General features: G+C 44.2%; 4 protein-coding genes, 1 long non-coding RNA gene, 1 other non-coding gene and 4 pseudogenes across 16 annotated transcripts; 3 read left to right on the top strand and 7 right to left on the bottom strand.

The window, feature by feature from the left end:
* Positions 1-23002: 23002 nt before the first annotated feature.
* On the bottom strand, positions 23003-25542 carry LOC105719068 (beta-galactoside alpha-2,6-sialyltransferase 1-like; annotated as a pseudogene).
* A 22537-nt stretch (positions 25543-48079) lies between these two features.
* ATRN (attractin) lies at positions 48080-215042 on the top strand. 3 transcript variants are annotated; one of them, XM_064382272.1, is made up of 29 exons: positions 48170-48576; positions 90608-90691; positions 101065-101178; positions 103026-103154; positions 104536-104741; positions 106483-106651; positions 121862-121952; positions 123188-123431; positions 124814-124997; positions 125737-125891; positions 127562-127646; positions 134597-134817; positions 136463-136584; positions 137465-137603; positions 139199-139389; positions 142449-142668; positions 144508-144693; positions 145247-145480; positions 150976-151113; positions 154571-154664; positions 156450-156502; positions 158109-158203; positions 161872-161950; positions 163785-163942; positions 183614-183675; positions 200034-200112; positions 204795-204902; positions 209849-209963; positions 212336-215042. In XM_064382272.1, exons 1-29 carry the CDS (start codon positions 48170-48172, stop codon positions 212458-212460), a joined length of 4287 nt encoding a protein of 1428 aa, XP_064238342.1. In that variant the 3' UTR covers positions 212461-215042. The 3 variants fall into 3 exon arrangements, with proteins under 3 accessions (XP_064238344.1, XP_064238342.1, XP_064238343.1); XM_064382274.1 differs by lacking the exons at positions 200034-200112; positions 204795-204902; positions 209849-209963; positions 212336-215042 and adding an exon at positions 194499-194909 and having other exon boundaries at positions 48080-48576; XM_064382273.1 differs by lacking the exons at positions 200034-200112; positions 204795-204902; positions 209849-209963; positions 212336-215042 and adding an exon at positions 187865-189015.
* LOC105719324 (small ribosomal subunit protein uS2B-like) lies at positions 54083-58910 on the top strand (annotated as a pseudogene).
* A 1695-nt stretch (positions 215043-216737) lies between the features above and the next one.
* GFRA4 (GDNF family receptor alpha 4) lies at positions 216738-229847 on the bottom strand. 3 transcript variants are annotated; one of them, XM_021665836.2, is made up of 6 exons: positions 229665-229847; positions 226998-227343; positions 226549-226658; positions 226320-226454; positions 225960-226051; positions 219647-225791 (listed from the first exon to the last, which is right to left on the bottom strand). In XM_021665836.2, the coding sequence occupies exons 1-6, from the start codon at positions 229711-229713 to the stop codon at positions 225711-225713; spliced, it is 813 nt and encodes a 270-aa protein (XP_021521511.1). In that variant the 5' UTR covers positions 229714-229847; the 3' UTR covers positions 219647-225710. The 3 variants fall into 3 exon arrangements, 1 of the variants encoding a protein (XP_021521511.1); XR_002477636.2 differs by lacking the exons at positions 219647-225791; positions 226320-226454; positions 226549-226658; positions 226998-227343; positions 229665-229847 and adding an exon at positions 216738-218872 and having other exon boundaries at positions 225960-226300; XR_002477635.2 differs by lacking the exons at positions 226549-226658; positions 226998-227343; positions 229665-229847 and having other exon boundaries at positions 225703-226147; positions 226320-226469.
* LOC110567179 (uncharacterized) lies at positions 227454-234161 on the top strand. 2 transcript variants are annotated; one of them, XR_010344513.1, is made up of 4 exons: positions 227454-228998; positions 229222-229345; positions 229777-229895; positions 233349-234161. It is a non-coding gene; the product is annotated as an uncharacterized LOC110567179 (long non-coding RNA). The 2 variants fall into 2 exon arrangements; XR_010344514.1 differs by lacking the exon at positions 233349-234161 and adding an exon at positions 233035-233146.
* A 329-nt stretch (positions 234162-234490) lies between these two features.
* On the bottom strand, positions 234491-252016 carry ADAM33 (ADAM metallopeptidase domain 33). Its single transcript, XM_064382239.1, is given in 25 exon segments — positions 234491-234555; positions 234625-234696; positions 234900-234991; positions 236319-236466; positions 236551-236659; positions 236740-236817; positions 236901-237099; positions 237196-237304; positions 237453-237648; positions 237867-237956; positions 238051-238228; positions 238724-238866; positions 238948-239032; positions 239119-239285; positions 239448-239519; positions 239603-239668; positions 240230-240419; positions 240498-240574; positions 240749-240827; positions 243071-243147; positions 245463-245542; positions 247803-247949; positions 248048-248220; positions 248425-248622; positions 251991-252016. Coding segments are annotated over 25 exon segments (2916 nt in total).
* Positions 250911-251031, bottom strand: LOC135277178 (small nucleolar RNA U3; annotated as a pseudogene).
* On the bottom strand, positions 251538-277352 carry SIGLEC1 (sialic acid binding Ig like lectin 1). Of its 6 annotated transcripts, none has more exons than XR_010344512.1 (22): positions 271841-272231; positions 271112-271471; positions 270512-270808; positions 268396-268662; positions 267773-268027; positions 265825-266124; positions 264524-264781; positions 263128-263463; positions 262420-262677; positions 261921-262223; positions 260015-260275; positions 259575-259886; positions 258767-259018; positions 258189-258458; positions 257848-258099; positions 257227-257529; positions 256665-256925; positions 255258-255560; positions 254895-254997; positions 254428-254500; positions 252168-252822; positions 251538-252048 (listed from the first exon to the last, which is right to left on the bottom strand). XR_010344512.1 is itself a non-coding variant. In XM_012455361.3 (22 exons), exons 2-22 carry the CDS (start codon positions 271887-271889, stop codon positions 252616-252618), a joined length of 5280 nt encoding a protein of 1759 aa, XP_012310784.2. In that variant the 5' UTR covers positions 271890-271916; positions 277213-277352; the 3' UTR covers positions 251538-252615. The 6 variants fall into 6 exon arrangements, 5 of the variants coding, with proteins under 5 accessions (XP_012310784.2, XP_012310785.2, XP_012310787.2 ...); XM_012455361.3 differs by adding an exon at positions 277213-277352 and having other exon boundaries at positions 251538-252822; positions 271841-271916; XM_012455362.3 differs by having other exon boundaries at positions 251538-252286; positions 252616-252822.
* Positions 277353-285381: 8029 nt separating this feature from the next.
* LOC105719071 (small ribosomal subunit protein eS19-like) lies at positions 285382-286247 on the bottom strand (annotated as a pseudogene).
* Positions 286248-287872: 1625 nt separating this feature from the next.
* On the bottom strand, positions 287873-288012 carry LOC135277025 (U4 spliceosomal RNA). The gene has a single exon (XR_010344639.1). It is a non-coding gene; the product is annotated as a U4 spliceosomal RNA (small nuclear RNA).
* Between the last annotated feature and the right edge of the window lie 346 nt (positions 288013-288358).

Genomic DNA, 288358 nt, shown 5'->3' with positions numbered 1-288358 from the left:
ATAACCAGATGTGGTGGCACACACCTGTGGTCCCAGCTACTCAGGAGGCTGAGGTGAGACAAAGGCTTGTGCCTGAGAGGTCAAGGCTACAGTGAGCTGTGATCGTGCTGCTGCACTTCAGCCTGGGCAACAGGGTGAGAACCTGCCTCAAAACAAACAAACAAACAAACAAACAAACAAACAAACAAAGAGCACATATATTAGACCTTCCCTGACACAGGTATTAAACAGAAAATGATTCACCCTTGGGAAAATGGCAAAATTATGATTGCCTAATTCCTGAGATCTTAGGGGAACACTTTTTCAAACCCTGTTTTAATAAAAGCAGAACCTGTATCCTGGGAATTTACTCTCATGGGGACACACCAGGGGAATGAAATTCCATTGCCACACTGTATCTAATTAATCCATAATGATTGAAGAAACAGACAGTTTTATGGGTCCACAAAGTTATAGTTTAACTTTAGAGACGAATAACTTCTATGTTTTTATAGCCTGGTTGTGTGGTAAAATACAAGGATTTTATTGCCCTGTAGGAAATTAATCAGTCTTGAATTTTACCTAGCAAATTGTCCTTGGAGTTCTTTATCTCTAACTCTGTTCATTTTTTTTTTTCTTTTTTTTTTGAGACGGAGTTTCGCTCTTGTTACCCAGGCTGGAGTGCAATGGCGCGATCTCGGCTCACCACAACCTCCGCCTCCTGGGTTCAAGCAATTCTCCTGCCTCAGCCTCCCAAGTAGCTGGGACTACAGGCAGGCGCCACCATGCCCAGCTAATTTTTTTGTATTTTTAGTAGAGATGGGGTTTCACCATGTTGACCAGTATGGTCTCGATCTCTTGACCTCGTGATCCGCCCGCCTCGGCCTCCCAAAGTTTTGGGATTATAGGCGTGAGCCACCGCACCCGGCCAACTCTGTTCATTTATGTGAGCATGCAAATGTAAACACACATACACACACACACACACACACTCACACGAGTTTTTCAAGCTTGGGCAAACCAGCTTCTTTTGTCTACCTGATAGTTCATTCCTTAATGAGTTAAATAAAATTTTGATAAATGCTCAGAATCTCTTGATTGCAGAATTTCGCTTTCATATTTATTTTGGGCTGGGCACGGTGACTCATGCCTGTAATCCCAGCTCTTTGGGAGGCTGAGGCGGGCAGATCACCTGAGGTCGGGAGTTCAAGACCAGCCTGACCAACATGGAGAAACCCTGTCTCTATTAAAAAAATAAATAAATAAAATAAATATGTATATATATTTCTTTTGATTTTCTCAGTTCTGCCAAGGAGACAAGGGTGAGAGTCTACAAAAGGAAAACCAGTTCATGCTGTGGTGCCCCAGAAAGGCTCAAAGATAGGATTGGAGATACCACATAGCTCTGAGGTCAGGGGTGAGGGCTGGTGCTGGAACAGAAGAACATAATTGAAAGTCTTGGCCCTCTTCTACCAGGGCGGAAAATTAGAGTTTGTCATCTGGAAAGGCTGGACCCCAGAATTATAGGCGTAGGGAGATCAGACATGGCTAAGGGTGAAGATGCTGAAGCAGACACTGGGGGGCTGAGTGAAGTTTGCATTATGAACAGAGCCCCTGGGATCATCCCCTGCCAGAGCCAGGAAAATTCTATCATTGCCCACTTCCTACCCACTTCCACTTATGCTTAAACCCCCTCCCACCAGGCAGATGATAGGAGGAGCCTTACAGAGAAATTGACCAGCCCAGAGAAAATAGCTAAAGAAAAATAGCTAACTGAAATCACGGTGGGGGCTACCTAGCAGGAGATATATCCCCTGCCACAGACACCACCCAAAGCAGAAAGAAAAACCCTTGCCTCCACTCTTTCTGCCTTTCAGTCTCCTGCCAGTGCCTCCCAGAGGCCAAGAGAACCTGATAAGCTTGAGTCAGATCCCTGTGAACACAAGAGGGGCAGGCAGCGTGTGGACTGTGAGGAAGCCCACACTTGATATGCCAGAGGTCAGACAGGGAGGGAGGGAGGGAGATTGAGAGCGAGAGCGAGTGAGAGAGAGCGAGCGAGCGAGCGAGCGAGCGAGCGAGAGAGAGAGAGAGAGAGAGAGCACGAGCAGAGAAAATGAGGGAGGAAATTACCAATAAGATAATTCCAATTTCCCAGAATCCTAGTGTTACCAGAAAAAGGAGTCTTGATCAAAGACGTCAATTCAAAAGCGGATTCTTGAATCTCACATAGTAAGGAACGTGAGGTGAGTTGCAGAATGCACTGAGAAGAGAGAGTTTATTGACATCTGCTCAGTTACAGAGTAGGGCATTCTCAGAAAGCAAGCGGAGGAACATACCATGTTTATTTTGAGTTTTTCTTATACAGGAGTCTTGTCTGTTTAAAGACTAAACTAAGCTGACTACATGTAGGTAGGCTGACAGCATGACAAAATTTATTATTCTGCTGATTTAAAGAAAATTCTTGACATTATATTTTATTTTATCCTTTTTTTAATTTTTTTTTTTTTTTTAGAGACAGGGTCTCGCTATGTTGCCCAGGCTGGAGTGCAGTGGCTATTCACAGGCGCAATCCCACTGCTGATCAGCACGGGAGTTTTGACCTGCTCCGTTTCTGACCTGGGCCGGTTCACCCTCCTTAGGCAACGTGGTGGTTACCGCTCCTGGGAGATCACCATATTGACGCCGAACTTAGTGTGGACCCCTGATCAGCATAGCGCACTACAGCCCAGAACTCCTGGGCTCAAGTGATCCTCCCACCTCAGCCTCCCGAGTAGCTGGGACTACAGGCACGTGCCACCACGCCCAGCTATATTTTATTTTATTGAAACAAAGTCTTGCTGTCACCTAGGCTGGAGTGCAGTGGCACGATCTTGGCTCACTGCAACCTCTGTCTTTCGGGTTCAAGTGATTCTCCTGCCTCAGCCTCTGGAGTAGCTGAGATTACAGGCTCCCACCACCACATCCAACTAATTTTTGTATTTTTAGTAGAGACGGGGTTTCATCATGTTGGCCAGGCTGGTCTCAAACTCCTGACCTCAAGAGAGCTGCCTGCCTCAGTCTCCCAAAGTGCTGGGATTATAGGCATGAGCCACCGCGCCCAGCCTCCTTGACATTTTAGTGTGTGAGTCCATCAGAGCATAACTGTTATTATCTTTCTTTTCTTTGAGATGGAGTCCTACTCTGTCACCCAGGCTGGAGTGCAGTGGTGCAGCCTTGGCTCACTGCAACCTCCACTTCACGGGTTCAAGCAATTCTCCTGCCTCAGCCTCCTGAGTAGCTGGGACTACAGACGTGTGCCACCATGCTGGCTAATTTCTGTATTTTTAGTAGAGATGGGGTTTCATGATGTTGACCAGGCTGGTCTCAAACTCCTGACCTCAAGTGATCTGCCCGCCTCAGCCTCCCAAAATACTGAGATTACACATGTAAGCCACCACACCCAGCCATAACTGTTATTATCTTGAAAGCATGTATTTTTATGGGTACTGGGACATCTGAACTCTGATATTGTAGGAGTGTGTCCTCGAAGGTGTCTTTAGACTCTTTCTTCAACTATAAACGTCTGTGATCGTGGGTAGTGACTAGCCAGGAATGTGCCTTGTTAGTCTCCAGACAGAGCTGAACTTTTTCTCTGGCTCTTCTAGGTTCCTGCTTCCCTAACACAAGGTCACAGGTTTCTGAATGGAAAGGTCTTACCAGGAACCCAGAACAATGAATTAATTTAAAATATCCACACAGGCTGGGTGCAGTGGCTTATGCCTGTAATCCCAGCACTTTGGGAGGCTGAGGTAGGAGGATCCCTTGAGGCCAGGAGTTTAAAACCAGCCTAAGCAACACAGAGAGACCTCGTCTCTACAAAAAATTTAAAACATTAGCTAGGTATTGTGGCATGCACCTGTAGTCCCAGCTACTTGGGAGGATTAGGCAGGAGGATTGATTTAGCCCAGGAGTTTGAGGCTGCAGTGAGCTATGATTTTGCCATTGCACTCCAGCCTGGTGATAGAGTGTGACTATCTCAAAATACACACATATATATATATATACACACATACAGATATCAGTATGAACTCATGCTTATGTGTGAGTGTGTGTGTGTGTATATATATATACACACACACATTATACACACACACACACCCAAAAATGGGTAGATACAGAAAAAACTGTAGAAATAAATGTGTGTCTAAATGGGTTACTATAAACACACATATTATTTTAACTCTCTGTTAAGAGATCCTGGGAGCAGTGACACCCAATAAAACAAGAACATCCAGCGCTCAGATCTTGGTTTCTAAACCAAGAATGATTTCTAAATATCATTCTCCTATTTTTAAAAACCAAGGCTTCTTGAAAAAATTATTGAAGTTATTTCAAGGCAAGGAAAATACAAGATGAGCCCAGAGCACCTTATAATATCAGAAGTCAAGGAAGTGCTCAAGAAAAAAAAAATGTCAGAGGGATACCAGAGCCAACTTTGAGGAGTTCTCTATGGCCAAAGCCAGATCAATTTGGGAATGAAAATAAATCATATGGTATTGGATTATAACCCAAAGTGTAAATAAATATAATGAGGCCATATTTATATAAAGAAAATGATTGAAAAATAAATGTCAGAAAAAGGACAAATTTCCTTATAGAAGAATTTCAAATAATATAATTAGCCATGCTCTCCACCTTGCAAAAAGTAGTTTACTTCTTCTCCCCAGCCCCTTTGAGGGTAGGCTGGACTTTGTGGCTTACTTCCAAATAACAGAATATGGAAGTAGCAAAAATGGTAACTGCATGATGGAGAAACCTGGCAAATACCACCTGAACCAAGTGATCATGGTTAACATGATCCGTAATAAGAGTATATTACTTGTGCTATTCTTCTTGAAATCCCATAAGCCTAGTCTAGTCCTGAGGAAAATACCAGACAAATGCAAACTGAGAAATAGTCTACAAAATGCTTGCCAGTACTCCTCAAAACCGTCAGGGCTATGAAAACCAAACAACGCTGGGAAACTGTCACAGACCAGAGGGGACAAAAGGGACACGATGAACAAAGGCAATATGACATCCTGGATTGGATCTTTGAACAGAAAAAGGGAATTAGAACAAAAACTGGTGAAATTTCAACATGGTCTGGAGTTTAGTGAATAGTAATATACCAATATTGGTTTTTAAATTTTCACAAATGTACCATGGTAATCTTACATGTTAGCATTAGGGAAAATTAGGTGAGGGATATACAGGAATTCTCTGTACTATCTTTGCAACTTATCTGTAAATCTTTTTTTTTTTTTTTTCAGTAGAGGCAGTATCTCACTCTGTCACCCAGGCTGGAGCGCAGTGGAGAGATCATAGCTCACTGCAGCCTCCATCTCCTGGACTCACGTGATCCTCCTGCCTTAGCTTCCCAACTAGGTGGGACTCCAGGCATACGCCACCACCTGGTTATTTATTTATTTTTTTTGTAGAGAAAGAGGCTCACTATGTTGCCCAGGCTGGTCTCGAATTCCTGAGCTCAACTGATCCTCTCATCTTGGCCTCTCAAAATGCGAGCGTTCAGGTGTGAACCACTGCGCCCAGCTGTAAATCTTAAATTATTCCAAAATAAAATTTTTATTTACATAAACATTTAGTGGCACAACATAAAATTTCAGAATATTAGAAACAAGGAATGTATTGTATGAGCTTCCAGAGAAGAAAAAAAAGTAAGTCACATAAAAACAATCAGGAAACAAAATGGTATCAGATTGCCCATCAGAAACCCTGAAGCAATCCCCCTACAATCTGGGAGAAATCACAGTCACCTACATGCCTCAGCCTGGAACAGGGCAACCCTGTTACTGCATAGGTCACGTACCGCTTAGCCCCAGAGGTTACCCTGGACTTCTACATTAGGGCGGCCCTGGCTGTGAACTACGTTTGCATAATGATAATAACATAAATGCTAAATACCAGCATAATAAATATGTATTATAACTATTATTTATTGGGAGTGTGATTGTAGGAGTAAAATGATGTGAGTGGGTATGTGTGATAGGGAACAAGATAGTAAAAATTAAGTTTATATGGTAGGAAGTCAGATAATATTTAAGAATGAAAAATTTCGAAATAGGACTTCCATATCTGGTAGAAAAGACAAGGTAATTGAATCAATTTCATAATGACAGTATTTTAAAATGCTTAAGTATCTGAATCTATTTGTCTCTAGTTCTCCATTTATCTATCAATCTATATTTATCTATTTATACCCCTAAAAATTTTGAGCTAAAAAAGTAAGGGGAAAAACTGAGGTCAAATTTTTCTGTTTTGAGCGTAATATCAGAGCACCCAAAGCTGCTTCTGTCTTGCTAATACTGTACACTTGGGCTTTTGTTCAGTGGTGGTGGGAGGCAGGGCAAACCAATGAAAGCAGAGACTTAGGCTGGGCTCGGTGGCTCATGCCTGTAATCCCAGGACTCTGTGAGGCTGAGGCTGGTGGATCGCCTGAGGTCAGGAGTTCTGGACCAGGCTGGCCAACATGGTGAAACCTTGTCTCTATTAAAAATACAAAAATTAGCTGGGTGTGGTGATGGTCGCCTATAATCCCAGCTACTTGGAAGGCTGAGGCAGGAAAATTGCTTGAACCCAGGAGGCAGAGGTTGCAGTGAACCGAGATTGAGTGACAAGAGCAAAACTCCATCTAAAAAAAAAAAAATTAGAGGCTTAGGGCTTGCTCATACAATCAGTTCTGACTTGTCCCGGAACAGTCTGTGCTACCTTGAGAGGACAGGTGTGAACTTGGTCTGAAGAAGTCATTGAATGATAAAAAGAAGCAAATAGAAGATCTCTTTGGAACTTGATATATCCATTCTGGGCTGCAGGGAACACCTAAAATAAAATTTCAAGGGTGATGACCAGTAGAAGGTCAAAGATAATATACAAGAAAATAAGATAACATGAGACAGAAACAGCAGAAACAACCAACTCTAGAAACAGATTCACACAGACTCAGGATATTAGAATTGTCAGACAGATTATAAGAAGTATGCTTGGCTGGGCATGGTGGCTCACGCCTGTAATCCCAGCATTTTGGGAGGCGGGTGGATCACGAGGTCAGGAGTTTGAGACCAGCCTAGCCAACATGGTGAAAACCTGTCTCTACTAAAGACACAAAAAATTAGCTGGGCGTGGTGGCCTGGGCCTGTAATCCCAGCTACTCAGGAGGCTGAGGCAGGAGAATTGCGTGAACCTTGGAGGCAGAGGTTGCAGTGAGCCAAGATCGTGCCATTGCACTCCAGCCTAGGCAACAGGGGGAGACTCCATCTCAAAAGAAAAAAAAAGTACACTTATAATATTTAAAGAAATAAATGGGCCAGGCGCGGTGGCTCACGCCTGTAATCCTAGCACTTTGGGAGGCCGAGGTGGGTGGATCACCTGAGGTCAGGAGTTCAAGACCAGCCTGGCCAGCATGGTGAAACCCCATCTTTAAAAAAAAAAAAAAGAAAGAAATGAAAAACCTGAAAAATATTTATAAGGGGTAGCAAATGTTGAAAGTTGACCAACAAGTTTTAGAAAAATATCAATTAAAGTTTCTAATAAATAAAAACTAGAATAATTGAAGTTATCAGAAGTTATTCTAATAAGTTATTCTAGTGAATATTAGAATTTACTAGAATAATTACTAAATATTATATTTACTAGTAATATAATAGCAATATAATAGTAATATTTATAGTATTACATTAGTATATCAAACATATTTTAATATAATGTATATTATAGTTACTAGTAATACAGTAGTATTATATTTACTAGAATAATAATTTTCTAGTAAATATTAGTTTACTACAATAACTGAAGTTATTCAGTTATTAGAGTTTCTAGTAAGTAAAAACTGGGAGGCCAAGGTGGGAGGATCCCTTGAGGCCAGGAGTTTGAGACTGGCCTGGGCAATATAATGAGACTCCATCTCAAAACAAAACAAAACAAAACAAAAAATTAGCCAGGTGTGGTGGCACATACCTGTAGTCTTAGCTACTTGGGAGGCTGAAGGGAGAATTGTTTCAGCCCAGGAGTTGGAGGCTGCAATGAGTTATGATTGTGCCAATGGACTTCAGCTTGGGTGACAGAGCGAGACCTCCGTCTCTAAAAAATAAAAAATAGAATTCAGAAATAGATACTTTGTCATCTATAGACCATAACTAAATGAAAGTATAAGAGGTGTGTTTCTGGTATAAAGAAAATGATGCTAATATAGAAGGCCAGAAATGCAGAAAGAAAGCATAAGTAACAAAATGGAATATATGTGGGTAAATACAAGTGTGAATTGTGGGTAAATATGAATGTACATTGGTCATATAAAATGATAGTCACGATGTTTTGTTGGATAAAAACTATATGTATATGTGCAACAGTGGCCATACATCAGGAGTGTGTAGAAGGACTTAAAGTGTTCTAAGGTCCTTGCATTGCCCAGGAGGAAGGTTAATGGATCAATTCACATTATACAATGAGTCAATGATAAACATTTGAATTTTGAGGGTCACTGCTAAATTACTAGAAAAAGATTGTTTAACGTTCAAATTAGCAGAAACAAAAAATGAGATCATGAACTATATTAATCATTTAGAAGGAAAGAAGGGAGAGGAAAAGGTGTTAGAAAAGCTGAGAAAGGCCAGACACAGTGACTCACACCTGTAATCCCAGAACTTTGGAAGGCTGAGGCAGGAGGATTACTTGAGGCCAGGAGTTTGAGACCAGCCTGGGCAACATTTTGAAATATCGTCTCTATATATTAAAAAAGAAAAAGAAGAAGAACTGAGACGAATATAAGACTCATAATTCACAATGATAAAATGTCATTTTGGCCAGGCGTGGTGGCTCACACCTATAATCCCAGCATTTTGGGAGGCAGGTGGATCTCTTGTGGCCAGAAGTTCGAGACCAGCTTGGCCAACATGGCGAAACCCTGTCTCTGCTAAAAGTACAAAAGTTAGCTGGGTGTGGTGATACACACGTGTAATCCCAGCTACTCAGGAGGCTGAGGCATGATAATTGCTTGAAACCAGGAGACAGAGGTTGCAGTGAGTGGAGATCATGCCCCTGCACTCCAGCCTGGGTGACAGTGAAAGACTCTGTCTCAGAAAAAAGGCAGTTTGCCAGGAAGACGTAATAATTCTAAATTTGTAGGCACCTACTAATATCGTCCTCAAAATAAAATGCTAAATCAACAGAACTAGAAGAAGAAATAGATATGTCTATGGTTATGGTGAGACATTTTAGCATATTTCTTGCAGAAACTGACAGAACAAGCAGACAAAATAGATCTACAGGCTTGTCGTTTGCCATTCTTTCTTTCTGCCTATTCTTTTCCTATGTCCTTTCTTCTTTCTACTCTGAAATACAGGCAGCTGCCTGTCCTAGACTTTGGTTCAGCTGATAGGGGCATTATCAGAAAACTGGCAGGTGGAAAGTGGGGGAAGCCATTTTCTCTCCACTTTGATTGGTGTGTGTGTTTTCTCCACAGCCCCAGTTTCCACCTGGAAAAAAATTAACCAACTAGAAAACAAACATACAAAAGAGAAGATTTTTTTTTTTTTTTTGAGACAGAGTTTTACTCGTTACCCAGGCTGGAGTGCAGTGGCGTGATCTCGGCTCACTGCAACCTCTGCCTCCTAGGTTCAAGCAATTCTCCTGCCTCAGCCTCCTGAGTAGCTGGGACTACAGGCACGCATCACCATGCCCAGATAATTTTTGTATTTTTAATAGAGACAGGGTTACACTATGTTGACCAGGATGGTCTCGATCTCTTAGACCTTGTGATCCACCCGCCTCTGCCTCCCAAAGAGCTGGGATTATAGGCATGAGCCACCGCACCCGGCCTAAAGAGAAGATTAATGAAGTCACACCTTGGTTCTCTGAAAAGACTAATGAAATTGATAGACCTTTTGAGATCCTGATCAAGAAAAAAAGAGAAAAGTCTCAAGAATATAACAGAGGCATCACTTCTGATCCTACAAATTCTAAAAACTAAAAAAAGGACATTATGAACAAATTTATATCAATAAATTTAAAAATGAAGGTGAAAATCCTAGGGAAAATACAAAAATGATACAAGAAAAAAAACTCCTATAATTTTTAAAGTACCTGAATTCATAATTTAAAATTTCTCTTCAAAGAAAATTTAAGACTCACATGGCTTTACTGGCAAGTTATATTAGCATTTAAGGACTAAATAATTCCAGTCTTACATCGACTCCTTCAGGTATAGAGAACAAATCATTCCCTTAATCACTACAGTAATGGAGTGTGATATTGGCTCAAGGTGGGAGGACTTGTTCTCCCAGACACTAAGACTTACTAAAAAGTTAGGACCCAGGTGTTGTGCCTCATGCCCATAATCCCAGCACCTTGGAAGCCTGAGGAGGAAGAATTGCTTGAGCCTAGGAATTTGAGTCCAGCCTGGAAAATAGCAAAACCCCATCTCTACGAAACAAAATAAAACAAACAAAAACCCACAAAAATTAGCTGGGCAAGGTGGTGAGTGCCTGTGGTCCTAGCTATTAGGAAGGTTGAGGTGGGAGGATTATGTGAGCTTGGGAGGTGGAGGCTGCAGTAAGCCATGATCACACCACTCCATTCTAAGCTGGGTGACAGAGCAAGACCCTCTCTTAAAAAAATGATAGGGCCAGGCGTGGTGGCCCACGCCTGTAATCCCAGCACTTTGGGAGGCCGAGGTGGGCAGATCATGAGGTCAGGAGTTTAAGACCAGCCTGACCAACATAGTGAAACCCTGTCTCTATTAAAAATACAAAATTAATTGGGCATGGTGGCATGCACCTGTAATCCCAGCTACTCGGGAGGCTGAGGCAGGAGAATCGCTTGAACCCAGGAGCTAGAGGTTGCAGTAAACCAGGATCATGCCACTACACTCCAACCTGGGCAAAAGAACAAGACTCCATCTCAAAAAAAAAAAAGGAATAAAATAAAGTTTAAAAAGTTAGTATTCCAGACAGTATGGTATTGGTGTCAAGATAGACAACTAGACCATATGTAAATGTTGTACCAGAGCGAGCGTAGAAAGTCAACACCAAGACAAAAGTATGCCAAATTGCAGGGTCTTCATTGCCGGTGGCCACTGAGGACACATGTCTCTCCAACCCATGGCCCTGAAAGGAGGGCATTAAGACCTTTTATGCCCGTAAACCACCTCCTGGGTGGGGGCAAGGGTCAGGGGCAGGGGTGGGGGTGAGGGGCTTCAGACATTCTGAGGGCCAGTGGACTTTGGACATTTCGTAAACCACTTCCTGGGCAGGGGTGAGGGTGAGGGCTTTTGGACATTCCGAGGGCCAGTGGACTTTGGACATTCCGATTGTTACTTAAGTGGTTCACAGAAGTCAAGATAAGCATTAGTTTACACATTGTCTGGGTAGGGTGGAAATTACAGACCTTAGTTACTTATCACGAGTCACAGGGGCCAAGATGGCGTGGGTTTGGACTGCTTGCCTGTCACATCAGGGTTACAGAGAGCAGTTGCAACAGAAAGCCGAGGTATGGTTGAGGTATGCAGTTTTATGGGGCTTTTACCATGTCACATTAACACTTGATTTATGACAAAGATGGTTCTGCAGAGCGGCAGGGAAAGGAGAGCCTTTTTAGTTAAATGGTGCTGAAACAATTAGTAAAGTTGATGTAGAGAAGCGGTTAGACAGGTGATGGAAATCTGAAAAATCAAAAAGAAGATAAGGTAACACAGATAAAGGCAATTCCAGTTTGTTCTACGACTTAGGGAACAAAAGCAGGGGAGGTGGTACCGCCAGACTCAGTGCAGAAAAAGGAGCTGGGCCCAGGGAGGAGGAGCATGTTGCCAGAGCTTCAACTTCGAAGGAGGGGCCTCCACTTCAGAGGAAGAAAGAAAGAGAGAAGAAAGAGGAGAAAGAAGAAAGACTTCTTTCTGCCGCCTTCTGATGTCCTGCCAGCGTATCTCTTCCTGAAACGCCTAATGGGAAACAATCAACAAAGAAGCCTGAGAAATACAGTTCACAGGCAGAAAATGGAAAGTGTAAGGTCTTTTAGGTTGACTGACAGTGCCATGGATGCCATGTTAACCTTTGTGACCTGCAGGGACACTCCAGATGAGTTCCTGGAAAATCTAAAGTAACTGGAAGACCATGAAAACAGAAAGAAACGATAAACCCCTGTGGAGCCTACTTAACTTATCCCCGCCCTAAATTGATAAGGCCAATGGACCTTGGTCAACCTTGTGACCCCACACCCTGTGACCTCCTCCCAGCTTGCAAAAAAATGCCCTACACTGTAACTTTCCTTTGCCCATCCCAAACCTATAAAACCAACTCGGCGTCAGCCCACCTGCACCCAGGTGAATAAACAGCTATGTTGCTCACACAAAGCCTATTTGGGAGTCTCTTCATTCAGCGTGCATTTTAACAGAAAGGTAAATTACCAGCATGAGTATCCATATGGAGAAATGAAAATTGACTTCTGGCTCGTACCATGCACACCATAACAACTAAATATTAAGGGCAAAACAATGAAATGTTCAGAGAAAAAACGTAGGAAAAATGTCTCATTATCAAAGAGTAGACAATTTTTTTTTTAAGATGGAGTCTCTCTGTCACCTAGGCTAGAGTGCAGTGGCACAATCTTGGCTCACTGCAACCTCTGCCTCCGGGGTTCAAGTGATTCCCCTGCCTCAGCCTCTGGAGTAGCTGGAATTACAGAGGTGCACCACCACGCCTGGCTAAATTTTGTATTTTTTTTAGATGGAGTCTCGCTCTTGTCGCGCAGACTGGAGTGCAATGGCACAATCTCAGCTCACTGCAACCTCTGCCTCCTGGGTTCAAGCGATTCTCCTGCCTCAGCCTCCCGAGTAGCTGGGATTACAGGTGCCCGCTACCACACCCAACTAATTTTTTGTAGTTCGTAGTTTTAGTATAGACAGGGTTTCACCATGTTGGCCAGCCTGGTCTAGAAGTCCTGACCTTGTGATCTGCCAGCCGTGGCCTCCCAATCTGGGATTACATGCATGAGCCATGGCGCCCAACTGACAAATATTTCTTAAACAGGTCACAAAAACCACTAACTATAAAGGAAACAATAAATTCAAAGATATAAAAATTAAGAATTTTTTTTTTTAAGAGATAGGGTTTCCTCATATTGCCCAGGCTGATCTCAAGCTCCTGGGCTCAAGCAATCCGCCTGCCTCGGCCTCTCAAAGTTCTAGGATTATGGCATGAACCACTGCTCCTGGCACTGAAAATTAAAAACTTATGTTCACGAAAAGATGCCATTGAATGGAGTAAAAACGTAGACTAGAGAGTGGAAGATATTTGCCATGCATACATCTGAGAAAGGACTTGTATCCAGAATATCTACCCATTTTTCTATTGGGTTGTCTTTGTCTAATTGATTTGTTATTTATTTATTTATTTATTTATTTATTATTTTTTGAGATGGAGTCTGGCTCTGTTGTTCAGACTGGACTGCAGTGGCACGATCTGAGCTCACTGCAACTTCCGTTTCCCAGGTTCAAACAATTCTGCCGCCTCAGCCTCCTGAGTAGCTGGGATTACAGGCACATGCTGCCATGCCAGGCTAATTTTTGCATTTGTATTTGTATTTTTTATTTTATTTTATTTTGAGACAGGGTCTCCCTGTTGCTCAGGCTGGAGTGCAGTCGTATGATCTTGGCTCACTGCAACCTCTGCCTCCCAGGTTCAAGCAATTCTCCTGCAGCAGCCTCCCAAGTAGCTGGGATTACAGGCACTTGCCACCATGCCTGGCTAATTTTTGTATTTTTAGTAGAGATGGGGTTTCACCATGTTGGTCAGGTTGATCTCGAACTCCTAACCTTGTGATCCTCCCACCTTGGCCTCCCAAAGTGCTGGGATTACAGACATGAGCCACCGCACCCAGCCAATTTGTTAATGTATTTAAAAGTCAAGAATTGTCACTGTAGGCTGGGCACCCCCTGTCTCAAAAAAAAAAAAAAAGAAAGAATTGGCACTATAAGCACGTTCCTCGGAACTATGGATGTAAATGCAAGGAGAAATAATTTTAGCACTCATTTGGGTGGGATTGGGAAAGGGAGTTCTTCTCTTCCCTCCCCTCCTCTTCCCTCTCTTCCACTTCCCTTCCTTCCTTTCTTTTTTTCTTTCTTTCTTTTTGAGATAGAGTCTGGCTCTTGCCTCAGCCTCCTGAGTAGCCCAGGCTGGAATGCAGTGACATGATCAGGGCTCACTGCAGCCTGGACCTCCTGAGCTCAAACACTCCTCCTGACTCAGCCTGCTGAATAGCTGGGACCACAGGTGGGTGCCACCATGCCCGGCTAATTCCTAATTCTTTTGTAGAGACAGTGTCTCACTTTGTCGCCCAGGCTGGTTGCTTTTCATTTTGAGCTTCACAGCACTAGTTTACTTTTTAAACCATTTTTATTTGTTGCTTTGGTAAGAATGAACAATTAGAAATAAATTTTAAAATTATTGAAAAAATAAAGAAAAATTGGCGGAATTAGATTAATGGAGCACAAGACCAAAGAGAATCAAAACATACCTGTTAGAAGTTTAGGATCAAGTAAAAAGCAGGGCTTCCCAGTGAAGTTAACTGATAAGCCCAGCACTTTGGGAGGCCAAGGCAGGTGGATTGCCTAAGGTCAGGAGTTTGAGACCAGCCTGGCCAACATGGTGAAACCCATCTCTATTTAAAAAAAAAAAAAAAAATTAGCCGGGGTGGTGGCAGGTGCCTGTAATCGTAGCTACTCAGGAGGCTGAGGCAGGAGAATGGCTTGAACCTGGAAGGAGGAGGTTGCAGTGAGCCCAGATCACACCATTGCACTCCAGCCTGGGTGACAGAGCAAGACTCCATCTCACAAAAAAGAAGTTAACCAATATTGAAACAACAGGGAATTGTTAAATGCACAGAAGAACAGATCAATGGAGCAAACTGAATAGTCAAGAAACAGACCCACAGAAATGTAGAATTTAACTTGTAATGAATGCAGCATTCCCACTGTTGGGAAAAAGATAGTACTCAATATACGGTTTGGGGACAACGGGTTTTATACATGGGAAAAGAATTAAGTTAGGTTTCTACCTCATACCATCTATAAAAATAAATTCCAGATGAAATACAGATCTAAAATGAAAATATAAAAAATTATTTATTTTCTTTTTTTTTTGAGATGGAGTCTCGCACTGTCACCCAGGCTGTAGTGCAGTGGCTTGATCTTGGTTCACTGCAATCTCCACCTCCTGGGTTCAAGCAATTCTCCTCCCTCAGCCTCCTAAGTAGCTGGGCCTACAAGTGTGCGCCACTATGCCCAGCTAATTTTTTTTGTATTTTTAGTAGAGATGGGGTTTCACCATGTTGGCCAGGATGGTCTCGATCTCCTGACCTCATGATTCACTCACCTCTCGGCCTCCCAAAGTGCTGGGATTATAAGCATGAGCCACTGTGCCTGGCTGAAAATATAAAAAATTCTACAAGCAAAAATATGAGAGGATTAAAAAATATAATTCAGAAGGAGGTAAGTTTTTGTAAGTCAGACACAAAAGATTGAAATGAATATGGTAGCTGTTTTATACTTACAGGCTTTTCCTTCTTCCATTCTTCCATGATAAAACTTTTCTGTCTCCTGTGGAGCAACTTGAACAGTTTGAAATGACTGATCCAGACACAGGAATGGATATATAATGCATATCAGTCAGACTGCCCACCCCGGCTCGAAGACTTTTCTGGAATTCCTATGCCCAGTCTTTCATGAGCGTCTCTTTTTCTCTCTCTTTGAAATCATGAACTATAAGAATATGGGCCATGTTTCCAAAAAGATGAAGGGAACTTCATCAGAAAAGAAGCCCACAGAACCGATAGATTCAGAGGGAAATGGTTCTGTTTTTTATATTTTTTATGTGTTGATTTTTTTTAGAGACAGAGTCTTGCTCTGTTGCCCAGGCTGCAGTGCAGTGGCTGATCATAGCTCACTGCAGCCTCAAACTCCCAGGCTCAAGTGATCTTCCTCCGAAGTTGCTGGCACTATAGATAATACTCACCATGCCCAGTTTTTTTTTTGTTTGTTTGTTTTGTTTTTTGTAGAGACAGGGTTTCTCTCTGTTGCTCAGGCTGGTCTCAAACTCCCGGCCTCAAATGATCGTCCTGGCTCGACTTCCCAAAGTGCTGTGATTACAGGTGTGAGCCATCATGCCCGGTGAGAAATAGCTCTAATGATACGGTTGGAATCACGATTCTAGTTGTGGCTTACTACTAAATAACTCCAGAATTCTTAATTTTGATACCAATAAATTGTCTTTTTATTCGAATCAGATTGAGTTGGGTTTCCATCACCTTCAGCCCAAAGAACCATGTCTGATTATCCAGAAATGATGTTGGTTAGCTTGTCAATTTAGATTGAATAAAATCACAGCCTTCTCAACAGTGAGAAATAGCAATAAACAAAGTCAAGGTTATGAGCTGGAGTGAAAGAAATCACTGACAGCAAACAATGGACACAAGATCAACGTCTGTCCCAGGCATAGTGGCTCACACCTGTAATTTCAGCACTTTGGGAGGCCAAGGTGGGAAGATCGCTTGAACCTGGCCTGGGCAACATAGGAAGACCCCAACATAGGGAGACCTCCAGATAAATAAATATAAAAAACAGAACCAGTTGTCTCTGAATCTATCAGTTCTACAAAAAAAATTAAAAATTAGCCAGGCATGGTGGCATTTGCTGTAGTTCCCACTACTCAAGAGGCTGAGGCAGGAGGATTGCTTCAGCCTGAGAGATGGAGGCTGCAGTGAACCGTGTTCATGTCACTGCATTCCAGTCTGGGCAAAAGAGCAAGACCCTGTGTCAAAAAAAGAAAAAGAAAAAAATCAGTGTCCAGAATATATAGAGTACCTCCAACTCAGTAGGGAAAAAATAAGATGACTCAAAGGAAAGACGAGAAAACAAAAAGGGTATTGTGCTCATCAAAGCTCTTTCCTTTAGGAATGATAAAGCTTAACTCTTACCCTTTTAAAGCTAAAAAAAAAAAAAAAGGGTGCTGGGGGGATTTGTTGGTTCAAATAATTGAGTGAGAACCCAGGGGAGCAGTATGCTTCAGAAACAGCAGGATCCTGGTTCTTAGACACTGCTCACAGCAATTGCTTGGTCTTTCTCCCTCTCTTGGTTAATTCTTTCCTTTTCATCAGCAGTTTTTATTGTCACCCAGAGTCTCTCCACATGGCAACAATGATGTATTTTCCAGTAGCTTCAGGCTTGCCATCATTGCCGTCTATTAGAACTGTTTGGGTTGTGAGTGTCACAAAATTCATCCTAAATTAGCTTAAACAAAATAAGAGAACTTAACTAGCCTCTATAATCAAAGAGGTGTAATCTAGGATAGGGTTGGCTTGTAGGGGAGCTTGAGCCAAGAGCTCCAGCAATGTCAGCCAGGGCTCATTTCACTCCCTCCATAGGAGCCTGCCTGCTGCTGTGTTTGTTGGCTTCATTCTCAGGAACAGTCCCTCATGCTACCTTCCAGCAGCCCTAGGTTCTTCTCATCCTTGATGCTCTTAGTCCAGAGAAAAAGAGTTTTTTTCTCTCTTAACAATCCCATATTTCAATGACTGTCATTGAAATGCAAGCCTAAGCCAAACAATCCCTGTGGCCACGGGAACATGATTAATCAGATGTGGGCTACATGCCCAACTATGGGCTCAAAGAGAAGTCACCTCCACCTAAAGTTGAGGAACTAAGAATGAGAGGAAGGTAGTTCCCTCCCCTTTCCTCCACAATTAGTGTAGTGTTATCAGGAGTGAAATATATGTTAGGGAGTAAAATTAACATACACCTACCACAATTTTCTCATGTGTAGCTCATAACCTTAGAAAGAGACAGATGCTTCTTCCCAGGGTTCGTATCAGCACCCCAGAAGGCTGTAGCTATGTTGGGTCAAGCCATCATTGTGTCCTACTGAAGGGGTCAAGCCATCATTGTGTCCTACTGAAGGGACAAGCCATCATTGTGTCCTACTGAAGGGGTGTCCTTGGTTGGGCATCTTAGAAGCACAGCCTGAGACAGTAAATTCATTGTCCCTGATTAGTGGAGGGAGGGCTCTCAGGAAAAACCTATAATGAAGTGAGGAACGTAGGATAGGGCAGGGGAAGGAGTTAAGTGAAGATGAAGTCTAGCTTCAGCCTGATCCCTAGGAGAGCTCTGAAGCATCAGTTGTCCTAACCCTTGTCCCCTAGTGAGGCAAGGGGGCGGCCTTTTGTGTCCCTTATCTTTGGATATGGAATGTCCCCCCTTGAGGGATAATCTTTCAAGCAAAGTGACCCTCTCCTGCTGAGGGCAGTTCTCTGAAGAAAGGTGTATCTGTGAGCCTCTAGCAGCACGAGGCAGCACTTACAGGAACTGGGGGCTGGGTGCTGGCATCAGTAAAAGGGATCTGGCTGGGCCTCCAATGGTGCCTACCACAACGAACTAGCAAGATTGATCTGCTGGGGACATCTGTTAGTCTTGTGACAGGGGACGTGGTTCTTTTTTATTTTTTTTTATTTTAGAGACAGGGTCTCGCTATGTTGCCCAGGCTGGAGTGCAGTGGCTATTCACAGGTGCAATCCCACTACTGATCAGCACAGGAGTTTTGACCTGCTCCGTTTCCGACCTGGGCCGGTTCACCCCTCCTTAGGCAACCTGGTGGTCCCCTGCTCCCAGGAGATCACTATATTGATGCCGAACTTAGTGTGGACACCTGATTGGCATAGCGCACTACAGCCCAGAACTCCTGGGCTCAAGCGATCCTCCCACCTCAGCATTCCGAGTAGCTGGGACTACAGGCAAGTGCCACCGCGCCCGGCGACGTGGTTCTTTTTGTTTTGTTTTATTGTATTTATTTAAGATGTGCAACATGATGTTTTGACATACATGTAGATCAGGGGTGTCCAATCTTTTGGCTTTCCTGGGCCACATTAAAAGAATTATCTTGAGCCACACATAAAATACACGAACACACTAACGATAGCTGATGAACTAAAAAAAAGAAATCGCAAAAAAGGCTCATAACGTTTTAAGAAAGATTACAAATTTGTGTTGGGCTGCACTCAAAGCTGTCCTGGGTCACATGCAGCCTGTAGGCTGCAGGTTGGACAAGCTTGATGTGGACAATAATGGTTATCACAGTCAAGCAAATTAACATATTTATCACCTCACATAGTTACCCATTTTTTTTGTGTGGCAAAAGCACCTAAAATCTATTCTTTTAGCAAAAATCTCAACTACGATACACTATTTTTTTTTTGTATATATATTTTTTTTTTTTAGTAGAGACGGGGTTTCACCATGTTGACCAGGATGGTCTCGATCTCTTGACCTCATGATACACCCGCCTCGGCCTCCCAAAGTGCTGGGATTACAGGTGTGAGCCACCGCGCCCGGCACGATACACTATTACTAACTGTAAACTTCATGATCATCAGATCTCTGGACTACTTAGCCCTACACACCTATTCTTTGTAATCTTTCATCTACATCTCCCTATTTCCTTCTCCTCACCCCCATAACCACTGTTTTACTGTTTTATTCTCTATGTATTCAACTTTTTTTCCTCCAGAGAGGGTATCTCTGTGTTGCCCAGGTTGGAGTACAGTGGTGCAATCAAGGCTCACTGCAGCCTCTACCTCCTGGACTCAAGTGATTCTCCCACCTCAGCTTCCTGAGTAGCTGGGACTATAGGCTCACGCTGCCATACCCAGTTAATTTTAAATTTTTTTTCTAGAGACCGAGTTTCACTCCATGTTGCCTGTGCTGGTCTCGAGCTCCTAGACTTGAGCGAGCCTCTTGCTGCAGCCTCCCAAAGTGCTAGGATTACAGGTGTGAGCCACCACCCTGGCCTTGACTTTTTTTTTTTAAGATCCTGCATATAAGTGAGATCATGCAATATTTTTCTTTCTGTATCTGGTTTATTTTACTTAGCATAATGTCCTCCAGTTTCAACCATGCTATGGCAAATGGCAGGATCTTCTTTTTATTTTTAGTAAAGATGGGGTTTGCTATGTTGCCCAAGCGAATCTTGAACGCCTGGGCTCTAGCGTTCCTCCCACCTTGGCCTCTCAAAGTGCTGGGATCACACTGTGCCCCGCTGCATTTCACTTCTGTGACTGCCTGCCACTCTCACACTCACCAATTTAAAAAATGCTAAAAAGTCCCCATTTAAAATAATATAGCTAGTTCATAATTGAAGAAAAGCGCTCCCACTTCTTACAATAAACACTGTTATTTCCCTGCTCATACCCTCGTTCTTGCCACTTTAGTGCATACTGGGCTGATTTCCAGCTGCCAGCACGAGTATTTCTTTACTGAAGTCTTTCTCTGACTGTTCCCTACTTTGCCACCTGCACAGCAGGCCAGAAGTATGAAGGAGGATTGTTTCTTCCTCCTTAGGAGCTACTCTTAACCAATGATTGATGGGATTTGATGTATAAATACCACAGCCCCCTCACTCCTTGTAGTGGGATAACACTGTGGTGCGTGTTCTATGCAGGCTCCCAGAATTCCCCATGAGATTACGCTCCAATTGTGCACAGCGGTAACTGGCTTGATAATGTGCCCTGTATTAGTTGTCTTACTTTCCCACTCTCTCTCCAGTGTTTTCCTTTACCTTCCAAATAAACTCCTTGGAATGGATTCCTTGTCTCAGAATATGCTTCTGGGGGCACTCAAACAAAAACATCCCCTCCCCAAACTGAAATAGCTCAAGTCAGGCTCATGTCTGCTGTGGGAGGGAATGTGTATGTGTGAGGGGGTGGCTTCCATCACTTGTGTGTTAGCTGCATTTAAAAAATTTTTTTTAAACACATTTATTTTAAAATTTTACATAATCTTTGGGTAATTCAGAATTAGCTTAGGCAGGTTTCAGAAGTTTCTGAGACTGGTGTCTCAACTTTAAAGCAATAGCATACTCTAGTTTATCTTAAGATCATGTTAATCTTTCACCTTTCACTAAAAATAAAGATTGAATACACCAATAGGCTGGGCGCGGTGGCTGACGCCTATAATCCCAGCACTTTGGGAGGCCGAGGCAGGTGAATCACCTGAGGTCAGGAATTCAAGACAAGCCTGGCCAACATGGTGAAACCCCGTCTCTACTAAAAAATACAAAAATTAGTCGGGTGTGGTGGCAGGCGCCTATAATCCCAGCTACTTGGGAGGCTAAGGCAGGAGAATCACTTGAACCCAGGAGGCTGAGGTTTCAGTCAGCTGAGATCGTACCACTGTGCTCCAGCTTGGGCAACAGAGAGAGACTCCAACTCAAAAAAAAAAAGAAAGAAAGAAAGAAAGAAAATACAACAATAGCAATAGCTTATTTGATTTGTGGAAGGATTAGAGAGGACCCCATGATCTAGTATGCATGGATGGCTATTGAAGAAGACAGAACCCCATAGACAAAGGAAGCATTAAGATGTAATTTTTAGGCTGGGCATGGTGGCTCATGCCTGTAATCCCAGCACTTTGGGAGGCTGAGGCAGATGGATCACCTGAGGTCAGGAGTTGGAGACCAGCCTTGCCAACATGGCAAAACCCCATCTCTACAAAATTAGCTGGGCATGGTGGCACACTCCTGTAATCCCAGCTACTCAGGAGGCTGAGGCAGGAGAATTGCCTGAGCCCAGGAGGTGTAGGTTGCAGTGAGCCGAGATCGCGACAGTGTACTCCAGTCTGCGTGACAGAGCAAGACACCATCTCAAACAACAAAAAAAGAGGTTATTTTTAAATTATCTGCTACAAATATTAAACACCTCACCAGACAAGCAATAACACTCATATCTTATTTGTATTTTACCAAAGTTTCCACATACAGATAGCACAGAACTTCCAGAGCTAAAAATTCTATAGACTTCAGAATCATATTTAAATTAATTTGATCTCTTATATTAATAATAAAAGTTAAAAACTAGCTTCCCCTCAGTGTAGTCTCAGTCTCTACACCAACAGGTATTTCCTGTTGCCAGAATGCCACCTTCCTCTGCACTCACTGATCATGAGTCAAAGATTACAATGAGTGTGTCAAATCAGAACAGAAAGCAAGCCAGGGACTCATGGGCCCTGAGAAGGGTAAAGAACTACTTAGCCCCATGCACCTACTGTTTGTAATCTTTGACCTACATCTCCCTATTTCCTTCTCCCCACCCGCATAACCACTGTTTTACTGTTTTATTCTCTATGTATTCAACTTTTTTGAAAAGTCGAGGTAGAAGCAGGTAAGCAGCCCAGGTGCTCTGCCCATTCCCAAGCAGAATCAGACCTGAGCGGCGGGCAGTGAGGAGGAGAGCACGTTCTTCCTTGTCCGCTGCCTTGGACGGTTTCCTGAGTGTCCCAAGTGGGGTAGTGGCATCTCAACAGGAGACTTAACTCTCTTTCTCTCTTTTTTTTGAGATAGAATGCTTATAAGCACCCAGGCTAAGGACCAGCCCAACCAGCCAGAGTGCCAGGAACGTGTCCCAGGGGCACAGAACTCAGGAGCAATTTTGTTCTGGAGAAGTTGAGCAGCTTGCCAATGCCCTGTACTGTTTACTCACTGCCCTCCCCCGCACAGCCCTACATTGGGCATCATTGTAATTTGGGAGAGTTTCTTTAAAACATAAAATTATTTATTTATTTATTTATTTATTTACTTATTTAGAGACAGAGTCTCACTCTGTCGCCCAGGCTGGAGTGTAGTGGTGTGATCTCAGCCTACTGCAACCTCCGCCTCCCGGGTTCAAGCGAATTCTCCTGCCTCAGCCTCCCAAGTAGCTAGTATTACAGGCTCCCACCACCATGCCCAGCTAATTTTTATATTTTTAGTAGAGACGGGGTTTCACTATGTTGGGCAGGCTGGTCTCGAACTCCTGGCCTCAAGTGATCCTCCTGCCTTGGCCTCTCAAAGTGCTAGGATTACAGGTATGAGCCACCACGCCCGGTCTAAAACATAAAATCAGTATCTAGGTGCAGTTTTCAAGCAATCTAGTTTTCAATCAAGTTTTAATGCAGTTTTCAAGTATTCTCACAAGAGCATTGGCTTGTGAGAATGACATCATTCAGTTGGAAAAAATGAAGTCCAGCTTTGGCAGCCCTGGCGGGAAAGGAAGATCTTGCATCTACCTGTGTGAAAAGCGGGGAGGATACTGTCTGGAAAGAATGCTGATGTATGTGTGTGTGGCAGGAGGCTCTTGGCTCATACACTCTGTGACTACAGGGGAGACTGGGCCTGGTTTCTTGTCCTCAGCCTCTGGAATCCCCAGAGATCTTGCTGACAGAGGCCCCTGGAGTGCAAGAGCAAGCTGGGATTGTTCAGAAAAATGGGCTTCCCAGGCTGGGGTGGCCCAGATACCATCTGTAAAATACGAGGGATCCCGTGCTTAGCAGTGAATGGCCCAGTAGCCAGGCAGTGTGGCTGTTCCAAGCAGGTAAATGCCCTCATGAGGCACTTCACCAGATTCTTCTCACATAGCAGCGGGTGGCAGGCGCCCATCGTGCAGGCCCTGTTGAAGAACTGCTGGTAGTAGCAGCACAAGTCTGTCTTGTACTTGGATGAGAGGAACTCGTAAATATCCACCTGGTCACATAGCATCATCATGATCATGACACCAAGTGTCCCAGAGGATGGGGGCTTCGCTGAACCTCTTCTGGCGAGATTTCTTACAGGATGTCCCACAGCTCCGGAGGCACCTGGGGCTTGAGGATGTAAAAGGGCTGATTGGGGTGCAGTTTACGGTAGCTCTTGTAGTTATTAAAGAAATTATAGTCTGGATTCTGGTACCACTATGACATATCTGAATGATATACAGATGTGTCCCATACAATTAGGATTCCTTCACTGTACAGACTGAGTTTGAGGAAATGCCTTTTTGTGGTGACCAACTGAGAGTTCAGCAGGAGAATGGCAGTTTTTGTGGCCACATCTTGACGGAAGTTGGCTGTGGGTGCCTCATTAAACCTCAAGACTGCATCACGATTATCTATATCTCTGCCCAGTGGGGAGGACTTCAGAGATCCTGCCGATGAGAAAACAGCACATCTGCTCCAAGGCCCGGCCTCGGTCCTGATGCTGTCCTTGGGCAGGTAACTCTCCTACTCAGACGTAGTGAAGGGAAAATCTGTGGGCTCTACAGCGGATACAATCACGTGGTCCTGGAGGTGACAGCGCGGGGCCGCTGCACTGAACTTAATGGAGGGCCCTGGCCTGTGTCAAAGTAGTACCAGAATCCAGACTATAATTTCTTTCATAACTACAATTATTTCATGCTTAAATAATTCTTCCAGATGGTTTACAGCCTGGGGATAAGGTTTTTGTAAGAGCTGTCCTTGTTTCCACAGCTGGAAGGAGGCCTGTGTTTTGGCCTTGGCTGGGCTTCTCGGGCTGCTGAGGGCCTGGCTGCCCCTGTGGGGGGTCCTGGGCGCTGCTTGAAGATGCAGATTGGGAATGACACCCATGGCCACTCTCCCCAGACTCTTCGACATCTGGAATTTCTTGGTTTGAAATTTAAGTAATTCCCTTTCTTCCTTTTCTTCCACACACAGATGACCCCAAACAGGAGAAAGGCCAGGAGTTTTTCTGGGGAAAAACTTCCCCTGAAGTTTTTCTGCAGGCTGGTGTGAGCCAGGAGGAAGATGTGTTCAGGAAAGCCACGTGGTTCTGGGAAGGAAAGCAGGAAAACTTCTGGCTAGACCCCAGGGCTGTGGGTCCTCCAGATCCTCAGGAACTAGCACCATTCTCTACGGGAGAAAGGTTCATTTTATTTGGCTTGGAGGCCAAGCCTTATTTTTCTCAAGATGATCAAAAAACCTCAGCTCTGGGATAGAACTCTGGCACCAGGGATTGGGACAGGCTCACGGGGACCAGTTCATTTCAGCTGGGCTCCATGGCATTCACTGTTTTCCCAGGACTGTTGGCTGCAGGGCTCTGCACAACCAGCTGTGCCCTTGCTCCCCACACTCTCGCCTGCAGACACTGCCATTGCTCCAGTCCACTTGGTTCTTGGTGGCTCCCGCTGTTAACACTGGGCAGTGCCCCAGACGTCTTCCCCTGCCAGGCCCTGCCCAGGACTTCCCTTCCCCATGTGCCTGTGGAATACGTGCTTGTCAGGGGTAGGAGAGCTCAGAAGCTGGGCACCCCACAAGGGAATCCCAGAGAAGGGGTTTGCTGGGGAGGAGGTGGGACAGAAATTGCAGAGTGGAGAAGACCAGAAGACTGGGGAAGGAGGAGAGGCAGGACGGAGGGAAGAAGAACGAGGCAGAGGGGCGAGAAGTCAGCTGCATTTTTCTAATTTAGATCCAGATGTGGCTACCAATGGTACAGCAGATAAACAATACTCTTGAAAAAAAAAAATCCAGTTGTTGAAAGAAGCCTGGAAGAACTCAGTAAAAAATAACCTTTGGAACAGGAGAGAAGGAGAACATCAAAAGGTGGTCACCAGCTCGCAGCACACATTACCTCCCTGCAGCACAGGACAGCGAGCACTCTCAAGTGCTCTTGGCTTGGGCAGCAGACACTTCTTCAGTTAGCCCATCTCATTGCCTCTGGGCCGCTCCCTTTGCCCATCCTCCTTGTCCATTGTCCTCCATGACCACATCTAAAGTGTTGCTGGGATGGATTCCCCTTCTGACTTCTGCACAGCTTTAGCAGCTCATTTCCTGTTGATGCAAGATCTGAGGTCTGAGGATGCCTTAAGGATATGTTAGCCATACTTGTCTGATCATAAGACTCATCTGGAGTGCTTATTAAGGCTTTAATTCCCAGCACTGCTTTTTACCCTAATGAAGGAGAAGATCCTGGGAAATTGTCTTTGCCTGGATTCCCTAGAGAACAGAGCAAGAGGCAAAAGTTTCATGGTAAAGCCTTAATGGGAGGCACAGTCCCAGGGTATCAAAACTTAGGGACCAGGGGAAGGAAGGCAGGCAAATGCAAGATGATGTATGACTGAGCTGACCACAGCTGCACAAGAAAACACAGCTTGTTGCTTACAGAGGTGTCTTCTTAAAAAGTTATGTCTTGGAATGGTCCACTGAGGGGTGAAAGAGAAAGGAGGTTATTTGCTGATTCCCTCCTGTTTCTTATCTTGCACTGGTCAAAGTTCACCCATGGAGTGTTAACTCCCCTGTGGCCTAGCAATCTTTTCCACTCTCATAGAAAGGAAGGCCAAGTTCCCAACTGACAGGTTACAAAATCGTGGGTGGCAAGAGAAAAGCAATTCCTCAAAATAAAGGAATGCAGGCAGTAAACAATTAATTCACAGAAATTGAAGGTTATAGGATAAGGGGTAACATTCGAGATATTTAACAATAAATACATTACGGGCACAGGTCAGTAAAAAATTATTATAGGTGCTGGGTGCAGTAGCTCACGCCTATAATCCCAACACTTTGGGAGGCTAAGGTGGGTGGATCACAAGGTCAGGAGATCGAGACCATCCTGGCCAACATGGTGAAACCCCGTCTCTACTAAAAATACAAAAATTAGCTGGGCATGGTGGCATGTGCCTGTAATCCTAGCTACTCAGGAAGCTGAGGCAGGAGAATTGCTTGAACCCAGGAGCCGGAGGTTGCAGTGAGCAGAGATCTCGCCACTGCATTCCAACCTGGCGACAGAGCGAGACTCCATCTAAGAAAAAAAAATTATTACAGGTATGGAGGGCTGAGTGTGGTGGCTCATGGTTATAATCCCAGAACTTTGGGAGGCTGAAGTGGGAGGATTGCTTGAGGCCAGGGAATCAAAACCAACCTGGGCAACATAGAAAGACCCTATCTAAAAAAAAAAATTAGTGGGGTGTGGTGGCACATGCTTGTAATCCCAGCTACTCAGGGGGCTGAGGTGGGAAGGTTGCTCAGTTTGAGCCTGTGAGTTCAAGGCTGCAGTGAGCATCACTGCACCACTCCACTCCAGCCTGAGCAGCAGAGGGAGACCCTGTCTCAAAAAATAAATAATGAATTAAAAATTTTTTCTAGCTCTGTATGTTAACACACAAAATAAAACAAAAACAAACAAATGTTAAAAACAATGACCAAGACAATAAAAATTATTACCCCTTAGCACCCAGATGTGGTCTCTGAATATCAATTTTCCCTAAAAGGAACCATAGCTACTTGAAGAGCTATCAGATTCCATGTCTGAGGCAGAAGACATACGAGATGAACCTGAAACATCCAGTTGTATTAGAACTTTAAAAAACCTATACACTATAGCTGTAGAAGTCAACCTACAGTATGGGACAATTTGAACATCAAAAAGAATAGTAACTGCAGGCCAGGCACAGTGGCTCACATCTGTAATTTCAGCACTTTGGGAGGCCGAGGCAAGAGGATCACTTGAGCCCAGGAGTTCAAAACCAGCCTGGGCAACACGATGAAACCATAAATACAAAAAATACAAAAATTAGCCAGGCTTGATGGTGCATGCCTGTCATCCCAGGTACTTGGAAGGCTGAGGTGGGAGGACTGCTTGAGCCTAGGAGCTTGAGGCTGTAGTTAGTCGAGATTGTGTCACTGTACTCCAGCCTGGGCAACAGAGAGAGACCCTGTTTCAAAAAGAAAAAACAAAAAAAAGAATAGTAAGTGCAGTTGACCAAAAGACATCAAATATGTTGTTCATGAGTTCACAAGGATATGCAAAACAATAAAAACAACAACTTTGGAGGATACCAAGGAATTGCCTCGATAAGCACCTATCATGCTTTTCTTGTATGAACTATATCTCAGAGTAACTACAACAGTTGATGAGGGAATGTTACTCTTTAAGAATAATTCCAGGCCAGGTGTGGTGGCTCATGCCTGTCATCTCAGCACTTTGGGAGGCCAAGGTGGTTGGATCACCTGAGGTTGGGAGTTCAAGACCAGCCTGACCAACATGGAGAAACCCCGTCTCTACTAAAAATATTAAAAAAATTAGCCGGACATGGTGGTGCATGCCTGTAATCCCAGGTACTCAGGGGGCTGAGGCAGGAGAATCACTTGAACCCGGGAGGCAGAGGTTGCAGTGAGCCGAGATCGTGCCATTGCACTCCAGACTGGGCAACAAGAGTGAAACTTCCGCCTCAAAAGAAAAAAAAAGAATAATTCCAGCTAATAAATATATAGAGGATGACAGATTTAGAATTAAATACTAGAAATTACAAATACTAGAACTGAAGTGAAATGGTAGTTTTCGGCCAGCTCTAATAGACCAGTCTGTGGTGATGGAAAGGCTCTGTATTTGCACTGCTCACTACAGTAGCCACAGTAGCTACTGAGCACTTGAGATGTGGCTAGTGTGATTCAATAATTGAATTTTAAATTTTCTTTAATCTTAATTAATTTAAATTTAAATAACATATAGACATGTAGCTAATTACTATTGTATTGGACTATGCAGTTCCAAGACATGATTATCTTTTTTGTTTGTTTTTTGTTTTTCTGAAACAGGGTCTCACTTGTTGCCCAGGCTGGAGTACAGTGGTGTGATCACGACTCACTGAGGCTGTGACCTCCTGGGCTCAGGTGATCCTCCCACCTCAGCCTCCCCTGTAGCTAGGACTACAGGCGTGACCCATCATGCCTAATTTTTATTTTTTTTTGGTAGAGATGGGGTTTCTCCACGTTGCCTAGGCTAGTCTTGAACTTCTGGCCTCAAGTGATCAGCCTGCCTCACCCTCCCAAAGTAAAGACATAATTATCTTTGACTGCTAAAACCATTAAGTGAAAGATTGATGGGAACATTTATTTATTTATTTTTATTTTTAATTTTTATTTTTTTTTGAGACGGAGTCTACCTTTGTCACCCAGGCTGGAGGACAGTGGCACAATCTTGGCTCACTGCAACCTCCTGGGTTCATGTGATTCTCCTGCCTCATCCTCCTGAGTAGCTAGGATTACACGCATGTCCCACCACAACCAGCTAATTTTTGTATTTTCAGCAGAGATGGGGTTTCACCATGTTGACCAGGCTGGTCTCAAACTTCTGACCTCAGGTGACTGGCCCACCTCAGCCTCCCAAAGTACTGGGATTACAGGCATGAGCCACCACACCTGGCCAAGGGAACATTTATTTTATTTTATTTTGGAGACTTGAGTCTCACTCTATCACCCAGACTGGAGTGCAGTGGCATGATCCTGGCTCACTGCAACCTCCGCCTCCTGGGTTCAAGTGATTCTCTTGCCTCAGCCTCTTGAGTAGCTGGATTAGAGGTGCTCGCCACCATGCCCAGCTAATTTTGTATATTTAGTAGAGATGGGGTTTCACCATGTTAGCCAAGCTGATCTTGATTCCTGACCTCTGGTGATCTGCTTGCCTCGACCTCCCAAAGTGCTGGGATTTTAAGTGTGAGCCACCATACCTGGCTGGGAATGTTTATTTTTAATGAATCGATCAGAGTAACTATCCCTGAATTTTCTTTTTCTTTTTTTTTTTTTTTTTGAGACGGGGTGTCACTCTGTTGCGAGGCTGGAGTGCAATGGCATGATCTAAGCTCACTGCAACCTCCGCCTCCCGGGTTCAAGTGATTCTCCTGCCTCAGCCTCCTGAGTAGCTGGGATTACAGGAGCGCCACCATGCCCAACTAATTTTTGTAGTTTTAGTAGAGACGGGGTTTCACCATGTTGGCCAGGATGGTCTTGATCTCTTCACCTTGTGATCTGCCCACCTCAGCCTCCCAAAGTGCTGGGATTACAGGTGTGAGCCACCGCGCCCGGCCTGAATTTTCTGATCTATTTTAAAATCACAGTAGAGAGACAAACAGGCATTGTATCTCCTGATATGATACAATAGGAAGCATACAATACACCTATGAAATATCCTTGCCAAAAAATGAAACCTGAATCTGACAGGCTTCTAGATCTAATTACCAGTTTAGCAAATAAAGGGAACAGAGGAACATGATAAACAACACCACAGAGAGAGAGAGATCAGCAAAATCGAGAATGTGATAGACTCCTCAAAACAAATGATAATGTTTATTCATCAAATAATTGTGAGGAAGAAGGGAGGTGGCATCATGCTTTTCCTGTATGAACTATATCTCAGAGTAACTAAATAGTTGATGAGGGAATATCATTCTTTATGGAATAATTCCAGCTAATAAATATACAAATGATGATAGATTTAGAATTAAATCCTAGAAATGACAAATACTAGAATTAAAATGAAATGAATTGTTTTAAGCCAGCTCTAAAAGAACTGTCCCAGTGATGGAAATGCTCTGTATTTGCATTGCTCAAATGCAAAGGAAGCACCTTCTTCCTTCTTTTTCCTCACAATCTATAAGTCAGAGAGATCTAATAGGCTGGGCTGGGCAAGGTGGTTCATGCCTATAATCCCAGCACTTTGGGAGGCTGAGGCAGGCAGATCACTTGAGGTCAGGAGTTCAAGACCAGCCTGGTCAACATGGTGAATCCCCATCTCTACCAAAAAATAAAAATAAAAAGATTAACTGGGCATGGTGACAGGGGCATGTAATCCCAACTACTTTGGAGGCTGAGGCAGGAGTATCACTTGAACCTGGGAGGCAGAGGTTGCAGTGAGCCAAGATTGTGCCACAAAATATGTCTTTATATATAATGACAATAAAAATAAATATAAGGAAAATAAAAATAAAAGACAGACCGAATCAAATTTAAAGTGTGGATCTTTTTTGTAACCAACTGTATCTTAACCTGGGTTCTCCAGAAAGCATAATTTGATACAAAGGCTATGTGCTAAGACTTTATGAAGGAGTTCTCAGGGAACAGGAGAGAAGGATGGTGATTTAAATAGGGCAGCGGGAAAGCCAATGCAAGGAAGCATGATGACATTGGCCACCACTAAGAGTGATTCCTTAATCCCAAAGGACCTTCTGAGAAGCTGCATGTAGTGTGTTTTAGGACTGTTGATTTAGGAAGGAAAGGGGGAAGCAGTTAAGGAGGGTTCCTATTTCCCATTGGTCAAAGTTTGCCTCTAAGAATTCTAAGATCCTGGATGCGCCTGGGTACTGAGTTGATTTCCACTGTATCCCACACTGCAGCATTAAAGAGAAGCCCCGAAGAAGTGTGAGGCTACACACTTGTGAAGCTGGTGGGAGCCTGTGCAGAACTGAGGTAGCAGTGGCTGAATTAAGAGACAAGTGATTTTTTTCCAGTTCTGTGAAGAAGGTCATTGGTAGCTTGATGGGGATAGCGTTGAATCTGTAAATTACTTTGGGCAGTATGGCCATTTTCACAATATTAATTCTTCCTAACCATGAACATGGAATGTTTCTCCATCTGTTTGTGTCCTCTCTTATTTCGTTGAGGAGTGGTTTGTAGTTCTCCTTGAAGAGGTCCTTTACGTTCCTTGTTAGTTGTATTCCTAGGTATTTTATTCTCTTTGTAGCAATTATGAATGGCAGTTCATTCTTGATTTGGCTCTCTTTAAGTCTGTTATTGGTGTATAGGAATGCTTGTGATTTTTGCACATTGATTTTGTATCCTGAGACTTTGCTGAAGTTGCTTATCAGTTTCAGGAGATTTTGGGCTGAGACGATGGGGTCTTCTAGATATACAATCATGTCGTCTGCAAATAGAGACAATTTGACTTCCTCCTTTCCTAATTGAATACCCTTTATTTCTTTTTCTTGCCTGATTGCTCTGGCTAGAACTTCCAGTACTATATTGAATAGGAGTGGTGAGAGAGGGCATCCTTGTCTAGTGCCAGATTTCAAAGGGAATGCTTCCAGTTTTTGCCCATTCAGTATGATATTGGCTGTTGGTTTGTCGTAAATAGCTTTTATTATTTTGAGACACGTTCCGTTGATACCTAGTTTATTGAGAGTTTTTAGCATAAAGGGCTGTTGAATTTTGTCGAAGGCCTTCTCTGCATCAATTGAGATAATCATGTGGTTTTTGTCTTTGGTTCTGTTTATGTGGTGAATTATATTTATAGACTTGCGTATATTGAACCAGCCTTGCCTCTACGGGATGAATCCTACTTGATCATGGTGGATAAGCTTTTTGATGTGCTGTTGTAATTGGCTTGCCAGTATTTTATTGAAGATGTTTGCGTCTATGTTCATCATGGATATTGGCCTGTAGTTTTCTTTTCTTGTTGAGTCTCTGCCGGGTTTTGGTATCAGGATGATGTTGGTCTCATAAAATGATTTGGGAAGGATTCCCTCTTTTTGGATTATTTGGAATAGTTTCAGTAGGAATGGTACCAGTTCCTCCTTGTATGTCTGATAGAATTCGGCTGTGAACCCATTTGGATGAGGCCAAGAAACATATGAAAAAATGCTCATCATAACTGGTCATTAGAGAAATGCACACCAAAATTACATTGAGATACCATCTCACGCCAGTTAGAATGGTGATCATTAAAAAATCTGGAGACAACAGATGCTGGAGAGGATGTGGAGAAATAGGAACACTTTTACACTGTTGGTGGGAGTGTAAATTAGTTCAACCATTGTGGAAGACAGTGTGGCGATTCCTCAAGGACCTAGAAATAGAAATTCCATTTGACCCAGCAATCCCATTACTGGGTATATATCCAAAGGATTATAAATCGTTCTACTATAAGGACACATGCACACGAATGTTCATTGCAGCACAGTTTACAATAGCAAAGACCTGGAACCAACCCAAATGCCCATCGATGATAGACTGGGTGGAAAAATGTGGCACATACACACCATGGAATATTATGCAGCCATCAAAAATGATGAGCTCGCGTCCTTTGTAGGGACATGGATGAACCTGGAAACCATCATTCTCAGCAAACTGACACAAGAACACAAAATCAAACATCGCATGTTCTCACTCATAGACGGGTATTGAACAATGGGAACACGTGGACACAGGGAGGGGAGCACTATACACTGGGGTCTGTTGGGGGAGTGGGAGGGGACAGCGGGGGGGTGGGGAGTTGGGGAGGGATAGCATGGGGAGAAATGCCAGATATAGGTGAAGGGGAGGAAGGCAGCAAATCACACTGCCACATATGCACCTATGCAACAATCTTGCATGTTTTTCACATGTACCCCAAAACCTAAAATGCAATTAAAAAAAAAAAAAGCAAAACCCTAATTGAAATAAGTAGATCATAAAGAGAGGAGATCTATAAATTTTGTAATAATTGCATTAAAAAAAAAAGACAAGTGAGCTCAAGAGGATCTGGAGTTATACACAGAAGTTATACACTGATACAAACTGCCCCAAAATAAAGAGAGATTGGCCGTGTTATGTGCTGGTTTAAAAATGTTCACTAACTCTTTGACATTCTTCTCTTTAAAAAGTGGAGCCTGGCCAGGAGCGGTAGCTCACACCTGTAATCCCAGCACTTTGGAAGTCAGAGTTGGCTGGATCACCTGAGGTCAGGAGTTTGAGACCAGCTTGGCCAACATGGTGAAACCCTGTCTCTACTAAAAATACAAAATTGTCCGGGTGTGGTGGTGCATGCCTGTAATCCCAGCTACTTGGGAGGCTGAGGTAGGAAGATCGCTTGAACCTGGCAAGTGGACCTTGCAGTGAGCCGAGATTGCGCCATTGCACTCCAGCCTGGCAATGAGAGCAAAACTGTCCTAAAAAAAATGTGGAGCATAATTCCCCTCCTCTTGAATGTGGTAGGACTTAATGACTCACTTATAATGAATACAGTGTGGCGGAAATGATCTTGTATGTGTCCCAAGACTAGGTCATAAGAGGCTTTGCAGCTTTCACCTTCCTGTTTCAGATCATTGGCACTAGATGGCCATTTCAGCAGCTCTATGGAGAGGTTCATACCGCCAGAAACTGGTGCCTCCTGCCAACAATTTAAGAGCCATAGGTGTGAGCCACCTTGGAACAGATCCTTTAGCCCCTATTAAGGTTTCAGATGACTGTAGCCCAGGCTGACAATTTGACTGAGAGGCCTCAGGCCAGAACAACCAGCTAAGCCACTCCTGAAGTTCTGACTCACAGAAACTGTGTGAGATAATAAGTGTTTATTCCTGTTTTAATTTAATAAGATAAATTAACTATTGAAGTTACCCAGGTATTGTATTCATTGTACTATTCTCTCTACTTTTGTGTATGTTTGGCATTTTCTATGATTAAAACTTAAATATTGGATTCCTATATTACATCATTATATAACAACGTTCAGGTAGACCAAAGATTATCCGTAAAAAGTAAAAGTTTAAAATGCCTAGTAAGTTATCATTTTTGTTAGCACAAGATAAGGATTTCTTAAATAAGACACAAAAAGCAGAGACCATAAAGAATAGATTCATAAATTCATCTATATCAAAAATGGAAATACTGGCTGGGTATGGTGGCTCACGCCTGTAATCCCAGCACTTTGGGAGGCCGAGGTGGGCAGATCACTTGGGGTCATGAGTTCAAGACCAGCCTGACCAACATAGTGAAACCCTGTCTCTACCAAAAATACAAAAATTAGCTGGATGTGGTAGTGAGTGGCTGTAATCCTAGTTACTTGGGAGTCTGAGGCAGACGAATCACTTGAACCCAGAAGGGGAAGTTTGCAGTGAGCAAATGACATTGCACTCCAGCCTGGGTGACAGAGTGAGACTCTGTCTCAAAAACAAGGAAATATTAACTAAACACAGAGAAATTTAAAAGGTGAACCACAACCTGGAAAAATAGCCACACATACAATGAAGAAAAGATTAGTAACTGGATATTGGATATATAAGTAACTCTTATAAATCAATATGAAAAAGATAAACAACCCAATAGAAAAATGGGCAAAGACTATGAATGTATAAGTCACAGAAGAGAGACTCAAATGGCCAATAAACACATAACAGATTGATCAACCAGGATCTGAATCTCTGTGTTGGCCGCAGAGTAATTAACATCCTCTCTCCTAGTGGCCCTCAACAATGGCTGACCGGTGTTGGTGCATAAAAACCCCAAATATGCCAGCCCCTTTGCCTCTCTCATTTTCCAGAGTTTTTCCTTCAAATTGAGCTCTAATTGCTCACGATAATAACTTGCTTGACCTGCACCCTGTATTGACTGTCTTTCCTGCTTCCCTGCTTCACTTCCTTCCACACCTACCTGCTTCCTCGGAAGATGTCCCACATTAACCTTGAATCCTTGCCTCAGAGCTTTCTTCTGGGGGAACCTAAACTAACATAAAGTTGTTCAAGCCTCCTTGCCTGAATCAAACAGATTCTGAGCCCCTGGCAGCACCGTGGGAACTTTCCACATGAAAAAAAACGCCAAAAAAAAAAAAAAAATGACAGCCTCCCTTGAAATGCATATGGAAGACAGGGCCGGATGGCTGGGGACCCAGACGATGGCCACAGCCACAGACTTCAGCGCTGCCTCAAGCCTGGGACTCCAGCTCGTGGACATCCTGCAGGTCTGCTTTCTTTCTGTCCCCTTTGAACCTTGTCCACAATCAGTGCCCTTGGCCTTGCCTTGCTTGGGTTCGTAGCTAAGCTCTCCCTGTTCCCTGAGCCATTTTTGATATGCTGATCTGGCTGCAGCCTGTTTAACTTGGTAAACACTGTAATCTGGGCCACATCTCTAGTCACAGGCTTTTGGTCGCTGGTTCTGCACACAGGGTTATGTGCCACCCCTCCCCCATCTTGGGGCTCCTGCCACAGTCTCAGCACAAGTGAATGCAAGAACCACTTCACCATACAAAAGTCTGCCTCACTGCCAGTGGCTTCTCAGATAATAAGAGTTGGTGCCAGTGGCTTTGGCAGCAACATGAGATGGGGACCTCTGTGCAGGCATCAGAGGCCTTGATCATAACCTTGGCAGTGGTCTATATCAGGGCCTTGGGTAAGCACGAGAAACAGAGATGGTGTTTCTGGTGGTGCCGGGACAATGTGCTTAGTTCTTTTTCTTGTTTTGTTTTTGAGATGGAATTTCACTCTTTTCACCCAGGCTGGAGTGCAGTGGTGTGATATCAGATCACTGCAACCTTTGCCCCCTGGGTTCAAGCAAGTCTCCTGCTTCAGCCTCCCCAGTAACTGGGATTACAGGTGCCTGCCACTAAGCCTGGCTAATTTTTTGTATTTTTAGTAGAGACAGGGTTTCACCATGTTGGGTAGGCTGGTCTCGAACTCCTCATCTCAGGTGGTCCACCTGCCTCGGCCTCCCAAAGTGCTGGGATTACAGGTGTGAGCCACTGCTCCTGGCCCTTTTTTTTTTTTTTCTTTAGACAGGGAATCACTTTGTTGCCTAGCCTGGAGCAGCAATCACAGCTCACTGTAGCCTCACGTCTCGGGCTCATTTGATCTGCTCACCTTAGCCTCTCTGGTACCTAGGACTACAAGTGTGCACCACCACACCTGGATAATTTTTTTATTTTGTATTTTTGTAGAGACCAGGTCTCACTATGTTGCCCAGGCTGGTCTTGAACTCCTGGGCCCAAGTGATCCTCCCACCTTGGGGTCTGCCAAAGTGCTAGGATTGCAAGTGTGAGCCACTGTGGCTGACTGACGATGTGCTTTGATGGGAGTCAGCTTGGAGAGGAGATGGTTTCTCTATGAGCCAAATCAGGAAATGAGGAAATAGGGATTTACCACATGGTCTCAGTGGTCATCTCTGCTGCTATGTGGTTGCGTGCATGTATAGTGACTTCCAAATTCTATATTAGTTATCTTTTGCTACAAGACAAATCACCCAAAATTTAGTGGCTTAAAATGGCAATAATTTATTGGCCTTATAGTTTCTGTGGATCATGAATCTGGGAAGAGTTTAGTTGGGTGGTTCTGGCTCCAGGTCACTTGTGAGGTTGCAGTTAAGATGTTTGCAAGAGCCAGGGACCATGGCTTGCACCTATAATACCAGCACTTTGGGAGGCCAAAGCAGGAGGATTCCTTGAAGTCAGGAGGTTGAGACCAGCCTGGACAATATAGAGAGAACTTGACTATACTTAAAAAAACAAAAGATGTTTGTGGGGGCAACAATCATCTGAAAGCTTGAGGATCCACTTCCAAGTTGACTCACATACATACATGGCAAGTTGCTTCTGCTCTTGGAAGGAGGCCTCAGTTTCTCCCTACCTGAGCCTCTCCACAGGATGCTTAAATGTCCTCATGACATGGTGGCTTCCTTTCTACAAAGAAAGTGATGTTCGGGGTGTGACGGGGTGAGAGGGAGAAAGAGTGATAGGCAGACATCATCCTTATTATCCTTTGTGTGACCTTGCCTCAGAGGTCATATAGCATAATTTTACCACATCCTATTTTTTAGAAGTGAGTCAGTAAGTTTGGCTCATAGTCTAGGGGATGGGAATTAAACTCTAACTTTAAAGGGAATGTTGGGGTCGTGATGGCTCACACCTATAATCTCACGGGGCCACCTTTGGGAGGTTGAGGTGGGTGGATTGCCTGAGCTCAGGAGCTTAAGACCAGTCTGAACAACATGGTGAAAACCCATCTCTGCTAAAACACAAAAAATTTGCTGGGCATGGAGTCTCAGCTACTCGGGAGGCTGAGCAGGAGAATCTCTTGAGGTTGCAGTGAGCCAAGATCGTGTCATTGCACTCCAGCCTGGGCAACAGAGTGAGACTCCAAATAAAAATAAAGTGAATGTCAAAGAATTTGTGAACATTAAAAAAAAAAGGCATCATAATGCTTTTAGTCCAATAGCTGACAATAACTGGGGTTATGAGGTCTTTTTCAGCTTCTGTTTCTTTTCTTTTTTTTTCGAGACCAAGTCTCAACTCTGTCACCCAGACTGGAGTGGAGTGGCATGATCTCGGCTCACTGCACCCTCCACCTCCTGGGTTCAAGCAATTCTTTTGCCTCAGCCTCTTGAGGAGGTAGGATTACAGGCACACGCCACCACGCCCTGCTAAATTTTTTATCTTTCTGCTGAATAAATCCAAGAAATCTGGGGCTTATTCAGTCTAAAACAGTCAGTCCAGATTCTAAATAAGTCAGCCAAGCCAGGGTTGTGCATTAACTTATGAAAAGCAGGTCACCTGGAGGGGACACTGTCTGAGAGCCATCCCCACATCTGCACGGAGATGGTGTAAAGGAATGTTGGTGGTTGTGGCAACCATGAAAATTCATTGTTCAGCTCTCCTGCTGCGGGGAGCGGAGTTGACCGGCAGCCCCAGCTGCTCCCCCTCCGGGTCCTGCACTGCATTTGTGCTAACGCAGGCTGATTTCCTGCAAGATGCTGCTGCTCTGACAGACAACTCTGGCTCCAGGACTCCCCACTGGCCTGGGAGAGCCTTCATTGAAATTGCACTGAGATCTGACACTCTTCTTAACCAATCTTTTCTTCCTGCTTTCCTTCACAGCTGTCAGATTTTTATCCTGTCTGAATCCTCTCTTGCCATTTCCTGTTTCCTTCCCCTTTATTCTTCACAGACATTTCCCCCAATAAATCCCTTGTACGTCTAATTTGGTTTTGGCATCTGTTTCTCAGTAGACCTCCCAGGAGTACATGGTACTGGAGCTGGTTCCCACTGGCTTGTGAGGGCTGAGCCCATGTCTCTCTTTCCAATTCTGCACTCAGTGACATCATGATGAGAGCTCAAAATAGGTCATGGTAGGAGAATTTACACCATAGAAATCAACTAATGCTACGCATGAAGGCTTTTTCTCTCCAGTGAGCTGGTTGTTAAACATTTATCAGCAAATCTCTGTTATCTACCCAATAGAAATGTAAACATACACTCACCAAAATACCTGTATTTGATTTCCAGATGATTCATAGCATCATGATTCATAGTAGTCTCAAACTGGAAACCGCCCAAATGTCCATCAGCAGCAGAAGTAATCAATAAATTGTCATATCATGAAGTGTGTATATAAGTTTTCATTTTATTTTTTTTAGACAGGGTTTCTCTCTGTCACTCAGGCTAGATTGCAGTGATGTGATCAGAGCTCACTGCAGCCTCAAACTCCTGGTCTCAATTGATCCTCCTGGCTCAGCCTGCCTACAGCTTGGACTATAGGTATATGCCACCATGCTCTGCTACTTTTTATTTTTATTTTTGAGACAGCTTCTTGCTCTGTTGCTCAGGCTAAAGTGCAGTGGTCCAATCATGGCTCACTGCAGCCTCGATCTCCTGGGCTTCAGAAATCCTCTTCTTTAGCTTTCTAAGTAGCTAGAACTACAGGTATGCACCATCACGCCTGGCTAATTTAAAAAAGAATGTCTTTTGTAAAGACAGGAGTCTTGCTATTGTTGCCCAGGTTGGTCTCAAGCAATCCTCCCATCTTGGCCTATCAAGCATTAGGACTACAGCTATGAATCACCATGCTCGGCCCATAGTACTTTTTTTTTTTTTTTTTTGAGACGGGATCCTGCTCTGTCGTCATCCAGGCTTGAATGCAGTGGTGCAATCTTGGCTCACTGCAACCTCTGCCTTCTGGGTTCAAGCAATTCTCCTGTCTCAGCCTCCTGAGTAGCTGGGATTATAGGTGCCCACCACCATGCCCTGCTAATTTCTGTATTTTTAGTAGAGAACAGAGTTTCACCATGTTGGCCAGGCTGGTCTCGAACTCCTGACCTCAGGTGATCTGCCTGCTTCAGCCTCCCAAAGTTCTGGAATTACAGGCATGAGCCAGTGCACCTGGCCCCATTGTATGTATATATCACATTATGTTTACCCATACATCTGTCGACAGACACCTGAGTTCCTTCCACCTCCTGGCTCTTGTGAATAACGCTGCAATGAACATGGAAATACAAATATATCTTCAAGATTTGGTTTTCAATAATTTGAGAAATATACCCAGAAGGGGTACAGCTGGATCATATGGTAATTCTATTTTTAACTTTTTGAGGAACCACCATACTGTTTTTCACAGTGGCCACACCATTTTATATTACCACTAACAGTGCACAAGGGTTCCAATTTCTCCACATCCTCACCAAGACTTGTTATTGTCTCTTTGTCTGGCTTTTTTGTTTTTAGAGATGGGGGTCTTGCTGTGTTGTTGCCCAGGCTGGCCTCAAACTCCTAGGCTCAAGCAATCCTCCCATGTCTACGTCACGAGTAGCTGGAACTACAGGCACACACCACCGTGCCAGCTATTGTCTGCTTTTGTTGTTGTTGTTTTTTTAATAAAACAAGCTATTCTAATGGCATGAGGAAAGAGAGGTATTTTGATATCCTTTTTCATTTCTGCCTCTCAGAGCATAGATCAGTGTCTGGTATGTAGCAGTCACTCAAAAAATATGAGTTGCTTAAATGAATAAAATGAATGAATTGACTGCCTGTGTAGTGTGTGAAGTGGGTTGAATGGTGGCTCCCCCAAAAGATTTCTCTATGTTCGAATCCCTGGAACCTCGGGATATTACCGTATTTGGAAAAAATGTCTTTGCAAATGTTGCTGGGAACTTTGGCTCACACCTGTAATCCCAGCACTTTGGAGTCCAAGGCAGGAGGATCACCTGAGTTCAGGAGTTCAAGGCCAGCCTGGCCAACATGGTGAAACCTGGTCTCTACTAAAAAATAGGAAAATTAGCTGGGTATGGTGGCATGCACCTGTAATCCCCAGTTACCTGGGAAACTGAATCAGGAGAATTGCTTGAACCCGGGAGGTGGAGGTTGTAGTGAGCCAAGATCATGCCACTGCACTCCGGCCTGAGCGACAGAGTGAGACTCCATCTCAAAAAAAAAAAAGGGGTCTTTGTAAACGTAATTAATTAAGGATCGTGGGGTGAGATCATCCTGGATCATCCAGGTGGGCCCTAAATCCACTAAATGTCCTTACAGGAGATACACACAGAAGAAGGACATAGAGGAGACGGTGACATGAAGGTGGAGGCAGATATGGGATTTGTGGCCACAAGCCAGGGAAGCCAAGGAATGCAGACAGCCACCAGGAGCTGGGACAGGCAGGGAAGGATTCTTCTCCAGAGTCTCCGCAAGCGTAGCCTGCTGATACCCCGAGTTTGGACTGCTGGTCTCCAGAACTGTGAGAGAATAAATTTCTGTAGGTTTGTTTTTGTCGTTGTTTTAAAACTTGTATTGTTTTTAGCAGTAATCATGTGTGTTCGTTTTAGGAATATGGAATATACAAGTAAGCAGAAGAAAAAAATCTTTTATAATCCTCTACTGAGAGACTGTACTTTTTGTTTTTCATCCTTCACAAGTTTTTATTTATATTGTCATCCTTCACAAGTTTTTATGTGCATATATATAATATCCGAATGTACTCTTAACTTTCAAAAATGTTATTTACAGCTGGGCGTGGTGGCGTGTTTCTGTAATCCCAGCTACTGGGAAGGCTGAGGCAGGAGGATTGCTTTAGCCCAGGAGTTTGAGGCTATAGTGCATGATTATCACATCTGTGAATAGACACTGCACTCTAGCCTGGGCAAAGTAGCAAGACCCTGTCCCTAAAAAGTAAAATATTAAAATGATATTCACATATTACTTAGAAACCCTTTTTTCATTTTATATCCTATCACTCTTTCTTTTTTTTAAGATGGAGTCTTGCTCTGTCGCCCAGGCTGGAGTACACGGGTGCAGTCTCAGGTCACTGCAGCCTCTGCTCCCCAGGTTCCAGTGATTCTCCTGCCTCAGCCTCCTGGGTAGCTGGGATTACAGGAGCACGCCATTACTCCTGGCTAATTTTTGCATTTTCAGTAGAGACGGTGTTTCACCATGTTAGCCAGGGTGGTCTTGAATTCCTGACCTCGGGTGATCCGCCTGCCTCAGCGTCCGAAAGTGTTGGGATTTCAGGCGTGAGCCACCATGCCCGGCCAAGCTCTTCTATTAAAAAAAGATTTGAGGGCCAGGCGCGGTGGCTCACGCCTATAATCCCAGCACTTTGGGAGGCCGAGGCAGGTGGATCACGAGGTCAAGAGATCAAGACCATCCTGGTCAACAAGGTGAAACCCCATCTCTACTAAAACATACAAAAATTAGCTGGGCATGGTGGCGCATGCCTGTAGTCCCAGCTACTCGGGAGGCTGAGGCAGGAGAATTGCTTGAACCCAGGAGGCGGAGGTTGCGGTGAGCCGAGATCGTGCCATTGCACTCCAGCCTGGGTAAGAAGAGCCAAAACTCCGTCTCAAAAAAAAAAAAAAAAAAAAAAAAAGAAGATTTGAAGATTGGTTCAAATTCAGTAAACAATGAGATAAATGATGCATCTAAAACCAACAGCAACAAGTTAAAAGTAGAAAGATGGACAAGGTATATCAGAAAAATGCTAATTAAAAGAAAGTTATATGGCATTGTTAGTATCAGATAAAATAAAAATCAAGGTAAACTGCATTAAATAAGGGCAAGGATGGTTTTGATCAACCTTCCAGTACATCCCTGTAAGTTTATTTCTACTCTTCTTATCTCATCTATTTCATCCAGGTCTCTAAACATGGCTTTATTGCTTGAATGCCTCTTGTATATATCTTTATAATCTGGAGAGACGGAATCAGCCTTTCTCTAAAGTTTCCTTCTGCTTTTTCCTCCCCCTCTGGCATTTCCTCAAAATTTGGTTCACTATTTTCTGGCCTTCCTTCCAGTTTTGGACAGGGTTTCTTCTCATGTCTGTGGGACTTCTCTTTCTTCCTTCCATTCTTCCTTTCTTTCTTTTCCCTGCCTTCTTTCCTTTCTTTCTTTTTTCCTGCATATTCTTCTTCGAATGCAATAACTTCTGGCACTGATCAGGTAAGTTTCTTTCTCCTCCTTGTCTAGCCTTGGATTGTGCTAAGAACAACAGGCTTGCAAAACTCCCACACTGTGACTCCTCCTTTCGTTGGCCTCCAGCACCTTGGCCTATGCTGCTGAAGGAAGCTGGTACCCAAGTGGAAACAAGCTCCAGAATAGTAAGACTTCTGCACATGTCAACTCTTAAATTTCTGTAGTTTTATGTCACCAAATTTGTGGAAATTTATTAGAGCAATCACAGGAAACCAATATGTTATCTGTAATTAGGAGAAATTCAAAGGGATTTTAATCCAAAAGGATGACTTCAGTTTGGGAACTTCTAATTTGAAGTCCTTCATGGCCCTATATAGCAAAGTCATTTGTCTTTTAACAGTAGTACTGTTTTCATAGTATCTTATCTGTATATAGAAGGAACTTTTGTTCTGTGTTGCAGCAATTTGGGGAAGGGAGCATGAATCGAGCTCATCCAATAGAAATTTCAAGTCCTCTGCCTTTAAATGGATGCGCTCATCCAAATGCAGGGTCTTGTCCCTTGAGCTGACATAAAGGTCAATTCCTGTACTTGTGGGACTTGTCTGAGGAGGCCACCAAGAGCTCTGCCAACAGCTCAGAGGTATAACTCTATACTCCCAGATCAGGGACTCCTAAACACTTTCCCTTAGAGTCTGCCAAGGAGTATCGGAATCTTATGCTTGTTGGTTGACCGTGGGATATCCATTGGAGCTTCCAATGGAACTTTATTCCTATCTAGAACCCTCCCATTTGTGTTTGTTCCAAACCTTCAGGATCAACCTCTTTCACAGGCAACATAGTACCTTCCTTACCTTCTAGGTGAGATTTTAACATCTATAATTAGAGAATTGCTTGATCACACATTGACTAAAAGTATAAAGAGAACTTTGGCACAGTAAAATATATTGATGTTTCAAACAGTGCAGAATGAGGTCTGGTAATGTTTGGGGAAAAGTCAGATGGCCAATCACATCTTACTAGAGCTGTATTCAATCTTTGCTATCTAGTAGGTATTCAATAAACAAATATTTGTTATATGTATTACACATACATGCAGCTATTTGTATGTATTAATACACCTCCCAAATTTCCTTTATAGGATCCTTCTTACTGCTGTGAATGTTGTCTGTGGAAAGAGATGTGTGTACAAAATGCTGCTCCCTTACCTCAAAGTGGAATCGATTCTATGGTACAATTCATGCTCTAGGGCTCTCCATAGGATCAGGCCGATGCTCAACTCTAGATAAGACCAGACCACATCCTTTCTTAACCCCTTGCTTCTTTCACTGTGTTTCTTCTGAGAGCAATCTTCTAATAAATTATGCACTCAGATCCTGTTTCAGGGATCTGCCTCTAGGGAAACTGACCTAAGACACTGCATGAGTAAAGACAAAAATAATAAAATCCATCTATGTCGATGACCTGGAGACAATGCAAACAAAGATATAAGAAGGGATGACATAAAATCAGAGAAAGGGCCAAGGTGAGTAAGATGCTTTACTTGAGTGAAAAGGAACAGGGACAGGCACCTTCAAACAATCCTGCATTAACCAAGTGGATACAAACACTTTCGGTCATGCAGTCCGTGAGAACTCATGTTATTTTAGAATCTGGACTTAGAGCACTTTGTATCAAAGCCTGGGTATTCTTTGCCACTGGCATTAAAGTTTCTGGAACCTGGAAATGACCTCTGTGATAGGGACCAGTGGAGAAAAAGGGATTTCAGGCACAACAGCCGCAGAATCTTGGTGACAAGGCATGTGGAGTCCGACAGCGGCACTTCCGGAGCTATGGTGACTACAGTGACCTCCTCCATGAGGAGCAACTGGATAATGATATTAGTGTATTACGTATGGATGACTAGTTGTAGATTATATATTTACATACAATTATACTGTCATTCTTAATTCTTAATCAAGTCCACATTACCAGATTTATTCTTGTCCTTGGAGGAAGCAGGTTATAAAGTATTCTGGCAATTTATTGTTATGTAACAAACTGTCCCCAGTTGGCTCATGGCTTAAACAAATACACCCATTTATTTTGCTAACGTGTCTGCAGTTTGGGGTGGGTTCAGCAGGAATAACACCCTCACTGCTTCATGATTGTCTGGGGCCCCAACCGGGAAGACTTGAATGGCTGGGGGCTGGCTTCCTCACAGCATGGTGGTCTCAGAGTAGCTGGACATCTTTTCTGGCAGCTGGCTTTCCCAGAGCAAGTGTTCCAAGACACTTCAGGAGGAAGCTGCAAGACCTCAGAAATCCCAGTACATCACTTCCACCATAGTGTATCAGTCAAGCAAATCACCAAGGCCAGGCTAGATTCAAAGAGTGGGGTAGGGATGGGGGTGAGGGAGGGCAAGGATTAGGCCTAATCTCTCCATGGAAGGAGTGTAAGAGAATTTGCAGCCATCTTTAATCGATTACACAGACATAGAATGTGTAGGGGACTCTTTGATAAATGCAGTAAAGGAAAAAGAAGATAGCAATACTATCCTTCCCAGTTAAGATTTTGTTTCATGGCCGGGTGTGGTGGCTCATGCCTATAATCCCAGCACTTTGGGAGGCCGAGGCTGGCAGATCACCTGAGGTCGGGAGTTTGAGAACAGCCTGACCAACATGGGGAAACCCTGTCTCAAAAAACAAACAAACAAAAATATTTTGTTTGTTTGTTTTTAGAGACAGGGTCTTGCGCTGTTGCCCAGGCTGGAGTGCAGTGGTCCAAACATAGCTTACTGCAGCCTCAAAATTCAGGACTCAAGTTATCCTCCTGTCTCAGCCTCCCAAGTAGCTAGGACTACATGTGCACACCACCATACCTGGCTAATTTTTTAAAAAAGTTTTTGTAGAGATAAGGTCTCACTATGTTGCCCAACTGGTCTTAAACTCCTGGCCTCAGGTGATCCTCCCACCTTGGCCTTCCAAAGCACTGGGATTACAGGCATGAGCCACTGCACCCTGCGTGTTTGTTTTTTAAGAACAAAATAGGGCCGGGCACGGTGGCCCAAGCCTGTAATCCCAGCACTTTGGGAGGCCGAGGTGGGTGGATCACGAGGTCAAGAGATCGAGACCATCCTGGTCAACATGGTGAAACCCTGTCTCTACTAATACAAAAAAAATTAGCTGGGCATGGTGGCGCGTGCTTGTAATCCCAGCTACTCAGGAGGCTGAGGCAGGAGAATTGCCTGAACCCAGGAGGCAGAGGTTGCGGTGAGCTGTGATCGCGCCATTGCACTCCTGCTTGGGTAACAAGAGTGAAACTCCGTCTCAAAAAAAAAAAAAAAAAAAAAGAACAAAATAATTTGAGCATGTTTGAAAGCTAAGGAAAAAGAACCAGAGAAGGGAGTAGATCAAGGAAGTAAGAAAGAATGTTTGCTGCAGCAAGATTCCAAGGCTTCAGAGAGTAGCAATGTCTAGTTCAGGGATTGCTGTTCTTCAGAGGCACACCTTTTCTGTTATCCCTGAATGTTAGTAAAATCATGTGAAACTTCACAGTCTGGTTCAGTCTTGCTGTGGGGAGGGAAGGGAAGGGAAAGAAAGGGAAGGGCTGGTTCATTTCTGGCCTGGAAGAGTAGAGGGAGCAATGTCTCCTACAGCTAGGGCATGGCCTATGCCAGCTTCCCCCATCTGATGGAGGCCTGCCATAGGGTAGGGCCATGTCTTCAATTTCTCTGCCTCATCCTACACAGCAAAAACGTAACCTGAAAACCAGAGTGCCAGTGCTAGGGCCTAGGCCAAACAATAGTTTTCCTGCAGGAGTGGGGAGGATGTGTGGATGTTGAGCTGCGGGTGAGGCTTTTGTGCAATTCAGCTTCACCAGGCTTGAAGAAGACGCAGCGAGGACAGTCAGGACCTGAGTATGAGAGTGAGACATGAGTGTAAGTGTGGGAGTCCATCTGAGAAACTTAGAATTCTGTGCTCTGAGGTAAAGCTGAGAGGCTCCACAGGTGTATGAGGGTTTTTCTTTGTTTCCCAGGGACTGTAAGGTGCCCAGATTCTGAGGTAGGTGCCATAGGAATATTCCTCATAGCACAAGTGTTATGTCGGACAATGTTCTGCTTATCTATTACTGAGTAATAAACCTCTTTAAAACTTAGAGGTTTAAAATAGCATAAATAATAATTTATGAAAAATCACAAATAATTCATTTAAGGGTTAAATGATAAATGAGTTGATTATTTCTGAGGACTTTGGATAAGTCACAGTTAAGAAAGACCTGTTACTGTTGTGGGTAACATGGAACAGCCCAGATGGCTGGAACAACCCAACCTAGGCAGCTTCTTCACTCAATGACTGATCCCTTAGCTAGGATAGCTCCACCAGCCCAGTGGCCCAGCTCTCCTTCTCCAAGTGGTCTCTGCATGTGGTTTCTCTCCATCAGGGTGGCTAAAGGGGAGCAGCTCATGACCCCTGACAGCTCAAAATCAAGGCTGCGAGGTCGTTTTTCAGGCTCAGAGCTGGAATGGAGACATTGCCGCTCCTACCACCTTCTATTGGTGAAATTGAGTCATGGCTCTGTCCAGATTCCAGGGTCAAGGACCATAAAAGGCTACACTGATGGAAGACATGTCTCACTGGGGGACACCAGAGTAACAACTACCAGATAAGAAGGAGCAGGCCTGTGTGAGCGTCAGTTCCTAATTCTATATAGCTCTCTCTTCAGAGAAGATGGTTGGAGGGCAAATTGTGGGGAGCAAGGTAACTTCAAACTTTTACAGAATTAAAGGTAGGGGGTCTGGTTAGCCAGTCTGTTATCAAGAGGCCTAGCTGTGTGTGTCTTTATTCAGTCTATCAGGCATTTATTGAGCACAGCCTCTACATGTCAGGTTTTTCATTTTTTGACACGGGATCTTGCTCCGTTGCCCAGGCTGGAGTGCAGTGCTGCGATCGCGGCTCACTGTAGCCTCGACCTCTCCAGGCTCAAGGGATCCTCCTGCCTCAGCTTCTGGAGTAGCTGGGGATATAGGCGCGCACCACCACGCTCCACTAATTTTTGTATTAGTAGGGACGAGGTCTCACCCTGTTGGCCAGCCTGGTCTCGGATTCCAGAGCTCAAGTGATCTGCCCGCCTTGGTCTCCTAAAGTGTTGGGATTACAAGCGTGAGCCTTCGAGTCCGGCATATGCCAGGTTCTGCATGTGTTCTTTCTTTACTCCTGTGTTACAGAGGCTCGAATGAGGCCTTGCTTCTACAGCACCGCACCCAGCACCACGCCGCGACGCAGCCTCTTGCGCCCTTTCCGCCCTGCAGCTGGAGTTGGGGCAGAGCGCAGGGTCTCTAGGAGGGCAACACTCAACGCGGTCGGCTCCTAGGCATCTAGTGGGGCTGCAACTCCGCCGCCGGGGGCGAAAGGCGAAGGGGGAAAACTAGAGCTTTGACGACGCAGCCAACGTCCACCTCGTTCTAGGGTCCACGTCAGAAGACCGCCCCCGGAGCCGCGCGCGCCAGAGACCACAGTCTGCGCCCCCGCACGCACGCGCTCACGCACACGCGCGCGCCAACCACGCCCACCGCCCCCTCTGTGGTCCCGCCCTCAGGATTGACCGCACGAGCCACCGTCCGCACAGCCCCGCCCCGCACGGCCAGGCGTAGCGGAGCCGGCCGTGCGGTGTGTGTGTATGTGTTCTCGGGGCGCCGTCTCAGCCCCGGGAAGATGGTGGCTGCAGCGGCGGCGACTGAGGCAAGGCTGAGGAGGAGGACGGCGGCGACGGCAGCGCTCGCGGGCAGGAGCGGCGGGCCGCACCGGGACTGGGACGTGACCAGGGCTGGGAGGCCGGGGCTGGGGGCCGGGCTGCGCCTCCCGCGATTGCTGTCGCCGCTGCTGCGGCCGCGGCTGCTGCTGCTGCTGTTGTTGCTCCCGCCGCCTCTGCTGCTGCTGCTGCCCTGCGAGGCAGAGGCCGCGGCGGCGGCGGCGGCAGTGTCGGGCTCAGCCGCAGCCGAGGCCAAGGAATGTGACCGGCCCTGTGTCAACGGCGGCCGCTGCAACCCTGGCACCGGCCAGTGCGTCTGCCCCGCCGGCTGGGTGGGCGAGCAATGCCAGCACTGCGGGGGACGCTTCAGGTGAGTGGGGGGTGGTGTCGGAGGGTCGGGCCCAGCCAGAGACTGGGGCTGAGGGGCGTTCGAGACGGCTCCAGGCCCAGAGGCAGATGCTGGACAGAAATTGGAGAGGGTAGGGCTGCCCCATGTGTTTGAGGGCCATTTGGTTCCGGGGAGATCATCGTCTCTGGCCTGGGGTCTTCCTCTGTTGGAAGGTGAAAAGGTGTGGGGCAGAGTGGGGGCACCCCGACGGTATTTGGGTGCTTGGGTTAGATTGGAAGAATGCTGAGGGACCCAAAGAGCATCAAAGCCAGTCGCTCTAAAACTCGGGCTGTTTCAGCTAAACGAGATATCCACGGAAAGGTGAGCTAGCCAGGTTTGCTTAAACACTTGCTTTAACATCCACATGTGCCCTAGGGCCCGACGAGTTCCCCTATGGACTGGAGATGTGGGATGCTCTGAAGAAACAGGGCCCTGGAAATGCTTTGTTGGCTGGAGATAAAAGGGAAAGGGTAGCATTGTAAGATATTAGGGATAGAAGGACCAGTGGTCCTTCTAAAGGAAAGCGAGGAAGCTAATTTTTTGGCAAAAGCTTACTGGAGGTGGCAGATTGGAACAGGGTCTGTGGTGAAGAGGGGATGGAAGGAGATTCCTGTTTGCCTTGGTTTCTGGACATGAAGTTCTGAATTGGCCTGGTTTGGGGCAGTTCCTCTTGGAGAAATCATTAATAAATTAATTAGTAGTTATCTGTTATTTGCTTCAGTTGTGCAAGGATTTTCCAGGTAATACAAACGAATAGATTAGCCAGACTTTGGCCTGGTCCACAAGGAGTTTGGAATATAGCAAGAGAAAGATAATGTGCGCACATAACCCTAGACATGAGGGTTACAGAGTCATTCATGCCTTTGGCAGGTGTTTAGTTTACTGAACACGTCTGATGTGGGGGAGTAGGGAAATGTGAACAAGACAGGCAGGGTCCCTGCTCTCATCGGTCTTAACATTCTAGTGGGAGCAACAGGCACTTAACAAGTAAATAAATGAGAGAAATGAACATGGTAATTGCAGGTAATAGTAAATGGTAGCAAGGAAATAAAAACAGGGTGGTCTGATAGAGAATTGTAACCAGTGGTGACTTTTGGAGAAGGTTCTCATTTGAAATGACATTTGATCTGAGATCTGAAAGAGGCAATGGGGAGCCTATGGGGATTCAGGGGTGGAGAAGTTGTGGCTACCTGGAGGGATGCAAGGAGGACTTTGAGGAGGCGGTAACATTGGATTTAAGCATTTAAGGTTAAGCAGGATTTGGAAGTGTGGAGCTGGGAAAAGTACAGATGGAAAGAAGGGTGCAAACAAAGTTGTGGAGGCTGGAAAGTAAAGTTTTGTTGCTGCCTATGTGGAAGAGAGTTGTGAGAGAGGAGTTTGGAGTAGCAAAATTGTAGACTAGGTCATGTTAGGTCTTCTAAGGAGCTCAGAGAACATTGAGCAGATGAGCTCTTTACTTTTATGGATGGAGAAACCAAGTGACTTCAGGACCACTATGCAGTGAAGCTGCTTTTGTAACTTACTTAGAATGTTCTGATTTATGAATTCCATTCTGATTTATGAAATCTACATGTATTTGTTTGGGGCTGCTCTGTTTTAGGTTGTGAGATACAGTGGTATACAAGACAGGTACAGTCCTATTCTTATGGAGCTCACATTCTACCCTGGGAGTAAAAAAATCCAATTAAAATTTTATTGTAATTTTGTTTAAGGTTGTGGAGGTAACGAACAGGAGACAGAGGACTTGACTTAGTTTGGGGGTAAGATTAGTCACTGAGGAAGTGATGTGAAGTCTGAGGAGTGAGATGGTACTACCTACATGAGGGGTGAGGTGCTGAGGGGTCAGCAAGTATAGAGGCTTGGGGATGAAGGGGAGGATGGCAGGCTGGATGGAAGACTAGGTGACAGGAGCAGAGAGAGCAAAGGGGAGCTTGGCAAGACTGGAGAGAAAGGCAGATGCCAGACCAAGTGGAGGTCTGTGGGTTGGATTGAGAATTTTGACCTTTAGCCCAAGAGCAGTGAAATGGCATAGTTCACTCTTGTTTTCATGACATTATAGGCTTTTAGATTGGAGCCAGAATACAAATGGCCTTGAAGGTGAGGCCAGGGCATTTTGAATTTGAGAAGCTTCCAAGATCAGGTGACTGGATGGTTGGGTCAGATGAGGATCCTTCAGGTTCTGAAAATCTGGTACACTATGGTAGGCAGTGGGGACCTACGGTGTGGGAAGGCGACTTCATAGCAAGATCAATCTGTAGTGTTTAGAGTAGGTAGACTCACTTTTGGCATGAGAGATAGTGGGCAGCTAGGTGGGATCTGTTGGCATGGGTCAGGCCAGTGGTAATGAGAGCCTGTGGTGTTGTAGAGGTGAAATGAACAAGTCTTTCGTGTAAACTGGTTTGCTCTTGGAAAGTGGGGGATGGTGAGGGAAAGAAAACAAGATCATATCTTGGGTGACTGAGAGGACAGTGATACCATAAACAGACACAGGGACACAGGAGCAGGTGTTAGACATTTAATTGCACACATGCTGAGCTTGGGGTGCTCTGAGTACATACCTAGCAGATGTAAGTTTGGAGTCATCTATGTATGAGGGAGATTGCCAGGGAGCTCTCTCTGAGACTCCACATGGAAAGCCCAGAGGATTGGAGAGGAGCTACTTGCTGCAGGAACAGGCAGTCCTGACACTGGTTGTCTAAAATAGTGTCACGGGTAAGTGAAGGGACTCCCCTGCTTATTGTGGATATACCCTTTGAGCTGATTCTAGGTGATATCAGTGCTGTTTCCTGGGTAGACTATTATGACTTTGGTCCTGATGATAGCATTGTATTTTGTGGGCTTTGGAATTTTGCATTTTAAAAAATGAAAGTAGGAGGAACTTATGACTCTGGTCTTTAAAAAAACTCAATAAAATTTTAGTTGAGCCTGGGCGTGGTGGCTTATGCCTGTAATCCCAGCATTTTGGGAGGCCAAGGCGGGCAGATCAGGAGATCAGGAGTTTAAGAACAGCCTGGCCAACATAGTGAAACCCCGTCTCTACTAAAAATACAAAAAGAAATTAGCCAGGCATGGTGGCGGATACTTGTAATCCCAGCTACTTGGGAGGCTGAGTCAGGAGAATTGCTTGAACCCTGGAAGTGGAGGTTGCAGTGCGCCAAGATTGTGCCATTGCACTTCAGCCCTGGAGACAGTGCAAGACTAAGTCTCAAAAAAACCTTTTCTTTTTTTAGTTAAAGGATTCTTTTGGGGGGAAGAGTGAAATGTTGGTTTTAATTGCAGTGATTTGTTTCTTGATTTAACTTACAAACCTCTTTGTTATTAAATGACATTAAATGAATACCTTTCTGATTTAGAATGGCATCAAGTTGGAGTGCTTTTTAAGCTTTTTAGTCCTGTAAATCCTGTGTTATAATTGCCATTATAGGGTTTTTTCATTAATTGAAAGGAACATAGGCTAACGAGGATTGGATTTCCCTAAAGTTATCACTGAGTGCATACTGTGTCCCACAGAGCATTTTCAGGTACATTATACTATATAGAAATGATTAATTATAAAGGATAAGTTAAAGGATGTCAGTTTAATAAAAATACCTATAGAATCTTTGGTGTGTGATTAGTCAGTACCACTTTCATTCATTTTTATGTGAATCTTTATAATTCAGTGATCTTTTTTCTTTCTTTTTTTGAGATGAAGTCTCACTCTGTTGTGTGGGCTAGAGTGCAGTGGTGCAGTCTTGGCTCACTGCAACCTCCACCTCCCAGGTTCAAGTGATTCTCCTGCCTCAGCCTCCTGAGTAGCTGGGATTATAGGCGCCTGCCACTAAGCCCAGCTAATTTTTTTTTCTTTTTGTGGAGACGGGGTTTCACCATGTTGGCCTGGCTAGTCTCGAACTCCTGACCTCGTGATTCACCCACTTCAGCCTCCCAAAGTGCTGGATTACAGGAGTGAGCCACTGTGCCTGGCTCAGTGATATTTTTTTTTCTGCTTATGATGTCACCACTGTAATTTTTCTTTGAAGGATAAATATGCCCATAGGATAAGTTAAGCTTAGATTTGAAATTAATATGCATTCAACTCTTTTAAGTTCCTGCTACAGAAAATGTTTGGGAGAATTGAATAGAATAATCTGGTGAATTGGATGGAGCCCAATAATGTTAAGATGTACTGTCTATAGTAAAAAAGGAAAGGAAATAAGCATTTATTGAACATCTATTTTGTGCCTGGCACATGCAGTAATAGTAGTGGCTGAGTGTGGTGGCTCACGCCTATAATCCCAGCACTTTGAGAGGCAGAGGTGGGTAGATCACCTGAAGTCAGGAGTTCAAGACGAGCCTGGCCAACATGGTGAAACCCTGTCTCTACTAAAAATACAAAAAAAAATAGCTGAATATGGTGGGGGGGTACCTGTAATCCCAGCTACTTTGAGAGGCTGAGGCAGGAGAATTGCTTGAACCTGGGAGGCAGAGGTTGCAGTAAGCCAAGATTGCGCCATTGCACTCCAGCTTGTGTGACAAGAGAGAAACTCTGTCTCAAAAAAAAAAAAAAAGAAAAAAAAGAAAAACTTGGCTGGATGTATTGGCATGTGCCTGTGGTCCCAGTTACTACATGGGAGGCTGAGGCAGGAGGATTGCTTGAGCCCAGGAGGTTGAGGCTGCAGTGAGCCATAATCATGCCACTGCATTCCAGCCTGAGCAACTGAGCGAGACCCCATCTCCCAAAAAAAAGTTTGTGTGTGTGTGTGTGTGTGTGTCTGTGTGTAGTAGTGGTCACAGCAGCATCCACCGCTATCTACCATTTCTCCATTTTTTTCCGCAGGCATTGTGCCAACCGCCTATTAGAAATAACTTCCTGCCAGGCGCAGTGGCTCACACCTGTAATCCTAGCACTTTGGGAGGCCGAGGTGGGTGGATCAGGAGTTTGAGACCAGCCTGGCCAGCATGGTGAAACCCCATCTCTAAAAAGAAAAACAAACAAACAAACAAAAAAAAGGAAATAACTTCTTTTTAGTCCTTTGAGTGAAATTATTACCATTTCACATATGAGTAAACTTGGAGGTACTGAATAATTTGTCCAAGGTCACAGAAGTTGTGCAGAATTGGGATCTGAACTCAAGCTTGTCTAATGCCCAAACCTGTGGGTTTTTTTTTTTTTTTTTTTTTTTTGAGACAGCGTCTCACTTTGTGGCCAGGCTCCAGGCTAGAGCGCAGTGGCAGGATCTCTGCAACCTCTGACTCCCGGGTTCAAGCAGTTCTCCTGCCTCAGCCTCCCAAGTAGCTGGGACTACAGGTGCACGCCACCATGCCCAGCTAATATTTGTATTTTTAGTAGAGACGGGGTTTCACCGTGTTGACCAGGATGGTCTCGATCTCTTGACCTCATGATCCACCTGCCTCGGCCTCCCAAAGTGCTGGGATTACAGGCATGAGCCACCGCGCCTGGCCACTTGTGTTCTTTTTATTGTACCATTTGGCCTCTCATTTTTTCTGAGCCCAGACACTCTTTATGGATATTCTTTAGAAGGACTGACCTAATTCCAACAAACACTTTGAGAAACAAAGGAAGGAAAATAGATTTTTACAATAGGAAAGGTAACATTAAAAAAATCTTAAATTTGTTTGAATCTCTCTGGCTGCCAATCTGAGGACATAAATACCTTTTTAGCTAGTGAAATAAAAATTCTTGCCTGGGCGGGGTAGTTCATGCCTGTATCCCAGCACTGTGGGAGGCTGAGTCAGGTGGATCGCCTGAGATCAGGAATTCGAAACTAGCCTGGCCAGCATGGTAAAACCCCATCTCTACTAAAAATTCAAAAAATTAGCCAGATGTGGTAGCAGCACCTGTATTCCCAGCTACTCAGGAGGCTGAGGCAGGAGAATCGCTGGAATCTAGGAGGCGGAGGTTGCAGTGAGCCGAGATCACGCCATTGCACTCTGGCCTGGGCAACAAGAGCGAAAATCCCTCTCAAAAAAAGAAAGAAAGAAAGAAAGAAAGTTCTCGAAAATAAAATGTGAAGAAATAAAAGTTCAATTCTTTTTTCTTTGCTGGGCACCGTGGCTCACGCCTGTAATCTTAGCACTTTGAGAGGGTGAGGTGGGCGGATCACGAGGTCAAGAGATCGAGACCATCCTGGCCAAGATGGTGAAACCCTGTCTCTACTAAAAATACAAAAATTAGCTGAATGTGGTGGTGGGCACCTGTAATCCCGGCTACTCAGGAGGCTGTGGCAGGAGAATCGCTTGATTCCGGGAGGTGAAGGTTGCAGTGAACCGAGATTGTACTACTGTACTCCAGCCTGGCAACCGACTGAGACTCTGTCTCAGAAAAAAAAAATTTTTTTTTTTCTTATAGTGATTACTAAGTGATGTTAACCTCAAGCCCTAAATTTATGTTCATGAGTCCAGTTTAATCTTGTCTGTTTTCCCCAGTACAATATAAGTTCCCTGAGGGCAGGGGTCTGGAGCATAGTGAGCAGTAAATATCTGTTAAATGAAGGAATGAAATTCTGTGATTTACTTCTTAAGACTTTTTAAAAAGTCACCTTTACCGGCCGGGAATGGTGGCTCACACCTGTAATCCCAGCACTTTGGGAGGCCAAAGTGGTGGGTGGATCACCTGAGGTCAGGAGTTTGAGATTAGCCTGGCCAACATGGTGAAACCCCATCTCAAAAAAAAAAAAAAAAGTCATCTTTACCCACATGACTGCCATGTATGTCATCTGTCCTTGTATTACTCCTGAACTTCTCTGTCTTATGCTATTTGGTGGACATCTTTGCTGGGATGTTTTATTGTCACTTCATATTGAGCCATGTATAACACCAACCTTCTTATCCTCATTGAAAAAAATAGTCTTTTTCTTTGTACTTCCTTATTTGGTTTAGCTATCAGAGAACTTACAGCTATGAAAGGAAGACAGCTATGTGCATAGCAATTAGAATTTCATAACAAAAATACATGAAATATATGGTGCTGGACTAAGATGTGATAGACTAGTTTCTTTGGGGGTTCTGGTGGAAGACATCACAGAAGAGAGGACATTTGGGCAGATCTGAGAGGTTTAGTGTTAGTAGACAATCTGGGGGATAAAGACATTCCAGAAGGAATGAAGAGTTGAGGTGCAAAGGGAAACAATCATGGATTATCATACTTAATGTATTAATTTCCTGCCTTTCCGCGCTACTTGCCAAGGGCTCCAAACGGCGTTGTTCTGGATTCCCATCATAACTTGAAGGGAAACTTTCACAATGTCCGGAGCCCTTGATGTCCTGCAAATGAAGGAGGAGAATGTCTTTAAGTTCCTGGCAACAGGAACCCATTTAGGTGGCACCAACCTTGACTTCCAGATGGAACAGTGTATCTATAAAAGGAAAATTGATGGCATCTACATCATAAATCTGAAGAGGACCGGGGAGAAGCTTCTCCTGGCAGCTCGTGCCATTGTTGCCATTGAAAACCCTGCTGATGTCAGTGTTAGATCCTCCAGGAATACTGGCCAGAGGTCCGTGCTGAAGTTTGCTGCTGCCACTGGAGCCACTCCAGTTGCTGGCCACTTTACTCCTGGAACCTTCACCAACCAGATCCAGGCAGCCTTCTGGGAGCCACGGCTGCTTGTGGTTACTGACCCAAGGGCTGACCACCAGCCTCTCACGGAGGCGTCTTATGTTAACCTACCTACCATTGCTGTGTGTAACACAGATTCTCCTCTGCGCGATGTGGACATTGCCATCCCATGCAACAACAAGGGAGCTCACTCAGTGGGTTTGATGTGGTGGATGCTGGTGCAGGAAGTTTTGCGCGTGCGTGGCACCATTTCCCGTGAACACCCGTGGGAGGTCATGCCTGATCTCTACTTCTACAGAGATCCTGAAGAGATTGAAAAAGAAGACCAGGCTGCTGCTGAAAAGGCTGTGATCAAGGAGGAATTTCAGGGCGAATGGACTGCTCCACCTCCTGAGTTCACTGCTACTCAGCCTGAGGTTGCCGACTCGTCTGAAGGCCTTCTGTGCCTATCCAGCAGTTCCCTACTGAAGACTGGAGCGCCCAGCCTGCCACGGAAGACTGGTCTGCAGCTCCCACTGCTCAGGCCACTGAATGGGTAGGAGCAACCACTGAGTGGTCTTAAGCTGTTCTTGTGTGGCCTCTTAACATATAAGATTCATGGAAAATAAACATCAAGTTTCTAAAAAAAAAAAAAAGTATTAATTTCCTAGGGCTATTGCAGTGAAGTACCACAAACTCATGACATAAAACTACAGAAATTTATTCTCTCATAGTTCTGGAGGCTAGAAGCCTAAAATCAAGGTATTGGCAGGGCCACGATCTCTCTGAAGACTCTCAGAGAGAGTCTGTTCCATGTCTTTCCCTTCGCTTGGGGAGTTGCCAGCAGCCCTTGGCATTTTGGCTTGTAGATGCATCACTTTAGTTTCCGCCTCCTCCCTTCAATCTCACGTGATACTCTCCATCCCTGTGTGTCTCTGTCTTTTCCCTTAAGGATACCAGTCATATTGGATGTACGAGTATTACATCATCGTAACTCTATTGCATCTGCCAAGGCCCTATTACCAAACAAGGTCACATTCACATTCACTGGGACCTGTGGTCACAGGGTTAGGAATTCCACATATCTTTTTGGGGGACACAGCCCAACCCATAGCACCTGGAGAACTGAATGTAGATGCATGTTGTTGGAACATAACTTGGAAGGGGTGTAATGGAAGGAACGGGGTGAGATTGTAATATAATGGCCTTTTTTCTTCCCTTCCCAACAAACTGCAGCTTCAGGGTGCTTCCTTGACTTAGGATAAGCCCTCAGGGCATTCCAGTTTCTGGTTGTGCAATTGTTTTGAAATGGGAATGTGATTTAAATGGACTCAGTAAGAGTGAATCTCAGGACTTTTGTCGGAGATCCCTTTCTTCTGTGGGCGTTTAGAAGGACATATGTTGCCGTCTTTTTCGTGTGGTGAGGCCATAAGGCCTAGAACTGTTATAGTTAGCATTGCTGTTGTAAGAGAAATTCACCTCAGGTCGGAGCAACTCCCAGAAGATGGAGGATGGCAGAGAAATGGAGCTGGAGACTTGATAACTTTCTGAATCTCTGGATCAGGATTCGCCTGAAGGTGTAATTTTTGGTTCATGAAGTACTGCAGTCCATGTTTTTCTTAAGCCAGTTAGAGTTGGATTTCCTGCCACTTAACAGTAGAAAAATTCCTAACATACAGAGGGAGGGAAGTAGGGCCAGCTGACAAGCGTTAGTCAGCTAGGGCTTCTGTAACAAATTACCATAGACTTTACCTGTATGGAAGGTTCCCAAGATAGACAGATACTTTTTATTTACCACAGTATAGAGGACAGGTGTATACATAGGAGAAAAAGGAGAGTATGTTTATAATCAAAACAGTTTTGATCGTACAAATATGATTAAATGATTCAATGTATTTGTAGGATATTTTAATCTTAAGAAATATAGAAGTCAGTACCTACTGTTATGATTGAACATAAATTTTACAATGGTTTTTCTTTTTAACACAATCATATTTCCAAAACAGAAATGAAACTGTAGTTGTACTTTTTGAAATACTTGTGTCTGGAAATTTATCAACCATTAACCTATTATGAAACTTGGTTCCCACTTAAATAATACTCTACTGTTTTCTGTGAATTCCCAAATGCATTTTGGCAAGCAACTTCCATTTATATACTATATACTTATACTCATCCTTCATTTTGTAACTTTGTTCCTTCCATTTTCCCTTTTCTTTCTATACTTTCAAACTGGTCCATTATTATTAACGTGACTTCCTTCTTATGATGACTTTCTTATATTTGTCTTGCTTTTTTTCCACTTTTCATTTTCTTTATGTCCTATCTCTTTAACTGCTTTTCTTTTATCACTGAGACCATGGTTTGATATTATCCTTCCAGTTAAAATACTAATTTTTTTTTTCTTTTTCTGCTAGTGCATTGATCGTCTAGTGTTTGAGGCAGGGTCTTACCCTGTCACCCATGCTGAAGTACAGTGGTGCAGTCACTGCTCACTGCAACCTCGACCACCTTGAGCCTCTGGGCTCAAGTGATCTTCCCACTTCAGCCTCCTGAGTAGCTAGTATTACAGGTGTGCGTCACCATGCCTAACTAATTTTTTTAATTTTGTAGAGACGAGGTCTCACTATGTTGCCCAGGCTAATCTCAAACTCCTGGGCTCAAGCAATCCTCCCATCTTGGCCTGCCAAAGTGCTGGGATTACAAATGAGAACCACCATGTTTGGACCCTTTAAATTTTTAATTCTTAAGTTTTCTGTTTTTTCAGTTTACATTTTGGGTGGACTTCAGTTCTAGCTGTTTATTTGCATACTTACCTATTTAGATATTTTCCATTTTTCACTTAGAGAAGTCAATTTTAGTAATGGGTGAATTTCCTTTTTTTTTTTTTTTTTTTTTAGAATTTGACATTAAAAGTATACAATTATTGACTAGTCGAGGTGGCTCATGCCTGTAATCCCAGCACTTTGGGAGGCTGAGGTGGGTGGATCACCCTCAGGTCGGGAGTTTGAGACCAGCCTGACCAACATGGAGAAACCCTGTCTCCACTAAAAATACAAAAAAAATAAAAATAAAAATAAAAGTATACAATTATTAAATGAATGAATTTTCCAATTAATTTCTCTTGGTCCTTTCTGTATTCTAAGAATTTTCTGATTTGTTTGCTAATATGCCAATAAATATTCGGGGCTAGAATTCTGTTAGTTGCTGTTAAGGGTCACAGAAGTAACCTCTCTTGACCTGTGTTTTCTAAATTTTTAAATTCACAGATCCTTTCACAAAAATGTATAATCTTGTAGATTCTCTTAGGAATTAAAAAATAATCTTTTAAAAAATATATATCCAGTTTTTGATAAGATAATTTTAAATAAAGTATAAGTAATTTGTTAATAAAGATTATAATGTATATTTTAAATATAATATATAATGATATTCACAATATAAAAAGGAAAATTTGACCTTACTCTATTTAAAGTATGGTGCATATTGTTTTATGTACTCTAATTATGTAAGGAAAAGCATGAATTGTGGACCAAAAAAAGACATTAAATTTTGGGGTAAAATGTATATTAAAATAGAGATTGAATTTGACTGTGTTTTGTGCTATTAAAATCAGTTTTCCTCTCCTAATGTTTGATATTCATGAATTTGTGCTTTCACAATTATTTTTTAGAATTTTTTTTGTGTTTTGATTCTAAATGATAAAATGATAACGATTTTCAGCTATTTATAAGCATTTCTCTGCAAATAGCACATTTCTTGTTTGGATAGTTTTTCTCTAAATTGAATGAAAAGGTTAAGCTGGCTATAATTTTCACTTAATTTTCCCTTTTGAACACTGTTTTTGAAGTACTGGAGCTATCAATCAATATAAGGATTTTGATCAGAAGATTTGGCAAAGATAATCTGGAGACAGCTCTGCAGAATTAGATTCATTTTATTCCTTTCCATAACTTGTATTTAAATATCATTGTGTCTTATGTTTCTCTTGTAATGGTTGCCATGACTGTCTTTTAATTGGAACAGTATTTCGACAACTCCTTGAGAAACACTGACCAGTACTGACAAAATGTGTAACTCATTGCTTTAAAGTGATCATATGTTTAGTGCTGGTTCAGTCTCTGAACTAACTTTAACTTCCTATTAATATGAAATATTTCAAACTAATGGAAGAGATGCAAGGAATATCTTTGTACCTACAATCTGGTTTTTCTGAATTTTCTTCATATTAATGTTATTCTAAGTAATAAAATGTTACAATACTGACCAAGGTCCCCATGTTACCCCATCTTAATCCTGTTCACCTTACCCTTTCCCCAGAGGTAACTAGTATGGTGATGTTGACGTTTATTATTTCTCTTGCATGTTTCTGCAAACAATGTCTTTTTTCAAAAATATGTAGCATTTTTTAATCTTGAGATGACATATGCTGGAGATTTATCTGTTTATAAATGTAGTTCTAGTGGATTCATAGTTAATATTCATTATAGAAAGATTCCAGTTTACTTTCCCATTTTCCTGCTGCTGATGGGCGTTAAGAGTTTTCCAATTTTTGCTGTTACAAATAGTGCTACAATTAGCATTCTTTTCTTTTTCTTGTCCCTTTTTTTTTTTTTTTTTTTTTTAGTGACAGGGTCTTACTCTTTCGCCCAGGCTAGAGCGCAGTGGTGCAATCACGGCTCACTGCAGCCCTGACCTTCGGGCTTAGGTGACCCACCTCAACCTCTGGACTATCTGAGACTACAGGCATGCACCACCACATCCAGCTAATTTTTTGTATTTTTAGTAGAGGCCAGGCTTCACCTTGTTGCCCAGGTTGGTCTTTAACTCCTGGCCTCAAGCAATTTGCCTGCCTGGGCCTCTCAAAGTTGTGGGATTGTAGGTGTAAGCCCCCATGCCCTGCCTAATTAACATTCTTTACCTGTGTCTTCATGCATGTGTGTGATTTTTCTCTAGGGTAATGATCTTCAGTCTTTTGAAGCACCTCTAAAATAACTGAAATTCTTTTTACTTCCTTGTTTACTTTTAGGTTGACATGCAGTTGACACATATTATTTTTCAAAAAAAAGGAATTTACAGAGTTGCAGAGATACGATTTCTGGTATATCATAAATAGAGCTGCTGAAAAAAATCCGCATTATATGGTATTACTTTAAAAATATATACTAAATAGAATCCACAGATTCCATAGCAGTTTAATAACCATTCTTATTTATTAAAAAAAATTAATGAGGCCAGGCATGATGACTCACACTGTAATCCCAGCACTTTGGGAGGCTGAGGTGAGAGGATTGCTTGAGCCCAGGAGTTTGAGACCAGTCTGGGCAACATAGTGTGACCCCATCTCTATAAAAAATTTTAAAAATTAGCAGGGCATGATAACACATAAACTGTAGTCTTAGCTACTTGGGAAGCTGAGGTGGGAGGATCACTTGAGCCCAGCAGTTTGAGCTGCAGTGAGCTAAGATAACACTACTGTACTCTAGCCTGGATGACAGAGAAAAACCTTGTCACTTAAAAAAAAAAAAACCCAAAAAACCAAAACCCATATGTAGTAAATATTATTATTCTTTTTCCTTTATGGCTTGTCCTTTTTGTGTTATATTTTAAAATTCCTTTCCTGTACTGACCTTGTGAAGATACTCTTCTATATTTTACTTCCTCAAAATTTTAAAATTTTGCTTTATTTCATTCTGATCTTTTATATACCTGTAACTTATTTCTGTGAATGATTAGTTATATTGACCTAATTTAATTATCTTTATATGGTAAGCAGTTGTTGCAGTTCCATTTATAGAACAGTTTTGTCCCTGCTCCCCATTTGAATTGAATTGTATTATAGTCATTTAAAACTTCAGATTTGTTTTGATTGTTCTTATATCTTGACTCCTCTAATTTCAACAAAAATCCCTGTTGACATTTTATTTGGAATTTCACCAGATATTAAGGTAAGCCTGGGGAAATCTGTCATCTGTATAATAGAGTGTCTTTCCATCCTTCCCATCTTTCTGGAAAGATACTTTATATTTACATTTATTTAGGTCTCTTCCATATCTTTCAGTAAATTCTTACAGCTTTTTTCAAATGATCTGACATACCTTTATTAGATTAACTTCTAGATAGAGAATTTTATTATTACTAGAACCTCATTGATTACTGTAGTACCTAGGAATGGATTTCAAAATTATTACTATTATTGCACTAAGTATATTTAGCTCATGAGTATCTGTATTTGTCTGGGCACCTCTCTGAGGTCTAGTAAACTTATTCACCTGTCAGATCTAGGCAGGAGGTTGACTGGGCTCAGCTGGTGGGGATGGGGGTGTCACAGCTGTTACATCCTCTTTGGACCTGAGACTGGTGGAGCCTCACCATCATGGTGATGGCAGAAGTGCAAAGGCAGAATTAATTTCCTTGTATTTTGAATTTGTATCTATGAATCCTTCCTAAGCTCTTATAGTACTGATAGCTTGTGTTTGTATTTTCTTGTTTCCCATGTTGATAGTCTGCTGTCAATAAGTTGTGACAGTTTATTTCTAATCAGTATATACCTTCTTTCTTTTTCTTGTCTAATTACTGAGCTAATTGATGTTGAATATTGTCATTGTTGACTAGGGCATTGTTGAATAGTCTTGATCCTGACTTTATTTTTAGTTTTTTGATCCTGACTTTAAGAGGAAACTTATGGAATAGTTCCCTGCACATAGTAGGTGGCCTGTGATCAGATTTTTTGTCCTTTCATCTGTTAATATGGTAAATTGCACTGATACACTTTTTAATTGTTAGGCTATCTTTGTATTCCTGAGTTGAACCCATTTTGGCTATGATATGTTTTTTAATACAGATTTGATCTGCTAATACCTTATTTTGGATTTTTGAACTATGCTCATGAGCTTTTGTTTTGGCAAGCATATCAGATTTTGTGTGTTGTTTCATTTTGTCTTCACCCTTGAATGCTAATATAGTTGGGGCTGGAATTTAAGATTGAGCATTGTTTTCTTTGAGCAATTTGAATATTTTTCAATGTCTTCTAATTTTTTTTTTTGCACTTTTAGCAAATTTTTAGTAAAACCTACATAGTCTTCTAATTTTTATTACTGATGTTTCAAAGTCAGTCTAACTCATTCATTCATAGGTATTTTTTTCCTTTCTCTCTTTTTTAGCTGCTGCTTCTGCAAAATTTCAAATAAACAAAAATGGAAAATATACCAAGTCTGACATGTCTGTCACCAGCTTCAACGTTTGCAACTCATAGCCAGTGTTCTTTACTTTTATGGCTGCCTCATTCCCATGCCCTCCCCTCCTCCCACCAGCTAGCATAGATTATTTTGAAGCAAATCTCAGATGCCATTTTGTTTCCTTCTGGTTGTTTTTGTTTTTGTTTTCTTTTCCTTTCCTTTCCTTTCTTTTTCCTTTTATCTTTTTTTGGAAAGAGAATCTTGCTCTTTCACCTGCTGACTGCAACCTCCGCTTCTCAGGTTCAAGGGATTCTGGCCCTTCAGCTTCCTGAGTAGCTGGGATTACAGGTGTGTGCCACCACGACCAGCCACTTAAAAAAAATTTTTTTTTTTTTTTTTAGCAGATACGGAGTTTTACTATGTTGGCCAGGGTGGTCTTGAACTCCTGGTCTCAAGTGATCTGCCCGCCTTAGCCTTCCAGAGTGCTGGGATTGCAGGCATGAGCCATTGCACCTAACCATTCTGGTTTCTTTTAAGTGTTCTTGCTTTTACTCATAGTCTCTCTGTCATTTTTTGCTTTCCCTTTCTATTTTGGTTGATTGTATTAATGTAGTATTACTATGATGTGGATTAAAAATAATCCAGAGTGCTGGGATTGCAGGCATGAGCCATTGCACCTAACCATTCTGGTTTCTTTTAAGTGTTCTTGCTTTTACTCATAGTCTCTCTGTCATTTTTTGCTTTCCCTTTCTATTTTGGTTGATTGTATTAATGTAGTATTACTATGATGTGGATTAAAAATAATCCCAAATGTGGATTATTTTTATTTATTTTGTTCAGTGTATGTGCATTCTTTATCTGAGGATTCAAGTCTGTCAACGTTTCTGGGAAATTCTCAGTTACTGTCTTTTTAAAGTTTCCTTTACATTTTATTTGTTATTTTCTCTCAGTATGACTTTTAGACACGTGTTGCCTATTCTTTTTATTCTCTTAACTTTCTGCTTCTCATAATTTTTATCTCTTTATTTCCCTCTGTTGCATTCAGGATAATTTCCTCAGATCTGTTCTGTAGTTCACAAATTCTCACTTTAACTGTATCTAATTTGCAGTGTAACTTGTTAAATTTTCATTTTCATTGATTATATTTTTAATTTCTAGAGGGTTTGTCTTTTGTTAATAAAACTGGCTACTCATTTGCATAGTGTTATTTTTTGATACTTTTGATCCTATTGTGCCTTTAAGCAATTTAAATTTACTTTATGTTCTTTATTGGATTGTTCTAGTAACTGAACTTTATAGGGTCTAATCCTGTTTTTAGTTTGCTGACTTTTGTTCATGGTGCATTGCTTCAATTATGTCTAAAATTTGAGTTTCTCTTCAGTGAGACTTAATCAATGGACATATGTCTCTAGATACAGTTTGTAATTACTTCTACTAGAAAAGTTTGGGGGTATTCTGACCTGGGGCTACTTTCTATGTTAATTTTATTTTCTTACGGGTACCTAGAACCCAAATGAGGGTAGTATATATTAGAACTCAAATGGGTGTGAGACTCATGGCTATGAAGTTATTGGGAGGGATTTTCCTCTATCTTGACCCTTGCTGAAATTGCTTTGTTGTTTCTTTTCTGTGCCTAAGAGCTAGGTTTTTAAAAGCTCTTTAAGGGTTCCACCCTTCTTGAGGGATCTCAGTTCCAGCTCCCTGCCTTACATGGACCTATGCCTCAGTGACTTCCTTTTGAGCATTTAGATCCAGATTCTTTTATAGAAGATGATATGCTCTTGTGTCATGGGGAATGACAGCCTCTCACAGGACAGTATGGAGTTGGCTAACATGTTCCCTGCTCTGATTTTCAGGTCTCTATTTTTGGCCTTTAGTGATTTCTCTTTTTTTCAGGTTCCACTGGCAGTTAAAATGATGTTATATTACAGATCACATTTACTGCTTGATGTAGTGAAATGTATTGATTTTTTTCCCTTTGGAGATTGCTTTTTGGCTCTTGTTGAGATCTTTCCTTACCCCAAGATCATGGAGATATTCTTCTATATTGTCTTCTGGACATTTCATTGTTTTGTCTTTCACACTTAAATCTACAGTCCACCTAGAGAGAGAGAGGGGCAGGGGTGTGTGTGTGTGTGTGTGTGTGTGTGTGTGTGTATGTTGTGAGATTAGGTTCACATTTATTTTCTTTATGCATATTTACCTTTCCGGTCCCATTTTTTGAGAAGACCTTTCTTTTCCCAGTGCTCTGTGGTGTTGCCTTTGTTATCAATCAGGTGTTCATGTATATATGATCTGTTTCTGGACTTTCTATTCTATTCCTTTGGTCTGTTTGTCTATCCTTATGCCAATAATTCTGCACTATCTTAATTAGTGTAGATTTATGTTAGGTCTCCCCACGTTATTCTTCTTGTTCTTTTTCAAGTTTGTTTTGGCTATTCTTGGTCCATGACATTTTCATGTAGATTTTAGAATCATTTTGTTCATTTTTGACAAGAAGAATATCTTGAGAATATGATTAAGGTGGTACTGAACCTATAACTCAGTTTGAAGTGAATTGACAGCCTTTATAATGTTGAGTCTTCCAAACCACAAACATGCTGTATACCTTTATTTATTTAAATATTCTCTAGTTTGTCTTAATGCTTTGTAATTTTCTATGCGGAGATCTTGTATATCTCTTTCCAAGATATTAGATTTTTTTTTTTTTTTTTTTTTTTTTTTTCTGAGATGGAGTCTTGCTTTGTTGCCCAGGCTGGAGTGCAGTGGCATGATATTAACTCACTGCAATCTCTGCTTCCTGGGTTCAAGCAATTCTCCTGCCTCAGCCTCTCGCATAGTTGAGATTACAGGTGTGTGCCACCATGCCTGGCTAATTTTTGTATTTTTAATAGAGATGGGGTTTCACCATGTTGGCCAGGTTGGTCTTGAACTCCTGACCTCAAGTGATCTGCTTGCCTCAGCCTCCCAAAGTGCTGGGATTACAGGTGTGAGCCACAGATATTTGATGTTTATTATACTTTTGTAAATAGTGTCTTTAAAAATTTTATAATTAGTTGTTTGCTGCTGGTTAAAGGAAATATATATTAGATATGATTTAATGACTTAAATTTTATGTATTTTATGTATTATATATAAAGTATATTATAAATGATAAAATAAAAATACATAAATTTTAAAATACATACCTACATATGTATATATTTATTATTTTATCTCATATAATCAAAAATATATAATTATAAATATAATTAATATGTTAACATATGACGTTAATATATGATGTATAATTTATAGTATATAATAGAATTTTAAATATGTAATTATAATTATATATTAAATTATATTTAATATATAATATATACATATATATGTGTGTATAAATAAAACATACATTTTTATATAATATATAATTGAATATAATATATTTATATGATTAAATATAATATATATAATAATACATACACGTATTTAGGGGTGTGTGTGTGTGTGTGTGTGTGTGTGTGTATACAATTACAAAAAATTTTTTTTTAGAGATAAGGTCTCACTCTGCCACCAGGCTAGAATGCAGTGGCATGATCATAGCTCACTGCAGTCTTGACTTACTGGACTCAGGTGATCTCCTGAGTAGCTAGGGCTGCAGGTGTGTGCCACCATACCATACACCATAGATTTTTTTTTTTTTTTTTTTTTGTAGAGATGGAGTCTCATGATGTTGCCTAGGCTAGTCTTTAACTACTAGGCTCAAGTGACTCATCTGCCACAGCCTCCCAAAGTGTTGGGATTACAGGTGTGAGTCACTGCGCCCGACCTATTTTTTTTTTTTTTTTTGTAGAGATAGGTTCTCACTGTGTTGCCCAGCTGGTCTCAAACTCCTGGCCTCAAGCGATCCTTCCAGCTCAGCCTCCCAAAGTGCTGGGATTACAGGCATGAGCCAGTCTGGCCAGCCTGAGTTTTTATTTCTATTTAGAAAAACATAAACAACCTTTGTATGGCTACTGTAAACCATTGGATTTTCTTTGTTCTTGAACCAAACTAGGCGTCTACATGGCACCTATTCATCTGAGGGGATAGAGTAGAATCAGTGTTCAGATATCTTTGAAAGAATAGGTCCACCTACAGTTCTCTAGCTTCTGAAATGCTTTCCTTCCCATACTGTCATGGATATTCATGAGAGTTTGTTCTGGACTTTCTTTAAAGTAAACTTTGCTCTTAATAAGAGCTTGAAAATTTTTGTTGTTGCAAAACTTTGTTAGAATTGGTATTGTTATTCTCTAGGCAACAAGTGTTACATGAATATCTATGATGTTTTAGGCACTGGCGAATAAGAGGTGAATGAGATATGTTCTTGTGATCATGATAGTCTAGTGGGCAGAGATTATTCTCTATAACAGTAATAATCAAACCATATAAGTCTACCACGGGGAAGGCATTAATCAGCTCAGCACAGAAAACTTGGGGCACAGGTTCCCAGAGCTCCAAAGGACATTTGAACTGAGATTTGAAAGGTTAGTTAGGAGAAAAGAAGTTATTCTAGACAGAGAAGTCAGGCAGTGGTAAGCCATGAAGACAATGCAGGTGAATTGAAGAAGAATTACATAGTCAATATTGCCACAGTATGGTCTGCCCAGTCTGGGGAGCAGTGACTAGTGATGGAGCAGGAGGGGTAAGTTGGGGTTGGATTGCCATAGACCTTGCATGTTGGGCTAAGCATGCAAAGATTTCCAGGCAGGTTTTGACATGATCAGATGGCCCTTTATAACATTATAAAGAAGATGACAGGTGGCTCTGCAAAGAACTGTCCAGACTGGGGAGCTAGGCTGAGCCACAGTAAGAGACTGTTGCAGGCTGGGTGTGGTGACTCACGCCTATAATCCCAGCACTTTGGGATGTCAAGTTGGGTGGTTCATGAGGTCAGGAAATGGAGACCATCCTGTTCAACATGGTGAAACTCTGTCTGTACTAAAAATACAAAAATTAGCGGGGTGTGGTGGTGTGTGCTGGTAATCCCAGCTACTAGGGAGGCTGAGGCAGGAGAATTGCTTGAACCAGGGAGTCGGAGGTTGCAGTGAGCCAAGATTGCACCACAGCACTCCAGCCTGGTGACAGTGCAAGACTCCATCACAAAAAAAAAAAAAAAGAGAGAGAGAGACTGTTGCAGTAGACTAGACTAGGAGGAGGCAGGGGGATCGAAGAGGGAAAAAGATGAAATTGGTTTATAGGCTGAATAAATGGAGGTGAAGGTGAGAAAGTCAATAATTTTTGGAAGGTAGGGTAGATGACAGAGTTGTTTGAAGGAAACATAAAAGAAGGGGACTTAATGACTTAAATTTTTGATACAGGGAATGTAAGTCTGAAACATGGGTCTAGCCGTGAGCTAGAAATACAGCTTGGGCAGTTAGCAGCATAGAGGTGGTAGATGGAAGCCATGGATGCAGATGGGATTACCTGTAGGAGTATCATGGAGACCATGATCCAGCCTAGACAATTCCAGGGACAGCCCAGGATTTGAGCAAAGGACTTGTCCACTGCTTTTATTGAGTCTTTCAAGGTTGATGATTTATTATTATTTAAAAATAGGAGGGTGCCATATTATTATATGGTAGTTTTACTTTTAATTATCGTTGTGGATGGGTATAGTAGAATGTCCTAAATATAAACATACAGCATTCACTTACAAAGTTATATCATTTATAATGGTTGTAGCTTTATTATTATTTTTAATAATTAGGACAAATGCTTAATGTTTTACATTTTAGATCACTGGTATGAGTAAATATTCATGATGAATCTTTTTCTTTGTATTTATTTTGAATTTAAGAAATTAAATCAAAATTTTCTGATTAGAGATGAAACTTTGGAATGCAGAAATCTTTTCAGTATTGGTGCCAAAAATTTAAGCCACTTACTTTAACACTTAGAAATAACAAGATTATGTATGGAAAGTTTGTTCTTGATTTGGTGTATTAGAATCATTTGTGGAGCTTTTAAAAACACCAGTGCAGTGCTGGGTTCCACCCAAGAGGAGTTTGTGTTAGGGCCACGTCATCTGGTTTTTTAAAGCTCTGTGGGTGTTTTGATGTTAAACTGAGAACCCTGTATCAAGGATTTGGGTAGGGGCTTTGTTAGCCTATTTTGTGTCTTGCTTATATAGTTAACTTTTTTGTTTAAAGCTGTAACAGCAAAGGCCAGAATACCAGCACATCACAGTGAGACCATTTGAATTTTCATGTGACTTTAAATTATAAAACAAAATTCAATAGCAGTTTAGTCTGGGCTTGTATCATTAGAGGACTGGTTAAATAAAGTATGACATGTTCACAGAGCAGAGTACTATGTAGCTCTAAAAGGGAAGGAGGAATAGGTGTATACTGCTGTGGGGGATAATATATTGTTAAATGCAAAAAAAAAAAAACCAAAACAAAACCCATTGTAGCAGAACAATGGTATTGTATGCTATCATTTTTTAAAGAAAGGGGACCTATAAATCTATAAATATATATTGTGCGTATATATAAACACACCAATGGAATGATAAACCAGAAACTAATAAAATGATTAGGGAGAGAGAGGGAATGGGGTGGATGAAACAGGGTTGGAGGCTAGACTTCTGGATGTACTTTATTTTGTGGATTACATTTAGAACCATGCCAATGCTTCACCATATTATAAAATAAAAATAAAATGAGAGAAAAAGGCAGTCTCTACAAATCAAGTGCAAAATGAAATAAGTGAACCTAAATGTATATAAAGTTTGAGGCTGAAGCACATGGTATTTCAGATGACTTTGAAATATAGTAATTTCATGATACATTTCTAGAGGGATATATCCTCAAGGACAAAGAACTGCAAAGATATTGTAAACTGTTTTTAGTAATCATATAGCTGGGATTATTGGTATTGTTCTGGAAGTGTTTGGTAGGGTAAAACAAGTGGTATATTATATTGGATTTGGGCCCTGGTTTTGTGTGGAAAAGAGAGATATGAAGGTAGAAACAGAGAAGTTGTTGAGTAAGAATCTTGGGATCATAAATTTGAGTTGAAGATGTCAGTGTGAACTCATGGTATTTTTTCTTTTTTGAAAATGTATTTTTTGGTTTTCTTTACTGGAAAATCCCAGAAACCAACCTAGGTAGCATTGAGCACTTCTAATGCCAGACTCTGTTCTGTAAATACTAATTCCCACTACAAGGAACTTAGGGTACCTTAGAAAAATGGCTTATTTCATGTTGGGGTGAAGAATGCTATAAGATGATCCTAGAACATCTTTTTATATCACAAAACAGGTTATTAGGTAGATTTTCATTTCTATTAGTGGTAGAATAGCTTTTTCTAAGCCAGTGTCCAACGGAGAACAACTAGAGAAGCTGGGAAATATTGTTTTAAAAATCTGCTTGAAGGCTTTGGAAAGTGAGCAAGGCAAAGAAAGGACTAGAGAGACCAAAATTTTGGAGAGAAGGTAAACTCAGGGATGAGGGCCAACTTTTGGCATAGCTTTTCCCTTCGGGTGATTGGTCAATTTGAGATGTGCAGCTAAGAGATTGAGCGCAAAGTGATGGCAGAGAGACTGAGATTCTAAGTAGAGTTTGGTGGTTATGCAGCATCTGGGGACACAGTTGGATTTCAGGGGCTGCAAAGAAAGAAGGGACACTGGAAAATACCTCAGGCTTTTAGTTGGGAACCCTGAAGGATGGGGTACACCCTGTACTTAAGGGTGAACTCAAAATAGATCAGCTCTTACAAAGGCTGAAGCCGAGCTTTCGCATTACCTCAATCCCTGATTGGATTAAAGAGTCTGCTTCTAGCTTTACTGCTTGCTAGAAGCAAATGTAAATCTGTGGAGGAAGACAGCATCAAGCATTGCCTTAAGTTAGTATTATAATTACTGTGTATAATATTTTATATTATAATATGTAATAAATATTTACTTATTTATAAAACTTAGTCTGGCATTCAATAAAAAATAAGATGTAAAAATTTAAAAATTGACTGAAAAGAGAGAAAACAGATAATTGAAACAGACTCATAGGGAGGCTTTCATTACAAATGAGATGATATAGACTCTTTTTTCCCTGCTCTTCCTTGCTAAGTACAACTCTAAATCTTGGAATTGGCATAAAAGACACCCAAAGAAGAATTCTTGAAGTTTATAAGAAGAAAGTGAACTGATTTGGGATCACAGGATTGGAAGAACAACATAGTCATACAGCATGTTGCATCTTCCCATCCATTACAAGGCCACCTAGACCTGGTGTTTCCTGACCCTCTGACCTAGGAGCAGGATGCAGGCTAGGTAGGTAGGCTCATTTCTCCCCTGAATCAAATGGAAGTCCCCCTAAAAGCATCTGGCAAGCCTGACAGCATTGGCAAAGGGGATCAATTGGGAGCTCTAGTCCTAATCCTAACCCTATCCCCATGTACATAAGTGGTGAGGGGAAGCACATTCCTTTCTTGCCTGTCCTGAGATGTCCCTTTTCCACTGAGGCAGTTTGGCAGAATCGGTAAGAGAGACCCAGCTATAGCAAACAGTCCAGTTTGGGAAGACTCTTCTTCCCTGTGGATTTGAGATTTTCCTTTTCAGCTTGAAGACACCAGGGTGGGTACTACCTGCAAAAATGACACAGCCACAACAGATGGCCTGGTCTGAGAAAAGTGGTCCATTACAGAAGACCTCTTTGTCTCTGTGGGTTCAAAGCTTGCCTTTTTTACTCCAGCAATACTGGGGAAGTTAGGAGTAACCTAGGACTACCACACCCTCTTTCACTAAGAGACATCTGGCAGCCTGGCCTGGGGAAACTTCTTTATCCTCTCAGGTAGTGCCAGCAGGGACCAGTGGGAGCTCAATGGCACTAGATTAACAAAGCAGGCTAAATAACACTGCAAAGGCTCTGAAAATTAATCTGCTGTTGGAATAATAGCCTAGGAAAGTAGACCAAGATAATTGTGCTAAAACTAAACAGGGTGGCTACCTGTTAAAAGATTTAATAGAAGCCTATATTAGAGACTTCTAACATAATAGGCAAAATGTTGGTGATATAATTAATCACTTGTCATACCATCAACAAAGGAAACCGCGACTTGAATCAGAAAAGACAATCAGCAGACACTAATGTAAGACGAATCAATGTTGGAATTCTCTGACAAGAATTTTAAAGCATCCATCATAAAAGTGCTTCAAAATCAATTAAAAATTATCCTGAAACAAAAAAATATAAAAATCTCAGCAAAGAGCCATGTAAAATTAATTGAAACTCAATAAATGAAATAAAAAAGCACCAAAATGGAAATTTTAGGACTGAAAAACAACAGGAAAAAAAAAACCCACCTACTGGACAGGCTCATTAGAGTGGCAATCAGTAAACTTTAAGAAGGAACTGTAGAATTCACTTAACAGGAAGAAAGCAAACTGCAAAAAAAAAAAAAAAAAAAAAAGGAAAATAAAATGACTTGTATGTCAATAACAAAAGACTTAACATTCACGTAATTGGATTTCCATAGGAAGGAAAGTGAGTAGGACTAAAAGAGTGTTTGAAATAAATAATAGCAGAAATCTTACCACATTTGGCAAAAGAAACAAACCTAAGGACCCTAGAAGCTATGCAAACTTCATATAGGATAAACCCAGTGAAACACCAAGATCTATTATAATTAGACTCTTGAAACCTAAAGGCAAAGAGAGAGTCTTAAAAGCACTCAGAGAGAAATGATGCATTACCTATAGGGAACACCAATTCAAATGGCAGTAGATTTCTCATCTGAAAACATGGAGGCTATCTAAAATGTTTTCAGTACCTATAGGGAACACCAGTTCAAATGACAGTAGATTTCTGTCATGAAAACACAGAGAAGGACATGACACGACAAGTGCTGAAATAAAAGGACTGTCAGTTGTGAATTCTGTATCTGGTGAAATTGTGCCTCAGGAACTAGAGGAAAATAGAAACATTCTCAGATAATGGATACCTAAAGAATTTGTTGCTAGCAGAACAACAAATTGAAAATTGGCTAAAGAAAGTTCTTTAAGCAGAAAGGAAATGATAGTAGAAGGAATCTTGGAGCCTTAGGAAGGAAGAGGGAACAATGGAAAGACAGAAATATGAGTACGTAAAATAATAGACTGTACCAGGCCGGGCGTGGTGGCTCATACCTGTAATCCCAGCTACTTGGGAGGCTGAGGCAGAAGAATCACTTGAAGCTGGGAGGAGGAATGCAGTGAGCCGAGATTGCACCATTGCACTCCAGCTAGGCAACGAGTGAAACTCTGTCTCAAAAAGAAAAAATCATAATAGACTGTCCCTTTCCTCTCAAGTCTCATCAGTCCTATTTGATGATAGAATAAAACATATGAAACCATCTGATACTAAAATGATGACATTTAAATCAAGATAAAGGACTTAAATGGAAGTGAGGTTTCCACACTTCGTTCAAAGTGGTAAAATGTTACTAATAAGCAGATTATTATAAGTCACATGTTCATATTGTAAATAATTGGAGTAATCACTTAAAAGCTATACAAAAAGATAAACTCAAAAACAATATAAACAAATCAAACTGGAATCCATGATGGTTAATTTTAGGTATCAACTTGACTGGGTTAAGGAGGATCTAGGTAGCTGGTAAAGTATTCTTTCTGTGTGTGTCTCTGAGGATGTTTCCAGAAGAGGTTGGCACCTGAATCAGTGAACTGAGTAAAGATTACACCTGCCTACTATGGGTGGCCACCATCCAATTGGTTGAGGGTGTAGATAGAACAAAAAGGCAAATCTCATTTCTCTTCTGGAGCTGGAACACCTGTCTTCTCTTCTCCTTGGACATCAGAACTCTAGGCTCTCTGGCCCTCAGACTTCAGGACTAGCACAAGCAGTCTCCCAGGTTCTTGGGCCTTTGGCCTCAGACTGAGTTATACCACCAGCTCCCTTGGTTCTCAGGCTTTGGACTTGTCCTGCACTGTCCCTGCCTCTCCAGCTTGCAGACAGCCTATCATGGGACTTCTCAGCTCCTGTAATTGTGTGAGCCAATTTGCCTGATAAATCCTCCCTCATATATCCAGTTTGTTCTGTTTCTCTGGAGAACCCTAATGTAGGACTCTAAAAAATGTTCAAGTGACTTATAGGAAGGCAAGAAGAGAAGAACAAAAGAATAAGAACTTAAGCCTGAGTATGTTAATAATTACCTTAAATGTACATGGACTAAATATACCAATCAAAAGACAGTGACTGACAGAGTGGATGAAGAAACGTGACCTAACTATATACTGCTTATAGGAAAGTTACTTCAAATTGAATAATGTAGGTAAATAGAAAAGGATGGAAAAATTATACCATGCAAACATTGATTTAATAAAAAATCAGAAATGGCTCTATTAATATTTGATAAGTTTGGCTTCAGAGCAAAGATAATTACCAGAGACAAAGAAGGGCATAATGATAAAATGCTACGTTAAGGGTTACCAGGGCATAGAGATAGGAGGTATGCTGATTATAAAAGGGCAATATGAAGAATCCTTATATAGTGTTGGAACTGTTCAGTGTCTTGACTGTGGAGATAGATCCCTGAATCTATCAGGTGACAGAAGTGTATAGACTTGACACACTCACACATACACATACACACATACACATACACACAAATGAGTACGAGTAAAACAGTAGAAACCGGAATGTGATTGACTTATCGATGTCAATATTCTGGTTGTGATACTGTACTGTAGTTTTAAAAAATGTTGCCATTTGGGGAAACTGGTCAAAGTGTACAAGGAATCTCTCCATATTGCTTCTTACTACATGTTAATTTAATGTTATCGCAATTAAAATTTCACTTATTTAAAAAACAGAGCCAAGGAGACTAAGAAGACATTAAAAGTAAATGTGCTGCCCCTTTGTGGTGGCTTATGCATGTAATCCCAGCACTTTGGGAGGCCAAGGCAGGTGGATCACCTGAGGTCAGGAGTTCGAGACCAGCCTGGCCAACATGGTGAAACCTCGTCTCTATTAAAAATACAAAAATTAGCCAGGTCTGATGGTGGCTACCTATAATCCCAGCTAATTAGGACGCCAAGACAGGAGAGAATAGTTTGTAACACTAGTTTGTATCCGGGAGGCGGAGGTTGCAGTGAGCCGAGATGGCACCACCGCACTCCAGTCTGGGCGACAAAGTGAGACTACGTATCAAAAAAATAGTAAATGCACTGTGGAGTTCTGTGTTGGATTTTGGAACAGACCAAAAAAGGCCATTAGCAGAAACACATACACACACACGCACACACACACACAGACAAGGGTCAGTTTTTAGAATGATCAAAAATACACTTTAAAATAAATGATTAATATCTTTAAGAATTTACATAACAAGTTCAATAATTTTATTGGTGAATTAGTATAAAAAGAATCACTGGAAACTAGAAATACAATGATTGATTTTAAGAGCCTTAGATGAAAAGAGAATTAAGATAAATAAGATATGTTAGGGATAAATACCTGTATAGAATTACAGAGACAAAGGAATGAAAAATATTAGGTTGGTGCAAAAGTAATGGCGGTTTTTGCCAGTTTTTTTTTTAACAGCAAAAACTACAATTACTTTTGCACCAACCTAATATTTCAACATTGGCATTCAAAAATGGCAAAAACTACAGTTACTTTTGCACATACCAAAAGGAATGTGAAGGATGTGGGACACAGTTGTAATTAGAACTCCAAAAGGAGAAGAAAAGAATGGAGCAGAAGCAATACTCAAGGAGATAATGTCCTAGAATGTTCACAGAGTGGTAATATGCTTAAAGCTGCCGATTCAGGAAATGCAGCAAACACCAGACAGGGTAAGGAAAGAAAAGTAGATTCAGCATTGTTTGCTAACAACCAAAGACAAAGTTTAAAATCTCAAAGCAACCAGTGGATTGAGACGCATTTTTACACAAGCAAGAACAAGGCTGGGCATGATGGCTCATACCTGTAATCCCAGTACTTTCAGAGGCTGAGGCGGGATGATTGCTTGAACCCAGGAGTTTGAGACCAGCCTGGGTAACATAGTGAGACCCTGTCTCTGTTTAAAAAATTTATTTTCTTATTTTAAAAAAAAAAAAAAAAGCAAAGACAAGACTGAAAGCTACCTTCTTAGTATAAACAATGGAAACCAAAACAATGGAATGACATTTTTAGTGCTGAAAAGAAAATAAATGCCAACATAGAATTGTATGCCAAGAGTTGACAGACTTTCTTTTTTAAAGGGCCGGGTAGTTCATATATTAGACTCTTGAGCCATGTAAGATCTCTGCCACAACTATTCTTCCATTGTTGCGTGAAAGCAGTCATAAACAGTCCTAAGCGAATGGGCATGGCTGTGTTCCAGTAAAACCTTACTTATAGAAACAGACTGTTAGTCCATGGGCTATAGCTCCCTACCCTTCTATATCCAGTAGAAAATATACTTCAAAAATGAAGAACTAAAGATATTTTCAGATGAACAAAAACAGAGGGGGTTAATCATCAGCAGCCTTACAGTAAAGGGAGTTTCATAAGCAGAGGAGAATGATTACAGAAGGAAATACAGAGATTGTAAGAGGAATAAGGAGCAGTGGAAAGAATAAAGTGTGGGTAAACTTAATCGAATGTTAATTGTAAGCAATAATAATATCCTGTGGGATTTAGAATATAGAATTAAAATACACACCAGAATAAAATACCTAGGAATACAACTTACAAGGGATGTGTAGAACCTCTTCAAGGAGAACCGTAAACCACTGCTCAAGAAAATAAGAGAGGACGTGAACAAATAGAAAAACATTCCATGCTTATGGATAGGAAGAATCAATATCATGAAAATGGCCATACTGCCCAAAGTAATTTATAGATTCAGTGCTATCCCCATCAAGCTACCAATGACTTTCTTCACAGAATTAGAAAAAAATGACTTTAAATTTCATATGGAACCAAAAAAGAGCCCATATAGCTAAGACAATCCTAAGCAAAAAGAACAAAGCTGGAGGCATCATGCTACCTGACTTCAAAGGATACAAGGCTACAGTTACCAAAACAGCACGGTACTGGTACCAAAACAGATATAGACCAATGGAACAGCACAGAGGCCTCAGAAATAACACCACACATCTACAACCATCTGATCTTTGACAAAACTGACAAAAACAAGCAATGGGGAAAGGATTCCCTATTTAATAAATGGTGTTGGGAAAACTGGCTAGCCATATGCAGGAAACTGAAACTGGACCCCCTTCCTTACACGTTATACAAAAATTAACTCAAGATGGATTAAAGACTTGAACATAGAACCTAAAACCATAAAAACCCTAGAAAACCTAGGCAGTATCATTCAGGACATAGACATGGGCAAAGATTTCATGACTAAAACACCAAAAGCAATGGCAACAAAAGTCAAAATTGATAAATGGGATCTAATTGAAATAAAGAGCTTCTGCACACCAAAAAAAAAATACTGTCGTCAGAGTGAACAGGCAACCTACAAAATGGAAGAAAAGTTTTGCAATCTGTCCATCTGACAAAAGGCTAATATCCAGAATTTACAAAGAACTTAAGAGAAAACAACCCCATCAAAAAGTGGGCAAAGGATATGAACAGACACTTCTCAGAAAAAGACATTTATGTGGCCAACAAACTTTATGATAAAAAGCTCATCATCACTGGTCATTAGAGAAATGCAAATCAAAACCACAGTGAGATACCATCTCATGCCAGTTAGTTGGTGATCATTAAAAAGTCAGGAAACAAAAGATGCTGGAGAGGATGTGGAGATATAGGAACTGCTTTTACACTGTTGGCGGGAGTATAAATTAGTTCAACCATTGTGGGGAGATAGTGTGGCGATTCTTCAAGGATCTAGAACCAGAAATAACATTTGACCCAGCAATCTTATTACTGGGTATATAACCAAAGGATTATAAATCATTCTACTGTAAAGACACATGCACATGTATATTTATTGTGGCACTATCACAATTGCAAAGACTTGGAACCAACCCAAATGCCCTTCAGTGATAGACTAGATAAAGAAAATGTGGCACATATATACCATGGAATACTATGCAGCCATAAAAAGGATGAGTTCATGTCCTTTGCAAGGACATGGATGAAGCTGGAAACCATCATTCTTAGGAAACTAACACAAGAACAGAAAACCAACTACTTTCATGTTCTCACTCATAAGTGGAAGGTGAACAATGAGAACACATGGACCCAGGGAGGGGAACAACACACACTGGGGTCTGTCAGGGAATAGAGGGCTAGGCGAGGGATAGCATTAGGAGAAATACCTAATGTAGATGAAGGGTTGATAGGTGCAGCAAATCACCATGGCAAGTGTACACGTATGTAACAAACCTGCATGTTCTGCACATGTATCCCAGAACTTAAAGTATTAAAAAAAAAAAAGCCAGGCCAGGCATGGTCGCTCACACCTGTAATTCCAGCACTTTGGGAGGCTGAGGCTGGTGGATCACAAGGTCAGGAGTTCAAGACCAGCCTGGCCAGGATGATGAAACCCTGTCTCTACTAAAAATACAAAAATTAGCCAGGCATGGTGGCGGACTCCTGTAATCCCAGCTACTCAGGAGGCTGAGGCAGAGAATTACTTGAACAAACCAGGAGGTGGAGGTTGCAGTGAGCCAAGATTTTGCCACTGTACTCCAGCCTGGGCTCAGAGCAAGACTCCATCTCAAAAGAAAAGAAAAGAAAAAAGCCAGCCAGTCACTTTATCAATCAATGTAACTGAGTACATTGACAGAATACAGAAGAGAAGTTATGCGATGATTTAAATGATGTGGAAAAAGCATCTGACAAAATGTTATCAGGCATACATGATAAAAACGCTCAGTAAACCAGGAGTAGAAGAAGGAAGATTTTTTAATTTTTTTGGTAAGACACAGGATCTTGCTCCATCACACAGGCCGGAGTACAGTGGCGTGATCATGGCTTACTGCAGCCTCAAACTCCTAAGCTCAAGCAATTCCCACACCTCAGCTGCCTGAATAGCTAGGAGTACAGCCACATACCAGCATACCCGACTAATTAAAAAGTTTTTTTTTGTTGTTTTGTTTTGTTTTTGTAGAGACAGAGTCTGTGTTGCCCAGGCTGGTCTAAACTGGCCTCAAGAGATCTTCCTGCTTTGCCCTTTCAAAGCTCTGGGATTACAGGCATGAGCCACCATGCCTTACCTAGAAGGGAGCATCTTAAATCTGATAAAAAAACATCTACAAAAAAATCTACAGCTAACATCATACTTATTGGTGAAAAATTTGAACTCTTTCTTTTCACCATTGAGACCAAGGCAAGGATGCCCACTCTCATGACTTCTGTTAAACATTGTATAGAGGTCCTAGCAAGTGCAATAAGGGAAGAAAAATAAAGCCATCCAGATTGGGAGGAGAAAAGAAGTAAAACTCTTTGTAGATGACATGATTTATATGAGACCTCAGCTGAGTGTTACAACAACAACAACAAAAAGATGACATGTTTAGAAAGAGAATAATGAGTATAAAAAACACCTGCTAGAAGCATTAAACCTGTTTAGCAAGGTTGCAGGATACAAGGTAGTCTGTAATCAGTTGTATATCTGTTATTAGCAAGAAACAATTGGAAAATAAAATCAACGCACCATCATTCAAATAGCATTTAAAAAACCTAAAATACTTAGGGATAAATCTCACAAAAGATACGCCTGTCTTGTACACTGAAAACTATAAAACATTGTTGAGAGATACTAAAGTCCTATATAAATGGGGGATATACCATATTTATGGATTGGAAGGATGTTTATTCTCCCCAGATTTATCTGTAGATTAGATGTAATCCCAGTCAAAATCCCAGAAAGTTTTTTCTTTGGTAATTTTTGGGAAACTGATTCTAAAATGTATATGGAATTGCCAGGAGCCTAGATTACCAAATTAACCTAAATAACCTTGAATAAGAAGAACACATTTGGTGGTCGCTTACACCTGTAATCCTAGCACTTTGGGAGGCTGAGGTGGGTGGATCACGAATTGTACTACTTTAAGGCTTTCTGGTTTTGAGACAGGGTCTTGCTCTGTCACCCAGGCTGGAGTGCGGTAGCGCAATCTCGGCTCACTGCAGCCTCCACCTCCTGGATTCAAGTGTTTCTCGTGCCTCAGCCTCCTGAGTAGCTGGGATTACAGGCACATGCCACCATGCCTGGCTAATTTTTGTATTTTTAGTAGAGGTGGGCTTCCACCATGTTGGCCAGGCTGGTCTCGAACTCCTGACCTCAAGTGATCTGCCTGCCTCGGCCTCCTATAGTGCTGGTATTCCAGGTGTGAGCCACCACACCCAGCCAAGACTTTCTCTAAAACTAGAGCAATCAAGATACTATGGTATTATAAAGATAGACATAGATATTGACAGGAGAGAATAGAGAAACCAGAAAGAGACCTACACATTCATGATTAATTGATTTCTTTTTCTTTTCTCTTTCCCCTTCTTTCCTCCCTTCTTTCCTTCTGTCTTTCCTTCCTTCTCTTCTTCCTGCCTTCCTTCCTGAAACAAGTGAATATTGACTCTTGCCTTATACCACACACAAAAACTAATACAGACTGAACTAAAGACTTAAACATAAAACCTGATGCTATAGAACTTCTAGAAAAAAAGTGAGAGAAAATCTTTCCATCCTTGGCATAGGCAGTTTTTTTTTTAAAGCATCAATCATAAAGGAGAAAAATTAAAACCTCTCTTCTTCAAAAGACATTGTTAGGAAACAAAAAGATAAGCCATAGACTAGCAGAAAATATTTACAAAACATATGTCTGATAAAGGGCTTGCAACCAGAATATAGGAAGAATCCTTATAACTCAATAATAGAAACAAAAAACCCACATAAAAATGGGCAGAAGTACAGGAAAATAATAAAATACCCAGGAATACAGCTAACCGGGGAGATGAAAGATCTCTACAACTAGAATTACAAAACACTGCTGAAAGAATCAGAGACAACGGAAACAAATGGAAAAACATTCATGCTCATGGATAGGAAGAATCAATATTGTTAACATGTACATACTGCCCAAAGCAGTTTACAGATTCAGTGCTGTTTGTATCAAACTACCAATGACCTTTTTCACAGAATTAGAAAAAAACTTCTAAAATTCATTTGGAACCAAAAAGCCCAAATAGTCAAAGCAGTCTTAAGCAAAAAGAACAAAGCTGGAGACATCACACAACCCAGCTTCAAACTATATTACAAGGCTACAGTAACTAAAATGGCATGGTTCTGGTATAAAAACAGACACATAGACCAAGGGAACAGATTAGAGAACTGAGAAATAAACCCATACAACTACAACCATCTGATCTTCAACAAAGTTAACAAAACAAGGAATGGGGAAATTACTTCCTATTCAATAAATCGTGCTGGGCTAGTTGGCTAGCTATATGAAGAAGATTGAAGCTGGACCTCTATCTTTTTTTTTTTTTTTGAGACTGAGTTTCGCTCTTGTTACCCAGGCTGGAGTGCAATGGCGCGATCTCGGCTCACCGCAACCTCCGCCTCCTGGGTTCAGGCAATTCTCCTGCCTCAGCCTCCTGAATAGCTGGGATTACAGGCACGCGCCACCATGCCCAGCTAATTTTTTGTATTTTTAGTAGAGACGGGGTTTCACCATGTTGACCAGGATGGTCTCGATCTCTTGACCTCGTGATCCACCCGTCTCGGCCTCCCAAAGTGCTGGGATTACAGGCTTGAGCCACCGTGCCTGGCCTGGACCTCTACCTTTTACTGTATAAAAAAATCAGCCCAAGGTATATTAACAAATGTAAAACCTAAAACTATGAAAACCCTAGAAGAAAACTTAGGAAATACCATTCTGGACATCGGCCCTGGCAAACACTTCATGATAGAGACTCCAAAAGCAATTACAACAAAAACAGAAATCGAAAAGTGAGACCTAATTAAACTAGAGAGCTTCTGCACAGCAACAGCAGCAACAACAACAAAAAACCTATCAACAGAGTAAACAGACAACCTACGGAGTGGGAGAAGATATTTGCAAGCTATGCATCTAACAAAGGTCTAATATCCAGACTCTATAAGGAACGTAAGCATATCAAGAAGCAAAAACCTAGACAACTTCGTTAAAAAATGGGCCAAAGACATGAACGGATACTTCTGAAAAGAAGACACATGTGACCAACAAGCATATGAATCAATGCTCAGTATCACTAATCATTAAGGAAATGCAAATGAAAACCACAGTGAGATACCATCTCATACCACTCAGAATGGCTATTATTAAAAAGTCAAAAATAACAGATGCTGGCAAGGTTGTGGAGAAAAGGGAACACTTTACACTGCTGGTGGGAGTGTAAATTAGTTTAACAGTCTGGGAGTTTCAGCAGTGCAGAAAGCAGTCTGGAGGTTTCTCAGATAACCTAAAATAAAACTTCATTCAACCTAGCAGTCCCATTACTGGGTATATACCCAAAGGAATATAAATTTTTCTACAATAAAGACATATGCATGTGTATTTTCATTGCAGCACTGTTTACTATAGCAGTGACATGGAATCAGCCTGGGTGCCTCATCAACAGTGGACTAAAGAAAATGTGGTACACAGATGGTGGTTCATGCCTGTAATCCCAGCACTTTGGGAGGCTGAGGCGGGTGGATCGCCTGAAGTCAGGAGTTCAAGACCAGCCTGGCTAACAGGGTGAAACCCTGTCCCTAATAAAAATACAAAAATTAGTTGGGAGTGGTGGCGGGTGCCTATAATCCCAGCCACTTGGGAGGCTGAGGCAGGACAATCGCTTGAACCTGGGGGGCAGAGGTTGCTGTGAGCCAAGATTGCACCACTGCACTCCAGCCTGGGCAGCAGAGTGAAACTCCGTTTAAAAAAAAAGAAAAAGAAAATGTGGTACATATATACCATGGAATACTACCACCTGTAAAAGTGAAGGCAGTCATGTCCTTTGCAGCAACCTGGATGCAGCTGGAGGCAGTTATCCTAAGTAAATTAATTCAGGAACAGAAAACACCAAATACCGCATACTCTCACTTACAAGTGGGAGCTAACCATTGCATACACATGGACACAAAGAAAGGGAACAAGAGACCCCGGGATCTGCTTGAGAGTGGAGGGTAGGAGGAGAGTGAGGATTGAAAAATTACCTTTCAGGTATTTTGCTGATTACTTGGGTGATGAAATTATCTGTACATCAAACCCCTGCAAAACCTACACATATTCCCCTGGAACCTAAAATAAAGTTGGAAAGAAAAAAAAGGGTAAACATAAGAACAAACACATCACAAAATAATATGTGCAAATAAACCGTAAACACCAGAAATAAATCTTTTTTGTTTTATTCTTTTGGGACAGTTTCTCCCTCTGTCGTCCAAGCTGGAGTGCAGTGGTACCATCTTGGCTCACTGCAACCTCTGCTTCCTGGGCTCAAATGATCCTTCTACCTTAGCCTCCCAAGTAGTTGGGACTACAGGCGTGTACCACCACACTCAGCTAAGTTTTTTGTATTTTTTGTAGCAACAGGGTTTCACTATGTTGCTTAGGCTGATCTCGAACTCCTGGGCTTAAATGATCCACCTGCCTTGGCCTCCTAAAGTGCTAAGATTATAGACATGAGCCACCGTGCCCAGCCTCTGAAAATCTTTAAATATCAGAAAAATACTAATTTAAACCATAATGAGATGGAATAACATATATTCACTGGAATAACCAATAAAAGGCCTGATTATACCAAATGTGGGAACTGATGTGGAATAAGTAGAACTCTCATACCTTGAAGATGTGATTGTAAGATGGAATAGCCACTGAGGAAACAGTTTGGCAGCTTTTTAAAAATTTAAGATATTTTAAAAATTTAAAAATATCTATACTTTGATCCAGTGATTTCATTTTGTATATTTATTCAAGAGAAAGACTTACACATGTCTTAGCTTCATTTATAAAAGCCTGTAATTACATAATCCACGTGTCCACCAATAAACAAGTTGTATATTTTCGTACAAGAGAATACTATTCAGCAGTGTGAAGGAGCAAACTATTGATACAATACTTAGAAAAGTTATGTTGCTCAAAAGAAGCAAGACACAAAATTGTCTCTGATTCCATTAAACCAGATTCTGTAAAACTGATCTATAGTGGGAAAGATAAGATCAATGTTTTAGGCAGAGGTTGGGAGGGATTACCTGAATAGGGATATAAGAGAGCTTTTGGGGGTGAGGGAACTGTTTTATATCCTGTTTGAGGAGGTTACATGTTGTGTATACATTTGTCAAAACTTGTCAAATTGTACACCTAAGTAAGCTGCATTTTATTACATGTAAATTTTCACTAAGGTCGATTAAAAACTTGGTTAGAAGGAATCAAATCGGTACAGCAGTCATTAAACTAAATGCAAATAGATTATATTGTGCCAGTAAAATACTGTTAGATTCATTTAAGAAACAAAACCTAACCAAGTGTTGTTTAGAAGAAATAAACTATTGAAAACTTGATAAGTAAAGCTGAAAATAAAAGAGTTGTATAAAGATCTGAGATACAGGAAAATAACCAAAAGATCAGTAATTATAATAATATTAGACAAGGTGAAATTTAAATATCAAACTAGGTAAGTGGATTGTTACCATTGTAAAAGGCAGATTTTATGAAAATCTAATAGCCATAATTTTGTATGGCTAAAAAGCTTAACACATAAAAATAATGTGAGTAGTATGGTAGAGCAGTCATGGTATGGGATTTCAACATATTTTATTGGAGACAGAGTTTCGTTCTTTTGCCCAGGCTGGAGTAAAGTGGCATGATCTCGGCTCACTGGAACCTCTGCCCCACTGGGTTCAAGCTATTCTTCTGCCTTAGCCTCCTGAGTAGCTGGGATTATAGGCGCTTGCCACCATGCCCAGCTATTTGTTTTTTTTTTTTTTTAGTAGAGACGAGGTTTTGCCTTGCTGGCCAGGGTGGTCTCGAACTCCTGACCTCGTGATCCACTTGCCTCGGCCTCCCAAAGTGCTAGGATTACAGGTGTGAGCCACTGCACCCAGCCAGGATTTCAATATGTTTAGATCTAGTAGATGAAAATATAATATAAGTAATTGAATAGTACATTCAATAAACTTAATTATATATGTGTAGAAATAGTGTTTTAAATTCCTCCAGTAGATCTTTTTTTAATGTCCAAGGAACTGTGGTCAGTTTATTAATGTCCAAAGTACTTGACCATAAAGAAAATCTTAACAGATGAGAAAAGTTGAGATTTTATAGACCGCATTATCTGGTAATAATACAAGTAAAGTAGAAGGAGGTAACTATGAGATGATGCCTTTGAAACCTGCCTCCTGTTCCCCTGTTCTCCCTGTATTTGTTTCCACTGCAGAATTACCTCAGTATTCTTGAACTGAGAAATTTGTAGTGGCAAGGTCTTTATTCTTTATATTTCTAGCCTTACATTATTGAAATGCCCTTCAGTTTGATGCCTTTGTGTGACTTCCGGTGAACCAGGTTTTTCTAGTGTACAGGTGGTGCCCATGCCCACACCTAGATTATCAACAATACTGTAAAACTTGACCTGAAATTTTAGGTTGGTATTCCTGGCCTTTCTCTTTCAAATTCCTTTAAGCTTTCAGTAATCGCTTTTTGGCCATTTATTAGAACACAGGAAATTTTGAATTAAAAACTCACATAATTTATGTAATCCTAGCACTTTGGGAGGCTGAGGAGGGTGAATCACGAGGTCAAGAGATCAAGACCATCCTGGCCAACGTAGTGAAACTCCGTCTCTACTAAAATACAAAAAATTAGCTGGGTGTGGTGGCGTGCACTTGTAGTCCCAGCTATGTGGGAGGCTGAGGCAGGAGAATTGCTTGAACCCCGGAGGCCGAGGTTGCAGTGAGCCGAGATCACGCCACTGTACTCCAGCCTCCTGCCTGGCGACAGAGCGAGACTCAAAATATAAAATAAAATAAAATAAAAACTCACATAATTTAAAAGAAACAGCAACACCTAATGTTGAGAGGATGTAGAGAATAGCATATTCTCATACATTGCTGGTGCAAATGTGAATTGTTACAGCCTTTTGGAAAATAATTTGGCAACTTGGTTAACAATTAAAATTCAGATTCCTTTTGGCCTAGTATACTTCCTCCTAAGATTTCTATTCTTAGAAATAAAAGCACAAGTAAGGCCATATGTGTAGGGATATTTATTGCAGCAATGTGCATATTGTCAACCAGCTGAAAACAAAATGAACATTAGTAGGGAAAGGCAGGAAAAATGATAGGTCCATAAGTGGGATATTATGCTACATAAAGAAAAAATAAATTAGACTAATACCTGGTTAGTTTGAGAAATTTCCATAAGGTTTTGTTGACTGAGCAAAGAAAGATGCAGAAAAGTGTATAATAATTTGTGTAACCAAAAAATGATTTAAGAGAATTCTGCCTATATCATAGGCTCATGAGTATGAAGAAAAGTATTTAAGAATGCCTGCTAGGTGGTTAAATGTTTACTTTGGTCAAGGGTGGGTCAGAGTAACTACGGAGGTAGGTTAAAAAAAAAAGAATTGTTCTTTATTAAAAACAAAAAAATTTGTCATCACATCTATGCATTATCTGTAAAATTATATAAATATGTATGTTTAAAGATACTAAGTAAACGTTTAAAATAAAACTGACCTATTTCCTAGCCTGGGCAACATAGCAAGACCCCATCTCTAAAAAAAAAATTAATTAAAATAAATTAGCTAGGCGTAATGGTGTGTGCCTATAGTCCGAGCTACTCCAGAGGCTGAGGTAGGAGGATGACCTGAGCCCAGGAGTTTGAGGCTGCAGTGAGCCAATGAGCTTGCCACTGCACTCCAACCTGGATGTCAGGGTGAGATTCTGTCTGAAACAAACAAACAAACAAACAATTATTTCTTTTCTGAAAGTGATGCTGATTTGCAAACCTAAGTGTTCATGTAAAGTCCACTGAAACTCTTAGGAGCAGAAGCAGCATAGTGGAGAGCCATAGAAACTTTTGTGGTAGACTCTAAAACAGAATCAAGGAAGTGTGTACATATACACATGCAATTAAATAAGCAGTGGGAAATTTACCCTAGAAGGCTAGAGTAAGGTGGTTTTTGTGGGTGGTTGATACTGTTTTTCAGGGACTTTACATTCCTTTGATTTACTATTCTTGGTGTTGGCTTTGTGTTCAGGCATAACACAGGCTTTGTGTTCAGGCTCTAGTACTTCCAGCTATAAAATCCAGTCATAGCAAAGTCCGGAGAGAGAAGGATGATCTCTTCTTGGATGTTTATCATAGGCTGTTTTTTAAAAAGCATTTGCTAAGACTGAGTTTGGGTTACAAGTTGATTATAATATTGTAGAGGAAGCAAATGGAAGCAAAAGCAGAATTAGAAGAAGTTGAGCTCCAATGCAGGCCTGACGAAGGGGAACTCTAGGGCAGGATTGCTTATTTGAGTTGTCCCATGTTAGATTGAAATGCCTGGACCTTTATTCTCTTTATGGTATGGGCTGCTATTGGTAGGGCATGATCTGTGGCAAATCAGCTCCTGAAGGAATTGATGTTCTGCTGACCACGTTCCCTGCCGCAACTGCTTGCCACAAGTTCGTCCTTGAAGAGGAGATCTAGGTGGCATGTCTCCGTGTCCACACACTGTTTTAAGAATAAGAAGATATTTCCTGGAAGTCATCCATCAGATGTGCCCTTACATCTAAGTATTAGATTACATGCTGTGTCAGAGTCATGGTTACACATCATGGCCTTTTTCTACTTCTTTAGTAAAGAGACTTCTGATGTTTTGGTGGGTACATGGTCATCTGGGGTAATGACTACATTTTTCAGCCTCCCTCTACTTGTAGACATGTCAGTAACTTCTGGCTAATTGAATGTAAGTTGAATTTTCATGTTTGACTTAACAGGGAGAGAGAGGGTGTACCCCTTGTTTTCCTTTTCTTCTTCCTGCTGAGTAGAATTTGGGTATTATAGCTGGAGCTTGAGCCGCTATCTTGGATTATGAGGTAGAAGCCACATGTTGGGGATGACAGAGCAATAGTATAGAGCAGCATTAGGTCCCTGATGATCATGGAAATGCCTTACATGCTCTGGATTGCTTACCTTTGGATTTTGTTATCTTGGTGGTTAACCCATTACTGTTTAGGTTTTTCTGTCAGTTGCATTAGAGCCTAATCATTCATATATATATACACACACACACATATGATATATATTTACATAAATATATATATATTTTAAAATAGAGATGAGGGTATTGCTGTGCTGGCCAGGCTGATCTTGAACTCCTGGCCTCAAGCAGTCCTTCTGCCTCAGCCTCCCAAACTGCTGTGATTACAGGCATGAGCCACCACGCCTGTCTCACAGTTAATTTTAATTGATACACATTTCTATTTTTTTTTCCCTGCCCCGCCCAACTTAAATTGATACACATTTCTAATCAGACAGTGGCAAGGGGCATGGGAAAACATGATTGGCTTAGACTAACATTTTGGGGTGGAATTGATTTTGGGGAGTAAGACGTGGATACATCTCTATCAGGCAAGTACAGCAGAGGGAGAGAAAGGCAAGAAAATCAAGAGGTTTGCAGGATATGATTCTTGTGATGGACTATGGAGTCTTAACTAGGTAAGTGAGAAAGTGAAATGTGCGGATGCTAGGTGGTGAACAGTGAAGAAATGAATAGTTCAGTGGATTGGTGGTCCCCATGGGGCCGAAGACTCATTGGAAAGGGGGAAATAGGCTAAATGAACTGGAGAGATGAGACAGTAGTCAGAGGTTAGGGTGCTTTTTTTTTTTGTGGTAATGTTGTTACTGTGATAATAATAGGGGCCAGAGAAGGGGTGGCTAAATAGATGTGGAGGAAAGATTGTTAATGGTGCGGATAAGAATGGAGAGGCCGGGTTTGGATGGAACATCTTTGGTGTTGATGCAGATGAGTGGAAGACAGTGAACAATTTGCTAATATCTTCAGTGCATTAGAAGGAATAGCTGGGAGATGACTCAGAAAGTAAGAGAGGCAGATCCAGAAGCGAGCATGTGTTCAGAGAGGCTGGTGTTGTTGATGAAAGGGGAGAAAAATGATCTAGAAACAGCCATGAGGAATGAAATAGCATCCTTCCTAAATAAAACAGTTTTGTATAGCAACAGATACTTGCAGGTTGCAATGGCTCATGCCTGTAATCCCAGCATTTTGGGAGGTCAAGACAGGAGGATTGCTTGAGGCCAGAAGTTCAAGCCTGGGCAACATTGTGAGACTCTGTCTCTACAAAAAATAAAAAATAAAAAAAACATAAATTTAAGAAATGTATGGCTGGGTGTGAAGACTCAAGCCATTAATTCTAGTGTTTTGGGAAGCCGAGGTGGGAGGATCTCTTGAGGCCAGGAACTCAAGACCAGCCTGGACAACATAGTGAGACCCCATCTTTTCCAAAAGAAAAAAAGATGACATAAAATACAAAGAAGAAAAGTAAACTGAGAAGATATATTTATAGCGTGTTTTAACACAGACGTGGGAGGTATCTTTAATATAAAAAGAGCTGCTAAACATTAATTTGAAAAAGATTACTTAGTAGCAAAGTAAGAAAAGAATATTGTATCTTAATTCACTAAGGAGGAAGTAGCACAGATGGTTAAAATATATGAGAAGATCTTCAAACATCAGGGTTAGTGTTATAGCAGTTGAAACGTTAGTGGGGTATCAGGATATTCCTATTATATTGTCAAGACCTAAAAGTATTAGTAAACTTCACTCTTGGCACAAGTATGGGAAGCTCATGGGAGGGTGGTAGATACCACTTCACAAGCAGCAATGAGATAGCCATGATGGGTTTGTGCTCTGTTGTGGCTTCATGTGCTTGCTTGCCCACACAGTTATGCTGTCCTCATCATTACTGTTTTAACTGCACTTTACTTATAACCGTTTGATCTTATTTCTTAAAAACAAATTTATATTTCTAAATAAGTTCTTTTGACCATTTTCATCAAAAGTGTGATTTTCCCTTCTCAACTAGAAAGATTTAGGTATGTTTTGTTCATTCCTGTTGGTTTTAATATTTTTCTATCTTCTTTTTTTATGTGTGTGATAAGTATTCATTTCATCTAAATTTATGCAATCTGAATATAACTATCTAGTCATTTTCTACTGGTTATAGTATGGGTTAATGTACCCATTATGTTTAATTTGTATTGTATTAAGAATTAAGAAATACTAATATATGAAAATATATAAACTATGTAAATATATATGGAATTAATATAGTAGACCTAAGTTTTCTTTTTTAATTTAAATTACAGACTAACTGGATCTTCTGGGTTTGTAACAGATGGACCTGGAAATTATAAATATAAAACGAAGTGCACATGGCTCATTGAAGGACAGTAAGTAGTAATGGCTGACTTAATTTTTGTTTTTTAGGTTAGAGGTCAGTATGACATTACTTTTCCTACAAGTCAAATTAATAATCTGTAACATAAAGTACTTAAAACATTTATTTGATATATTTTTTTTCTTCTTTTTTTTTTTAATTGCATTTTAGGTTTTGGGGTACATGTGAAAAACATGCAAGATTGTTGCATAGGTGCATACGTGGCAGTGTGATTTGCTGCCTTCCTCCCCTTCACCTATATGTGGCATTTCTCCCCATGCTATATCTCCCCAACTCCCCACCTCCTGCTATCCCCCCCGACTCCCCCCCAACAGACCCCAGTGTATAGTGCTCCCCTCCCTGTGTTCGTGTGTTCCCATTATTCAACATCCGTCTATGAGTGAGAACATGCAGTGTTTGATTTTGTGTTCTTGTGTCAGTTTGCTGAGAATGATGGTTTCCAGGTTCATCCATGTCCCTACAAAGGATGCAAACTCATTGTTTTTGATGGCTGCATAATATTCCATGGTGTATATGTGCCATATTTTCCCTGTCCAGTCTATCATCGATGGGCATTTGAGTTGGTTCCAGGTCTTTGCTATTGTAAATTGTGCTGCAATGAACATTCGTGTGCATGTGTCCTTACAGTAGAACGATTTATAATTTTTTGGATATATACCCAGTAATGGGATTGCTGGATCAAATGGAATTTCTATTTCTAGGTCCCTGAGGAATCACCACACTGTCTTCCACAATGGTTGAACTAATTTACACTCCCACCAACAGTGTAAAAGTTCCTATTTCTCCACATCCTCTCCAGCATCTGTTGTCTCCAGATTTTTTAATGATCGCCATTCTAACTGGCGTGAGATGGTATCTCAATGTAGTTTTGATTTGCATTTCTCTAATGACCAGTGATGATGAGCATTTTTTCATATGGTTGTTGGCCTCATGTATGTCTTCTTTTGTAAAGTATCTGTTCATATCCTTTGCCCACTTTTGAATGGGCTTGTTTGTTTTTTTTTTTTGTAAATCTGTTTTAGTTCGTTGTAAATTCTGGGTATCAGCCCTTTGTCAGATGGGTAGGCTGCAAAATTTTTTTCCCATTCTGTTGGTTGCCAATTCACTCTAATGACTGTTTCTTTTGCTGTGCAGAAGCTGTGGAGTTTGATTAGGTCCCATTTGTCTATTTTGGCTTTTGTTGCCAATGCTTTTGGTGTTTTGGCCATGAAGTCCTTGCCTACGCCTATGCCCTGAATGGTTTTGCCTAGGTTTTCTTCAGGGTTTTTATGGTGTTAGGTCTTATGTTTAAGTCTTTAATCCATCTGGAGTTGATTTTAGTGTAAGGTGTCAGGAAGCGGTCCAGTTTCTGCTTTCTGCATATGGCTAGCCAGTTTTCCCAACACCACTTATTAAACAGGGAATCCTTTCCCCATTGCTTGTTTTTGTCAGGTTTGTCAAAGATCGGATGGTTGTAGATATGTTGTGTTGCCTCCGAGGCCTCTGTTCTGTTCCATTGGTCTATATCTCTGTTTTGGTACCAGTACCATGCTGTTTTGATTACTGTAGCCTTGTAGTATAGTTTGATGTCAGGTAGTGTGATGCCTCCCACTTTGTTCTTTTTGCTTAGAATTGACTTGGCTATGCGGGCTCTCTTTTGGTTCCATATGAAGTTTAAGGTGGTTTTTTCCAGTTCTGTGAAGAAGGTCATTGATAGCTTGATGGGGATAGCGTTGAATCTGTAAATTACTTTGGGCAGTATGGCCATTTTCACGATATTGATTCTTCCTAACCATGAACATGGAATGTTTCTCCATCTGTTTGTGTCCTCTCTTATTTCGTTGAGCAGTGGTTTGTAGTTCTCCTTGAAGAGGTCCTTTATGTTCCTTGTTAGTTGTATTCCTAGGTATTTTATTCTCTTTGTAGCAATTGTGAATGGCAGTTCGTTCTTGATTTGGCTCTCTTTAAGTCTGTTATTGGTGTATAGGAATGCTTGTGATTTTTTGCACATTGATTTTGTATCCTGAGACTTTGCTGAAGTTGCTTATCAGTTTCAGGAGATTTTGGGCTGAGACGATGGGGTCTTCTAGATATACAATCATGTCGTCTGCAAATAGAGACAATTTGACTTCCTCCTTTCCTAATTGAATACCCTTTATTTCTTTTTCTTGCCTGATTGCTCTGGCTAGAACTTCCAGTACTATATTGAATAGGAGTGGTGAGAGAGGGCATCCTTGTCTAATGCCAGATTTCAAAGGAAATGCTTCCAGTTTTTGCCCATTCAGTATGATATTGGCTGTTGGTTTGTCGTAAATAGCTTTTATTATTTTGAGATACGTTCCATTGATACCTAGTTTATTGAGGGTTTTTAGCATAAAGGGCTGTTGAATTTTATCAAAGGCCTTCCCTGCATCAATTGAGATAATTATGTGGTTTTTGTCTTTGGTTCTGTTTATGTGGTGAATTATATTTATAGACTTGTGTATATTGAACCAGCCTTGCATCCCCGGGATGAATCCTACTTGATCATGGTGGATAAGCTTTTTGATGTGCTGTTGCAATCGGCTTGCCAGTATTTTATTGAAGATTTCTGCATCTATGTTCATCATGGATATTGGCCTGTAGTTTTCTTTTCTTGTTGAGTCTCTGCCGGGTTTTGGTATTAGGATGATGTTGGTCTCATAAAATGATTTGGGAAGGATTCCCTCTTTTTAGATTATTTGGAATAGTTTCAAAAGGAATGGTACCAGTTCCTCTTTGTATGTCTGGTAGAATTCGGCTGTGAACCCATCTGGACCTGGGCTTTTTTTGGGTGGTAGGCTCTTAATTGCTGCCTTGACTTCAGACCTTGTTATTGGTCTATTCAGGGTTTTGACTTCTTCCTGATTTAGGCTTGGGAGGAGGCAACTGTCCAGGAATTTATCCATTTCTTCCAGGTTTTCTAGTTTACGTGCATAGAGTTGTTTGTAATAATCTCTGATGATGGTTTGAATTTCTGTGGCATCTGTGGTGATATCCCCTTTATCATTTTTTATTGCATCTATTTAGTTATTCTCTCTTTCCTTTTTTATTAATCTGGCTAGTGGTCTGTCTATTTTGTTGATCTTTTCAAAAAACCAGCTCCTGGATTTATTGATTTTTTGAAGGGTTTTTCGTGTCTCTATCTCCTTCAGTTCTGCTCTGATCTTAGTTATTTCTTGTCTTCTGCTAAGTTTTGAGTTTTTTTGATCTTGATCCTCTAGCTCTTTCAATTTTGATGATAGAGTGTCAATTTTAGATCTCTCCTTGCTTCTCATGTGGGCACTTATTGCTATATATTTTCCTCTAGAGACTGCTTTAAATGTGTCCCAGAGATTCTGGTATGTGGTGTCTTCGTTCTCGTTGGTTTCGAAGAACATCTTTATTTCTGCCTTCATTTCATTATTTATCCAGTCAACATTCAAGAGAAAGTTGTTCAGTTTCCATGAAGCTGTGCGGTTCTGGGTTGGTTTCTCAATTCTGAGTTCTAACTTGATTGCACTGTGGTCTGAGAGACTGTTTGTTATGGTTTCTGTTCTTTTGCATTTGCTGAGGAGTGATTTACTTCCAATTATGTGGTCAATTTTAGAGTAGGTGTGATGTGGTGCTGAGAAGAATGTATATTCTGTGGATTTGGGGTGGAGAGTTCTATAAATTTCTATTAGGTTTGCTTGGTCCAGGTCTGAGTTCAAGTCCTGGATATCCTTGTTAATTTTCTGTCTTGTTGATCTGTCTAATATTGACAATGGTGTGTTGAAATCTCCCGCTATTATTGTGTGGGAGTCTAAGTCTCTTTGTAAGTCATTAAGAACTTGCCTTATATATCTGGGTGCTCCTGTATTAGGTGCATATATATTTAGGATCATTAGCTCTTCTTATTGCATTGATCCTTTTACCATTATGTAGTGTCCTTCTTTGTCTCTTTTGATCTTTGTTGCTTTAAAGTCTATTTTATCAAAGATGAGAATTGCAACTCCTGCTTTTTTTTTGCTCTCCGTTTGCTTAGTAAATCTTCCTCCATCCCTTTATTTTGAGCCTTTGTGTATCCTTGCATGTGAGATGGGTTTCCTGGATACAGCACACTGATGGGTTTTGGCTTTTTATCCAATTTGCCAGTCTGTGTCTTTTGATTGGGGCATTTAGTCCATTTACGTTTAGGGTTAATATTGTTATGTGTGAATTTGATCCTGCCATTTTGATGCTAGCTGGCTGTTTTGCCCGTTGGTTGATGCAGATTCTTCATTGTGTTGATGCTCTTTACCATTTGGTGTGTTTTTGGAGTGGCTGGTACTGGTTGTTCTTTTCTATGTGTAGTGACTCTTTCAGGAGCTCTTGTAAAGCAGGTCTGGTGGTGATGAAATCTCTGAGTACTTGCTTGTTCACAAAGGATTTTATTTTTCCTTCACTTACGAAGCTTAGTTTGGCTGGATATGAAATTCTGGGTTGAAAGTTCTTTTCTTTAAGGATGTTGAATATCGGCCCCCACTCTCTTCTGACTTGTAGGGTTTCTGCTGAGAGACCTGCTGTGAGTCTGATGGGCTTCCCTTTGTGGGTAACCCGACCTTTCTCTCTGGCTGCCCTTAGTATTTTCTCCTTCATTTCAACCCTGGTGAATCTGATGATTATGTGCCTTGGGGTTGCTCTTCTTGAGGAATATCTTTGTGGTGTTCTCTGTATTTCCTGGACTTGAATATTGGCCTGCCTTGCTAGGTTGGGGAAGTTTTCCTGGATAATATCCTGAAGAGTATTTTCCAGCTTGGATTCATTCTCTTCGTCACATTCAGGTACACCTATCAAACGTAGATTAGGTCTTTTCACATAGTCCCATATTTCTTGTTGACTTTGTTCATTCCTTTTTACCCTGTTTTCTCTAACCTTGCCTTCTCGTTTTATTTCATTGAGTTGATCTTCGACCTCTGATATCCTTTCTTCTGCTTGGTCAATTCAGCTGTTGAAACTTGTGCATGCTTTGCGAAGTTCTCGTGTTGTGTTTTTTAGCTCCATCAATTCACTTATATTCCTCTCTAAGTTGTCCATTCTCATTAGCATTTCGTCAAATCTTTTTTCAAGTTTCTTAGTTTCTTTGCATTGGGTTAGAACATGTTCTTTTAGCTCACGGAAGTTTCTTATTACCCACTTTCTGAAGGCTGATTCTGTCATTTCATCACACTCATTCTCCATCCAATCTTGTTCCCTTGCTAGTGAAGAGTTGTGACCCCTTGTAGGAGGAGAGGTGTTCTGGTTTCGGGTGTTTTCATCCTTTTTGTGCTGGTTTATTCCCATCTTTGTGGATTTATCCACCTGTCGGCTTTGTTGTTGTTGACTTTCTGATTGGGTCTCTGAGTGGACGTCCTGTTTGTTGTTGATGAAGTTATTTCTGTTTTTTAGTTTTCCTTTTAACTGTTTGGGCTCTCTACTGTAGGACTGCTGAGGTCCACTCCAGGCCCTGCTTGCCTGGGGATCACTTGCAGCAGCTGCCGAACAGTAAAGGTTGCTACCAGTTTCTTCTGCTTTGTCCCAGAAGGATACCTGCCAAATGTCAGTCTGAGCTCTCCTTTATGAGGTGACTCTTTGGATATACGGGGGTCAGGGAGCTGCTTGAGGAAACAGTCTGTCCTTTATATTATATCAGGTGCTGAGCTGTGAGTCCCGTTGTTCATTCAGAGCTGCTGGGCCGGTAAATTTAAGTCTGCAGCAGCAGGACTCATAAACCCCCTTTTTTTCCCCCCAGGTGTTCTGTCCCAGGGAGTTAGGGCTTTATGAGTTTCCGCTGTGCTGCTGCCTTTTTTTTTTCTTCAGGGCTGCCCTGCCCACAAGGAGGCAGCCTAGTCACTCTCAGCCTGCAGAGGCTTCATTGAGCTGCTGTGGGCTCCGCCCAGCTGCCATGTGAACTTCCCTGCAGTCCTGTTTATATGGGTGTAGTTAGAACTGCCTCAGGAATGGTCACCCGCCTCTGTACTGACGAACTCTCTCTGTAATGGTGGGTTGCCTCAGCAACTGCAGGCTGCCCCAGAAATGGCGGACTTTCCCTGTAGTGGTAGAGTGCCTCCGTAATGGCAGACGCCCCTCCCCCACAGAGCTGGACCGTCCTGGGTTCAGCTGTGCTTGCTGTGAAAGTCTCAACCCAGAGCGTTTCCAATTGCTGGTTTTTGTTTTTGTGAGGGTGGGACCAGCTGGGCCTGATCACCTGGCTCCTTGCCTCAGAGCCTTTTGTTTTTTAGTTGAATGGTCGGCTCTCTACCAGGTGACCTGGTCGCCTGTTGAATAGGCACCAGGATCTGTGTGATTTCCTTTGCGGCGACCCACTGCGCCGACTGAAACTGCAGCTCTGAGATTCGTGGTGCTTTTTTGCCCGGGAATCTCCTGGCCTGGCTCCCTGTTTCAGCTCCCCTTGCTGGCTAAGAGGGGACACAGTCTCGTTTACTCTGCACTGGGAACTGCTGTGCTGGGGCGCAGGCAAAACAGCCGCCCTGGCAACCCGTGGGGCTCCTCTGCCTGGGAATCTTCTGGTCTATGGGCAGTAAAAATCCATCTGGAAATGCGGCGTCCACTCACCCTCTGCGCTTTCACTTGGACCTGGAATCCTGAGCTGCTCCTAGCCGGCCATCTTGGATCCCCAACTCCCTATTTGATATTTTTTCATTTGACAAGTGAATTTTATTTTCTTAGTCTTCATTAATTAAAAAGTTTAATGTTGATTTAATGCTGCAAATGAACACACCAGAAATTTGTGTATTTCCAACTGTAATAGTTCAGAAATGGTTACATATTTTTAATGGTTTGCTTAAAGCATTAGAAAATTACAATATTGTGTTATTTTTCTAAGTATCTATTTTTATTGTGGATAAGAAAATTGTAATAACTATCACTGCCTAAATGATCCCTTCTCTGGACCCACTGTCCCTCTAGCTGTTCTCTTTTTTTCTCCTTGTCTTTATGGCAGACTTTTAAAGCAGTATTTCTTAAACTTTTTTTGGTCCTAGGACCTCTTTACACTCTTAAACTGTGAGGATTCCAAATAAGTTTATTTGTTTATTTTTTCTGAGATGGAGTCTCACTCTGTGACCCAGGCTGAAGTGCAGTGGCATGATCTAGGCTCACTGCAACCTCTGCCTCTTGGATTCAAGCAATCCTCCTGCCTCAGCCTCCAGAGTAGCTGGAATTACAGGCACGTGCCACCATGCCCAGCTAACTTTTGTGTTTTGTAGTAGAGACAGAGTTTTACCACGTTGGACAGGCTGGTCTTGAACTTCTGACCTCAAGTGATCCGCCTGCCTCAGCTTCCCAAAGTGCTGGAATTGCAGGCATGAGCCACTGTCCAGCCCCAAATAAGTTTATGTTTAACTATCTGTATTCACCATATTGGAACTTACAACCATGAAATATTATTTATTCATTTAAAAGCAACAATTATAAGCCCACTACATGTTAGTAAAAATGATATTTTAATGAAAAAAAACCCTATATTAGAAAAATCGTAGTGAAAAGAATGGCATTGTTTTACGTTTTTGCAAATATCTTTAATGTCTAGCTTAATAAAAGACAGCTGGATTATCTTATCTTCTTCTGCATTCACTTTGTTGCAGTATGTTATTGTGGTTGAAGTGTGTCAAGAAAATGAGGCCTCACTTGAATATGAAGTAGGAAAAAATAGGTTTTAATAATACAGTGTTTTAAAATAATTGTGTATAGTCTTCTTTGATACCATACCAAAACTTGACAAGTAGTAGTAATTTCTTTTTTTTTAAGAATTGTTGATCTCAAACTTTCCCAAAACAAAGTAGTAATTTCTTAAAAGTAAATTGCTGTATGGAATCTGAAAATATGAAGGAACTTTTGGTACTTGTTAAATTAAAATCCATTGGTTTTCTTGTACTGAATGGATCTTTGCCCATCCATGATTTGGTAACATGATATATAGGGCATTTGGAAAAGAACAGTTCACTGAATTATGCCGATCTTTCATATGTTGATATATTTGTTCCATTACATAGTATTTAAAAAATCACATTGGTTAACATCAAAAAGTCTCCTCTGCTTGAAAGCTTGTATTTTATCTTTGTCAGCGAATACTGTCAGTTGTTTTCTTTGAAGTAACAGGCTTGCTTTGCTCATTTTTAAGAAAATGTCTGCCAGGTATCCAACTCTGAATAACCATAGTTTGTTGATTGTTCTTTTAAGTAAACATGGTAAATGATGTTCTGAGAAAAAAGTAGCTAGTTCAGCTTGCAACTTAAACAATTGCAAAAGTGGTTTTCATTGAGAAGATCATTATGCTTCTATTAGGTAAGAGAAGTGTTTTATACTTGCTTTCCATCTTGTCACACAGAATATTATAGAGATGTCTACAAATTGGTCAGGATTTAATAAAATTAGCAGTTTTTAACTGCTTAATCAAGATATCCTTAAGTGAAACTGGCAGTTTTTCTTTTTTCTATGAGTGGTTGGTGGTGAAGAGTAGCAGTGATCACTAGCACCATTTGCTGCTGCTGTCTTGATTTGTTCTAAGATGCCCACAGTTTCACTCACCATTGCTTCTTGCACCATTAGTAAATGCCAGCATGGCGATAAAAGACATGATATCTTAGTTTTACTGCGAATATAGTTTTGACCTCCTGAGACCCCCCATAAGGCTCTCAGGGCCTGTAGCATTTTGTGGACCTCATTTTGAGAACTGCTGCTCTAAGGAACTCTGCCTTGTCCTATCAGTTCATTGCCACCTGACACCCCCCTCCACTGTTTTTCTGAATGTACTCTGAGTGGTTGCTCCTCCTCAGCGTAAGCGAAAAACTAAGCAAAAAACTTTCAATCCTCCTTTTCCTTATTCCCCACATTTAGCCTGTCAGTAAGTTCTGTCAGTTTTCCCTCTAGAGTGTCTCCCCAATCCATCACCAGACTCCTTTTCATCTCCATCTCTACAACTGGGAGACCCACCATCCTCTCTCTCCTGGGCCATGTAACAGCCTTGAAATTGGCCTCCCGATTTCTGCTTTTGCCCTTTGCCCACCTCCCACTTCTCATCTCTTATGATTTTCTCTGTTTGCTGTCTTTCAGGCATGCTGATTTTCTCCATGTTGCTTGGACACATCAACCTCTTTCTCCCTTAAGACCGTGATGTTCCCTCTGTCTGAAATGTTTTTCCCGGGGCTTTTCACATGGCTTGTTTCTTGTCATTCTCATATCTCCAAAGCTTATTGGGCTATCTCTCTACTGCTTTTTGAGCTGCCGCATCACCTTCTTTTAATTTCTTCAAAGTACTCATCACTATCTGAGTTTACTTGTTGATGTACTTACTTAGTTGTTAACCTAGAGATATTAGCTAAGTATGGGGTAGAGGAAAGGTCTAAACTGGAGAAATAGATTTAGGCATCAGCAGGTTATAATAATGTTGTTATTCTCAGAGCTTTCTGACTGGAGTGTTGGGCTGAAGCCAGGCTAGAGAGTGAAGGGGTGAATGAGTTAGAGGCACTGGAGAAAGCAAAGTCTTCTGTGAAGTTTTACCTTACTAGGAGGAGAAAGGGTAGGGCAGATATTTGGTAGAGGGAGAGTTGGGATTTGAGGCTTTTTGTTTTTATTTTTGTAAAATATGTGATACTTAAGCAGATTTAATTGTGAATGCAAACCTTCCAGATGAGAGGGAGATGCCAAATATTTGAGAAACAGAAGGAGAAGCAGATAGGTATTGAATTTTGGAAATTGTAATTTTAGGTTTTTTTTTTTGGTCTGGGTGCTGAGCATAAGCAGGGGGTTGGGACTGGGTGGTATGAAATAGTCATTGAGAGTAGCAGTTGTGGAGAGGGAGAGAGAATTGATAGGACTGCTGGCAGAATCTAAGTTCCATTTGCCGTTGGTGAGCAGAGACCAATGCTGGAACTAGTCTATCCAGTGGTGTGGTGTAGAGGTATGGCTTTCTCCAGTAGAGCTTAGTTTTTTTTTTTCCCCCCCTCTGATTCAATCTTAGAGCAGATAACCGGTTTCCTGTAGAACAGAGCTTTTGCCAGCCAGTGTCATGAAAAATCAGAGGGGCTGGCAAATTTAGTGGATTAGCAGGCATATTTATGAAATGACGTAGTGTGGAATCTGAAGTTGAGTAAGGAAGTACAGAAATCGGGGGGCTAATAGATTGGTTCAGAAGCTGTTAAAGAATAGCCAGTGAATGGACTGTAAGGCCCAGAGTCATGGACCACATCAATTTTGCTTCCCATTGCATGTTTAGTAGTCTCTCGCACATAGTACTAAATAAATCATTGACAAATGAAGGAATACGAGTTACATATTATTAATTAAAAATCTGTATTTTTATATTCTCAAATGTCTGATAGTTGTGATGATAACTTTATTATAAATTACTTTTTCTGTTCTTTTCAGGCCAAATAGAATAATGAGACTTCGTTTCAATCATTTTGCTACAGAGTGTAGTTGGGACCATTTATATGTTTATGATGGGGACTCAATTTATGCACCGCTAGTTGCTGCATTTAGGTAAGCTCAGTCATCTAAGCATTTTTTCATCATTATTTGATTTCTAAACTTAAACATATTGCAGACCTATGTAATATGCAGTGACTCACGCAATTAGCTTTCTGGAGATGAGCATTTAGATGGTTTTCAACATGTTGCCATCTGAAAGATGCTGCGGTTAGGATGATTCTTGTCTATTGGTTATTGTGTACATGAGCAAGTATTTCTTCTACAAAGAAACAGAATTGCTAGGTCACAGTGAATGAGCATTTAAGTTGTCATAGCCTTAAGTTGGTAGTGTGTTCTGTGAAAGCACAGAGGCTGGGTGAGTGAAGAGAAGAGTAATAGGAGATGGTTTGTTCATTGGGTAGAGCCTGGCAAGATTGCATAGGGCCTGGCAAGGATCTAGGCTTTTACTGAATGTGATGATGGTGGTGAATCAATAATGGGGCATATGAAGAAATGAAGCAGGTAGGCAAAAGAAACGTGATTAATCTTAGGAGTAAAAAGAACTCAGAACCACAAATTTAAAAATTGCCTTTTACTTATTAAATTAGCAAAATTCAAATAGAACTAGTAGTCCTTGTTATTGGCAGAGTGAAGTGGGATGGACTGTTCATTCTATATTGATAGGATTTCAAGTCACATATCTCTTCTGGAAAGCAAGTTGATATTATGGCTCTAGAGTCTTAAAGGCATCATTTAGGCCCTTTTACTCAATAAGTGTCTTTTTTTTTTTTTGAAACCGGTCACCCAACAAACACTTATTTAGAATGTATTATGTGCTGGGTTGTGAGTGAGACCCTAAGGAGAACCTAAGGAGCTTTTAGTGACATAGAAAATGCATATGTTTTATTTGTAAAATAGAATATACAATGTAAATAATATCAGTTAGGCAGGGAAATTCATCAGAATGCTAACAGTGTTGGGGTTATGGGTGTTTGTTATCTAGCTTCTTCATATTTTTATATGAATATTTTATATAAAATATCTCAGGTGCAATGGCTCATGCCTGTAATCCCTATACTTTGGGAGACTGAGGCGGGTGGATCACCTGAGGTCAGGAGTTTGAGATCAGCCTGGCCTACATGATGAAACCCTGTCTCTGCTAAAAATACAAAAGAATTAGCTTGGTGTGGTGGCAGGTGCCTGTTATCCCAGCTACTCAGAGGACTAAGGCAGGAGAATCCCTTGAACCCGTGAGTCAGAGGTTGCAGTGAGCTGAGATCGCACCACTGCACTCCAGTTTGGGCAACAAGCGTGAAACTCTGTCTCACTTTTGTGTGAATTATGTAATGCAAATGATTTTAAATCTTTGCCTTAATACTTTTTTGTTTTGTTTTATTTTGAAAGATTAGCTTTTGTGGCTCCCCTTTTTTTGTCTCCCAACTTGAGATGTATGAAGGCTTTTGGTCTCCCTGGGAGTAGATGGAGGCAGCCAGGGCTTACCTGTACACTGACTTGATACCAGTTGAATAAAAGTGCACACCTTAAAAAAAAAAATCTCATGTCTTTCAGCAATATACATGTGGTATTCATAACTCATAAAATTTGTTACCTTATGTGATTGTAGAGGTTTATTTTTTCAAAGGGGCACTATAAAAGTTGCATAAGAATAGGACCATTGATTTCAAATCTCATTAGAAATATGACTCAGAATAAAGGAAGCCTAGCAAAAGATTCAGATCTGTTCCTCAGAGGATCCAGAACTAATAGGGTAGCACTATATATTTATCACAGGAATTTGCCTCTCTTCCTGGATGTGGTTTTTAAATTAAAAGGTTGGATTTGTTTGTGATTTGTGTCTGCTACAATTTGACATATCTGTGCTTGTGCTTCCCTCTGTAAGAAGTGTGCTTTCATTTCAGTGGCCTCATTGTTCCTGAGAGAGATGGCAATGAGACTGTCCCTGAGGTTGTTGCCACATCAGGCTATGCCCTGCTGCATTTTTTTAGTGATGCTGCTTATAATTTGACTGGATTTAATATTACTTACAGGTAAGATACTTAAGTCTAGTATTTGTGATTTCATTCAGAAGGCTATCCACCATGTTTTAACAACAATAATGGCTAACATAGATCGAGGGCTTACAATGTGCCAGGCAGTTTTCATGAATTTTCTCATTTAAAGTTCTTTTATAAATTCAGTGAGGTCTGGGATCTGTTTTTTTACTCATTTATAATTGAGGAAACAGGCAAGAAAAGGCTAGGTAGATTGTCACAGTAAGTGGTGGGACCACAATTTTAACTCAGGTGTTGCTGCTGTTGAACTTCTCCTAGAGAACAGGGACTTTTCTGCTAATGGATAAAAACATTGGAATTTTATAAAGTACAACTCAACAAATAGTAGTAGTTGTCATGTATTGAATAGTAGAAGAAATCTATACTCATTAAAATACCTTGATAGTCCATTATCACCCCCTTTTAAGTTCTGAATTACATTGTTTCAAAGCACTGTCAGTACAGTTATCTTATGTTATTATGAGATGCATTATAGTTCAATACTTTTTTTTTTTTTTTTTGAGACTGAGTCTCACTCTGTCACCCAGGCTGGAGTGCAGTGGACTGATCTCGGTTCACTGCAACCTCCGCCTCTTGAGTTCAAGTGATTCTCCTTGCCTCAGCCTCTTCAGTAGCTGGGATTACAGGCGCTCACCACTGTGCCCAGCTAATTTTTCGTATTTTTAATAGAGGTGGGGTTTCACCATGCTGTCCAGGCTGATCTCAAACTCCTGACCTTGTGATTCGCCCACCTTGGCTTCCCAAAGTGGTGGGATTACAGGCGTCAGCCACCTCGCCTGGCCATAGTTCATTTCTTCCATTAAGTTAAACTAACCCTCCTTCTTCCATCTGAAATGAGTAGATAAAATTACTAAGGAGTTTTAAATATACTAATCTGGGCAGTAACCTTAAATTTTATTAAATACAAATTTTCAGAGACTATACAGAGGAATATTTACCACGAAGATGGTTGTTTATTGTTGGCAGTTTGTTTTATTCTTTTCCTTCCCAAACTTCCAAGCATGAATTCAGCAGTTCTGTAAAGCTTATCATTAGCAGGCTACCAAGAATAGGATAGTCATCCCACCCTTGAGGAGCTAACAGTTCTGCACAAATCTCCTTCCTCCTAATTTCTTTGACTTATTTATTGTTATCCTCTTATTATGAGAATCCAGCAGGGTTGATTTGATTTCATCACTTGTACCTGAGGCTATAGCTATTACAGTGTTGAGCAAACCCATTTGGGCTAAATCCTTAAGTACTGCAGTTATGCTTGTGAATGAACTGAGACAGTGAGATTCTTAAACCTGTGTGGGAGGAAGTTCTGCTAAGTTAATCTGCCTTGTTATTAATGTAATTTTCCCTCCTATTTTTACAGTTATGACATGTGTCCAAATAATTGTTCAGGCCGAGGAGAGTGTAAGATCAATAATAGTAGCAACACTGTTGAATGTGAATGTTCTGAAAACTGGAAAGGTGAAGCATGTGACATTCCTCACTGTACAGACAACTGTGGTTTTCCTCATCGAGGCATCTGCAATTCAAGTGATGTCAGAGGATGCTCCTGCTTCTCAGACTGGCAGGGTAGGAGCCTCTTTCATTTTTATTTTTCTTTAAATTTATAGAACATTCCCAGTTAAATAAATTATAGGTTGACTTTATTCTTAGCACCCATATAATTTATGTTAATCAAATACCAGGTAGCATTTAAACTTGAAACATCCCTCTATCCAGCTGCTTATGAATTTCAATTTCTTTTTTTTTTTTTAATTTATTCACCTGGGTGCAGGTGGGCTAAGGCCCAAAAGGGTGTTAGCCTGAATTTCAATTTCATACATGTGTGGTTGTGGTCTCTTTAGAGTTATGGAGGGTAGGACATTTTTTGCAACCTGTTTGTGAAAGTTGAAGAACTTGGTCTCACCCATGAAAGGATGTAGCAGAGAGCCAAGGTGGGAGATGGGACAAGAGCTGACAATAATGATATTGCCTCAGAAACACACTCTTAAGTTCAGAGAAAATTGGAGTCAGTTATATAGGAATCTTAAACAAGTTAGCTACATAAATAATTAAAGAAGCTTTTGGGGAATTTTTTTAAGGGGTGGGTGATAGTAACTGTTAGTGATTTTATTTAGTGATTTTCTTTGTAAACTTACTCCTTCCTCAGAACCGCTTTATTTTGAAAGGAAATGTGCTTGTTTACATACCTTAGTGTTGGGTTTGGCTGACATTGTAGAATTAATAATTGAAGCATTGCAGTATCTACCATTATGCAAATATTGCAGCAGAAGCCAAACCTCCCAAGAATGGAGTCTGTCTCTTCAATTTGTTTAGGTTTCTTGATTTATCAGAAGATGAATAGTTTGTATGATTACTCCCAGGTCTAGTTATCAGGCTTATTCTTCCATCTCCACAGGTTCTGTATTTGCAGATTCAAACAACCATGTTTAGAAAATATTCAGAAAAAGCACAATAAAATATAATACAGGCTGGGCGTGGTGGCTCATGCCTATAATCCTAGCACTTGGAAGCCAAGGCGGGCAGCTCACCTGAGGTCAGGAATTCAAGACCAGCCTGGCCAACATGGTGAAACCCCATCTCTACTAAAAATATAAAAATTAGCTGGGCATGGTGACAGGCATCTGTAACCCCAGCTACTCAGGAGGCTGAGGCAGGAGAATGTCTTGAACACTGGAGGCGGAGGTTGCAGTGAGCTGAGATCGTACCACTGCAGTCCAGCCTGGGCCACAGAGTGCAACTCTGTCTCAAAAAAAAAAAGATAATGCAAATAAAAGATATACATATGAAAATAACCATTTACATAGCATTTACATTGTGTTAAGTATTATAAGTAATCTAGAGGTGAGTTAAAGTATATGACAGATGTGTGTAGGTTATATGCAAGTACTACACCACTCGTTTGTATTAGGGACTTGGAGCATCTGTGGATTTTGCTACTGAGGGGGTCCTAGAACCAATCCCCTGTGGATATTGAGGAACAACTGTATATTTTATCTTTAAGATTTTTCATGTGAATTAATAATTTATTTATCTGGACTTTCTCCTGAGAGTTGCTTAAGCAAGTATTTCATCACCAAAAAAAAAACCTAACCTGGATATAGTCAAGTTATCATTAGAAAGTATGTGATTTACCCTTGGTCAATACCCTGAATAAATTAAAATAAAAATTAAAGGGATTTGTCTGATATTTAAATGCTAAATGAAAGACTAAATATTATTTATTTGTTACATTTAGATGATTAAAACTTGAAATGCAGTAAGCTTTAAAGCTGTATTTTGTGAAGCTAATTCATTATGTTTTTATTAGGTCCTGGATGCTCAATTCCTATACCAGCTAACCAGTCATTTTGGACTCGAGAGGAATATTCTAACTTAAAGCTCCCCAGAGCATCGCATAAAGCTGTGGTCAATGGAAACATTATGTGGGTTGTTGGAGGATATATGTTCAACCACTCAGATTATAACATGGTTCTAGCGTAAGTTGTTTTAAACATTTATGTAAGAAGTTTAGTTTTTTATTTTGAAAATTTATAAAGCACAGATAAGCAAAAATAAATCACCAGTAATTCTGCTACCGAAGGATAATCCCTGTTAATATTTTGGTGGTAGTCTTTCAAATTATTTTGACATATGTTGAGTTTTTAAAATTGAGTGCTACAAAAAATTTATTGTCCTGATAAGCAATAATTTGTCTTTTTCAAATACTGTCTCTGATGTTTTGCTTTAAGGATATGTAGTAGTTTCTATATAAGTCGGGGATTATTTTATCTTTTAATTTAATTAATAGTTCCAAAGGTGAAATGGTTTTAATTTATAGTTTGCTAGTGGAAATTACACCATTGTCTAATATGTCCCAGGATCCAGATCTATTTGCTGATCCCATGCTGCTCATTTGGAAGGGAGAATATATGTTGTCATGGTGGAATTAGCTATGGAGATGGACTGGTAGAAAAAAATTTGTAAACACTTAATCTTTCTGATTTTATGACTTGGAACTTTTTTCTAGGTATTTTCTGTTAATGAAGGTTGTTGAAAAATTAGCATCTGTTAATTAAGGGATTCTGGAAATATATGGCAGTGTTGGCCTAGTTTCTGCATCCCCCCAAACATAGTCATTAAAACACATCGCATAACTAGTCTAGGAAATTCATAGAAACAAGAGCAACATCTATAAGAAAACTTGATTAGGCGAGGTGCAGTGGCTCATGTCTATAATCTCAGCACTTTGGGAGGCCAAGGTGGGCAGATCACTTGAGGTCAGGAGTTTGAGACCAGCCTGGCCAACATGGTGAAACCCCATCTTTACTAAAAATACAAAAATTAGCCAGGTGTGGTGGTGGGCACCTGTAGTCCCAGCTGCTTGGGAGGCTGAGGCAGGAGAATTGCTTGAACCCAGGAGACCGAGGTCGCAGTGAGCTGAGGTCATGCTACTGCACTTCAGCCTGGGCAACAGAGTGAAACTCTGTCTCAAAAACAAAAAAAACTTGGTCAGAAGGTAACTGTATGAATGGGTGAGGCTAAATCATTGATAGCCATAAGACTTGTGTGGTATCAGCATCTGTGCAGGAGTGAGCAGAAGGGAGCAATGGGGACACCAATGGGATCCAGAAGATTCTCACTCAAAAGCTCAACAAACTGATTGAAAACAGCTGGAATTGGAAAGAGTTTTGTATATTCTAGTAACAACGTGAACTCAAGGTATCCATAGTAGTATCTGAAGGGGCTGGAGCGGTTTGTACCTTACTTCTTCTCAAAATAAACCAGCCAAAGTATCCTTGAAGGAGAAAGTTTCACACTGAGGAAGAACTGCCGAAAGTAGAATTCAAATTGAGCATGACAGGGACGGTAGAGATAAAGTAAAAATTGAAATAACAGTCAGAGGGAACAGAGCCAGGCAGTCTCAAGTATACTGCCCTGTATTTGAACAGTGTATTACAACAATGGAAGAGTGAGTTTGAGAGCTGAGAAGTTAGAAAACCTGTACTACACCTGGCCTCCTTGTAAAAGCTCAGAGAAAAATACTTTCATTTAAAATTGAGCAACAGAAGAATATCAAGATCAAATCTCATAGAAAGTTATTATTTAAAAAAAGAGAACACAGAGTAGAACAAACCTCTTAATACATGAAAGCATTAACAGTGGAAAATACACTCACAAAACTGATGAAAATTTTAACTCAGTATTCCAAAACAAGCTACAGTACAATAAGAAAATGATACAGGAGACAGGGTACTATGGCTCATGCCTGTAATCCTTGCACTTTGGGAAGCCACACAGGTGGATTGCTTGAGCCAGGAGTTTGAGACCAGCCTGGGCAACATGGTAAAAATCCTATCTCTACCAAAAATACAAAAATTAGCCAGTCTCATAACTGGGTCTTAAAAATATATATAAATAAATAAATATTTTTAAAAAAGAAAATGATGTATGAAAGAACAATATAATCAGAACTTAAAATTTACAAGTGAGGTGATCGAAGTTCTGACAGAATTTAAAAATTTTAGAAATTCAGAATTAAGGAGAAACCTAGAAGGACACAGTAAATAAACACAGTAGTTACTACTTTAGAAATAGAATATGAAAGGAGGAAATTCTTTAAAATTATAAATGAAGGCAGGGCTCCATGGCTTATGCCTGTAATCCCAGCACTTTTGGGAGTCTGAGGTAGGTGGATCACTTGAGTCTTGGAATTTGAGACCTGGGCTATATGATGAAACCCAATCTCTACAAAACATAAAAAAATAATCTGGGCTATATGATGAAACCCCATCTCTACAAAACATTCAAAAATAATTTAGGCTATATGATGAAACCCCATCTCTACAAAACATACAAAAATTAGCCAGGTGTGGTGATGTGTGCCTGTAGTCTCTGCTACTAGGGAGGCTGAGATGGGAGGATCTATTTAGCTTGAGAGGTTGAGGCTCCAGTGAGCCATGATTGTGCCACTGCACTCCAGTCGAGGCAACAGAGTGAAACCCTGTCTCAAAAATAAAAAGGAATGAACGTCACTTTTCCCATGTTTTGTGGTAAGTATAGTTTAAAATCCTGGACACTATATATAAAACAAGTGAGAGCTCTGAAAGTTAGAGAGAAGATGGCAGTCCAGCTAGGGACTTTAGAGTGCAAGGAATGAACAGCAGTGAGTTCCAGGGATTTTCTTTTTGCCTCATATGTCCTACATGTGATTTGGGGGAGGCTGGCAGTCTGGAAATGCCACAAGACACAAGCTGAAAAAGCCACAAGAAAAGCATGTTTTCTCTAGATTGAGGGCCAGGAAAGGAGCAGCATAGCAAGACAGAAAACTTTTGGACAATAACTGCTGTACTTCACCGACATACCACAGAAATATGGTCCCACCTCCATACACACCAGCACGGTCTGAGGAGAGAGCCTAAATTTCCACCCTTGCCAGAATGTAGTAAGGGATTCCAACACCCCTCCCAAGGTAGTGTCAGAGAAGACCAAGTAAGGGGCTGGGACTTTCCTTACTGGTGGAGACTAGGCCATACTGAGCCATCCCTCACCTTTATAACATCAGTGGAGACCACGTGGGGAGCCTGGACTTTTCCCACCTGGCAGTAACCGCAGTAAGGAGTCAGTCTTCCCCGTCCCCACTGGGGTGGTGTCAGAGGAGGACTGCTGTAACAGAAGATTTAAATAAGATCCAGAGTCTCATGACATGATACCCAGAATATTTGGGTTTCAATTGAAAATCATTGGTAATGCCAAGAGCTAGGAAAATTGCAACTTGAGTGAGACAAGACAATCAAAAGAGCCACTGACATGGAGATGACATAGATGTCAGGATTGTCTTGACAGAGATTTTAAAGCCACCATCATAAAAATGCTTTGATGAGCAGTTCTGGGCACACTGGAAACAAATGAAAAATAGAAAAAGTCTCACCAAAGAAATAGAAGATAAGAATCAAGTGGAAGTTTTTTTTATTTTTTATTTTTGAAGTGGAAGTTTTAAAACTGAAAAATACAAGACAAAAACCAAGACAAATCTCAGTGGATGGGCTCTACAGCAGAGTGGAGAGGACAGAGAAAACAATCGGTTAACTTGAAGACAGAACATGAGGAATTCCTCAGTCTCAGGAACAGACAGAAAATAGATTTTTAAAAAAATTAACAGAACCTCAGAGACCTGTGGGACTATCACAAAAAAACCCAACATGTCTGTCCCTGGAGGACTCCTGGAAAGAGAGGAGAGAGAGGATGTGTCTGAAAAAGCACTTCAAGAAATAATGGCTGAAAAGTTTCCAAATATGACAAAAGACCTGAACCAACAGAATCAGGAATCCTTGTGAACTCCAAATAGTATAAACCCAAAGAAATAGACACCAAGACTTATCAGATCCCAACTTCTGAAAACTAAAGATAAAGAAAAACTCCAAAAAATAAGTGAGAGAAAACTTACACTTACAGGAACAAATGAATTCAAATGACAACGAATTTCTTGTCCAAAACCATGGATGTCAGAAGGAAGTGGGACAACATTGTTGAAGTGCTGAAAGAAAAAAATTGTCAGTGTAGAATTCTATATTCAGTGAACGTATCTTTCAGGAAAGAAGAGGAAATTGGGACGTTCTCAGATGAAGAAAAACTAAGATAATTTGTTGCCAGCATACTTTTTCTAAAAGAATAATAAGGAAGTTCTCTAAACAGAAAGCAAATGATAAAAGAAGGAATCTTGGAAAATTAGGAAGAAGAAAGAATGAAAATAGCAAAACTGCTGGTAAATACAATGGATTTTCTTTTCTTCTCGAGTTTTTGAAATTAGATTTAATGGTTGAAACAAGTAACATAACAAAATAACTTTGGAAAATTAGAAGAACACACCAAAAATTTGTGAGTGGTATGTGCAAAATGCACTTACCTGTCTCTGTTTTTTTAATTGGGAGTTTTGTTCTACCATCGGGCAAGTGATAGTCTTGCGGATTCTTTCCTACCCATCAAATAAGGGATGGTGTGATGGGGAGTGGGCTTCATAATGCCTGAAGTTTCTTTTCTGGCACAATTTTAGGAATCTTGTACCAAAAGTATGATCTAAAAAGTCTGAAAATTAGATGGAACGTGTATGGCATCTCTTTAATATTCTCCATTTGAAAAGGATTTGAAAGCATACTTCAGGTTTTCTGTATATGTTCTTCGTGATATATCCATACAACCTCTCTCAAAATTCACACGTTAGAGGAAAACAAACTCCCTCTGGAAGACCATCATTTTTTAAATTTTTGTTTATGTTTTAACTTTTAGATTCAGGGGTACATGTGCAGGTTTGTTATATAGGTAAACTGTGTCATTGCAGTTTTGTGTACAGATAATTTCGTTGCCTGGGTAATAAGCGTAGTATTTTTACCTAAGCATAGGTATTTTTTCTACTCCTCTTCCTCCTCCCACCCTCCACCCTCAAGTAGGCCCCAGTGTCTGTTGTTCCCCTCCTAGTATCCATGTGTAGACCATCATTTTTAATACTAATAATCCTCTATCTCTCAACTGGATGCTCTGAAATTACTTTACATTTGTTTTCCTGCTCTTAATCCTGATTTGTTTTCCCCAGGTGCTCAAGCTGAGATTGTGAAGTCCTTTTTCAATTCCCTTTTCCTTTCTTTTTTGTTTAGTCAGTAAGTCATCAAAATCAGTAGATTCACTTTCAAAATGTCTCTCAAGTAAAACTGGCACAGTCTCTTTTTAAAAAAATTTACTTTAACTTTTATTTTAGGTTCAGTGATACATGTGCAGGTTTGTTTTGTAGGTAAACTCATGCCACAAGGGTCTGTTGTACAGATTATTTCGTCACTGAGGTACTAAGCCTAGTACCCAATAGTTATTTTTTCTACTCCTCTCCCTCCTTCCACCCTCTACCCTCCAATAGGCCCCAGTGTGTATTGTTCCCTTCTTTGTGCCCATGAGTTCTTATCATTTAGCTCCCAGTTGTAAGTGAGAACATGCGGTATTTGGTTTTCTGTTCCCTGCATTAGTTTGCTAAGGATAATAGCCTCCAGCTCTATCTGTGTTCCCGCAAAAGACATGATCTCATTCTTTTTATGGCTGCATAGTATTCCATGGTGTATGTGTAGCACATTTTCTGTACCCATCTGTCATTGGTGGGCATTAAGGTTGATTCCACATGCAGTGAACATTTATGTGCATGTGTCTTTATGGTAGAATGATTTATATTCCTCTAGGTATATACCCAATAATGGGATTGCTGGTTTAAATAGTAGTTCTGCTTTTAGCTCTTTGAGGAATCGCCACACATATTTCCACAATGATTGAACTAATTTACACTCCCTTCAACAGTGTATGTTTCCTTTTCTCTGCAACCTTGACGGCATCTGTTATTTTTTTAACATTTTAATAATAGCCATTCTGACTTGTATAAAATGGTCTCTCATTGTGATTTTGATTTGTATTTCTCTAATGATCGGTAATATTGAACTTTTTTTCATATGTTTTTTGGCCACATATATGTCTTCGTTTGAGAAGTGTCTGTTCATGTCCATTGCCCACTTTTTAATGTTTAATTTTTCTGTTGTAAATTTGTTTAAATTCCTTATAGATGCTGGATATTAGACCTTTGTCAGATGGATAGATTGCAAAAATTTTCTCCCATTCTGTAGGTTGTCTGTTTACTCTGTTGATAGTTTCTTTTGCTGTGCAGAAGCTCTTAAGTTTAGTTAGAGCCCACTTGTTAATTTTTGCTTTTGTTAGGATTGCTTTTGGTGTCTTTGCTATGAAATCTTTGCCCATTCCTATGTTCAGGATGGTATTGCTGAGGTTATCTTCCAGAGGTTTAATAGTTCTGGGTTTTACATTTAAGTCTTTAATGCATCTTAAGTTGTTTTTTGTATATGAAATAACGAAGGGGTCCAGTTTCGATCTTCTGCGTATGGCTAGCCAGCTATCCAACACCATTTATTGACTAGAGAGTCCTTTCCCCAGTGCTTGTTGAATATCAAATGGTTGTAGGTGTGAGGCCTTATTTCTGGGCTCTCTGTTCTGTTCCATTGGTCTGTGTCTGTTTTTGTACTAGTGCCACACTGTTATTGTTACTGTAGCCCTGTAGTAACAGTTTGAAGTCGGTTAACCTGATGCCTCCAGCTTTGTTCTTTTTGCTTAGAATTGAACTGGCCCAATCTCTATTCCCATTGCTGCTGCCTTAGTTCAAGCCCTTTAATTTCTGATGAGACTGCAGCAATGGTCAAGTGAGGTTAGTGTTCTCTGGGTTCTTCTCTTTCCCCATACATAGATTCAAACTATTTTCTTTGCTTGGAACACAAATGCTTTCCTGAATATGAATTTAAAGTCATATCTTATTTCAGTTTTTAGTTACACAGATTTTAGGCATTTTCATGTTTTTCATCAGAAGAGCTGTTTGCCAGCACTGGGGGTGGCACAGGTGGTACCCAGAGATCTCTGAGGAGATTGGGTCTCTACAGAGCTTTTCTTACATATCCCCTTCCCTCTGGGGCAAAGAGAGCTGTCAGTCTCTATTCTTTCTTGGCTGGACAACCCAGAGAAAGCCTCAGACTTGTTCAGGGGCTCATGCTGTCTTTCCAGACTCTACCCAGCAAGTCATTTGTGTGGGCACCTCCTAGACTGTGTCATTATCAATGAGTACAGCCCCTCCATAATCTCATTTCTAAACATTCCACATTCCAACCACCTTCTGTGGTGGACACTGTTGGTGCCTTGCCCAAATCTCTTTATCTTTGACTGGCTGGTACACCCAATCTGCTGTGCAGATTGGCTGTTGTCAATTCATAGCTGACTCTTCTCTGAAGAATTCTCTCAGCAGATTGGAGCTGTCTTACCCAGGAACACCTAGAATACTATGCTCTATCCCTGGGATAGCTCCTAGTATAGAGAACAATCAGTTTGCCTGAAACTCTCCCAGTTTTAGCACTGAGTCTTGTGTCCCAAGAAACCTCTCAGTACTGGACGAAATGGGATGGTTGGTCACCCTGGCCCCCAGGCATTGACTGGCTGGATGGAGGTACATGACTCTGACCCTGCTTCTACATGGGAAACTCATGTTCCAGAGCTCCCCTTGGGATCAGGCCAAAGCTACACTAAAGCTGAGACCACCTTTTTGCTTATCCCCTCCTTCTTCTGAGTACCTTGCTTGTCTCACTTCCTGATGTTTGTCAAGAGAGCATTCCCTCAGTAAGTCACTTGTATAGGAATCCCCATCTCCAGCTCTGCTGGCAGGGGATATTACCTGAGCCACTTTCCAGTATTTGCAGATCTTTCTAATACCCTAACAGTCTTTGATCCCTACAGGGGTCCATAATCCATTGATTCTTTGTCACTCCCTCCCCTGTTCTCCTTCTTAACACTCATATCATCTTTTTATTTTTCAAATTCCTACCACCTTTTCTTCTGTTTTCATTCTCAGGTAATGGCCTTGCTTCCTGCTTCTCTTTTGAAAGATAAAATTCAGAAAACAACTTCCACAAACTCCTGCCACCACATTTCCCCTTCCCTTACAACTGTGCCCCCTTATTGTCTTCTTTTCTGTAGCTCACTGCTGTCTCATAGAAGTTACAGGCATGATGCAAATGTTCTGTATTTACTCTGTCGTGTCACTGGCCATGTGTGGTTATTTCACACCTGAAATATGACTAGTGTGACTTAGGAGCTGAATTTTTAATTTCCCATTCTTAGTTCTCATCTTACTTGATCTGGCACCAACAGTTGATACAGTTAATCCTTCCCTCATCTTTTAAACACTTTCTTTAGTTGGCTTCCAGGATGCCACATCCCTTGAGATACATATATATGTGTATGTGTGTATATACATGTTTAACTCTGTATTCCTTCTTAGCTTCTTTAGCTCATTACCCTTCAACTGACTGACTTCTGCATGATGTCAGACCAGGGCTTAGCCCTTGGTCCCCCTGTCTGTTTATGTACCCTCTTAGTGATCTCATGTAATATCTTGGCCTTTATACTTGGTGACTCCCAAATTTGTATTTGCAGCCTATACTTTTTATCTGAGCCCCTATCTCCAGCTCCTTAATTGACATCTCAACCTTCTGGCTGTGTACTAGGCATCTTATGCTCAGCATGTCCCACGCTCATCTTTTTCTCAAGGCTGCTCTTCCCCCCAGATGTCCCTATCTCAGTTAATGACCACTTCATCCTTCTATTTATTTAAGGCAGAAATCTTGGGTCATCTGTGACTTCTTGTTTCTTCACACCCTGTATTGGTATATTTATTAGTTATCTCTCTCTACATAACAAATTATACAAACTTAGCAGCTTAAAACAGTTTGCGTTTATTATCACCATTTCTGTTGGTCAGGAGTCGTCTGTAGTCAAGGTGTCAGCTGGCCTGCATTCTCTTTTACAGGCCTGAGTGAGGAAGAATTTATTTCCAAGCTCAATCAGGTTGCTGGCAGAATCAATTTGTGGTTATAAAACTGAGAGTCTCAGCTTCTTGCTGGCTATTGATTGGAGGCTGTTCTCAACTTCCAGAGGCTGCCTTCAGCTCCTAGAGCTTACCTCAGTTCCTAGAGGCCACACAGTTTCTTGTCACTTGGTCTTCACCAGTATAGCTGCTTACTTCAACAGGCTACAAGGAGAGACTCTAGACTGAGTCTGCTAGCAGGATGGATGTCACAGAAATGATATCCTATCATCTTTGCCATATCCTGTTGGTTAAAAGGAAGTCATAGATCCTGCTTATCTCCTAGGGGAGAGGATTGTACGTGGGTATGAACACCAGGAGGTGGAGATCATGAGGACTACCCCAGTGTCTGTCTGACGCAATATGTCAAATCTTGTTAGCTTTTTAGAATCTGTCCCAAATCTGATCTCTAGTACTGCCACCATGAGAAGGTAAAATTAAAGGCATGAAAGTGATTGTGCCTTCCTGCTGTTATATTAGTAGATATTATGAAAGGTACATATTTACCATTATGTGATTTTACCCTAACATCTTCCCTCTCTCTTGAAGCAAGAAATCTGGGAGTCTTTTAATATTTCCCCATCTTTTCCTCCTCATACCATAATTTAATATTAAGCTCCCTCAACTCTGTCACCAAATATTTGTCATATTTTTTTCTTTTATCTTTATGTACAGCCTGCTGTTATCTCTTAATCTTCAGCAGTAGATTTCTATCAAATCTGTTCATTTTCATTTATTCCTATTAATCAGATTGCTAAACATGAATTGGGGTGCCTTTAAACAATATAAATCATATTATTTCCAACTTCTTAAAACCCATCAGTGTCTTCCCTTTGGATTTAATGGCCCTGCATGATGTGACCATTGTTTACCTTCCCAGACTCAGTCTTTTCCTCTCCTGCCATCATTCACAGCACTCCTGCCCCACCAGCCTGCTTTCTTACCCGAAACATACAGTGTACGTCATTACCTGAAGGGCCTGTGCACTTGCTGTTCCCTTGGTCTAGACTGTTCCTGTACTGGGCCTTAGGGCTGGTGTCTTCTCACCCTTTATATTTCAGTGTGGTTGTCTCACAGGGGGATCTTCTCTGACCAACCAATTCAGACATTTCTCCCTGTTTTTCTTTTCTGTAGTCTTTATTTTCTTTATAGCAGTGTTTGTGATTTTTGGTTATATCTGTGCATGCTGTTGTACTTGCTCCTTGTCTGCCTTTGCCAAGTTCTCCAAGGTTAGGGACCACGTTTACTCACTGCACTCAGAGCTTAGCTCATAGAAGGTACTCAGATAAGTATTTATCAAATAAATGGGGGAGTAAATGAATGGTTTGTTTCCTTCACAAACATCTGTTCCTGGAAATATTAATGTCACCTATTACTTTTTTTTGACTGATATACTTCATAAGCCACATTATTTTTTAGATCATAACTTTTTTTCTACTTGATCAAAACATAAAATTTCTGTAGCTTTATTTGTTTCATGTAAATATTAGCATAGTTCCAAGTAATGAACTTCCATGAAAAGTTAATTTAGTGATTCTTTTTAGAAGTAGTTTTTCTGGAACTTAGATTACAGATTTTGTAGTCATTTATACTCTTCCATAAAAGTATTTTAGGAATTGCTCTTTCTGTCTGTTTTCCTCATAGTCCTCTTAACCTAAAACTTTTTAGTTGCATTAAAAAGCAGTTCCCATTTTGTTACCCAATGGTCCTCTTGTGAAATAAGTGGTCTTGATCCCCTGGGTTAAGATTGCTAGTTAAAACTTGATTACCAAATTTCCTTCTCTTGAGCAAAAAAGAGCTTTTTTTTTTTAAGTTTAAAAGAAAAATAGTAAGACATTGATCAGCAGTCAACCAAATAAGGAAAGTAGCATCACCAAATCTAATAAATGTGTTTTTGTTGTTGTTGTTTGAGACAGAATTTCACTCTTGTTGCCCAGGCTGGAGTGCAATGGCACAATCTCAGCTCACTGCAACCTCTGCCTCCACCTTCTCCTGCCTCAGTTTCCCAGGTAGCTGGGATTATAGTCACCACACCCGGCTAATTTTGTATTTTTAGTAGAAATGGAGTTTCTCCATGTTGGTCAGGCTGGTCTTGAACTCACGACCTTAAGTGATCCGCCTGCCTTGGCCTCCTGAAGTGTTAGGATTACAGGCATGAGCCACTGTGCCCGGCAAATCCAATAAATGTTAAAGCAGACTCAGGGAACACCAAGGTGACCTGACCTGTTACATACCCCACAGAAACCACAGTAGGGGAGATTCTAATAATTCTCGGTGATAGCCCAAAATCTAGAAGGAAGGAAACTGAGTGAGCATTACTGTTTTTGATGGTAATTGAAGAGCAGGAGATGTAATTGTGGGGGAGGATCAGGTAAAAAGGGAAAAAATTGACCAAGTGGCTGATTCCTTACCCAGAACTCAGGGCTTCTATTTAAATTAAAATATGATCTGAGCCCTGTTGTAGACCACAAGCAAAATCTCAGAGGAGAGGAGAGTCTGGGTATTTTATCCTAATAGACTATACACCCTCTTATTTTCCTTAGATTTCAGAAGAATAGGTAGAACATAAAATACCAGCCCTCACACTACAGCTATGGAAAGGATGGAAATTTGATAAACTTGTCTTAGATACAGTGGGAACAGAATTAAGAAATCACCCACACTTTGCAAATAAAATGTCTGGAGAGCTATGTCTAACCTCAAACAAAATGAAAGAGGTGGCATTGTAGCTAGTGCAAATATTCTATGATGAAAAAATAAAGAGGAAGAAAGACTGCAGCCTGTAAAATCTAACAAGAACCCATCATGGAAGAAAAACAGCTTAAAGGAGCAGAAGGAGATTCCTTCCAACTGCATCGTGCTGCAGATCAACTTTAATGAGAATTCGAATTCAGAGAAAGCTACAAGACAAGAAGATGATAATAACAGTGAGAAGAATTGGGAGGTTGTAGGCCTAAAGAAATATGAATAAATTAGATAGCAAAAATGAGAATGAAAATTGAATTACTGACAGGTTAATTGAGTTAATTGTAATGTAGTGGAAAAAACAGAGAAAATCAAAAACACATGAAGGACAGAAGGTGATCAAATATAAATATAATTGATGTCACTGAAGAAAATAACCTAACACATGTAACAGATGGATTGAGACAGCACAAGGTGTTTCAGAAAAATTTTATAGTTTCTCAATGACAAAACCTGATTTCATCAAGTTATTGAATTTTTTGTACTTGGAGTCTATCCAAGAAAAATAAAGTCATTAAACTTTTGGGATAAAGGACAAATTATTATTTGAGATGCTTCCGGTAGTTCTGTGTTACCTACTGGCTGGGGTCATGTCTAGTCTCCGTGGAGCCTTTGCCTTGGTCTTCAGGTGGCCAGATTGGGTTGGTTACCAGGCGATTATGGAGTTTGAAACCTGTACCCTGTGGTACATGATGGTCATTGGCTTGCCAGCCATCTTAAAGGGGTCAAGGGAGGTGCTGTCACTCTCTGGAAGATATGTTTTTTTGAATTCCTGAAATCTGTCTTTGCTTATTTGCTTGTTTAAGTCTTAGAATCAGTTGTCCACTATTCTATTATCTTGGATTCAGCTCCCAGAAGGAGTGTTTATCTGGTACTTAAAATTTATGTTTTATGTTATCAGTATTGTTGTTGTCTTATGTTTGCTTCTCTCTGCTAAGAGATAATTAACAGCATGTTGTTTAAGTGTCTTTTGGTAGTTCACCTTAGCCAAATTATGGGGACCTGCCAGCACCTAAGTGTCTCTGACAAGCTCTTGGTCTGACTTACTGACAGAAGAGGAGCAAAATACATTAAGAGACAGATTGGGCTCCCTCCATGTCCTTTGACAGAAATGTGGAGACCTGTTTCTGTGCTTCCTCTGTTTCTTTCTTCTCTTTTAAATGTACAGAAGCAAGCCTCTGGATTGAACATAAGATGTATGTATATGTGTGGTCGGAAGCTATGTGAGTCCTTCTCAGAAAACACCTTTCATAGCCAGAATTCCACAAAAGCTTTGTGCAGTTGTATGCAGTCTATTTTATAAAATCATATTCCTGGATGGATTTATTTCTATTTGAAGTAAAATACAGTATCATGTCATTAAAAAATAGAGGTTGCGGGTAGGGAGAGAGGAAGAGAGAATGAGAATGATTCAGAATTCTTCAGGCTTCCAGGTAGAAAAGCAAACCATGAAAAAGAGAGAAATAAGCTGGCCACAGACTTCTCTGTAACATTTTCAGTACCAGCAATGTTCAAGGGAGCAACATCTGCAAGGTTCTGGAGGAAAGAAAGGATGGTCCAAGAATAGTATACCCAGGTAAGGTGTCATTCTGCTGTAAAGCTAGCAGGCGGATATTCTCAAACAGGAGCGAACTCAGGGAAACAGTACTATTAACTCTGCTTAAACAAAACAAAACAAAAACCCACTCGACGGTGAAATCCAGGGGAGAATTGAAGAGCTCAAGAAAGAGAAATTGTGGTAAAAGGACTATGAGGAGATTGATTGAGCTAAAATTCAGGACTAAATAACTATGGAATTACTGTTACCAAATGTAGTATAATTTTTATAACACAAATTGGAAGAAGAAATGAGAGAAAATGTGAGTGCTAAGATTTTTCAGCTTTTAAAGCAAGAAGTTAGTGAATTCTTTACAAAAATAAATTGCATATTATTTTAAATTCAATCTCTAAATAATTTGTCATGTATTTTTAATTGTGGAATATTCTAAAAACATGTAAAATAATAGCCAATGTCAATTTATATGCTATTCATATTTAATAGTTGTCACCAAACAAATGGTGACAAAAATATAACAAAATATTTACTTCAGATCATGTATAAAATATTTAAGATCAAAGGAAAGGCTTAGAGAAAATTAATGAATACCAACGCATTCACCACCGGGTTAGAAAATAAAACACTGCTAACACAGTTGAAGTCCCTTCCATGTTTCTCCAAAGTCCCAGAGATAACCTGTTTCCTGATTTTGGTGTCAGTTGTTCATACTTTCATATAGATGTTATACTTTACATATATATATTATATTTTACATATATATGAAAGTATAGTAGTATGAATAAATTTTCTGTTTTTAGTCTATAGAAACTATTCTGTAGTGTGCTATTTTAGCTTAACATTGTTTTGAGATTTATGTTGACATATGTTGCTGGAGTATATTTTTCATTCTGTATACTTATTCTATATCTATCTGGATATATTACCATATATTCATTGATTTTCAATGGATGGACATTTGTTTCCTTTTTTTGCTATTGTGATAAACTTTCTTATTTTTTTTTGCTTGTATATGATAATATTTTTCAAAATTTTTAAAATACTTAGAATATACGGGTAAACTTTTATAGAAAAGCAGCAAATATTTACTTAAGGTAAAAATAAATATAAATATTTGTTTTTTTTCTATTTTGTGAAAATTAAAATTAACTCTATTAACAGTATCCTCTTACATGCATAGAAAGATGTCTGGAATGATGTTTACTTAATAATACTGATTTCTAGATCATGGAATGTGGGATAGTTTTTAAAAAAACTTTTAACTCTTTATTCTTTGTATTGGTTACATTATTTATAATGGACATGTATGATTTTTATAAAAACAGTATAGTTTGTCTTAAAAGCAAAAACTCAAAGTGAGTATTTTAAGATACTGAATGTGATTATTCAATAATGCATGAATAAGTATAAATTGCATAGCAGGATTATAAATTATTTTCTTTTTGGCATTCTTGTATTTTAAGGTCTTTATATTCATAGTACAAGTGAAATGCTATAGTGGTATTCTGGCATTTGAAAATATATTTTTAGTCAATTAGATAAAGAAAAGGAAAGATTAGTGATTTTCTTTTGCTTAATTATCATCCCCTTTTTGGTACCCATCTTGCTTTTCTCATGATAAAATGAAACAAAAGTTATCGTAATAAAATTTTAAGTCCCTTGAGTACAATGCAACCTTTAAATGATTTAGACTGTGTATCCAGGAGGTTTTCAGGAAGTGGTAGAACCTTCCAGTAGATTTGTAGTCCTTTCTTTTCCCAGGATTTTGTAGTTCAGCTCCTCTTCCTGAGTTACTACTTGCCCAGTGGGCCCAGGTGTCAAGTTTGTTTACGAAGGTGACAAGTGCCCCCTTACATCCATGGTAGGTTTAGTGAGCATCTCCAAACTGGATTGTGTCACAAATGAAATAATATGAGATGTTCTGTTTTATTAGTTGGGTGAAAATATGATCTGTTTGTTTTGTAGGTATGACCTTGCTTCTAGGGAGTGGCTTCCACTAAACCGTTCTGTGAACAGTGTGGTTGTTAGATATGGTCATTCTTTGGCATTATACAAGGTAAAACATCTCCACTCTGTACTAAGCAAGAAACTCAGCTTTTCCTCAGTTACTTCATGTATTATGTAGTTGAAAAGCTACATAAGTATTGGTTTTTAATTGGGGAAAACTTTTTATTGTGGGCATTATATAATTGGCTACGTTATAAGTAGAAATTAAAATGGAAATTTTTTTAACTCAAGAGATTTTAATGGCTTTAAATTGTAATGGGGTATTATAATTATGGCACTAAATGGTTAAAGATATAGATTAAAAAGTGTAGATTAGCTTTTATTCTCATAAGTGAGTTTAGCTAAGAATAGCCACATTGTAATGTGACTGAATAATCATTTTCATTTCCTCGTTTTTGTAGATAGATGGTAAGAAGAGGCAACTTTATTTTTCTAAGTCATTTTATACTGTAAAAGATTCAGATTCATGTGAGGAAGTCCAAGAAAAGTGGTGAAGTACTACAGATGTAGAATATGATTAGTTTTATTTCCGTTTTTCCTTTTTTCATCTGTTTCCTAGTAATTCACTGAAAGGCGCCCTTTGCTAACCCTTAAAATTTTTTAAATTTATTTTTTATTGAGGTAAAATATACATATATAATGGTACCATCTTTACCATTTTTAAGTGTATAGTTTGGTGGTAATAAATGCAGTTATATTCTTTTTCTCCTCCTTTATTCTCCCCCGCCAGCCTGCCAGCCTCTGGTAACCACCAATCTACTGTCCATCTTCATGAGATCCACTTTTTTAGCTCCCACATATGATTGATAACATAATTTGTCTCTCTGTGCTTGGCTTATTTCACTTAACATAATGACGTCCAGTTCAGACCATGTTGCTACAAAATGACCAGGTGTCATTCTTTTTAACAGCTGAATACTCCATTGTGTGCGTGTGTGTGTGTGTGTGTGTGTGTGTGTATTATATATATATATATATACACACCCCACATTTTCTTTAATTATCCATTGGTGGACACTTAAGTTGATTCCATGTTTTGGCTATTATGAATTGTGCTGCAATTAACATGGGAGTGCAGATATCTCTTTGTTGTGTTCATTTTCATTCTTTTGGATATATACCCAGTAATGAAATTGTTGGATCATATGGTAGTTCTATTTTTAGTTTCTTGACTAACCTTTTTTAAGCTGAGAATAATAATTGAGCTTTTGAACTGATGCTTCTCTGTTTTCAGATTTAATCTTTTCAATGTTTTAAATAATTTTGTTTGCATTTTTTTCCTAGGATAAAATTTACATGTATGGAGGAAAAATTGATTCAACAGGGAATGTGACCAATGAGTTGAGAGTTTTTCACATTCATAATGAGTCATGGGTGTTGTTGACCCCTAAGGCAAAGGAGCAGTATGCAGTGGTTGGGCACTCTGCACACATTGTTACACTGAAGAATGGCCGAGTGGTCATGCTGGTCATCTTTGGTCACTGCCCTCTCTATGGATATATAAGCAATGTGCAGGAATATGACTTGGGTAGGTATATCTTTTCTAGTAGATGTCTTTTGAACATCAGATTTAAAACCTCTAAGCTTATCATTTTGACTCTTTAGAAAGATTCAACCTAGTCTTGATTCAGCACTTTATCTTGAAATGTAGTTAAAGTTGGGCTGGGTGTGGTGGCTCATGCCTGTAATCCTAGCACTTTGGGAGGCCGAGGTGGGTGGATTACCTGAGGTCAGGAGTTCAAGACCAGCCTGGCCAATATGACAAAACCCCATCTCTACTAAAAATACAAAAATCAGCTCAACATGGTGGTGGGCACCTGTAATCCCAGCTACTTGGGAGGCTGAGGCAGGAGAATCTCTTGAACCTGGGAGGTGGAGGTTGCAGTGAGCCGAAATTGCACCACTGCACTTCAGCCTGGGGGACAGAGTGATAACTCATCTCAAAACAAACAAACAAATAAAAAACCAAACAAACATAGTTAACATTAATATATTACCAGTAAAATGCAGATTATTGATGCTCCTATGTAATGTGTATTTGTCACTGTCAATTTGGTAAGGAGCCAAAGATGACACAAAATGCTTTGGGTGTTTAAAACGAATAAATAAAAATGATTCAAAACAACGAATATCGAAGAAAAGAAATATTTGCCTAGCCCTTCAGAGATTGGTTTAGTGGAATATGATTTACCCTTTAATATATAATATTTTCTTTGGTTAAATTTCATTGTATCTGCTGTTGTGCAGTAAGAATACCACCTATAATTAACATTTTGTGAAAGTAGGCCTATAAAGTATATCTATATATTGGTCACCAAAGGTTATAGGGAATTCAATGTTCATTTGAGTGGAATCTGAGTATTTTTATTTTATCTATTGAGACAGGATCTTGCTCTGTCACCCAGGTTGGAGTGCAGTAGCACAATCATAGCTCACTACAGCCTTGATGCCCTGTCCTTAAGTGATCCTGTCACCTTAGCCTTCCTAGTAGCTGGGACTACAGGCACGTGCCACCACTCCTGGCTAATTTTTAGTTTTAGTAGAGATGAGATCTTGCTATGTTGCCCAGGCTGGCCAACATAGCAGGCCTCACGTGCTCCTCCCACCTCAGCCTCCCAAAGTGCTGGGATTACACATATGAGCCACCTCGCCTGGCCTTATAAGTCTTTAAATTTAGTTAATTCTTTTCCTACATGGCATATTAGAACATCAGAACATAGAACAGACTGGAATTAAGCCACATGGCTTTGTTATAAGTTTTAGGTGGCTTTCTTTTAAATATAAAGATAAGAAAGTTGTATGTATCAGCTCTCCTGAAATTCCTTTTCATGCTCTAAGCTCTTTGGCCATTTTCATTAGTAGAGAGGAGGAGTCTGCCATGCTTGTCCTTAACTGTTTTTCTTTTTTCAGATAAGAACACGTGGAGTGTATTACACACCCAGGGTGCCCTTGTGCAGGGGGGCTACGGCCACAGCAGTGTTTATGACCACAGGACCAGGGCCCTATACGTTCATGGTGGCTACAAGGCTTTCAGTGCCAATAAGTACCGGCTTGCAGATGATCTCTACAGATATGATGTGGATACCCAGATGTGGTGGGTACTTTTTCTTGAGCTTTCACTTCAAGGTATAAATTCTGTAGTGGCAATTGTTGAGAAAATACTGTGCTTTTTGTTTTCATGCCTGGCAGATAATTCTGTTCAGCATTGTATATAGAGAAATTGGGAAATAAACAGAGGGTAATAAAGTAGCTAGTATTTATTTTGTTGCATTATTTTGTAATCTATAGTAGGTTGGTTAGAAAATGCTTGGAGTTTTTTAACAAATGTAAAGCTAATTTGAGTTATGAAATAATGTAATTATAAAGCAATAGTTTTTATTCTTTTTCCTCACATATTTGATACCCTGCTATGGATACGGTTTTACATTCTGTCTGTCATAAAAATAATCATTTTTATTAGCTATGCAGTACTCCATTATGTGGGTATGCTGAGATTGTGCAGGTGAAAGTTTTGGTTTCTTTCTGTTTTTATCTTATTAAGAAAGCATTATGCATTAAGCTTCTGTTTATATTTCACATGATTTCTGCCCAGAAACTGGGTATTATATAGCCACAGGATATGAAGAATTTAAGGTTCTTAATATATTTTGCCAAAATTCTTAAAGGTCTTTAAAATGTATTGTTGAAAAAGTTGCTTATATGTAGGGAAACATCTGGAAGGATTTGTACATTTGGGTCTGAGGTTAATAAAATGGTTGTTCTTACATTAGCAGATAGATCAATAGTCTTTAAAAACTAACCTTGTATTTATTATTTCTAAATAAACTCAAAAGGACCATTCTTAAGGACAGCCGATTTTTCCGTTACTTGCACACAGCTGTGATAGTGAGTGGAACCATGCTGGTGTTTGGAGGAAACACACACAATGACACATCTATGAGCCATGGTGCCAAATGCTTCTCTTCAGATTTCATGGCCTATGACATTGGTAAGTTTCCCAAAGCCATTTTAGCTTCAGGCATCATTTTGTATATAAGCAACATTTTAAAGGAGACTGAAAATATTGCTAGTTCAAAATGGTCAGGCCATTTGAAAGAGGTCCAAATGATATTTTTTATATTCCTTTGACTAATGTTACACATCTGATCAAAATTATTTCTACATTAAATTCTTTTTTAAATCACTCCTGTTAATTGCTTGAATGCTAATTTTTGAGGCTGAGTTGAGGTGTCTAGTTTCTCTTTTGTAATGTTTTGCCTACCTGGTAGTGTTACAGAGTCGTAACCATCAGCACTGTGTTAAAATTGGTTCATGTATTAGCTTTATCTCATTCCGTAGAAAACTGGTTTCATACATGGTCTTGGTGTGGTAATACACCAGACCAGAAGAGGGCAGTATTTGCTCATGCAAAGCCAATGCGTACCAGATGGTCTCTTTCATAAAAATCATCAGATGTTCATTTTAAACAAATTATTGTTTTTTTGGTCATGGTAAAATACACATAAAATTTACCATCCTAACTATATTTATATGTCTAGTTTGGTGAAATTAAACACATTCATAATATTTTACATCTATCACCACCATCTATCTTCAGAACTTGATCTTCATCTTTTAAGACTGAAACTCTATACCCATTAAACAATAATGTCCCATTTCTTCCTCCTCACAATGCCTGGCAACCACTGTCTGTCTCTGTGATTTTGACTATTCCAAGTCAGACATTCATTTTTAACAGACATTTGTGTGCCAGCCACTGAGTTTGTACATTGAGAAGATCAGAGGAATAACTTAAAGCCCTTAGCTTCAAAGTGGAAGAGGTAGAGAAATGAGCAGACGATAGAATTGTATTTCAGGGTGTTTCACGCTGAAAAGAATGTATGAGAGCACCTCTGAGTACCCATTAAATCATAGAGGGAACACCTTTTTGAGGAGGAGCCATCCCCTCTGGATCCCTGGAGACACTAGGTGTCAGGTGGGTGAAGTTAGGCAGGACTCTCCAGGTAGAGGAAACCCATTTTGCAGAGACATATAGGTGGAAGAGTCCGGCACATATTTAGGGCTCAGAGAGCGAAACACTGAGTGTGAGGTTGGCATAGTATAGTAGCACTCAGCTAGTATTAGATCCAGAAGAGAAGTTGCTAGTATGAGTCATAACAAAGGAAAATTAATCAATCTAGGGGATCTAGGAAGGGACTTTTTAAAAATTAGATAACATTTAAATTTTTTGCTATTTTATTTTCTACCTGTATTTTTCCATTTTAGCTACTACATTTGAGCATGTCAATATAGAAAAAAGTGGAAAATAATTATGAAACCCATATGTTTTGTTGACATAAGCTTTGTAGAATATAAAATTTGCTTGCTTTAAAAAACATTTTGGTGGATCAGACTGATAGGCAGTCGGGTGAGTGATCCAGATGTCATGGATTTTGGGCGTGTTTGCTAGTTAGAATTGCAGTATGATCCCACCTTTCTTCCATGCCCTGTTGCTCTGCTGCTGCTGCATTTTAACCCAGAAATATTGCTGTAACTGAGAAAATTGAGAGGCATGTTTTATGAAGTTCCCTTTGTTGTAGTCTTCTTCCCAAAGAAAATGTCAGGTCCTGTTGATTAGAAATGGTAATCCCTTCTGAAATATGTTTTTCTTTCTCCTAGCCTGTGACCGCTGGTCAGTGCTTCCCAGACCTGATCTTCACCATGATGTCAACAGATTTGGCCATTCAGCAGTCTTACACAACAGGTAATTGGAGAAGTGCTTGCTCTTTTTCTTTTGTGTTTAAAATGAAAATGAAGTAAAGGGAATTGGACTTACATATTATTCCCAAGATTCCCTCATCCCAGTAGATTTTTTACAAGATTATGTGGGTATAAATTTTCTGATTTATGTTTAAAATATTTGATATGGATATGAATTACTTCAAATGGTGTGTTTATTGATCCAGTTTTCTTAGCACACAAGAGTGTGAGTGTGCTGTTTGGTGTGGTCTGAGTGCCTGGGGCAACAAAATTTACGTGCATGTCATTGTCTTATGCCCTCTGTTATTATTTGTGGTACTTAGGTTGTCAAGTTTCTAGTAGTTGTATCTGAATCATAAGAAGTTTGGAAAAAAGGAGAGAGGGCACTTCAGATGGGGGATAAGGTGGGAGAACAGAGGTGGAGAGATTGTGAAGCTTAATATAAATCAAGCCCTTAGGCTCTGGATAATCAGAAATCTGCAGTTCATTGCTTTGTATCACTCGAAAATGCCTGGCCCAAACTACCAGAGCTCTTCAAAAAATCAGTGCTTGGAGAAGTCTCAGTTAAATAAGGGAGATTCAGAGTGGCCACTCTACTTGTTCCTTACAGTATGCTTTAAAGATTTTTAAGAAGTTAAACAGCCTAATCATGTTATTAATTTTTCTCATTCAGTTTCTGCTGTTATTACTGCTGTCTACTTTCCCTTTTAAAATTCTAAGCCATATAAATCCTAAGGATGTTTAAGTGTTATAATGCCTGTATCATGTTAGAATTCTTTCAGCTTTTGAGATTTCTGTCGTAATGATGAAAGACAGATGAGGTAATTTAACTTACATTAGGAAAGATGAAAGCCTGGGCATGGTGGCTCATGCCTGTAATCCTAGCATTTTGGAAGGCCCAGGCTGGCAAATCACTTGAGCCCAGGAGTTGGAGACCAGCCTGGCCAACATGGTGAAACCCTCATGTCTACTAAAAATACAAAAAAATTAGCCGGGCATGGTGGCAGGAGCCTATAATCCCAGCTACTCAGGAGGCTGAGGCAGAAGAATCACTTGAACTCAGGAGGCAGAGATTGCAGTGAGCCGAGATTGTGCCACTGCATTCCAGCCTGGGCGACAGAGCGAGACTCCATCTCAAAAAAAAAAAAAAAAGCAAAGGTGAGAAAGTGACATATTTTGGAGATGTTGTGAAGGAAGAGTTGACACAATTTAGGAACTAGCTACTAGGAAAAAGTGCTATCTTTATAAGGTAATTATTTAGTTTTTTAGCAATGTATATGGTTTTACTATGAGAACATTTGACAGAGACTAAAATGGAGGGATATCTGGCCACCTTGATCTTTTGAAGTATTATTGTAAATCATAATCTGGAATTTCCTCAGTACAGAAGACTCTTAAAGCTTTCTAGCAAGTGCCTCTTGAGATTTTCATCTGAAATGCAGTGGGACCATTTTGTCATTTTCTTGCCTGTGGGAGCCTGGCATCAGCTGTCTTCATTTTTGTGTTCCTAGTGTTCTCCTAGCACAGGATTTGGCACATAATAAACATTTGCTAAATGGGAGGTATTAGTACAGTAATAACTAGCAAACCAATGAATCTTTTATAAAACATTCTCAGGTTTTATTTGAACTCAGAGGAGAGAGAAATTGTGACTTTGACATAAAATGTAGTTTATCCGCGAGTCAGAATTGGGAATGCCTTGCCTGAGTTGTAATGTTTTTATTTTTATGTGATTCCAGTGGTGTGTTTGAACCCTGATATGTGAGTATCTGTATGTGTGAGGCAGGATTGGGTAGGCAGCAGGGGATCCTGAGGGAGGCCATGTACTAAAAGGCCATAGTTTTGGTTTAATTTTATGAAATAATTTACTGAAAATAAACTTTAATTCACATTGTTTCTTCATATTTTAAGTTGATCAACAACATTGGGTGAGCTGTGCCTTCCTTGGTTGTCACTGAGGTTTTGAGGGAGGCAGGAAGAAGGTGGAGAGATGGCTGTGACGCAGCAGTGTGGCAGGAGATGCAGCTGTGCCTCTCCGTTGCCTGCTACATGGGTCTCTGAGGGACTCTCCCTAACTTTGCAGAGCCCCTGTGCAACCAAATGTATTCACAATTGCTGAGAACACCAACTGTACTGAAAAGAGGAGGTTACTTAATTGGTTTGAGCAACAAATTAACTAGTTGAATCCAGCCTGCTTAATGTGGTAGTGAGTAAGCTGATAGCAAGATTAAAAATGAAAACTGATATTCATTTTTTAGTTTTTGAAATCTACAGTAGATATTTCAGATTAGGCCAGGCATGGTGGCTTATGCCTGTTATCCCAGCACTTTGGGAGTCCAAGGCAGGAGGATTGCTTGAGCCCAGGAGTTTGAGGCTGCAGTGAGCTATGATGGAACCACTGCATTCTAGCCTGGGTGACAGAGTGAGACCCTGACTCAAAAAAGTATATATTTCAGATTATAATTTATTTTCATTATTCACAACTCTATAAAGTAACTATAAACACTGAATTTGTGAATATTGAATTATTGCTTCTAGGGGAAATACAGGGTTATGTTTCTGTAAACCTCTGATGACAACATTTTCATCAACCAGTCAGTATATATAACTTTCTTTGATGTGTGTTTTTATTTAAAAACATCTTATTTAATATATATTCTTGATTTATTAACACTGAGCTCGCAGCCAACAGCACTTTAACTCATGCCTGAACAAAGCTTATGTAACACATGTATTTTCTCAGTAAGGCTCTTCATAGCCTTCTTACACTTCTTACACTAGACAGCACTTCACCACCGCATGGGGGGCCATTTCAACAGTAAAAGTACTAACATAAGGCACAAAATGCAAAAAACACGGCACTAGATACATCATGGAAGTGACATGTTTGTAGTATGACAGTTGAAACAAGAAGGGAGAGCATCTCCTTGTTTGACTTTAGGAATATGCATGTTTGTCAGCTCAAATTTTTTGCCATTCTGTGCATACCTGCTAGTAAATGATCATGAAACTATTGCAAGTTTTGATTTTGGAGTTAGAAATGGATTTTATAAGTAGGTGAATTTGCAAATATGGAATCTATAAATATGGTCATGTGTCACTGAATGATAAGGATACGTTCTGAGAAATGCATCCTTAGGTAATTTCATCATTGTACAAACATCACAGAGTGTACTTACACAAACCTAGGCTACACATCTAGGCAATATGGTATGGCTTGTTGCTCCTAGCTGCAAGCCTGTGCAGCATGTTACTATACTGATTACTGTAGGTCATTATGATGCAATGGTAAGTATTTGTGTGTCCAAACATATCTAAATGTAGAGAAGGTACAGTAAAAATACAGTATGAAAGATGAAAAATTATACACCTGTACAGGCCATTACCATGAAGGGAGGGAGTATGCAGGACTGGAAGTTGTTCTGGGAGGTCAGTGAGTGAGTGGTAAGTGCATGTGAAGGCCTAGGATATTACTGTACACTACTGTAGACTTTGTAAACACTGTACACTTAAGCTACACTAAATTTATTTAAAACTTTTCTTCAGTAATAAATTAACCTTAGCTTACTAGATGACAACCATCATATGTGCCATTCATCATTGACAGAAACATTGTTAGTGGCACCACATAAATAGAATGAGGATTGGCTGTCTTTTAAAGATGAAGACTTAATTTTTAAAACACAACCCCTATACAGTTATCACACATTTAAAGTTAATAATTCTCTAAGCCAAGGGGTGGTGGCTCACGCCTGTAATCCCAGCACTTTGCGGGGGCCAAGGCAGGAGGATTGCTTGAGCCCTGCTGATTGCAGGAGTTCAACACCAGCCTGGGCAACACAGCAAGACCTCATCTCTACTAGAAATACAAAAATTAGCTGGGCATGGCAGCACGTGCCTGTTGTCCCAACTACTCAGGAGGTTGAGGTGGGAGGATTACTTGAGCCCAGGAATTTGAGGTTGCAGTGAACTATGATGGTGTTGTTGCACTCCAGCCTGGGTGACAGAGCAAGACTCCATCTCAAAAAAAAAAAAGTTATTCTTTAGTATCTCTCAGTGTCCATTCAGTGTTTACATCTCCTAATTGTCTCAATTTTTTTAAAAAAAGTTTAATTTGTTCAACTCGGAATCCAAATAAGATCCATATGTTACAACTGATTAAAATGTCTCTGAAGTTTCTCTTGATCTGTAGGGTCCCCATCCATCATTTTCACCCTTATTTGTAAGAGAAACTGGGTCGTTTGTCCTGTAGAGCTCACTGTAGTCCAGATTTTGACTTATTTTTGAGACAGATTCTTGCTCTGTCACCCAGGTGGGAGTGCAATAGCGCAATCTCAGCTCACTGCAACCTCCCCTTCCTGAGTTCAAGTAATTCTTCTGCCTCAGCCTCCCGAGTAGCTGGGATTTCAGGCACCCACCACTATACCCAGCTAATTTTTGTATTTTTAGTAGAGATGGGATTTCACCACATTGGCAAGTCTTGTCTCAAACCCCTGACCTCAGATGATCCGCCTGCCTTGGCCTCCCAAAGTGCTGGGATTATAGGTGTGAGCCACCGTGCCCGACCCAGATTTTGATTATTGTATCCAGGGCTTTCATATAACATATTGGTCTCTCTCCTAAACTTCCTATAAATTAGCTTGATCAGATTAACTTCACTGTTTTGGCAAGATCACTTCATAGGGTTGTTTCTTTTCCTTTATTTTCCAATTTTCAAAAATAATGAACTGATTTCTTAGCATTGTCCAAAGGTGACAAATTAGGTTTCTTTTCAGGGGGTGGGAGACATATATCATTATGAACTCATGGATTTAAAAATATTTCATGTGTTTCGATCTATTATAGTTTGTATTTTTATTACATTTCAAACATTTTCCATCTTTAGCCAGTGAGGGCATCTTTATGTTAGTTATAAGCTTTTGAGCTGATCGGCTACTACTGCAGTCTTCCTTTCTTTTCACTGTAACAAGATCTGCTAGACTCATTGTGAACATTTCTTCATCCAGACATGAAATTTGTTTTTTCTCTAAAAAGTTCTAGTTTTAAAAGGGTGAAAGGAGGGGGAAAGAATGGTATTTAGATACCCACACTCTAAGCACTAGTTGTATTCATTGCTACTGGGTGGGCCATTTGTTTCTAGGTCTTTTAAGAAGACAGGTTAAAGAGAAACTAGCGTTCTTGTTTTTAAAAAGGAAAATGAATTATGTATACACGTTTGTGTGTTTGACCTTCTTGTTCCCTCAATAGATAAATGGCTACATTCTTTGAATACTTTTCTCTGCATTCCATTCCCCCCCCCATGTAACACTATATACTGAAGATCACTTCATAGAAGTATGTAGAAATTTTCCTCATTCCTTTTACATCTGCCAAATATTTCATTATGTGGATGTACTATAGTTTATCGTATCCCCAATTGATGGACATTTGTGGCTGTTTGAGTCTTTCGCTATTATCATTAACCCATTTATGACTAGTGTTCCATTATTTGAACACTAAGCTTGTGGGAGTTATTTATATTTTACTGCTCAAGGTCATCACCAAGATCTGAGTTTTCACAAAAAAATTTACCCTCTAGCATAAATGGGTTAATGCTGTAGTGAATAGCCTCATGTGTACTTCTTTTTGTATTTTTGGTATTCTGTCATTGTGATAGACCTCTAGAAATGTGATTTCAGGCTCAAAAAGCAAGTGCATAGTTTTGTTAGAGCTTGCCAAATCCCGCCGTAGGCTGCACCATTTTACATGCCCAGCAGTAGTATCTGAGAGTACCTGTTGCTCCACAGTCTCACCAATCCATATATTGTCAAATTTTTGTGCTTTTTTATTTGCTAGTCTTATAGGTGAGAAATGCTACCTTAGTATATTTTTAATTTGCATTTTTCTTACGCTGAAATTAGAACATCTTATATGTTTAAGGTCATTTGCATTTTTTCCCTGCAAACTGGCTAAAGCCCCCCTCTATGTTAGGGATAGTTCTTTTCCTATAAGTTGTAAGTCTTTTTTTCAGAGCATATCGTTTAGTTTTTTACTTTGCATATAGCATTATTTTCATGTAAAAAGTTTTTAATTCATATAACTAGATTGTTCAATCTTTTTTTCTCTACCTTTTGGATTTTAAGTCATTTTTTTTCCCACTCTCAGGTTATAGAGAAATTCACCCATTCTTCTAGCGCTTGTGTGGTTTCTTTTTTTCAGAAGGTGCTCTGATCCATGGGGACTTTATCCTGGTATATAGAGGAATAGATGCAGTTTTATCTTTTTCCATATGTTTAATAATCTTGATACCATTTAGTGAAAAGACCATCTTTTCCCACTCATTTGAGATGCCACTTTTACTGTGTACCCAAATGTACATGTGTATGCTTTTATCTGTTAATGATTGAGCTCATTTATGAACCAGTACGACACAGCTTTAATTACAGAGGCTTTTAGCTGTGCTTTAAATTGGTACATTTTTATTTTTAATATTTAAAAAATGAAGATATAGAATTGCTGTTTAGCATTAAAAGATGTTAGCATATTCTGACATTAAAATTTTCCAGGAACTCATGGTTAAAAGTCACCAGCCTATGATGAGAACTTTTTAATACAGTAGCTGTGAAGAGTAGGCAGCTTATTGGAACTATTCTGGGTGATTATAGGCCAGGATAAAAAGATGGAATTTAGAAAGGAAGGGAATAAGAATGGTTTTTAAGACCTTGAAAGATAATTTATGTAAGATTTGTTTGAAAATTGTCCATAAAAAGTGTATCATGATAGCTGGATGTGATGGTGTGTTCCTGTAGTTCCAGCTACTTGGGAGGCTGAGGCGAGAGGATCTCTTGAACCCAGGAGTTTGAGACCAGCCTGGGCAACAGAGTAAGACCCTGTCTCTTAAAAAAACAAAAAAGTATAGCATGCAATTGTTATCTAAGTCTCTGGTAAATTTCTTCTCTCCCTTTTTCCTCTTAGCACCATGTTTGTGTTTGGTGGTTTCAATAGTCTCCTCCTCAGTGACATCCTGGTATTCACCTTGGAACAGTGTGATGTACACCGGAGTGAAGCCGCTTGTTTAGCAGCAGGACCTGGTATCCGGTGTGTGTGGGACACAGGGTCGTCTCAGTGTATCTCATGGGAGCTGGCAACTGATGAACAAGAGGAAAAGTTAAAATCAGAATGTTTTTCCCAAAGAAGTATGTTTTTTTCCTCTACTTAGATTTTAATGAATTTGAGACCTCATTTTATCTGAATTATGAAGGAACTTAGCATATATACACTTTTTATGTTCTCCTTATTATCCAAAATTATTCAGTAATAACTTGTACAAAGCATTTCTGGATATTTGAAAATTGGTTTGTAAACATCTCGGATGGGAATATGCCATATGGCTCCTAGAAGGTCTGTGAATGATGGAGACGTAACCTTCTTGGCATTGCATAGGCTTTGCCTACTGACTCCAGATCCTGGCTGCAGTTGTTCTGAGGCAGTGCCATCTGGCAGAACTTTATTTTTGATGATGGAAATGTTCCGTGTCTGGACCGTCCTAATATTGTAGCCACTATCCACATGGGGCTATCAAATACTCGAAATGTAGCTAGCGTGACTGAAGAACTGAATTTTTAATTTAATTTAATTTTAATTTAGAAAACATTTGTGACTACTGGTTGCTATATTGGATACAGATCTAACATTAAGGATGAAATTAGGAGAGTCAGCCCAGAAAAGCCATGTTGAAGTAAATTTTTTGGTGGAGAGAAGGAGAGCTGCTTTCCTTGCAGAGTATTTTTGTCTAGCTTCTCTAGTTGGATACATATCAAGACAGACAGTTACTGAGGATGGGTAGTGATCCCTCTTCTAGAACCTCCCCTCATGGTTTCCAAGCTGGTTTCTTCCTTCTGCCTGCTTTGCTTCCTGTCCTATATTGCTGAGACATAGAGAACAATACAATACAGTGAAGTGATGTATAAAAAAGTTCTATTTTATTTTATTTTGAGACAGAGTCTCACTCTGTTGCTCAGGCTGGAGTACAGCAGTGCAATCTCAGCTCACTATAACCTCTGCCTCCCAGGTTCAAGTGATTCTCGTGCCTCAGCCTGTAATCCCTGAATAGCTGAGATTACAGTCACCTGCCACCAAACCCAGCTAATTTTTGTATTTTTAATAGAAACAGGAGTTTCACCATGTTGGCCAGGCTGGTCTTGAACTCCTGACCTCAGGTGATCTGCCCACCACGGCCTCCCAAAGTGTTGGGATTACAGGTGTGAGCTACTGTGCATTGCCAGAAAATTCTTTAAAAGTAAGAATGTTTTCTCTATAAGATATTTATTTACACCAATTAATTTAAAGTATGTTGGCTGCATTTCTTATTAGTAGAATTGGTGTTGCAGTTAACTTGAGAGTTATGATGGATAGAAGCAGCTTTCATTCCTGTGCCCAAATTAGCCTTGCATTTATAACTAGGAGGAATGACTTGGTCTCCTACAATATTTTGGCTCCTGGGCTGTTTTGATGTTCATTATATTACTAATTGATTTTTTATTTTTTTGGAAAGAAAAATATTCAAAGAACCAGAATTTACTTTCATTATATCTTATAGTTGTTAAATTAACCTATTCTTGTTTTTTACTTTCTGTGTACTTCTTTTTTTGGGTACAAAACTATTTCTTTAGATTGTCTATTTCTAAATATTATTTTAACCAGAACATACCAAATATATTTTCCTGCCAATTTCACTCTTCATTTTACTTCTTAACGATTGTTAAAATTTTTTTTAACTTCAGTCTCTGATTGTGCTCAACTGAAGCTGTACAAGTTGATGAGATTTTCTTTTCTTTATAGCTCTTGACCATGACAGATGTGACCAGCACACGGATTGTTACAGCTGCACAGCCAACACCAATGACTGCCACTGGTGCAATGACCATTGTGTCCCTAGGAACCACAGCTGCACGGAAGGCCAGGTCAGAGACTGTTTCTTGACGATTTCAGAAAAATCCTGATTTGTCATAGGTTTAGCTTTTATAGTGTATATGATATAAATAATGGCTCAGAGTTATTTTTCAAATAGGTTTAGATTTGGATTTTATTGTCCCTGAGGTTTTCCTTTAGGAAGAGATGCTCTATACATCTTAATTCCAAGGGTCCTACTAGCCCTGGGGGGGATTTGTGTGTTGTGTTTTAGAAGAAGGTAAGGCTGTTGTCCCTGGGCATGGCCGTGACTAAGTACTGGATCCTCGGTTTGTGGCATCTAATAGTGACCTCACTTTACCAGTGCTAGGTTTTGGTAGCAAGTTAGGGCTTGAGACTGAGAGTGAGTCAGAGATATAGCGGCCCATATTGAACTGTCGAAATGACAGACTGCAAAATCTCCTTGTCTTATATCTTGTTTTGGCATAACTTCACTGCTCATCCTATATAGATTTTTTAATTGAAGTTATAAGATGACCCAGGCTTTTATAGTTTTTGACAACTTTCAAGACTTTTTCTGTCAGTCTCATGTAGTTCTTAAAATAGAAAACTTTCAGACTTTTGAAGGGAGCATTTGAAAATAGCAAGTTCAACATTCCCGTTTTACAGATGACCAGGTTGAGGTATGGTATTTAAAAGAGTGGGCTGCTTCCTTGCCAGTTAAAAACATGTCCTTAAGCAGAACATTCCATTGCACTGTTCCTACTGCAGAGCTGCTGCATCTTATTTGCTTACTTATTTATTTATCTCTCTCTCTATTTATTTGCGGTTTGCTTCCTCAATTAGATTTTGTTGTCTATAGTATCCTATTGGTCCTCATCATAAGTTCTCTCTGTGGATACAAGAGAAAAGCTTTTGTCCACTGTGTTCTAGATCTCCATTTCCAGGTATGAGAATTGCCCCAAGGATAACCCCATGTACTACTGTAACAAGAAGACCAGCTGCAGGAGCTGTGCCCTGGACCAGAACTGCCAGTGGGAGCCCCGGAATCAGGAGTGCATTGCCCTGCCTGGTAGGCCTTGCAGGATCATCTTGGTGTGTGTGGGTCCAAGACTTCACCCCACTTTCCCCAACAATGTGCAGCCTAGGTTGAATTTAGCAAAGGGGAAAAGCTAATTCTGTCCATTCATCCCCACACCAGTATGATGAGGTTTTTTGTTTTTAACTAAAATGTAGTTAAGTATTTGCTCCTATTGTCCTTTGAAATAAAGTGAAACATCCTTCACTGCTCTGGAGAATTGAGTGACAGCTTGGTTTTGTATCACTGAGTTGGCTCCTTGCCTCTTCCTCATCCACCTTCGATAACCTGGGACTAGAAAACAGTGTCTCAGCAGCCAGTCTGCTGAGCACTTTATGGAGAGTACTTCTTATTAACCACGGGGATTTGATTGTTGGCACCTACTTATGGGCCTCCTCTGAGAAGGACAGGATAGATACTTCCGTCAGTAGCACCTTCTTGGGGTGATCTCCAGCCCTGAAAACCTCAACATATGCTACTTCTGAGGTTCAGGATAATGAGTTCAGGGCCTGAGACCAGCCAGCCATGACCAAACCACTGTGATATATTTGTTCAACCGGGATGATCCAGGAAGGGGAACTTCCTTGACTCTGCACAACATCTGACCATGTTCAGGGAAGTTGGCTTGAACTAAGCCCTTTTTGAATGTCCCTTGGAAGTTTTTGATTCAGCTTGTAGAATGGGACTCTTTTTCTTTATCTCGGTGTGTCTTAAACTTTAATGTATAGGAAAACACCTGGGAATCTTGCTAAAAGGCATATTCTGGTGCAAGCATGGGGTGGGGCCGAGAGTGTGCATTTCATCTAGTCGACAGTGCTACACTGTGAGGAGCAAGTCTTTGTCTGTTCCTAAATAATCTCTTTCCCATGCTACCTTTCATTTATCTCAGTGACTGTTACTGTTAATGAGCGTTGTTGATGTCTCCAAGGTACTTTGTTTCTGGTGAAGTTGCTTTGTTCTTTCACTGTCTTCCAGGAAGCATTCATAGCTTCTGTGCAGTACATTGTGTGGGTTCAGGATGATCACAGGTGGCAGATTACAAGCTTGCCTTGTATGCTATAGCCATATCACTTGGGTTGTGTCCCAAAAAGGACATCTTACTTCGCTTTTGGGATGCTTTGTACACTTGATTGTACCTTCCACCTAATGATATGAAAACAGTGCAGCTTTTGGAGACTATAGATTTATTAATTCCTCAATTCATTTCCATTCTTGCAGTTTTTACCTGAGCCTTCTAGTATGCATATTCATTTGTCTGCTCTTCACTTAGGATTTTAGTTTTCTAATTTTTCTTCAGAAGGAGGTATACCAGTCTAATACTGGCACCAAACTGGTGTTTTCCTCTAAGATATAGGAGAAGTGACCTCAGTGCTTTTTACGATCCAGGAGATATGACCAGTAAACATTTTTAAATTCTTTTATTCTGCATTTGGTCCTTAATAATGTGTCAGAGGCTCCCACATCCTAATGAAGTACCTGGAATTTAAATTAGAAAGGCCATTTTGGTATTCAATAATTTGAACTAATAATATAGTAGTTTTGTCTGATTTCTAAAACTTTCTTTTTTTCTCTTCTCCCCTTAATGAAAGAAAATATCTGTGGCATTGGCTGGCATTTGGTTGGAAACTCATGTTTGAAAATTACTACTGCCAAGGAGAATTATGACAATGCTAAATTATTCTGTAGGAACCACAATGCCTTTTTGGCTTCTCTTACAACCCAGAAGAAAGTAGAATTTGTTCTTAAACAACTGCGAATAATGCAGTCATCTCAGAGCATGGTGAGTTAAAATCCTCAAATTTTAAGTTTTCTGATATTCACCTTTCTACCAGTGGCATGACTGCAGCTTGCATGTGGAAGGCTGTGGACATGCGTGATGTGCTCGGCAAGAGGAAGATGCTGGCAAATGCAGCCTGAGGGACTGTGGGGCTGCGCTGTCAGAGTCTTTTCCTCTAATGCCTTGTTTATCTGGAAGTTTTTAATACTTTGTATATATAAGATCTGTGAATAATTATATAGGGGATGAATTCTAACATGTATATGTGCACATACTCTGGTAACATCAGTAGAGATTTCATACCTGCTTTACCTCAATTCTGCTAGGGGAGAAGGGAGAGGTCACTGCTAATTAGCTAGGTTGGATTAAGCCACCTGAGTTCCTTGGAGTTAAGGTATTATAATAGTGCATAATACTGTATAATTACCACTAAGAAATGTGCATCTCCTTGGGTTTTTAATAGCTCAGCCATCTCAGAACAAGAGGGCACCTTCGTGTCAAGAGTTTCTGAGCTCAGAAAGGCTCAGGTTCTCTTCCTGTCCACCTGGTGCTCTCAGGCGGCTTATAGTCGATATTCCATGATCACATTTTGACATTTTTAGTCCGGAGTCATAAACTGTGATCCTACCCTCAGTTAAGTAGACTCAAAGAACAAAGCTCCTTTAGCAGTGTCAGCTGTGGTACAGAAATGTTTAGTGTAAATGTTCTTGTCAAGCAGGGAGGAGTTGAGGACACACTTCCTTGGGTACAGCCTTCTTCATGTGAAGGTATAGAAATGTGGCCTGGGTCTTGGCTGCGTTGGCCTTCGTGTGCTGCCTATAGGGCCATTCTGAGACTGGTAGGAGGTTCTCTGTATTTACTTTTCTCCAATTAGTCCCATTCTTCAGTGTGACTTTGATAGGGTATGGAATAGGGTATGGACATTTAAACATTGTTGATGCATTCTTAGTGTGTTTACCTCAGGCTACGGTGAACACACTTGGTATTTCATAATATTTTGATAGCTTTTTCAGATTTCAGAATCTCCATTGGAGACTGTCTCTGTTGTTTCTTTTCCCACCTCCAAATGTGGGTCTCTTTCAGCATTCCATCCTCGGCTGGCAGCTGACCTTTCCTATAGTCATTCACTCTCTCAGAAAATGATTGGTGTCCAGCTTTGCTCATTATCCTGGCATCTCTAACAATGACTCTTGAGTCCACAGAAGCTAGAAAGGTTCAACCAGTGGCCACAGATATACTTCTAGTACCTTTTTCTCTCTTCCTTAGGTTATTCTAACTCTAAATGTTTCCTGGTATTCTAATCTGCTGTGACCACATTTATGAAACAGAAATTCACAGTCTTAATGACAAGACTGACAGATGAGCGACAACTGAAGTGTAATGTCCTTCCACAGCTAGATGTACCCAGTCAGTACAGCCCAGATTTTTATGGAAAAAAAGGCAAGGGCACCCAGCCTAGCCTTTAGGACAGTTACTGGCTGGTAGGAAGCTGTAAGAAGGTGACACCTGAAGGTGAGAAGGAGTGAATTAGGATGTCAAAGAGGGAACAGCTTCCTGTGCATTAATTAGTGCCCCAACGTGTGAGATGTAGAGGGAGATGATTAAGGGAATGGCTCTTTGAGTGAGCTGCAGGTAAATTTGTGTGGCTGGCTGCAGGCTGGATGGGATGGGATTGTTATAATTGGGCCTCAAGAAGGGACCAAGGCCAGTCCCTGAGAGGCTGTGGCTACAATAATAATGGATTTGGATTTTATCATGAAGACAAAAAAATTATTGAAGGGCCTTTAAAAATTATTTTTAATTTTCTTTCTTTCTTTTGGAACTATTTTTTTTAGGTCTCCTATTAGGCATGTATATGTTTTCCTCTCAAAAATGGACATAGGCCAGGTGTGGTGGCTTATGCCTATAATGCCAGCACTTCGGAAGGCCAAGGCAGGAGGATTGCTTGAGCCCAGGAGTTCAAGACTAGCCTGGGCAACATAGAGAGACCCCATCTCTACAAAAAGCTTTTTAAAAAAATTAGCCGGGTATGGTGGCACATGCCTGTAGTTCTAGCTACTTGGGAGGCTGAGGCAAGAGGGTTGCTTGAGTCCAGGGGTTTGAGGCTGCAGTGAGCCATGATCATGTCATTGCACTCCAGCACAGGAAACAGAGCAAGACCCTGTCTCAAAAGAAAACAAAGAGTGGGGGAGATACAGTATATCTTTTGTTTTATAACTACCAAAATTAGGAATACTTATCATTTCTGGGCTAAACTTTATATTTTGATTTTTAAAACTTTTTAAAAATTGCAATGAGAAGGAAATTTCAGAAAAGCAGAAGACAGATTTTCCCAGGTGTCACTGTCCTATTAATTCCCTATAAAATCCAGTGCCAGGGTGGTTGAATGGATAAAGCAAATGTGGTATAAGTTGAATATCCCTTATCTAAAATGCTTGGGACAAGGAGTGTTTTGAATTTTCGAATATTTTCATTATACTAACCAGTTCAGCATCCTTAATCTGGAAATCCAAAGTGTTCTGATGAACATTTTCCTTCAGCATCATGTTGGCACTCAAAAGTTTTAGATTTTGGAGGGTTTTGGATTTCGGATTAGGGATCCTCGGCCTGTGTTTGGGGATAGCCTCATAGCATTTGTCATAGGATATTGACATTTCAGAACTTGATTATTGCTTTGCTATAATTTCTGTGAATTTTTTGATGTATTATCTTCTCTGAGCTACATGTTTATCCTTTATAAAATGACTATATTGAAGTGATGATCTATCCTAATCTACCATGGCTGAGTCAAGGGATAGAGAGGTTTTCCTGTGTCTGTGGGGTATACTTGCTGGTTTTTATCTAGAAGCTTGTTTTGGTCAAGATGTTGGTTGTATTCAGGCCATGCATGGTGGCTCATGCCTGTATTCTCAACACTTTGGGAGGCCGAGGTAGGAGGATTGCTTGAACTCAGGAGTTTGAGACCAGCCAGGGCAACATGGCAAGACTCCATCTCCAGAATTAAAATAAGTAAGTAAAAAAGATGTCAGTTGTATTCATAGTTGTGTGTCTTTTGCCTTTAGTCCAAGCTCACCTTAACCCCATGGGTTGGCCTTCGGAAGATCAATGTGTCCTACTGGTGCTGGGAAGATATGTCTCCATTTACAAATAGTTTACTGCAGTGGATGCCATCTGAGCCCAGTGATGCTGGATTCTGTGGAATTTTATCAGAACCCAATATTCGGGGATTGAAGGCTGCAACCTGCATCAACCCACTCAATGGTAGCGTCTGTGAAAGGCCTGGTAAGTTCACGGGTGAATTAGGTGCTATTCAGAGTTTATCGTGAGAGAAACCATAGGAGTCATAGGTCATTGTTGAGATGTGTGAAAGTAGTCAGGTAACAGATGAAGTATTCATTTCAATCATGCAAAACGGAGTATAACCCAGATTTCAGAAGTGGAAGGAAATATTCTGGGACTCTGAATAGTTTTAATTATAAGCAAAACCAAAAATAACTAACACTACTCAAAGAAACTAATACTCTAATTATTAAACAATGAGATTGATAGGTTTATTGACCAGAAAAAGTATTGAGAATTGCCCTGAAAGGCAAATTTATTGGTGTTGGCAGAAAAATGCTGTGGAAGAAAAAATAAAAAAAGGAAAATAAAAAGAAAAGATTAGTAAAGCAAGCAATTCACTACAGGGACAGTGTTTAGAAAGATAGTGTCAACAGGGAGAAAAATGATGAGAGCAGTTCTGTGACCGAGGTTGGAAGCAACCCAGAACTGCTTTAGAGCTGTGGGAGAGTACTGAGCAGACAGACACTTGGAATAGTTTCACAGCGTTCAGTGTCTCTGGGCTACATTTTGGCTAACTAGAGGCAGGCTGGGGTAGCCGCTGCAGCATGTAAACAACCCAAAATGAACCTCCTCCTCCTGCAGAGGGACTCACAAGCAGTTGGTGGAATTGTGGGTTATTTTGGGAGGCTCGACTCCATTTACATTGTGTCCAGTTTTGGGAAAATACTTTAATTTGTCTGAGGAATACAGAGCTGTAGAAGAGAATTCATACCATTGTAGAAGTCACCTTAAAATATGATTTCTAAACTTCTCTAGGGGAGCTGCCCAGCAGGCTATTGGAATTCTGAATACTTTGGTGAATTTAATGAATGCTGGGATCCTTCTTCCCTTCAAAATTGCAAACATAAGATTTTACATATTCAAGTGGATTGTGAAACCCCTAAAGTTCATCCTGCATCCCCAAATTCTAAGGGGCTTACAGCCCTACTTTTATGGAAAGATTCACTGTTTCCTCATCTTTGTCTTTAATGCTCTAAGAAAATTCATTTTTTGGCTGGGCGCGGTGGCTCACGCCTATAATCCCAGCACTTTGGGAGGCCGAGGCAGGTGGATCACGAGGTCAAGAGATTAAGACCATCCTAGTCAACAAGGTGAAACCCCATCTCTACTAAAAATACAAAAATTAGCTGGGCATGGTGGCGCGCACCTGTAGTCCCAGCTACTCGGGAGGCTGAGGCAGGAGAATTGCTTGAACCCAGGAGGCGGAGGTTGCGGTGAGCCAAGATTGCGCCATTGCACTCCAGACTGAGTAACAAGAGCGAAACTCTGTCTCAAAAAAAAAAAAAAAGAAAATTCATTTTTTCCGCAAGTGTATAAATGCACTTGACTAAACAGTACCAGATGACTTTTATTGTTTTCTATTGTCTTTCACTTAATTGATTTCCTGGTATACTAATGGATCATCACCCACATTTGAAAAGTCTTGGCTGGGTGCGGTGGCTCACACCTGTAATCCTAGTGCTTTGAGAGGCTGAGGTGGGGGGGTCACAAGGTCAGGAGATCGAGACTGTCCTGGCTAACACAGTGAAACCCTGTCTCTACTAAAAATACAAAAAAGTAGCCAGGCATGGTAGCATGTGCCTGTAGTCTCAGCTACTCAAGAGGCTGAGGCAGGAGAATCACTTGAACCTGGGAGGCGGAGGTTACAGTGAGCTGAGATCACACCACTGCACTCTAGCCTGGGTGACAGAGCGAGACTCTGTCTCAAAAAAAGAAAAGTCTTTGACCTTAGCAGACATGTTGGGAGCTCTAAGTGTCTCTCTTGGGTTTCATTCCCAGCAAACCACAGTGCCAAGCAGTGCCGTACGCCATGTGCCTTGAGGACAGCGTGTGGAGAGTGTACCAGTGGCAGCTCTGAGTGCATGTGGTGCAGCAACATGAAGCAGTGTGTGGACTCCAATGCTTACGTGGCCTCCTTCCCTTTTGGCCAGTGTATGGAGTGGTATACGATGAGCAGCTGCCCCCGTAAGTGAAAAAGGGAGCCCTCAGCACTCATACATGCCCTCTTTGTAGGCAACAACTCTGCCATCGGGCAATGCTCTCAGCCTCTGAACACTTTAGAAACAAAACTGAACATGACCTCTGCTCAAACCTGTCCAGAGATTGTCATCAAGACATTGCTGCCTGACAAGACCCTTCATACAGAATTGGGTACATTGACACAGTAAATAAATGTAGGGTAGATCACAGAGTTAGTGTCATATTGCTCAGTCCATGTAATATCTCCATATCTGAATTTCCTAATTATTGTAAAGTAAATACTTTCCAGTATATAACCTCTAAGGTCTCTTTTGCTTTCAGCATCCTGGGATTGAGAGAAGAGGAGGGGTAGTCTCTGTTATGTACTGGGCAAAGTACTGGGCTCTTTAAATTCATTCATTATCTCTTTTAAGTAATCAAGACAGAATAGGATTTTTGACTCATGCCAGTTAAATAGTCTGTTAAAGAAAAATGTAATTTAAATACAGTGAATTCAGATCTACCTGTGATAGTCAATTGCAACTTTTTTTTTTAATAGCTGAAAATTGTTCAGGCTACTGTACCTGTAGTCATTGCTTGGAGCAACCAGGCTGTGGCTGGTGTACTGATCCTAGCAATACTGGCAAAGGAAAATGCATAGAAGGTTCCTATAAAGGACCAGTGAAGATGCCTTCGCAAGCCCCTACAGGAAATTTCTATCCACAGCCCCTGCTCAATTCCAGCATGTGTCTGGAGGACAGCAGATACAACTGGTCTTTCATTCACTGTCCAGGTAAGATGCCTTGCATACCCAAATTCAAGTGTTTCACTACTTATTTATGAAGAATAAAACCTTGAAAGCTGTGTTGTGTATATATAGCTCCCTCTTCTTTGCCCTTTCTCTTCCTCTTAATGGTTGGTATAAGAAGGAATTGACCAGAAGCTGGTCCAAGGCCTGACCTGGACCTGCTGGGAGTGGTGGTGGGTTCCTAAGAAACCAATTCTGAGAAATTATCCTATGATTTGGACTTGAAGTGACCACTCAGCAATGTATCTGTGGACTTCTAGAATAATTGGGAGAGGCTGGGCAGGTGCAAAGACTCCTCCAAGATAAGCGGGCAAGAACTTCTCTAAGAGCCTGTCAGACAGAGCCATTGACAACAGGGCTCTTTGTGAGGACTTTGTAAGGGAAAGGCCACTGTAAACAAAGGAAAAAGGCAAGAGACAGACTGGGGGAGAAAATACCTGCAGTGTATGTAACAACTGATGATCATCCAAAATATGTAAATTCCCACTGTCCAGGGAAAAAATAAAAAGCTAAATGTCAACCCAACAGAAAAAGTGGTTACTGGAGATAAAAAAACCATTCTCAGAAAAGGAAATAGAACAGGAAAATGTAAAATAACACCAGAAACCAGTTTTTTGTCTACTAAACTGGATCAAATTTTCCATGTTCCCTTTTTTCCATACTAAGATTTAGGGGATCTACAATTCTGTTTTTAATCTACTAGGAGTTAACTTTTTAATGAAATATTTAAGTCTGTGCTTTTCCGTTAATATCAAGAATATATCTGGTAAAATGACAACCTGGACAATGGGAACAAATATTTACAAATTATATTTCTAGTAAGAATCTAATGTCCAGAACGCATAACTCTTAAAACTCAACAATAAAAAGACAACCCAATTAAGAAATGGGTAAAGGATTTAAATAGACATATGTCCAGAGAAGAAATACAAATTGCCAATAAGCACATGAAAAGATATTCACTGTCATTCATCATTAGAGAAATGCAAGCCAAAGCCACAATGAGATACCATTTTACACCCACTGAGATGGCTATAATAAAAAAAAACAGGTCATAACAAGTATTGGCAAGGATATGTAGAAATTGGAACTCTCATGCATTGCTGCAAGTTGGCAGGTCCTCAAAAAGTTAAATATAGAGTTATCATATGCCTAGCAATTTTACTTCTAGGTACATACCCAAGAAAATTGAAAACGTATGTCATCCAAAAATTTGTATATAAATGCTCATGCTCATAGCATCATTCTCATAGCATCATGCTGAAAGCAGCATTATTCATAATAAGCAAAAGTGAAAACAACCCAAATACCTATTAGCTGGCTAGTGGATGAACAAAATGTTGTACGTTCATGCAATGTAGTATTATTTGGCAAAAAAAGGAATGAAGTACTGACATATTTTCTGACGTGGATTACCCTAAAAAAACATGCTATGTAAAAGAAGCTAGGTGCAAAAGATTATGCATTGCATGATGCCATTTATATGAAACGTCCAAAGACAGAAGGTAGATGTTTAGTGGTTTCCTAGGGCTGGTCATGGAAACGAAGAATAAAAGGTTTTCTAGAGTAGCTGCACCATTTTATGTTCTCACCAACATCGTATGAAGATTCAGATTTTTCCATGTTCTTGGCAACACTTGTTATTGACCATCTTTTTAATTAAAACTGTTCTAGTGGATGAGAAATGGCATCTCGTTGTTTTGATTTGTATTTTCCTGATAACCAATGAAACTGAACATCAACTTCATTCGTTAGCCTTTTATATATCTTCTTTGGAGAAATATTTATTCAAATTCTTTGCCCATTTTTCAGTTGTGTTGTCTTTTTGTTATTGAGTTGTAAGAATTCCTTATGAATTCTGAAGTCCCTTATTGGATATATTATTTACAAATATTTTCTCCCGTTATATGGGTTTCTTTTCACTTTCTTAATACACCTTTTGAAATAAAAAGTTTTTGGTTTTGATTAAGTTCCATGTATCAGTGTTTTATTTTATCCCATGTGCTTTTTGGTATTGTATCTGGAAAATAAGTGCCCAAGTAAACCAAGATCACATAGATTTGCTTCTAAATTTTCTTTGAAAAGTTTCATAGATTTATGTCTTACATTAGATCCTTGATCCATTTTGAGTTAATTTTTGTGTATGGTGTGAGGTAGGGATCCAAACTCTCTTTTTGCCTGTGGATATGGTCCCTGCACCATTTGTTGAAAAGACTTTTTTTAAATCATTGAATTTTCTTGGAACATTTGTTGCAAATCAGTTGACTGTGAATCTGAGAACTTATTTCCAAGCTTTCATTTCTGTGCTGTTGTCCTGTGTTTCTCCTTTTGCCTGTATTACACTGTTTTGATAACTGTGGTTTCGTGTAAGTTTTGAAATTGTGAAGTCTAAGTCCTCCACCTTTGTTCTTATTTTACAAGACTGTAATAGCTATTCTGGGTTTCTTGCATGTCCATATTAATTTTAGGATAAGCTTGCCATTTTCTGTAACAACAAAAAGCCAACTGGTTTGATAAGGTTTGCATTGAGTCTGTTGACCAATTTGGGGTGTATTGCCTGTTTGTTTGTTTGTTGAGACAGGGTCTCACTCTATCACCCAGGCTGGAGTGCAGTGGTGCTATCTTCCCAGGCTCAAGTGATTCTCCAGCCTTGGCCTCTCTAGTAGCTGGGACTATAGGGTTAGCCAACACACGGCTAATTTTTGTATTTTTTTAGAGACAGGGTTTCGTCATGTTGCCCAGGCTACTCTTGAACTCCTGAGCTCAAAGCAGTCCTCCCGCCTCCACCTCCCAAAGTTCTGGGATTATAGGTGTGAGCCACCATGCCTGGCCCTTGCCATCTTAACAAGTTAAATCTTTCAGCCTATGAACCTGGGATTTCTATTTACCTCTTTACTTTCTTTTAGCATTGTTTTATAGTTTTCAGTGTACATCGTCTTGTTCCTTTTTTAGGGGAAAATAATTCAGTCTTTATTAAATATGATACTGGTTTAGATTTGTTTTAATACATGCCCTTTATTGGGTTGAGAAGGTTTCCTTCTATTCTAGTTTTTTGAGGGTTTGTATAATGAATGAGTACTGGATTTTGTCAAACACTTTTTCTGTGTCTATTTAGAGGATCATGCAGTTTTTGTTCTTTATTTTATTAATACTATGTATTGCATTAATTAAGAATGTTAAGCCAGTTTTGCATTCCTCAGATAAAGCCCATTTGGTTATGATGTAATGTATACTTGTTTTTAATCTGCTGTTGGATTCTATTTGCTAGTTGGGGATTTTGTGTCTATATTCATGAGGGGGATATAAGTTTGTGGTTTTCTTCTTTTGTAATTACTGTCTGGCTTTCATAGCAGGGTAGTACTGGCCTGTTAGAGTAGGTTGGAACATATTCCTCCTCCTCTGTTTACTGGAAGAGTTTGTTGAGGATTATCATTAATTCTCCTTTAGATGTTGATAGAATTCACCAGTGAAATCAAATGGGCCTGGGCTTTTTCTTTGTGGGAAAATTTTTAATGATTAATATGTTGTTATAGATCTATTTAGATTTTCTTTTTCAGAGTGAGTCAGTTTTATTAATCTGTGTTTTTCTGGAATTTGTCTATTTCATCTCAGTAATCAAATTTGTTAACATACAGTTCGTAGTATTTTCTTGCAGGTTGCTCTTAGCTTAATATACAGTCTCCTATTTAACCTGCTAAAGATTTTTTTTCTCTTATTTGGTTTTATTTATTCTTTTACATTTTGCAAGGGCTCTAAATATTGTGAGTTTTTTTTAATTGCTTGCTCTTTTATATTGTGTATGCAATAATTTAAGCCTTGTTGAATGTACTAAAATTCATATTTTTCATTCTCATATTTCTTGCATTAACCCTTCCTTCAGGATTTGTTGCTGTGCATATTTATCCTGGTGGTATTTGGAGATTGAGAATTTCCTTGTACTGATTAATCCTCAAGGTTAATTTGTATTAATAACTAAATGTGTAGATCTGTCAATACTGGCTAGTGGTTGGGTCTGCTGAGCTGTTGTGAAGGTATGGTATGATGTCCTGGAAGACTAGCATGCCACCTCAGGACACTCGAGCTCTGGTCCACTCGGACCGTTGTTGACTGGTTTGTGCTCCTCCCTTATTGGAAGAAGGATGGAGCAATGGACCCGGGTGCCTGGCTGCATTTAGCATGTTCCTGGGTGTGCTAAGTGCCTCCCAGCCTTAGGTGGTAGGGCCACCTAAAGATAGCTGGCACATTGCCTTGAGTTTTCTTTCTTTCTCTTTTCTTTTTTTTCTTTCTTCCTTTTTCTGAGATGGAGTTTCATTCTTTTTGCCCAGGCTAGAGTGCAATGGCGCTTTCTTGGCTCACTGCAACCTCTGCCTCCCGGGTTCAGGGGGTTCTCCTGCCTCAGCCTCCCGAGCTACTGGGATTACAGGCACCTGCCACTATCCCTGGCTCATTTTTTGTATTTTTAGTAGTGACGGGGTTTCACCATGTTGGTCAGGCTGCTCTCGGACTCCTGACCTCAGGCGATCCATCCACCTTGGCCTCCCAAAGTGCTGGGATTACAGGCATGAGCCACTGCACCCAGCTGAGTTTTCTTTCAAACACTCAAATACTAACAGATATATAAACAAAACAAGTACAAGGCTATGGAAGGTTTCCAAGATGGTGAAAAACTACATCACATTGATCTACCAAGGCAGATCTGAAGAATCAGGTTTTGCTTACAGTGGTACAGGTTGTGCACTATGTAAATGTCTCCCCCATCCCATTCCCCCCAGCTTTCTATAGTGTACAGCCTGTGCACCTGTCCTGAGCAGTCCTCAGAGGTCCAAGCTTCACATACCTTTCTAGCTGTACAGTCTTATGTCCATTAGGAGTCTTAGTAATCCCACTTGTGGAAATGTTTATCTGTAAAGATGGTTATTTTTCTAATAATGAAAAATATAAAGCAAACTAAACATTATAACATAAGGGAATGGTTAAATAACTGTTAAGATTCATCAAAATCATTCTGCCATTTAAAGTTTTGTTTATAATTAATGTGGTAAAATAATTGTCATCTAAGTTAAAAGAGAAAAGTGAATATTAATATGCACATAATTGTGTAATACTATATAGAAAAATACCAGAAGAAAAGATATCAAATGTGAACAGTGGTCTTTAGGTGGTTGGATTGTATACGATCTTTCCCCATTCTTCTGTTTTTTAAATATATTATCATGAGCATACATTATTTTTTACAATAAATAACAACAAACATTTTTTAATATCACTATGGGCTTTCACCTTGCTGTGATACATTTCAATTTTCCTGGACTAGCTCATTTTTGATATTTTTATCTTATTTCTCAAATTAGTTTTTAGTGAGCCAGTTTTGGTGATTTATCAAAGATGACTTAACTACAGAGACAGTTGTAGATAAATCTTAGTGAACTTACTCCGTGCAGTTCTATGGGACAGACCCCTGGAAACTCTTTTTCTTCTAGCTTGCCAATGCAATGGCCACAGTAAATGCATCAATCAGAGCATCTGTGAGAAGTGTGAGAACCTGACCACTGGCAAGCACTGTGAGACCTGCATATCTGGCTTCTATGGTGATCCTACCAACGGAGGGAAATGTCAGCGTAAGTCAAAAAGGTTTACTCATGGCAAATCGGTGTGGAATGCAAAACTTCTGTTTGACTTGAATAGCTACGAGGGAAAAGCCACTTTGTTTTGGATACCACATTTCTTATTAAGTCATACTGGTCAGAAGCTCAGCTGAGCTGAAAGAAAGAACCAAGGTTTCAGAGTAGCTGGTTAAAGCAACAAGCCAAAAATATTAGAGTTAAGCGTCTGACCACATTCTGCAGTGGTATAAGCAAGGGGCCAAAGCCAGAGAAAGTGCCAACTTCCCCTGTTCCCTTTTCCTCCGTTGAACAGGGACAGGTCAATAATCAGGGATTAGCTCAGATATGGGGGTCTTGGGGCTCATCTCACTGAGGAGAGAGCCCCGGACAAAAGGTTCCAGCGGTATATGGAGCCTAAGGTTGTGGGGAGGGCAAGGCATAAGGGCTAAGAGTGGGAAAATCCTGGGTTGAAGTCAGAGTTGGGAAAGTGTCTTCCAAATTCCCCCTCCTCCCCGCATAAAGAGGCCTTGGAACCTGAAGAAGACCTCAGCCCAAGACCTCAGCTAAGAAGCCTAGGAATAAAGGCTCCAGGGCTAGGAATATAAATATGTGAAGGAGTGTGACCCATGATGTGGGCCTGAGTCCTTGACTGCAACTCTCTCAGAGCCCCACACTCAGGCCCTGCCCCAGGTATGCTATGGGGAGGGCAGCCTTCCTCCGGGGCAGCCGGGTAAAGCCTGTGTCATTGCCCATGGTCAGGCCTGAAAAACCACACACAGGCTTTTTAACCAAGAGCCAGACTCCTCAATACTTCTAGTGTATTTTAAAGATTTAAGTAGTCCCATGTTCAAGGAGGAGGTTGCAGTGAGCCGAGATAGTGCCATTGTACTCCAGCCTGGGCGACACAGTGAGACTCCGTCTCAAAAAAAGAAAATAGTCCCGTGTTGGTCGGGCACAGGGACTCAACGCCTGTAATCCCAGCACTTTGGGAGGCCAAGAGGGGTGGATCACTTGAGGTCAGGAGTTTGAGACCAGCCTGGCCTATATGGTGAAACCCCATCTCTGCTAAAAATACAAAAGGTAACTGGACGTGGTGGCAGGCGCCTGTAATCCCAGATACTAGGGAGGCTGAGACATGAGAATTGCTTGAACCTGGGAGGCGGAGGTTGCAGTGAGCCAAGATCACACCACTGCACTCCAGTTTGGGCAACAGAGTGAGACTCAGTCTCAATAAAAAAAAAAAAAAATAGTCCTGTGTTTCCCCAATTATGTCACATAGAAGCCTGTAAGCAATAGAACATTTTATTATGAGAACAAAAATGATACCAATAAACTGCTTTTTTTATTCTAGTTTCCAACTGAAAAGCATAATGAGTCCTGTAGTTGAAAGACTGTTCAGAGTTCTGAGCAAGAAAAATAAATAACATAGGGAACTCTTTACCTACTCCCCAGATCCCAACTCCAGACTCTTTGGCATGGTGCTTCAGAATCTGATCCAGGACCAGCCAGGAAAGAGGCAGTATTCTAGCTGTGTGTCTCTTACTCTCCCTGCGGTTCAGCTTCCTCATAATAATGGGATGGTTGTTGAGATGAAAGCAGTCAGAGCAGTACATGACACATGTTCTACAGGACACTAGTCAACACTAAGTAGATGTGGGCAATTCTTATTACCCTTCTAATGCCATTCCCACTACTCCTAAGTAAAAGTTCTTGCTCAAATTAAAAGGTACTCGGTAAAAATATTTTCCCTACTCTTTGTGAATAGACTTTATCCATTAGACAGTAACCAGAGTACCTAACATGTATCATTAAATATTTGTGAAGTACCTCTAGAGTGCCAGGTGCTGGGTGTGGGGACACAGACAGAGCTGCTGCCCCCAGAGAGGCGCTCTGGAAGTGACTGTCTTCTGAGGGAGGGCTGGTCTTGGCTGAGGTGCCTTGTCCACAGTGGCCACATTTGGAATCACCACAGGGCTCAGAATCAGGATCCAGTGCCAAGGTCAGCACTTTAGGGGCCCTCTAAAGATACAGGTGCTTTTATTATCCCCAAGATTAAGTAAACTGCCCAGTGAGATGTGGACAAGCTGAGAACCATGTCCGGTCCATGCTGACCTTAACTACTGGGCTAGTTGTACTTCCAGATGCCATTATCTCCACATCTGCAGCTGCCAACTGGAAGCATCTCATTTTCCTCTGTGAGATCTACAGGGCCTGAGTACAATTGTATAGAACTTAAAGTTTGCCTTATTTTTCAGAGTCCTAATCTACAGTAGAAAGTGTGGTGTTTAGAATATTGTAAACGGCACCAAGTCTTTGATGTTTTCTTCTTAAAATTCTGTAGTCTTTAGGTAAGGTTAGTAGCCATGATTTCTTAAATGCTTACTGTGTTTGAGACATCATACACGTATCATCACAAAACCCCTATGAGGATAGATCGTGTTGTCATCCTTATCATATACACAGGAAACAAACTCAGAAAGGTTAAGTAGCATGCCCAGATTGACAGAAGAGCCAAGTAGAGGATGCTGGATTCAAACCCAGGCAGATGGACTTAAGGTCTTTGCTTTTCACTAATACACTACACACCTTCCCCCAGACTCAACAGAGCCGCGAGTCAAACACTCATGATTCTGACTTCAGCATCCATTCTGTTAATCTCTGCACTATTCTGTTTTAGAGTTTTCTTTGGGTGATTTTTTCCCCCAGAGGATTTATTTTTAAAGTGTACTTCTCTCCAGCTGAATGCTTTTAATTTATTCACCAGCCAAATGGGGTATAAAGTGAAAAGGTGTTGAGCAAAAAGGCTTTCACTTTTTTCAACTGGAATATAATATTCACAGCTTATATTATGTTGGATGATAAAAGGAGAGATAGTGAGATGGCTGGAGGAGGGAGATGGGAAGAGCTGTTTTCTATAAAGGCAAAGGAGAAGGTGAAGCAAAGGTGGCACATCCTGAGGGCCCCTAAAGCGCCGACCTTGGCATTAGATCCTGGTTCTGAGCCCTGCGGTGATTCCAAATGGGACCATTGTGGAGAAGGCACCTCAGCCAAGACCAGCCCTCCCTCAGAGGACAGTCACCTCCAGAGCACCTTCGTGGGGGCAGCGGCTCTGTCTGTGTCCCCACACCCAGCACCCGGCACTCTAGAGATGCTTCACAAATATTATTGAATGAATGAAAGAATCATAGCAGTGAAAAAGTCTGTTGAAGAGATCAAAATAGTGATTGCTTCAGAAGGCAGTGGGACCCAGCATTCACTTTCCTCCTGTCGTTTGACTTTGGTTCCTTTAATGTTACCTATACTTCATTATCATTAACTGAAAAGTCATGAATCTTACCCATTCAATACTCTTACTTCAGTCTGTCTTTCTACTGAACTCACTTCAGAAAACATTGCTTGTTTTGGAAACAGTCTCCAATAGTCAGAACCCTTTAAGGCAGTTGTGACCTCTGTTCCTTTTCTTTCTCCGCAGCATGCAAGTGCAATGGTCATGCGTCGCTCTGCAACACCAACACGGGCAAGTGCTTCTGCACCACCAAGGGCGTCAAGGGGGACGAGTGCCAGCTGTGAGTACCACACTCCCTGTACCACTAGGGAGGACCAAAAGGCTGTGCAGCTGCCTGAACCCCACCCTGAGAGCCACCCCCTTCCCTGTATCTTGTTGCTGTGGTTTCTGAGGGATCCCTGGGTTGATTAGTTTGAAATCTTACCCATTCTACTTCAGACAGGTCAACCCCCATACTGAGGAGGTCATTGGGTTAGCAGCAATTCCTTAATGGCTCTTAAATTCACATTTTTGTTTGAGTGATACTGACATTTCCTCACATTTCCTGGGTTGTTCATTTGGATTCAGCAACCACTTGATTTTTGTCATGTCAAGAGATTATACCCTTTCCCAAAGAGTTGGAAGAGCTAATGTTTCGGTGATGGCATTTATTCGGTGTTTGGTTGTCTGATTGTGGAAATGATCCTTTTTGCCTTTAACATCTCCCATTACTCTAGCATTTTCCTTAGTGACGTGTGTCAGGCATCTTCCTGGAGAGAGTTTGGAGTCCCCATCCATTAGAATGCAGGTGTAGCAGCATCAGACATGTTTAAGGTTTCAGACCTGGTGCTGCCTCCACTGAGCAAGGTGCTCTTAAGGCAAATCACTGTTCTCCCCATCTGTCAATATGGGACTAGCAATAACTGTTTTTGGTGTCCTTGTAAGTTGAAACAGGAAGGATAGTTCCTCAATCAATGTCTCACTGGGAAACCTCGTAAAACGCATGCATCCACATTTACTCATTCTCAAGAAAAGATTGAAAGTGTTTAGTATCAAAACACTGAACTGATTACTCATTGCAAACATTATTATTTCTTAAAGAACAATAGTAATAATGCTACCAGTGATTGAGACATCATACATAGTGCTATTCAGCAGGGATTGGTCTATCTACTTTTATAGTTCACATATACGTTTACTAGTTTCATGTTGCCCTAAAGCCAATATATGAAGAAAAGTCTAATCCAAGATTAAATTTAACACTTAGGTCCACATTCCTTTAAAAAGAAAAATGTGATAGAGAAAAATTAATCACTCTTGCCCTCAGTTAGCTGATACAACAAAGACATGAGGGGACGTCAAGTAAGACTTTCAAGTTCTTTCAAGATCACAGATGTAGGCAGGTGCTTATCATCACCCTGGCTGAAGGGACACAGCATGCCTATCTTAGCCTGCCTGGGAAAGGCCGTCACCAGCTTCCCCTCTTCCTCTTCGTGCATAGCTGTTGTGTTTACCTAAATGGCTTCATGAAGTGGGGGACTGGGTTTTGCTGATGTTTATAGATGATATCTATGGGGACACTGTTTACTGAGTAGAACATATTTTTTTCTATAGACTGGTCAACACTTGTTCCAGGGTTTAAAAAAGCAGTGATTCTTGGTGTTTAGTCTTCTCTCACTTGTGTTAAAGAACAGAATTTGTTTATCCATGGAACATAGGAAAGAACTGAGAAATGAGTTCATGAAGTATGTTTTGACTGCACTTTTAGAAGAATATGTAGTCCACACAAAATTGAAAATGTGTTTTTCATTATAATAAATAGGTTTATTACATTCAGATTTCTCTCATTGCTTTGGCAAATGCTTGTCAATTGTCCTCATATAGTTGGCATGTGAAATGCTGAGCAGTCAGTATTGAAAATTCATGCATGCTCTTCGGAGACTACTTGAGCTGAGTTATGGTAAGGATGCAATTATAATGACTCCAGACACTCTGTACTTTATATAAAAGGATCTGCTTGGTTTTAAAATGAATTCGGTTTCTGTTTTACGTAGCAGTAAAAAATAGTCTTTGTTTTTTCCCCCAGATGTGAAGTAGAAAATCGATATCAGGGAAACCCTCTCAAAGGAACATGTTATTGTAAGTGGTTTTGCAATTCTTATTTCTAGAGCAAAGTAGTTCAGTAAAACTTCATTGTTTGTTTTAACATGGTTTGAGAATGGTAAGTGCTATAAGACTGTAGCAACCACCCATGAAGTGTTCCCTGATTTGATATGTTTACATTCTGTTAAGTTGACTACATATAGGAGAACTATTTTAAGCTGTTTTGATTGTGGTTGGGGTTCATGTTAATGTGTTCATAGCAGATAGCAGGAAAGAGCAGAGAGGCATGCATCTCCGCCTTTCCATTAAAACCTTTGGGGTCATCATATTCATGTTTCTCTTAAAACCTTTGGGGTCATCATATTCATGTTTTAGGATATAGATTAAAATTTGAATTCTTACAATATAGTTGAAGTTTTCATCCTTCTGTCTGGAACTGATTTGTGTTAACCACCTTGGAATGAAAGGTGAGCCTGGCAAAGTGACCAGGTTTTTATGGGTAAATGTGTTTTCTCTTGTGGGAGAATCCACATGGTAGACCAGAGTATGAGACCAGAAAAAAGGAGTTAATGTTATGGCATATCCGTTGTAATTATATACCTGCTGTACTGGTTGAATAACATCCCCTCAAAATCCATGTCCACTTGGAACCTGTGAATGTGACTTTATATATATATATATGTATAATTTATTAAAGTCACCTGTGAATGTGACTTTATATAAATATATGTTTTTATATATATTTATTTTTTATATATTATATATTATATATAAATATGTAAGTGTATATATAAAGTCACATTCACAGGTGACTTTAATAAATAATAAATATATATATTGTATAAAACTTCTAAAGGAAAACAAGAGAAAAACATCTTGACCTTGGGTAAGGAAAAGTTGTTAGGTATGATTCTAAAAGCATAATTCATAAACAAAAAAGTAGATTAATGAAACTTTATAAAAATTTAAAACTTATAGAAAAAAACCATCCAAAAAACAAAAAGCCCATACTAGAGAAAATATTGACAAATCATCATATATTTGATAAAGAGCTTGTATCCAGAATGCAGAAAGAACTCTTACAACTGAATAAGAAGATAATTCCAATTAAAAACAGGCAAAAATTTGAAAAGACATTTCATGAAAGAAGATACTACAGTGGCCAAAAAGCATATTAAAAACTACATTATTAGTTATTTGGAAAGGAGATATTAAAACCACAGTCAGATACAGCCCTAGAATGATTAGAATCCAATCATAATCTCATGTCTGCTTCTGCAGTCAGTCTGTTGCAATACATCTTTTTGGTTAAACACGTGAAAAAACCTGGCCTTACCAGACATGTAGTTGGAAAAGAGTATAGGAATACCCTTTTAATAGCCTTTGCAGATAATTATGGATGTTATTTGATATTATGCTGAAGCTGGACAACTGGTCATTTCTTTAAAATGGTTTGATGGGTTAACACAAAATGTTACTGCCCACAGACTTGATTTTCTTTGAGGAACCTGGGTATAGGTGAGTTAAAGTGCTTTCCTTCTTACTTAATTTATAAGGACAGCAGTCTGTATCTCTAAAGACCTGTTCTGTTTTGTGTGTGTGTGTGTTTAGTTTTTAAATATGCATTTCTTTCTTTCCATAGATACTCTTCTTATTGACTATCAGTTCACCTTTAGTCTATCCCAGGAAGATGACCGCTATTACACAGCTATTAATTTTGTGGCTACTCCTGATGAAGTAAGATTTTTTTAAGTCTTCCTATTTTGTTTTGAATTTGTTTCGATCTTTTTCTTGGTCATTATGGTTAGAAGTACTGCGTTAGCAGTGCTCTGTAGACTGGAGTACATGAGAATATCTCTAGAGGTATAGCAAAGAAATATTAGAATCTTCATTATCTCTTTTCTACGTAAAAGGCAAGAGTGGTGTTAATAAGATTTACCAGGATCTTAGACACAGACCTCTGTTGAATCTACACATACTTACTCTGCCTGTCAGCCCATCACGGCCTCATACAGAAAGGGGACTCCACCATCAGAGGACAGACACCAGAGCCTGGATTTACTCTCTCAAGAGTGATGAGAGGCTTAAAGACACTGCTGATTGAAATGGCAGTGATGCAGGCCCAAGCAGACAGCAAAGGAGAGGACACTCCTCCTAGAGTGAGTTCTTAGCTTCATTAGGAGGCAAAACAGCAAAGGCTTAGTTGGGTCCAACAAGAAGTTAGCCAGGAATAATTTAAATTGTTAAAATATGTATGTTTAATGTGGAGTTTTATCTGCTGTCATTAACGATGAAGCCCAGCATGCCTTAAGGTATTACCTAGTGGTAGAAGGAAGCCCACACCGTGTGACATTTAAAACTGAAGCATACGCATCACAAAGATGCATCAGTACAACTTCTTCAATGAAATATAAAGCCATGCAATACCCACTTCAGTACTTAAAGAAATTTTGCTAAACTTGATGGTAAATTATTTAGGAACTTCTTGGAGGTTTCTTACTTCTCATGAACATACACAAAACCATTTACCATTACAAAATTCCATTAACAATAAATGTGACAAATAATACATGGGAGTTGGGGAGGGATAGCATGGGGAGAAATGCCAGATATAGGTGAAGGGGAGGGAGGCAGCAAATCATACTGCCACGTGTGCACCTATGCAGCAACCTTGCATGTTTTTCACATGTACCCCAAAACCTAAAATGCAATAAAATAATAATAATAATAATAATAATAATAATACATGGAAAACAATAGGGCAGGAAGCCAAAGTATATTGCTTTGTTAACAAGTGTTATCTATAAACATTGCTAAATTTAATTTTAAAAGTAGAACAAAGTCTATAGTGTGGCATGTTTACTGTACAATTAAATGAAAGTAGGATTTGTTTTTAATATTCTATTTCAATGATAAAATTAAGAAAAAGTGTACTAGAAAAGATACATTCTCAAGAGTAAATTGCTTTTTAAGTAAAAATAAATTAAATGAAAATATTTTATGGAAAAACTGTAGGTATTAATATATCATTTGAGTGGCTGTATTGACTGGAATTTTTTTCTTAAAGATTTTAGAATAAGATTATAACAAAAGTACCACTGCCTCATAAGCAAGTGTTTGAAGTGCTCAAAATCTTTCAGGATGTAATTGATGCTATTAATTTGATTAAAAAATAAATATAGTAGAATCTTTGTAATACTTCTTAACCAGGCGGGAAGCAACCAAGAAAATATTTGGACCTTTCTGGATTTCACTGTTTATTTTATGACAGAATACTTAGTAGTTAGCCACATGCATATGTTCTTTTATGAAAGCACAAGGATTTCAAGTTTGTTGATTCTTTCTGTGGAAAGACGTATAGTTGACCCCTGAGCAACACAGGTTAAAACTGTGAGGATCCACTTATACGCAGACTTTTTCAACCAAGCGTGGAACGAAAATAAAGTATTTACGAGATGTGAAACCTGAGTATATGGAGGGTGGACTTTTCATATGCAAGGGTTCTATGGGCAGACTGCAGACTGGAGTATGTGTGGACTTGGGCATGCTTGGGGGTCCTGGAACCAATGACCCACGTATACCGAGGGATGACTGTAATTGTTACTTATGTGCTGCCAGCAAATACTAAATACAAATAAGTAAACACTTGATCTGTCCTTTCAAAATGAAGGTGAGGTCTTATCAGTAAATGAGAAGGTAAATACTTTGTGAGAGAAACTTCTAGTTTAATGATCACATTTTAAAAATAGCTGTTTAGAAATGTTTCCATTGATGTGATTTTGTGGCTATTAAAATGATCAAAACAACACTCTTAAAAATCTTATTCTAACCTCTCTTAAGATCTTTTAAAAATTTCAGGGCTGGGGCAGTGATTTAAAAATTTCAAGGCTGGGGCAGTGACTCACACCTGTAATCCTAGCATTTTGGGAAGCCAAGGTGAGCATATCACCTGAGGTCAGGAATTTGACACCAGCCTGGCCAACATAGTGAAACCCCTTCTCTACTAAAAATATAAAAATTAGTCAGGCATGGTTGAAGGCACCTGTAATCCCAGCAGGCTGAGGCAGGAGAATCACTTGAACCCAGGAGGCGGTGGTTGCAGCGAGCTGAGATTGCGCCACTGCAATCCAGCCTGGGGGACAAGAGCGAGACTTCGTCTCAAAACAAACAAACAAAAAAGAATAATTTCAGCACAATTGAATTCATCTGTCAAAGATAAAAACATAACATCAATTAGTTTGCAAAAATAATTGACCCCAGTTAAGAGATTTGCTAGTGAAATTTCAGTGAAAACTAAAAATTAATGTTATAGTTTACCTAACATCACCAACAGTTCACTTCCTCCATTGGCTTAACAGATTCCTCAGCGATATCTTTATTAAACATTAAAACCAAGAATCAGCCCTGGCACAGTGGCTCACACCTGTAATCCCAGCACTTTGGGAGGCCAAGGCAGGTAGATCACGAGGTCAGGAGATGGAGATCATTCTAATCAACATGGTGAAACTCCATCTCTACTAAAAATACAAAACTTAGCTGGATGTGGTGGCATGTGCTTGTAATCACAGCTACTCAGGAGACTGAGGTGAAAGTATCTCTTGAACTCAGGAAGCAGAGGTTGCAGTGAGCCAAGATTGCGCCACTGTACTCTAGCCTGGCGATAGAGCAAGACTCCGTCTCAAAAAAAAAAAAAAAAAAAAGAAGCAGAATAAATTAAGTTAGATTAGCCCTGTGAACTGCTGTATCTCTAAGTGGTAGACAAGGTTTTCAAAACTTAAGAAACCATACTCAATCATATTTCTCTTGAAATAACATTTTTAGTAAGAGAAGAGTATTTTTCAAATCATATAAAATGAATTAAATAATAAAATTATTTTTTAAATTTAGTAAATTTCAGCTTTATGTGCTTTTTTAAAGGCTGTTTCCAGTTTTTGAGAAGTTTTACACTGTATCTAATCTATGAGTTCAGAATTACAGGGCTTTCAGTTGTAAATAAATATAATTTAGGGCACTTAATCAAGTGTTTTACTGATAGGCGTGAACTTCAGACATTTGAAAACAGCTACCCAGAGAATTCTTAGGAGGCTGATTCCCCAACACAGGTCAGAAGATGCATATCACTGTGCTCTGATAGGGGCCTTTTAAAAAGGTACTTTCTCAGGCAGTTAGGTATTCGAGAAAGCATTAAATTACATATACTTTTATGGGAGGGGATGAAGTTTTATTGGGATATATTGCTTGTATGAAGGAAAATTGGTTAAAAATTTTTCTGTGAGTTTCTCTAAAGACATCATAAAATATTTGTGATTAAGAACCTTTGGAGTAGTAAAATTTAATCATTACTTTATTTTAAAATCTAGAAACTGTTTATAATTAATTTTCTAATAATTTGTACCTCTCATCAGCAAAACAGGGATTTGGACATGTTCATCAATGCCTCCAAAAATTTCAACCTCAACATCACCTGGGCTGCCAGCTTCTCAGGTAAAGACACACCTAGACAAGACCCCCCCAAATGGAGGTATGATAGATTAGGAAATGTAAAATTGGAACTGAGAAAGAGAGCTCAGGAGACAGATTGGTTTGAAACCCACCCTTGCCACTTACTAGCTGTGAAACCTTGAGCAAGTGTCTAAATAACCTTAGGATTATTTTATTCACTGTAAAGTGAGGATAACAATACTTACCTCTTAGAATTGTTGTATAGATTAAATTAGGTTGTACCTGCCAGAGCTTGCTGTGGTGTCAGGCTCAGTGTGTGGTTACTACCCTAGGCCACCACCACCGTTTCTGTTCTTGCTGTGACCACTGGCACTACCATCATTGTCTACATCCATGCTTCGGAAGTGAAAAATTCAAATGACTCATAGTTTCAGTAAATGAAAACATTTTAAATAAAATGAGATTTTAATAGCTCCAGAGAAATGTACTTTGAGAATTAAATCAAACTCTAAAAGCACAGCTCGTGCTGTCTATCTTACTGTGATTCACTGAAGATCTGCTGTACAGAAAATCTACTAACGAAATAAAGGATGAGAGAGCCAAGTGCTGTGGCTCATGCCTGTTATCTCAGCACTTTGGGAGGCCAAGGTGGGGCGGATCTCCTGAGGTTAGGAGTTCAAGACCAACCTGGCCAACATGGTGAAACCCTGTCTTTAAAAAAAAAAAAGAAAAAGAAAAAGTCTGAATTAGCAGAGTATTTTTCTAGAGAAAGGTGACATCTCCAAGCATGTGAAAGATTTGCAATGAGCCGGACGGTGGCTTATGCCTGTAATCCCAGCAGTTTGGGAGGCTGAGGCTGGATCACTTGGGATCAGGAGTTCAGCCTGGCCAACAGGGTGAAACCTCACCTCTACTAAAAATACAAAATTAGTTGGGTGTGGTGGCTCATGCCTGTAATCCCAGCTACCTGGGAGGCAGAGGCAGGAGGATTACTTGAACCTGGGAGACAGAGGTTACAGCCAGCTGAGATTGCACCATTGTACTCTAGCCTGGGCAACAAGAGTGAAACTCTATCTTAAGAAAAAAAAAAATTGCAATGAGTGTCTCAATGAAGACGTGATAATCTGGGCTCTAGTCACGGTCTATGTCAGACATGGAAAAAAGTCCTTTTTATTAATCTTTATCGGCACTTGAATTCCTGGCTGAGGGAAACTATGGAATGTTGAAGGACTGGGAATAGGATAGAGTTATACCAGATTAGAGGGACTTAAATACCATAGTAGCTGGCAGTAGAAGGGAGGACTGAGTGACCCCTTGAGCCCCTCCTCCCTGCTGCTGCAGGTTAGGCAGTGAACGGTACATCAGCATTCCTGGCATGAGTACCTGGCTCATTGCCCAAGAGGTGTAAGGGGAAATGCAAAGGAATTGAGTACTGTGGGCAAAGTAAATGCCAGTGTCTGTTAATAGGATTCTAGTGGTATCTGTATTTCCATGACTGCATGTGTTGCCTGTTTCGGGGTGGAGCAAGAGTAGAAGGGAGTTACATGGGTTTCTGGTAAAACCATTTTGGTTAGGCACATAGGCTTATATATTATTAGCCTGCCCAGCTCTAAATCTTGTCTCCATTTCTTGCTGGCTGTGTGACTTCAGGGAAGTTACTTAATTTCTCTGAATCTCAATTTCCAATCTGTAAGTGAAGATAATAGTAGGGCAGCTGCGAGGATTAAATAAGATTGAGCTCTTACAGGCTGTTACTGGAAGACAGGAAATGCTTGGTGAATGCTATTATCCTTATTGTTAATGAGGCCAGATTCTGTTCTCCCTGAAAACACCCCCAAAAAATGTCTCTTCTGTTTCATTTATTTTCTTCTAACAGCTGGGACCCAGGCTGGAGAAGAGATGCCTGTTGTTTCAAAAACCAACATTAAGGAGTACAAAGATAGTTTCTCTAATGAGAAGTTTGATTTTCGCAACCACCCAAATATCACTTTCTTTGTTTATGTCAGTAATTTCACCTGGCCCATCAAAATTCAGGTAAGAAGAGCTTTTTGGTCTCATACCTGCAAAGATGGTGAAATCTCTAAAGACTAAATTTGCTAATTTAGAGCTTGTGGTAAATGAGGTGTGCAATGTGGCTTTGCCTTTGTAATGTCTATGGCAGAGGAATGCTGAGCACATGCATGCTGCACAGAAGATTGGAGTGAGGATGGACTGTATCAGTCATGAAGGATATTTACAAAAGCACTTTTGAAAGTTACCATGTAACAGCTTTGGTCATTATAAACATGGTCATTTTAAACATAGTTACTTCTTCAGTGGGCACTTGCCATGTTAAAGCCTGTAGGGCTACACAAAGAGCTTCAATTCTAGAGTAAGGTGGATGTAAGTGAAACAAACCCACATAAGTGAAAGCCAGAGTGTGGAAAGTGACATCAAAAGATCCTAGAAATGCTATCAGAGTTTAAAGGAGGAGAAATGGGGAGACTGTGTTGAAGAGCATCAGCCTTGTAGTCAGACAGAGGTGGTTTGATTCCTGGCTCTTACACAAATCATGTAGCCTTTCCACCAAGCCTCCAGTTCTCTGTGCATGTGACCTGAAGGGTAGTTGTAAGGGGCTGTGCGGCTGTTGCAGTGTCTTGTTGTCAGCCTGCTCCTTTTCTCTGTTCCCAGGGGGCCAGTGTACTCTCTCTTGTCCAAGATCCATGGCCCCATTTTAGCTTTTTATACTCATGTCCCCTGGGGCCTTGCCTCAATACCTTCTGCTTCTTACCTTTTTCATTTAGGTGAATGTGGAGCTTAGGGGTAGGTGGGCTTTCAGGGACTGGTTCACCTTTAATCGTGGAAGCTTGGTCACTGGACAGAGGCTGTTGCCATTTGCCAAAGTTCAGAAGCATAATCAACCTCAGAAGCAAGTCATCACAAACATATGAAAAAAGGTTCAACATCACTGATCATTAGAGAAATGCTAATGATCCACAGTGAGACAGCATACAGTGAGACATCATCTCATACCAGTCAGAATGTCTATTATTAAAAAGTCAAAAAAAGAACAGATGCTGGCAAGGCTGTGGAGAAATAGGAATGCTTTTACCCTGTTGGTGGGAGTGTAAATTAGTTCAATCATTTTGGAAGACAGTGTGGCAATTCCTCAAAGACCTAGAGGCAGAAATACCATTTGACCCAGCAATTCCATTACTGGGTGTATATCCAAAAGAATACAAATCATTCTGTTATAAAGATACACGTACATATATGTTCACTGCAGCAGTATTCACAATAGCAAAGACATGGAATCAACCTAAATGCCCATCAATGATCAACTGGATAAAGAAAATGTGGTACATATACACCATGGAATACTATGCACTCATAAAAAGGAATGAGATCATGTCCTTTGCAGGGACATGGATGGAGCTGGAGGCCATTATCCTCAGCAAACTAACGCAGGGACAGAAAACCAGGTACCACATGTTCTCACTTATAAGTGGGAGCTGAATGATGAGACCATGTGGACACATGGTGGGGAACAGTACACACTGGGGCCTACTGGAGGGTTATGGGGAGGAGGGAGCACATCAGGAATAATAGCTAATGGATGCTGGGCTTGATACCTAGGTGATGAGATGATGTGTGTAGCAAACCAATATGGCACATGTTTACGTATGTAACAAACCTGTACATCCTGTACATGTACCCCTGAACTTAAAAATTAACAACAAAAAAAAGCAAGTCATCACTGACCAATTGGGATGCCTTGGGATTGTGACTAAAGAAGAGTTTATCTTTCCATTCTGGAAATATGGAGGACAAAAACTATGTTGTACTTTTTCTCACCATCCCCTCTCCTTATCCTTCTCCATGGTGTAAGATTTGTTAATCCTCTCATCAGCATCTCCCTTTGCCCTTGCATAATTCCTGCGTCCCTTCTCAGTCAGTCTTGTAAGCATCAGCCACACTTCCTATTCCTGTTTCCTCTCGTCTATTACACATCTGCTCACAATGGTCTGACCTCTTCCCTCACCACATCCTGAAACTATCCTGTCATAGTGGGCCCCAGAGATGGAATTCTGAAGTCCCCTTCTCTCATTGCATGACTTTGAGTCATCATCTTTCTTGTCTTCTGGATTTTTCTTTCCCTTGTTCTCTGGCCAGTCTTTAGGGAATCCTCTTCCTTAAACACTGGACTTGTCTAGGATTTAGACCTGGTCCTTTTCTCTCTTCACTCTACGGTTTTCTGCATGTGGGACTTGTAGTACCACGTCTATTCTGTTGATTCTCAGTGGTGCCTCCAGACCAGCACTGGCAGTTGCTACCTGGACAGCCCTACCTGGATAGTCAAAGCTCCCTGCACTCGGTGCATATTCCTTCTTGTGACCTTAGCCCCAGACTTCCATGCTTCCTCTTTCTGTGAACAGCACCACCATTCACCCTGTCACACAAGCCAGGACCTGAAGATCATTTGCATTCCTGGGATAAACCCAACTTGGGCATGACATATTATTTCCTTACTTTACACATTGTTGGATTCAGTTTGCTAATATTTTGGTTAGAATTTTGTATCTATTTCATGAGTAAGAATGTCTGATAATTTTCCCTTTCCTTGTTATGGTTTTGATGTCATGTTAAACTAACCTTTAATAATTATAGTTTAAGGAGTTTTTTCTTTTTCTCATCTCTGGAGAAGATGTAAGATTATAGTTAACTGAACCTCAAGTACTTGGTAGTTCTCTCCTGTAAAATCATTTGATCCTAGTGTCTTATTTATGGAGATATTTTTAGCTGCTAGTTCAGCTTCTTTAATAGTTATAAAATATTTTGAATTTCCTCTGTTTGAGTCACTTTTTAATATTTTTTCTAGGTATTAATTTATATCATGTTTTTAATATATTTTTTAATTTTATTTTTAAAATTGATACATAATTGTGTGTTTTTATGAGGTACATGAGATATTTTGATACATGTATAAAAAGTATAATGATCAAATAAGGCTAATTAGGATATCCATCACATCAAACATTTATCATTTCTTTGTGTTGAGTACATTTCACATCTTCTTCTATTTTGAAATAGTGAATAAATTATTGCTAACTATAGTTATGATGACTATTGTGCCATTGAACACTAGAACGTATTCCTTCTAACTATAGTTTTATGCCCATTAATTAATCTCTTTCTATCTCCCCAACTGCCCAGCTGCTGGTAACCACCATTATATGCTCTACCCCTCCGAGATCAGTTTTTTTAGATCTCACATATGAGTAAGAAAACATATATGTCTTTCCGTGCCTGGCTTGTTTCACTTAACATAATGACCTCCAGTTCCATTCATGTTGCTGCAAATGACAGGATTTCATTCTTTTTATGGCTGAATAATATTTCATTATATAATGTATACCACATTTTATTTGTCCATTCATTTGTTGATGGACACGTGGGTTGATTCCATGTCTTCACTGTTGTGAATAGTGCTGCAGTAAACATTCAGAGCATGCAGTATCTCTTCAGTATACTGATTTTCATTCTTTTGAATATATACGCAGCAGTGGGATTGCTGGATCACTTGGTGGATCTATTTTGAGAAACCTTCATACTGTCTTCCATAGTGGCCATACTAATTTACATTCCCACTAACAGTGAACTAGCATCTTCTTTCTCCATGTCCTCACCAGCATGCGTTACTGTGTCTGTTTAATAATAGCCATTTTAACTGGGATGAGATGATTTCTCATTATGGTTCTGATTTGCATGTGCCTGATGATTACTGAAGTTGAGATTTTTTTCATATGCCTGTTGGCCATTTGTATGTCTTCTTTTGAGAAATGTCTATTCAGATCATTTGCCCATTTTTAAATCTGATTTTTTTTATGTTGAGTTGTTTGAATTCCTCATGTATTCTGGTTATTAATCCCTCGTGGATGAATAGTTTCCAAATATTTTCTCCCATTCTATAAGCTGTCTCTTCACTCTCTTGTTTCCTTTGCTTTGTAGAGCTTTTTGGCTTGATATAATCCCATTTGTCTATTTTTGCTTTTGTTACCTATGCTTTTGAGAGCTTACACAAAACATCTTTGCTCAGACCAGTGTCGTGAAGGATTTTCCCAGTGTTTTCTTCTAGTAGTTTTGTGATTTTAGGTCTTTCGTGTAAGTCTTTAATCTATTTAAATTTGATTTTTGTATATGGTGAGAGAGAGGGATCTAGTTTTATTTTTCTGCATATGGATATCCAGTTTTCCCAGCACCATTTAATGAAGAACCTGTCCTTTCCCCCACTGAACATTCTTGACTCCATTATTGAAAACCAGTTGGCTATCAATATGTGAGTTTATTTCTGGGTTCTTAATTTTGTTCCACTGGTCTGTGTATCTGTTTTTATGCCAGTATCATGCTGTTGTGGGTACTGTAGCTTTATAGTGTATTTTGAAGTAAGGTGATATGATGCCTCCAGTTTTGTTCTTTTTGCTCAGAAATGCTTTGGTGGGCCAAGCATATTGGCTCACTCCTATAATCTGAGCACTTTGGGAGGCCAAGGCAGGTGGATCACCTGAGGTCAGGAGTTCAAGACCAGCCTGGCCAACATGGCAAAACCCCGTCTCTAATAAAAATACAAAAATTAGCTGGGTGCAGTGGTGGGTTCCTATAATCCCAGCTACTTGGGTGGCTGAGGCAGGAGAATCTCTTGAACCTGGGAGGCAGAGGTTGCAGTGAGCCGAGATTACACCACTGCACTCCACCCTGGGCAAACAGAGCAAGACTCTGTCTCAAAAAAGGAAAAAAAAAATACTTTGACTATTTGGGGTCTTCTGTGGTTCCATACAAATTTTAGGATTGTTTTCTCTATTTCTGTGAAGAATGTCATTGGTGTAGAGATTACATTGAATCTGTAGATAGCTTTCAGTAGTATATTGTTTTCACAATATTAATTCTTTCAGTCCACAAACATGGTGTCTCTTCCCATTTTTTTGTGACTGCTTCAATTTCTCACATCAGTGTTTTATAGTTTTCCTTGTAGAGAGGGCTTTCACTTCCTTGGTTAAATTTATTCCTAGGGTTGTTTTTAGAGGTTTTAAAAAAAATCTATCGTGAATGGGATTGTTTTCTTGATTTCTTCTGCTAGTTTGTTGTTGTTGTATAGAAATGCTTCTGATTTTTGTGTGTTGATTTTATATTCTGCAACTTTACTGAGTTTATCAGTTCTAAGTTTTTTGGTGGAGCTTTTAGGGTTTTCTATGTATAAGATTATATCATCTGCAAATAGGGACAATTTGACTTCCTCTTTTTCAATTTGGATGCCCTTTATTTCTTTTGCCTAGTTGTACTGGTCAGATGTGTTGATAACTTGTTGATGCTGTCCACTAATCTTCACAGCATCTGTGCTCATGCAACCCTTTTTTGTATTCCAATGTTGATAACAGCATTATTCACAAAGCTAAAATGTGGAAACAACCCAAATACTATTAGTGGATGAATAAACAAAATGTAGTGTGTATGTATGTGTGTGTGTGTATATATATAATAAAATGTTATTCAGCCTTAAAAAGAAATGAAATTCTGATACATGCCACAAGACAAGTGAACCTTGAAAACATGCTAAGTGAAATGAGCTAGTTGCAAAAGGACAAATTGAATGATTGCACTTACGTGCAATATCTAGAGTACACAAATTCTTAGACACAGAAAGTGGATTGGAGGTTACCAGCAGCTAAGGGGAGCAGGAAATGGAGAATTACTGCTTCATGGTTATTACAGAGTTTCCCTTTGGGGTGATGAAAAAGCTTTGGAAGTAGGTAGTGATACTGGTTGCACAAAATTGTGAATGTAATTATTGCCACTGATTTGTACACTTAAAAATGGTTAAAGTAATAAATGTTATGTTATATCTTACTATAATAAAAGTATTTTAAAATCATAGCAAGATGTTTTTGTAGATATAAACAAGCTTACTCTAAAATTTATATGAAAATGCAAAAGTTCTACAATAGCTATAACAATTTAGAAAAAGAAGAATAAAATGGGAAGAATCACTCTACCCAATTTTAAGGCTTACTATTCAGGTAGAGGGGTAGGCACATAGATCAATGGGATAGATTGATCTATAGATATCAGAAATAGAACTACATAAACATGTCCAACTGATTAGGATTTGATTTTGTTTTTGGTTTTTTTTTTTTTTTTTTTTTTTTTTTTGAGACAAAGTCTCACTATGATGTCCTGGCTGATCTTGAACTCCTGGGCTCAAGTAACCCTCTCACCTTAGCCTCCTGAGTAGCTGGACTTACACCACCACACCAGTTCCAGCTGATTCTTTTTTTTTTTTTTTTTTCCTGGAGACAGGGTCTCACTTTGTCACCCAGGCCAGAGTACAGTGCTGTGATCACAGCACACTGCAGCCTCAATCTTTCTGGCTCAAGTGATCCTCCTGCCTCAGCCTCCCAAGTAGCTGTGACTGTAGGCACATGCCACCATGCCTGGCTAATTCTTTTCTTTTATTTTATTTGTAAAGATGGGTTCTCCCTATGTTGCCTAGACTGGTCTCAAACTCCCGGGCTCAAGTGGTCCTCCCACCTTGGCTTCCCGGAGTGCTAAGATTACAGACATTAGCCATTGTGCCCAGCCCCCAGCTGATTTTTGACAAAGGCGCTGCAAAGACAATTCAATGAAGAAAGGACAGCCTTTTAACAAATAGTGCTAGATAAGTTGGACAACTATAGGCAAACAAAGGAATCTCTAAACCTCACATCTTATACAAAAACTAACTCAATATTGATCATAGATTTAAATGTAAAACTATAAAACTTTTAGAAAAAAATATAGGAGAAAATCTTTGAATCCCAGGACTAAGCAAAAGATTTTTAGACTTGATACTAAAAACATGATTCATAAAAGGAAAAATTGATAAGTTAGACCACATAAAAACCAAAAGTTTTTGCTCTGTGAAAAACCTTGTTATAAAGGTGAAAAGGCAAGTTATGGACTGGGAGAAAATATTTGCAAACCATATTTCTCGGAAAGCACTTGAATCTAGAATATAAGAACTCTCAAAACTCAATAGTAAACAAACAATTCAATTAGAAAATGGGCAAAAGACATGAAGAGACATTTAACCAAAGAGGATATGCATATGGCAAATAATGACATAAAAGATGGTCGGCATCCACAACTATTAGAGAGACCAGGCACAGTGGATCATGCCTATAATCCCAGCACTTCGGGAGGCCAAGGCAGGTGGATCACCACTTGAGGTCAGAAGTTCGAGACCAGCCTGGCCAACATGGCAAAACTCCATCTTTACTAAAAATACAAAAATTAGCCAGGCATGGTGGCACATGCCTGTAGTCCCAGCTACTCAGGAGGCTGAGGCAGGAGACTTGCTTGAACCCAGGAGGCGGAGGTTGCAGTGAGCTGAGATTGTATCATTGCACTCCAGCCTGGGCAACAGAACAAGATTCCATCTCAAAATAAAAATAAAATAACCATTAGAGAAATGCACATTGAAAGCACAATAAGATATCACTATACCTATCAAGATGACTAAAATTAAAAATAGTAATAACACCAAATGTTGGAGAGAATGAGGAAAGATTGGATCACTCATACATTGTTGGTGGGAATACAAGATGGTATAGTCACTCTGGAAAATAGTTTGTCTGATTCTTAAAAAACTAATGTTATACTTACGGTATAACCCAGCAATCGCATTCCTAGCCATTTATCCTAGAGATATGAAAACCAGTGTTTTGTCGCAAATATTTGTACAACCGTGTTTATGGCCCTTAACAGCTTTATTTATAATAGTCCAAACTGGAAGTAAGCCAAATACTCCTCAACAAATGAATGGTTAAATAAATGATGCTACATACACACACCATGGCATAATACTCAGCAACAAAAAGAAATGAACTATTAATATACAGAAACACAACAATTTTGATAAATCTCAAGCAAATTTTGCTGATTGAAAAAGAAAATCTTAGAAATTTATATACTGCATGATTGCATTTATATAGCACTTGAAAATTTTAGATCTTGTATACCTATACACATACTGAATATGTATTCTGAAGCTTCAAATTTCTCTGACTTCTTAGGACTCTGATCTCTAGACCCTCTTTTAAAGGAGCTTATCTGATTAGGCCAGGCCCACCCACACACAGGAGGAGGGAAGATACAGGAGGTGGAAATCTTGGGGGTATTAGAATTCTCCCTGCCATAGGCTGCATTTGGAGTGGGGCTTGCAGGGGTTTCGGTTGTTTCTCCGATCCGAAAGAGGTTGAGCTCTAGGCTCTAGTCAGTATAATTTCAGTTTGGCAACATCTCCTGACACTATTAAGATGTAGATGATAATACATTTGTTAGGTTATCTTCATGTAAAACACTTGATTAGGGTTTTACTAAATAAAATTTATTGACTCATTTTAGGTTGAAATTGTTTTTGTACTTCTATACCTCTCTATATTCTGAATCTAACTGAACATCATGCTTTGTTGCTTATAGCTGACAAATGATTAGTATTTTAAGATTCGTAGTGAAAATCTTGACTTACACTGCGGACACTTCCCAATCTGTGCATATAAGCAGGCTTTTGTGCTGGAGATAGCTGTGCTTGTTGCCAATGCTAGTTTTTTTCCTCCTAGTTCTCTATTGCTCCACCCTCTGAAAGTCACTGAAATGGTTTTAGAGCTTTCCTTCTAGAGGGAGCACTTCCCCACACTTACTTCTAAGAAGTAATTTTAAGTTTTAGAATCAAGGAGATGTTGGTTTTCTTCCTGGTTTTTTGGTGCTCCTTATCTGAGCTGGATCACTAACTTAAATTAAGATCCACTTACAAACACTGCATTTAGGAGCACTTGTGAAAATAAATGATGGCATACTCACAATTTAATTTGCCAAGCTCTCCTTGAAAATGCAGGTAAGTTCTGTTGCAAACATGTCTTATTGCTGTTTGGTGCAAATGACTGCACTATTCACTGTGACTAGACCCATGTCATCATGTGTTCTCATTGTCCTCGCATGAGAGCCTGGTTGACACTGGTTCTCTCTGTGCTGGGGACCGTTTCTGGCTGTGCGCTGTGTGGAGGGCTGAGCTGGTGTCTTTCTGGGTAGACACATGGTGTTCTCAACAAGGGCTGCATGTTTCTTTCTTGCTATTTTTTCCCAAGAGCCTTAGCTTTTCTAGGTGTGTAGCATGGCTCTTAAATACACACATTTAGCAACTGTGCGGATTCAGTAAAAATGGAGAGACTTATTTAGAGTAGGGAAATGTCTAAATAGTGCAGTGTAGGCCATTCAGTTAAATTTCAGTATGGCTTTCAATGCAGGCAAAGCCGTTTTGCCTTTGATTCTCACTTTTTAAAGCAAAATAACTGAGGAAATCTAATTCTCTACTCAGAAATTTGTGTAAGCATTGGGGCTTTAAAAATGATAATACTAAACTCAAGTTTCTTCACTCCGAACCAATCCCAGGATTCTTTTCCATAATTAGGAACAGATCAAAACCTATAACTGCTGAGGGAATTTGAAACTGACTATAAAAACCTTTGTAGATGCAGTTAAAAAACAGTATACTCCAAGAATGTTAACTTAAAAAAGAGAGAACAAACAAACAAAACCCACAGACTGAAAAGTCCTGTTTCTAGGAGGGTGGTGGGTGTGTTGGGGCTGGTTGTGCCTGTTTTCTGATCGGTTGTTCCTGTGGGTGAGCACCCTTCCCTCTGCCCCTGCTTTCTGAAAGCTATCCTAGTTGTTCTCCCCAGTAAGCGAGGGCTCAGCTGGCTTCAGCTGTGTCCATAGTTTCGGGGGGTAGGTGTTCTAGATAGAAGATGGATGAGCAGACGGTGTGTATTGTGAGGTGGGCAGGTGGGGTGGTGAGGCTCTGGCTTATTCCTGACTCTGCAACAGAGGTTGTTACTGTAATGTGGAACTAATACAGAAGTTGTCTGCATGCTGGGTGTTTCATCTACTGTTCTATATAAGAGGCCAGTGTTCACAAGTAGAGGCAACACAGAATTGGTATGGAGAACTGGGCATTCATTTAGATTTTAGAGTTCTGTTTATAGGTGCTAACAGGATTGTTGTACTGAGCGAGGGATGTGTGAAACTTTTGTTCACTTGGATATGCTATTTTTCTTTTAACAGCTTTATTGAGACATAATTTACACACCATACAGTTCACGCATTTAAAGTACACAGTTTTCAGTATATTCACAGAATTGTGTAGCCACCCATCATCACCACAGTCAATTTTAGAATCTTTTCATCACTTCCAGAAGAAGCCCCTTAGCAGTCACTCCCCATTCCTCCCTCTTCTGGCAACCCGCAGTCTGTATTTCCTACCTCTATGGATTTGTGTATTCTGGACACTTTATATAAATTGAGTCACATGCTATGCTGTCACTTAGCATAATGTTTTCAAGGTTCACCCAAGTTTAGTATGTTTCAGTACTTATTCCTTGTTACAGCTGAATAATATTCCTTATATGTGTATACCACATTTTGTTTATCCATTTTTCTATCGATGGATACTTGGATGGTTTTCACTCTTTGGCTGTTATGAATAGTGTCAGATATACTTTTAATGTTTATTGCATAATAACAGTGTATATCCATAGCTGCTGGTGTTAGTTATCTGTATCTTAAGAGTTTTAAGAATTATAAAGTCATGCTGTAATTCTAGGACTTAGGGAGGCCGAGGCAGGCAGATCGCTTTAGCTCAGGAGTTTGAGACCAGCCTGGGCAACATGGTAAAACCCTGTCTCTACTAAAATACAAAAAATTAGTTGGGTGTGGTCGTGTGTTCCTGTAGTCCCAGCTACTCGCAAGGCTGAGACATGAGAATCACTTGAAGCCAGGTGGCGGATGTTGCAGTGAGCCAAGATGGCACCACTGTACTCCAGCCTGGGCAACAGAGCAAAACTCTGTCTCCAAAAAAAAAATTAAACTGTACTTAAAGCACATGTCTTTCTTCATTTGAAACTACAGTTTTTGTACAGCCTTGTAGGTTTCATCATAAAGAAAAATGTATTATTCATTCTTCTTGAAAGTCCCCTCTCCTGCTTTTCAGCTTTGGCTTTGGTTGTCTCTTCTCAGCTCTTTAATGCTATTGTTCCCTTGGGTTTCATCTGGACTCTTTTTCCCTGGGTAATTTCATCCACACCATCTGGGAACACTGCCTGTGGCTGGATGGATAAATCTTCGTTTCTAGCAGACCTCTCTCCTGGATCTCCAGAGCCAGGAACCCACTAGGCTTTCTTAAAACTCACTCAGCCAGCAGATTTTCTCACCCAGAGCAGCAGCTGTGAGTGGACAGCAGGCTGTCCTTCGTCAGAAGCTTGGTATCGGAAGTGTGCCCATGCCTTCTTGGGAACCACGAGAGAGGAGGGGAGTGGAGTGCCCTGTGTCACCTGAGTCCAAGTGAGGAGAGAGCACACCAGAGCTGAGTCCTACGGAGCATGGAGAGGGTGAAAGGGGTGTTTGTGGTTGGGAAAGGGAATGACCAGCCCTTTCAGGAACTTCCAGGAGTTTAGTAGAGCTGGTGACAGTGCTGTGAGCAAGGAGCTGGAGAGCTGGGAGGGCCTGGAGTCCTGATGTGACTGGGAGTCGTTGAGGTTTTTTAAGTTGAGAAGTAACCAAAGATCAATGTTTAGAAAGACCCTACCGGCAGCAGTTGGGAGTCTGGATTGGAAGGAGCCAGGCCTGTCAGGGAGTCCAGGTGGAATTCTTGTGTAGAAACCCAGGGAAGGGGACCATCTGATGACACACATCCCATAGCAACTTTCAACAGAAAAAGGAGCTGACACCTTTTTCTGATAGTGTCAGAACAATTGCTGACCAGTGCTGTGGGCTGGCTGAGGTTGGCAGTCAAGAATTTGTTATCTCAGTCTACGCAGTATGGAGTTAGAAGAGTGGATTGTTCTCGGTTGGAATTTTGTCCAGAGAGTTAGGAGGTAGAAGAAAAGAGAGGGCTGAGGACATAAACATCCAAATTTTACAAAGAAGGAAGTTCAGAGCTTCTGTCTATATTGAAATAGCTAAGAGGGAAATGATTGGAGGTTTGGGATTTGCTTCAAAATAATATGGTCGTGGGGAAAGTAAGTGGAATGCAGATGAAACAAGGTTGACCATGAGCTGGTCAATTTACTAAAGCAGGATGATGAGCACATGAGGTTCATTATAGTGCTGTTTCTACTTTTTTTAAAATTTAAGATTTTCCAAAATGAAAAAGAGGCTAGACGTGGTGGCTCATGCCTGCAATCGCAGCACTTTGAGAGCCTGAGACACAAGGATCACTTGAACCCAGAGATCAGCCTGGGCAATATAGTAAGACTCCATCTCTACTAAAAAAGAAAAAATTACACTATGAAAAAAATAATACAGGTGCTAGAAGAAGAAATAAAGATATGAGTACATGGTTAGGCCTCCTAAAGACAGCTACAAGAGCATGCCTCTGCTGGGCAGGCCTGCAGCATAATGCACCCTGGAGCTGAAGTTCTGTTCGCCTTTACGGGAAGCACACAGCATAGTACAGGGGTTTTACCAGTTACTGGTGGGCAGTCTCTAGAACACTCAGGGATCAGGGGCAAAACTGCCTCTCCCTCAGCTCAGCTCACCCACCCACCCACCTTGGTGAAAATGGAAAACAGAGCTTCCCAGCAAGCCTCCTGCCTTCACTCCAGTGCACAGGTGCATCAGGGTCTGAAGGCTCCTCCCTGTGGGGCCTGGGAAGCTGCCCTTCAGTGGGCTATGGCTGCACTGTCTCCTGATCCTGCAGCTGTGTGTGAGTCTGTCCCCATATCCCAGAGAATTATGTCCATTTCCTGTCTGTGGTGGCATCTTTCCATCACTGTCACCCTCAGGATAATGGCAGAGGAACTAACAGAGGCACTAAGACCAGTGATACATATATTAGATGGAGGGGTGGGTCTGATGACGAAAATCACCTTCTATTTCAGTAAGAAGTTGGTTAAAGTGATGCCTGAAATGGATAGATCAGGAAATAACAATAAAAACATTAATAATAAAAAGGCAGCTCCCAGAAGAACTGAAAAGTAACCTAGTTAAAGGTGGGGGCCCTGGAGAGAAGCCTTCAGAAGAGCAGATGAGGAGCAGGGAACATTGCTTTTCATGACTAGCCTTTTGGTACCTTTTGATATTTCAGCTAAGTATGTAGTTCTCTAATAAATTCAAAATTGTTAATGAGTGTGATGTAATAGAATAGGAATTCTGGAGAATGGCAAAAAGGAATTACTAGGAGAAAATTAGGGAAAGAAAGCACAGAGCCGTATTGAGGTGGGAGGTTGGGAGCAGACAGATGGTGAGTGTTCGTTTGCATGGCAGGAATGAGTGGCTTGATGGTATTAACTGGCCATGAGGATCTGACCAGAGCTTGGCTATACAGTCTCTGTGCCAGTACAAACCATTAGGTGGGTGGTGTGTGAGGCCAGGTGATGGTCATGGGGATCTGGTCCAGAGCTGTGGTCTTGACATACAGTTCCGTATATGAACTTTGGTGTTTTTTTTTGTTTTGTTTTGTTTTAAAGAAAAAAGAGTTGTTTTATGTCACAGCAAAACTCAAGGAGGTGACAGCACAAGACCCAGGATAGAATATACTCAGCCAGGCCGGGCATGGTGGCTCACGCCTATAATCCCAGCACTTTGGGAGGCCGAGGCGGGTGGATCACAAGGTCAAGAGATCGAGACCATCCTGGTGAATATGGTGAAACCCCGTCTCTACTAAAAACACAAAAATTAGCTGGGCATGGTGGTGCGCGCCTGTAGTCCCAGCTACTCGGGAGACTGAGGCAGGAGAATTGCTTGAACCTGGGAGGCGGAGGTTGCGGTGAGCCGAGATCACACCATTGCACTCTAGCCTGGGTAACAAGAGCGAAACTCCGTCTCAAAAAAAAAAGAATATACTCAGCCAGGGCTCACAGAATCTTCCATCCTCAGCAAAGCCAAGGCCTGAGTGGAAAGGCTGTTGGCTTACAGGCCTAAGCTCTTATGGGAGGAATCAGTCCTCTTCTGGCTTCCGGCCTTGCAGTGTCCAGAAAGAAAAGATTGGCATAGTCAGACTAGGAGCCCCGTGGCAGCCACGGGCACCTAGGCTCTCTCTGGTTCTGATGTGAGGGATGGACATTCACGAGATCTTCAGTGTCTGCAGACCCTGGCCTCAGGGAGAGTGGAGGAGCACATGGGCCCGTTCTGGGCTAGGCTCCCAGCCTTGATGGAGCCACTGGTCCCAGGGGGCCGTGGGAGCCTACAGAGATTCTGCCCAGTACATACATACCTTGGGTTTTCTCAGAGCCTGTAAGACTTCACCTCACAGGGTGCCCAGCTGTCTTTTCTCTTCCTCTTCCTGTCTTGCATGCTCATAACAATGAAGTTCTTGGTGGAGAAGATAAAAGGCAAATGAGAGGTCCTTTCTTCTGTCTTTTCAAGTCTTCTTTATCAAACAGTGGTCTTTTCCTAGTCATTCAGTATTCATTCATCCATTTATTCAAGCTTTTAAGTACCTGCTTTGTGGATGGCACATAGTAGATGCAAAAATACAATCATTTTAAAAACAGAACAGTATTTGTTCTGTGGTAGTGGAATATATGAAATGTAATACTTTATTTTTATAGTAATCTTGGACTCAGGTCCTACCCACCGTACTTGATTAGAAATTTATTCTCAGCCTTTGTTTTGGCAGAGACCCAGTCCCTTCTCTCAGGGACGTATAGAAACCTTAGGGCTGAACTGAGCTCAGAGATTGGGGAAGACCCCCTGGTCTGATCTTCAGTCGCTGACTGCTGCGTCCTATTCCCTGGCTCCTCAGTCTTGAGGGCAGCATCCTCACTCTCATGTGGCACAGGCTTAGACATGAAGCTCCAAAGCCTCCCTAACCTGCCACCAGGACACCCCACATTCCCTGGCACTTTCAGAATGTGAAACCTCCGCTCCATTCCCTCCCTTTCCCTGCCTCCAGGTTTAAGCACTGCCTCTCCTTTTGTTTCAAAGCACTGTCCTCTCTTCCTCTACCCTTATCCTTCCCCATCTCCCTCTCACTCCCCCGAAGAGCCAAACTAATTATGGGGCTTTAACCTTTCAAGTAAAGGCGAGGATTTTTTTTTTCAATGCAGTACCTGAAATGCTAAAGAAATTATATAGGGAAAGGAACAGAGGAGGAGTTTTTGTTGTTGTTGTTGTTGTTTTGCGACAGTCTCGCTCTGTCGCCCAGGCTGGAGTCCAGTGATGCGATCTTGGCTTACTGCAACCTCTCCGCCTCCTGGGTTTGAGCAATTTTTGTGCCTCAGCCTCCCAAGTAGCTGGGATTACAGGCGCACGCCACCACACCCAACTAATTTTTGTATTTTTAGTAGAAACGGGGTTTTGCCATGTTGGCCAGGCTGGTCTCGAACTCCTGGCCTCAAGTGATCTACCCACCTCAGCCTCCCAAATTTCTGGGATTACAGGTGTAAGCCACTGTGTACAGCCTGATTTTTAAATAATTTCTTACTTCAGAGTTTCCTGAAGTTTGGTCTATGGAGACTAGCATCAGAATCACTTGAGGAGCTTAAAGATACAGAGATAGGGATAGGGCCTGGGATTCTGACTTTGTTGTAAGCTGGGAGTTTGAGAGCCATGGCCTAGTTCTTACAATACGAAAGTATATCTGCTCTTGTATGGGAGGTACAACAGTAATTTAAGTTAGGAATTGGTATCTTCATAGAGGAATGCAGGAATCCTGTTCTCCAGGATGTCTGTCTGTAGATAGCCATGGTATATGGTAGACCAGGTTTGTCCAACCCACAGCCCACAGGCCACATGCAGCCCGGGACAGCTTTGAATACAGCCCAACACAATTCATAAACTTTCTTAAAACATGAGATTTTTTTTTTGCATTTTTTTTCCAGCTCATCAGCACTATCGTTTGTGTTAGTGTATTTTGTGTGTGGCCGAAGACAATTCTTCTTCCAGTGTGGCCTAGGGAAGCCAAAAGATTGGCCACCCCTATGTAGACTGTGATTATCACACGCCCTGAGAGGGAAGCAGATCAGTGCCGAGAGAGCGTAGAGGAGAGCCTGCCAGTTTCCAGTGGGGTTGGGGGTGCTGATAAAGGGAGACAGTGATGTGCTAAGCCAGGAAGGACAGGGAGGACCCCCATGCACACAGGCAGGGAGACTCTCTAGTGACCATCTGCTGTCAGGTACAGTGGTAGAGTAGTACAGTGAACAGAAGCACTTTTGGCTGAAGCGCAACATTAGTGGTTGGGGACGTGCAGGTCCATAATATCTTACCCCAGACTCTGGGCCTCACTGAGCTTCTGAGTTAGAGTTTTTCAGAATTTATGAACAGATCCAGAGGGCCCATGGGGTAGATACACCTTAGACATACTGATGAAAGTGGAGTTGGAATTAGGTGGTGAAAGTAGCAGAACCTGAATTCTAGGTTTCTTGGAGTGTAGAGTATGGTGTCTACTGTTTGGAAATAGAGAAGAATGGCATTATGAGTTTTATTTATAAAATATAATTAGAATTTCTTCTTTGTATTAGAATAGATTTTTATATAGGAAATCTTCCTTATCTTCAGTATCAGAAAGGCCCCCAAATCCATTTCACCATTTTCAGAATAAATCATGAAAGAAAGCTTCGATTGGGATATTATCTTTAAAAATGAAACCAAAAAGTATGGGAAAATACTTTTAGAGTTAACAAAATTTAAATTACAGTTACAATCATGAAGCAGGTATGGTCCTGCTTCATGAGCCAAGTTCATAAAAGAAAAAAGAAAGTCAGTCAGATCTTACTGAGTTCTGTGAGAGAGATCATTATTTTTCCTATTAATATATTCATTTATTCAGCAGATCTTTATTAAGTGCCAAATAATGTATTAGTCGCTGCTTTAGGTACTGGAGATGTATAGTCAGTGGGAATAGGGGAAATCTCTGTCCTCAGTCCTCACAGATCTTATTTACGTAACTACGTGTACAGATACGGGCTATGAATTAAATAGAGCAAGATAAAGAGATGAGGGTATGGCTTCAGTCATGCACATGGTGCCCAGAGGCCTGATAGCTCCATCATGGACTCCATTAGGGAGTCCATCACTTGAGACTTGACTTCACAGCAGGATTTAAAAAGCAACAGTCTCAGGAAATGCCTTAGTATCCCCAAGATCCTCTCTTAATCCCATTCAGAGTATTAGGAAGCACTTCTATGCCTTCATCCTTAATCCCTTCTTCAGTTGATAACTGAAGGGCTAAATCTGCCAAGTCTTCCTTTGCCAGTGGTTTTGTTTGAGCAGTTCTCTAACAGCGCTTCCACTAAAATCTTATCTTTTGCAAGACTGATTTTACAGTTGGTTTGCATTGTCTGGGAGTCTGGGAGTAGGGACAGCCCAATTTATGCTTCTTATCAAGGTTATGCTTTTTACATTGAGTAACTTTTAATTACCCAGTAATTAAAATTACTGGCTAATTTTTAACAGTGGTCCCCTTCATTTTCAGAAGTGTTCAGTTTGAACAGTAAGTTTGGCACCTTATCAGTCAAAGATTGATCAACAAAGACTGACAACAGTGCGTGGGGTATTCAGCAGGGTTAGATATTTCTAAGTGGTCAGTGCATTCATAAACATTTTCATGTTAGGACTTTGGTTTCCTCAGACAGTCTTGTAACTATGGAAACTTAGATGATAAAGATTCAATATAAGAGGACCCCTTTAGAGTCTTGGGTACCAGCCATACTGGCAGCTGTTTTATATGAGGTTCTTTATGATTATAATTTGGACATGAACGTAGAGTGATCCTGCTTCAGCAAGAAGTCAGGCTAATGGTTTGCATCCAGTGTGGGGGAAGGCGGGGGCTGCCCTGAGGAGTGCTGTGTGGCACAGAGCACATCAACACCAGATAGGTCCTCAGACAGTGCCCTTAGCATCCAATGGTTTTTGGCATCTAGCAGTGAGTAAAAGTATCTCATAGATTCTTTAAGTGTAAACACTGAGGGCACACTTACGTTTTAAAAGATTGAAATCCAGACAAGGTTGGGGTGGACTCTGATCTGTTTCCTTCTCTCTCTTTATGTGTTATAACTTGGATTCTTCATTCCCCAAGATGACTTTGTTTATATAATTGTCCTCCAATCTTATTTTAAACTTTTATGTGAGGACCATGGGTCATATTCTGTAGCTTTCCTTCTCTCAAGGAGGTGGGACTGGTTATTGTGATAAAGAAGGAAAAGAAAAGAAAGTAGGTTTCTGTTTACTATATTAAATCAATGTGACTTTGTATTTCTGATTATAAATGGTGGCCAGAGGGAGGACACAAAAAATTCAGATTCTAAGCCCCATAATATTTTATGGCCTGAATAGTGTTGGAACTTTATTTATTTATGGAATATCAAAAAGAAAGTAGGGCCATCAAAAAAGCAAAGAGTAGAAGTCTCTTTTCTGGCCCCTGTGAGTCTGGCTCTAAAAACAGTGCAAGGGGTTGGGGTTGAGTGGGACTAATAAAGTAGATGCTGGCCATTTACCTTCTGTGCTTGTCATGTGAATTGTCTGTTCTGGCATTGACACTTGGTCAGTAATTGTTTCGTTTATAATACCATTGTCTCTCCAAAGAGGGCTGAGTTCCCTAAAAAAAGCAGGCAATGGCTGGGCGTGGTGGCTAATCTCAGAACTTTGGGAGTCCGAGGCGGGCCGATCACGAGGTCAAGAGATCGAGACCATCCTGGCCAACATAGTGAAACCCCATCTCTACTAAAATACAAAAATTAGCTGGGTGTGGTGGTGCGCACCTGTAGCCCCAGCTACTCAGGAGGGTGAGGCAGGAGAATTGCTTGAACCTGGGAGGTGGAGGTTGCAGTGAGCCGAGATTGTGCCACTGCACTTCAGCCTGGCGCCTGGTGACAGAGCGAGACTCTGTCTCAAGAAAAAATATATAGCAGGCAATGCACCACAGCATCTGGCTAGTACCACGTATATTGTAGGTGATAGTAAGGACACGATTATCATATTTAATCAATTTGGAGGTATGCATTTTTTCATGTGCTAATATCCCTGAAATCATGATGCATCTTATGGTCAGTGACTTAAAAAGCATTTTGTTGTAGTTAAAGTGTTTTTCCTAAATAATACACAGAATAATGCCTCTTTCACCCAGTGTTAATTTAGAGTTGATGAAATAAGTTGTGTTTTTATATTCTTGGTATGAAAACTATTAATTGATAATAAAATTATTTAAGTTCTAACTGATGACATATTGTCAGATGATGTTCAATGTGGCAAAACATGAGGCATAATTTTTTGTTGAAAGGACAGTATCTTGCAGTCAGTACACACTGAGTGCATAAATGTTGACAGAATGAAGAGCACAAAATGGGGCTGCCCACCTGGAGGCAGAGCCATGAATCAGTACTGAGGCAGACAAGAAGAGCTTTGTGTGTGGGTGGAGGTGCAGGGAGGGAGGGCCAGGCTTCATGGAGGCCTGCGAGAGTCTCCGAGGTCAGATGGAGAGAACCTCAGCGCTGATGTGAAGCTCAGAGGGGGCTGCAGGAGGCTGTGCTAAAGCCTCAGAGTATTGCCATGGGGCTGGCAACTAAACAAGAAATCTGAAGGGGTTTCATTAACTTCTTTAAAACGTAAAATCTGTTTTCAGCTTAAGTCTTGAAATGAGATGCCTGAATCCATGGTGGTTTCATAACCTGCATAATCACACTACCTGTTTTTCTGTCACAGATTGCCTTCTCCCAGCACAGCAATTTTATGGACCTGGTACAGTTCTTCGTGACTTTCTTCAGGTAATTTTGCTTATACAGACTCTCTCTGTTCTTTTGATTTAGGAGCTAGATCCATTAATAGAGTATCAGCTCCTAAAAGATAAAAGAATAATCCTGTGTTTCCACCACAGATCAAATTTACTTTATATATGTTCCTGAAAAGTTAGGAACAATAATATAAACTTAGTTACAATAATGTAAACTCAATCTAGCATGATAAAGTGAAAACTTCTGGTTTGTATCTTCTGGCTTGCAGGGGGTGATGGGGGCTTTGCATGTATCCTGTATTAATTTTTGCATGTATCCTATAGATAAGTTGGCTTTTCATATGGGGAGAATTGGGGACTAAAACAACATTTAATAATGCTTACTGATGTGAGCTACATATATGCTTATTCTTGTTCAAGAGATGAGCCTGGTGATTATCCTGAGTTTTAAAGCTGAAATTGATTTGTTAGTTCCCTGGGATTTTCTCTTTTATTTCCATAGTTTTTTTCTTAGTTTAATTTTTATCTTTATGAAAATACTATATACAAATAATTGGAAAAGACAAAAAAGTACTGCAGTTTTTAAAACAGAAAGCCAGCAATAGCGTGCCTTGCACCTTCCCACCCTCACATCCCCCCAGTTTAAATTATTTTAGTTTTTTACTTCTCTGTGTTTACACTTGGTTTTTCTTTTGTTCTTGAGTTCTCTTTTGAAGTACTGCTGTAGAAGATGAGGATATACTGTGTTACATGGCCTTCCTTAGCATCTGCCCTCACACCACAAAAACATACAAAAACCCCTTCTTCTCTTTCATTTAATTAATACCGTTATATCACAATATAGGGCTGAATCAATGATCCCTATTTACTATTTATGTTATAACCATAAAACTCTCTGTTTCTTGTTTCTTTTTTTTTTTTTTTTGAGACGGAGTTTTACTCTTTCACCCAGGCTGGAGTGCAGTGGCATGATCTTGGCTCACTGCAACCTCCGCCTTCTGTTTTCAAGCGATTCTCCTGCCTCAGCCTCCCAAGTAGCTGGGATTACAGGCGCCCACCACCATGTCCAGCTAATTTTTGTATTTTTAGTAGAGACGGGGTTTCACCATATTGGCCAGGCTGGTCTCAAACCTCTGACCTCATGATCTGCCTGCCTCAGCCTCCAAAAGTGCTGGGATTACAGGCAAGAGCCACCACGACTGGCCGGCCATAAAATTCTTATTCACAGCTGCGTTGAACAGTGACTACACTACGAGATTTTTTGGGTAGAAGGATCATTATTTGCTTATCCTAAATATAGTATTTGCCATGATTGGTTTTTTAATTGTTTGGTTTTTCTATGTGCCTACTCCTGGTTTATCACTATACTCTTGCCGACGTACCTTTAGAACAGTAAAAAATAAAATAAAATACCACTGTACTGTGACCGAACTGAGAAATCTCACTATGGTCACACACAAGCAGGTGCTCTCTTGTTGAGTTTCTCTTGGAGTTGTCCACCCTAGAACCCTCCCGCCTCCTGCCCCCCAGGCACACTTGTTGTTCTGAGGCCTTTGCCTTCCTCCTATATTGAAGTCTCTGTTTCCAGATTCCATGTCTTCATCTTCCTATCTATTCCCTCCTTTTACTGGAGCACATTCTCCAGATTTATGAGAAGAGGTACCTGGGAGGTAACTTTTCTACAAGCTCTCCTGACTTAAAGTATATTTATTTTATCTTTATAATTTGATTGAATGTCTGGGGCCAGGTACTGTGGCTCACACCTGTATTTCTAGCACTTTGGGAGGCCGAAGTGGGTGGATCACTTGAGCTCAGGAGTTCGAGCCAGCCCGGGCAACATGGCAAAACCCTGTCTCTGCCAAAAAAAAAATACAAAGTAGCTCGATGTGGTGGCGCATGCCTGTAGTCCCAGCTAATCAGCAGGCTGAGGCAGGAGAATGCCTTGAGCCTAGGAGGCGGAGGTTGCAGTGAGCAGAGATTGCACCACTGCACTCCATCCTGTGTGACAGAGTGAGACCCTGTCTCAAAAAAAAAAAAAATCTGACTAGAGGATTCTAGGTTCCAAATCATTTTCTGTTAGAATTGAGAAGACATTGTACTGTTTCTTCTGACATCTACTACATATTGAGAAGACTAGTACTGTCATAATTTCCACTCTTAATATCGGATCTGTTTTCTCTCTTAAAAAGAAAAGTATATTTAAGTGTAATATAAAGTTACAGAAACATTTACAAATCCTAAGTGTATAGCCCAGTGAATTATCACAAATTGAACACTTCTAGAGTATTGGTAATATTATCTCTTGTTCACCCAGAACATCTCAGGCTTCTTATTTCTTTTGTATCAGTTTTGGCAAGTTGTGTGTAGTTTTCTTCTAATGGTCTCATTCCATCTGTTCCATTCTCTTGTTCACTCAGAACAAGAGTTAATATTACCAGTACTCTTTAGTCTTGTGTTTTCCCTCACTCACAACCCTGCCTCTTCTCCAAACGTACCATTTGCCTGACTTCTCAAACCATACGTTGCATTTGCTATTTTTGAAATGCATATAAATTATTATTACTATTATTATTTTTGAGACTGAGTCTCTGTCGGTTGCCCAGGCTGAAGTGCAGTGATGTGATCTTGGTTCACTGCAGCCTCAGCCTCCCAGGTTCAAGCAATTCTCCTGCCTCAGCCTCCCAAGTAGCTGGGATTACAGGCACTCACCACCATGCCTGGCTAATTTTTGTATTTTTAGTAGAGACCAGGATTCACCATGTTGGTCAGGCTGGTCTCAAACTCCTAACCTTGTGATCCACCCTCCTCAGCCTCCCAAAGTGCTGGGATTACAGCCATGAGCCACGATGCCCGGCCAGAAAGGATCTTAAAAACTGTGAATTGGATCTTTGAAAAGAGTAAGAATAATATTGACAAACTCCTGGCAAGATTAACCAAGGAAAAAAGAGAGAAGGTATAAAAAGGGGGGCATTCTTCCAAATCTCGCAGATGTTTTTTTCCTCCAGAAGGGTATTTTATGAACAACTTTATGTGAATGAATTTGAAAATGAAGTAGATGGAATGAGACCATTAAAAGAAAACCAGATACAACTTGCCAAAACCAACACAGAAGTAGTAAGAAGCCTGAATAGTTCTATATCCATTTTTAAAACAATACTAATTTAATTTTTGTCATAGTGAAAACTCTAGGCCCCAGGTGGCTTAATTGGTAACATAACCTTTTTAAGAGAGAAATAATACCAATCTTAACCAAATGTGGAGAACAGATAAAGAAGGAACACTCCTTGTTTCTTTTTTTTTAACCTAGCACAACCTGACAAGAACATTATGAGAAAGGAATTTATAAGCCAGTGTCACTCATTAATGGGGAAGCAATCAATAACCAATATTATCTGTCAATAATATTAAAAGGCTGCTATGTCATGACCCAGTTGGATTTATTTTAGAAATTGCAAGATTGATTTAGTGTCAGAAAAGCAATCAGTATAATTCACTTTAATTGCATTAAAGAAAATACCGTGACCATCTTAATCAATGGAGGGGATAAAGCATTTGATAAAATTTAATATCCATTCATTTAAAAAACAACTTAGAAAACTAGAAAGAGAAACTTCCTGAACACTGATAATGGCACAACATATAACGTCAACAGCAAACCACTTTCTTAATGGTAGAATGTTAGAAGTTTGAGTTTGGGAACAAGACAGAGATACCCACTATCACTTCTACTCTGCATTATGCTCAAAGTTCTAACCAGTACAGTAACATAAGAAAAATAAAATATATGAGAATTGGAAAGGAAAAAACAATTATTACTTGTGACATGATTGTATTTATAGAAATTCAAAAGTATCTAAAATATTAGAAATAATAAATACAAAGTTGTTCGACTCGAGAGAAATATAAAAAATTAACTACGTTGTTCAGAGACATTCTTGCAGCTCTCATTAGTAAGGGCAGATGCTGGCATGAAAATCATGGGATTGTATTTCCTATAGGAAGCCGTTAGGTGGCCTTTTCTCCCCTCTTTACCATGAAAGAAAAAATTCTTTCCTGAGTGTTGCTGGAAGCAGATAGCCCCCTGTCAAGATCCATCGACATTCTGATGGGCCCATGTTTGACTCCTGTGGGTTGATAAGATTGAGAAAGAGAGTTATTGACAGGTTCTTAACTTGCTGTTTTCAATATGAAGTTCACTTATAATTTTTTTTTTTAAATTTCAGTTGCTTGTGCATTTTGTTCTCCAGAGCATGAGAGATCCCTTCCTATATTGTCTTTAATTATTTTCTGGGTGATGACCTCTCCACTAAGAGGCAACTAGTTGTGTTCATCCAATCTTGGAGGGAGATAAAATAACTTAATAAACAAAAAAAGATAAATTTTTGAGGCGATAGATTTCCCAGTTACCCTGACTGGATCATTACACATTGTATACAGGAATCAAAATATCACCTATAGGCACAAAATATGTACAAGTATTATAAATCAATAAAAATTTTTTAATTTAAATAAAGATATTCAGTATGTCTAAGGAAAAAAAAATGAAATCTGTTTCTGTATTTCACCCCCCAAAAAAGAAATTCACATTTGTATTCATTTGATAAAATTGTTCAAACTTATAGCATAATCATATCAAGAAAGAATGACCAAGAAAAATTTGAGTCCTAGAGTAAGACAGCTCACTGTCCCTTCCAGATAGTGAACATTTTGTCAAGTTATAGTGATCACTGTGGCACTGGCACAAAATGAGATTGACCAGTAGAATATAATGCCTAACTAAGGATCAAAGTTTAAAAGACTCATATGTGCCTTAAGTGAGGAAAAATTAAATGAAAATACAAAGTAGATAGTAATAAACAAGAAGCTACAAGGTCAGTACAGACTTGAAAGTCAGTAGTCACATGTGGCTTGTGACTCTTGACTAAGCAACTGAATTTTAATCCTACTTAATTTTAATTAATTTAAATATAATTAAACTGACATTCAGTTCATTGAAGCACTTGTAAGTATGGTCAACACAACTTGGATATATGAATCTACTTCAAATGTTTTATAAAATCAAAAAACAGCAAGTATTTTTGATGAAAATTTAGTGTTCAAACTAAGATGGCTTAGAAGTATAAAATACTAGATTTTGAAGACTTAGTAGAAAATAAGAGTGTAAAATGACTCAATAATTTATATATTGGTCACATGTTGGAATGATGTTTTGCCTGTCTTGGGTTAAATAAAAATATGTCATTAAAATTAATTTCATAATGTTTTAATGTCATGTTCAGAAAAAGCTGTTTCTTTTTACTGCTTAATATGACTACTATGACACTTAAAATTACATATATAGCCGGGCACAGTGGCTCATTTCTGTAGTCCCAGCACTTTGGGAGGCCAAGGCGGGCAGATCACCATGTCAGGAGTTCGAGACTAGCCTGACCAACATGGTGAAACCCCGTCTGTACTAAAAATACAAAAATTAGCTGGGCGTGGTGGTGCACACCTGTTACCAGCTACTTGGGAGGCTGAGCCAGGAGAATCGCTTGAACCCGGGAGGCAGAGGTTGTGGTGAGCCGAGATCGTGCCACTGCACTCCATCCAGCCTGGGCAACAGAGCGAGACTCCATCTCAAAATAAAATAAAATGACAACACCAAAAGCATTGGCAACAAAAGCCAAAATAGACAAATGGGACCTAATCAAATTCCACAGCTTCTGCACGGCAGAAGAAACAGTCATTAAAGTGAATCGGCAACCAACAGAATGGGAAAAAATTTTTGCAGCTTACCCATCTGACAAAGGGCTGATATCCAGAGTTTACAATGAACTAAAACAGATTTACAAGAAAAAAACAAACAAGCCCATTCAAAAGTGGGTGATGGATATGAACAGATACTTTACAAAAGAAGACATACATGAGGCCAACAAACATATGAAAAAATGCTCATCATCACTGGTCGTTAGAGAAATGCAAATCAAAACTACATTGAGATACCATCTCACGCCAGTTAGAATGGTGATCATTAAAAAATCTGGAGACAACAGATGCTGGAGAGGATGTGGAGAAATAGGAACACTTTTACACTGTTAATGGGAGTGTAAATTAGTTCAACCATTGTGGAAGACAGTGTGGTGATTCCTCAAGGACCTAGAAATAGAAATTCCATTTGACCCAGCAATCCCATTACTGGGTATATATCCAAAGGATTATAAATCGTTCTACTATAAGGACACATGCACACGAATGTTCATTGCAGCACAGTTTACAATAGCAAAGACCTGGAACCAACCCAAATGCCCATCGATGATAGACTGGACAGGGAAAATGTGGCACATATACGCCATGGAATATTATGCAGCCATCAAAAATGATGAGTTCGCGTCCTTTGTAGGGACATGGATGAACCTGGAAACCATCATTCTCAGCAAACTGACACAAGAACACAAAATCAAACACCGCATGTTCTCACTTATAGGCGGGTGTTGAACAATGAGAACACATGGACACAGGGAGGGGAGCACTATACACTGGGGTCTGTTGGGGGGAAATAGAGGAGGGACAGTGGGGGGTGGGGAGTTGGGGAGAGATAGCATGGGGAGAAATGCCACATATAGGTGAAGGGGAGGAAGGCAGCATATCACATGCCACATATGCACCTATGCAACAATCTTGCATGTTCTTCACATGTACCCCAAAACCTAAAATGCAATTTAAAAAAATAATAATAATAAATAAATAAATAAATAAAATTACATATATGGCTAACATTAAATTTATATTGGATAGCAATTATGTAGAGAATACAAAGGGAAAGAATTTATAAGGACAACATAAAAAGGTATAATAAATATGCTACACTAATCCAAATATTTTAAAGCAAAAAGATTAAATCTTAAGACTTTTTAAAGTAGAAAACCATCATGAAGACAAGAATTCTGATATTACATACTACCAAAAGTAATTAATGTTCATTGTAAAACTTCAAGTAATGTAAAAATAAAGTAAAAATTCAAACTTTTCCCAAGCCACTCTCTAGAAATTACCACTGTTAATATTTTGGTGTTTCTGTTTCCAAAATTTTTTTTGCTATGTGTATATACTGCACATAAATTTTGTTTTTTCTGACTCTTTGATTTATAAAATGGGCTACCTCCTTACATGTAGTTCTATAACTTGCCTTTTTACTCAGTGTTACATGTTTTACTTTTCCCATGTGGAGATTCACTTCGTTTTTTTTTTTTTTAAAGCAACTTTTCCCATAGTATAATGTACCATATTTATTTAACCATTCCTCTTTAATCTGACTCTTATGTTGTCCTCAGTTTTGTTTTTTTTTTAATTGCGTATGTCTTTGCATTTTTCTGTGACTATCTTTCCGGCATAGTTTTTTATCCTATAACAGGTGTATCGGCATGCTTAAGCACTGCCAAATGGCCCCTCATAACAGTTGCATGAATTTTCATTCCAATGGCAAGAATGAGCCTGCCTGTTTCTCTTACTCTTAGCAACACTGGAAGTTGTCATTGTTTTTAATTTTGCCAGTCTGGAAGGTATCAATGATACCTTGTTTTAATTTGATTTATTTAATTATTAGTGATATTTACTGGTATATTATAGTTCTTGTTCATATCCTTTGCTTGTATTTCTGTTGGGATGTTTGCCTTTTTTCTTACTGAAATTTAGGAACTCTATATTTTGTGCATGCCTGTGTGTACATGCATGGGCATGTGTGTTTGTGTGTCTGTCTGTCCTTCTAATCAGTTGTTTGTCTTTTAATCCCATTTATGTATTTTTTACCAGGCATATCTTTCAGTCTTTCCCTATATTTTCTTCACAGGTGTTTTATCTGCTATTTTTTTTTTTTAATGTTTAGCTCCTCTTTTATCCATCTTTAATTTATCTGGGTACAGTTTTACTATTTTCTACATTTGAGGCAAATTTAGTCTATTTGCCTTTCCATTTGAGGCAAATGGAGTCTTTCCATTTTTGAAATGGATAGACTTCCAGAAACTTGCGGTGCATCAAGGCAGGGTATCACTCCCCCAGCTCCAAGCCCACACCATCCACTGAGCCAGGAACTTACCCTCTGTTGTGACCTTTTTCAGAGTATGTCCAGCTCAGCTCATTGGCGCTTTGAGGGTACTGCAGAACCTACCCCAGCTGACACAGTGCCAGTAATATAGAATGCTGGAAACTTGGTGAAACTCCTCCTGTTCACAAGGAAGACTGTTCTTTCCACAGAAATGTAGATTCCAAAAGGAAACTGTTGTCTATCTATCATGTTATAGAAAAATTAAAATCTTAAAATCTCCCCCCACCACGTTTTTCTTCTGCTTAGTGCTAAGCAGCATGGACTCACTGACGCCAGCCATCTCCCATGGTTTTTCCAGGGCCAAAGAATCATCTTACATTCTTGCAAATTCAGTATTTTATGAAGCTATGTCCTGTGACTTCCACCAAATTATGAGTCCCTTTAAAGTTATAATTTCCTCCCTTTTTGGCCATGTGAACAGCAAGGCCTTTGAGGCAAATGGAGAGGAAAAGTGGATATAGGCACCTCCTGACCCAGTGACCTGTCATATTAGTCCTTCACAACCCAATGTAATTGTCTACTCTGTGAAGTCTTCTGGCATATTTACCCCAGAGACCATCCCTCTTGAACTCTACTCATGTTTGTATTATAGCACAAATTGCCCTGTAATGCAATTATTTAACAGTCTACATCTTAAGGGCAGTTGATGGATAGACTAACCTACAGTATGACATGTAGAGATGAACAGGACCAATTAGAGGTCTCCTAGAAATTTAAACTGGATTCTGAGAGCTTGGAGCAATTATCTCATGATTCAGCCCTAGCTACACATTGGAACCACTGGAGAAGCTTAAAAGAAGCAGCAGCCTGGGCCTTATCCCCCAGAGATTCTGGTCTAATTGTTCTGGTATAGGCCCTGGTTATTTTGATACTTTACAGGCTTTCCAGTGGTTCTGACGTTCAGCTGGCGTTGAGAAATCCTGAGTCAGCTGAAAGTTATATGGAGTCAGGGATGGGATAGTAGCATATCCATCTATGTTCCGGCTAAAGCATAGGTGGCCAGGTGAGAAGGAAGACAGATATCCTGAGGCTGCTGAGGGGATGTGAGCCTGGACCCTGCTCTTGGCAGCTCCATGATCCCAGTTCCTACAAGGGCTGGCCGCTTTAGGGCTCTGAGAGATCCCCATCTTTATTCCCCCGCAATCATCTATGACCACCTAAATAGGAGTTATCTGGCATTTAAATTCTACATTGTAATTACAGTATTTTACATCATGGAGGGACAGTTTTTATAAGTTTTACCATTTTGTTTTTATTTTTGCACAAGTTTTATGTTTCATGTCTTCCTCTTTGGGTGTTTTTGTTGTGCAGAACTATGTCCAGGAGTAATTCTCTTAGAGAAGTTCTTAGAAAGCATTTAATACTTGTGGGGAGCCCTTCAGTGTGAAGATTGGAATCCTTCTGCAGTTTTGCAGCCTCATTACCTTGTATTTCTTTGATTGTTTCCTCTCCTTTAATTCTATTTGCTTGTTCTAGAATTTCCTGTTAGATGAATGAGGGAGATTCTGCATCTATCCTCCATATTTCTTAACTGGACTATCACTTTCTCGTTTTCCTTTTGCTCTACACTCTAGGTGAGCTCCTCAGCAATACTTTCAAGCTCGTTAATTTACTCCAAAGTTAGATCCATTTCTTGGAGCCCATGCAATGAGTGATTTTATTTTACATTTTAATTCTAATATCTTTTTTCTAACAATCTGTTTTGTTTTTATGATTGAAATTTCCTTTCATGTTCCTTTGTAAGATTAGTAATTTTATTTGCTTTTGGAGTCTTATTTTTTGCTATGAGTAACTGTTTTTCATATTTGTTGTTGCTTGGCACCTCTCTTGCATGATGTTGGTTTTTTATCAAAATGTCTGATGTTTGGTTGTGTTGAGGATTCCATGTTTGCTCGTGTGTACTGTTTCTGTTTGCCTCAACCTGCAGTGAGTGTGGAGCAGGGGCAGTGTGTGCTGCCAGGTGGGGTGTGCCGAATGAGAGCCCTGATCCTGCTTGGCCTCCTCGGCCCAGGGCCAGCGCTCACTGACTTAGCTGCTGGCCTCCACCGCTCTGCTCAGGCAGAGGAGGGCAAGACACTGTCTGGCATGACCACTCAGAATGCAGCTCCCCGTGAACACTCTGGCAGTTTCCAGAACCCACCCTCTCCCTTTCTGCACTTGGAACATCTCTTTTCTTTTTCAGCCCTCTCCAGTCAGACTGCCATCTCTATGCCCCATCTAAGTTTTTTGTTGAGAGTGACTAGTATATATAACTCCCTTATCTATGGTTTCACTTTCCATAGTTTCAGTTACTCAGGATCAATGATGGTCCAAAAACATTAAGTGGAAAATTCCAGAAATAATTGATAAGTTTTAAATTGCACTGCATTCTGAGTAGTACGATGAAATGTCGTGCCATCCCACTTCATCCTACCTGGGATAGGAATCATCCCTTGGTCCAGTGTATCCACACCCCTATGCTACCGCCCACTAGTGTCTTGGTTATCAAATCTAAAAATCATAGTATACATAGGGTTCAGTACTATCCATGATTTCAGGCATCCACTGGGGGGCTGGGCATGTAACTCCACAGATTAAGCAGGACACTGTATTGCCAAATCCAAAGGATACTTTTTGGTTCTCCTCTTCTTGACTTCTCAGTGGTATCAACCAGCTGGCCACCTCATGAATAAGACTCTTTCAGCCGTCTGTGACCCATGCTGGCCTACTGCTAAGCAGCCTGCCTACTGTGCAACCTTTTCTATTCAGCCTCTTACTGTTGATTTTTTTCCCAGAGCTTGACCATGGCCATCTTCTCACTTTGTATTCTCTGGTTGGACTCTGCCTTCCCCATCTGCAGTATGACATGCCCAGAAGTGAACAGTTCCATCCTTCTTCACCAGTGTTCCCCACCTCACTAAGTGGCAACATGGCACTGCCGGTTTCAAGCCACTTCTCTCGCTTTCACTCAGCAGGATTCCCTTACCATGCCCTAGAGCTACAGCCGTTGGTGCACTCTCCACCTCCACTCCCCAGCCCGCCAACCCTAGCATCACAGTCTCACCTGGACCTTTTCAGTTGACTTTGGCCCCTCCAGAATCCACAGAAAGTCCAGAGAACACCTTTAAGATCATGTGTCTAGCCCTTCACCTCATGTCCTGTGGCTTCCTGTTGTATCTAAAATAAAATTAAGCATCCCGGGTGAACTGGCCTCTTCTTATTTCTTCACATTCAGCTTGCACTCTTCTCTTCCACATTTCTGCTACCAGGGCCATTTCCTATGTCCTCAAAAGCACAAGCTCTTTCCCTACACTGAGCATTTGTACATGCTTATCCCATTTTCTGGAACACTCTTCTCACTACCCTTCATTCTGTATACTTTCATGCCTTACTTGATTTTTCCAGACAACAAATTCTCCAATTCTCCAACACCAACTCAGTGTCCCACAATTCAGTTCCATTCCAGCACTACCCACAGTTGAAGCAAATCCTGCAGGTTGGGGCTCAGTCCCACAAGACTGCTCCCACTTCAGACACCAAGCACAAATGGGTTCCAGGCTACCTCACTGCTGCCAGGCCAACTACAAATTCAGCACTTCCAATGACTGCTCACTCCAAGATCTGACGATTTGTCAGAACGGCTCACAGAACTCAGGAGAGCACTACATGTAGAATTACAGTTTTATTATACAGGGTACAACTCAGGAACCACCAAATGGAAGCTATGGGTAGGACAAGGCCTGGGGTAGGTGAGCATAGCTCTTTCATGCCCTCCCTGGACAAGGCTCCTCCCTGCACATGGTTGTGTTCACCATCCCAGAAGCTCCCCAAGCCTCATCATTCTGAGTTTTTTATTGAGGTTTCATTACATAGGCATGATAGATGAAATCACTTTCTATTGTGACTGAACTCATCTCCAGCCCCTTTCCCCTTTCTGGAGGTTGGGGCTGAAAGTTCTAATCCTCTAACCACCTAGTTGGGTTTTCTGGTGACTAGCCCCTCTGAGGCTCTTTAGGCCCCTCTCCCGGTTATTCATTAGCACACAAAAGACACTCCTGTCCCTCTGAAAATTCTAAGGGCTAAGCAAAATTGTCTCTCCTTGTTCCTCTCTGGTAGAACTGTATTATTTTTCATCGTGGTATTCATATGTTTACTTGCTTAATATCTGAGTCGGTAGACCAAGCTTCAGGGGAGCAGGGTCACTGTCTCTCGTTCACTCCTATACACACACATCTTCAGCATCTAGTACATAATCTGCTCAGATATTTGTGAGAAGTAAACTTCGACTCTTCAGGAAGAGTGCAGAGTAAGGAGGAACCATAGGCACCAACCTCTCAGGGAAAAAAGCTTGTGTCGATGGTTTGCTTTAAAGGGATGTAGTGGCTGATTCTAACTTCACTTAGTAGGCATCTTAAATCCTTAGAGCATATGTATGGAATAAGATGGCCCTCCTGCCAAGTACCCAGTGAGGACTGGCCACTTCTAGTAGACATTCAGTCCCTGGACAACTGAATGACACTATCAGAATAGATCGGGAAAGTATCTCTCAGACCCATGGCCTCTTGTGTAGTAAACAAGGACAGGTGACGTTTTCATAACTTCTCCCTTGTTGGGGTTGAACTTTGGGAAAAGAATCTGGAACTTTGGTTTTTCTCGACGATGTTTACTATCTAGTAGTGATAAACTTTTAGCTAAGAATCGAGTTATTTTCATAAGCATAGGGAAGAAAATATTTTCCCAGAACAAGTTAACTGTCTAAAAGAATATATTTAGCTTTTTTGTTTGTTTGTTTTGGAAACAGGGTCTCTGTTGCCCAGGCTGGAACACAGTGGTGCAGTCATAGCCCACTGCAGCCTCAAACTCCTGGGCTGGTCTCAAGCAATCCTCCCCACCTCAGTCTCCCAAGTAAAGCTGGGAGTGCAGGCATGCACCATCATGCCCAGCTAATTTTTTCTTTTTTGTAGAGATGGGTTCTCACTGTATTGCCTAGGCTGGTCTTAAACTTCTGGCCTCAAGCAGTCCTCTTATCTCAGCCTCCCAAGGTGCTGGGATTACCAGCATGAGCCACTGTTCCCAGCCTGGTCCAAAAGAATTTAAAATGGAGCATATAAGGAAAAGGGCAAAGGTATCCAGATAATCCTAAGTACTCTGAAGACTGGCTCATATAATATATGGAAAACAGAACAAAAGTTGGGGGAAAATTCAATGATTCAGATGAGAAAAATCAATGTAAGATGAGTTAGAAAAAGTATTTTCAGACTCAGGGCACAGAAAAGTAAACTCTAGGTCCTGACACAGTCTGTGGAGACCTCTTCGTGTCCTAATGAGATGCTTTTCCAGCCTCACAAAGGAGCCTCTATAAAGAGGGAAATAATGAGACTCTCCCCTGCTTGCTTCTGTCACTTCTTGTAGCTGAAGTAAGTAGAAGAAACTGGGTAATTGGTGTTCTCAACAGATCTCCCTTGAAGACAGAAGGGTCCTCTCACCCTCCCCGAGGCCTTGAGGGAAGCGGGCACATGTATTACGGGTGGGCCCAAGAGAGGCTTCTGAGTGACACCAGGGTCCTCAACCTCTTAGCAGCAGCAGGCTCTTGACCAACTTAGAAGCTGTTCCTGTTGGCTTCATGCTCTTCCTTGTGGATTTGCTGCTTCCTATGTTTATCTATTAGAATAAAAGTAACAAAAAGCAGGATTATGCATGGAAGACAAGAAATACTGAGAAGGTTATTCTCAGACCTCTTTACTGGTTCTTCCTGTTCTCCCCAACTTCTCATTGTTAGGGTGGCCCCAGGATATTCTCTATCTGTATTCATTCTCTATCTGACCATGTCCAGGTTTATTGCTTGAAATACTATGTGTATCCTGATGCCTTCCAAATGCCATACCCAGCCCAGACCTGGCAGCCAGCCTCCAGGTTAAAATATCTGCCCAGGACATCTGCCCTGGGCTCTTTGGTAGGTATGTCAGGGTTCTGCATATCTAAAATTGATCTCCTGATATGTTCAGATTCCAAAGTCCTTTTCACACCCTTCTTTCCACTGCCCTGGTTTGAGCCACCATCATCTCACCTAGACTGCTGGTCTCCCTGATAATGCCACTGTACCCCTAATGGTCTTCTCAGCAAATGTTAAATCACAACACTTCTGTTTAAAAACCTGCACTGGGTCTCTCTCTCCCATTGCCCTCATAATGCCTACAGTGACCCTTCACCCTCATTCTTCTCTGCCTGTATCTCTGGCCATCCCAGGCATGCTTTGCACTGATTGCCCCTTTTTCCAGATGCACTTTTGCAGGCATCCATGAGCCACCTCCCATACCTTCTCCAGGTCTTTGCTCAAAAGTCACCTTCTGAGAAAGAAAGGCCCACCTACTCTGACCATCCTGCTCTGGAGTACCATTGGTACGCCTGAACCCCTTGCTCTTGCCATCTTTTTATTTCTGTAGCACTTACCTACTTTTGCCATGCTCAGTAATTTGCTTATTTACTTTACTTACTGTTTATCTCCACCTGCTGGAATGTAAACTCCATGGGACAGTGATCTTTGCTCTGTTTATTGGTGTATTCCATGAGCCTAGAACAGGACCTGGCCCAATTAAAATACTGATTAAAAAGACAATGGAGGCCAGGCACGGTGGCTCACGCCTGTAATCCCAGCACTTTGGGAGGCCGAGGCGGGTGGATCACAAGGTCAAGAGATCGAGACCATCCTGGTGAACATGATGAAACCCCGTCTCTACTAAAAATACAAAAAATTAGCTGGGCATGGTGGTGCACACCTGTAATCCCAGCTACTTGGGAGGCTGAGGCAGGAGAATTGCCTGAACCCAGGAGGCGGAGGTTGCGGTGAGCCGAGATCGCGCCATTGCACTCCAGCCTGGGTAACAAGAGCGAAACTCCGTCTCAAAAAAAAAAAAGACAATGGAGGCCAGTCAAGTGAGGCCTGTAGTCTTTACCAAGGCAGGCGGATCACTTGAGGTCAGGAGTTTGAGACCAGACTGGCCAATGTGGTGAAACCCTGTCTCCACTAAAAATACAAAAATTAGCTGGGCGTGATGGTGCATACCTGTAGTCCAAGCTACTCAGAAGGCTAAAGCAGGAGGATAGAATCGCTTGAACCTGGGAGGCAGAGGTTACAGTGAGCTGAGATTGCGCCACTCACTGCACCCCAGCCTGGGCAACAGAGCGAGACTCCATCTCAAAAAAAAAAGACAATGTAGACTGTCAGAGAAGAGAAAAGTTGGCAGAGTCCTGATAGCAGAGAGACCCAGAGCTGAAGGCTTTCCACCAAGTGACCATGCTAGGGGGACTGGAAGGCAATTGTATAGAATTGCCTTTTGTCAGGGCAGCCACGGGAGGGGTCTGCACCCTTGTACACCTTAGGGAGGCAGTGAGCCTTGAGGGAGGCTTGAGGTCAGGGCAGTTCAGTCATCCTACCATCTTAGGGTGCCTTTCTCCAGCCAGCCTGGGAGGGCTGTGTTGGTGTCAGCACTTGGGTGCACTGAGGTGCCATTCATGAAGCTGACCCCATCCTGACCTTGATGACATTGGCAGAGAGTCTTATGTCTGCATGTAGCCCACTGAAAAAATACCCTGTAGCTAACCCCTTTTACAAGTTAATGAGTAAAAATGCAGCTATAGCAGTTAAGCTTGTTCTTTCTTTTAACCTCAAGTCAACTGTTCTCTTTGCCATCACTGTAGCTTTTCAAACCATTCCACGCCTGGTTTATACATGAGAAAACGTTGAAATCCTCTGCAGCTATTAAGGCCACTGGGAGTTATCTTCTCTTAGTATTTTTAGGAAAGTTGTTGGCTTGGGTTTTATCATTTTAAATGTGTTTTTTAAAAATATGTATTTGTAAAAATATTGAATATACATTAATAATTAACAAATTTCTTCTGTTTACCTCTTCCTTACGAAAAGTTGATTGTTACTTTAATAATTAGCTTTTTCACTTTCGTAGTTTTACCAGTAAATGTTTGCTAACTTGGATCAACAGCATGCCTAATACTTCTTATAATTATCTTAGAATTATTTTTCTTATTTGGGATGAGTCACTAGGGACCATTCTGATAAAGGCCGATGGAAGGTCAGGACTCTCTGAGTACCACGCAGGAACAATACAGTCTAGAGGCCTGGTTGGGAAGCCTGGCTTACCAATGTCGTCTCACTCATTGCTTCCTGAGTTGGCACATGGTTGTGACGAAGCATCAGAAGGGAGTCCGGAGGTGGCATTTGGGAGCTGTTTTCACTGCCTGACCTGAGGTGTGGGCGACGGTGGGTGCTGATTCTGGGGGCTGGGATAATAACTCAGTACTTTCCTTTCTCACAGTTGTTTCCTCTCTTTGCTCCTGGTGGCTGCTGTGGTTTGGAAGATCAAACAAAGTTGTTGGGCCTCCAGACGTAGAGAGGTAAGCCTCAGCGGGTAAAGATTAAAGAATCCCTGAAAGAGCTTTTTTCCTTTCTTTTTCTCTTGAGCAAGTGATATTTCTCTCAAGCAAGCTATTTAGTGATAATGGATAGACAGACATCTCCACAGTAGGAATAACGTGGTCCTTTCTGCAGTCCATAGTTCCACAGCATATGGTCAGTAGACTTAGATGAGTGCTACATAAAGTGGAATTAGTTCTTCACCACAGGGTCTTACCTTACTAAAAGAAAACTCTGGTATTGACTTAGAAATGCCAGTTTTATCCTTCTGACCAGAACCCGAGTCCTGACTGAGGCCCGAGGTCCAAGGGCTTGTTAGAGCAGCCCAGCCGCTGTGTGATTACACATGACCTTCACAAGAACCTTTCATGGGAGAGGGAAATCAGCCATTTAAGCATCTCAAACATTTTCCATTGTTCAAGGAAAGATAAATGTCTATCTAATTAAGTTTTTAACTTGAGTTTTATTTTTTAATGTCTCAATTTGTTTCCAGAGCTTCATTCCAAAAATAATGTCAAGCAAATATTTACAGTTGACAAATTTAAATAAACTTGGTTGAAAATTGTAACATATCAAATGCCCATCATTCAATGAGTGGATAAAGAAAATGTGGTGTGTGTGTATGTGTATATATATACATACACACATGCACCATATAATACTACTCAACCATGAAAAGGAATGAAATAGTGGCATTCACAGCAACCTGAACGGAATTGGGGACCATTATTCTAAGTGAAGCAATTCAGGAATGGAAAACCAAACATCATATATTCTCACTTCTAAATGGGAAGTAAGCCCTGAGGTCGCAAAGGCATAAGAATGATACAGTGGACTTTGGGGACTTGCGGGGAAGAGTGGGAGGGGGATGAGGGGTAAAAGACTACACATTGGGTACAGTGTACACTGCTGGGATGATAGGTGCACCAGAATCTCAGAAATCACCACTAAGGAACTTATTCATATAACCAAACACCACCTGTTCCCCAAAAACCTATTGAAATAGTAAATAAATAAATAAATAAATAAATAAACATTTTTTAAAAATAACAATCACCATTAAAACAATTACAACATAAAAATGTTGTTTATTGCAACTTTCACTTGCATCATTACTTTGCCTTTCATGTAGTCATGCCTGTTGCATTGTTGCTAATGGAAGTGCTCACATGTACATAAGATCTAGACAAGGAAGCTCTCTGGGGTTTTTTTTTGTATCTACTCATGCCTTTTTCTATATAAAAATTTATAATTTAGAAGAGAAGTATCTAAAATCACAATTCACAAGCAGTCAGCACTATTGATAGGACATTCATAACTGAATAGGGTTAAGACAGGCTCCAGGATATGGGTCTCTTCTTGTGGGCCACAGTACCACCTTTTGTGACCCACATAAAAATGATGTTATCATAGAGGGAATGTTGCATACTCTTTATTACTAGTTTTTAAATTCAGGGATAACATTTAAGTGATTTTTTAGATAGCTGTATTTCTGATATGTTTTAAAATCCTAATGAATTATGTGATGTTCTGAAAAAATCATTTTTCAATTTAATTTAAATGTATATTCATTCACAATGGAGTAAGAAAGACATAAGAAGCCGCAGTAAACCAGTAAACGGGAAAGGAGTTGTAAACTGTCTAAGTGCTGCTCTCTCCAAGGACATTAGACCAGGGAGTTTCAGAATTGAGATGAACTTATGGAGATAATGGTAGCCTATTCCTCCCTGCGTGCTTAAGAGAATTATTTCTAAAATCTGTAAAGCAAAGGAACCAGTGGTAAGCTTGAAAGAGTCCGAACTGATTTTATATACAGAAACCTTGGTACCAAAATCTGACAAAAGTAGAACCAAAATATAAAGGCCAGCTGCATAATGAATATATATGCAGCAGTGTAATGAAAGAGTCACTTAATGTCAGAAAACCTACTAGAATGTATCATGTCAATGGGGAAAAAAACACCTGAATTCTCCTTGAGGCCAAGTAATTATTTCGTCATTTATTGAAACACAATACCCATTCCTAATTTGAAAACAAAACTCACAGTAAAATCAAAAATACCTTTTTAACACTATGAAGAATATCATCATAACCAGCATCACTCATGATAAAACAAACACCACAGGTTGTATCCAACTAAGTTAGTTTTAACAAGAGGTGACATTTGAGCATTTTAAAATCCAGGCACTGTTCTAAGTGGTTTTACATAGATTAATCTTCATCCCAACCCTATGAATTAGGTGTTATCACTGGCTATGTTTTATAGATGAGGGAACTGAGGCTCAGAAAGGTGTAGTAACTTAGACCACATAGTTAACTAAGAGGCAGAACTAGGCTTTAACTAGGGACTTCTGTCTTCACAGCCCAAGTTTCTAATCTTCATGTAATCCCCACAGTCACTCAGCTTTGTGCTGGATGTGCACTAAGTGAAAGGGCACTAAGAAGTGTTGTTACTTTTGGAAAGGAAACAAAATTATTATTTTCGTATAAAGTTATAGAAACAGTATAGTAGAGATTTGCCAGTATAAGAATGAAGGCTTAAGTATATCAAAAATAAATGAATAACACAGAAGCTAAACAATCAATTGGAAATTGTTTGCAACATATGTGAGAGAAATAAGATGCCCAGCCTATAGAAAAAGGTTAAAAAATATATATGTTTAGTATGCAGTTGGTCATCTAATAAACTATACTTATACGCATGTGATCTGGAATTTCTTTTTAACTGTGAAGCTGACCATTCGGAATATATTTCATCATTTCTAAAATGTCAGTCATTATTTATTCCCTCTCAGAATTGTAGAAGCAATGATTTGATGTTATTTTTAACAACAATAATGGTAACAGCTAACACTGTTTAGTCCTTGGTACTCACCAGCCCCAGTTTTAAGTGCTTTTACACATGTTGTCTCCTGAACCCTCTTACTGCGACCCCAGCACTTAGAATAGCAGACCCCAGAGGAGCATTGCTGCATATATTAGTTGGGTAAATGGACCTACAGTTTTAGAAAATATAGGAATGTTATTATTGGTATTTCACAAAAATATTTAACATAAAAATGCCCTTCTAGAACAGAGCTATATCTTTCCAGGCCAAGAGTTTGTCTCCTACAGCAGTTCCAAGGAGGCAGTTTGAAGTAAGCCCTACTTGTCTCCCATGGCATAATCTCAAAGCTTCAGCAGCAAGCCCAAAAGATCTCTAGTATCCTTAATGATATGTGAACGGCCGTTCACCATGTGCTAGGTGCTGTGCTATAGTATCTCATTTGATCCCAGTGACAACCTTATGGGATAGGAACACATTTCAGAGGGAGGTAACGGAAGCCCAGAGACTTTAAACACCTTTCTTAAGGTCACACAGCTGGAGAGTATTAGAGCAGCAGTTCACATCAAGCCTCCCTAAATCCAGGCCCCTGTTTGTCCCTCTACTCTGCAAAATTTCACGTGTTTGTTTTTAGCTTATACCACCTCTCTGGAGGAAGGGTTCTCTCAGTTGCCATCTGCCGTATAATGAGGCATAGGTTTTTTTTGCTGTGTGAATCCTGGGTGCAAGTTTCAGTAGGAAGAAAGCAAGCCTGACTCTAGTAGTAGAAATACGAGGAGATAGGGCCACATCATTTTATGTATTTGACAAGTCAACATCATAGCATTACGTCCACAGTACTTTTTATTTTTTAATTTTTCTTTAAGTTCTGGGATACATGTTCAGAACATGCAGGTTTGTTACATAGGTAGACGTGTCATGGTGGTTTGCTGCACCTATCAGCCTTCTAGATTTTTTTTTTTTTTTTTTTTTTTTTTTTTGAGACGGAGTTTCGCTCTTGTTACCCAGGCTGGAGTGCAATGGCGCGATCTTGGCTCACCGCAACCTCCGCCTCCTGGGTTCAGGCAATTCTTCTGCCTCAGCCTCCTCAGTAGCTGGGATTACAGGCACGCGCCACCATGCCCAGCTAATTTTTTGTATTTTTATTAGAGACGGGGTTTCACCATGTTGACCAGGATGGTCTCGATCTCTTGACCTCATGATCCACCCGCCTCGGCCTCCCAAAGTGCTGGGATTACAGGCGTGAGCCACCGCGCCTTCTAGGTTTTAAGCCCTGCATGCATTTGGTATTTGTCCTAATGTTCTGCCTCCCCACCTCCTGACAGGCCCCAGTGTGTGATGTTCCCCTACCTGTGTCCACGTGTTCTCATTGTTCAACTCCCACTTAAGAGTGAGAACATGTGGTGGTTGGTTTTCTGTTCCTATGTTAGTTTGCTGAGAATGATGGCTTCCAGCTTTATCCATGTCCCTGCAAAGGACATGAACTCATTCTTTTTTTATGGCTGCATAGTATTCCATGGTGTGTATATGCCACATTTTCTGTGATGGGCATTTGGGTTGGTTCTAAGTCTTTGCTATTGTAAATAGTGCTGCAATAAACATAGCACAGTACTTATATATCTCTAATAGGGGCTTTTTAAATATATAAGGACAATAGTGTTATCACATCCAAAAAAATTTAATAATCCCTAATGTTATCTAATATCCAGTCTAAAAAGTATTGTTTTGGACTTGATTTGTTTGAATCAGGGAGGATGAAGTGTTTTTAACACGTAGCATTCACTAACAAAAACCCCTTGGTACTCATTGCATTAATGGCTTTGCCATATTATTTATCAGCAACTTCTTCGAGAGATGCAACAGATGGCCAGCCGTCCCTTTGCCTCCGTAAACGTCGCCTTGGAAACTGATGAGGAGCCTCCTGATCTTATTGGGGGGAGTATAAAGGTGAGAATGTGACTCAGAAGTCCCTATAACTTGACTTTTTAAAACTTAGGCTCCTAAGTTTGGGAAACCAGAGAGAGCAAAAGCCTTATTCCATTACCTCCTTTTTTTCCTCTCTCTTTTTTTTTAACAATAAGCTAAAACACTGAAGTTGTCGGGTATTCTTTTGCTTTGGTTTTTCATTCTTTGTTTCATATCGCTGACCAGTCTTATGTTCAGGAGATTTTAAGATATAAATGATTTGTCTGATACTCTTTTAAGTATTCTGTGGCATAATACTTCAGAACTTTTATTTGAAAATAGCTACATTGAACATTGAAAATAGCTACATTGAATATTTTTGAGACAGCGTCTTGCTCTGCTCCATCACCCAGGCTGGAGTGCGGTGGCATGATCTTGGCTCACTGCAACCTCCACCTACCAGGTTCGTGCACAACCATGCCTGGCTAGTTTTTGTATTTTTAGTAGAGACAGGGTTTTACCATGTTGGCCAGGCTGGTCTTGAACTCCTGACTTCAAGCAATCCGCTTGCCTCAGCCTCTCAAAGTGCTGGGATTACAGGTGTGAGCCACTGCACCCTGCCTCGGCCTCTCAAAGTGCTGGGATTACAGGTGTGAGCCACTGCACCCAGCATGTTGTTCTTTATATTTTGGGGAATTTTTTAAGCAGCAAAATGATAATTTACTATGTATTAATACTCTATGGAAAATATTTATCACCCCCACCCCAAAATGATGAAGAAAATGGTAGGACTTTCTCCTTGGGCAAAATGATGGAATACTTGAGATACACTAGAGAAATAGCTATGTATCTTGAATACAACATACTTATTTAAAATGTTACTGAGCTCACAGGAAGTAGGTAAAATCTCCAGGGAATACTCTCCTTCCCTACCCTAAAAAATACAAACCAAAACCAGAACATGATTTGTCCTAAGTGATTCCAGATGGTAAATACCACGAGGCTAACCTGAATAGATGGAAATCCTCTCTGTAGAAAAGCGTCTCCAATTCAGCGCTGTTGGAGTCCCACAGATCAAGATGAAGTAATTAAGGATCACCAGGGACAAGAAGAGGCAAGCCACCATAAATAAGAGTAGCAGAAACAACAGATGATTGATGTGGACAGGACTCCAGATGTTAGAATTGAAATCTAAAGAATATAATACAACCGTGTATGAAATGTTTAAAGAAATAAAAGATGAAATCATAAAGATGAGAGTCAAATATGACCAAACAGATCAAAGAACCAAATGGAACTTCTAGAAATGACAAATACAGTCATTGAAAATTTTTAAATAAATAAACTTAATTTACATGTTAAACAGCATATCAGACATAAGAGAGAATTTACAAAGTGGAAGATGAATCTGAAAAAAGTATACAGAATACAGCTCAGAGAGACAAGGAGATAGAAAATGCGATAGATATTAAGAATATGGAGGATAGAATGAGAAGATCCAACTCATGTATTTCCAGAATCCCAGAACAAATGAATGAAGGAGAGGCAATATTCAGAGATGATAGCTTTCCAGAACTGATGGATCTGGCAATTCCACTTCTGGGTTTATACCTAAAAGAACTGAAAGCAGAGTCTCAAAGACATATTTGAACATCAGTGTTCTTGGCAGCATTATTCCCAGTAGCCAAAAAGTAGAACCAGCCCAAGTGTCCATGAATGGATGAATAGATAAGCAAAGCATGGTCTATACATCCAATGGAATGTTATCCAGCCTTCCAAATGAAACAAATTCTGACCCATGCTACAATATGGATGAACCTTAAAGACATGCTAAGTGAAGTAAGCCAATAACAAAAAAATAAACATATGTCTGATTACACTTTTAAGAGATACACTTGTAGTCAAATTCATAAAGACAGGAAGTAGAAGAGTGTTGCCAGGAGCTGGGAAGGGGGAAATGGGGAGTTTGTTTAATGGGTACAAAGTTTGAGTTTTGCAAGATGAAAAGAGTTCTGGAGATGGATGGTAGTGATGGTTGCACAACACTGTGAATGTACTTAATACCACTGAACTGTATATTTTTAAATATTTAAATGATCAAGATGGTAAATTTTATGTGTATTTTACCATAATTTTTGTTAAAAATGGGAGAAGAGGCCAGGTGCAGTGGCTCACGCCTATAATCCCAGCACTTTGGGAGGCCGAGGTGGGCGGATCACCTGAGGTCAGGAGTTCAAGACCAGCCTGGTCAACGTGGTGAAACCCCCATCTCTACTAAAAATACAAAAATTAGCTGGGTGTGGTAGCATGTGCCTGTAATTCCAGCTACTAGGAAGGCTGAGGCATGAGAATCATTTGAACCTGGAAGGCAGAGGTCACAGTGAGCTGAGTTTGCACCACTGTACTCCAACCTGGGTGACAGAGCAAGACTATCTCAAAAAAAAAAAAGAGAAAAGATCATCTACAAAGGAATGACAAGCTGACCGCTGACTTCTCAGAAGTCAGAAGGGAGTGGGAGAATGTCTTTGAAGTACTGAAAGAGAGCTGTCAACCTAGAATAGTGTGCCCAGTAAGTACCTTCCAAGAACAAAGATGAAATAAAGCTATCTTCAGATTAGAAGAAAAATTGATAATTTGCCACCAACAGACCTGCAAAAAGAAGTGTCTAAAGGATGTCCCAAAATGAAGGAAAATTACCCACAGGAGGATAGACTAAGGGGTAAGAAAGAATAGTGAGTAAATAAAAGTATAATCATGTATATAAATCTAAACAAACTTTGTCCTGGTAAAATAGTATTTGTGGGATTGAAAAATAGACAAGTGTAAAGTATTGAACAACATGGTATATGTCGGCAGCATATGACACTTAGTTGCTCCTTAAAACACTTACTTGATTTTCTTCCAGGACACCACACACTTGCCTTCTATCTGTTCTTGCTCAGTGATCTTTGCTCAGTCCTCTTCATCTTTTGACAGTGGTGTGCATCAGGCGCTGTCTTTGTCCCCTTCTTGTGTCTTTTACACCCACTCTTTCAGCGATCTTCACTATCACAGGTTTAAGCACCATGATCCTCTCACTCAGACTGCTTCCATGAGCCTCCAACCCAAACATCCAGTTGCCTACTCAGTGTCCCCACTTGGATATCTTAACAGGAGTCTCAAACTTAACATGGCCATGGCCAAACTGAGCTCTGGATGTTTATTTCTCAGACCTGCTCCTCTGACATATCTTCCACCACTCAGCACATCACACCTCCATCACCCGAGTTGCTCAGACCAAAATCATGGAGTTGTTCTTGACTCGTTCTTAATGTCATGTTCTCATTGGACATCCAGTCTATCAGCAAATCTTGACTCCTTCTTCAAAAATGTTTCCAGCCACTGTGTACCATGTCTGCCACCGTTACCACTTGATCTAGGCCACCTCTGTCTCACACCTGGATTCTTGCAGTTACTTCATAACTGACCTCCCTGCCTCTGCCATTCACCCATGTAGTCATTTCCTTGTGTCACAGCAGAGTGGTACTGGAAATTATCTTCTTCAACCAAATTGAAGAGATTGATGACATATTTTTGGGTATAGTATGCAGAACTCTAAAGGTGGCCCCCAAGATTTCCATCCCATGTTTATTCATCACACACTACTCAAAGTACTGCTAGAGGAATTTTGCAGATGTAATGAAACAAGGCAGTGGACTTTAAGATACAGAGAGAGTTTCTCTGGCTGGTAGCAGAAGAAGCCAGAGAGATTGGAAGCATGAGCAGGACTTGACACACCATCCCTGGTTTGGAGATGGAGGGGGCCACAGAAGGAATTGTGTTTTTTTGTTTTTGTGAGACAGAGTGGCTATGTCATCCACACTGGAGTGCAGTGGCATGATCATGGCTCACTGCAGCCTCAAACTCTTGGGCTCAAGGGATCCTCCCTCCTGGGTCTCCCAAAGTGCTGGGATTACAGGTGTGAGCCACTGCATAAGCCCTGAATACATTTCAAAGCAGAGTCTTCCCCAGAGTCTCCAGATAAGAGCCCCATCAAGCTGACAACTTGATTTTAGCCTGGGAGACCTCATGAGATAGCTGATAATTCCCCAGAACTCATGGATGACATGAACAGACTTGGCTGTCTCAGCAGAGAACCCTACAGAGCTGGGACTTCTGACCTATAAAGCTATGAAATAAGAGGGTGTTGTTTTAAGCAACTAAGTTTGCAGGAGTTTGTTACGCTAATGTAGGCTGGGTGCAGTGGGCCACACCTTTAACCCCAATGCTTTGGGAAGCTGAGATGGGAGGATCGCTTGAGCCCAGGCGTTCAAGACCTGCCTGGACAACATAGTGAGACCCCATTTCTATTCTTAAAAAAAGAAAAAGAGAAGAAACTAATATAGGGACAAATCCAATCTAAAGTCTGCAACAGAAAATGAAGACATTTTCCGGAGCCAAATGCATCCAGAGAGTAGACAAAGAATCCACTTGGTCAGCCAACAGCTTTTACAAGCTTTTACATCCAGGAGGCTTGTCTACTTAGTGTCTGAAGGACAGACAAAATAGTTAGAATTTTTTTAAGTCTCCATAATATCTGCATCTGTGTTTGAGCCAGGTATGCAGAACTATTGGACAAATCTACTAAGCACTCACCACTGCTATTCCTGTGACCTACAATTATGAGTTAGAATTTCAAATCGAGCGAAAGTACAGCATCCAGAAGAAACCCTCTTGGTGTGGCCCCTTCCCTGCAGTTCAAGCCGCCCTTTGGAAGGGGGTTGGTTGTGAGACCTCAGTGGAAGGCAGTAAGCAGTACCACCCCTGTCACTGGTGCTCAGAGAGTGCTGTTAGCTCTCACCTGTCCTTTCTTGTTATCTTAAAAACTGCAGTGTACCTTTTTCTATATGCTGAAATTGATGGTTTTTATAAGCACCAATGACTGTTAAGTTGTCTGTGTGTGTTAAAGCTTGAGTATCACTTTAGGTAATTTTCTTTTCTTCCGCCAGACTGTTCCCAAACCCATTGCGCTGGAGCCGTGTTTTGGCAACAAAGCCGCTGTCCTCTCTGTGTTTGTGAGGCTCCCTCGAGGCCTGGGTGGCATCCCTCCTCCCGGGCAGTCAGGTGAGTAGATGTGGGCCAGCAACAGACACTGTCTAAGCATGTGAGGGAGCTAAGCATGGGATACTTCCCTTTCCTAGATAACAGGTTATAAAGGTGATAACCAGCAGTGCCACCCATGCCATGGCAAGGATTCAGTGAGATAATCCCATTGTCACCTATATTCCCAAAACTGTTTTCCCGAGATCACCGTCCCTGCCTGAGGGGACATCCCAGGACCTCCTCACCATCCCTGCCTCCCCAGCCTCTCAGTGCTCGCAGATGCCTCTGACCACAGCTTCCTTTGCTGCTAAAGTTTCTGGTCCCCCTTTGCCTCTGCTCTCTTTTCCTGTCCCCTTTTTCTCGTTCTGCCCCAAATCTGAGTGTGCTCCCCTTCACTCTGCATGCTGTCCCTCAGCCGCCTTCTCCACTCTACAGCTTCCAGCCATCTCCCCCCGAACTGGCATTTCTTCAGTTGGTATTTCTAGCCTTCCTGCATTTCTTTTGCTTTTCTACTGTTTTAATATAAGGCACAAACACAACGATAACATAAAGGAAACAACTGAAAATCCACACACAGTTTGCTATCCCATAACCCACCAGTTTTCATTGTTCTGTTTTCTTTCCCGCCCTGGCCAGCAATTTAGTTGAAATGATTGTATAGATCTAATTTTTATTCTGCTTTTTTCATATAACTAACTTAAATATTTTTACAGCCTACTACATAATATTTTAGCGATGCGTGTGACACTTCTCAAATATATGAATCATAATGTATATAAACTCTTATTTTGAAGACAGAAAATATGGAATACAGTTTTGAAAGTATCTTGCTTAATCACAGAGTGCTTTGGAGGGTGCCTCAGTGTGACCATTTTAGACAACTTTCAGTTGAGATGATTCTGGGGTCAGGGTTACCTTAGCCAGAGAGAACCTTGTGTCTGATTGAAAGGCTGCCCCAGGATATGGGTCCAGGCCCTGAGCTCCACTGTCCCTTTGGTGCACCCTCAGACCCAGAAGAGCCTCCAGCCAGCTTTAGAACGGTTGGGATCTGTGGTATCTTCACAAGGGAGGTCTTTCGGCATGGCTCGGCCAGGATTCATTCAGTTGAGCCTCTAACTCGCCTTTGCCGGTGTTGAGGACAGGGCAACTCTGTGATCTGTCACTGAAGTGCAGTGTGTGTCTCCTGCCACTGCCCAGCACAGCTAACATTGGCTGGTGCTCCTGAGAGCAGGGTGCTGGCTGGGGTGGCTAGGTGACAGGTGTGTAGCCCTGTAGCCTTTCGTCTCCAGCCTTTGCTTGATGTGCCCCAGCCACCCAGAACGCCTGATAAAGTTCTGCTCACTGCTTGAGAGCCACACTTTTCTGGACTCCCAAAGCATCCAGCTCTGACTTTGCCATAACAGATCACTGGAATGGTTTTCCCACTGTGTGCCAAGCACTTACAGCTGTCTTCCCCAACCCCCACTCCCCTTCACAGGCTCAGCAAAGTGAGTAACACGCTCCGCCAACACAGCTCCTGGCGGGTCTCAGCAGGGCTCCAAGCCTGCGGTAGCCATTTCCCATGTGTGTTAGGAATCCAGCTCCCCGAGAACTGTGCCTTCCCTAATGGATGCCAGATTAATCCGTTACCAATACAGGAAGGAAAATGGGATTGCAAGTCCCCAAAGCAAAGGGGGCGGGGGGGCAGTGATGAGCATAAAGGGGAATTGCTATTGATTGTTGCTGCCTGCCAAGTACTAAGACTTTATGTCAGTTCACTCATTGACTCTTCACACCAACCCTGTGCTATTATTATCCTCATTTTACAAATGAGGAAACTGAGGCACAGGGAGGTTAAAGAACCTTGCTTGTTCGAAAGCCTGGCCTCAGAGCCTGCCCTGCTCTGTATCATGGTATAGAATGAAAGCGACTAATGCTGACTGAGTGATGTGGGATGAATCTGAATCTCATAATAAAGCGTGCTGCTTTTTCTTGGCTCCTTTCGGAGGCAGGCAGGAGAAATTGGGCACTTAGCACATGTCTGCAGTCTCATTTATATGTTCCCACCACCAGGCAGGGCACTGCGCTTGGTTGATATGCTGAAAAGCAAACTATGCCTTTTGTGTAAAAAATGGGTAAGGGAGAAGAATATGTATTTGTATTTGTATTTGCATAAGTAAACCCTGAAAGAAAACATAAAAATTAGTGAAAGCATCTACCCAGATGGAGGAGCAGGTGGAGGGAGGGACAGGGTGGAAGGAAGACTTTTTCCTGTGTGTAGACCTTTTGGGAGTTTTTTTGTTGGTTTTTTTTTTTGCATCATGGGATTGAAAAATAAATGTTTGAGTTATTTTTAAAAACAAAATAAAAGCCAGCTGCTCCCAACATAAGTTCTCTCTGTGGGTTCTCCCAAGGTCTTGCTGTGGCCAGCGCCCTGGTGGACATTTCTCAGCAAATGCCAATAGTATACAAAGAGAAGTCAGGCGCCGTGAGAAACCGGAAGCAGCAGCCCCCTGCACAGCCTGGAACCTGCATCTGATGCTGGGGCCAGGAATCTCCCGCGCACAAGCGAGTGAGTGGCACACCAGAGCCGTCTGCAGGGAAGGGCGCGGCGGGGAAATGGCTGTGCGGTGCGGGGCAGAAGACTGGAAACTCTCGAAGCATCTGACTCACCTGCATGATCACAAGCTTTCTTTGACGGTTTCTCCCATCCGTGTTCCGGCATCTAACCTTTTACTTTTGCATAGGAAATACTTGATTTAATTACAGGTCCAGGGATGAGCTGATTGTTGCTGGAGGAGGCCAGTGGAGAGCCAGTGAGAGAACTAGGAAAGACACTCAGGTTCACTGTGGAAAACTGTTCTTGGGACTGTCTCAACTGTGCAAAAAACAAAAGATGGAGTGTTTACAAGTAGACTTTGTCATCAGTTGTTCTTGAACATGGTCTTTTAAAACCTAGTCAGATGAATTAACTTGTTTTCATCTGAAGCCTGCTATCTTTTTTTAAAAGATGTGCTATTTATTCTTGCACGATTTAGGCAGTTCTCTCTCTTCCAGGGAGTACCTTTTTTTCTAGTTGAGAATTAATAATGGTCCATCTCTTTTGATCATATCAAGCTAGGATAGAAGGGGGCTATTTTAAATGTCAAGGTCAGCAGTGTTACTTCGAATGTAAACTGGTGTAATAGGTAGTTTTCTATAGCAACTTGATTAATTTAGTCTTAATCCATTTGAAACTCTTTCCTTTCTCTCTGCCTGTCCCTCTCCTTTTCCGTCTCCATCTCACCCTCCCTCTCTCACATACACACACACATACACACAACACTAAGTGCCTAGACTTTAAATAGATCTAGCAATTGGAAAGTTAGTAAGCCTAAGTTTTTACATAATTGCATTCCTACATACTTGTAAAATTTAAATAGCTACCATTGGCAATCTGCTTTTTTTCTAAAATCTGATTTGCAGCCAGGAAAGAATTTTCTCACCCCAGGGGACGTTTGACCTAGCAGCAGGGATGACAGGAAAGCAGAAATGAATGAACTGTGAAAGCTGCTGTTTTTATTGTCAAAAAGGACACTGTCAAGAAGGCGCCCCCTGCCCCCACCCCACTGTCACCCTAGGCCTGATAAGTTATCAGCCCTCTGGCTGCCTCCTGCCAGGGCACAGAGGAAAGGACTCATTCATGTCACGTTTCCTTGAGCAGAAAAGAGCACTGAGAACACTTGGGACCCCTGGATCGGAGAGCAGCTGTGTGTCCTGCAGCCTCTTCTGAACTTGCGGTTTCATTCTCAGGCTGGGTGAACTCAGATGCCAGGAGAGCGACAGCCTCCCACTGTCGGGCGGAAGCTGCCCAAAACCTGGAGAAGGACCTGTTTGCTCTCTTTTCATCGGGAGGGGCTCGACCCACCCACCCTCCCTCTCAGACCGAGGTGGTGGCTGTGAGGGGGGCAGCAAATGCTGACAAGGATGAAAAGCACATGGAAAAAATGGACAAGGAGGGAAAACTCTATGCCAAATGGAAAATGACCAAATTTAAGAGGGTGGGACAGTCCCCTGCTCCTCTCCCCAGAGGGCACTGCCTGGAAATTGTGTTTTTCCCATTTATGGTGCTCTGTATTCTGGCATTATGCAGCAGCATCCCAGAAGCTCTCTTCTGCTTCAAAACCTGGGATTGCTGGCATTACCCTATTGGGATGGACCTCTGGACAGCAATACTCAAGTTTGTGAATTTGGAGAAATACTCAAAAGAGCTAAAACTGCGGCATTTTGCCTTTAAATGTAGTGCCTAGAGAGAGAGTATTATCTGTTCCCCAACACTAACCCCACTCCCATGAAGAATTGCCTGGAAAGATGTTTTCAAGGAAGTTGAACCATAAAACACTATCTGATGCACAAAACACCTCTACTTCGAAACTCACCTCTCATAAAGCTTCTTTTTCACATTATTGTTAAAGAGCAGATGTTCTAAAAAAGACCCCTCCTCTCACGAGCTCCCCATCCCTGCTACAGAACACAGCACCCATGGAGCCTGCCATGGACTGGCCCTCGATTCCCACAGTCCCCCCGGTGAGGCAAAAGGGAGGCCCTGGGCATTGTCCTCCTGCAAGGAAGTTCCTCTTCGTTTGTTCAGAGGACCAGTTTTCCTTGCCAAAGAAGTCTCTTTCCCCGTGTTAGTCCTATGCCTTGAAATATCATGCATCATGACCTGCAGCCATCTGGTTGTATCTTAATTTTTTCCTAAAAGATAATGTTTATTTTTAAAAAGGAAGGAAGGAGCAAGTGAAGTTTCATTCTGCTCCAGCGGTGGGGAAGCCGCTGAGTCCACCTGCTTCTCCTTTGCAACCAACAGCAAACAGCTTCCTCCAGCCTCAGGGCAGAAAAAGGGAATGGCAGGGAGTAAGAGGCGCTGGGCTAAGGGCCTGTTACCAAGAGGGAATGGGTTGTCATCTGGCAATGTTGCGTGTCACAAGAGAGCCTATATATAAATTAAAAATAGTCAAGAAAACACTGACCTTGCACTTGTACATAACTATACAGTAGTGTCCAGAATGTTCAGACATTTGGAGTGTACATAAAAAAACTTAATGTATTTTTATTAAATATAACAATGTCTGAGTTTCACCTAAGTTGTTTTTGTGCCATATGCTGGATATCCAGGTTCCAAGAGTTCCTCTCACCAGGCCCCGATACGTGAATAACAAAGCCAAGAAATGCATCCCCATCGTGTTGATGTGTTCACATGCATCTGGCACCAATTAGGTAATTCTTAAAAGAGGACTCATCTGTTAGAGTGTATATGAAAAATCAGGCAGGGGGCCGGGCATGGTGCCTCATGCCTATAATCCCAGCACTTTGGGAGGCTGAGGTGGGCAGATCACCTGAGGTCAGGAGTTCGAGACTAGTGTGACCAACATGGTGAAACCCCATCTGGGTGTGGTGATGCATGCCTGTAATCCCAGCTACTCCGGAGGCTGAGGCAGGAGAATCACTTGAACCTGGGAGGCGGAGGTTGTGGTGAGCCAAGATTGCACTATTGCACTCCAGCCTGGGAAACAAGAGCCAAACTATGTCTCAAAAAAAGGAAAAAAAAAACAGGTGAGGAATCCAAACGGCAGCCTTGAGGGGACTCAGGAAGCAGAGGCATCTCTGCCGCTGCCATTGGCCCTGCAAGCACATCATGACCCTTTCTGGCAGCCCCTTGGTACTCTGGGTAGTGAGGGATGACCAGTCTTGTCCTGAGAAATGTTTCTCTTAGTCTTTAAGTTCAAAGACTATAACCTGTGGCAATCAGACTTTCTAAAAGGGGGTTCTCCATTTTCTGTAGTTTTGTCTAAATTTTTAATGACCATTTCCTGGAATCAGATTATTATACTGAAAACTGGGGGTGGCAGTAGGGAGCTAGTTTGTTGATAAATAGCTCCCATTTCCCCATGGAGAATTCGACACACCCTGGACTCCTGTGTGCCCCCTGCCACCCCTGCACACAGCCTGGGGAGAAGCCTGCGCCTCCCTGTGTGGAGAGAAGGCAACCTCAGATCCCCTGAGCTAACCCGGAGGAAAGGCAGCCCTGGACCGAAGACTGTCAGCAGAAGGAAAGTACTGGAATACCTGTGGGTAAGGCCTGCCATTCAAGACTGGAGACACACCAGGAAATAAAAAGACCAGGCGGGGCAGTGCCGGCGGGAAGAGGCATTTTACCTTCTGGTGCAAATCTTGCTCCTTTGATTTAATTGGGGGTATTGGGGCCAGGGGCTGATTCGCTTCCTTGGTAGATGGTGGTGTTTTCATGCACATCTTTGATCCTTCCATTTCATGTATTCATCCATCCATTCAACAAGTATTTGCTAAACACTAACCTAAGCTAATGCTAGGTTAGTGACTGAGATGTAAAGAGAGATTTTAGAATTAAAACAAAATCCAACTCCTCACACTCACACCCCTGTCATCCTCATCCCAGGAGATCTTTCCTTGTGGTGGTTTTTGTGAGAATTGGCCATCCTGAGGACAGAGCCAGGATGGTGGAGGCCTCCTGTCCTCAGGGCATGCCCTGCCTACCTTCTGAAATGTTTACCCCATTAACCAAACTTGGCTGCAGCCACTGCAGTGGCTTCTAGATAGCCAGCCCACCAAGAGACATTGCCCCTTGAGGAGAGTCAAACACCCTGCCTACAGGAGATGTTTTGGAGTGGAGAGGAAAATTGGCGCCTTCTCTTTTAAAGGCAATAATGGAATCAACTTTCAGTAACTGAATTTGTGCACAAAACGTTCTAAACACTAGTGAAACCTGTTTCATTGAACTAATTCTGGCTCTGGAAATGTTTTTGTTTTATAGTTATTTACAGTTTTGTTTGTTTGAATTCAAGCTTAGTTTGTTAATATGTATAATTTAGCATCTATTACACATGTAAATATGGAGTAAGTATTGTAAACTATTTCATTGCTGGGGATTGTGGGTGTTATACATACATTTAGGACTGCAATTTTTTGGTATTTTTTGTATTGTAAAATAACAGCTAATTTAAGCAGGAACAAGAGAACTAAGGGAGGTCTGTGCATTTTAAACACAAATGTGAAGAACTTGTATATAAACAAAAGTAAATACTATAATACAAACTTCCTTCTGAAATAAAAGTAGATCTGGTAAAAATGTGGCTTTTGTTCTGAGTGTTTCATTTTGATTTTGCATTGTTTTGCCTATATTTACATTTTGGTCATTAGACCCTTAAGGAAAAAAAGCTTTTACCAGTTTTCAGACTGCCTCTGAGGGTGCACTTGACAGTTATGGAGGTGAAAGCTAAAACCCCGGCAGGCACCTCAGACACCCCTCCAAGCAGCTTGTGAGCCACAGACTTTCTGTGACAGCCTTTGTGTGCCTGCGGGGCAGCTATGCCCTGGTGTGGGGACCCTGCCTGTGGGGGCAGGGACAGCTCTGAGCAGTGGGGTGTGGACAGCCATCTCACTCCTCCACTAACCACGCCACCGTCTCGAGTGGTGCCATTATCCTTCCACCTCGCGCTCTCCTCATGGACCCTTGAATGTGCCTCTAGGTTCTCTCCAAACTATTAAATTTCAGGTGTGCTGACAGGTCTCAACCATGGCCACAGTGTTGTCCTTGGCCTTGACTTTTTCATGAAGGTACTCCCATTGGCAAGGCCTTGTTTGAGGGCCTCCTGTGCATCCTACCCCACTTTATTTGGCTCCTGCCCTCAGAATGGGTCAGAGTCATGCATTTCAGGGCCTCAGAGCAGAGAGCAGATTCCCAGTGCAAGGGCTTCCTTCCAGATGAATGAGGTCATTGACGGAGGACACACAAAGAAGACAGTCACTCCTATAGTGGAGGGTGGCAGGGTACTAGGGCCAGGACCTGAGGTGAGGGCAGGAGCCTGGAGGAGGCCTGCCCACCAGAGCTCAGGTCTGACTTGGGGAGGGAAATGGCCAGACTGGTAGCCGCAATCAAGTTGAGAAGGACCTTGAAACTCTTCCAGGGAGGGCTATGGAAGCCAGCAACAGTTTCTAACAGGATGGAAACCTGTGATTTGGTGGTACTGTGTCAGAGATAACGCTGTGTTTACCAAACCTATTGGGCCCACAGCTCATCATTTCCCAGCATCCCTGTAGTTAGGTTGGGACCAAGCTAAGCCATGGCCAAGGAAAGGTTGGAAGAAGTGACAGGCACCAACTCCAAACTTGCCACACAAATGCTCCCACGGGGGACTCTCCTAGGGGCCACATGTTAAAGACACTGGAGGGACTGTGGGTCCCTGAGTCACCCCTTAGAGGCAGGCCACCTGATCAGTCAGAGCTGTGTTGGCCCTTGCATCACTGGAAAGCAAACTTGCACTCTGCTGATCCACTGAGATCTGGGGCTTTGATACACCAGTTAGCTTTTCTTATTCTCGCTAATAAACAAATCAGCACTTTGAAGTGCAGCACACCTGTAACCAAAACCTAAAGTACGTGGCACTGGCTCAGTGTGTGGCCAGGTGGCGAGCAGTGAGGAGACAGATGCAGCTGGCAGGACAACTGAGGTCTCTGCCAGGCGGAGCAAAATATCTGGCGAGGCAGTTTTACTTGGTAATTCAGAAAGCAAACTCCATGCCTGCTGACTTTTTGGCTTGAGGGGAAGAAATGAAGAAAACATCGTCCTATGTGTTGACTGTTATTGGCTGCTTTTGGCGAGGCATCACGAGAAAAAGTTTACTTCAAGAAAGAATTAGCCAGTTTACATGCAGAAGGGAAAAGGGGTGGAAAGACGTGAGCCAGGGCCTTGCAATTCTGGAAAAGCCAACTGCTTCTATTCTCCAAGCAGTAAGAGGCGCGAGTGAGCAACAAAGGCCCGTGAGACTTGGTTGAACACAGTGACTGGGCCTCGTGGTGACCATCCAGTGAAGGGTGTGGTCTTCCCACTGGTGCCTGGAAACTGCAAAGCCACCAACTTGAGGGAGGGGCACCTGGTTAAGGAAGCAAAGAAAAAGCTGATGTGAGAACTGTTTCCAGGAACAAACCACAAGTGTAGTCACTGATCCTGGACCTGCCTGGAAATAAATAAGGATGTAGTTAAATTTAAGAAACCATTAGCAAGGCCTTAAAAAAAAAAAAAACAGTGGCAATTGAGGAAGTCTTAAATCCACCCTCAGGCAGGAAGACAGTTGTGAAAGCTGTGTCCACTGAGAGCTGACAAGCTCAGATGTGGCCCAAGAGCAGAACTGGGCCTGAGCGAGGACTCCCTGCAGCCCAGGGCAGGGCCCAGCAGGACTGCAAAAACGCCACAGAGCAGCGATTGCTGCATCCGCACGCACTCCTTCCTGGGCAGGAGGGCTTGGGAGGGTGTTCTGCCTGTTATCACTACCTGCTGGGTGTGAGGCGGATTAAGTTGTCTTGTTAATTCAGGCTTGTGGGACTTCAAAGAGCCACCTGAGGGAGACTGCATCACCTAGAGGTCTGGATGGGGATGTGACCTTGTATTGTCCCCCTAGGAGAGGGTGCCTGTGACCCATGTAGGAGAGGAAGCACAAAACTGGTTTTGGTGATCAGAATAGCAAGCTGGGCCAGAGACCAGCTAGATGCTTACCACTCAGTTTCCTCTTCCTGAGTCCACAGCTTCAACTGCATGGCCCGGGCCCACGGCGTCTGGGGAGAGCCATGGGACCGGCCCTCACCAATGATGTGTCACTTCAAGGCCATTCAGAGTGAGTGTCTCTTCCACTCTCTCCATCAACGTTGAAGGTGGTAATACAACAGAACTGAAGGAGCCTGGGTCCCTGAATGACTTTGTGAAACAGAGCACGATAGGCCAAAGGTAGTAGAATTAGGTATCTTTTCTTACCCTGCTTAAGTGAACTAACTATTCTCTAGATTTATTCACCTAGTTTTTCAACAAAATTTTATTGAGCACATCAGGACTAGGCACTGCGTCAGGACCAGAGATTTTGCAGTGAACAAAACAGACAAAAAGCTATGTCCTCCAGGAGTTCACAGCCTAGCAGGGGAGATGATAATAAAATGTTGGATAAGGGCTATGAAGAAAGGTAAAAGTAGGGCTGGGGGTAGAAAGTCCTGGAGGGATTGCTGCTTAACGTGGTGTGACTGGGAAAGCTGTTCTGCTGACAGCTGAGCAGAAGGATGGGTGGAGGGAGCAGGAAGGAATGTGGAGGTCTGGGAGAAGAACATTCCAAAGGGGTGGCCGGTGCAGAGGCCCTGAGTGGGCAGCATGCCTAGTGGGCCTGCTGGATATTTGTGAGCATGAAAAAGTCTGTTCCCAGTTGTTTGCGTGCAGAACCTAACCTAGTTATAAACACAAAGTATTTGAGAGCTGGTTTAATATACAGCCAGTTTTCCAGCAATGCAACTACTGTGTAATCAAGGGCAACTGAACTTTGCTTTCCTTAAAACTTATCACCAGCTGGTCATCATTTTGGCAAATTCTGTCAACAGCAGCAGTGTCATGCCTGGCATCCATATGGGTCGCGTTTGAACAGACATGCCCTGCAGCCCCCCTGGCAAGAATTCCTTTTCACCCTGTGTCCTGGAAACAAGAAAGCGATTAGCCCAGAAGATCCCAATGGCTGTCTCGAATGTGCTGGACGGAGTTGCCAGGGCCCGCTGGCATGCCCTGTAAGCCTTTCCTTCCACATTTGGCTTCTGTCCCTTGAAGACTCCATTTCTGAGTTTGTGTGTGTTTTATTTTCCAGTGTGTGTCCTCATCTTCTTAATTTCTCTCTCTTTTCTGCCTTGAACTGAAGGTTCACTTGGGTGTGGGGAGACTCACCCCCAGCAGAGCAGCTTCCCCAGACATCCTCCAACCCAGGCCTTCCCAGGCCTGCAGCCTGGCGAGGCAGGACCATGCACTTCTGCTTCAGCTCACAAGCGTGCCAGACTCACGGGCAAGCTGCTGTCCAGTCGAAGGACTGCTTCTATTTTTTTTTTTTTTTTTAAGACGGGGTTTCACCATGTTGGTCAGGCTGGTCTTGAACTCCCGACCTCAGGTAATCCGCCCGCCTTGGCCTCCAAAGTGCTTGGATTATAGGCGTGAGCCACCACGCCCGGCCAAAAGACTGCTTCTAAAGCCCTGCACAGCCCCTGTCCTTCTGGCTCTCTGGAAATTTCACCAACCTGTATCCACATTTCATACAAAAATGCGCTGGTTCTGTGAGCCTGGGCCGGCCTGACTCACTTGGTGGGCAGTGAGTGGTTTCCACTTCAACCTTGCACCTAATCACTGGGCTCCACACCAGGATGGGCGTTCATGAGCCGTGAAGTTTCCAGCAATAAATCCACGGATGTGTCCAGCACCTGCCTTTTTGCATCACCCCCACTCCCAGCCACCTGCCAGGCAACAGGTAACAGACAGCCAGTCACAGGAGGGTAGTCTGGGGGAAGGACTGCAGTCTCCCAAAGCCCGTGCACGAAAGTGACAGCTCCCTGGTAGGACAAGGAGGCTGACATTCAGATGTGGAGGAACAAGGCATGACTCATTCCTGGTTTTGGAGGCCACAGCTGGACTCAGCCTTGAGGAGTGGGCAGACTTAACACTGTATAAACCAGGACCTTTTTAGGTAGAGGTAACAGAAGCCAAACTCTAACGATCTTAGACAGTGCTATTAGTCTCCTGGGGCTGCCAGAATAACCACAACTTCAGTATCTTGAAACGAGAGAAACTGATTCTCACAGCTCTGGAGACCAGAAGTCTGAAATGCAGGTGTTGGCGGGGCTGTAGTCTCTCTGGAGGCTCCAGGGGAATCTGTGCCTGCCTCCTCCAGCTTCTGGTGGCTTATGGCTGCATCACCACAATCCCTATCTCTGTCCTCCCATGGCCTTTTGCTCAATGTGTCTGTGTTTAGTTTCCCTCTAGACACCTCTGCATCACTCTTATAAGATGCAGAGGTGAGACATATAGGTGTTGACAGCCCACTTAGATAATCCAGGATAAGCTCCTCTCAAGATCTGTAACTTGGCTGGGTGCAGTGGCTCACGCCTGTAATCCCAGCACTTTTGGAGGTCAAGGTGGGAGGTTCACTTGGGTGAGGAGTTGGAGACCAGCCTGGGCAACATGGTGAGACCCTGTCTCTACTAAAAATAGCCAGGTGTGGTGGCACACACCTGTGGTCCCAGCTACTCGGGAGGCTGAGGTGGGAGGACTGCTTGAGCCTGTGAGTTTGAGGCTGCAGTGGGCTATGAGTGCATCACTGAACTCCAGCTTGGGTGACAGTGAGACTCTGTCTCAAAAAAAAAAACAAACCACAACTTAATCGCATCTTTTGCCACAGAAGGCAATACTCTTGCCTACATATAAGGCAATATTTCTGGGTTCCAGGGATTAGGACGTGGACTTATCTTTGGGACCACCGGCAGCCATGAAGCAATCTCATAATTTTCAAATAGGTTCTGTCCTTTTTATTTTTCCAATCTTTTGGAAGCATATGCCTATATTTTTAATCCACAACTCTATTTTTCTTTGAAGTCATTTCATTTCTGGTTTTTATTTATTTTTTATTGAGACAGGGTCTCACTCTGTCACTCAGGCTGGAATACACTAGCGCAATCATGGCTCACTGCAGACAACTCCCGGGCTCAAGTGATCCTCCAGCCTCAGCCTCCTGAGTAGCTGGAACTACAGACACATATCACCATGCCTGGCTAATTTATTTTTTAACTTTTTCTAGAGACAGGCTCTATGTTGCCCAGGCTGGTCTCAAACTCCTGGCCCCAAGCAAACCTCCAGCCTCAGCCTCCCAACGTGCTGGGATTACAGGAGTAAGCCACCTTGCCCAGCCTCTGGTTTGTTTGTTTGTTTTTGAGACAGAGTAGTCCTCTGTCTCCCAGGCTGGAGTGCAGTGGCGTGATCTTAGCTTATTGCAACCTCCACCTCCTGGGTTCAAGCAATTCTCCTGCCTCAGCCTCCTGAGTAGCTGGGATTACAGGCATGCACCACCACACCTGACAAAATTTTTGTATTTTTAGTACAGATGGGGTTTCACCATGTTGGCCAGGCTGTACTCGAACTCCTGGCCTCAAGTGCTCCACCCACCTTGGCCTCCCCAAGTGCATGAGCCACTGCACCCAGCTTCCTCCAGTTTTTTTTTAACGCATATATTTTACTCTAATTAATTGAGTCAAAAATGGAGAAGAGTTGAACACACTTTCATGTAGGGCGAATCATTTAGCAGATATTTAATTCTGCATTTGGGCTATGATGCCATTGTGGTGATCGGGACAAGGTGATGAGCCCTCACTCAATGCACATACCCCGCCTCTCCCAACCCACCTACAGGTGTCCATTCTTACGCAGGTGTTGGTGCCTGACGGTATTCCCTCTTCTTTGTAAAGTGAGAATGGGCTAGACTCAGCTTCACTGCCCAATAACTTCTTTTTTTCCTTTGGGAAACTGTCCTTCCCGTTCCATGTCACCATGGTGGGCTGAGATCACTCAGTGTTCTACAGAGGAGGCCCATTACCCATGCTGGGCCTATCAGAGTTCTGCCTGGGACAGTCCACGAATGCTGGAAGAGAGAGGCACCTTTCCCTGATGAGGCTGCTAAAAGGAGACAGTGTAAAGCTGGGCTGCTGGTGGAAGTCTCTTGGTGAGAGCCTGCCTGGCCGTAGGGGAAGCCAACACACAGACCAGCACAGGCAACATCATTTGAACCCCTGGAGACAGCTGTGTCTGAAGCCTGCATGGCTCAGGCACATGCTCAAGCCACTCTGATTTGTTTGTTATAGTCAAGAGAGTCCTTGGCTGGGTGCAGTGGCTCACACTTGTAATCCCAGCACTTTAGGAGGCTGAGGCGGGTGGATCACCTGAGGTTAGGAGTTCAAGACCAGCCTGGCTAACATGGTGAAACCCTGTTTCTACTAAAAATACAAAAATTAGCCAGGCAAGGTGGCATTCGCCTGAAATCCCAGCTATTCGTGAAGCTGAGGTGGGAGAATCACTTGAACCTGGGAGGTGGAGGTTGCAGTGAGCTTACTGCACTCCAGGCTGGGTGACAGAGCAAGGCTCTGTTTCAAAAAAAGAGAGCCCTGACTGAAGCTGAGAGGCTGGTGGACAGCTGCCAGCAAGCAGTGTTTGCGGGTTTGGTGTGAGCTGCTAAGTCCACACTTGGATCTCAGAGCTAGCTGGTGGCTCTTTTCCCCAACAGGAGAGCTCCAGGCCTGAGTTTTCGTGTGGTCTGTACCTAACCCCTGTGACTTAGGTCAGGATCTCTAGAAGCCAAGCCCAAGACAGGAATTCTCAAATGCCATGATTTATGGAGGGAATGCCTTCAGGGGAGCCTGCCAGTGAAGAGAGCAGGAGGCGGCGGGCAGGGCAGAAGCTGAGCCAGGCAGGGGTCCCAGCTGAAGCCTAGCCTCAGCTTGACCCCAAAGGGGCTCTGGACCAGGAACAGCACACAACAATGCCATGTTCCTTGAGGCAGCCAGTCATCACCTGCAGTTGCCTCTGGGAGCAGAGTAAAACCCAACAGGCATTTCTGGGAGTGCAGTTCCCTACAGAAAGGCAGCTCTGAGCTGTCACCAGCCACCATTCCCAGTGGCTGGGGGATGCGCTGTACTGGCCCAGAGAGGTCTCTGAGCGAGGCCCTGACAACCTCCACTTCAACCTCCTGCCACACCTCAAGCAAACTGCAAAGGAGCAGCCAGAGACACAGGAACCCTTTTCTTATCAGGAGTTTCCAAGTTTTGGAGGAAGAAGGAGGCAGGCAGGAGGCAGGAAGATCGCTTCACCCCAGGTGTTCAAGGCTGCAGTGGACTATGATCATGCCACTGAACCCCCACCGGGTGACAGAGTGAGACCCTATCTCAAAAACACAGACAACCCAAGGTCCTTGGCCTCTGCTGGATCCACATCGGGCAGTGTGTGTGACATGGCCACCCCCAGCTGCAAGGGAGGCTAGGAAATGCAGTTTCATTATCTGAGTACTAGTAGAGAAGGAAAGAAGAGATGAAAGCAATGGCAATCCCTGGCATGAGGAGCTGAGAGCTGATTCATCTCAGCTTCCTTAGGTGAGGTGATGGGGCCCAGACAGGTTCTGAGGCCATCTGAGGTCACGCAGGACAGCAGGGGCACACACTGCAGCAGACCTTGGTCTCCAGGCTCTCAGGACACAGATCACATAAAAGCAAGGTCAGTCTCAGTGCACATGGGTTTAATAAGCACTGTATGCCATTCCTATGGCTGTGGGAAACCAGGGGGAAGATGGCCACAAGGCCAGTGCCAGGCAGAGCACAGTGTGGGGCTCATGCAGCAGCATATGGAGAACAGGAAGGACTGCCAGCATGCTCATGGTGCACAGGTGGCAATGGTGGGTAATGCCCAGTGGGAGGATGCAGTGTTAGAAGGGGTCTTGCCTGTTAAAGTCTGCCCGATGCACTCCTAGGGAATTATCTGCTTGGCAGGCTGATACTATTTCCTAGAATTCTGGGAGTCTGGAAGGTCTCTGACCTTCCCTAGGTGATCTGGGGCTCCAGGGAGGCTTCAGCTACAAAAGTGACCTCTCCTGATTCACCTTCTGAGAGACCCCAATTGTTTCAAGGTCTATGGATAAAGGGACCTACAACCAAGATGCCTCCTGACAGGGAGAGCAGGGGCTTTGCAGTCAGGCCCAGCCTACATCGCTTACTCCAGGGGATGGCATACAGGATGTCCAGACCTACAAAGGGCAGCGGGGTGAGAGCACCAGGGCTGGTGTGGGAGGTAAGCCAGTCCCTTTTCAAGGGGCCATTAGGCCACAGAGGTAGCCCAGGCAGGCAGGGTGGGGTAGCTGGCTGTGCTGTCCGAGATCGCTGTCCTAGTCAGAGCAGAGCCGGGAGAGCCAGGACAGGGAGTATGGAGAGCAGGGAACGCCCCTCCAGGGCCTCGCCGGCGGAAGACACCTTGGGAGTGGGAGCTGAGTGCAGACTTAAGACAGAAGACTGGCTCTGCCCTCTGCCTGCACCCCCACCCCAGGCCCTTCATGCCTCCACTCAGGCCCACCCAGCACGGAAGGGTGTGAAGGGTACGGTGGGGGAGATGCCAGCTTACCCTTCCCTCCCTGCACCTACCTGCAGGAGGCTGTGCTCAGGGTGCCCTTGGGGGTTCAGCTGGTCCAGCAGGACTGGGGGCCACCCGCTGGCAAAGGCCTGAATGGCACCATCTATGGAGGGAGGGGTTCAGGGTGCGCTTGGATGGAAAACGCTCGCCCAGGGCCCAGCTCCGTGGGGACAAAGTGAGAGATCTCCTGCTGCAAAGACTGACTCATTGGGAGGGAAGGTGCGTGGTGAGGAATAATAATAGCTGCGATAGAGTGACTCAACTGTACAGTCTTCCACTATCCCCTCTTAAATGGCTCCTGGCCAGGTGGCTTGGAAGGGGGCAGTAAGCCGACCCAACCTTCCCCCTCCACCTCCGCCCGGGCCCCTCACCCAAGCACGGGTTCCTGGTAAAGAGCCCCCGGAAGGCTTCGCAGTCCTCACGCCGGTTCCCGCTGGCTCCGCAGTGGCACCAGGGCGCCACGCGCGCGCTCGCGTTGTCCACGTAGTTGGGAGTGACAGCTGTGCCTGCGCAGACGCCGAGGGCAAGGTCATCGGCTTACCCAGGCGGAGGCATCCGCTGGAGAACCGCCGCCCGCGCCCAGATTCCAGCCGCGCGTACCCACGAGGCCTGCGTAGGCGCGCACGCAGCGGGCGCGCTGGTCCCACAGGCAACCGTCGGGGGCGCTGGGCGCCGGCGCGCAGGAGGCCTGAAAGGCCAGGAGGCGGGGCCTGCGCGGAGGGAGGGCGGTGAGCCGGAGAGGCCCCGCCCCCACTCCACCCTCACCCCACCCTCGCCGCGGCCCCGACACCGCTCCTCGCCTCCGCTCCACCCGCGCCGCGGCCCCGCCCCCGCTCCTCGCCTCCGCTCCACCCTCGCCGCGGCCCCGGCCCCGCCCCCGCTCCTCGCCCCCGCTTCTCGCCCCCGCTCCTCGCCTCCGCTCCACCCTCGCCGCGGCCGCGGCCCCGGCCCCGCCCCCGCTCCTCGCCCCCGCTCCTCGCCTCCGCTCCACCCTCGCCGCGACCGGGTCCCTGCTCCCCGCTCCCCGCCCCGCCCCCGCCTGCGCGCACCTGCAGACCCGGCTGCGCTCGCAAACCTCTAAGGGCTCCAGGCAGGAGGGAGGCGCGGGGCCGGGCCCGGAGAAGGCGCAGGAGGGCACGAAGGTCTGGCGCCGGCGCTCAGCGCACGCGGAGCCCCCGCACGGGCAGAAGAGCAGCGCGTAGGTGAGCGCGGGTGGCCCGCGGGCGAAGAAGCGGCGCAGGGCGCGGCGGCAGCGGGCGCGGGAACAGCCCCGCTGCGCGGCCCTGCCCAGGCACTGCGCCACGTACTCGGAGCGCAGCCTCTGGCACAGCGCGTTCGCCGTGCAGGCTTCGGCCGCGTCCACACATCGGTTCCCTCCGGCCGAGCTCACCGACCCTGGGAAAGGGGCGGGCCAGTTGCAGGTCTCGGTGCGCGCCCTGCCTGCAAACTTCACCCAGCCCGTCCATGCCCCCGGAAGGTGGGGGACACTGAAAACCCAGGAGGCACAGAGTGTAGCCCAAAGACGGGGCCGACTGGCACAGACCGGCGCTCTGTCGTGGGGATGGGCAGCGGCGGGCTCTCAAGGGCCTTGCAAAACGTCAGGGACGGAGAGGGCGCAACAAGGCTGAGCCAGGCCTTCCCCAGAAGCTGTGGCCCCTCCTTCCTAGGTATCACTACCATTCCCAGAACGGCCACACAAGTCCAAAGACAGGTCCAGGGACTCCTCCCACCCTCACGGGCCCTGTCTGACAGGGGATCAATGAGGTTTTCTGGGGATCTGGCCAATGGAAACTTGAAAACCAGAGATGAGTCAGGCGCGGTGGCTCATGCCTGTAATCCCAGCACTTTGGGAGGTCGAGGTGGATCACCTGAGGTCAGGAGTTCGAGACCAGCATGACCAATATGGTGAAACACCTCTCTACTAAAAATAAAAAAATTAGCCGAGTGTGGCGACGGGCGCCTGTAATCCCAGCTACTCAGGAGGCTGAGGCAGCAGAATTGCTTGAACTCGGGAGGCAGAGGTTGCAGTGAGCCAAGATGAGGCCACTGTACTTCAGCCTGGGTGACAGAGTGAAAGTCCATGTCCAAAAAACAACAACAAAAACAGAGATGGCATTGAAGACAGTGGCTGCTCCTAGTCTCTTAATGACAGGCTGGGCCGACATACCTTTTCTCCTCTACCAACTCCACCTCGCCTCTTATCCCCCACCACGGAGACCCTTTGGGTGGGTCTATCGGTTTCTGTTTCTCCCTCTTTCCTGACTTCCTGCTCCTCCTCCTGCCCCCTGCATCGGTGTCTTCCCTCCCTAGCCCTTCCTGATGCTCCCTTGAGTCGAGGTCATCCTGGCCCATCTGGACTGGCTTCCTTCAGCCCCTCCACCCTCTGCTGGCAGCGGGAGAGAGGATTCACTGAAGAGCTGAGTCCTGGCTGCCAGGGTGTGGATTCAGAGAGGTCCCTGACGACACATCGCAGAGCTTTATCCTGAGCCACAGGACCCAAGGATTCCTCAGTGGTTTTAGTGACTGGGCCCCATGATAAGTGTCACCCTGCTGGGAACAGATAAGGTGTCTGGCACCACAGAGTCACACACCAGGAATTGGGTAGACAAAGGGTGAACTGTGCTCAGATGCCGCACAGGCTATGTCTAAATCGAGCCAGGGTAACTCGAAGTTGGGACTTGGTAGCCCTTTTCTAGGACCTGAGTCACCAAAACCAGGCTAATCGAATCCCCCCAGCCCCACAAGTCCTCCAGTCTGGAGCACCTCCTTGAGACTAGAAGCCTTTCTGGTGCCCAGCCTGAATGAAGGTGCATAGCCCAGCCTCTCATGCCTCTCCCTGTGTGTGCGCACAGAGGCTAGGGGGTGGTCTCCTGCCCCAAGGCTGGGAGCAGGGTGCCTCTCTGGCAATGGCCGTGTCTTTCAGGCTGTGGATTGGACCGCGTGGTGAGAGTGATTCCTGCTGTGACTTCAGCACCGGCCTCTGCAGCAAGGATGAACATAGGTTGAGGGCTTAGAATGGTCCCTGAGTAGAGGGGATAGACGGCAGCAGGGCGAGTCCTTCCTTCCTCCCCTCCCCAAAGGGCACACTTGGCTGTCCTCCCACAGCCTTACGAGGCACATCCCCAGGCCTCAGCTGCACACAGCAGCACCAGTATCACCTAAGGGCTTGAACCCACCTCTGCCTGTTGCTTACCTGCCACCCTTGCCCAGAGCACCCTTACCCCATCTCCACTCTCACAGCAGCTCATCTCCTCCGCCTTAAACCTTTACCAGATTCCACTTACCACACCACACCCGGTAAAGTGACCCCTCCCTCCGAGATGGCCATTCGGGGAAGGAGCAGTCCAAGAAGGTGGAACAACAGATATAAGACACTGAAGATTCGCAGCAAGAATCTGTGTGAAGGGTTGGAGGGCTGGGGCCGAGGGGAGGGTGAGAGAGTTGGGAGATGCAGATAACAGGCAAAAGTTCCTGGGGCAGGGGTACTGAGACTGGACTCGGGAGTGGGTGGTGGCTTGGCTGGGCTGGGAGGCGAGCTGCTCAGCACATAGTGGGGTCGATTGCCAGGTGTCCCCAAGCCCTGCGCACAGGCCTCTCATGGCAACCCTTCCTGTGGTTCAGCTTTTCCTGGAATCCGTTGCCCTCTCACCTTGTCACTGAGGAGCAGGGACAGAGAGGCCAGAGTTCGGGGTCCAGGGGAGGAGAGGGGTGCTCACCCAGTAGCAGCAGCAGGAGCAGCAGTGCAGGCCCCAGGCAGCGGACCATGGTGGACTTGAACAGAGTAGGATGGCTGGCAGAGCCCTCGTCTGACAGGCGCCCCCTTCCTAGAGCCTCTGGAGCAGGAGCACGGTGAAAACGCCGAGGTCTGTGCTGACGCCCCTGGGAGGAGCCTTTGCTGTGACAACTCCCCACCCTCATTAAGTCTCCACCCCAGGCCGCACCTTCAGGTAAGCCTGGGAGCCGTGGGATTTGGCACCTGCATGTGCCTAGATGGACCCCAGTGCACTAGCCCCGCCATGCACACCCAGCAACACACAGCCCCCTGGGAGACCTGGTCTCTTCCATGCTAAACTAGGAACGCTATGAAACAGCATTGTTCTTTTCCTTTTTTATAGAATTTTATTTTAAACTTAAAAACATTTTTTTTGAATAGAGATGAGGTCTTGCTCTGTTGCCCAGGCTGGTCTTGAACTCCTAGGCTCAAACGAACCTCCCACCTCGGTCTCTCAAAGTGCTAGGATGACAGGTGTGAGCCACCATGCCCGACCTATTTTAAACATTTTATTGTTGACTAATTTTAGACTAGCAAAAAAGTTGGAAAGTAGAAGTGTTTTCCTTATACCCTTCACCCAGCTTTCCCTAGTGGTACATCTTATTAATCATGGTCCAGTCATTACAGCCAGGAAACTAACCTTGGTACAATCCTATTAACGAAACTGTAGACCATTTTGCATTTCCCATTTTTTCACTAATTTCCTTTTTCAGTTCCAAGATCCATTCTAGGATCCCACAGCACAGCCGTCTCCTTTGTTTCCTCAGTCTGGGATTTCCTTCCTTATCTTTATCCTTGACACTTTTGAATAATTCTGGCCAGTTATTTTGTAAAACGTTTCTCTTGAGTTAGCTGATGTTTTCTTCTGATCAGAATGAGATACAGCCTTGTTTTGACTAACCAAAAAGTTACTCTATAAGTAAATATTAAGGCTAAAAATCTCATCCAACCTGGGCAACAGAGTAAGGCCCTGTCTCAAATAAAGTCTCAACACTTACATTTAAAAAGTGACCAAAAAAGCCCTACCATGATTTCTCTTTACTGTTTTTTTTTTTTTTTTTTTTTGAGACAGAGTCTTGCTCTGTCACCCAGGCTAAAACTCAATGCAACCTCCACCTCTCAGATTCAAGCGACTATCCTGCCTCAGCCTCCCGAGTAGCTGGGATTACAGGCACAGGCCACCATGCCTGGCTAGTGTTTGTATTTTTAGTAGAGATGAGGTTTCACCTTGTCGGCCAGGCTCATCTCAAACTCCTGACCTCAGGTGATCTACCCACCCTGGCCTCCCAAAGTGCTGGGATTACAGGTGTGAGCCACTGCGCCCAGCCTATTGTGACCTGTTTTATCAGCAAGGTCTTTGTGACCTGTATCCTGTGCTGACCTCCTATCTCATCCTGTGACTTAGAATGCCTTAACTGTCTGCAAACACAGCCCAGCAGGTCTCAACCTTATTTTACCCAGCCCCTCTGCAAGATGGAGTTGCTCTGGTTCACATGCCTCCGACACATCCTCCTGTGTTCTGGCGTGTGGGAGGAAAGAGGGATGAGGGAAGGAAACTCAAAAGCAAGCTCTGACCACGCAGGGCAAGCACTCTTCCACCTGCTGTGGGTGCCACAACTCAAGGGAGGCGGAGGGAGAGAAGAAGGCATGACAGATGGCCCTGGGTCACAGAGTGTCAGGGAAGCCCAAGCAGCTGTTGTTGGATGGTCGAAGAGAGGGCATCACAGCTGAGCTGGGCTCGCTCACTGTTCCCAGCTGGATGTCCACTCTGCCCCTCAGCATCCCCTGCTCAGCCTCAGGGTCCATGACTGTCCTTCTGCGTTCCAGTCACTTCTGTGTCCCTCCTGCTTCTGCTGTTGGCACCTTGCCAGCTCTGTTCTGCTGAGCTTTTCTTCAGTTGTCCAGCACAGCCAGGTGATCCCTGGCTCCAGACAGGCCTCTCCCCAAGACTGGGGCTCCCCCTCCCACACCCTCTTTCCTTCCCATTTGGCCTTCCCAGGGTTCCACACTGAATTGGGAAGGGGTGGAGCCGGTGCTGGACAGTCTTAGGGAATAGCCAATAGGGCAGAGTTGGCCTCCCCTGGGGTCCCTTATAGCTGGAGTCCAGACACCCCCTCCTGAAGGGTAAGAGAGGGGGAGGTATATTAAATGTTTCTTTAGATTCTTTTTTGAGACAGGAGTTTTGCTCTTGTCACCCGGGCTGGAGTGCAGTGGCGCAATCTCAGCTCACCGCAACCTCTACATCCCGGGTTCAAGTAATTCTCCTGCCTCACCCTCCTGAGTAGCTGGGATTACAGGTGCCCACCACCATGCCCAGCTAATTTTTGTATTTTTAGTAGAGACAGGGTTTCACCATGTTGGCCAGGCTTGTCTCTAACTCCTGACCTCAGGTGATCCTCCACCGCCTGGCCTCAGATTCTCTGTTTTATGATGGTTTAACATCTCAGGGTGGGGGCTTGTTGGCTGGGGAGAAACTGCTGATTCCTGGAGATCAGAAACAACTCACGCCTTTCATATGCAAACCAACCAATCTTACTCCATACACCAACCACACCCTTCCAGGAACTCTTGTGTCCCAAGCCAGTGTTTCCCCTGCCCTGAACCAGCCCAGGGCCGGGTACTGACCCAGACAACTAGAGCCCAAGCCCACAGCCCAGAGCCCACCAGGGTGATTCAGAAGGCCTGCCTTGCCTTCCCAGTGGAGACATCAATGAGGGCTGTGCCTTCCCCTCGCTCCTGATTCTGTCCCTGGACCAAACCTGGTGCCTCCTGCCCCACTGTGGCCCCGCATGGTGGGAAACTGTAATAACCTCTTTCAGTGGCATTGGCCCCTCTGTGTCATCATTCAGTCACCTTCATAAATTAAAATGTTGCAGCTACAACTGAGGCAGGAGGGGGCGCTTTAGAGAGCACTCTCACCCAGGCCCTTGGGCTTGTGGAGTGGAGCCTGCACTGAGGCTGCCTCCCTGAAATCAGTTTGGAGATGGTTTTGTTATGTGGCAACAGCTGGCTGATACAGGGCACTCGGCAGCTCTTGCATGAAGCGAAGGGAGAATGTGAATGCCCAAGGGAGGCTGGAGTGACGGGGCAAAGAGGGTGTCCAAAGTAGGCAGCACCATCCTGTGCCCAAACACACAGCTGGGGCCCTGGCTGCCATCTGGGCTCGGCCTGCCAGCCGCCACCCCTTGTGGTCCTCAGGGCACCCGGTAGGGTTGAATTTACATACAGAAAAAAAAAAAAAAAAAAACTAACTGAGGTCCAAGTGCAACATGTCTTGTTAAAATTTCTTTTTTTTTTTTTTTTTTTTGAGACAGTCTCACTCTGTTGCCCAGGTTGGAGTGCAATGGCCCGATCTCGGCTACCTGCACCCTCCGCCTCCTGGGTTCAAGCAATTCTCCTGCCTCAACCTTCCAAGTAGCTGGGATTACAGGTGCGTGCCACCACACCCAGCTAATGTTTTATATTTTCGGTAGAAATGGTGTTTCATCATGTTGGCCAGGCTGTTTGTTGATCATCGTGACCTCAAACTCCTGACCTCATGATCTGCCCTCCTCAGCTTCCCAAAGTGCTGGGATTACAAGTGTATGCCACCTCGCGGCCTAAAATTTCTTTTTCCTCTGTCACCCAGGCTGGAGTGCAGTGGTGCCATCATAGCTCACTGCAGTGTTGAACTCTTGGGCTCAAGTGATCCTCCTGCTTCAGCCTCCTGAGCAGCTAGGCCTACAGGCACACACCGCCATGCCCAGCTAAGTTTTAAATTTTTTTTGTAGATATGGGGTCTTGCTATGTTGTCTAGACTGGTGTTGACCTCCTGGCCTCTAGTGATCCTCCCACCCTTGCCTCCCAAAGTGCTGGGATTACAGGCATGAGCCACCACGCCTAGCCAACATGTCTTTCTTCTGACTTCTACTTTGGTATCTTTTCTTAAATGGTTCCCTCTGTCCCCTCCCACACATAGAATGGGGGAGAGGCTGTCAGACTCCAGGTTCCTCCAGAACCTCAGGTGCAGCACTGGGATTGGGGGTGGGGGCTGAGGAACCATCTAGGGGAGAAGACAGTGTGGGAAGTAACAGGAAGGTCCCAAAATTGGGTTTGTTTGCAGGGGCCGGGCTCCAGGGGAGTGTGGACTCAGTGGAACCATAGGGCCCCCGGAGTTCCAGCTTCTGGCCAGCAGTCATGCCCTCCACAGAGCTGAGTCTGTGGAAATTGCATGTAGGAGACATACCAGCCTCGCAGGACAGAGGCCTTTTCGGGTGCCCAGCACTACCCAGCCTCCACTGGTGAGGAAGGTCAGGGGCTGTGTGACCTTTGCCTCTGGGACTGATGGATTATTGAGCTGGAGGGTGTGCCCAACAGTGTCCCCTACCCCTCAGGAGCGGGGTCTCCATTGGGCAGCTTCTAATGAGGCTCTGGGGTCCTGGAGTGGGTGGGTCGGAGCTCCAGTGGGGAAGAAATTTCCAAGCTGCCTGAAGGTGCTGGAGGGCCGGTGATTCACTGGCTCTGCCCCTGGAGTTCAAGTTCCTGGAGTGGCTGTCAGTGGCCAGCTATCTTTAAATCTGTTCATTTCAGGAACTACCTTTCACCAGAGGCAGGATCTTGGCATCTGGACTTGATCTGCTGAGAAGGAGGAAGATATGTTGTCCCCTAAGGACTGGGGCTCCAGGCCGCAAGTTGTGTGGCAGGGAGTCCGTCCTCAGTGAGGCTTTTCACAGCTTCTCCCTCCCCAGCCCAGGGGCTTCCAGCATTCTGGTCTCCATGATAACAGCTTCTTCAAGAGATCATAAACTCATTTCCATAATAACTCGTGCCCAGAAACCTGATTAGGGGGCATCGAGCTAAGGGATGGGAGAGGTGTGAGAGTGGGCGATGGTAGGGGGAGGCTTTAAATCCGGGTCCCCGTCTACCTTCGGGTCAGGTGGGGCTGCGGGCCACAGGCTTCTCGGGGTGGCTGCTGGGCTCAGGAGGGTTCTCAGGGCCTGGGAGCAATGGTGGAGGGTGAGTGCTGTGAATATGGTCAGTAGGAGTCCCGGGGGCTGGGGTCAGGCAACAGGGGACTCCAGGTGACTGGGTGCTGTCCATCTGGAAGGAGGCAGGAGGCACCGAGCCCTTCCCTTCTCCTCCCCTCCCCTGCCCTCCCTTCCCTCCCCTTCTCTCTGCCTCTCCCTAGTGCCTCACTCACCTAGGGGCCAGGGCTGTCCAGTGGCTGTGGGGCCCAACTCCATGGGGTGAATGCTGCCCAGGGGGTGGTCCCTGTGTGGGCCATCCTTGGGCCTGAGCAGTGGGATAAGAGTCCAGGAGGTTGGCACATTGACCCTGAGTGAGTTATTGCCTCCCCGCAGCATGGTGTCCAGCCTGGGGAGTTCTGCATTTACTGAGTTTCTTGGGGTACCTGTCTGCTCCAAGTCACCCTCTCAGCTCACTTCCAGCTCCCTCTTTAGGGGATCCCTGGGACCCAGGCTCCACTTTAGCCTCATGCCTCACAGGACGGCTGGCACCTCCTCTCTCCAGTCTTAACATTGCCTCCAGGCTCTGGCACCACCCAGCAGCCTGGCACTTTCCAGATGTTGGCATCACCCAGCTTCCAAAGAAACCTGGATGTCCCCCGCTGCAGCAGCTGTGTCTGCTCACCTTGCCACTGGGTACCCTGCTGCCCTTGATGATTACAAGCCATCTTTGACTGTCCCCATCGCATCTCCCAGGGCCTTGCCACTTCCTGTGATGTTCCTTCAAAGCACTCTCCTACCCTAAAACTCCTGCCTGGGGATGAGAAGCAGCCTCCGCCCTCTGCAGTGTCCCCTCCATGCTGACATGCCAGGCTCTGGCCACCTACCCCTCTGCCCACAGACCCTCAATCACTACTCACTGTGTCAGGGTCCTCTTAGCTGCCACCCAGGGCCCAGGTGGTACCCTGCCCGTCTGTTATGCTCTCTGCCCCCATCTCCGGCCCAAACACTGCTGTCTCCCTCGGCTTACCCAGAGCCCTCCCAAGACCTGGCTATGACAGACATGGCCACAGAGTGCCTGGACAGCCATGCTTAGTATTATGTGACTCTCCCCCCGCAGGTCACAGAGAACTGGGTTAGGGCAGGGCCCTGGCATGGGGGACAGCCAGCGCCATAGCTGGCCAGTGGTATGGAGTGAAAAGATCTGCTGGGCCCAGCATTTGGCAACTTGAAGCGGGTGACAGAGGTGATTTGGACAGAGGAAGTGGCAAAGGGCTGAAAACTCCTGAGACAGAGGCTGGAGAGGCCTCTAGGGGCAGCATGATGCAGGGGCTGCAATCTGAGCGGGGAAATCAGGGCGAAGTCAAGGGTGAGGCAGCCACCTGGTGGGAGAAGCAGGACAGAGGACGAGAAAGGCTGTAATGGGAGGTAGGGGCCACGCCTGGCAGTGCTGATGGGGGGCTGGGATCCAACCCCTGGCTTGCCTGGGAGGCCACTGGAACCTCCTGTTCAAAGCTACTTCTTTCCACGGCCTCCGGGGCTGCTCTCTGCACCTGTGGGTAAGGCTGACGGCTGCCCCAGCTCCCGCAGCCCCAGCAGAGCTCTGAGGAGGGGAACCCCGGAGTGGGCTCAGGAAGCAGGCACTTGGAACCTACCCACTGCACGCAGGGTCCCTCCTGCAGCCCCAGCTGCATCGCTGCAGATGGGCTCTTGGGAGCCGGTAGTAACACCAGGCCAGGCCAGCCCCTGGGAGCAGAGGCATCAGGGCACTGAGGAGCATGGCCAACAGGAAGGTGTCACGGCCTGCAGGGACAGAGTAGTGGGGAGGCTGAGTCCTGAGTGGGTGCAGCCCCCCTGCTCCTGCCCACCTGCCCCCCACTGGCATACTTTCAGGCTGCACAGGGCCACTGTCCACGCTGCCACCGAAGCCTGGCTTGTCACAGAAGGGTGGAGCCCAGCCTGGAGCACAGTGGCAGTTATGGTTGCTATTGCAAACCTGCAGAAAGGAGAGAGAAGGGAAAGAGGGTCACATGAGATTAGGAACCCCAAGGTCACCCCCGCCCCTTGGGCTCTCACCCCGTGTCTGTGGCAGGCAGTCAGGCAGTGCTGCAGCTCCTGGAAGGCAGTGTTCTCGCAGCGCCCGCTCTGGCACACCTACGGGCAGTGCATCAGGCAGTGAGGGGGACACTGCCTGTGGGAGTCAAGTGGCAAAGAGGGGTCGGGTGGGCAAAGCTCACCATTCTAGGTCCACACTGGGTGCCTGACTCTACCAGGCCCAGGCCAAGCAGGTCCAACTTGGCACCAGGGAGTGCCAAGGCTCCCCGACAGATCATTTCGTGGCCATCTAGGTGAACGGTGGAGTTCACTGGCACCATGTGTGGTGCGAGTGGGCTGGGCTTTCCGCCCTGGCACTGCAGCTTCCCACACAGGGCATCCCTGGGGAGGAAGCAGAGGGGGGTCAACAGTGGCAGTACCCCCTTTCCCAAGCCCACTCCATAGCTTCTGCTCCCTCCACTCAGCTCCACTCCCTACCTCTCAGCACAGGGCAGAAAGTGGCCCTCGCTGTCCTGGCCGCAGTTCCCATGGGTATCTCCCACAGAGTTCACTACGTGGAAACAGGCCTCGGGGGCTGGATGGGAGCCTGAGGAAGCATGGGCTAGGCTGGATGCAGCCGGGATAGGTGCCACACTCAGCGGGCCTCAGTTTCCCCTGCCTATCTTCCCCACAGCAGAAAATTGGGCTGATCAGAGGATGGGGGGCAGGGTGTAAGGGTCCTAGTGTCCTCTCACCAGGTCCCCAGAGCTGCTGACACTGCTGCTCCAACGTGGGACATGTGCCATCCCAGCAGTAGCCACTGCCCCTGGCGCAGGACGAGCCATCCAGTAGGTAAATGTCCGGGGGACAGTCGGGGGAGGTACCCGTGCAGAACTCAGGGAGGTCACAGTCGCCCATGGCCTGGCGGCACAGTGCTCCAGCCGGCTTCAGCTGCGCAGGTGACGGGTAGTGGGGAGGGCAGAGAGAGGCCATGGGCAATGAGAGGTCCACGCCCAGAGCCTGCCTGGAGCTGGAGGAGCTGGGCCAGAGGGCCAGGCCGACCCATGCCAGCACCCAACGGGGGAACCTGAGGGCACCAATTAGCTAAGGCCAACAGACCGGCTCCTAAGCGCTCCCAAACCCTCACCCTGAACCTTCCATGCCCTTACCAGGCAGTGCACGCAGCAGTCCCCGTGGGCACATTGGGACCCCGCGCGCAGCGAGCAGTTGTGAGCGAAGCAGCAGAGGTCGCGGCATTCCTGGGACCGGAAAAGCAAGGGGGGACCAAGTGAGGGCGCAGCGCCCCAGACCTAGGCAGAGAAGCCGAGTTGGGGGCGGGCGAGCCGACTTAACCTGGCCAGAGCCGCAATCACACTCCTCGCCTGCCTCCACGAAACCGTTCCCGCAGCGCGCTGGTGGCACCGGGAGCCCGGAGTCCGGGGCATTGGAGAGGCACGCGCCGCCCCCCTTGCGGAAGAAGGCGCGCAGCTGGCGGCGGCTGCAGGCGCTGAACACTCGTGGGAACGGGTGCCTACCGGCGTGGGGAGGGCGTTGGGCGTGGAGGGACAGCCCCACAACCCCCGCGCTTCTCCGATCCCCACCCCTGGGCTTGGCTACAGGTGCCAGATGCGCAGACAAGCCTGAGCGATGGGAGGCTCAAATCCTCTAGAGGCAGAGCCCAGAGAGGGGAAGTGACCCCCGCAAAGTCACACAGCGAGCAGGACGGGGGACGCTGTGGCCCCAAGAGTGGGCAGCCCGGGACCCAAGGTGGAATCGCGACCTGGCGGTGCTCCTCCCGGTGTGGGAGTAACCTCGCCAGGCTACTCGGAAAACAATCTTCATACCGTCGAGAATCCACTTTGCCTGCGCTTCTTCCCTTTAAGCCTCATAAACCACCCTGAAGCGGACGCTATGATCATCATCCCATTTTACAGAAGAGGAAACTGAGGGACGACCAAAGAAACGCGGCGGAGGGAGCCCCCAGGACTGGCCGCCTCTCCGCAGCCCCGACCCCCCACGCACGTACCCGGTGGCCGCGGCCATGACGCAGCCTCCGGGCTCGGCCGCGGTCTCTACGCAGCAGCCGTCGGGGTCGTGGCTGAGGCCGAGGCTGTGGCCGATCTCATGGGCCATGGTGGCTGCGGTGCCAATGGGGAGCTCCGAGTGGTCCTAGGGGTCCGTGCAGTGGGGCGGTCAGTGCCGGCCGCGGGGCCTCCCTTCCCTCCCCTCGCCCCCCTCTGCGGGGCTCACCATGCTCACGCCTCCCGAGCTCTCTGCGCGGCACATGCCCTCGACGGGCGCCAGGCCCACTGTGGAGCCCTGGAAGGCGCGGCCCCTAGGGATGGAGCGCGGCGTGACCGGGTGGGGCCGGGAGGCGAGGCCGCCCCGCCCGGGACCCGCGTCGGGCTCAGAGGCACCCACGTGAGCAGCTGTGCGGAGTCGTGGGGCCGCTGCGCCCACAGGCCCCGGCGCCACTGCAGAAAGGCCCAGAGCGTGGCGTTGGCGTCCTGCGTGACGCGGCTGTGGTCCCGCTCGGTCCACACTTCCAGGCCAGTCAGCACCACCTGGATGTCCAGAGTCCTGAGAAGCTGGGGGCGGGGCGGGGTAGGGCGGGCTGAAGCCGGGACCAGGCGCCCCACCGCGCCGCTGCTCCTCCGTGGGGGCGCCCCTCCTCGTCCCCGCACCCCACTAACACCTGCCGGTCCTGCCGCCGCCATCCCCATCACTGCTCTCTCCCTGCTGCCCCCAACCTGGTCCACGTAGTTGGCGACTTCTAGGAGACGCTGTTTAGTATGGTTCAAGTTCCGGTGCTGGGTCACGAACTGGGAAGGCAGAAATCCCGGTGGCTTGAGGGGCTGAGCTGACCCAATCCCAGACTCCGTCAACCCCTGGGGTCTCCCCTCACCAGGGTGTGGTCTGCCACTATGTACAGTTCCAGGTACCTCGGGGTCCTGCGTGCTTCTCGCCTGTCCTGCGAGAAGGAGGGCGAATGGGGACCCTGAATGGAAGTTGCTGGGCTTGAGCCCTGGCCACCAACCCCAGCTCCCAGAAAGAACAGTTTATCATGTGTTCTAGATGTTTCCTCAGACTCCAATAAAAATACTGGGACATGCTGGGCGCAGAGGCTCACACCTGTAATCCCAGTACTTTGGGAGGCTGAGGCAGTCAGATCACCTGAGGTCGGGAGTTTGAGACCAGCGTGACCAACATGAAGAAATCCTTCTACTAAAAATACAAAAAATTAGCCAGGCATGGTGGTGCATGCCTGTAATCCCAGCTACTCTGGCAGGAGAATCGCTTGAACCGGGCAGGCAGAGGTTATGGTGAGCTGAGATCGGGCCATTGCACTCCAGCCTGGGCAACAAAAGTAAAACTCTGTCTCAAAAAAAAAAAAAAAAACAAAAACAAAACTGGGACATGAGGTCCTGACTTTGAGGCCTGTGAATTCCTGTCTCTTCTGATTTGGAGGGCTATGGCTGTATCCACAGTCCTCCAAATCAAATTCCCACTCCCATCCCCTCCACGCCCTGACCCTGCTCTGGGGAGCACCAGGAAGGCTGGCCATGCCCGCTTTGTCCCTGGGATCCCTGTGGCCACAGGCTCCTTTCCAGGTGAGCAGCTGCTCCATCCGGAAGATCCTGTGGGTTGAGAAGTCCTTGGAGCTCTGAGGCGGCCAGGGATGCAGGTAATAGCTGGCATTGCTGCTGAGGGTGATCAGGCCACTAGGGTGCAGAGGGGTAGGAGCGGGTGTGAGGGAGCTCTTTCCCCATCCCAGGCCCAGCCCCCTCTCCGGAACTCACCTCATCCCAGAACATGTGCAGAGGACTACCCAGGAGTCGGGGAAGCCCCTCACTCGCCCTTGGTAGTGGCAATGATCCTAGGGAGAAAGGGACCAGCCCCAAATCTCAGCCAGGGCTGGAGCAAGAGGGGCAAGAGGGAGGGCAGGGTGGGGGCTGGCTCCAACCTCCCCTTAGGAGTGCAAGAAGGAGCAGGGCAGGAATGGTGGGGGGTGCCTCTGGTGTGCATCCCAGAGCCCATGGAAGCATCTCACCATGTGGTTGGGGGCCAGCACCACCGGCTGCCCATCTGGGCGGTAGTGGGTTTCTGTGTATCCTGGGGCCAGCAGCCTGCTGGGAGGGGGTATTACAGGGAGCATTGAATTCAGCCTCCTTCTGCCTCCTCCAGGATGTCTCCCAGCCTTCCTCCCTAAATGCTAATGGAGCAGCTTTATAAGTGAGGCACTCAGTGTGTCTTAGGGAAGGGACAGGAGCAATGGTGGCTTGCTCAGGTCAGGAACACTTGGGGCTGGAGGAAGGAGCTTTGGTGATGGCTTAGCTGTGGGAGCTGTGAGTATGGGAAGTGCCAGGGAGGACACCGGGAGGAGCGGGAATAGAGGAAGTTTGTGGTCCCCAGGGGACCTGCAGCAGGCAGCGGGATCCACAGGTCGGGAGGAGAGGAGTCAGGAGACACCGCCAAGGAATGGGACTTGGAGTCAGGGAAACAATGTGAGCTCCCCAGGTTCCCCTGCCTGCTGCCCTCCTTTGTCAACCCTCCCGCCCCAACTTGCCCTAGATCCTTGAAATATTTTCCTCTGACTTCTAGACCCCACAAGCCTCCTGCCTGTCCTTCAGTGATTGATGCACACCCCCTGCCTCCAGAAAAAACAGAATCTCCAACTGCCCACGCCTGCTCCTGCCCTCCCTGCCTTCTCCAGACCCCACTTAGGTAATAATTCCATTTTCAGGCTTCATCTCAACAGGATCCTTCCTACGTGGATGGATCAATCATAAGTCAGTCTCTCTTCTTTAAAGAAAATCCTTTACCCCAACCTCACCTTGGCTTCATTACCTCCAGATTACCCCCAAATGATGGCTGCTTCCACCTTCCAGGAATTCTCCCACCTGCCCCAGCTCTGCTCCCCACTCCTGCCCTGCACACACTCGCCACCCTAGGAGGCAGGTGATGTGACTACCCCATTGAAAGGGTAGGAACGTTGGCCCCAGGGAAAATATGGTTGGGCACAGTGGAACTAGAGTTTGTTTCCGGTCCATCTGACTCCACGAGGGAGAATAAAATACATGTTGAGTGCTCAGAATAGCGCCTGAGGTCAAACACTCAGTAGGTGATATCTATGGATAACACAGTCTGGATGGTTTCAAGAGCCTGCGCTCCATCTCGGACACACACTCCACTCAGCTGAGGTACCATCCTGAGCACAGCCCTGACTGTTCCTTCCCAGCTCAAAATCTTTGGCTCTGGACATGGAGCACTAAAATGGCCTTCTGTGATCTGTCTTTCCTGGGGCTCCCCAAATTCATTCCCCCTGCTCCCCTCCCTGAAGGTGGAGACCTTCCAGGCAGGTCAGACAAACTGCTGCCCCCGAGTGTAGCCACTGCAGCTTTTTCTTTTTTTTTTTTTTTTTTTTTTTGACACAGAGTCTCACTCTGTTGCCCAGGCTGGAGTGGTGCAATGGCGGGATCTCAACTCACCACAACCTCCACCTCCCAGATTCAAGTGATTCTCCTGTCTCAGCCCCCTGAGTAGCTGGGATTACAGGTGTGCGCCACCATGCTGGGCTAATGTTTTGTATTTTTAGTAGAGATGGGTTTTCACCATGTTGACCAGGATGGTCTCAAACACCTGACCTCAAGTGGTCCACCCACCTTACCCTCCTAAAGCCACTGCATCTTTGTCCCTGACGTTCCCTTGGCCTGGAGTGCCCACTCTTTGAGATCCATCTACGATTTTCTTTTGATTCAGCATATCTTTTTTTTTTTTTTTTTTTTTGAGATGGAGTTTTGCTCTTGTCACCCAGGCTGGAGTGCAATGGCGTGATCTCGGCTTACCGCAACCTCCGCCTCCTGGGTTCAGGCAATTCTCCTGCCTCAGTCTGCTGAGTAGCTAGGATTACAGGCACGTGCCACCATGCCCAGCTAATTTTTTGTATTTTTAGTAGAGACGGGGTTTCACCATGTTGACCAGGATGGTCTCGATCTCTTGACCTCGTGATCCACCCGCCTCGGCCTCCCAAAGTGCTGGGATTACAGGCGTGAGCCACCACGCCCGGCTGATTCAGCATATCTTGCAAATGTCTACTAGGTGGTGCTCACTCATCTCCAGCAGGGAGCTGACAAGCCACACCTGGGGTTGAGAGGACCAATGTGCCCCCCAGAGAGGCTGACAGCCTCCACAGTCCTCTTCAGCCTCCAGGGGGCCAGCCATAGGCCTGCGTGACTGTCCCTGTCACCTGCACCCTCTCTAAGGGTGCCCATCCAGCCACCTGCACAGATCCATATCAGTCCCTGCTCCCTGCACTGATCCCCTCCAGTGGATCTGTTCTCAGTTCCCAGCCCTGCCCCAGCCTGGCACTCACTGGTTCTTCTCCAGCTCAAGCAGGAGCTCCTGGCCTTCAGCCTCCAGGGCCACCAGTCCCACGTCTGGCCTCCAGACCTGGTCAAGAAGGAGAGCGGGGCTGAGATTGGTGGCCTCCAGGCCTTCTGCCTGCCAGGGAGCAGGTGGCCTGTGGAACTGGCTGGGGAGGAAGTTCATGGGGAGAATGTGGGCTGTCGGGGAGCAGGACCCCCTACATACTATGGAGGGCGGGAGGAGGTGAGAACATACAAAGATGTTCCCACGCTCAGGATGTTTTCTGTCCTGACACAGCCCCTTGGAAGGGCATGAGCACAGCCTGCCAGGTGCACCGACATCCTCCCTAGAGATCAGAGGCCCCAGAAAGGTGCCCTTCCCCGGCCCACCCTCTTCTTTCATACTCAGAAGGGGCATCAAAAGCAGGGGAAGACAGAGGGGTGCTGAGGACATTGTGGGGGCATCGGGCAGCGTGGCAGGGCCTCCTCACGGTCTCCGCCACCTGAGGCTTCCGGATCGTGCTGCCGCTCATTCCCTATAGAAGTCAAACTTTACTCCTCCACTTCCAATGTTGGCAAACTGTCCCCTTCCAAAGTTTTCCTGGGCCTCCAGCAGCCCCTGACCCTCCTGCCCCGACACCTGCTTCACTGGACCCATGAAGTAAATATGGACCCCATTCCAGTCAAAGAGCACATCGGCTCTCAGCTAGGTGTCAGGAGGCTGGCTTGGCCTGCCAACTCTCTCTCTTTCCCGCCCCTCTTGGCCTCTCCCACCCTGTGGGAACACCCCATTTCTCCCCTGTCCACTCAGCCTGGCTGGGGGCCCAGGAGCTTCCTTGGAGGCTGCTGTGCTTTGGAATGTTTGACCCCGACTCCTTTTCTCAAAAAACGCACTGGGCTGGGGCCCTGTCCAGGGTCTCCGAGTCTTTGGGGAGAGTCCTTCCTTTGCAGGTGGGGAGCAGACCGCCCTTGCCCCCCTGGTCACAGGCCCCATAAGGCCTCCAACATGAGCTCATGTGGCTGGAATGCCACTTGCTTTACTGGGAAAGATCTGCACTGGGAGAAGGGCGGTGGCCCAGATGGAAGGACATCCTCGAGGTCCCGTCCCTCTGCAGCCCCTCCTGTCTTTACCCTTGCCCTCCTGGTACCCTGCCCCTCGATATATACCCCCCATCTTGAAGTGTGAGTGTTTTCTGGCTGTGGGAGGAGCTATCCAGCCTCTACTCTGTCTCCTGTCCCATCTTGGCAGGCTTCCTGGGGGAAAGGGCCCACAGTTCGGGGAAGGCAGGGCCCCTTTAGGGTTCACCTCTTGGTCACAGCCCAGGCCAGACAGGGAAGGAGGCCCGGAGGCAGAATGACCCAGTGTGCCCAGCCTTCCCCTCCCGGGGGTGGGGAGGACAGTCTCAAAGCTCAGGCCAGTGCCTTGCTTGGCCAGTGGAATGGGGGACTGTGGGCCTAGGGGATCCCAGTGAGGGCCCTAGGGTGGGAGCTGCTGGGTCTCTGGGGGCCTCCTGGACTTCATGGCAATGCTCCCCTGCCTTCCCTCTTCCTCTTGCTGGGTTTGGACAGTAAGGCTGGAAACTCCAAACAAAGAGGGCTCTCCAGGATGGGCAGGGATGTAGCCAATGGTTTAAAATCTTTCAGAGCTTAGTGGATCTCAGGCTCCCAGCCTAAAGAGCTGTGTGACCATGGGCAGTTTCCCCAAGCTCTCGGCTTCCGTTTGCCCCTCTGTAAAACAGGCACATCAAGGCTACTGGCCTCTTAGTTTGCAGCACAGTTAATTACTATGGCACAAACATGGGGCATGATTATTCTGAAAGCGTGTGAAGGGCGGGATTGGGAGGAGGCTGGGGCAGAGTGTCCTGCAGAAGCACATGGGGTGGTCTTACATCTGGGGGGACCAGGAGAGTGACCACTGCCCCCTGCCAGAAGTGGATTCCACAGGAGCCAGTGAGGCTGGAGGTTCAGGCCTTTGTGGCAGGGCCCTGAGAGGGACAGCAGTGTGTCCACAGGGTCATATGTTCTGGTCAACTTTGCAAAAGGTTTTCTTTTTGGTGTTTTTTTTTTTTTTTTTGGCTCCTGAAAAGCTTCAGGCCCCACAAACCCTGGACCCATTTCTGCCTGGAGGGGGTGGGGTGAGCCAGATCATCCAGGGAGGGCGGGGAAGGGGAGGTGGGGCCGAAGAGCTGAAATGACTTCCATGTGTGCAAGCTCACGAGATCTAGATCCTAAACCCTGATGCCCTCTTCTGCCCACTCCTTTAGGGTGTAGGGGCCTAAAGGAGTAGTGACGTGGTGGTTCTGGGAACCCCAGCAAAACTGCCAAGTTGTACTGTGGGGAGGGATAAAAGGGCTGGGAGCCTCAGGGCCCCTGCAGAGGATGGGGCGACATAGCACTGACCGTCTCCTCCAGGCTGGCGCTGTGCCAGGGTCGTCCATCCAGGACCCAGCGGGCGGTGACTGGCTGCCCAGGGGTAGGTCCTGGAGTGAAGACAGAGCACAGGGTGAGGGGGACCCAACAGGACACAGCAGAAGAAGGGGGTTAGAGGACACCCCCAGGGAGGCACGGGAGGCCTTTCAGAGCAGACTCCATCTTCAACACTCGTGGGCTCGGCCTGGAGAAGGAGGGACACCGTGGGCATCCTTGGATCTGAGGAGCTACCAAGGAGGAGGAAAAGAGAAGGCTGGGGAAGGGACAGCTCAGCTGGGGACACGGGAGTCCCCTGACTGTTGGGAGGGGCAGGCTTGGAGTCGTGGATCACAAGGAAGAGGCCAAGGCTACGGGAAGAGGGAGGCAGCCGCGGGTATTTTTAGACGGGCAGCAGATGCTTTTCGGGTGAGAGCTCTATGAAGGGAGGATGCCTGTGTCTCCCACCGTCCGAGAAAAACAGCCTGATGTTGCCTTGGGAGGTCCACCTTGCCCGGAGCTCCCTTGGGGACTCCATCCTGGTGGCAGGGGTTTGGTACTCTGGCCCAGAAGGCCCCTCCCCATCTCTTCAAGGTGAGGGAAGGCTTCCAGACACAGCCTCACTGCTCCCAGGCCGGGTGTGCGTAAGGGGGGTCTAGGAGGAATCCCAGAGCCAAACATTACTCAGAGGGCGCCTGGAATGCTCCCAGCCCCCCACTAGCCCCAACCGCTCTCACAGGACCACCCTGCAGGAGCCAGGCCCCAGGCACCCAGAGCCTGCAGCGGCCCTCCTTCCCCCTGGTACCCAGTCCAGCTCCCGGCACAGACAGCCCCCACCCCCACACAGCCCTGGCCTCAGTCCTGCAGGGCTGATGGCTGCCTGTGGAAGTGACTCAGTTCCTGCTAGGCCAACCCAACTCCTTTTTTCTCCTCCATCTTCTCTCCCAGATTCCAAGCATCAAAGACCCTTCCTCCAAGAAGCCCTCTTTGATTGGATGAGTGAGTTACCATCAGAAGGATGGGGGCCAAGAGGAGCCCACCACCTTGGAAAGGAGGCTTAGGGGGGCCAGTGCCGGGAGGGGTCTGAGTGGATCTGGGGGAGGCGAAGGAGGGGAGGTCCCTCAGCCCAGAGAGCACTTGACTGAGAGTAGAGAACCAAGCTTTGCTGGTCCTAGGCCTCTAAGCGTTTGGGAAGGAGGTAAGGTGGGCCGAGGCACAGGCGTGGGGTGGGTGCTCTCCCCATAGCCTTGCACGCACATGGTGGCCACGGGCACCTGACCCTGATGAGGGAGAGGGAGGCAGAGCTGGAGATCCGGTGACCAGGTGGATGGGAGTGGAGGCCGAGAGAGCCAGGTTGGTATTGGGCACATAGAGCCCCCCTCTCCCAGGGGTCCCCTGGCCTCCCCTGGCCCCAGGCTAGGGCTCAGAGGGGAGGGAGCAGTGGACCGCCTAGGACCTTCTCCTGGGTCCAGAATAGAGCAGGCCCCTGTACTCGTTTGGTCTGCGTACAGCGCTGTGGAAGCCACCACCCAGGCTGCACCGCCTGGCCCTGCCCTGCACGCCTCCTCCACGATTGCCCTCCCTGTCCCCAGCCAGGCACTTGCTGTGCAGGACTGGCTAATCCTCCCACCTGTTTGCAGAGGCTGTTACCAGTCCCATCTTAACATCTCTGTTTGGAGGGGTTGCCCCGAGGAGACAGCGCTGCAGTCCTCCCAGGGAAGGCTAAACAGGCACCTCCGGTCTGCAGAGGCCCTTCTCTATCTCACCAAACAAGGCAACACTATAAACAACACACACGCCGCCCTGCCGCCCTGCGAGGAGGGACGGGGGCGAGCAGGGCGCAGACCACAGCTAGTTCTGCAGCCTGAGAGCAAAGCAGGGACTCTGGGGGACTCTTGGGCATGGGGGCTTCCTAGAAGATGGAGCCCCACTGAGTCCTAAGGGGTGGAGGTGCAGGAGCGGGTCACAAGGTGGGGGCTGGGAGGTTGTGAGAGCGAGAATCCAGGCAGAGGGGGCTGCGGGCCGGAAGCTGGGCTGCCCCCGAGGGGGAGGGGGCCATGCCCTCTCCTTTGCCGGCAGAGTGGCAGCCGGGCAGTGTGGGCAAGTCCGGGCCCCAGACCACCTCAAGCACACTTGAGCGTCCCTGGGCAGGTCCCACGGAGACCACCCCCCAAACCATCCCCACGCCCTGAACTCCTGTCCGTACGGTCCCGGGGCTGTGAGACCCTCCAGGCGCTGACCCCGGCTCTAAGCAGAACCCACCCCCGCCCCCACCACCGCCCTCACCACCTTGCCTCTCTTGCCCCGCAGGGCGCACCCCGCCCGCGTCCTCACCTGGAAGCACCCCGGTGCCCGGCACCGGCCAGAGCAGCAGCACCAGCAGCAGCATCGGGAACCCCCGAGCTCTCCGGAGCCTCCAGCCCAGAGCTGTGAGCGCCTCGGCCTCTAGGCTGTAGCTCGCAGCTGCCGGCTCCGCCCGGGCTGGATCGCGGCCGACCCACGCCCCGTGCAGCCAGGGACCGCGGCCTTCGGACCTTCCCGCCTCCCGCCCCCGCTCCCTACCACCCCTCCCCGCCAACCCCGCGCGGAGCCTGTCCTAGGGCCCCGACGGAGTGCGCCCTGGGGGAGCCGGGACGCCTCTCCCCGGCCGCCTCCCGTCGAGGGGTGGAGTTGGGCGGAGAGGGGAATCCGTGCGGCCCCTCGGGTGACCCGCCCAAGCGTCCCGCCCGTCGGTCTCAGAGGGCCTCTACTCCTGGAGGCAGAGTGGAGACGGAGCGGAACCGCTGGGAAGGTTCCTTGAGGACCGCGGCGCGCTGGGGTGGGGCGGAGGGCAAAGGCCGCCTGTTGCTGCTGAAGTCTGCGCAGGGAGCGCGCTCTTCTGTGGTCTCCTGGGGCCAACCTCGTCCTGCCCAGAGGCTCCCTGAGAACCTGGCGGAGGTTGAGTCAGGTCATCCACCTGCGCTGGGTGCCCCTAGGGGTAGGAAGGTCCAGGCCACCACCGGCTGCTGCTGTCAGGGTTGCTGTCTCTGAGCCACCGCGGCCGCCAGCCGCTGGCCCCAGGCCTGCGAAGAGGAGGGAGCCAGTGAAGACCGAGGTCTTGAGGGCTTCATTGCTGGGGAAAGGGGATGCAGCTGACAGAGACAACCCTTTGTCCCTGGCGATGGCCAGAGGGCAAAATTGTATAAAGCTGTAGACTGCCAGATGTGGGAGACCCTTTTGGCCTCAGTAATAACTGTTTCATGTTTTAAACGTTTGTTTTTCTACTTGGTGCAAATTTGTTTTTTGTTTTTTATTATACTTTAAGTTCTGGGGTACATGTGCAGATCGTGCAGGTTTGTTACATAGCTATACACGTGCCATGGTGGTGGTTTGCTGCATCCATCGCCCCGTCACCAACATTAGGTATTTCTCCTAATGCCATGCTTCCCCAATCCACCCATCCCCTGCTATTCCTCCCCTAGCCTCCCACCCCCCAGGCTCTGGTGCATGATGTTCCCCTCTCTGTCGTGTGTTCTCATTGTTCAACACCCACTCATGAGTGAGAACATGAGGTGTTTGGTTTTCTGTTCTTGTGTCAGTTTGCTGAGAATGATGGTTTCCAGTTTTATCCACGTTCCTGCAAAGGACACGAACTCATCGTTTTTTATGGCTGCATAGTATTCCATGGTGTATATGTGCCACATTTTCTTTATCCAGTCTATCATTGATGGGTATTTAGGTTGGTCACAAGTCTTTGCTATTGTGAACAGTGCTGCAATAAGCATACATGTGCATGTATCTTTATGATAGAACGATTTATAACCCTATGGGTATACACCCAGTAATGGGATTGCTGGGTCAAATGGTATTTTTATTTCTAGATCCTTGAGAAATCGCCACACTGTCTTCCACAATGGTTGAACTAATTTACACTCCCACCAACAGTGTAAAAGTGTTATTTCTCCACATCCTCTCTAGCATCTGTTGTCTCCTGATTTTTTAATGATCTCCATTCTAACTGGTGTGAGGCGGTATCTCAATGTGGGTTTAATTTGCATTTCTCTAATAACTAGTGATGATGAGCTTTTTTTCATATGTTTGTTGGCCACATGAATGTCTTCTTTTGAAAAATGTCTGTTCATATTCTTTGCCCACTTTGTGATGAGGTTGTTTGTTTTCTTCCTGTAAATTTGTTTTAAGTTCTCTGTAGATTCTGGATAGTAGCCCTTTGTCAGGTGGGTAGATTGCAAAATTTTTTTCCCATTCTGTTGGTTGCTGGTTCACTCTACTGATAGTTTCTTTTGCTGTGCAGAAGCTCTGGAGTTTAATTAGATCCCATTTGTCAATTTTGGCTTTTGTTGCCACTGCTTTTGGTGTTTTAGTCATGAAGTCTTTGCCCATGCCTGTGTCCTGATGGTATTGCCTAGGTTTTCTTCTAGAGTTTTTATGGTGTTAGGCCTCATGTTTAAATCTTTAATCCATCTAGAGTTAATTTTTGTATAAGGTGTAAGGAAGGGATCCAGTTTCAGCTTTTTGCATATGGCTAGCCAGTTTTCCCAACACCACTTATTAAATAAGGAATCCTTTCCCCATTGCTTGTTTTTGTCTGATTTGTCAAAGATCAGATGGTTGTAGTTGTGTGGTGTTGCCTCCGAGGCCTCTGTTCTGTTCCATTGGTCTATGTCTCTGTTTTGGTGCCAGTACCATGCTGTTTTGAGTACAGCCGCCTTGTAATAGTTTGAAGTCAGGTAGTGTGATGCTCCAGCTTGGTTTTTTTTTTTTTTTTTGCTTAGGATTGTCTTGGCTATGCAGGCTCTTTTTTGGTTTAAGGTGGTTTTTTCCAATTCTGTGAAGAAAGTCATTGGTAGCTTGATGGGGATAGCGTTGAATCTATAAACTACTTTGGGCAGTATGGCTATTTTCACGATATTGATTCTTCCTATCCATAAGCATGGAATGTTTTTCCATCTATTTGTGTCCTCTCTTATTTCCTTGAGCAGTGGTTTGTATTTCTCCTTGAAGAGGGCCTTTACATTCTTTGTTAGTTGTATTCCTAGGTATTTTATTCTCTTTGTAGCAACTGTGAGTGGGAGTTCACTCATGATTTGGCTCTCTGTTTGTCTATTGGTATATAGGAATGCTTGCGATTTTTGCACATTGATTTTGTATCCTGAGACTTTGCTGAAGTTGCTTATCAGCTTAAGGAGATTTTGGGTGGAGACAATGGGGTGTTCTAAATATACAGTCATGTCATCTGCAAACAGGGACAATTTGATGTCCTCTCTTCCTATTCGAATATCCTTTATTTCTTTCTCTTGCCTGATGGCCCTAGCCAGAACTTCTGATACTTTGTTGAATAGGAGTGGTGAGAGAGGGCATCCTTGTCTTGTGCCAGTTTTCAAAGGAAATGCTTCCAGTTTTTGCCCATTCAGTATGATGTTGGCTGTGGGTTTGTCACAAATAGCTCTTATTATTTTGAGATACGATCCATCGATGCCTAGTTTATTCAGAGTTCAGTGCTCTACACGTTCAGAGAAACTTCTCTAGTAACAAACTATAGAAATGATCCCTGAAGTATAGTCTTACTTGGTGCAAATTTGGATGGCAAGAGATGTTAACTTTTAAGCCCTCTTTTTTTTTTTTTTTGAGACAGAGTTTCGCTCTTGTCGCCCAGGCTGGAATGCAATGGCGCAATCTCGGCTCACTGCAACCTCCACCTCCCAGATCAAGCGATTCTCCTGCCTCAGCCTCCTAAGGCAATTTTGTAAAGGAGATGATTTTCTAAAACTACAAAAATTAGCCAGGCATGATGGTGCGTGCCTGTAGTTCCAGCTACTGAGGAGGCTAAGGAAAGAGAATGGCTTGAACCTGGGAGGCAGAGGTTGCAGTAAGCAGAGATCACGCCACTGCACTCCAGTCTGAGCAACAGAGTAAGATTCCATCACAAAAAATAAAAATAAAAAAGAACTCCTGGTCTTAAGTGATCCTCCTGCCTCAGCTTCTCAAATCAATGGAGTTACAGGAGTGAGCCACCCACACCTGGCAAGCCTGTTCTTATGAGATTATGACTTATTACTACTACTTTGGATTTTCAAATAAACTTTATTAAGGTGTAATTTACACACAACAAAATGCATTTATTTTATTTTGAGACAGAGTCCTTGAGTTGCATTTATAATGTGTGAACTTTTCTGTATGTTACACTTCAATTAAAAGTACAAAAAGTCTTGGTTGGCCTCAGGCCACTGGAAGTGAACACAACTAACCCCTCTGAGGACCCTCCAATCCAAGATGGACATATGCCCCCTTGGAAGTACATGGAAGCAGATGAAGACTCCCAAGTTCCCAGATTTCCCCATTAGCCACCCTTCAGCGGCTGCTTATGGTCCTCCCCTCACCCTCTCTTCCCCAGACAGCCCCCAAACATCTGGCTGCACTGGGCTTGCTCTCTCCCCGTCCCACCTCTGGATTTAATCCATGTCCTCTGCCCTCCCTATTGTCAGCAATGTAGACAAGACAAGTGCTGAGTTCGTGCCCACCTACTGCATGCCATGCACGGTGCTGGTCATCGTGGGTGGTAGATGTGAGCAACACACGGAGCCTCGAGGAACAGAAAGGGACACAAATCACTTCAGCACAAGGTAATTTGTGATAAATGCCATGTAACTTGCACCCCCGGCTCCATCCTACAGACGGTGTCTGAGAATAAACCCCACTAACATGTGAGTCCTCTGTGCTCTAGCCCAGCTGTTTCGGTTGCAAGGAAGCGACTCACTCCAGTTGCGTCATAGGGTAGAGGTTTCTTGGAAGGACATTCTGGATGGGCTCCCAGCAAGAGTCTGGCAATGGAGCATGAAAAGGAATGGGGCTGGAATGAGGGAGGGTGCGGCCTCTGCTACACAAAGTTCACCTGGCCTCCAACTGCCTCCTAGCCTGTTAGGTCCTGTCCAACTCCCCACTTCTCTCTGGTTTTCAGCCCAAATCCTAGAGCAGAGGGCTCCTAGCTCCTCCCACCATCTGCACCAGGCTGCAAGGGGAGTCATTAGCCCACTCGAGAGCTCTCTCCTGTCGGTCCCTGATTCCCAGGGGCATGTCATTCCTTCTTGGTAACTCATCCTCTTTAACAGGCCCTGACATAGGGCCCTCCAGGAAAAGGACAGGAGCTCACTCAGTCATGGACAGGGATGTATCTGGAGCAGGAACAAGGATGCTGATGACATCTGTGTCTGTCCTCACTCTTGTAAGTGCCAGTAAGGCAGTACCCATCCCTGGGGGTAAGGGTGGTGGTGGGAATGAGGGCATCTCTTCTTCCAGGGGCCAAATCTGGCATAAGGATGTCTGTTGAGGCAACTGTACTGCCTGGCATGTTCTCTCCCTAGGAAAACACCAAACCATTTTATTTCCTCAGTTTTAAGTGTGAGAGTGATCACCTCTTCCAGGAAGTCCATGACCAGAATGGTCAGGGGCACATCTTGGCCCTCAGTAGACGGGCACTGAGACAAAACATGGCCTGCTGGTGGCATTCCCATCAATGTCAAAAGTCCCAGGGATGAGCCCACAGTTGGGAGTCCTTTGGAAACCCAATTCCAAATGTCCTCTGGACTCAAAAGAAAAACTGCATTTCCCAGCCTCCCTTGTAGCTCGGAGTGGCCATGTGACAATACTCCAGCCAATGAGAAGTGAGTGGAAAAGTCATGTGCAACTTCTGGGTTGCATCCACCATGGGATGGGTGTGTTTTTGCCTCCATTCTTCCCTCTTCTGGCTGGAGGGCATGTGGACAGAGCGGGACCATGGTGAGCCTCACAATCAAAGGCAACGTTTTAGGGATAGAGAAAAGGAAGATAGAAGGATCCTGAGCCCCAACACCTTAAACCATCATAACAGCCAGACTATCACGGGAGAGAAAAATAAAATTTGATCATGTTGAAATCACTGTATTTGGTCTCTTGTTACAGCACCCTAACTTATATTCTGCTGAATACAGAGTGCCTTGGCGAACCTCTGAGGACGCAGGATGCGCTAATCCAACCAAAGTCCAGGGTGGCTTTCGAGGAGAAAGATGTGAAAGAGCAGGGCTTCCTTTGAGGGAGAAATGGAAAGAAGGGAGGATATCCAGAGAAGAGAGAACAAGAGAAGTGGTCAACATGGGGGCTCCTCAGCATCCTCCAGGGTCAACACTCTCCTGGGTAGACTGAGGTTTATCCCCACCTCTCACCACCCATTTCTGGGGAGGGGGGCAAGAGGCTTGGAGCCAGGTCATAAAAAGTCAGATGTCACATAGCTGTTTTCACAGAGGCAGGCAGGAACCAACGCTGCCTTGTTCACATTCACGGGCCGGAGTCATCACAGGCACTGGCCACCTTCTCCTCCGGAGGGCAGGCAACACCACCAGTCAGCCCAGGGGCGGGTCACAGGATGAGGTCTTGCACGTGGCTACATCAGGATCAATGAGCTTCCCACAGAGAAAACCCTGGTCACAGGAGACCTCTGGGAGCCAGGGCAGGCCCCAGGCCTCCAGCCTTAGGTAGGGTCCCAAGAGAACTGGTGGGAGTGTGCGTGGCTGGAAGTGTGACTTGGAACCCTGGCCCACCAGATGAATCAGCTGCAGAAGGACACACCACAGGGGAGGAGAAACTGACTTCCACTTCTGCCCAGGTGATGGGCAGGCTCAGCAGTGGGGAAGAGGGGCCTCAGAACAAAGGTGGGGGAGTCAGAAAATGTGTCTTGGAAATGGAGGGGATGCTGCTAAGTCCAGAAAGTCTCCCCTAGTCCTCTACGCCAGCCACCAGCAGACACAGGGGTTCTCTCTGCTCCAAGCAGGGCTCTCCTATCTCCTGAAGGGCTCCTGGTTCCCTGTACAGTCTTCCCAACCTCCCCTTGGTCCCAGGCACCATCCCTTAAATGGCATCAGCCTCCAGATGCCAGCCAGCACTGTGGGTTAGCTGGGTATTACACTACCCGTGTGTGTTGAATGGATACCTGCGTGGTCTCTTTCTGAGAAGTCATCTCCACCGAATTCTCACTCGTGTTCGGCTTATAAACACGCTTCTTTCTGCAAGGCCCAGAGTGGACTCAGAGAGCCTCTCCCCTCCCCACCGCCTGCCCCCATTCCTCTCCTGCTCCCCACAGGCTGGCTCCAGACCACCCACAGCACAGCACATGGGAGACTCATGGAGAGTGGGTGCTTCCTCTCTCTTCCTCCCCAGCCCTTGCTTCAGCACAGCCAGGGCAGAGAGGAGGAAAGAAGAAAACTACAGCTAGGAGGATTTAGGGGCAGTTCTAGAAGGGATTCCCAATTTGGAGGGGCAGGCTGGGAAGTAGGCAGCCTTCCCAGGCTGAACTTGAGAGGAGGGAGGTTCTCCTAAAGGACCTGGGGGAATCTGTGGGGAGGATGAGGTGGCCTTCCCCACCCCAATCTTCTGGCCCATCCCCAGCTCCAGACCCACCTCCAGGTGTGGCAGGCCCACAGGCCCAACAGCAGGATCAGGAGGACCACCAGCATTCCCAGGGCCCAGAGCAGCTGCTGGAGCTGACGCAGGCGGTGCAGGGCTGGAACACAGAGAGGAGCTCAGGGCAGTCACAGCTGCAGGCCCCCAGTGCTCCCTTCCAAGGGGACCCACCCGAGATGAAACCTTTGAACTTTTGCTTTATCTCTGAAGCTCCCTCCATGCAAGGGAGCCCCTAGCAATAAGTTTCAAGTAGACAGGCAAGTCGTGCTGCAGCAGAAGGGATACAGAGAAGGAACCCTGGGGTCTAAGAACTGGGCATTTGTGCAGAGTGGCCTGGGAGATGGAGCCCCCTTCCCTCACCTCTGGCCCCAAAGTAGGTGGAGGTAGAGGCAGAGCCCAGGGCATTTGAGGCAGAACACACGTATTCCCCATGGTCGCTGGGCCTCAGAGCCTCGATGTCCACCCTCAGGGCATTGGGGGAGGCCAGGACATGGATGTGTGGCTCTGCAGGAACACCCCGGGGCTGACTGGAGGCCACCAGTCGACTGCCAAGGTGGAGAGTCAGGCTGGCGAGGGGCTCACTCTCCACTCGGCAATCCAGGATGCCCTGGAGGCCATCCTCAGGCTCCACGAAGACCGTCATGGTGGGCGTCTTGGGAGGGTCTGTGGGGAGCAAGGGAGTGTGGTGATTACAGAAAACGACCACAAATTCCTCCTTCCCTGTGTCCATGCACAGTGACTTTGCTGCTCCTTCCATTAAGAGGCAGAACCTATTTCCTCACTGCTTGAATCTGTGACTCCATTTGACCAACTGAAGAAAGAAGTCATGTTGTATAACTTCAGAGCCAGACCTTAAGAAGCCTTGTAGCTTCTGCTCTCCTTCTTAGAGCACAACAATGTGGGAAGCCTAGGCCAACCTGCTGGGCACATGTGGCCCAACCACCAGCTATGAGCATGCAGTCATCTGAGACCACTGGACAACTGCAGCCACATGAGCTGTGAACAACAGAAGAACTGCCCAGCTGAGCCCAGCCCACAGAATTGAGCAAATAACATGACTTTTGTTTGAAGCAGTCAGTTTTGGGGTGGCTTGTTATGTAGCAATAGCTGACTGATACAGTGTAGGCATTGGTGAAAACTGGAGTGGGAGACCAACACTGATGAGGGCCTATTGTGTGCCAGATACTCAGCATGTTTATTTCTTTTCTTTCTTTTTTTTTTAAAGAAGGAGTCTCACTCAGTCAGTTGCCCAGGCTGGAGTGCAGTGATCATGATCTTGGCTCACTGCAACCTCCACCTCCCAAATTCAAGCAAATCTCCTGGCTCAGCCTCCTGAATAGCTGGGATTACATGTGTAATCCTGTGCCATCATGCCATGTGCCATCATGCTGTGCTAATTTTTGTATTTTTGTAGAGATGGGGTTTCACCATATTGGCCAGGCTAGTCTCAAACTCCTGGCCTCAAGTGATCTGCCCACCTCAACCTCTCAAAGTGCTGGGATTACATGCATGAGCCACCACTCTCAGCCATTTATTTCTTATACTACTTCCAAGATGAGGCGAATGATGTATTCCCCATTTTACAGATGAAGAAACCCTGTCACAGAGGTACAAGATCACACAACCAGTCAGTGGGAGAGCCAGGATTCCAACCCAGGACTCAATATCTGTGAAATCCTCACTCTTTGCAGACAGAAGAGGAGGAAGAACTGAGGTGAGTGTGTGAGATGTAGGGAGACTAAGGTGGGGGAGGGGGCTCACACTCACAAAGCACTCGAAGCATGACCGGAGCGGAGGTGGCAGCCCCAGGGAGGAGCTCAACCAGGCAGTGGTACATCCCAGCTTGAGCACGAGTCACATGGGTGAAGGTGAGCGTGGGCACAGACTCCGTGTGCAGCCGCCGGCCATTCCAGAACCATGCAAAGGTGGAGTTGCCCACAGGCCCAGGGCCACCTGGGAGGTGGCAGCTGAGGTTCAGGGCAGTGCCCTCAGGCACATCCAGGCCAGGCTCTGCCACTACGCTCGGCCCTGTTGGGGGAGGATAGAGAGATGGTTGGGGATCTGTAGGTCTGTGGGGGTGGAGCATCTGCATGGGACCTCTGGGGCCTCTGCACGTTGTGGGAAGGTCTCAGTCTGACTTGGGATCTGAAGTCTCCAAGGTGGATCTGTGCCCCCACCAGTGGGAGCTGTTCCTTCTCCATCATATTAGGCCTCTCAAGGCAGGGCTTTCTCAGGCCAGACAGCTCCCTCTAATGGGAGCTCCAGCCCCTCTCATGGACTTGGCCCCTACAGCGTCGGAGCCCCTCTTCCTCCCCTCCCTCCCGCTTACCTTCCACCCGCAGCCGCCTGGTGGTGCTGACTGAGCCCAGGAAGTTTCGAGCTGTGCAAACATAGGTGTCATCATCACCTGTGGGCACATCTTGCACCTGTAGCCGTAGGGCGTTTCGGGCCACCTGGACATGTCCTGTCCCTAATGCCAAGCTGTGGACCCTGCCGCTCGTGGCCAGCACCTTGCCATCACGAGATAGGGCCAGCTCAGCAGGTGGCTCACTGTCCACGGTGCACTGTATCACAGCCATGGGTCTGGTCCTGGAGTCCGGGAAGGAGGACAGCACGACGTCCCGAGGGGCATCTGTGGGCAGGCAGGGCACAGATAGGGGCCTTGCTTAGGCACCCGCTACTGCCCATTGCCCAGCTGCCTGGGGTTGGCCAGGCTGAAGCCTCTGGACCAATGGCCACTTCCTAGAAGTGACACTTTCCCAGGAGGCCTGTGGGCAGAGTGCCAGGCAGGGCTTGTAGAGCTGAGTCTCTTTCTCCAGCACCTACATTCTCTTTCCCCAACTGCCCATTCCTGGGCCCACTGCAATTCTATGCCCACTCCCACAAGAGCCTAGAAGTGCCCTCCACCACCCTCCTCCTGGGCAGCCCTAGCCAAGGACCCCTTGCTCACAGAGGACTTGCAGGGCAGCAGGACGGGAGCTGCGGGTGCCCTGGGCATCCTGGGCCTGGCAGGAGTAGGCGCCTGCATGAGCCCGCATGGCCACCGGGAATGAAATCGAAGCAGCTGGGCCCTCCTGCAGCCAACGACCATTGTGGTACCAGGCATAGAGGGTGGGTGGGAGGGCAGAAGGGTCCTCACAAGTCACTGTGATGGGGGTACCCTCGGGCACAGTAGCCTCTGGAGCCAGGATCACCCGCACACCTGTACCAAGGAGGCCATGATCAGCTGGGCCCAGCCAGACACCACAGTGGGCTTCCATCTCAGTGGGCTTGGCCTGGGCCCTGCCTTACCCTCTAGCCGCAGCTCCAGGGATGTGTTGGCCTGGCCCAGAGGGCTGCGGGCAGAGCAGCTGTAGAAACCCTCGTCACTGGGCTGTGGCTCCCGCAGCTCCAGGCGCAGGGTGTTGGGGACAGAGGCTGCTGTCGAGGAGGCCAGGAGGTGGCCGGCGTGGCTGAGGGCCAGCTGGGCAGGTGGGCGGCTATCCACAGTGCACAGTACCAGGGCCAGCTGCCCACCACGGCTCTCCAGGAGGTAGGTCAGGCGCAGGTCGCGGGGTGCGTCTGCAGGGCATGAAAGGCTTACACAGAGTCACAGCCTGCAGAAGGCCAGTTTGCAGGTGGCATTCAAACTCAGAAGGTCCCTGGCTCCCCACCCCAATGGCTCCCGACCACCCAATCTGGGGTACTGCTCCTCTGCCCAAACAGGACTCAACCAAGTGCCCCCTACTCTAATGCCCCTTTTCCCGTGCTCCGCTAGCTAGCTAGGTACCTAGTTCCCCACTGGACACTTGTAGGGTTCCGGCCATGCTCAGATCCCTGTGGGTTGCTGACATTCCTGCCAGCCCCACCATGCATCCAACCAGACTCACAGAGGACGTCCAAGGTGATTGGTCTGGAGAGGCGGGGTGCCTGACCAGAAGGACCCACACCACAGCGGTAGGAGGCAGCATCCCTGACCGTGACGTTGGGCAGGAGGATGGACTGGGCACCCAGGCGCTGCTGCCCATCCTGGTACCACGTGTAGGTGAGCTGGGCCGGGCGAGTGGTCCACACAAGGCAGGTCAGGTTCACCAGCTGCCCCTCCTGCACAGCGGCCCCAGGCCACACCTGCACATTCACAGCTGGGGAGAGGGAGGGCACAGGACATCAGCCAGGGTCTTAAGGCTGTGTACAGCAAGCCGTCTGTCTCTGTGTGAGTGAGCTGCCCTTACTGCTGGGGAGCCTCTTGGCCTCTGGGAGCCTCAGGTGGCCCACCTATAAATGAGGCTCAGGGGTCACGCTTGGAACAGCCCACTGGCTCCTGAGTGGTCCCAAGTGGAGTTCCACAGAGCCCTGGAGGGCCCTGAGCCCCTCCCTGACCCTGGTGGGGGGCAAATGGAGAGACCACAGACCTCCCCTCCCCTGCTGCACTTTCCCCTGAAATTCCCTGTTTAGTTTTATCCACTGGGCACACATGTAAATCTGGTGTTTAAAAAAGGTTCTTGTGTGAAACTCAAGTTTGGAGTCCACCACTCTTAGGAAGGGTGGAAATGGGGACTATTCCTATGCTCCCAGGCTTCTAGAGCCCTCTCCCATCTCCTCTCCTCTTTTAAAGGAGATGCACACATACACATGTGCATGCACGCGTGCGTGCGCGCGCGCGTGCACACACACACACGCACACACACACACACTGACCCTGAGCATCAAAGTTGGCAGAGGCCGAGGCCTGGCCTAGGGTGTTGGAGGCCTCACAGGTGTAGACGCCCTCATCCTCCAGCATCGCCTCGTGGATCTCCAGGCGCAGTGTGTTGGGGGCAGCAGCCACCTGCAGCCTGGGAGAGCCGCCTCCAGGTCCCCCCATGCCTTGTAGGGTGGAGGCCACGAGGCGGTCCCCGTGGAGCAGCCGCAGCTGGGCTGGAGGGTCGCTGTTCACACGGCATAGGATGAGGCCCAGCCGCCCAGGGCCTGTGTCCATCAGGGTAGTGAGTGTGACCTGGCGTGGGGCGTCTACACAAGGTGGGGAGTGTCAGCACCTAGCCAGACGGTCCCTCATCCAGGGCTCTGTCATGTGGCAAAGCCCAGGACCAGGGGACGGCATTCCTTCCCCCACACCTGGACGGGATAAAAGTCCTTACAGGACACGTGGAGGCTGACGGGTGCGGCAAGGCTCGTGATGGCTGAGTCTGGGCCCTGAGCTTGGCAATGATAGGCCCCAGCTTGTGTCAAAGTTATGGCTGCAAATCGGAGCGTGGCTGAGGTCGGCTCCTGGAGGGGCTGGCCATCCCGATACCAGTGATATGAGGTTCCCTCTGGGACTCCTGTGGGCACCTGGCAGCTCAGGACCACAGCCTGGCCCTCTTGGAGCTCAGGTGATGGTGACACCTGGACCCAGGCTCCTGCAGAGGAAAACCAAGAGCAGGTGAGGGCTCTCCACCACACCTCCCACAGTCCGGAACTACCTGCATGTCCACCCAGGACTACACACCAGCCCCATGTGTTGGAGCCACAGCCCCCTTCCAGACCACCGCAGGGCCCACTCAGCCCCATGCCCTGGCCCCTCCTGCTCCCCACTCTCCTGCACAGGCTCCATCCTGGCATTTGCCTACCCCCACCTGGTGGGATGGTTTTACTGTATCAGTCATATCTTGCCTACCAGTGCGTAAGCCTTATAGGCACTGGACTTGTGTACTTGTATGACCTGTGACCCCAGTTCCAGGCACTGCGCCTGCATGTGTTAGCTCCTGACAAATGTTGGTTCAACCCATAAAGCACTGAAAAGTGAGCGATTTAGATAATCCCAGGGCCACCATCCTGACCAGGAGCTGGACTCAGCATGGGTGAAGGAGGGCTTGGAAGGGAATCTTAGCAGCTACGTGATCTTGAGCGCCCTTGCCCGGCTGGCCCTGCATCCGGACTCCAGGCCGCAAGAGCACAGGAACCGGGGATCAGGCAAAGGGCAGCTCCTCAGTTGCCCCTGGGTCTGAAGCAGGAGAACCCCAGGGTGCTGGGTGAGATGGAGGGGCAACTGGAATGCTCAGCAAGAGCATAGACCATGCCTGCGACCACAGCTAGCAGGGTCATGTGGCTGGGGAAAAGCTCCTAAAACTCTAACCTTCAATTTCTCCCTGTGAAATGGAGGTGGTAAGAAAAGATACACAGAACTGAGGCTCACAGTAAATGTCCCAAAATTGGTGCTGTTGGTCACTGTGGGAGAAGCAGCACACATTTTTCTTTCACTTTTGCATTATAGATATTATCTTTCCTTTTTCCTGGTTTATTTGTTTAGGGAGTTTTTTTTTTTTTTGAGATGGAGTCTCGCTCTGTCATCCAGGCTAGAGTGAAGTGGTGCAATTTCAGCTCACTGAAACCTCTGCCTCCCAGGTTCAAATGATTCTCCTCCCTCAGCCTCCCGAGTAGCTGGGATTACAGGTGCCCACCACCACACCTGGCTAATGTTTGTATTTTTAGTAGAGTGTTGGCCAGGTTGGTCTTGAACTCCTGACCTAGTGATCTGCTTGCTTTGGCCTCCCAAAGTGCTGGGATTACAGGTGTGAGCCACGTGCCTGGCCTGAGGGAGGATTTTTATAGAGACTACACACACACACACACACACACACACACACACGTATATACATGAAGACTATGAGTATATTATATGTAAGCATATAATGTATATTTGTATGTGTGTATACTCACACATAAACATATATGCATAATATACATATGTATTAGGTTTTGTATGAGAATGTTTACTATGTAACAAAATTATATGATCACAAAATAAATTACATCAGAAAGTGCTCCCACCAAGCAACCTTGTGAATTGCTATTGCCTCCTAGTGGCTGCTGCAGTTATTACAGGTGAAAATATCTAGCTGGAGGCAAAGGGAGGTTTTCTGCTATGCAGGCTGGAAACTGCCCTTACCAGTGCTGAAAAAAGACACATTGCTGCACAAAATTCACAGTATCCAGCCCAAAGTCTGACCAGAGTAGCCCCCAGGGCATCAGAGTCTACCATATCTTCAGAAGACTGACACTCACCTCGGACCTGGAAGAAGACTGAAGTGTTGGCTGATCCAAGAATATTTGTGGCCTCACAGCGGTAGCTGCCAGAGTCCCCAAGGCCCAATTCTCGGACCTCTAACTGCAGGGAGTTGGCCTCAGCCTTAGCCCGGAGCCGGCCTTGGGATGGGAGCTGGGGACCCAGGCTGGTGGTCAGGAGGTGCTCCCCGTGGAAAAGGGCCAGCAGGGCCAGGGGGTGGCTATCCACAGTGCAGACAAACACAGCCATGTGGCCCTGGCCCACGTCTAGGAGGGCTGACAGCTTTGGAGGGTCTGGGGGATCTGCAGGAACAGAGGGAGTTGAGGCCACCCCAGCCCAGCTCACCACATTACAACTGCCACGCTATGTCCCCCACTCCCTGCCACACACACAGCCCAAGCCACGCTCTTTCCTCCCAAATCCCAGCCCAGCCCCTGCTTCTCCCCAGACCACCCCTCCACCCTCCAAGTCCCCAGGCTGCCCTTGCCAGTCACCCACAGAGTACATTCAGGAGCACGGGAGTGGAGAGCTGGGTGCCAGCCTCGGCGAGGATGCGGCAGGTGTAGAGGGCAGCATCGGTCCTGGCCACGGGCAGCAGCGTCATGGTCTCCAGGGGACCCTGGGCCCACAGCACCCCATTTCGGAACCAGGAGAAGTTGGCAGGGCTGCCGGCGGCTTCCCGGCTCACGTTGCAAGTCAAGTTGGCCTCTGTGCCCTCCCGCAGCGTGTGTGACGGTGCAATGACCAGGACAGTGGCTGGAGAGCAGGCAGCACAGGCTCACTGACCAGCCCCGGCCTGGAGGACCCGGAGGTCCAACCACCCAGCCTGGAAGGAACAGGAAGGAGGCCCCCTGGGGTGCCCACAGGCTGGGGGAGAAAAGCAAGCCAGCTCACAGGGAGCCTAGGAGAAGTGGGTCCTGGGGACTGCGGGAGCCCTGGGCAGAGAGGGGTGCAGCACAGGGAAGGAGGACAAGGCAGTCCAACTGTCCTAGCTGGAAGCCCTTCCTCATAGACCAGCTGTGTCACCTGTCCCCGGCCTGAACAGCGAGCACAGAAGGAGCAGCTCTGCCCTTCTTGAATGTGGAGAGCGCAGCGAGGGGCCCCACTGCTGCACAGAGTGGTTTTACCTGATTAGATCCTCCTCGGAGCAGAACCATCCAGAGCTCCAGCCCTGCCCACAAGCCACCCATTCCCTGCCTGACTCACCCTGGCCATTGAAGGTGGCAGAGGCAGAGGCGTTGCCCAGGGCATTGCTGGCCTCACAGAGGTACAAGCCCTCCTCCTCCAGCAAAGGGTTGTGAATCTCCATGCGCAGCAAGTTGGGGGCTTTGCTGACCTTCATTCGTGGGGAACAGCCCCCACAGGTGCTGCAGCCACCCCCTGACGGCAGGGAAGTGGCCACCACGCGGTCCTTGTGGAGCAGCTGCAGCTGGGCTGGGGGATCGCTGTCCACACGGCACAAAAGGAGGCCTCGCCGTCCAGCCCCGGCTCCAGCGGCATCGAGGTCCAGCCTGGTGGTGAATATTGGTTGGCGAGGGGGGTCTGCAGGGAGGAAGAACAGGGACACTCATCCCATGGTCGCTGCCAGGCCCCACAAGCCTGGCTAGGCTCCCAGAATACACTGGACAAAGGTGGGTCCCGAGGGCTGCCCCAAACAGCTGTGCAGATTGTGCACTGCACAAGAGCAGCCAGACCAGAGTGGGTGGAACTCAGCTCATGCTCCTCAAGCTAGGCTGTGCCCTGATGCTGAGTCTTCCCAGAGGAAGGAGCACCATCTTCTAGTGCAGACAGAGGTGCCGTATGGGCTGGCTGCCACCTTGCAAGAGTCCCATCTGCTGCTGAGCAGGGTGCCCACCTAGCAATCCCTTGGGGTCATGCTCTCTTCCCGCCCTGCACCCAATCCCTGACCACGGAGCCTCTCCTCAAGATCTGCCCTGCATCTTATCTCTGATCTCCAAGCCAGCTCCCTTGATATTAGCTAATGCATAGAATGGCCTCTTCCTAAAGGCTTCTGGAGACAGGTGGCCGAAAGAGAGGCACCAGGCAAGGCCCCCAGGTGATTTCACGCAGACACCAGAAAAGCTTGCAGAGGCGGCTGCCCTCTGACAGTCCCAGGACATGGCTCCAGCACACACGTGTCAGAGGAAGCCTCTGGAATCAGGCCCTTGATCTCATAGGAGCCGCCCCGCTTGGTGGATGCAGAGGGGCCATCTGTCCCTGTGCTGCGGAGCTCTGCCTTGGTGTCTATGGGAGCCCAGCGCAGCCTGTGGGGCAGGTGCACAAACAGAAGAGTGTAATGTCCGGGGCTCACCCATGAGGACAAAGCACGGACATGGTGCCCATGCTGGGTTTGAGGCTGGGGTAGAGGAGCCCACAGGGCTGGGATTGGAGGGTAAAGATGTGGGAAGGTAGAGAAGGCCCTAGCCTCATTCCCTAAACTTCAGCCCCAGGGGGAGAGGCCCATCACGGCCAGGCCTATGACCCAGACCTCCTGATACAGACCCTGGGGCAGGGCAGGGCAGGGTTAGGGAGGAGGTGGGGTGGAGGGGCCTGGAGGCTGGTGAGTCCTGGCATGAGGCTGCAGCTGGCGGTGGCTGCTCACAGAGCACAGTGAGGACGGCTGGCGAGGAGGGGCCGCTGGTACTGTGGCCGTCCTGGGCCTGGCAGTGGTATGAGCCGGCGTCAGTGCTGGAGGCCGCAGGGAGCAGGAGGCTGCTGCTGGGGCCTTCGTGAAGCAGGGCTCCGTTCAGGTACCAGGAGAAGCGGGCATCAGGCGTGGGGCGCAGGCCGCTTCTGCAGCTCAGTGTCACTGCCTGTCCTTCCATCACCTCTGCTGCCGGGCTGATGAGGAGGCGGGCGGCTGCGGGGAGAGGGAGAGGCTGGGAGGGGTCCCGCCTCCCGACCCTCCATGCTGCCCTATGCAGAAAGCCCTCAGGGTTCTCCTCTCCCTGCACTACTGTAGGTAGCTCCAGGCTTTGTGGTGGGTCAGGAGGGTTTGCCTTTGAATGCAAAGTCAGATCTATAGGTGGGAGCTGGCTGCAGCCTGGTTAAGGATTCAGAGACTCTCAGATGTAATGGTTTCAAAAAAGAAAGAAAAAAAGGATCCAGAGCCAGAGCCCAGGCTTATGTCCAGCACCTGGCTTGTGGGGGCATGGTAGCTCAAGCCTGTAATCTCAGCACTGTGGGAGACTGAGTCAGAAGCATCGTTTGAGGCCAGGAGTTCCAGACCAGCCTGGGCAACACAGTGAGACTCCATCTCAAACAATTTTTTTTTTTTGGGAGACCAAGTCTCGCTCTCTTACTCAGGCTGGAGTGCGGTGGCACGATCCCGGCTCACTGCAACCTCTGCCTCCCAGGTTCGAGCGATTCTCCTGCCTCAGACTCCTGAGTAGTTGGGATTACAGACATGTGCCACCATGCCCAGCTAATTTTGTATATTTAGTAAAGACGGGGTTTTACCATGTTAGCCAGTCTGATCTCGAACTCCCCACCTCTGGTGATCCATCTGCCTCGGCCTCCCAAAATGCTGGGATTACAGGCGTGAGCCACTGCACCCAGCCGAAAGATCCTACTTAACTATTTGTCTTCCCACATCTGACTGCTAGCACAGAACCTGCCCCCAAAGTTTCATAAATAAAAAATAATGAACACTTCTGAGGGACTCTCTAAGTTTAGAATCAGGGTATCTGCAAAAGGAATGATGTGACCTGCCGTGTTTCCCTTTTCGCCTTGACTTTCAGGAAGCTCTGAAGTTGAGTGACTGCATAGCCCCAGTCTTTTATGTTACCTAGGCAGCTAGCTCAGCCCTGCCGTCGAGTCCACTAGACTTCTAGAAGGAAGGGGCTGGAGTAGGCTCCTCCTCAGGCTCCCTCCACTCTCCCTGGCTGCCGGCGCCTGTCTTACCATTGGCGTGGAAGTCCAGGGTGGAGGTTGCATTTCCAAGGGAGTTGGTGGCTGAGCACTTGTATTCCCCACTGTCAGCTTCTTCCAGGTCTCGGATCTCCAGGCGCAGGGAGTTGGGACCAGAGGTGCTGCTGAAGCGTGGGCTGTGATCGCCATCCCCAGAGGTGGAGGCCAAGATATGACCCCTATGTGACAGCACCAGTGTGGACAGGGGCTCACTGACCACGGAGCAGTGAAGGATGCCCATAAGCCCCGCCTGGGTCTCCAGGAAGGCTGTTAGGACCGGGATGAGAGGTGGGTCTGTGTGGAGACGAGAGGCAGGCCTGTCACCCTCTGACAGGGGCACTCCCTGGATACCCTGATACAGCCCATGACCTCTGCACCTCTTTGACCCACCATGCCCTGGGAGAAGGGGGCGATCCCAAAGTGCCTGAGCGCCTGCTGAATATGCTTTTGTCCTTGGGCTGGGCACATCACTCTGTTGTCCCAGTCAGTGCTCGAGGCCACCTGCAAATGGGGATAGGAGCCCCACTTCGAAGATGAGAAAACTGACCGGACAGCACCTCAGCCAGGTGACCAAACTGAGCATCATCAGCAGTGGGACAGGCTGACACCGAGTGCCTCCTGACAGGGCATAGCAGCACGTCCTCGGCCTTCCCACCCAGAGGGCATGGTCCCAGACCATTCGAGTCAGGCAAATGCCGATTGAGGGACCTCCACAGAACAGCAGGCCTGAACGCTGCAAGTTTCAATGTCAAGAATGACAAGGAAAGACTGAGGAACGGTCCCAGACTAACGGAGAATGAAGAGATGCGACGACCCAATGCAATGTGTGATCTGGGATTGGATTCTGGACCAGAAAAAGGATGGTTACAAAAGACAGTATTAAGTACATTATAGAAGACTATTATCTAAGCTATAATCTATATTCACATTTTACCAATCTAATCCCAGCACTTTGGGAGGCCGAGGCAGGCAGATCACCTGAAGTCAGGAGTTTGAGACCAGCCCGGCCAACACGGTGAAACCCTGTTTCTACAAAAGCACAAAAATTAGCCAGGCATGATGGCAGGTTCCTGTAATCCCAGCTACTCGAGAGGCTGAGGCAGGAGAATTGCTTGAGCCTGCGAGGCAGAGGTTGCAGTGAGCTGAGATCATGCCATTGCACTCCCTCCTGGGTGACAGAACAAGACTGTCTCAAAAAAAAAACAAAAAAAACAGTCTTCTATCAATGCTAAATTTCCTGATCAGATCGTTGCATCGTGGTTACATAAGAGAATGATATTAGGAATTTAGGGGTAAAACAGGCTGGGCATGGTGGCTCATGCCTGTAATCCCAGCACTTTGGGAGGCCGAGGCAGGTGAATCACAAGGTCAGGAGTTTGAGACCAGCCTGGCCAACATGGTGAAACCCCATCTCTACAAAAAAAAAAAAAAAAAAAGGAAATTAGGGGTAAAGAGGCCTCATGGTTTGTAACGTCAGGAATATAAATATATAAATGAATATACAGATAGATAACATATTCACATCTATATACAGAGAGTGTGCATATATATATGTGCACATGTCCACATAGAGCGGATGTGCATACACACAAGTGCATACACGTGCATATGTATATATGGAAGTCTATATCCTTACATTTATATGTATGTACGTACATGGATGTGCGTGTGTGTGTCTGTGTAGAAAGCAAGACAGATAAAGCAAATGTGCCAAAATGTTAATACATGGGAAGCCTAGGTTAAAGGTATATAATCATTCTTTGTCTTTCTCTTGCTCATAAGTTTAAACTTCCAAAATAAAAAGTTTTTATAAAATAGGAGGGAACTAGGGAGGTCAAAGCCTTGCCCAGGTGTGCAGAGCTGGGACCTGAGCTCAAGGCCACCTCCAGGTAAGTGGCCCTGCTCTGACCGTGTCCAGTGCCACCTCACCCTGGCCACTTACGGTTGACTATCACGCTGACAGCACCTGAACGCTCGCTGCCTTGGGCGTTCTGCACCTCGCAGAAGTAGAAGCCGGTATCAGCCCTGGTGGCCGAGTGCAGCCGGAGGGTAGGGGAGTGGGCATCCTCCAGCGGGACGTGGTTCTTGTACCAGCTGTAGCGGAGATCGCTGGGTGCCTCGTTGGGTGTACTGCAGCTTAGTGTCACTGTCTGGTTCTCTAGGATGGGACCTGCTGGGCTCACCTGGACCTCAGCCACTGCAAGGGCAGCACAGGAGGTGCTGGGGGGTCCCAGCTGACTTCCAGCCCCAGCTCCTCACAGTCCCTGGGTCTCAACCAATCAGCTTCAATCTCTGCACATCCTCCGCCACCCACCGCTGCAGTGGAGCCTCTGGGAGTGCCCTGCCTCTCTCTGTCCTGCTCGCCAGGATCCCCCGGCACCCTACCCTTTGTGGGGGTATCATCACCTGTCTCATGGTAAGACAGGGCTGGAACTCCACACCTGCATCCAGGAAGCACTGAGTTATGCCGGCTGCTGGCTCCGCCCTTCCCTGTCTCCCCTCTGCCCCTGAGGCCTGAGCCCCTCCCTATTCTCTGGCCAATACGAAATCTTCCCAAGGACTCACTGAAGATGTGGAGGCTGATGGGGGGTGAGACCGAAGAGCCCACGCCATTCCCAGCTTGGCAGGTGTAGACACCAGCGTCGCTCCAGGCTGCCTGGGACAGCTGCAGCACACCAGTCTTGCTCTGGAGGAGCACCCCATCCTTGAGCCAGGTAATGGAGCTGACTGCAGGGTAGCTGCTGTTCACCTGGCAGGTGAGTGTGACCAGCTCACCTGGAAGGATATTCCTCCCTGAGGGGCTGAGGAGGATCTTCACACCCTTGGGGGCATCTGCAAGGCACAGTGGAGGGCATTGGGTAAGGTGTCAGGGAGGGCAGGGGATGGCATACTTCTTGATCCCTTTTCAAGGCTTCGCCCTAAGGAAGTTTGCCCAGATAAAACAGCAGTCCCCTTCTATCTCCACTCAGAGCACGTGGGGTCTGCCCATGTCCGTCCCTTTCCCACCACCCCCTGCGCCTGATGCATTCCTTGTCCACTGAGAGCTGATCACGGGACGCTTGGTCCGGTGTCCAGCCTACTCCACCAGCTGTGGTTTTCTGCTTCCCAATGCTGTCCATTGCCCCTGCTGTATTTGGGGTGAGCTCCACACACTGGGCCATGGGTACCCCACTGCTCGCTTTAGTGGCCTGCTGGAAGCTATTAGTAAGGGACCAACCACCTAGTGGGAGGGGGCCAAAGGCAGCGTCAAACTAGTTCTGAAAATAGTTACCCAGTTTGTAAGGAAGAGGCCAACAATACAAAGAAACTACATTTCCTTAAATCTTGTTCCAAAGCCTCTCTCTGTGTATTCAAGTGTTTCATTCTTATTTTTTTAGAAACAGCATCTGGCTCAGTCACCCAGGCTGCAGTGCAGAGGCACAGTCATAGCTCACTACAACCTGAAACTCCTGGGCTCAAGCCATCCTCCTGTCTCAGCCTCCCAAGGAGCTAGGACTACAGGTGTAAGTCACCACATCCGGCTAGTTTTTGTTTTTTAATTTTTTGTAGAGACAGGGTCTCACTATGTTGCCCAGGCTGGTCTCGAACTCCTGACCTCAAGCAATTCTTGGCCTCCCAAAGCACTGGGGTTACAGGCATGAGCCACTGCATCCAGCCTCAAGTGTTTAATATGTGCCAGGCTCTCTTCTAAATACCTTACCTCTCCTTTATTTGTTTTTCTTTGTTTGTTTGCTTCCTTTTTTTGAGACGTAGTCTCACTCTGTCACCCAGGCTGGAGTGCAGTGGCACAATCGCAGCTCACTGCAACTCCATCTCCTGGGTTCAAGCAACATTTGTGCCTCAGCTTCCCCGGTAACTGGGATTACAGGCCTGTGCCACCACACCCAGGTAATTTTTGTATTTTTAGTAGAGATGGGTTTTACCATGTTGGCCAAGCTGGTTTCAAACCCCTGGCCTCAAGTGATCCATCCGCCTCAGCCTCCCAAAATGATGGGATGACAGGCGTGAGCCACCGTGCCCGGCCCATCCCCTTTAATTTTCATCATAAATCAACGAGACAAGAACAATCTGTTGTTATCTTCACCACAGACATGAAAAAAAACAGAGGCTCTGGGAGACAAGGAACTTGCCAGAAGTTTTCACATCTGGTGGGTGGTGGAGCCAGCAACCAGATGCCTGTGAGCAGCGTTTGTTCTAGAACAGGCTGCCCTGTTTGAGATGGAAAATGCATAACCAATGGAAACCCGGGCTTTCTCCCCACTGACGCATAGCTGTGCCTGGGTGACAGCCTGATCACCATAGTCATGAGCAGTCCTAAGGTGGGAAAGAGATAAACCCCACCGCCCCAGCATCCTTCAGCGAGGGGGACATACCAGGACACCTGCTGGCAACCCTGAGGCTGCAGGGGAGTGCCTGTTCCCCAACCCTTTGCGTCTCCCTTTCTCTGCCCAGCCTGGCCTCAAGGACAAGTCCCTTCGAAGCAGTAGGAGGTGGAAGGGAAGCACTGAACGAAGCTCTTGGGACTCAGGAGTCTCTCCACTGCCCTACCCTGGAGGTCCAGGGGCAGCCTGGCTCTGCGTCAGGAGCAAGGGCTCTGTTTCTGTGGGCTGGAGAGGGGCTGGTTTCCATCAGGGAGCCACAGATGTGCTCAGTCACAAGGCTGTGTCCCCAGTCAACTCACACTTCACTTGGAGGTGAATCTTGGCCTGAGCGCTGTGACTGGCCACTGAGAGCTGGCAGTGCAGGACTCGGCCATGGTCCTGCCAGGACACAGCCATGTGGAGGGTCTCCAGGCGGCTGACGCCGGTGGGCTCAGACTTATGGCTGCTGGAGGTGACAGAGCGAGCAGGGTCCTGGCCTTGCCACTGCAGGCTGACTTGCTGCTGCAGGCACATGTAGGGGGTGGAGCAGTTCAAGTCCACCTCTGTGCCCTCAAGAAGCTCAGCCGGGGAGGCGATGGTGGGTGCCCTGGGTTCCTCTGCGGGCAGAGACAGCAGTGTTCACGACCCTTTTCACCACCCCTCAGACCCCTTGCCCTGGAAACCCCAGTTGAGGGGAGCCCTGGGGAGGGGCATTTAGGGGAAGGAAAGGCTGCTTTCTACTCCCAGGCCCACTCGAGTGAATACCAGGGAGAACCAGGCCTGGGCTTAGGCCGGGGCTGGAATGGAAGCTGAGACTGGCTGGGGTTCGAGTCAGGACAAGGGTTGGGGCTGAGAGCCTAAGCGTCCAGAAGCAGCTTGGGAATCCCTCCCGGGCGTAGCCAGGCCATCCCCCTTATCACCTGTCACTGTGACCGAGGTGCCTTTCACATCTGACCAGCGGTTGCCTTCGCTGATCTCGAAGCGGAAGTTGTAGGAGCCGGAGTCCTCGGGCCGCAGGTCCTTCAGCAGCAGGTTGCACACCCTGTGCTCGGGGTGCCCCACGAACTCGGCGCGGCCACGGAACTGGGCCTCCACCCGCGTGGGGTCTGCCGAGTGGCTCACCACCCACTGCCGGCCCGAGTAGTCATAGTACCAGATGGTCGTGATGCCGTCAGGCACCGCCACGTCGGCAGGGAAGCTGAAGATGCAGGGGATGAGCAGGCAAGACCCCTTCACGCCCTGCACGTTCTGGGGGCTGGAGACGCCCCATGAGGCCCGGCCTGGCGGAAGAATGGCAGGGGGACAGAGACGGGGTTGATACCGGCCTCAGGGTGCCACAGAGCCCTGCAATCCCCCCAGGGAAGGTGCTCAGATGGGCTCCTAGACTCTGCCCTGCCCCAAGAAATGCATGCTTAGAGCCACGCTTCTCAGTGCCCCGGGGATAGTCCACTGCCCGAGGCCGCTCAGAGGTTTGGGAGGGTGGCTCCAAGACAGATGGCAGCTCCCTGCCCAGCTCCCGGCCACTGCCCCCAGGGCCCTCCCCTGACCTCAGCAACCAAGTCTGTGACCCAGGCATTGTCCAACCTGCCAAGGGCTGGACATCTGCAGGCTGGGCCCTGGAAGACAGGCAGTAGGCCCGCAAAGCTCACCTGGGGAGAAGAACGAGGCCAGGAGGAGAAGTTCCGGCAGGAAGCCCATGGCAGGTTCTTGTGCTGCTCCTGTTGCCTAAGAGAGTGGCACACACCACACTGCTGGGCACACAGGGGCCTCCAGGGACACCTCTGGGCACTTTAGCCCCAGCACCTGCTGGGAGTCCAAGCCTGCGTCCCCACCTCCTCTGCTGGCCAACCCAACAAGAGGGCAGGGCTCTTAAGGACCTCTGGGTCAGCCAGCAGGAGACAGTCAGGAGGCCACGTTCCCAGCTCCGGCTGTGCCTAGGAGTGCCCTCACTTGGTGGCCTGCCCCAGAAAAGCCCGTGCATCCCTTGGCCCTATCCCAAGTTCTGCTTTCCCAGCCCCTCAAGGATCTAGGGCAGATGAACAGCTGCTTCTTCCTCTTCCCCACTTCCCTGCCCCCTCCCCACCACCCAAACCCACAAGAACTGGAGCCCAGAGACGCCCAGTGACTCACTCCAAGATACCCAGCTAGAATGATGGTTTCTTCCTGAAGCTCGTCTCTCACCACCTGCCTTACCAGCTATAGGCCTTTCTTTTATTTATTTGTTTGTTTGTTTTGAGACAGAGTCTTGCTCTGTTGCCCAGGCTGGAGTGCAGTGGTGTGATCTTGGCTCACTGCAACTTCTGCCTCCCTAGTTCAAGCGATTCTCCTGCCTCGGCCTCCTGAGTAGCTGGGATTACAGGCTCATGCCACCATACCTGGCTAAATTTTGTATTTTTAGTAGAGATGGGTTTTCAACATGTTGCCCAGGCTGGTCTCGAGCTCCTGACTTCATGATCCACCCACCTCGGCCTCCCATAGTGTTGGAATTACAGGTATGAGCCACCGTGTCCAGCTAGTGCTGCCTTTAACAGTCACTCCCCTGCTCACAAACCTTCTGTGGCTCCCCATTGCCTGTGAGATGTGAAAGGTTCTCATTTCCTGCCCCAGCTCCATTCCCATTTCCTGCTCCCCACAAACCCACTCTGGGGCCAGTTCTGTCTGCTCACAGGCTCCCTAGCTGCCTATTTCTGCCTCAAATAATCTTTGCCTATTGAAACGTTATTCAACCTTCAAGGTGAAGCATGAATTTGGCTTCCAGCTGGTACTTCCCCTTTGAGGTTCCCGTAGCCACCCCAGCACTATCTCTGTCCTTGCCTTGTTTTTACAGCTTGTGAGAGCCCATTTCTCAGGACCCAGCACTGAAGATAGCAGTGCAGAGCCCATCAGGCATTCAGCAAACCCCTTAGTGACTAAGAGAGGGCTGAGGTCTTTAGGGGTTCAGAGTTGAGGTTCAGAGTTGGGGTGGGGAGGTGGCTGGGCAAGTCTAGTTTTGACAGGTGGCATGAGAGTCCTGTGGAACACATACCCCACAAACATGAGTTCAATGCCTGTGTGTACCATATCCAAATAGGCCAGCCCTCAACCATGGAGTGCCCCAGTCAGGAGTGTCTAAGGGGTACCACAGACCTGAGTCCAAAAGGAAGAGATGCCAGAAACACATACAACTAAAATTATAAAACTCTTAGAAGGCAACACAGGTGAAAGTCTCTATGACCTTGGACTAGGTAATGCTTTCTTAAGTATGAAATTAACAGTGCAGGAAAAAAATAGGTAAGTTTGACTTCATCAAAATTTAAAACTTGGCCAGACACAGTGGCTCACGCCTGTGAACTCAACACTTTGAGAGGCTGAGGCAGGAGGATCCCTTTAGCCCAGGAGTTTGAGACCAGCCTGGACAACACTGCAAGACTCTGTCTCTACGAAAAATTTAAAAATTAGCCGGGCATGGTGGCACAGACCTGTGGTTCAAGCTACCCTGGAGGCTGAAGTGGAAAGATTGCTTGAGCTCAGGGGTGGGGGTCGAGGCTGCAGTGAGCCGTGATCACACAACTGCACTCTAGCCTGGGCGACAGAGTGAGACCCTGTCCCAAAAAAGCAAACAACAATGTATATGTATCAAAGGACACTATCTAGAGAGTGAATAAAAGGACGACCCACAGAATGGGAGAAAATATTTGTAAATCATTTAGCTGATAAGGGATTAATATCCAGAATAGATAAAGAATTCCGATTGACAACAACAAGAAAAAAACAAGAAACCCGACTCCAAAAATAGGCAAAACACTTGAGTAAACATTTCTCCAAAGAAGATATACAACTGGCTAATAAGGACATGAAAAGATGCTCAGCATCACTAGGCATTAGGAAATGCAAATCAAAACCGCGGCGAGATACCACTTCACATCCATCAAATGGCTATTCACAAACAAACAAAGCAACACAGAAAACAATACACGTTGGTGAGGATGTGGAGGAATTGAAATTCTTGTGTATTGCTGGTGGGAATATAAAATGGTTCAGTCACTGTGGAAAACAATTTGGCCATTCCTCAAAAAGTCAACATAGAATTACTTTATGATCCAGCAATTCCACTCCTTGGTATATACCCAAGAGGAAAGTACTCTAACAGAGTACACCAATGTTCACGGCAGCGCTATTGCACTAAAAGGTGGAAACGGGTCGAGTGTCCATCAATGAATGGACGTGGATAAACAAAATGTGGTATGTACACACAATTGGCCATAGAAGGAATGGATTCTAACACACGTGAACCTTGAAAACATGATCAGTGAAATCAGCCAGACACAAAACGGCAAATATCGTAGGATTCCAATTACATGAAATATCTAGACTAGGCACATCCATAGAGAAAGAAAGTAGAATAGAGATGACCAGGGGCTGGGGGGAGGGGAAGTTAATGTTTAATGTTGCTGAGTCTCTGTTTCAGATCATGAAAAAGTTCTGGAAATAGACAGTGGTGATGGTTACACAATATTGCAAATGTACTTAATGCCATGGGTTGTACACGTAAAGAAGTTAAAACAGTAAATTTTATATTATATATATTTCACCACATACACACCCATGTCACCAACTTTGCAGTCCTCCCGGTCCTAAATGCTGACTTGGCCAAGTGAACAGGAGGCCAGAAGTGGGGACAGGAAACTCATGACCGCCCAGCCCCCAGCCCATCTGCCTCAGGGGCTGGGCTCAGCAGATCCCGATCACTACCAAGGACCACACCTGGGAAGCGGCTGAGCCAAGGCCCAGGGCCGGCCAGGCTGACCGGGTGGGACTTAGCCCCGTGCAGAAAGCAGAAGGGGCGCCCCGGCAGGGAGCACAGCACAGGGCTGGATGGGCACAGGAAGGACACTGCTCCCCAGGGGACCTAGCCCTCTTTCAGGGCTGCTGGAGCAGACCAGTCTGGTCATTTGTGGACACCCAAGGGCTCGCCTCCAGTTCTCTGGGAAGTCTTAGGCTTCCTCCTCTTCCAGGAAGATGCACCCACAACCTCCACACCAGGTTCTTGGCCACTGGAAAATGGTGTAGGTGGGGCCCTGGGACCCGGACACCTCACAGTGAAGAAAAGCAGCCTGCTGGGCACACTGGGGGTCAGATGTGTCCCTGGCCACAGGGGATGTCAGGGTCAGCTCCGCTATGGCCAGGACAGCTATCTTGTCCCAGATCCCCTGTTCTTTCCATTTGGGGTCCCAAAAAGGGCAATCGTGAACCCGATGGAAGAATGGTGGGGTTCTGGATACACTGATCCCAGAACAGGGCACGGGGTAGGACCCTTTCCAGGACCAATCCAATCACATTATGCAGAGGCCACCTATGTTTAGCCCAGCCCTAACCCCTAAGGGGTCAGCCCCGCCAGAGTCCCCCCTGTTGGCTCAGCCTGTTCTACCACAAAAACCAGTGTCTGCCCAGATAACTGTTCTGGAAAGAGAAAGAGCAGGGACAGCTCCAGAAAGAAGACCTGTCCCTGTTTGAAAGCCTGGTGTTAGGCTGGGTGCAGTGGCTCACTCCTGTAATCCCAGCATTTTGGGAGGCCGAAGTGGGCGGATCACTGAGGTCAGGAGTTCAAGACCAGCCTGACCAACATAGTGAAACCTTATCTCTACTAAAAACACAAAAATTAGCCAGGCATGGTGGTGGCTAGGGATGGCTAGGTGCCACCTAGCCAGGCTAGGTGGCAAGAGGGATTGCAGGTCCCAGGGTAGGGAGCGGTGTACCAGGAATAGGGAGCAGCTCCGCAGCCCGGAACCATCCCTCCGTTGGGCAGTGACTCTTTTGGACATTCTTGTCCCTCAGAGAGGAATTTCCTGAGGTTCATCCTTGGGTCTCCAAGTCCTGGGTACTCTGAAGACAGGATTTTAAATCCCCACTCTTAGAATTGGTATGTGTTGCATCAGGGTGGCTTGGTGTACCTGGTATACCATGGGCACTCACATTTGCTGCCTATTTGAGACCAAGTGCCTCAGGAGGACTTGGAGGGTGGGCTGGGGCCCCAAGTCCCTGACCTCCGATCCCAGAGGCCAAGTTCAACTGGGGAAGAACGGGCAGAGGCAGTTTCCCTGTAGACAAAAGGGCCCTGGCACAGTTTCTGTTTCCTGACACCAAGGCTTCTCCCCAACTTCCCCATTGGGCTGGAGAAGGAAGGACACAGGGTGGCATGGCCAGCTGGAGCATGCTGGCCCACAGATAGGGAGTCAGGGTATAAACGGGCAATTTCTGGAGCAGATTACAGTCAAAATAGTGGAAATCCCCAATCATAGGCCAAATTTTTAATTCTCAGAGCCATAGAATCCATAACTAATGTCTATTGGCTTTGCCATGGGCAGTAGAAATTTCACACTTCATTCCTTAATCTGGCTCTAAAAGTTCCTGGCTGGAGCAGCCACTCCCCGAACAGTGCTGGACAGCACCAGAAGCCCTCCTGTAAACGGACCAAGTGGCGATGGATGAAGTGGAACGGGGCTGGGGTTAGAGTAAAGAGAAATATCACTGGGCTGGGCTGGGGCTGGGGTCAGGGCGATGGTTAGGTTGGAATTCTGGAAGCAAATTAAGGCTGGGATTGGAGTGGACCTTGAGGTTGAGTGACGGGTGAGGGTAAGGGTGAAGGTAGGAGTCGGTGCAGGTGATGGTTAAGATACGGTCGAGGCTGGGTTGAGATAAAGGTAATAGAGTTGGAGCTGCAGTTTGGTTGGTTGGGATTGGATGAAGTGAGTAAATGGTTGGGGTTGGGGAGCAGTGAGGTGAGGGTGAGGTAAGGGTGGAAGAGGGGCTGGAGTGGGGGCTGAGGCAGGGTCAGAGCAGGACGGTGCTCAGGACTGGTATTGGGATGCAGGTTGGAAGGATGTGGGGTAGTGGAAGGGTTGAGTCCAGCTTTGATTGGTGCCTTGGACTTGGACTGGTTTGGGGTCCAGCACTCACACCTAGATGCACTCCCTCCACCCCCGCCCGCAGCCCGCTCAGCCAGCTTCAGCCCAGCCCCTCTCCTAATGCTCCAGGGGAGTACCTGCTCCACAGGAGGAAGTGGCTGCGGAGGTGCTGGACCTGCGAGAGGAGAACAGGAAGGACAGCCAGGAGCTCCCAGTGCAGCTGGCTCCCCAGGGCTTGCCAGCTCTAGAGAGAAGGATCCCGTCTCGGGGGCTGCTTCCTCTTTCCCAAAGCCTCAGCTCTACTGTCCAGCCCAGAGGCTGGTCAGGAGGCAGCTGCAGGCCTTGCGCAATGCCAAGACAGGAAAGACCTCCACAGGGGAAGGCCCTCGGCAAGGACAGGGACTTAGGGACTCAAGCAAGCAGAAGTGGGACCGAGGTGACGCCGGAGTTTCCTCAGGCAAAGTGAGAAATGGAGTGGGGGCTCCCATTCACCAGCCAAGTCCACACCCCACTCTCTCTGTGCCCTTTAGAGAGGCTGAGGGAGGTGGAAGGTTGCTTCCCGCACGCATCTCCTCCCTGACACCTGGGAGGGAGGTGAGCCCAGCCTGCGGTGTGGACACACTACACCGTGCCCAGACCAAAGCAGCTATTCTCTAAGCTGTCAGGAGCCTCCCTGTATCACTGGGTACTCTAAGAGTCTCCCAAGAGGCAGGCCCTTACTGTGGGGACCAAGGGCCCTAATGTCAGGACACTCCTCAGGCTTTCTCTTCCCCATATCACTCTCCTGTACATTTTCTGTTTTTGGTTTGTTTGTTTGTTTTTGAGATGGAGTCTCACTCTGTCGCAAAGGCTGGAGTGCAGTGGCACGATCTCAGCTCATTGCAACCTCCGCCTCCCGGGTTCAAGCAATCCTCGTGCCTCAGCCTCCCAAGTAGCTGGAATTACAGGCATGCACCACCACACCCGGCTAATTTTTGTGTTTTTGGTAGAGACAGGGTTTCATCATGTTGGCAAGGTTGGTCTTGAACTCCCGACCTCAATTAATCTACCTATCTTGGCCTCCCAAAATGCTGGGATTACAGAGGTGAGCCACTGCACCCGGGCACTATCTTATGCCTTCACCCCCACATTGGGATAGGAAAGGAAAGACCCCGCCACAGTTAGTTAATGTTAGAATACTATAGCCCATCGTATTGAGGGCCTACTTTGTGTAGGCGCTTGACAAGTGGGGCAGATGTTAATTGCCCCAAGCAATCCCAGATACAAGCAACAAGACTTTTATTTTTTTTGAGACAGTGTCATGCTCTGTCGCCCAGGCTGGGGTGTCCCAGTGCAATGTTGGCTCACTGCAGCCTCAAACTTCTAGACTTAAGCAGTCCTCCTGCCTCAGCCTCCTGAGAAGCTGGGGCTACAGGTGCTTGCCACTATGCCTGGCTAACTTTTTAGATTATTCTGTAGAGACATAGTCTCCCTATGTTCCCGGAGGTGGGTGAATCGCTTGAGGCCAGGAGCTCAAGATCAGCTTGGCCAACATGGCAAAACCCTGTCTCTACTAAAAATACAAAAATTATCCAGGTGTGGTAGTGGGTGCCTGCTACTCAGGAGGCTGAGGCATGAGAATCGATTGAACCTAGGAGACGGAGGTTGCAGTGAGCTGAGATCACCCCACTGTACCTGTACTCCAGCCTGGATGACAGAGCGAGACTCTGCCTCAAAAAAAAAAAAGGTAATTTCTCAATAGGTTGCACTGATATACATTCATCTAATACTAATTATTCTCTCTCTGTCTCTCTTTTTTTTTTTTTTTTTTTTTTAGACAGGGTCTCGCCCTGTCACCCAGGCTGGAGTGCAGTGGCACAATCTCTGCTCACTGCAACCTCGACTTCCCAGATTCAAGCGATCCTCCTGCCTCAGCCTCTCAAGTAGCTGGGACTACAGGTGAGTACTACCAGACGCAGCTAAGTTTTGTATTTTTTTGTAGAGATGGGGCTTCATCACATTGCCCAGGTTGGTCTCAAACTCCTGAGAGTTCTGGTCAAGTGATCCACCCACCTCGGCCTCCCAAAGTGCTGGGATTACAGTCATGAGCCACGGTACCCAGACAATTATTCTCATTCCAGACAGGAGAACCAAGGCATAGGGAGGTTAGAGAATTTGCGGAAGGCAAATTTTTTTGATTGAAAAAAAAACAAATAAGTTTTGCTATGAGTACAGAAGACACCAAATAACGGTGTTTTAAATAAAATAGAAGTGTGTCGCTCTTTCCCTCAAGTGAGGGTTGGCATCCAAGCTGATATGGCAGCTCCACAGTCATCATGAAACCTTTTAATTTTTGGCTCCGTCATCGTCAGTGGGCTGTTTCCAGTCACGGTCCGTAGCGGCTGCTCGCACTCCAGCCACTGTATCTGCACTCCGAAAAGCAGGGTGGAGGAAGGGACAAAGTAGGCCATGCCCTCTTCTTTAAGATAATTCCTTAAATTGCTGGTGTGGTGGCTCACTCCTGCAATCTCAGCCACTCAGGAAGCTGAGGCAGAAGGATCACTTGAACCCAGGAGCGTGAAGGCTGCAGTGAACTATAATTGTGTCACTGCATTCCAGCCTGGGTGACAGAGTGAGATCTTGTCTGTTAACAACAACAAAAAAGGTAATTCTGGCCAGGTGCTGTGGCTCACGCCTGTAATCCCAGCACTTTGGGAGGCCAAGGCGGGCAGATCACCTGAGGTCAGGAGTTCGAGACCAGCCTGACCAACATGGCGAAATCCCGTCTCTACTAAAAATACAAAATTAGCCAGGTGTGGTGGCGTATGCCTGTAACCCCAGCAACTCGGGCTGGCCACACTCCCAGCCAATTTCAGCCTGTTGAGAGGAGTCCCAGGGGTGGTTAGGGCCTGGGGATGTGTTAGCCAGATGGCCCTGGGAGGTCTCGGGCTGTCTTATCCTAGGAGGCAGAGAAGGTGGGCAGCCCTCAGCAACCCCTGCACCCACATTCTCTCCATCATGCATCATTAGGCTGGAGCTGGAGCCAGATGGTGGGGATGGGGTGGCTTGCAGCTTCTGCCCTGTCAAAGGATCCTCTATTCTGCACCCCCACCCTGACCCTGACCAGTCTGGCTAGTCTGGTCTCTGGCTGCCCATTCGCTCTCAGACCTGGCCTGTCCTGCTCCAGGGTGCCTTTCTGCTGAGACCTTCTCTTCCCCATCCTGTTTGTGGAGGAAGTCTGCAGTGTTCCTGGAGAGCCTTGGACTTGGAAAATCACTTACCATCAACTTGAGAAGGCAAGCGTGGCCCTGTGGTTATAACAGGTCACAGATTCAAATGTAGTAATAGGATTACATGCAATGGGCCAGGTGGCAAACTGGTGCCTGGCTCTCAGTGAGCCCTCATCAACAGCCTCTGTAACTTCGACGAATGGGGAAACTGAGGCCTAGAGGGGAGGGCGTTTGCAGAAAAGCCTCATGGTCAGGAGGTTAGGCGTGGGAGTCAGGCCTACCTGCGTTAATTCAGATCTGCTACTGAGAGTGAGTCCTTGGGCAGATCACCTAAGCTCTCGGTTTCCCCAGCTGAAATGCAGCCCCCTGAGGCCTCATCATAGAGAACAGTCGTGAGGATGAGGAAGGATAATGCAGCGAAGGCAGCTGGTACATAGTAAGGACTCAGTGCATGCATCCTGAACCTCATCATCCTCGATTCCTGCCTCGATTCCTTCCTTCCTTCCTTCCTTCCTTCCTTCCTTCCTTCCTTCCTTCCTTCCTTCCTTCCTTCCTTCCTTCCTTCTTTTTCTCTCTTTCACCATTTCTCAGAAGTGGGTGGTTTGAGGATTTTCCCTGACTTGGGAAGAACGCGCGAGAGCCCAGGCTGGCTGGGGAGGCAGGCAGGCCAGGACCAGTCGCAGGGCTGCAGCTGGGCCAGCACTCACACAGGGCTCCCTCCAGGAACCCTCCCCACACACAGGGCCTGGGCACCTTTCAACTGGCTCCTTGCTGCTGAGCGAAGTCTATTAACATCAAAGTAATGAGGTAATTACTATGATTTAGAAAAATTACTAGTGAAGGCTTTTGAGGGAATTTCAGAGCAGAGAAGAGGGTAAGTGAAGCATCTGTGAGGAAAGGGATGCAGGGCTGTCAGGGATGAATCCTCAGGGTGGGTGAGCTCTGGCCTGCGTGGGGCAGAGTGCGGGTCCTTGGAGGGGACCATGACAGTGTCATGTGTGTGCACGGGACTTCTGGAGTGAATAATTGGGGAGGGGCATATGTGTGGGTGTGTGTGTATGTAACCAGGGGGCAGGATTTTCAGGACCTAGGAGGACCTTGACTTTGGCTGGTGCAAAACAGCAGATTCCAGGCTGAAAACAAACCCCGGAGCCAGAGGCCAGCCCCTTTTCACAATCCTAGGCTCTGACTGTCCTTGACTGATTTCCACCCATAGAATCCCCTCAGCCCTGAGGCCACCAGCCTGGAGAAGGGTTAGATGAAAAAAGACCTCTGTGAATGAGGGAAACCGGGAAGAGCTCAGAAGCAGAGGTTGTAAAGGTGTGACTCTTGGACTGGCAGCATGGTCGTGTTGGATACAATGAGTTCTGAATTTCTCTTCAAGGAATCAGGATGTCAGTATGTTCAGTTCTTTGTCCTCCATTTTAAAGTTTGACTTCTCTGTAGTTTCAGTAAACAACCATTTCCACCAGTTCTAATCACATCTGTTCCCCTGGTCCCCTGCTCCTTCCTAACTCATCTCGGTCATGTGCTTTGACCTGAGTCACCCCTGCTTACCTTCTCTGACCTGTCCTGTAACCATCCTTCCTGCCAGACTACCCACCTCACCACTCAGGCTTCTACCTCTGCTCTCTTTAAAATAGCCAATCAGAATTAGCCTAGACTGTGCAGTCTAAGCCCAGCCGATAGGGAAACGACACAGCAGTAGAGGCAACCTCCATCAGGAATCAGAACCCTTTCCCCTTCCTTGTCCAGGTGTGTGCTTGCCATTGTTCCATCTGTGAGCTGCATCCTTCTATATAAGTAAATTGCCTTGCTGAGGAAATTTACATTCGAGAGCTACTTCTTTTGCAGCTCTGAAAATTTACATGTAACAATCATTGCCTGGGAACTTGCTAACAATGCACATTCTCAGGCTGCTGCAGAGCCACTGAATCAGTAACTCTGGGGTGAGGACTGGAGATCTGCTGTCATCGTTGTTGTTTTTAAGACAGTCTCACACCATTGTCCAGGCTGGAGTGCAATGGCGTGATCTCTGCTCACTGCAACCTCTGCCTCCCAGGTTCAAGCCTCTCCTGTCTCAGCCTCCTGAGTAGCTGGGATGACGGGCTCAGGCCACCACATCCAACCTGACAATCTGTTTTAAGGAGCCCCTAATAGAGGCATGAAATGATAGGAAAGTCCAGGCCTGGGAAATGGAGGCTGAAGACGGCTTTGAGAGGCTTCTAGGAGGTTGAATCTGTAGGAATTGGTACCAGGGCGGGTGTGGAGGACAGTATGGTAGTAATAACAGTAGCAGTAATAATAACTTGAACATGTATTGTGCACCTTCTGTGCTCTTGTTTAATCCTCACAACAAGCCGAAGAGGCAGCTACTATGCTGATCCCAATTCTTCACATAGGAAACTGAAGAACAGAGAGGCTGAATGGCCAAGGACACACAGCTGGCAGCTGGTGGAGCTGGAATGCAATTTCAGTCTTCGGATGCTGGGTTTTCCCCTCTTCTCTGACACCAGGCTGCTTTGGTAATCTGAAGACGGTGGTTGGTGACGGGAGTGAGCAGTAAGGGCTGCCAGGGGAGAAGTAGCTTCCAGGGAGGCTAACATTGTTTTATTTTTTAATTTACTGAGCACTTGCTATGTGCTAGGCATGATGCAAAGCGTTTGCTGGTGCATGCACTGTCACATTTATTTATTTTATTATCATTTTTTGAGATGGAGTCTCGCTCTGTCGCCCAGGCTGGAGTACAGTGGCATGATCTCTGCTCACTGCAACCTCTGCCTCCTGGGTTCAGGTGATTTTCCTGCCTCAGCCTCCTGAGAAGCTGGGATCACAGGCATCCACTACCATACCTAGCTAATTTTATATTTCTAATAGAGACGGGTTTTGCCATGTTGACCAGGCTGTCTCAAACTCCTGGCTTCAGGTGATCTGCCCGCTTCGGCTTCTCAAAGTGCCGGAATTACAGGAATTTGGAATTTGTTGGGCTTCCTGATTCTGAAGATGTATGTCTTTCTTCTGTTCTGTTGACTGAAAGTGGCGGGCAAGGCTATCTTCTTTTTATTTTTTAATTTTATCTTATTTTATTATTATAATTATTTATTTATTTTTAATTTTTATATATTTTTTGAGATGAAGTCTTTCTCTGTCACCCAGGCTGGAGTGCAGTAGCTCAATCTTGGCTCACTGCAACCTCTGCCTCCCGGGTTCAAGTGATTCTCCTGCCTCAGCCTCCTGAGTAGCTGGGATTACAGGCATGAGCCACCATGCAAAGTGAGCCACAGGGCCTGGCCTACTGCCACATTTAAATGCCACACTGATCCTCTAGGTACTGTAACGATTCCATCTTACAAATGATCTCATTGAGGCTTAGAGAGGCTTAGAGAGAGAGAGCTGCTTGCCCAGGATCACAGAGTATTTATTTATTTATCTGGACACAGGGTCACACTCTGCTACCTAGGTTGGAGTACAGTGGCACCATCACGGCTCACTGCACTCTAGATCTCCTGGGCTCAAATTATCCTCTCACCTTGGCCTCCTAAGTAGCTGGGACTACAGGTGCATGCCACATGCCTGGCTAAGTTTTGGTTTTTTGTAGTGGCAGGATTTCACTCACAAACCTGAGCCACCATGCCCAGCAATCACATAGTCTTTCTTGGGTCAGGTGCAAATCAGCCTAGTTGTGCTAACTCTGATTGGGAGGTGGGGGTGGGAGGAATGACTCAATGGCCAATTAAATGTTTACAAACTCATGATTTATTGAGAGGCTTTCACACCAACAGGCAGGCAGTAATGAGAGAGGAGGAACAAGCCACAGGGAATAGCTCCAGTACCTCCTGGATGACCGTGCTGTTTTCCCTCGGAATGCCAAGAAGCGTTGGGGGCAGAAGGGGTGGGGGCCGAGCTCTTCTCCCAGCAGAGCTTCTGGTGGTTGCCTGATGAAAAAGAGGCCTCAGAGTTCTCACCAGTAAAGCTCCTACAGGCATCTCTGCCATGACCAGTTTCTTTTTCTTTTTTTCTTTCTTTCTTTTTTTTTTTTTTTTTGAGACAGAGTCTCTCTCTGTTACCCAGGCTAGAGTGCAGCGCTGCCATCATAGCTCACTGCAGCCTCAACCTCCCTGGCTCATTCGATCCTCCCACCTCAGCCTTAGGAGTAGCTGGGACTACAGGCGTACACCACTATGCCCGGCTAACTTTTTTATTTTGAGACGGAGTCTCGCTCTGTCGCCCAGGCTGGAGTGCAATAGCACAATCTCGGCTCACTGCAACCTCCGCCTCCCAGGTTCAAGCGATTCCCTGCCTGAGTCTCCAAGTAGCTGGGACTACAGGCGCGTGCCACCATGCCTGGCTATTTTTTTTTTTTTTAAGTAGAGACAGGGATTCACCATGTTGGCCAGGATGGTCTCAAACTCCTGATGTTGTGATCTGCCCGCCTCGGCCTCCCAAAGTGTTGGGATTACAGGCGTGAGCCACTGCACCCAGCCAACTTTTTAAATTTTTAGTAGAGATGAGGTCTCCCTATGTTGCCAGGCTGATCTTGAACTGCTGGGTTCAAGCAGTCTCCTTACTTCATCCTTCCAAAATGTTGGGGTTATAGGCATGAGCCATGGCGCCCAGTGATCGTCAGTTTATCGTGGTGTTCATAGCCCTCTGCAGGCGTCTCCATGGCCATTATCTCAGCTGCCTTTTGGCTTCTCTTTCTTGTTAGGTCTTGGGGGTGTCTGACCACAGCAGGTGTTATCACATCACCTCTGTCCACTGTACACTTTGAGGGGTCAGCAGCTTCACTGTAGGCTGAGTCACTTGTCATAAGTGACTCTATTTTGACATGTTTAGAATCGCAAAACATTGTTATCTATCACATAGGGAGTGGCAAAGCATTTTGGAAGAGTGGCTTTTTTTTTTTTTTTTTTTTTTTTTTTTTTGAGATGGAGTCTCTTGCTCTCTCTCCCAGGCTGGAGTGCAGTGGTGTGATCTCCGTTCACCACAACTTCCACCTCCCAGGTTCGAGTGATTCTCCTGCCGCAGCCTCCCCCGTAGCTGGGATTACAGGTGCACCACCACGCCCAGCTAATTTTTATATTTTTAGTAGAGACAGGGTTTCACCATGTTAGTCAGGCTGGTCTCGATTCCTGACCTTGTGATCTGTCTACCTTGGCTTCTCAAAGTGCTAGGATTACAGGTGTGAGCCATTGTGCCCAGCCGGAATTGTGGCTTTTTTTTTTTCTGAATGAGGCAATGTATTAAACAAGCATGGTTTGTTCTAAATGCTTCTTGTTGGCAGCTGCCACTTGTCCAGCGATTCTGTACAGATCTCTCTGTCCCTGAGGTGTCAGTTTGCGGCCCCCATCTTGGTCCTTTTCCACCATTTTCAGCCCCTCCAGGCCTTGGAGGACCAGGCGGGCCACACTCTTGGAGCCTCGGCTGAAGGGGCTGGGCATGACGCCGTTTCTCTCTGATGTCCCCCGTAGATCTTGGTTATGGAGCCAACCCCAGTGCCACCCTGGAGGTACAGGTGCCGTGCAGTGGAAGCAGCTCGAGTGTGAACTAGTTTTCATTGTAAGGAGCAAGCACTTTGTGCTTGGCCAGCTTGATGGTGTCCACCCATTCAGGGACTTTCAGCTTCCCGGACTTTTCGAGAAAGGCTGCCAGAGCTTTGAGGAACTCCTGCTAGTTCACGTCTGTTACAGTAACTCCAGGCATTGTGCAGCCTCCTCCCTACCAACCAGGGGAAAGGGCAGAATTGTGGCTCTTAATCCGGATAGGCAGGCCCTACTGTTGGTGGGGATCTACAGGAGATACCTCCTGCCAAGGTCATGACGAAGAAATAATGTGACCGACTGTGCACCCTCAGAAACTTGACAAAAGTGACCATGCCCTCAGCCAGTGTTACCACTGTACTGCAAAGCCTGCAGTAACATCTGTGATATTTCAATTAACTCAGAAAAATAAAAGGAAAGATAAATTCATTTCACAAGTCAATGTATACTGTTCAGAAAAAAACATACCAAGTGGTGCATGTGGAGTCGGTGGTCGAGGTCCCAGAGGACACATGGGTATAGGAGGTGACTGAGGTCCCAGAGGACACTGAGGTGATGGACTCGGCTGAGATGGCAGAGGCCAGCCAAGTAGAGGAGCCCCGGGAGAAGGTGGCTGGAGTCCCAGAGGCCACGAGTGGACACTATTGAAGTACCCGAGCTGACTCATGTAGAGGTGGTAGTTGAGGGGCCAGAGGCCACCCGGGTAGAGGAGGTGGCTGAGGCTGAACAGGCTGCTAAGTGGAGGAGTAGGCTGAGGTCCCGCAGGCCACAGAGCAGGAGAAAATCGCTGAGGTCCCAGAGGAGAGACACCTGCAGCAGGTAGATGAGGTCCCAGGGGACAAGAAGCTGCAGTAGGTTGATGAGGTGTTGCAGGACAGACACCTGCAGGAGGAAAGTGAGGTCCCAGAGGACGGAAGCCTGCTTGAGGTGCATGAGGTCCCGGCATACAGATGCCTGCAGGAGGTGGATGAGGTCCGGGAGGAGAGATGCCTGCAGGTGGAAGATGAGGTCCCAGGGGACAAACAGCTGCAGTAGGCTGAGGAAGTTTTGCAGCACAAATACACGCAGGAGGTGGATGAGGTCATGAGGGACAGACGCCTGCAGGTGGAAGATGAGGTCCCGGGGGACAAACAGCTGCAGTAGGCTGCTGAAGTGTTGCAGGGGAGACATCTGCAGGAGGAGGATGAGGTCTCAGAAAAGAGACAGCTTCAGGAGGTTGTTGAAGTTCCAGAGGACACTCACGTTCAGGAGATGGTTGCGGTCCCAGTGCACACTGTAGTATCGGAGGTTGTTGAAGTTCCAGAGGACACTCAAGGTCAGGAGGTGGTTGCGGTTCCAGGGGACACTCGACTGGAGTACGTTGCTGAGGTCCCTTAGGAAACTCACGTGGCTGAGGTGTCTGAGGTCTCAGGAAACCTTCAGCTGCAGAAGGTGTTTCAGGCTCCAGAGGTTGTTCCAGTGCAGGAGGTATCAGAGGTTCTAGAGAACCTTCAGCTGCAGAGAGTGATTGAAGTCCCAGAGGACCGGGAGGTGGAGGAGGTGCCTGGCAGCCCATCAATGGTCTGGAAGGGCCAGCCATGAGGTAGGGTAGGTTGGGCCATTCTGACAGAGGACGAGGCTCCCGTTCAGCCACGCTGACCCGCAAGGCAGAGGAGGAAATGTTTGGAAATCTTTTAACACAAAAGAAAAAACCCCAACTCACACACAAGCTGCACCTGCTGCTGCAGGTGACGGTCCCTTGCCCCTTCCCCTTCTTCAGGTTTCTAAAGGCAGCATCAGTGCTATAAAGCATCCGTTCCACAGAGTCCTGCTGACAGCAGGGAAGTGAAAACAAGCCATGGGGACAAACTGTTGTCCCCATGCCACTGTGTCTGTCTGCAAATGTAGGCAGACTGGGGGCGTGTCCCGGGGAAGATAGAGTCACTACGCAGTAATAAAGAAGCATGTTTCTGACACAGAGGTGCCTATGTGGATCCACATTCTTATGTAATCGGCATTGGCAATTTTTGACAGTCTCTACGAAGACTGAGTTTTAAATATATATTCGGTCTCCATAGAGACTGTCAAAAATTGCCAATGCCGATTATATTGCAAGTTGTCACGGCAGAGTATTAGAAAAGTTTTAAATTAGCCATAATCGCACCTCGGATAAACTTCATTGGCTACAATGCTACCTCTACGCAAAGCTAAGTCACAGCTATTCTTACGAGAATGTTCTCCAGGCTTTTCATGTTCTGTCTCTGATTCTCAGAACTCTGCAAGGTCATTGTGACCACCCTGCTCCAAATCTAAGAAAATGGAGGCTCCCAAACGAAGGAGAACATTCACCCAGGGTCACACAGCTTGCAAGGGGTAGAGTGGAAGTCGATTCCAGTTCTGCCTGCAGGACCCTCTCATCCCCCATCTGCTTCACTTCTTGACAAAGGCTTTTCTCCACTCTGGAGGTGCCACCTGTGGGCACAAAGATCTCTGGGGTGATCTGGATTCCTGAAGACCTGCAGGGGAATTGGGAGAGGGTTTTCTGACAGAACAAT

The sequence above is a fragment of the Aotus nancymaae genome, unplaced genomic scaffold (assembly GCF_030222135.1).
Source record: "Aotus nancymaae isolate 86718 unplaced genomic scaffold, 86718_ANA_hifiasm-v0.15.2.pri h1tg000029l, whole genome shotgun sequence".
NCBI lineage: Eukaryota > Metazoa > Chordata > Mammalia > Primates > Aotidae > Aotus > Aotus nancymaae.
Note: the sequence above shows the minus strand (reverse complement) of the source record. Positions and strands in the feature narration are given on the sequence as shown.

Coding starts and splice junctions, on each gene's coding strand:
- ATRN (XM_064382272.1), top strand. CDS start 48,170: ATGGTGGCTGCAGCGGCGGCGACTGAGGCAAGGCTGAGGAGGAGGACG. Junction 144,694..145,246: donor TACGATGAGCAGCTGCCCCC/GTAAGTGAAAAA, acceptor TTTTTTTAATAG/CTGAAAATTGTTCAGGCTAC. Junction 145,481..150,975: donor GTCTTTCATTCACTGTCCAG/GTAAGATGCCTT, acceptor TTTTTCTTCTAG/CTTGCCAATGCAATGGCCAC.
- GFRA4 (XM_021665836.2), bottom strand. CDS start 229,713: ATGGTCCGCTGCCTGGGGCCTGCACTGCTGCTCCTGCTGCTGCTACTG. Junction 226,659..226,997: donor GAGCGCAGCCGGGTCTGCAG/GTGCGCGCAGGC, acceptor CCCTCCGCGCAG/GCCCCGCCTCCTGGCCTTTC. Junction 226,052..226,319: donor TACCAGGAACCCGTGCTTGG/GTGAGGGGCCCG, acceptor CTCCCTCCATAG/ATGGTGCCATTCAGGCCTTT.
- SIGLEC1 (XM_012455361.3), bottom strand. CDS start 271,889: ATGGGCTTCCTGCCGGAACTTCTCCTCCTGGCCTCGTTCTTCTCCCCA. Junction 258,459..258,766: donor AATCACCTTGGACGTCCTCT/GTGAGTCTGGTT, acceptor CATGCCCTGCAG/ACGCACCCCGCGACCTGCGC. Junction 257,530..257,847: donor TGCTGCCCTGCAAGTCCTCT/GTGAGCAAGGGG, acceptor GCCTGCCCACAG/ATGCCCCTCGGGACGTCGTG.